This window comes from Podarcis muralis, chromosome 18 (assembly GCF_964188315.1).
Source record: "Podarcis muralis chromosome 18, rPodMur119.hap1.1, whole genome shotgun sequence".
NCBI classification, from domain to species: domain Eukaryota; kingdom Metazoa; phylum Chordata; class Lepidosauria; order Squamata; family Lacertidae; genus Podarcis; species Podarcis muralis.
Genome location: NC_135672.1, coordinates 9,764,529 through 10,047,399, shown reverse-complemented (window position 1 = coordinate 10,047,399; position 282,871 = coordinate 9,764,529). Strand labels below are relative to the sequence as shown.

Sequence of the window (282,871 nt, the reverse complement as noted above, 5' to 3'; positions counted from 1 at the left end):
GAGTCGGCCACGACTGGACCTAATGGCCAGGGGTCCCTTTACCTATTATTATTACTAGTTCTCTGCTTCAACCCCCCCCCCGGCCTCTCCAGATAGGGCTGGAAGAAGCTCTGCCCAAACCCCTAGAGCGCTGCTGTCGGTTAGTGCAGGCGGCCCTAAACTAGGCTCAGCATAAGCCAGCTTCCTATGTGGCTGTTTAAGCCAACATTTTGTTCATAGTCATGTGGACTAGAACCTTGCTTTGTTTTAAAGGGAAATGTCGTTGCTTGGTGGTTGGGCCTCCGGCTTGCATGGAGAAGATATTATTATTATTATTAATTACTCCAGGCGTAGGTCTGCAATCAAACAGTAAATGACCTAATGTCAGCGAAGTTAACTCTTTATTGAAAGAATCGAAAGGTCTGGCCCCAAAGAGGAACTTGCGAAGACCGAAGGACCCCAGTCTACATTAAATAGAGAGATAATTTTCTTGCTCGCTGAGACATTGGCTCTTCCCATCGGCATAGGAAGCAGGGAGGCTGGTTTAAAGAGCGAAGGAGAGAGAGAGAGAGAGAGAGAGAGAGAGCGCTTTCTTGGCAAGAGACGGCTGGAAGCTTTTTGCGAAATCTCCCATCCAACTGGTTTCACGGATGCTCTTGACAGAACAGGGAGATTGATGAATCCCGCAGACAAGACAAAGAATTGCACTCTGTTCTACTCTGCTTAAGGACAGCTGCGGAAAAGGCAGTAAAATGGACAGAGAGGGAAGACGACAAGCTGTTTTATCGCCAGGAGCCCGTGGGCAAAAGAACCAGCTTTTGTTTTTAAAAATCCGCTGAACGGCAGGTTGCGCTTTCTCCAAAGCTGTGTGGTGCGGATGTTTTCCCTTTTTTTTTTGCAGCGTCCGCAGAATGCTTTGCTCCTCCACTAGAAAGAGTGGCAGTGGGTTTAACAACCCCTTTCTTCTGAAATATTATCTGCAGGATACAGAATCAAGATGTGAAATTAAAATGATTTGCAAAGGAGGGCAGAACTGTTTCTCCCCATCTCTAATATTTCCCAATCTTAAACTCAGTTGTCAGGCTGAGTTTCTGAAGTCCTCGTGAAAATTCACCAGCAATTTTTTTAGAGAGGGCGTCTCCTAAATATTTACATGCCCTGTACAATTTTCCCCCAAATAAACAATTTTTTTGCAAAGCAATTTCCTCGTAAATCATGAATTCCCCCAGCTTATTTACATCAATCAAATACACACTTGGACCCGAATGTATGAATTTTGTACCCATTCGTTCCCTGGAGAACTGTGTTGCAAAATTCATAGAATTGTAGAATTGCAAAATTGTAGAGCAGAAACTACAGGTCATTTAGTCCAACCCTCTGTAATAATAATAATAATAATAATAATAATAAGCAGAGACATCACCTTGCCAACAAAGGTCCGTATAGTTAAAGCCATGGTTTTCCCAGTAGTGATGTATGGAAGTGAGAGCTGGACCATAAAGAAGGCTGATCGCCGAAGAATGGGTGCTTTTGAATTCTGGTGCTGGAGGAGACTCTTGAGGGTCCCATGGACTGCAAGAAGATCAAACCACTCCATTCTGAAGGAAATCAGCCCTGAGTGCTCACGGGAAGGACAGATCCTGAAGCTGAGGCTCCAAGACTTTGGCCACCTCATGAGAAGAGAAGACTCCCTGGAAAAGACCCTGATGTTGGGAAAGATGGAGGGCACAAGGAGAAGGGGATGACGGAGGACGAGATGGTGGGACAGTGTTCTCGAAGCTACCAGCATGAGTTTGACCAAACTGCGGGAGGCAGTGGAAGACAGGAGTGCCTGGCGTGCTCTGGTCCAGGGGGTCACGAAGAGGCGGACACGTTTAAACGACTAAACAACAACATATTATTTATACCCCGCCCATCTGGCTGGGTTTCTCCAGCCACTCTGGGCGGCTTCCAACAGAATATTAAAATACAATAGCCTATTAAACATTAAGAGCTGCCTTCAGATGTCTTCTAAAAGTCTTCTAAAATGCAGGAATCGCAGCCAAATAATCCCCGATAGAAGAACAAATTGTTAAAAGTGGCTGTGCTTTGGGTTCACAGACAAGCTAGGATTCCTGCATTGCAGAGGATTTCACTAAATGACACTTCCAAGTCTACAATTCTGCGATTCTTCTGGAAAGCGCAAATTAGGTGGGTTTGTTTTGAAGGCAAACTGAATTGAATCCTCTCCCATCTCTAGCAGAGTGGTGGGAAATCTATCTCCCTGTGCTTTTAGTCGGAGTTATTGACCTGGTGCTGAAAGCAACACGCTTGTTTAAAGACCACTTAGTTCACAGCAGGGGTGAGATTCGAAACAGGAACTCCCTTAGCCATTTTTATTGTTACTTATTGAATTTATATACGGCCCTATACCCGGAGGCCTCCGAGCAGTTCACAGGAAAGATCACAATATATAAAATCAAAACAATAACCCAATAACACCACCACCCCCAAAATAAAACCCCGGACACATTTTAAAAGGGTATTTTGTTGTTGTTTAGTCGTTTAGTCATGTCCGCCTCTTCGTGACCCGCTGGACCAGAGCACGCCAGGCACTCCTGTCTTCCACTGCCTCCCACAGTTTGGTCAGACTCATGTTTGTAGCTTCGAGAACACTGTCCCACCATCTCGTCCTCCGTCGTCCCCTTCTCCTTGTGCCCTCCATCTTTCCCAACATCAGGGTCTTTTCCATGGAGTCTTCTCTTCTCATGAGGTGGCCAAAGTCTTGGAGCCCCAGCTTCAGGATCTGTCCTTCCAGTGAGCACTCAGGGCTGATTTCCTTCAGAATGGAGAGGTTTGATCTTCTTGCAGTCCATGGGACTCTCCAGAGTCTCCTCCAGCACCAGAATTCAAAAGCATCTATTCTTCGGCGATCAGCCTTCTTTATGGTCCAGCTCTCACTTCCATACATCACTACTGGGAAAACCATAGCTTGAACTATACGGACCTTTGTTGGCAAAAGGGTATAGGATGTTGATCAGGTCAACCAAAGGCCTGATTGAAAAGGAACGCTTTTGCCTGGCACCTAAAGGTATATAATGAAGGCGCCAGGCAAACTTCCCTGGGGAGAGCATTCCATAGACAGGGAGCCACCGCAGAGAAGGCCCCGTTCTCGTGTTGCCACCCTCCGGACCTCTCGAGGAGGAGACACACGAAGGAGGACCTTAGAAGATGAACTCAGGGTTCAGGTAGGTTCATATGGAAAGAGGCGGTCCTTGAGGTATTATGGTCTTGAGCCGTTTAAGGCTTTATAGGTCAAAAACCAGCACTTTGAATTGGGCCATCACACTACCTTTCCTGCACCTTCTGTTTGGGGTATTCGTTGTTTTTAATATTCTGTTGGGAGCCGCCCAGAGTGGCTGGGGAAACCCAGCCGGATGGGCAGGGTGTAAATGTTAAATTATTATTATATTATTGTTGTTTCATTTCGCCTCCAAAGAACTCAAGGTGGCGTATTCAGATACCATCCCCTTCACCATTTTATTCCCACAATGACCCTGTAAGGTAAGTCAGGCTGAGAGAAAATTGAGAGATTGTAACCATGGTTTCCCCACAAGTCCTATCCCATGGGTAGGCAAACTAAGGCCCGGGGGCCAGATCCGGCCCAATCGCCTTCTCAATCCGGCCTACGGACGGTCCGGGAATCAGCGTGTTTTTACATGAGGAGAATGTCTGCTTTTATTTAAAACGCACCTCTGGGTTATTTGTGGGGCATAGGAATTCATTCATCCCCCCCAAAAAAATATAGTCTGGCCCCCCATAAGGTCTGAGGGACAGTGGACCGGCCCCCTGCTGAAAAAGTTTGCTGATGGCCTAGCCCAACGCTCCGACCACTATGCCGCACCACCCAACCAGATTTCCTGGCTGCTCGATCAAATAATAGCTTGGCTGTTGATATTGCTTCAAACAAAATGGTGGGGGGGGGGGTCCTCCCTTGATTCTGCATCTTCAGGCCACTTCAGCATGAAAAAATAACTGGGTTGTTTTGCTTTTTAAAAAAAGGTTGTTGGTTTTTAAAAATAAAGGTGATTTTACAAAGGCTATTTATTTATGAAGGGTGTTTTTAGGCTTCGCCGCCAGCCGCAGACAAGCAAGTGGCAGTGTCGCTTTCTGGAGACACGAGTTCGGCTTGCTGTCAAGCCTTCTATATTGGAATGCCAGGGATGTGATTGCTACTCCACAAAAACCAACGAGCTCTCCACAATTTTGGTGTAGGTGTGATTGCAGAGTGCTGTGTCCACTCAGAGGCGATAAGATGGACGTCCATGGCCCATTTTCTGTGCCAAAAAAGAAGTGTGATCTATTCAACAAATGTCCGTAGAGTTCAAGCTATTGTTTTCCCAGCCGTGATATATGGAAGTGAGAGCAGGACCATAAAGAAGGCTGATCACCGAAGAATTGATGCTTTTGAATTCTGGTGCTGGAGGAGACTCTTGAGAGTCCCATGGACTGCAAGAAGATCAAACGCATCCATTCTGAAGGAAATCAGCCCTGAGTGCTCACTGGAAGGACAGGTCCTGAAGCTGAGGCTCAAAGACTTTGGCCACCTCATGAGAAGAGAAGACTCCCTGGAAAAGACCCTGATGTTGGGGAAGATGGAGGGCACAAGGAGAAGGGGACGACAGAGGACGAGATGGTGGGACAGTGTTCTCGAAGCTACCAGCATGAGTTTGACCAAACTGCGGGAGGCAGTGGAAGACAGGAGGGTCTGGCGTGCTCTGGTCCAGGGGGTCACGAAGAGTCAGACACGACTAAATGACTAAACAACAACAACATCCCTGACCATTAGGTCCAGTCGTGGCTGACTCTGGGGGTGCGGCGCTCATCTCGCTTTATTGGCCGAGGGAGCCGGCATCCAGCTTCTGGGTCATGTGGCCAGCAGGACTAAGCCGCTTCTGGCGAACCAGAGCAGCGCACGGAAACGCCGTTTACCTTCCCACCGGAGCGGTACCTATTTATCTATTTTCACTTTTGATGTGCTTTTGAACTGCCAGGTTGGCAGGAGCAGGGACCGAGCAACGGGAGCTCACCCCGTCATTGCGGGGATTGAACTGCCGACCTTCTGATCGGCAAGTCCTAGGCTCTGTGGTTTAACCCACAGCGCCACCCGTGTGCCTCAGAATGGCTTAAATAAAGCCAGCAGACCAGAGAAAGCTGCCAACATGATTATAATAACTGGAAGAAAACAGGAAGGGAAATGAACGCAGATCAGGAACATCCAAACCGCCACCCTTTTCCAAGCGCCGCACCTGTGTCCAGAGTTAATGAACTTTCAGAGGCTGGCAGCCCTTAAGAGCTCGTTTGTTTGTGTGAACACTGCGTGAGTCACCGAGGGCTGCCCCCTGTGAGCGCTCCTCCGGCTGGCTTGAAAAGAGGAGCACGACCCCCTCTGCTTTGTCTCTGGGGGAGTCTTCTTAACACTGCCCCCACTCTGGAGGGTTGGCAGGCAACCCATCGTAGGCCACCAAGGGATGGGTGGGTGAATGACGTCACTTGCGACAAGGTGGCGGGATGAGATGTCATGATGAGAGGAACTGGCAGCTGCCCATTTACTAATTAGCAGTGATCATCATCTCAGGTTTGCTCCCCGGGAGGGGGAGGAAAAACAAAAAAACAGATGAGCCTCTGCGGCTCTAATTTTGCTTTCACCTTAATTTCCTCTCTACACACACTTAGTGAGTTCTGTATTTAGGCGAACAATCCCTTGATTGTCAGGAATGGTTGATTCATCCCAATTTTTATTATTATTTAATTTCATCCCCCCCCCCCAAGATAGCTTACACAAAGGGGGCAGCAGAAAGGAACGAGCATGTGGTTGGCCGGAAAAAAATGTGGGCACCTTTTGTCATATGAGGTGGGCCTGTAAGGCAACAAAGATGATATATTGTTGTTGTTGTTTAGTCATTTAGTCGTGTCCGCCTCTTTGTGACCCCCTGGACCAGAGCACGCCAGGCACTCCTGTCTTCCACTGCCTCCCGCGGTTGGGTCAAACTCATGCTGGTAGCTTCGAGAACACTGTCCCACCATCTCATCCTCCGTCGTCCCCTTCTCCTTGTGCCCTCCATCTTTCCCAACATCAGGGTCTTTTCCAGGGAGTCTTCTCTTCTCATGAGGTGGCCAAAGTCTTGGAGCCTCAGCTTCAGGATCTATCCTTCCAGTGAGCACTCAGGGCTGATTTCCTTCCGAATGGAAAGATTTGATCTTCCTGCAGTCCATGGGACTCTCAAGAGTCTCCTCCAGCACCAGAATTCAAAAGCATCCATTCTTCGGCGATCAGCCTTCTTTATGGTCCAGCTCTCACTTCCATACATCACTACTGGGAAAACCATAGCTTTAACTATACGGACCTTTGTTGGCAAGGTGATGTCTCTGCTTTTGAAGATGCTGTCCAGGTTTGTCATTGCTTTTCTCCCAAGAAGCAGGCGTCTTTTAATTTCGTGCCTGCTGTCACCATCTGCAGTGATCATGGAGCCCAAGAAAGTCAAATCTCTCACTGCCTCCATTTCTTCCCCTTCTATTTGCCAGGAGGTGATGGGACCAGTGGCCATGATCTTCATTTTTTTGATGTTGAGCTTCAGACCATATTTTGCACTCTCCTCTTTCACCCTCATTAAAAAACTCCATGGAAAAAACTCCATGGACAAAGACAACAAGTTCGGATAGAACAGATAATTGTACCCCAAAAGCTTCCAGGAGAGGTTCTCCAGGACATTGTGACAGCACTGGCCTTCACTGGTTGAAGACCTATGTCCTATATTTTGGAGGTGCCAGCCTATCTAAGCTTCTCCTTTCAGCTGCAAAGGGATGGCGCTATGCTGAACTCACAAATGTGAGGAAGGATAATACCTAATAAATATATTTTATTATATATACCGTATTTTTCGCTCTATAAGACGCACCAGACCACAAGACGCACCTAGTTTTTGGAGGAGGAAAACAAGGAAAAAAATATTCTGAATCTCAGAAGCCAGAAGAGCAAGAGGGATCGCTGCGCAGTGAAAGCAGCAATCCCTCTTGCTGTTCTGGCTTCTGGGATAGCTGCGCAGCCCGCACTCGCTCCATAAGACGCACACACATTTCCCCTTACTTTTTAGGAGGGAAAAAGTGAGTCTTATAGAGCAAAAAATACAGTATTTTTATTTTCTAGAGAAATAGCCCTGGCTGGCACATGTATAAAACTCTTCAAGCTTCCTACCAGAAGAATCGTCGGCGCAGCGGGGAGTTGATCTGCTACCAAATGTCACCCTGAAGCTCCGTTCTGGCAGGGGGGGGGGTGGAGAATCTGAGTGTCAGCTGTCAATCTGCTTATTGTTCAGACTTGGTCTGAGCTTTGACGCTCTTGCTCGTCTGGGAAACGAGTCGCTCCTGACTCGACCACGCCTCCTCCCCTGCAGCCACAACAGCACCTCGGTGCATAATAAAAGTGTGGCGGCGCGGCGCAGCAGGGAGCAATTAAAAATAGCATCCTGCTGCGACACCCCAGCCATGAGCAGACATCTTGACAACACAGGCAGCGGGGGGGGGGGGGCAGGGCAGGTGGCAAACAGAGGTATCAGCGAAGCTGCCGCGTTTCAAAACGCCTGCTTATTCTCTCCCCCCCCCCCGCCCCTTCCCAAATTATGCAGCCATTTGCAGAGCTTTTAACAAACGGAACGGTCTGCGTGTTTATAAAAGGGCAGTTTAGCTCCGGGATCAAACCGTTCCCCCCCCCCCGCTGAAAGCAACAAATCGGTGCCCGGGGCCTGCTGGCACCACGTCCCACCGGAAACCGGGTTTGAGAAATGACCAAGCCATCGGCTCGGCTGCTTGATGGGTGACACAGAAGGTCCACAAGCATTCCAACCTCTGAGAGGGAAAGGTTTGGTTCGTGGGATACCGGCAGGTTTTGGAGAAGGATTAGAAAGAGAGGAATTGCCAGGGTGGGGGAATAGCACTCAGATCACACCTGGAGGAGCGTCTCCACCCCCATCGTTCTGCCCGGACACTGAGGTCCAGCTCCGAAGGGCCTTCTGGCGGTCCCCTCCCTGCGAGAAGTGAGGTTACAGGGAACCAAGCAAATGTCTGCTAAAAGTCAGATCTTTGTTTATTTCCTTGACATCTGGTGGGAGGGCGTTCCACAGGGCAGGTGCCACCACCGAGAAGGCCCTCTGCCTGGTTCCCTGTAACCTTGCTTATTGATCCCTTCTCCTGACAACCTAGCAGTTCGAAAGCACATCAAAGTGCTATATTTGCCTATGGCTGCTTCAAGTCTTCCTTCGTCTTCTCGGATGGTCACCAGATCTCTGTCGGTTCCTCGTTTATCTCCCTCTCTCTCTCCACCTTTCCCAGATTTTCATTTGCGAGTTTCTATTCTCGAAGAGTGGAGATGTTTTGTCATAAATAAATAAATTAAAAACACAACCCCCAGTGGATGTTGGCAGTGTGGGAGCAATTAATCATCCCGTTTTTCATTTACCGTGTGCTTTAAATAACGCCGGCGGCGATCGAGAGGCTTATATTTAAAGGCTCGCGTTGACTTCGGAGGCACCTCTGAGGCTGCTCCTCTCCTCACGAAATCAACACCTAATTCCTGGCTCGGGGCGCCGCCTCGCTCTGTGGCGAAGGCGAACAGCAGTCCCTTCCAGCTTTGAAACCCAGAATAGCTCCACGCATGGCTGTGCATCTGCGAGTCTCCATATGGACTAGCACCATGCCCATCTGCCTGGCAACATGTTCCCTCGTTCGCTCTCCTCCCAGCCGGCCTTGGCTGGGCTTCCCCAGGGAGGGTGGGAGAGAAGGAGCGTCGCTTGCCCAGATTCTGAATTCGGCAACGGAAATAAATAAATGTGGCCATTCTTGGTTTGGGGAAGAGAATGAAGACCTCTCTCCAGCAGTACAGTCATAGGTAAAGGGACCCCTGACCGTTAGGCCCAGTTGTGACCAACTCTGGGGTTGCGGTGCTCATCTCGCTTTACTGGCCGAAGGAGCCAGTAAACCACAGAGCCTAGGACTTGCCGATCAGAAGGTCAGCGGTTCAAATCCCCACGACAGGGTGAGCTCCCGTTGCTCGGTCCCTGCTCCTGCCAACCTAGCAGTTTGAAAGCACGCCAGTGCAAGTAGATAAATAGGTACCACTCTGGTGGGAAGGTAAACGGCGTTTCCGTGCGCTGCTCTGGTTTCGCCAGAAGCGGCTTAGTCCTGCTGGCCACATGACCCGGAAGCTGTACGCCGGCTCCCTCGGCCAGTAAAGCGAGATGAGCGCCGCAAACCCAGAGTCGTCCACTACTGGACCTAACGGTCAGGGGTCCCTTTACCTTTAATCATCTGGTTGGCCACTGTGAGAACAGGGTTTGGGGCTGGACCAGCCCCCTTCTGGCTTGATCCCACAGCCAAGCTTTTTCCGACTTTGCCTGCCTCCTTCACTCTCCTTTGTGGCGGCACATTGTACAGCTCCTCACCTTCAACTCTGGGGGGGGGGGGGTGGAATCAGATCAAATGATATTTTGATTTTTATTTCGGTCAGGCCCAAAAAGAGAGGAGAAGGAAAAGTTGCATCCCGTTGCTTAGCAACACATCCCAGGGCCTAGAGGCTTTTCAGACCTCCCATTCGTTGCCTTTGATGTTTAGTTGGTGGGAAATATTTGGGGGGGGGGAGAGGAGGAGGTCGTGTGTGTGAGGGGAGGGGGAAAGGTCCATCGGGAGGTATGCAGGTCTTGAGACTTGGAGAGAGATTCCTGGCCTTGCTAAACAGCTTTCCTCTGTTCCTGAGCCCTTGTCTTCATCATTCCCACTGCACTCCTCTCAAACTTTTATTGGGTTCAATTCTGTCCCCACTCCCAATGAGGTGTTAATTTGTTGTTTAGTCGTTTAGTCGTGTCCGCCTCTTCGTGACCCCATGGATCAGAGCACGCCAGGCCCTCCTGTCTTCCACTGCCTCCCGCAGTTTGGTCAAACTCATGCTGGTAGCTTCGAGAACACTGTCCCACCATCTCGTCCTCTGTCGTCCCCTTCTCCTTGTGCCCTCCATCTTTCCCAACATCAGGGTCTTTTCCAGGGAGTCTTCTCTTCTCATGGGGTGGCCAAAGTCTTGGAGCCTCACCTTCAGGATCTGTCCTTCCAGTGAGCACTCAGGGCTGATTTCCTTCAGAATGGATACGTTTGATCTTCTTGCAGTCCATGGGACTCTCAAGAGTCTCCTCCAGCACCAGAATTCAAAAGCATCCATTCTTTGGCGATCAGCCTTCTCGATGGTCCAGCAATCACTTCCATACATCACTACTGGGAAAGTCATAGCTTTTACTATATGGACCTTTGTCGGCAAGGTGATGTCTCTGCTTTTTAAGATGCTGTCCAGGTTTGTCATTGCTTTTCTCCCAAGAAGCAGGCGTCTTTTAATTTCGTGGCTGCTGTCACCATCTGCAGTGATCATGGAGCCCAAGAAAGTAAAATCTCTCACTGCCTCCATTTCTTCCCCTTCTATTTGCCAGGAGGTGATGGGCCCAGTGGCCATGATCTTCATTTTTTTGATGTTGAGCTTCAGACCATATTTTGCGCTCTCCTCTTTCACCCTCATTAAAAGGTTCTTTAATCCCTCCTCACTTTCTGCCATCAAGGTTGTGTCATCTGCATATATCAGGTTGTTGAGGTGTTAATAGGACCCTCCAATAAATGGAAGGGGGGGAGCTTTTGGGATATGCTCAAACTTCCTGACAACTCACCTTCATTTTTTTTCTTTTCGTAGGATCATACAAGGCGTGACCAGGAAGTTCGGTGAAACCGGACAGCGAGAAATATCTGAACATACAATTGGCATCGGAAACTCACAAAATGCTCACAATTGTGTACAGAGGTGAAGCCGTAACTCAAAAGACAATGTACGAGTGATTTAAGCATTTATATGGAGGGCGGCAAGCCACCGAAGACGACCCTCGGTTTGGCAGACCGTCGGCAAGCAGACCGTCGGCAAATGTCGACAGAGTCCGTGAGTTATTGATGTGGGATCGGCGTTTGTCCGTCCGAATGATGGCGGAAGAATTGCATATTCCGTGCGAAATCGTTCCTGAGGTTCCTGAGTTGTCCAACCCTCCATATTCTGATCTGACGTCACCAGATTTCTTTCTGTTTCCAGAGCTGAAATCCGGACTGAAAGAGCACAGATTTCCCCAACATTTCACACGTCCAAGCCGCTGCGACGAGGGAACTGGAAGCAGCACGGAAAGAGGACTTCTCCAGAAGTTTCCAAAAGTTCTACGAACGTTGACAATGGTGCGTTGTATCAGAGGGGGCCTACTTTGAAGACCTGTTGTCATGGTCTGGTCTGTGGGCGATCGAAGTCCCAGCTGAGGACGTCGGGACCGGGGGCAAGATGGCGGGGTGGGAGCCGGAACGAGAGTCCAGAAGCCAGGGGTCCGAGGGTCAGGAAGAAGGGAGTCACGAAGTCAAGGGTCCGAGGGTTGAGGAGCAAGGAGTCACAAAGTCAAGGGTCCGAGGGTCGAGGAGCACGGAGTCACGTAGAAAGGGTCTGAGGGTCGAAGGAGCAAGGAGTCACGAAGTCAAGGGTCTGAGAGCCGAGGAGCAAGGAGTCACAAAGTGAAGGGTCCGAGGGTTGAGGAGCAAGGAGTCACGAAGTGAAGGGTCCGAGGGTCGAGAGCAAGGAGTCACGAAGTCATAGGTCCGAGGGTCGAGGAGCAAGGAGTCACGAAGTCAAGGGTCCGAGGGTCGAGGAGCAAGGAGTCACGAAGTCAAGGGTCCGAGGGTCAAGGAGCAAGGAGTCACGAAGTCAAGGGTCTGAGGGTCGAAGGAGCAAGGAGTCATGAGGTCAAGGGTCTGAGGGTCAAGGAGCAAGGAGTCACGAAGTCAAGGGTCTGAGGGTCGAAGGAGCAAGGAGTCACGAAGTCAAGGGTCTGAGGGTCGAGGAGCAAGGAGTCACGAAGTCAAGGGTCCGAGGGTTGAGGAGCAAGGAGTCACGAAGTCAAGGGTCCGAGGGTCGAGGAGCAAGGAGTCACGAAGTCAAGTGTCCGAGGGTCAAGGAGCAAGGAGTCACGAAGTCAAGGGTCCGAGGGTCGAGGAGCAAGGAGTCACAAAGTCAAGGGTCCGAGGGTCGAGAAGCAAGGAGTCACGAAGTCAGGGGTCCGAGGGTCGAGGAGCAGGAAGTCATGAAGTCAAAAGTGAGGAGCCACCCCAGAAAAGGCCCTGTACTCGTGTCGCCATCCTCCAGGCCTCTCACGGAGGAGGCACATGAGGAAAGGCCTCAGAGGATTTGAGGAACAATGCTTTGCGGCAGCTGAGAGCAACAGGCTTTCATCGCTCGAGACCAATCCATTCCCGCCCCTAAGGGACCTCTGCCCTTTCAATTTTTGTTTTGGCTAATCAGATCATCTACCGGTGCCGTTGTTCTGTTTCTGAATCAGGCTCCGTGTTTGATCTCACCGCCTTCCCTTTTTGTTAGCAACGGTTTCCCCTGCCCGCTTTGCCTTTCATTAAAACGGTATTTTCTGAATTTTCACCAACCTAGTAATTTATCTCCGCGCAGAGATACAATGACCCAGGCGGGGTGGGGATAAAGTTGCCTTCTTTCCTCCACATACAAAAATGAATCGCTCAAAGCATGGGTAGGCAAACTAAGGCCCGGGGCCGGATCCGGCCCAATCGCCTTCTCAATCCGGCCTGCGGACGGTCCGGGAATCAGCATGTTTTAACATGAGTAGAATGTGTGCTTTTATTTAAAATGCATCTCTGGGTTATTTGTGGGGCATAGGAATTCATTCATTTTTTTCCCCTTCCAAAATATAGTCCGGCCCCCCACAAGGTCTGAGGGACAGTGGACCGGCCCCCTGCTGAACAAGTTTGCTGACCCCTGGCTCAAAGAGCGACAGAGAGAGAAATCGTGGCAGCCCGTGTGTTTGTAAAAGACGTTGCAAAGAGGCTGAACATCGTTGTTGACCCCTCCTGTGAATCAGGAGGGCTGCGCGTAAACTGGAGGCGACTGGTCGCTTCATCATGGCTTCCCCCTTGGCAACCGCAGAAAAGGTTAAGCCAGTTAGAAAGGATCCAGAGAGGGATGACAACAAAGACAAGAAACACACAAGCAGCACAACTGGACGCCTTCCTCTGCCCCAGCTGCAACAAAACATGTCTCTCCCACATCAGTCTCCACAGCCACAGCAAGTGCTGCGACCGTCCAACAGCTTGACCTCACCCCAAAGGGGTACTGTTCCATTGCCAGCAGTATTTGTTGTTGTTGTTGTTTAGTCGTTTAGTCGTGTCCGACTCTTCGTGACCCCCTGGACCAGAGCACACCAGGCACCTCTGTCCTCCACTACCTCCCGCAGTTTGGTCAAACTCATGCTGGTAACCTCGAAAACACTATCAAACCATCTCGTCCTCTGTCGTCCCCTTCTCCTTGCGCCCTCCATCTTTCCCAGCATCAGTGTCTTCTCCAGGGAGTCTTCTCTTCTCATGAGGTGGCCAAAGTACTGGAGCCTCAGCTTCAGGATCTGTCCTTCCAGTGAGCACTCAGCGCTGATTTCCTTAAGAATGGATGCATTTGATCTTCTTGCAGTCCATAGGACTCTCAAGAGTCTCCTCCAGCACCAGAATTCAAAAGCATCAATTCTTCGGCGATCAGCCTTCTTGATGGTCCAGCTCTCACTTCCATTGCCAGCAGTATACTGAATCAAATTTCATACACACTCTCAATTCCTGGCCATCCTGACCCCGATTCCGACCGTGCAAAGGAGCTCTTTCTAAGGCAGGGGTCAGCCAACTTTTTCAGCAGGGGGCCGGTCCACTGTCCCTCAGACCTTGTGGGGGGCCGGATTATATTTTGGAAAAAAATATATGAATGAATTCCTGTGCCCCACAAATAACCCAGAGGTGCATTTTAAATCAAAGGGCACATTCTACTCATGTAAAAACACACTGATTCCCGGACCGTCCACGGTCCAGATTTAAAAGGCGATTGGGCTGGATTCAGCCCCCAGGCCTTAATTTGCCTACCCATGTTCTAAGCCAGGGGTCAGCAAACTTTTTCAGCAGGGGGCCGGTCCGCTGTCCCTCAGACCTTGTGGGTGGGCCAGACAATATATACCGTATTTTTTGCTCTATAAGACTCACTTTTCCCCTCCTAAAAAGTAAGGGGAAATGTGTGTGCGTCTTACGGAGTGAATGCAGGCTGCGCAGCTATCCCAGAAGCCAGAACAGTGAGAGGGATTGCTGCTTTCGCTGCGCAGCGATCCCTCTTGCTGTTCTGGCTTCTGGGATTCAGAATATTTTTTTCTTGTTTTCTTCCTCCAAAAACTAGGTGCGTCTTATGGTCTGGTGCATCTTATAGAGCGAAAAATACGGTATATATATTTTGGGGGGGATGAACAAAATCCTATGCTGTACAAATAACCCAGAGATGCATTTTAAATAAAATGGCACATTCTACTCATGTAAAAACACGCTGATTCCTGGACCGTCCGCGGTCCAGATTTAGAAGGCGATTGGGTCGGATCCGGCCCCTGGGCCTTAGTTTGCCTACGTATGTCCTAAGCGAAGGTTTCCCATGTCCTCTCCCTCTCACCATCAGCTCCTTTCTTAAATGATGTCCTTATCACAGAGGAGAGGGCTTTCGCTGTCTACTAGCCATGATGGCTAGACTCTGCCCCCGCAGTCACGACTTGCTGGAAGCTCCTAGAGCCGTCCTTGCCCAATTTCCCACAGGAATCTAGATGGCCCTCATGAGAGCATCCAGGCCCATCTTTGGCCAGATCCAGCAGGATCTTCTTATCTTCTAGTGTAGCCAGAGATAATAATAATAATAATAATAATAATAATAATAATAATAATAATAATAGTAATAATAATAATAATAATAATAATAATAATAATAATAATAATTTATTATTTATACCCTCCCATCTGGCTGAGTTTCCCCATCCACTCTGGGCAGCTTCCAATCAAGTGTTAAAAACAGTACAGCATTAAATGTTAAAAACTTCCCTGAACAGGGCTGCCTTCAGATGTCTTTTAAAGATAGCATAGCTGCTTATTTCCTTCACAACTGATGTTAGGGCGTTCCACAGGGCGGGCGCCACCACCGAGAAGGCCCTCTGCCTGGTTCCCTGTAACCTCACTTCTTGCCAGAAGGCCCTTGGAGCTGGACCTCAGTGTCCGGGCTGGACAATGGGGGTGGAGACGCTCCTTCAGGTATACTGGGCTGAGGCCATTTAGGACTTTAAAGGTCAGCACCAACACTTTGAATTGTGCTCGGAAACGTACTGGGAGCCAATGTAGGTCTTTCAAGACCGGTGTTATGTGGTCTCGGCGGCCGCCCCCAGTCACCAGTCTAGCTGCCGCATTCTGGATTAATTGCAGTTTCCGGGTCACCTTCAAAGGTAGCCCCACGTAGAGCGCATTGCAGTAGTCCAAGCGGGAGATAACTAGAGCACGCACCACTCTGGCAAGACAGTCCGCGGGCAGGGAGGGTCTCATCCTGCGTACCAGATGGAGCTGCCCTGGACACAGATTTGACCTGTGCCTCCATGGACAGTTGTGAGTCCAGAATGACTCCCAGGCTGCGCACCTGATCCTTCAGGGGCACAGCTACCCCATTCAGGACCAGGGAGTCCTCCGAACCCGCCCGCCCCCTGTCCCCCAGAAACAGTCCTTCTATCTTGTCAGGATTCAACCTCAATCTGTTAGCCGCCATCCATCCTCCAACCGCCTCCAGGCACTCAACAACGGCTCTCCTTGTTCCATGGGCAAAAACACAGCAACATCAGATCCCAGCTACGCTGTCGCTTCAGGTTTGGGGATTTCAATAACAAGATAAGGGGGATTTACAGTTGAGCCGCCAGGATTTTCTTCCAGTGGCTTAAAATTCCCTGAGGGGAATAAAAAGGCCTTTGGTCTGTTGTATCACACTGGCTGCGCATGGGCTGAGCTCACCCCGTCAACTCGGACAGGCTGGTGTGTGTGTTTTCTTATTTTGCAGGGTCTAGGGAATACAACGGCAGTCTGAATTTCATCTAGGTTTTCCCTCTGCAAAACCTAGCCCTCCTCCCCCATCCGGTCTCTGTCACTGAGCTGATCTGAAGCCGTCTGAAGTTGGGGAGCAGGAAAGACTTGGACGTATGTTTCCGAGCACAATTCAAAGTGTTGGTGCTGACCTTGAAAGCCCTAAACGGCCTCGGTCCAGTATACCTGAAGGAGCATCTCCACCCCCATCATTCAGCCCGGACGCTGAGGTCCAGCTCCGAGGGCCTTCTGGCGGTTCCCTCCCTGAGAGAAGCGAGGTTACGGGGAACCAGGCACAGGGCCTTCTCGGTGGTGGCGCCCGCCCTGTGGAACACCCTCCCTTCAGATGTCAAGGAAATAAACAGCTATCTGACTTTTAGAAGACATCTGAAGGCAGCCCTGTTCAGGGAAGCTTTTAATGTTTGATGCATTACTGTACAGTGGTACCTCGGGTTAAGAACTTAATTCGGTCTGGAGGTCCGTTCTTAACCTGAAACCGTTCTTAACCTGAAGCACCACTTTAGCTAATGGGGCCTTCCGCTGCTGCTGCCGTGCCGCCGCTGCACTATTTCTGTTCTCATCCTGAAGCAAAGTTCTTAACCCGAGGTACTATTTCTGGGTTAGCAGAGTCTATAACCTGAAGCATCTGTAACCTGAAGCGTCTGTAACCCAAGGTACCACTGTATTTTAATATTCTTTTGGAAGCCGCACAGAGTGGCTGGGGAAGCCCAGCCAGATGGGCGGGGTAAAAATAATAAACAACAAAATATTAAAATACAGCAATCCATCAAACATTAAAAGCTTCCCTAAACAGGGCTGCCTTCAGATGTCTTCTAAAAGTCTGGTAGTAGTTGTTCTCTTTGACATCTGGTTTGAGGGAGTTCCACAGGGCGAGCGCCACCACCGAGAAGGCCCTCTGCCTGGTTCCCTGTAACTTGGCTTCTCGCAGTGAGGGAACCGCCAGAAGGCCCTCAGAGCTAAGGAGAGTCTTGAGGACCAGAAAGAGAGCTGCGTTTGGCCCCCAGGCCTGAAAAGAGAGCTGCCTTTGGCCCCCAGGCCTCCAAGTCTGACACACAGCCAGGTCTGGACCTGACACCCCCGTCTGACTCCATACCTTCTAAGTGTCCCCATTTTCCAGGGACAGTCCCGGAATCACAGGAGCTGACCCGGTTTCTGATTTCATCTCCCCGGTGCCCCAAGTCATGTTCACGTGCGCATCAGCAAACTGGGCCACTCGTAGACCCCTGCTGGCAAACTTCTCCCCCTATCCGCCTCCTGCCTTTTGAAACACACGCCTCCCCCCGTCGCTGCCGTCCGTCTTCTGCCTGTTTTTAGAGAACCGATTTGAGGCTCCCGCTGTGCTCTGGCGAGGAAAACAGAAGTTAATTGAATCTGCGCCGCCGCCCCCTGCAAGTCCTTGCCACGCCGTCGAGACGTAAGGAAGGAGTTCCTCTTCGCAGCGACCTGCTGGCTACGGGGGTCTCAGAAAACTCACTTCGACACCCAAATTTCAGGGACTGCTTCAGTCGAAATTGCCTCCCTGCTCTTTTTTCCAGGACGGGGGCCGCATTGCATTCTGGGCAGCTTTTTCGCAAACCTGTTTTGGTTTACAAACGGACCTCCGGAACGGATTATGGTTGTAAGCCAAGGTACCACTGTACAGTCGTACCTTGAATCCCAAACGCCTTGCGAGTCAAACGTTTTGGCTCCCGAACGCCGCAAACCCAGAAGTGAGTGTTCTCTTTTGCGAATGTTCTTTGGGACCCGAATTCCGGCGCAGCTTCCAATTGGCTGCAGGAGCTTCTTGCAGCCAATCAGAAGCCGTGCTTTGGTTTCCGAAAGCTTTGGAAGTCAAACGGATTTCTGGAATGGATTCCGTTCGACTTCCGAGGTACCACTGTACTTTCCAAAATATGTAGTAGATTTGTGTGTGTGCAATCAGAATGTTGGCGGTTCAAATCCCTGCGACGGGGTCCCAGCTCGGTCCCAGCTCTTGCCAACCTAGCAGTTCGAAAGCACACCATCGGAAGTAGATAAATAGGTAGCACTCCGGCGGGAAGGTAAACGGCGTTTCTGTGCGCTGCTCTGGTTCGCCAGAAGCGGCTTAGTCCTGCTGGACACATGACCCGGAAAAACTGTCTGCGGATAAACGCCGGCTCCCTCGGCCTGTAAAGTGAGATGAGCGCCGCAACCCCAGAGTCGTCTGCGACTGGATTTAACTGTCAGGGGTCCTTTACCTTTACCTTTTTGTGTGTGTAATTAATATAAGCATTTTTCTGCATCCTCTGCCCTAATCAACACATTTTGCCTGCAGCGTTTGGGCTGCAAGATTACCCTGGTAAATACGTGCAAATCTTGAAGGATAGCTGTGTTGTGATTTGTCTGTTGGAAGAGGGCGTCAGGCAGGTTTGCATTTAAAAACACAAACTGAGCAAATCTCTCCCTGCACCCCTATTCTTCCCCCAGCCACCCACTTCCTGGGTGTCCCCTGTTGCAGGAATTTGCTGGGGGTTTTTGCCCCTCCAGCAGATATCACACACATGCAGCCCACTACCAAAACCAGCACAATCACTTTTGTGACATTTGCAATTTGTCCCCACAAAACACTTCGTCACAGTTTCTTCCTATCTATTCAAAGGGCCTCTGCTGCACGATACCAAATGTAAGAATTCGCTGATCAATGCATCTATGTACTGGCTCACTGGGAAAACTTCAGAAATCCACATAGACAGGTGAGCTCAGCTTCTCAGCAGCCCCTCTGCCTGAGTGATGATCCCTGGCCTCCTGATACCTGAGTGCCAGACAGGTAGCCATTCCAGAAATAACAAACCTAGATGAAGACAAAAGGGTGTGATTCACTTGGCTGGGAAACAGGGAAATGTAAATATCATTTTTGTTACACTTGATGGGTGTTTGGTGGAGGGCAAGGGGAACCATGGGGCAGGGTCCAGGATGCTCAGATTACGGCCACCAGACCTCCCCTTTCATGATGTAACCATGATGTATGAGTGATGTAGTTGGGGGGGGGGTGTAACATGGGGATTAAAAAGGTAAAGAGGCCCCTGACCATTAGGTCCAGTCGTGGCCGACTCTGGGGTTGCAGCGCTCATCTCTCTTTATTGGCCGAGGGAGCCGGCGTACAGCTTCCGGGTCATGTGGCCAGCAGGACTAAGCCACTTCTGGCGAACCAGAGCAGCGCACGGAAACGCTGTTTACCTTCCCGCCGGAGCGGTACCTATTTATCTGCTTGCACTTTGACGTGCTTTCAAACTGCTAGGTTGGCAGGAGCAGGGACCGAGCAACGGGAGCTCACCCCGTCATTGCGGGGATTCGAACCGCCGACCTTCTGATCGTCAAGTCCTAGGCTCTGTGGTTTAACCCACAGCGCCCCCCGCGTCCCAAAAAACATGGGGATTAGCAGCTAATAAAAGTTTGGGGGCTCTTTTGTTCGGGGCCTCCATCTTGTTCCACCTGGTGGCAGGTGGGAGTTCTGTCACAACCGTCTTCAATAAAGACCAAGCCTACTGGCTGCTGTTTTGCTCCAATATTTCTGCTGGGTGACTTTGCTTTTTGTCGAAGGGAGCCCTTGGATTTCTCCGTTAACACCCCCAGGCCCCGATCCCGGTTCCCACAGCGCCATCCTTCGACTCAGCATAGCAACGCGCCCACCGGTCTACCTTCGCTCGGCTGTTTCAGGAATGTCTGAGACGTGAAACCAGCGAGAGGGGGGTTTAATGGAAACCCGTCTTTCTCTCTCGCATCAAGTGGTGCTTCTGTGAATTGTTAGGCTCTTGAAGCCGAGCCGCCCGGAAGGTCGATGCTCTCGGATGCTCGCTTGCACCGCGCATCCACTTTGCGGAGATGGAACCAAGAGATGCTCTCTTTGCCGGTGGCGGAAATTGACGCCGCCTGGCTCGTGCGAAATCCTGGCTTCCAAGTATTACGGGTAATGTTGACGGCCCGTTTTCCGACCGAAGCATCGTCGAGGAAATGGGAAAATGCGTCCTCATCCGGTCTTCGGATTCTTGGCATTGGCAGCCAAACCAACGCCACGGGTGTGATGGGCACCCATCGTGCCCAAATCTCTCCACCCAGTAAAGATGAGTTCATTACATTTGCATGCCTCTGCTCCCAGAGAGCCAGTGCGGTGTAGCGGTTAAGAGCGGTGGACTCTGGTAATCTGGTGAACTGGGTTCGCTTCCCCGCTCCTCCACATGCAGCTGCTGGGTGACACACTTCTCTGAAGTCTCTCAGCCCCACTCACCTCACAGAGTGTTTGTTGTGGGGGAAGAAGGGAAAGGAGAATGTTAGCCTCTTTGAGACTCCTTAAAAAGGTAAAGGGACCCCTGACCATTAGGTCCAGTCGTGGCCGACTCTGGGGTTGCGGCGCTCATCTCGCTTTCAGGCCGAGGAAGCCGGCATTTGTCCACGGAGAGCTTTCCGGGTCATGTGGCCGGCAGGACTAAACCGCTTCTGGTGCATGACGGAAACCAGAGCACATGGAAATGCCATTTACCTTCCCACTGGAGTGGTACCTATTTATCTACTTGCACTTTGACGTGCTTTCGAACTGCTAGGTGGGCAGGAGCAGGGACCGAGCAACGGGAGCTCACCCCATTGCAGGGATTCGAACCGCCGACCTTTCGATCGGCAAGCCTGCTCTGGAGTCCCTTCAAACCCAAAGAAAACACCCACCAGCAGCCAACTGAGAACCCCAGATGCTGCAGTGAAGCCAAATCGATGTCTCGCCCCGCGAACTCTGTTTTATTAAAAACTACCCCCAAGCACTGGGAAAGCTACCGGCTTCCCTTGATGGTGGTTTTCTTCTTCCTCCTCCTCCTCCTCCTCCTCCTCTTCTTCTTCTCCTCTTCCGCAGCGCAGAGGGGGTTTGGCCCAGATTGCGAGATGTTGAGTTGGGGGAGCTTTCCCTGGGAGCAGGGGAAGTGGACAGTCTAATCAATGCTCGGGAGAAAAAACCGTCAGGCCTCGAGAGGGTAATAGGTTCCCATAGCAACTTTTGACACAGATTTTTTGGGGGGAGAGGAGGGGGGCAATGGATGAGAGAGCGTGGGGGTGGGGGAGGGGATAAGTGGTCGGAAACAAAGAGGGATGAGAAAGTGGCCTGGAACGCTGGGCGGATGGACGGAGAGCTGTGCCGATTCTGACATTTCTTGCTGAGAGCGACCAGCCAGAAACCCCCAGGGAAAATGCACTTGTTGTTGTTGTTGAGTCGTTTAGTCGTGTCCGCCTCTTTGTGACCCCCTGGACCAGAGCACGCCAGGCCCTCCTGTCTTCCACTGCCTCCCGCAGTTTGATCAAACTCATGCTGGTCGCTTGGAGAACACTGTCCCACCATCTCGTCCTCTGTCGTCCCCTTCTCCTTGTGCCCTCCATCTTTCCCAACATCAGGGTCTTTTCCAGGGAGTCTTCTCTTCTCATGAGGTGGCCAAAGAACTGGAGCCTCAGCTTCAGGATCTGTCCTTCCAGTGAGCACTCAGGGCTGATTTCCTTAAGAATGGAGAGGTTGGATCTTCTTGCAGTCCATGGGACTCTCAAGAGTCTCCTCCAGCACCAGAATTCAAAAGCATCCATTCTTTGGCGATCAGCCTTCTTTATGGTCCAGCTCTCACTTCCATACATCACTACTGGGAAAACCAGAGCTTTCACTATACGGACCTTTGTCGGCAAGGTGATGTCTCTAAACCTGGACTACCCTTGCTTATTCGTTTCTGTCATTTTTTTCCTGGCTTGTTGGTGCTTTCGGGTATCAAAGGGCAGTGTTTGAGCTTGAATCTCAATCGCCCACAAAATTTTGCCTCCTCTCCCTGCCTCGCTGTTTCTCATATCATAGCCACATGCCACCCACTCAAACTTCCAGCCATCTCTTTATATACGAAAGTTGAAGGTGCAGCTAAGGAGAAGGACCTTTTCAAACCTCTCCATTCTTAAGGAAATCAGCCCTGAGTGCTCACTGGAAGGACGGATCTTGAAGCTGAGGCTCCAAGACTTTGGCCACCTCATGAGAAGAGAAGACTCCCTGGAAAAGACGCTGATGTTGGGAAAGATGGAGGGCGCAAGGAGAAGGGGACGACAGAGGACGAGAAGGTGGGACAGTGTTCTCAAAGTACAAACATGAGTTTGACCCAACTGTGGGAGGCAGTGGAAGACAGGAGGGCCTGGCGTGCTCTGGTCCATGGAGTCACTAAACGACAACAACAACAAAACATTTTACAAGAAAAGGTCCTTCTTCTTAGCTGCACCTTCAACTTTCGTATATAAAGAGATGGTTAGAAGTTTGAGTGGGTGGCATGTGGCTATGATATGAGAAACAGCGAGGCAGGGAGAGAGGGCAAAATTTTGTGGGCGATTGAGATTCAAGCTCAAACACTGCCCTTTGATACCTGACAGCACCAACAAGCCAAAAAATAAAATAAAATGACAGAAATAAATAAGCAAGGATAGTGCAGGTTTACTGCTGCCTGACCAAAACCTTTTGAAAACCCTCATCAACTACATTTGGGGATATATTAAAAGAAACCTGCCTTATACCATCTAGTTCAATATTGCCTACACTGGCTGGAAGCATCTCACAATCTCTTTATATGGATATGTATTTGGTTTCGTTATAAATTTATACAGTGGTACCTGCAGTTGTGGACGGGATCCATTCTGGAGGTGCGGTCGGATCCTGAGGTTTCTGCAACCTGAGGACTGCTTCTGCGCATGAGCACATGGCGAAACCAGGTAAAATACTTCTGGGTTTGCTGTGGTGAGCCAGAGCAGCGCATGGAAACGCCGTTTACCTTCCTGCTGGAGTGGTACCTATTTATCTACTTGCACTTTGACGTCCTTTCGAACTGCTAGGTTGGCAGGAGCAGGGACCGAGCAACGGGAGCTCACCCCGTCGCGAGGATTCGAACCGCCGACCTTCTGATCGGCAAGCCCTAGGCTCTGTGGCTTAACCCACAGCGCCACCCACGTCCCCTAGTACAGTCATAAGGTAAAGGTAAAGGGACCCCTGACCATTAGGTCCAGTCGTGACCTAATGCGGTGCTCCTCTCGCTTTATTGGCCGAGGCAGCCGGCGTACAGCTTCCGGGTCATGTGGCCAGTATGACTAAGCCGTTTCTGGCGAACCAGAGCAGCGCACGGAAACGCCGTTTACTTTCCCGCCGAAGTGGTACCTATTTATCTACTTGCACTTTGACGTGCTTTCGAACTGCTAGGTTGGCAGGAGCTGGGACCGAGCAACGGGAGCTCACCCCGTCCATCGCGGGGATTCGAACCGCCAGCCTTCTGATCAGCAAGTCCTAGGCTCTGTGGTTTAACCCACAGCGCCACCCGCATCCTATTGAGCCTATACATAAATCTGGCCCTGGTCTCCTGAGGTCCTCCTCCCTGTATCCTTTCCACCTCCTTAGCACAATTGCGGAGAGAATGATAAGCAGGGCAGGACCCCAGATCAACGTCTTGGGCGGCTGTCAATCATGCTCATTTCTGCAGCATTCTGGGCTCGGGGAGAGCCGATTTCCATCTGTCTTTTCAAAAAACGGATTTCAAATGCGCCGCATATCTTGGGTTCTCTGCCTTGTTGTTGCTTTTCCCCTAACATTCCTGGCTCAACAAATAGGCTTGTTGGGATTCAGTATCTGTTTGGCTCCTAGTGGCGTCTCGGGGTGCGATTGTGGGCAGAAACGGGGAGAGAGAGAGAGACAGCCTTATGTTCCAGCCCTGAAAGAGATCTCAACAAAGGCCGGATGGAATTCATTCCTAATACTAACAGCAATAGCGAAGAAACAAAAAATTCTGGCATCGCCGTCAAATGCTTCCCTGCAGACCTCAGGGCTGAGATATTCCCTGGGTAAATGTCTGCAGGGAATGGGAATATTCTGGGCAGAATGGGTCCCTAAATGCAACAGACAGGCAGGCAGCATTTTGAAGAAACTTTAGCATCAAAAGCCCTCTCCCCCCCCCCCCCGCATAAATATATTAATGCTACAATCCTATGGCCTCTGGAAGGGTGTTTTGGGGGCCACGATAAAATCTGGGAGGGTATCCCAGGGGCCACAGTATGACCCTTGAGCCTGTAATCCTACGGCCCCTGCGAAGATGTTTTGAGGGCCGTAGGAAAACCTGGGAGTGTCCGGCGGGGGCCACGGGAAGATCGTTCACCCTGCAATCCTGTGGCCCCCGGGAGGGTATCTGAGGGACCTATAGGAAACATCAGATTTCCCTCCCTGAGGACAAAGGATGTGTGTGAGAGAGAGAGCACTCTAACCTGGGACTTAGATGCCTTCTCGCCACTGCAGATACCTCCAGACTCCATATTGACATCTGTTAGGGTCCCCTAAGACACCCGCAAACTGGGGTGCGGTGGAAACTCTGCCAGCCCAGGAGGCAGCGTAGATTTACCGTAATTTTCGCTCTATAAGATGCACCAGACCACGAGACGCACCTAGTTTTTGGAGGAGGAAAACAAGAAAGAAAATATTCTGAATCTCAGAAGCCAGAACAGCAAGAGGGATCGCTGCGCAGCGAAAGCAGCAATCCCTCTTGCTGTTCTGGCTTCTGGGATAGCTGCGCAGCCTTCATAAGACGCACACACATTCCCCCTTACTTTTTAGGAGGGGAAAAGTGAGTCTTATAGAGCAAAAAATACGGTATTTTCCTTTCTTGCTGACTGCTCCACTGAGGATGAGCGAGCGAGTATTTTGCCACTCTCTGTGCCTTACCCGCCCCTCATCCACCCACACACCTATCCGCCCACCTGTGGACCTATCCAATAGTCCCCCCCTCCCACACGACTGCCCAGATTTCTGCTATGCTAGAGCGGATCTAAAAGAACTACTTATGTATGCATTTCATAGATTTTTGCTCTGGGTAAAACAAAAAAACCGTCCAGGAAGCGGATTGCAACGTACTTTGAAATGCAAAGTAAATAATCAAGCCGCGAAAACAGTGAACCGTATTCGGCACGGGAATTGTTAAAAATAACAAACAAGGTCAAGGCCTGGTTAAATGCTCTCCGCGTGAAAATCAAGGCAATGCAGACTCTTCTGCGTAGCAGTGCCACCCGAAACGCGCATGTCACTATGGCGCTGTGGGCCTCGCTGAGCCTCTTGGGCTTGCCGATCGGGAGGTCGGTGGATCGAATCCCCGCAATGACGGGGTGAGCTCCCGTTGCTCCGTCCCAGCTCCTGCCAACCTAGCAGTTCGAAAGCACACCGGTGCAAGTAGATAAATAGGTACCACTGCGACGGGAAGGTAAACGGTGTTTTGTGTTGTGTAGGCTCCTAGGATGTAAGTCATGGGCCCCGCCTGCTCCCTAAAATATCCCTGGTTTGCTCCTTTCTATATACAGGGTGCCGACATTCTGCATGGGACACAGGTGGTGCTGTGGGTTAAACCACAGAGCCTAGGACTTGCCAATTGGAAGGTCAGTGGTTCGAATCTCCACGACGGGGTGAGCTCCCGTTGCTCAGTCCCGCCAACCTAGCAGTTTAAAAGCACGTCAAAGTGCAAGTAGATAAATAGGTACCACTCCGGCAGGAAGGTAAACAGCGTTTCTGTGCGCTGCTCTGGTTCGCCAGAAGCGGCTTAGTCCTGCTGGCCACATGACCCGGAAGCTGTACGCCGGCTCCCTCGGCCAATAAAGCGAGATGAGCGCCGCAACCCCAGAGTCGGCCACGACTGGACCTAATGGTCAGGGGTCCCTTTACATTTACATTATGCATGGACTGGTTGCATAATGAAACCGAAATCCAGCCCTGCTTGGGGGCAGCTGGTGGGGCAATGGGAGGGTGCTCAGCTTTTTTTTGCCCTGGTCCAGCAACCTCCTGTTGTGTTCCTATGTGACTCCTGCAGGAGTTGCTAAGGGATCCATCCCAAATTTGTGCAAGCGCAGGGTGGGGGTGGGGGGAGCCAAGAATGCCTCCCGCTGCTTCGCCGTCTCCCCGCAAGCCCCCACTGTTTTGACAGCTCGTGGCACAAACGGTTCCACTTAGAGACTTCATGCCAGCCCAAACTCATCCCGGCTTCCCCCTTGACGCTTTCTCGCCACCAGACTCTTGCGACTGCCTAATCACTGTTTTCGTTTGGGGCTCGCTTCTCCCTCTACGCCCCCCCCCCCCCAGTTCCTTAATTTGCCTTTAAGAAACGTTAATACGGATAAATAATGCAGGAGGGTTGGTGTTGGGAACCACATCTGCTGTGTGTTTTCATCCTTCATCTTTGCATACGCATCCCAGCCATCGTGGCTGCCAGCTCCATCCCTCTGGTTAGCAGCGAGCTGTACGTCGAAGAGGAAAGGCGTCTTTTCATTGCATTTCTGCTCTTCCTCGTTGCCACATCGCGGCTTGCTTTCGTTCCCCGTCAAATGCTTTATGGACTCCACAGGTTCCCTACCAAATCATGGCGGGGCAAATAGGATAAGCTTTGCAAGATATGAGGCGCGAGCAGGGTAAGCTTTGCAAGAGGTGAGGTGCAAAGGAGATAAGCTTTGCAAGAGGTGAGGTGCAAGTAAGATAAACTTTGCAAGAGGTGAGATGCAAAGGAGATAAGCTTTGCAAGAGGCGAGGTGCAAGTAAGATAAACTTTGCAAGAGGTGAGGTGCAAAGGAGATAAGCTTTGCAACAGGCAAGGTGCAAGTAAGATAAACTTTGCAAGAGGTGAGATGCAAAGGAGATAAGCTTTGCAAGAGGTGAGGTGCAAGTAAGATAAACTTTGCAAGAGGTGAGATGCAAAGGAGATAAGCTTTGCAAGAGGCGAGGTGCAAGTAAGATAAACTTTGCAAGAGGTGAGGTGCAAAGGAGATAAGCTTTGCAACAGGCAAGGTGCAAGTAAGATAAACTTTGCAAGAGGTGAGATGCAAAGGAGATAAGCTTTGCAAGAGGTGAGGTGCAAGTAAGATAAACTTTGCAAGAGGTGAGATACAAAGGAGATAAGCTTTGCAAGAGGTGAGATGCAAAGGAGATAAGCTTTGCAAGAGGTGAGGTGCAAGTAAGATAAACTTTGCAAGAGGTGAGATACAAAGGAGATAAGCTTTGCAACAGGCGAGGTGCAAGTAAGATAAACTTTGCAAGAGGTGAGATGCAAAGGAGATAAGCTTTGCAAGAGGTGAGGTGCAAGTAAGATAAACTTTGCAAGAGGTGAGATACAAAGGAGATAAGCTTTGCAAGAGGTGAAATGCAAAGGAGATAAGCTTTGCAAGAGGTGAGATGCAAAGGAGATAAGCTTTGCAAGAGGTGAGGTGCAAGTAAGATAAACTTTGCAAGAGGTGAGGGGCAAATAGGCTCCCCCTTGTGAGAGGTGACCTGCAAAGGAGGGTATTCTTAAATACTGTATCTTGAGATCACGCACAAGAGGTATCTGGCCAAATTAGGCCAGTATGTTTCCGAGCACAATTCAAAGTGTTGCTGCTGATCTTTAAAGCCCTAAACGGCCTCGGCCCACCCCCATCGTTCAGCCTGGACACTGAGGTCCAGCGCCGAGGGCCTTCTGGCGGTTCCCTCCCTGAGAGAAGTGAGGTTACGGGGAACCAGGCACAGGGCCTTCTCGGTGGTGGCACCCTCCCTGTGGAACACCCTCCCATCCGATGTCAAGGAAATAAACAACTACCTGACTTTTAGGAGACATCTGAAGGCAGCCCTGTTTAGGGAAGCTTTTAATGTTTGATGTTTTATTGTGTTTTTAATATTCTGTTGGGAGCCGTCCAGAGCGGCTGGGGAGGCCCACCCAGATGGGCGGGGTATAAGTCATAAACTATATCATTATCATTATCATTATCATTATCATTATCCTATTATAAAGCAGCATGATTTATAATATTATAAAGCAGCCAGATGGGCAGGGTCTAGGGGTTTGGGCAGAGTCCCTCCCAGCCTTATCTGGGAAGGCCAGCAGGGGGGAATTGAAGCTGAGACAAGAAGGAGGAGGAGGAGGAGGAGGAGGAGGAGGAGGAGGAGGAGGAGGAGGAGGAGGAGGAGGAGGAGAAGAAGAAGAAGAAGAAGAAGAAGAAGAAGAAGAAGAAGAAGAAGAAGAAGAAGAAGAAGAAGAAGCTTGGCAGTATTCTTGATAGGACTTGCAAGGTAGTTTCCTACCAAGTACCCAAACACTCAACCCCTGACATATATGACATCAGGTTTGGGATAGGTAAAAAACGGGCGGCAAAGGGACAATCTTTTCCTAAGGTAAAGGGACCCCTGGCCATCAGGTCCAGTCGTGGCCGACTTTGGGGTTGCGGCGCTCATCTCGCTTTATTGGCCGATGGAGCCGGCGTACAGCTTCCGGGTCATGTGGCCAGCAGGACTAAGCCGCTTCTGGCGAACCAGAGCAGCGCACGGAAACGCCGTTTACCTTCCCGCCGGAGCGGTACCTATTTATCTACTTGTGCTGGTGTGCTTTCGAACTGCTAGGTTGGAAGGAGCAGGGACCGAGCAACGGGAGCTCACTCCGTCGTTGCGGGGATTCGAACCGCCGACCTTCTGATCGGCAAGTCCTAGGCTCTGTGGTTTAACCCACGGTGCCACCCAATCTTTTCCTACCCAGGGTGAAATATTTGCCATTTTTGACAGCCAGCTGCGGGGGACACATTTCCTGTGCTCTCGCCTCTCGTTCGCCAGAGGCGTATCGCCGCACTCGGTGAGGCAGAGAGAGCGCAAGATTTCCCACGCTGCAACTGGGCCGGCTCTCAGAAATGGCGGAAAGGGAAATTGGAAGCGAGATGCAAATAGAACTTAATTACAGCCTACCAACGAGGAGGAAGATAAAAGCTTTTGCCGTCCTTTTAAATTTCCTTTTCCTTCTGCAAAGTGATGGGTGGTTTGGCGTGAGCATTTAAGGGCTGAGGCGATCTTTTAGTCTCTCTGCCTAAGGCTGAACTGAAACAGTTCAAAATCAGATGCCGAAATCCCAAGGGAGCAGAAATGAAAATACCGTATTTTTTGCTCTCTAAGACTCACTTTTTCCCTCCTAAAAAGTAAGGGGAAATGTGTGTGCGTCTTACGGAGCGAATGCAGGCTGTGCAGCTATCCCAGAAGCCAGAACAGCAAGAGGGATTGCTGCTTTCACTGCGCAGCGATCCCTCTTGCTGTTCTGGCTTCTGAGATTAGAATATTTTTTTTCTTGTTTTCCTCCTCCAAAAACTAGGTGCGTCTTGTGGTCTGGTGCGTCTTATAGAGCGAAAAATACGGTATTTATGTACGCGGCCATGGCTGCGTGGATGTTACTGGCCCAGAGATGGAAAGAAGACAAAGTCCCTACAAGAAAATAATAGCAGATGAAGTTGATAGATCATGCAGAAATGGCTAAAATGACTGGAAGAATCAGAAATCAGGAAGACCAAAATTTTAATAAGGAAGAGGGGAAATTTATAACTTAAAGACCATTGTAAACAGTTAAAATCGCTTGTAGTTTAAGGAATATCGCTTGTAGTTTAAGGGTGAATTCTGGACACAATGGAGATGTAAAAGATTTGAACTGTCATAAAAGATGCGGGAGGAAATGCTTAATAACAGGACCCACAAATCTTGTTTTTATTATTTATGTTTGACATATCTCTGTAAAAATTTAATTTGAAAAACCAAATACAGTGGTACCTTGGGTTAAGTACTTAATTCGTTCTGGAGGTCCGTTCTTAACCTGAAACTGTTCTTAACCTGAAGCACCACTTTAGCTAATGGGGCCTCCCGCTGCTGCCGCGCCACCGGAGCACGATTTCTGTTCTCATCCTGAAGCAAAGTTCTTAACCTGAAGCACTATTTCTGGCTTAGTGGAGTCTGTAACCTGAAGCGTATGTAACCCGAAGCGTATGTAACCTGAGGTACCACTGTAAATAAATTTAATAATAATAATAATAAAGGAACAGTCCAGAACCCACCAGCTACAGCTTTGTTTTACGGGGCCTTTTTGGTGAAGGCCCCACCTGTTTAATGATGATGGCGGAATCCCCAAGGATGTGTTCTGTGGGGAGCTGGCTTGGGGCAACAGGCACAATCTGACTCCCCATCTGCTGTTGCTTGAGAAACTTTTACTAATGATAAGAGGAGACATGCGCAGAATTATCCCAGGTGTAGAAAAAAACTTTTCTCCCTCATAATATTAAATCTTGGGGGCATCTAACGAAGCTGTATGCTGGGAGATTCTGGACAGGCAAAGTCCATCTTCATACCACGCGTAGTCAGGAGGCAGCATCTTAAAAAGCAGAGACATCACCTTGCCAACAAAGGTCCGTATAGCTAAAGCCATGGTTTTCCCAGTAGTGATGTATGGAAGTGAGAGCTGGACCATCAAGAAGGCTGATGGCCGAAGAATGGATGCTTTTGAATTCTGGTGCTGGAGGAGACTCTGGAGAGTCCCATGGACTGCAAGAAGATCAAACCTCCTCATTCTGAAGGAAATCAGCCCTGAGTGCTCACTGGAAGGACAGATCCTGAAGCTGAGGCTCCAAGACTTTGGCCACCTCATGAGAAGAGAAGACTCCCTGGAAAAGACCCTGATGCTGGGAAAGATGGAGGGCACAAGGAGAAGGGGACGACAGAGGACGAGATGGTGGGACAGTGTTCTCGAAGCTCCCAGCATGAGTTTGACCAAACTGCGGGAGGCAGTGGAAGACAGGAGGGCCTGGCGTGCTCTGGTCCAGGGGGTCACGAAGAGTCAGGCACGACTAAATGACTAAACAACAACAAAGGTAAAGGACCTCTGGACTGTTAAACACTGTCCTAACAGTAAAATTTGTCAGACGCAGTCAGTGATTGGGGAGAGATTTTTTTTAAAAAATTAGCACTTATTATCATTATCATTACTCATCAACATCTTCAGTTTATAATCGTTTGCACAACCACCTTTATAAAATCTTCCTCTCCAAAAAAAGTGAGAAAACAACCAATCCAATTAACGCAAAATAGGCTTCCTTGGTGGAATAGGTTAGCGTGTCAAGCTGTTCGTGGTTCTAGCCCATCCAGGGTTGGATACAAGCAGGGTTCCTGAATTGGAAAGGGTTGGTCTGGATGACCTTTGGGTGTCCCTTGCAACATTCTCAAACCACACCAAATAGACACTCGTGGCAAAAGCCATTTATCCACCTGGGAAAGCCTATCGGAACAGGGATGTCGCAACTGAAGACGTCTCGCCACAATCTCAAGAGGCATCCCATCCCATACAGAGAAGACGGACGAACCATTTCCCAAAATATAGAGGAGAACTGGGATGATCGGATATGCGAGAGCGTCTGCATTTAGTTTTAGGGACAAATCCTCATCTTTAAAATTCCTCTTTATTTCCTTTAAAAAAACAAAACACTGTTTTTTCTCCATTCTCCTGTGTCTCTGTGCTTGGGAGAACTTTAATGATTTAAGACACCTTTTCGGTTATTCGTGCCTTTTTTATTTTTGATTCCGACACGCTTTGCTTTTTCGTGACCTGGGTAACTTGATTATCCCTAACGCTTTCCCTTTGATGTCTGCATCAGCTACCTATAATTATCGTTTTAAAAGGTATGCTTAATATTTTTTTCTTTTAAAAGAGATAACCTTTGTCTTCACTTAAAGCAACAAAACAAAACAAAACAAGACAACCCACTCAAACACAGGCGCAGGGTCGAAAAAAACTGGTACGTGGCTCTTAAAATTATGCTTTTTAAAAAAGGCGGGGGGGGACGGACGGACCTGTGGCTGAATCTCCCCTGGATGGGGGTTTGAGCAACCAGTTCTAGAATGGTCCGGGCTTGCTGCCATAGCAACCGGAAGCTGATGCTCTAGACCATATCCAGGGCCTGCAGGTTGTCATGGCAACCGGGTACCACAACAACCGACGCTGTCCTCAGAGAGCTTTTCTTCCTTCCCCAGGGCTGACCCAACGAGTTTGGGTGATTTGTTCTTTTTTTTCCCCCCTTCCTTCTTTTTTTACTATTTGCAAATGAAAACTCATTATCCTGCTAGCCTCTGCTCAAGTTGCGCTGTGTTTTATCGTCTTCCGAACCGCACAGCAACGAAAAGGCATTTGAACGATCAAGAACTCGGATTGCTTTTTGCTATTCGTTTTTCTTTTCTTTTCAGAGTCTCCTTCATTTGACTCTCGCCGCAGAAGTCTTTTGAACAGAGAGACTTCTGAGAGGAATGCAATAAATCTGTGCCAGGCTGGGGGGGTGAGGGAGCGAACAGACTCACATCCCATCAACACATTTGAGCACAGACTTTGGCGTGGACCCCCTCTTTTTACGCGTTCCGGTGCTCATTTGAACACCACGAGTACAGTGGTACCTCGGTTTACATACGCTTCAGGTTACAGACTCCACTAACCCAGAAATAGTGCTTCAGGTTAAGAACTTTGCTTCGGGATGAGAACAGAAATCGTGCTCCGGCGGCGCGGCAGCAGCAGGAGGCCCCATTAGCCAAAGTGGTGCTTCAAGTTAAGAACAGCAGTCTCTTCCGATGTTCTTATGTCCATCCTCAAGACGCGACAAGAATGACAGCAATACACATATTAACTTGTTCCGCTGCCCACAAACGCTCTTTATTCTCTTCTTCTTCCTACGGGCTAATTTGTCCCCCGCTCAGATCCCAGCCTCGGTTGGCAAAACTCACAGTGCCGGGCCTCAAAAGGCGAGTGACCGCGCCCCGGAGAGTTCCCCCGCTTTTCTTCCTTCGTGAATGGACTTTAATTTCCATTGATGAGGGCTTGCTGATGTTTTCGTGCCCCAGACGCCGCTTTAAACGTATCATTAGCTCCCGCGGCCAGACAGATGCTGCGCTTTTGTTGGGTCTTAATGGAGGCCGCCTAACGAAAGAGAGAGAATTTGAAGCAGGGTGGAGACCAGAGACGGAGGCGAGAATGAAGACAACGTCTGGACTCATCAAGAGAGAGGCCAACGCCACCCCGTTCTCCTTCTGGTCCTCTTTAAATTCTACGATTCAGTGAAAATAAATAGTAAAAATTACATCAACACCACACGTTTAAAAGGGCACCAGATGTCCATTAGCCAAAGGCCTGGTTGAAGGAAAACATTTTCAACTGGTGCCTAAAAATACATCTTCCAAGACAACAATGCCCATTTACACCACAAAGAACTCATAACCCACCTACTTACTTTCTTTTTTTATAATATTTTTTATTAATTTTAACATATAAATTATAAAATGTACCAAAAAACTTATCACTTATACAATCTTTTTAGCAGCACCTCTGATGATCCACCGTTTTAACCACTTCTTATGCATTTCTTAGCTTTATAGTGCCTTTACATCTCTTAACAAATCACCCTCCCCCTTCTCCATTTTTACAATACTTCTAATAATACTCCTCACAAAACTTCTTGCAACCCTACAAACGTCGTCTGTTCTTCACAATTACTTTTCAAATAGTCCGCAAATTTACTCCAGTTTCCCGTGAATTTCTAGTCTTGCTGGTTTCGAATCCTTCCTGTTAGTTTATCTAATTCTGCATAGTCCATTAACTTCATCCTCCGTTCTTCAATCGTCGGTAACTCTTCTTGCTTCCATTTTTGGGCCAATAATATTCTTGCTGCTGTTACTGCATATAAAAAGAGCTTACCTTCCTTTCTATTTATGTCACTCCCCACAATGCCCAATAAAAATGCTTCTGGTTTCCATATAAATGTATATTTCAACATTTTTTTCAACTCATTATATATCATCTCCCAGAAGCATTTCACATTTTTACATTCCCACCACATGTGTTAAAATGTTCCCTCTTTTTCTTGACATTTCCAACATTTATTACCCACCTACTTTCAGCAGCCAGAAACACCATAACCAGACACTGGAGAGACCTGTCAGGAGTAAGCATGGACCAATAGTACCAAATAGTATGGGAAACAGCCCTACTAGAAAAATTAACCAATAAACTGAAACTGACACAGGGACAAACAGAAGAAGACGCCTTTGCCCCGGTATGGCTCCCCTTTATCCACATACACAGCCCAACAAGACAATGACAATAATCCACCAACAGCATACAAATCAGTATGGCTAACCTGATCCGAAACACCCACCCACCCCACTCACGCACGAAAACAAAGATCACCATAGCCAATCACAAACAAACAACCGCACCCTAGGCCAACCCCCAACCTCTCTCACCACCAAAGGAACACAAGTGAACAGCACAAGCAACGCTGACACCAAACCCTACATAAAGGTAAAGGTAAAGGTACCCCTGCCCGTACGGGCCAGTCTTGACAGACTCTAGGGTTGTGCGCCCATCTCACTTAAGAGGCCGGGGGCCAGCGCTGTCCGGAGACACTTCCGGGTCACGTGGCCAGCATGACATCGCTGCTCTGGCGAGCCAGAGCCGCACACGGAATCGCCGTTTACCTTCCCGCCAGTAAGCGGTCCCTATTTATCTACTTGCACCCGGGGGTGCTTTCGAACTGCTAGGTTGGCAGGCGCTGGGACCGAGCAACGGGAGCGCACCCCGCCGCGGGGATTCGAACCGCTGACCTTTCGATCGGCAAGCCCTAGGCGCTGAGGCTTTTACCCACAGCGCCACCCGCGTCCCTGCTAAACCCTACATACATTAAGCAAAATAGAGACATCGCCACCCGACCCCACCCCCACCCATCTTCCCTCCCTCCACCCCCTTTTTTTCCCTTCACCCCCTAATGTCTCAACAAATGATTTGTAAAAATGTTACATGGAAAAAATATGAGAGACATTACACATCTGTAAAACAAGAAGATCTTTAATAAAAAACAAACAAACAAACCCTGGTGCCTAAAAATAGATAATGAACTTCCCTGGGGAGAACATTCCACAGACGGGGAGCCACTGCAGAGAAGACCCCGTTCTCATATAGCCACCCTCTGGCACATGAAGAAGGGCCACAGAGGATGATCTCAGGGTCCGGGTTGGTTCATATGGGGTTTTGCGGTCCTGAGCCGTTTAAGGCTTTATGAGTCAAAACCAGCACTTTGAATTGGGCCCGGAAACTAATTGGCAGCCAGTGCAGGCCAGGATCGGTGCGATATGCTCAAACGGTCTTGCATAATTCTACATAACTTTGCAATATATATATATATATTAAAGAAAGCGTTCTGGAAAACACACCAGTGTTTCAGAACGAATTTATCCAAACGGAGCCCATTACTGCAACCAATCTTACCATATCTAATGCTGTCTCTTTTTTCGGTATGTCCTTTTTGCCAAACTAGGTATTTTTGTGTGCTCTTCTCCCCGCCCCCCCCCATACATGCAAGGCTAGGCTGACGAACCTCATTGCAAAATTCGGGGGGGGGGAGTGCAAATTCCCAAGGCTGGCTGGGTTTCGATTCTCCGATTGTATCAGGAAGCAAGGAGCTGGGAGTTTTGCATTAAAAAGCTGGAGTGAAGTGAATTCCTCTCTCCAGTGGCGTAGCGTGGGGGGTGCAGGGGGGGCCGGCCGCACCGGGCGCAACATCTGGGGGTTAGGGTTAGGGGGCGCAAATCCACGGGTTAGGGGGCGCAATTCCACGGGTTAGGGGGTGCAAATTACTTGCCTTGCCCCAGGTGCTGACAACCCACGCTACGCCACTGCCTCTCTCAACCTCTATAGAAGGGTAAAATTGAACCCCCCTCCAAAAAAACCCCAAGTAACGACATTGCAGATCCCAGTCCTGTTCCTGCCAACTGGTTTGAAGACGAGCCTGGCAGCGATGGGGTCCCCATAACTCCCCAAGACCAGAAAGCAAATCTTTTTTCCCTCTTGGCCAGGAGCCCAAACAGCCATCTGTTCATTTGGTATGCAGCGAAAGAATGCCATCCGCCTTCCACTCAGCTCTCTGTAATTGGGGGCGGTTTTTTCTGCTGGTATACCTGTAAGCACCTGAGTAGGGGGAAGAGATGAGAAACCTGTTATTATTCCACAGATGCCTTGCCAGTTCCCACCTTCTATCCGTACACCTCCTCCTGCCACAATTTGTGCAGGTTGAAAGGGATGGGGGGGGATGAGTATCAGCCATATGGTTCGATGTTTCTGCAATGCACCTTCGCTCTTTTTAAACTTTTCCCCACTTTTTAAAATCATCTTTTTAAAATCAGCTAGACTGGTGACTGGGAGCGGCCGTTGAGACCATATAGCACCAGTCTTGAAAGACCTCCATTGGCTCCCAGTACGTTTCCGAGCACGATTCAAAGTGTTGGTGCTGACCTTGAAAGCCCTAAATGGCCCAGTATACCTGAAGGAGCGTCTCCACCCCCATCGTTCTGCCCGGACACTGAGGTCCAGCTCCGAGGGCCTTCTGGCGGTTCCCTCCCTGCAAGAAGCCAAGTTACAGGGAACCAGGCAGAGGGCCTTCTCAGTGGTGGCACCCGCCCTGTGGAACACTCTCCCACCAGATGTCAAGGAGAACAACAACTACCAGACTTTTAGAAGACATCTGAAGGCAGCCCTGTTTAGGGAAGCTTTTAATGTTTGGTGTATTACAGTATTTTAATATTTTAATATTTGTTTGGAAGCCGCCCAGAGTGGCTGGGGAAGCCCAGCCAGATGGGCGGGGTATAAATAATAAATAATAAATTATTATTATTATTATTATTATTATTATTATTATTATTATTATTATTATCTCTCCATCTGATCGACGTGGCCTGTTCTGTGGATGGGGGAAAAGGGGGAAATTGCTTTGCCTCTTCTCTGCAAGGAAGTTTGAAGGCTTATTTATTCAGCCGTCTTAGATTTACATGTGCCGGCGTGCCTCTGGGCATGTGCAGAGGGCGAACTTTTTAGTATAGAGGACAGGAGAGGAAGAGGTGAGCTGATTTGAGAAACCCCAATCGTACGTGGGCGTCGGGCGTCAGAGAATCCTAGCCCTCTCGTGGTTGGATGCCAAGAAGCAGACCCAGAAACTCTGGCGGGTGCAGAATGCCGCGTCGAGGCTCCTTACGGGGTCTTTGCCGCGGGATCACATTCATCCAGTGCTTTACCAACCGCACTGGCTCCCGGTGGAGTACAGGGTCAGGTTTAAGGTGCTGGTTTTGACCTATAAAGCCCTATGCGGCCTAGGACCCTTGTACCTATGTGTAATGGGGTTGCTCGTGCGTAAGCCAGTGCAAACACCTGGCTGGGTTGCCTGAGTGAACCTTTTCTGTCCGGACAGCCACTCTCTCGTGGCTGCCTCAATCGCTGGCAGAATCCGTCAGTGGGCGTTTCTTAAACTTCTTCCAGCAAAGAAGCTCTTTGACGCCTAGTCTCCTCCTACTCTCTCTGCGCGAAAGCCTTTTGCGCAAGGAGGGCGTAGGCAGCGGAGGACCTCTACTCTCCCCGCTGGTCCCCGGCAAGGAGTCATGGGACCGCCTCGCCGCTTCCCCCATCTGCCCCCCTTCTCCACTGGTGCTACGCTGATTCTCTTCCCCAGAAGATGGGCTGCCTCTCCCACTCCCGGGACGCTCTCTGGAATCCCTATGGATTTTGCTCTCTCCCTCCGGCACTGATGGCAGTTCCCTGACACTACGGGACCGCCTCTCCTGGTATGTCCCACAGAGGACCTTAAGGTCCACAAATGACAACATTTTGGAGGTCCCAAGGTGGTTAGACTGGTCTCAACTAGGGCCAGGGCCTTTTCAGTACTGGCCCCGACTTGGTGGAACGCTCTGTCACAAGAGACCAGGGCCCTGAGGGACTTGACATCTTTCCACAGGGCCTGCAAGACAGAGCTGTTCCGCCTGGCCTTTGGTTTGGACTCAGTCTGACCCTTATGTTTTCCTCCCCTTATGGTTTTGATCCATGGGCTACTTTTAAAATGAGGCTGCATTTTAAATTGCATTTTAACCTGTATTTTAAATTGGTTTTCTTTTTCTTTTTCTTTGTTCCTATCATGTTTTTTACTGTGATTTTATTGGTGTTAGCCACCCTGAGCCCGGCTCTGGCTGGGGAGGGCGGGGTGTAAATAAATTTATTATTATTATTATTGCTATTGCTATAAAAGGCTCAGTACCAATAAAAGGAAGGCTCAAGGCAGATTTGCCGCTGGTAACTTTCTGCCCCTCTTCCTCCAATGACAACGCTCTTTGTGTTTTCGTTCAAATCATGCCTTCCTCTCTCCCGATTACAATTTCGAAGCAGCCCTAATAAAATTATAATAATACCACATGCTGCCTCCTCCACCCTCCACCTCGGCGCTGGAGCCATGGAAACCACATCACATCACCTGTGCTTTGGACTGAACCGTTGCTCAGTCTCTGGGTCTACGGAGCAGCCGTAATTAAATATACATATAAACAGAGCACCGGGGGGAAGCTGGGTTTGGTGGGAGGTGGCATAGATTGAGGCTGGAGAGAAGCCAAAAAAATTGGGGGGGGGCAGGCAAGTCTTGCTCAAGCCCCTGGTCTGGCGTAATTTGCTTTGTGGAGCATCAGCAATGGAGTAAGGAGAAGACCCCCCCCCCAAAAAAAAACCCCACACATCTGTAGGGAAGAGGAAATAGGCATCTATAGAGAAGGTTGTTCCCTTCCATATGAACCACCATTCCCAGTTTTCTTGCTTTATACATAGAAACGTAAGGTTGTCGTCACGTAGGATTTGTAGTGTTGCAAGAGAATCCTAGAATTGCATGAAGTTGGGACTCAGGGGGAAGCTGTAGGTCAGCGGTCAGCAAACTTTTTCAGCAGGGGGCCGGTCCGCTGTCCCTCAGACCTTGTGGGGGGCCGGACTATATTTTTTTTGGGGGGGGGGGGAATGAACGAATTCCTATGCCCCACAAATAACCCAGAGATGCATTTTAAATCAAAGCACACATTCTACTCAGAGATAGAGAGAGAAATCGTGGCAGCCCGTGTGTTTGTAAAAGACGTTGCAAAGAGGCTGAACATCGTTGTTGACCCCTGCTGTGAATCAGGAGGGCTGAGCGTAAACTGGAGGCGACTGGTTGCTTCATCATGGCTTCCCCCTTGGCAACCGCAGAAAAGGTTAAGCCAGTTAGAAAGGATCCAGAGAGGGGTGACAACAAAGACAAGAAACACACAAGCAGCACAACCGGACGCCTTCCTCTGCCCCAGCTGCAACAAAACATGTCTCTCCCACATCAGTCTCTACAGCCACAGCAAGTGCTGCGACCGTCCAACAGCTTGACCTCACCCCAAAGGTATACTGTTCCATTGCCAGCAGCATAAAGTTAAAGGTAAAGGGACCCCTGACCATTAGGTCCAGTCGTGGCCAACTCTGGGGTTGTGGGGCTCATCTCGCTTTATTGGCCGAGGGAGCCGGCATACAGCTTCCGGGTCATGTGGCCAGCATGACTAAGCCGCTTCTGGCGAACCAGAGCAGCGCACGGAAACGCCGTTTACCTTCCCGCCGGAGTGGTACCTATTTATCTACTTGCACTTTGAGGTGCTTTCGAACTGCTAGGTTGGCAGGAGCAGGGACTGAGCAACGGGAGCTCACCCTGTTGCGGGGATTCGAACCTCCGACCTTCTGATCAGCAATCCCTAGGCTATGCCAGCAGCATACTGAACCAAATTTCTCTCACACACTCAATCCCTGGCCTTCCTGACCCCGATTCCGACCGTGCAAAGGAGGTCTTTCTAAGGCAGGGGTCAGCCAACTTTTTCAGCAGGGGGCCGGTCCACTGTCCCTCAGACCTTGTGGGGGGCTGGATTATAGAACAGTGGTTTGCAGAAGGGCATAGTTCAGAGGCTGAAGCGGAGAAGCTGGGAAATATTGGGAGAGGAACAGCAGGAAGAAGAAGAAGCAACAGGGGAAAGACAGCTGACAGACTCAGCATCTTTGGAAAGCTTGCCAAACCGCCCCCCCCCTCCAAGGACCAGGCGTGCATTGAGAGTAGCAGAACAGAAAGCTCAGAGGCAGAAAGCACAGATCAGCCGGCGCAGAGGTGACGTAGAATAGGAAAAACGGGGGGGGGGGAGCAACACCATTATCGAGGGGAGACCGCATTCCTTCATCTCTCTCTCTGTGAATATTGAATAAACTACTTGGTAAGAACTCTTCTTGTTTATAACAACTATAATAAATAATAATAAATTTTATTTATACCCCACCCTCCCCGGCCAGAGCCGGGCTCAGGGCGGCTAACACCAGTAAAATTACAGGGGGGAAACCAATTTAAAATACAGGTTTAAATGCAATTTTAAAAAACAGCCTCATTTTAAAAGTAGCCCATAGATCCAAACCGTAAGGGGAGGGAAACATAAGGGTCAGACTGAGTCCAAACCAAAGGCCAGGCGGAACAGCTCTGTCTTGCGGGATCTGTGGAAAGATGTCAAGTCCCGCAGGGCCCTGGTCTCTTGGGACAGAGCGTTCCACCAAGCAGAGGTTGGGGGGCCATCTGTCATGGATAGTTTAGCAGAGAGTACCTCATAGCTGGGGGTTGGACTAGATGACCCAGGGGTCCCTTCAACCTCTGCAATTCCGTGTATATAGGAAGATATGATTTATCTACTGGAGTATGCATGAGCCAGTTTCACACATGCGCAACAGACGTCGCGTCTGCCCTCCGCTCCTCCTTTACAGAGTAGTACTGCGGTGGGACAGAGGTGAGTTTCGAACGGAGCGATTTCCGCAAGCGGGGAGCCTTGGCAGAGAACTGATGGCCAGCTGTGCCCTTTGCCCCCTGTGCCAACGCACAAACACAAGGATGGCACAGGGAGGCTGTTTTAGGTGGGCGCTGGGGCTTGTTGCTTTGTTTGTTTGTTTGTTTCTGTTTGTTTCAAAGGCAAACACTTCTTGCGGAGCCTGGTAGGAGCTTTCCAAGCGGAGGCTATTCACTAAAAATGACTCCGACCTGCCTGCTTGTTGCTTCCTCTCTTGTTCTTCTCTTCTTTTTTAAAATCCAAATAATTTTTATTGGCTTTCATGTAAATACAAAGGCCAACATATGACTACAGTCACTTGTCCAGTCGTACATTCATATTCAGTTTCATATGCGGTACACAGTACGCAAGCAATACGTTTATGTATGCGTTGTCAATTCAAGTATCCTCTCCACAGAGATTCATGTGATGTGGAATAAAAGCATCTTCTGTCTCATTTATAAAGGGGGAAAACCGGAACCCAAGTCCCACCAGAATGGTCTATCTTTCAAGTGCCTTAAAGCAATGACAAACCTAGACAGCATCTTCAAAAGCAGAGACATCACCTTGCCAACAAAGGTCCGTCTAGTTCAAGCTATGGTTTTCCCAGTAGTGATGTATGGAAGTGAGAGCTGGACCATCAAGAAGGCTGATGGCCGAAGAATGGATGCTTTTGAATTCTGGTGCTGGAGGAGACTCTTGAGAGTCCCATGGACTGCAAGAAGATCCAACCTCTCCATTCGGAAGGAAATCAGCCCTGAGTGCTCACTGGAAGGACAGATCCTGAAGCTGAGGCTCCAAGACTTTGGCCACCTCATGAGAAGAGAAGACTCCCTGGAAAAGACCCTGATGTTGGGAAAGATGGAGGGCACAAGGAGAAGGGGACGACAGAGGACGAGATGGTGGGACAGTGTTCTCGAAGCTACCAGCATGAGTTTGACCAAACTGGGGGAGGTAGTGGAAGACAGGAGTGCCTGGCGTGCTCTGGTCCAGGGGGTCACGAAGAGGCGGACACGACTAAACGACTAATCAACAACACGGTGAGTAAGGCATTGTGATAGAGTCACATTCCAAATATTATTTATCCAGATATCACTGGGGATCTTCAGTTCTTTCTTTCTTTCTTTTTGCTCTGTTTCCATAAATATGAGGTGAAGGACATTTCTGAACTGGAGGTCCACATTCCACACTGAGCAAGCTTTGTTGGTTAGCAGAGTCAGAGGCGAAGGCAGGTGGAGCAAAAAGTGTGATTTACAAAAAAATTAAAAGCTTAATCATTATGCATGGCGGGGACAGTGTGGACGCAGGGAAGTTTTTTCTCCCTCTCTCGTAATACTCGGAACTCGCGAAATGTTGGAAGATTCAGGACAGACAAAGCCAAGTCCTCCTTTGCGCAGCAGAGAGATAAACTGTGGAACTCACTGCCACAGGACACAACCTGGACGGCTTTAGAAGAGGTTTGGGTGAAGGCTATGGATGGCGCAGTCGGCCACTCTGGGGGATAGGGTGATGGACAGGCCTGATCCTTCAGCCTCTTCCGGGGTTCTTAGCTCTTAATGGTTTCAAAAGTAAGAGCTTTTTCAAATGGCCAAGTACAGTGGTACCTTGGTTCTCAGACGCCTTGGTACTCAGACAACTTGGAACCCAAACACTGCAGACCAGGAAGTAAGTGATCCGGTTTGTGAACTTTTTTCAGAAGCCAAACGTGCTCTGTTTTGAGTGTTACGCTTCCGATTTGAGTGCCACACTGAGGTCTGTTTGTGCTATTTATTTTGCATTTTCGCGGCTCTTTTTTGTTTCGCTTCTGTGACTGCGTGGAACCCAGTTCAGCTACTGATTGATTGTGTGACTGCAGCACGTCATTTATTGATTTCGTTTTATGGATCGAGGGTCTCGCTAGATAGCAAAATCCATGCTAAGCTGCTGTTTTAGGGGTTGTTTTGAAAAGTCCGGAACGGATTAATCCGTTTTGCATTGCTTTCTATGGGAAAGCGCGCCTCGGTTTTGGAACGCTTTGGTTTTGGAACGGACTTCCGGGACGGATGAAGTTTGAGAAGCGAGGTACCCCTGAATTGCAGGACTGGAGGGAAGGGTGTTGGCGGTGTTATTCCTTTCAACCGGCAGCCCCGCTCGTCGTGTCAAAATTAACGAGGACCCAGTCCTTGTAGCTGTCATTCCTATTAGCAGATGGGAGAGATCCGCCTCTTCCTAGGGAGATCTTTCTTTAGCACATGGAGAGAGAGAGAGAGAGAGAGAGAGAGAGAGAGAGAGAGACTCGCTCATTTCTCTCTCTCCTCCATTGTGCATCAAGCCAGCGCAAGGGAGACAGTCGTTTCCCAGGAGAACCAGGCAAAGGCAATCTTCGCCAGCAGCCCTGAGTCGCCCGCTTGGCAGATGTCTCTTTGATACTCGCTCCGGCGTGTGCTGCTTCCGCAACACACACACACACACCCCGCCGCCATCCCCTTCCATGCCACGACACGCTTCTTTGCCCACAAGCGAACCGAGGGGCCTCAGATCACAGAACAGGTGTCAACACCCACCTGGCGGGACTTACGGTTGACGCGGGAAGACAAAGGTCACCCAAGCGGGGACGTTCCTGCAAATGTGGGCCTCTGGAATTACGTGCGCTTTGGTGTGTTCCTTCCGATGCTTGCTCTAAAAAAATCAGTTCCGGCGCTGGTTGGTTGCTTTCTCCTTTTTTGTTTTGGGTGGGAAAGCGTCGGAGCCAAGTGCTCAGAGAGTTGAAGGCCTGGGGGGCGGGCGGAGAATGGAGTATGGGCAGTTGGGCAGAAAGGGGTTGATCCAGATTGAGGATCTGGAGTTTGGACAGGTCCGTCTAGAGCTGTGGTTCCCAATGGGGGGGGGGGATTTGATTTTTGCGGGGGGGGGGGGGCAATTCGAGAATGAGTTACAGTCATAAAGGTAACTCAGGTGGCGCTGTGGGTTAAACCACAGAGCCTAGGGCTTGCCGATCAGAAGGTGGGCGGTTCAAATCCCCGCAACGGGGTGAGCTCCCGTTGCTCGGTCCCTGCTCCTGCCAACCTAGCAGTTCGAAAGCACGTCAAAGTGCAAGTAGATAAATAGGGTAAAGGGACCCCTGACCATTAGGTCCAGTCATGGCCGACTCTGGGGTTGCAGCGCTCATCTCGCTTTACTGGCCGAGGGAGCCGGCGTACAGCTTCCGGGTCATGTGGCCAGCAGGACTAAGCTGCTTCTGGCGAACCAGAGCAGCGCATGGAAATGCCGTTTACCTTCCCACCGGAGTGGTACCTATTGATCTACTTGCACTTTTATGTGCTTTCGAACTGCTAGGTTGGCAGGAGCAGGGACCGAGCAACAGGAGCTCACCCTGTTGCAGGGATTTGAACCGCCGAGCTGCTGTAGTTGCATACATGAATATATATATTTTTCCTGGTTCCTCCCTCTGTAGCATCTGAGCACAAGAAAGGTCTCCCGTCCTGTCGTACACAGCGACTGGCATTCAAAAGCATTGCTGCTTCTCACCATGGAAGCAGAGTCTAGCCATTGTGGCTGGTAGCCACTGAAAGCCCTCACCCACCCAAACCCCAAATTTGTCCAATCCTCTTTTAAAGTTGGTTGGCATCCCTGCTTCCATAGGTGCTAGGAGTGTGGGGCACCTGGGCGCCGGGCTCTCAGGGGTGCCAGGCCGAGAGTCCGCGGCCCGAGAGTTGAGTCCGGGGAAGAGCCCATCGTTTGGAGCACTGCAGCGGGCTCCATAGCTGTCAAGTGTCCCTTATTTGAAGGGACAGTCCCTTATTCCAGCGCCATGTCCCGCTGTTGTCCCTTATTGATGGATGTCCCTTAAATGATGTCCCTTAAATTTCAAAGGAAGCAGCTCATCTCCCTCCATCCCTGCCGGCCAGGGAGGAGGGAGGCTCCAACTGTGTTGCTTGGCTGTGTTGCTCACCCAATAAGAAGTCTAAGAACGACTGGGGGTGGAGCTTGCATGCCTTGTGTGTGGCTAGTTAATGCAAGCTGAGGGGGTTTTTGAATGCTGGACGCCATTTTGTTGCACGTGCTGCTGCAAACTTTGCAGTGCAAAGCCAGGCCGGGGAGCCATCTTAAGTTGAGGCTGCATAGGCCTTGTGGTGCATGTGATTCAGATTCTATTCAGTTGAACCTCTGGTTACAAAGTTGGTTGGACAGAGTTCTCGAAGCTACCCAGCATGAGTTTGACCAGACTGCAGGAGGACAGGAAGACCGGAGTGCCTGGAACAGGCGAGGCTGCAGGTCCCTTATTTTGGCTGCTGGTCCCTTATTTTCAAGGCTGCTGGTCCCTTATTTTCAAATCTGTAAGTTGACAGCTATGGCGGGCTCTTCTGCTGCGGGCGGCTCTGTGCCACTTGTTCAGGGGAGATACGAGTCCAGCTTGACCCTGCGGTGAAATCTCAATCCACACCAGGACGCCCCTGTCGCTTGGAGTCGACGCAGCCGGCGAATTCTCCAAACTTTCCCGAAGAAAACTGGGCACTTTAGCAGAAGCGGAGGTTGAAAAATGGGCTGTGTATGCGTGTGTGTGTGTGTGAGAGAGGAGCATTTGCCACAGCAGTGTACCAACAAGAGGTCAGGAGCGGCAGCGACACTTAGCAAAGCTGTGAAATAGCAAGTCTTCGCAGGAGTCTCAATCTATTTCCAGACTTAAAGAAAGGATCTGACAAGCAGGCGGCAAATGCTTTGCCCAGAAGTGGGCTTCGGAGCCGCTTGAAAAGTGGAAATAGTTACACTGCTCAAAGCACACCAGGACATGACACCTAACCGGTGAGGGCGGGGTACAAACAAAAAATTATTATTATTATTATTATTATTATTAACTCACCCCTGACTCTCAACCAGTGGTTCCCAACCTTTTTGGGGGGTCATGCCCCAGCTAAGCATCTCTAAACTCCTGATGCCCCCCCCCCCACCGCCTGCCTTCTGATCGGCAAGTCCTAGGCTCTGTGGTTTAACCCACAGCGCCACCCCTGTCCCTTGAGTTACAGTCATACCTCGGGTTAAATTGTCAGCATCGCCCTTGAGCCAGTGCCACCAACTGGACTCACACACTTCAGCCCCGACTGGGCTAAGCGAACTGGGGTAGCACTTCCAGAGACCACCTTCTGCACAGGAATAGGTCAAAGTGCTGTGGATTCACAGCTTAGAGATGTGAGCACCAGATTCACTTCCACAAGAAGACAGTCGTCGCACAGCAGAGTATAGCAGAGTATAAAGGTAAAGGTACCCCTGCCCGTACGGGCCAGTCGTGTCCGACTCTAGGGTTGTGCGCTCATCTCACTCTATAGGCCGGGAGCCAGCGCTGTCCGCAGACACTTCCGGGTCACGTGGCCAGCGTGACGAAGCTGCTCTGGCGAGCCAGCGCAGCACACAGGAACGCCGTTTACCTTCCCGCTAGTAAGTGGTCCCTATTTATCTACTTGCACCCGGGGGTGCTTTCGAACTGCAAATGACCTGGAGAGCAGCTCTGTAGAATATTTTCTTTTATTCTATCTACAACTATAATACACAACTATGTACAGAGCTAAATGAGGTCTAAACGAAAAAGCTGAACTGCACTGAGTGTCTGCAGCTGCTCTTAGCAGCAACCTTATCTATACACATGATCTCTCTCTAACACTCAGTTTCTCTCTCTCTTTGATGTGAGGCTGGAGCGGAATAAGTAGAGAGCAGAAACCGCCCCTCCTCTCTGGAGAATCAGCAGAGAACATCAGCAGATTCTTGGATATGGGAGGGGTGAAATCTCCTCATAGATATGCTTCAGGTTGAGCGTTTTCAATTTACGCTCCGCGGCGACCCAGAAATAATGGAACGCGTTAATTCCGGGTTTCGCCGCTCGCACATGCGCGGACGCTCAAAATGACGTCGCGTGCATGTGCAGAAGCAGCGAAACATGACCTGCACACGCACAGACGCACAGTCGTGTTACGTTCTACTTAACCTGAGGTACCACAGTACAGTACTTCTTCTTACTTTTATTTCAGCTCAACAATTACTTTTATAAAATACATATTTTGTTATGTGCAAATGGCTTTAGATACCTATTAGGTCCATAAATTATCATATAGCATATCAGCGCCTAGAACTTGCCGATCACATGGTCGGTGGTTCGAATCCCCGCGGCGGGGTGCGCTCCCGTCGTTCGGTCCCAGCGCCTGCCAACCTAGCAGTTCGAAAGCACCTCCGGGTGCAAGTAGATAAATAGGGACCGCTTACCAGCGGGAAGGTAAACGGCGTTTCCGTGTGCTGCGCTGGCTCGCCAGATGCAGCTTGTCACGCTGGCCATGTGACCCGGAAGTGTCTGCGGACAGCGCTGGCTCCCGGCCTATAGAGTGAGATGAGCGCACAACCCTAGAGTCTGGCAAGACTGGCCCGAACGGGCAGGGGTACCTTTACCTTTACCTATATACTCAACGCAAAAACACAGCGGCAATTTGTTGTTGACAAAGGACAGCTGGATATAGAAAGGGCCCCGTTATCTTCCGTAGATTAGGGCCTCATCACAGCTAAATCTGGCCCTGGAAATAAGGGGAAACGCTAGCAGGATTAAGGTGAATTCAACAGTTTAGTCTAAAAGGAGAAAATATTGTTGGGGGACGGGATCAAATGGCTACAACAGAATATGCAGAAATCACGGAAAAATTTTAAAGAACCGTGGAAGGGGGAGAAGAGAATTTGATGTATGTATTATTACAACGGTAGATATTCAGTGGTGGAATATATTATTAGAAAATGACAATAAAAATATTATTTTTAAAAAGACAGATGACCCTTTGCGGTTCTGTGACTTCCTCCTTCGCAGGTGCCCCCTCTGTGCGATACGAGTCATGGGAAAGAGAGGGCCACTGTGCACACAGTTCATAGCTGTCAACCGTCCCTTATTTGGTGGGAAAGTCCCTTATCCCAGCGCCGTGTCCTGCTGCTGTCCCTTACTGATGATGTCCCTTAAATTTCCCGGGTTTCAAAGGAAGCAGCTCCTCTCCCTCCCTCCCTGCCGGCCAGGGAGGAGGGAGGCTCCAACTGTGTTGCTTGGCTGCGTTGCTCACCCAATAAGGAGTCTAAGAACGACTGGGGGGGTGGAGCTTGCATGCCTTGTGCCGATCAAATCGCCCGCGTTGCCTGGGGACTTGCCTTTGCTCAGCGCTTCCCAGCGGAGAGGTGACGGTGGTTTTCCTTGCTGCATCCCCTTTGCCGGGTTGCTGCGCTGTGGGAACCACCGCTTGAGGCTTCGTTTGGCTGCTGGCTGGGCTTTCTGCCTTTGGCTCGGAGGGGCTCAGAAGTCGAACATACCTGTGCTGGGAAAATCCCTTATTTTGGCTGCTGATCCCTTATTTTCGAGGCTGCTGGTCCCTTATTTTCAAATCTGTAAGTTGACAGCTATGACACAGTTGTCCAAGCCCCCCCAAACAGGTAAAAGGTGCTCTGAGTCGCGTGGGAGAAAGAGCAAAGGATGGCTTTCGTCTGAACGCTTCCTATTTTAGTCTCTGATGCCAATTAGCCGAGCCTGGCAGGCTTGCTGCTTCCGAGTCGTTTAACACGGAGGTGCAAATGAGCCCTGTTGCTCACTCTGCCTCACTCACTCACTTTCCTTTCTCCGTCTCATTTATTTTATTAAGGGAGAAATCTGAGCGCCTCTCTCTTTCATTTAACTCAGATATATGCGCGCGGCTGTCCCTTTGCATAGCTGTCAACTTACAGGTCTCCTAGCCTTTGCAAATGCAGGACGGACACCGCAGCAAGGAGAGGGCTTATCCGTGCCCCGAGCAAACATGGGTGCATCCTTTGTTCACAAAGCAGCCTATATCCCTTCGGCCAGGACTTCCCATTGATCCACCTGCCCAGATGAGCACACAGGTGCACATACCCAAATCTTGCAGGCTGTCCCCCTTTCTGGGCTCAGAACCCAGCACTCCCAAAGCCTACAGATGGAAGGAATAAGCTTGTTTTCTCCTGCTCTGGAGAGTAAGACCTGTACCGATGGCTTCAAGAAAGGAAATTCTGATTAAACACTGTTAAGGAAAAATCTAGGTGCGAGGCTGCTCAGTCACCCAGCTGGTCGGGCAGAGCCCGCGGGTCCCTGCGGAATAAAGGAAGGAGTCCAGCCAACCGGAGCAAGTAGCTGTTGACCAAAGTTTATTGTGCGATAGGTTCAAAGAGCAAATTTCGAACCCCGAGGATGGGGTGACAAAGACTTTTAAAACTTTCCCAGAATACAGTTCGTACAGCATCATTGCTACATCACTGACATGTCACAAAAGGGGAGGGGTTAACCTTGGCAAACATGTCCAGACGAGTCCTTGGTACCAGATTAGCATAAGCAGACATGGGAGGGCAAGACTCAGGTGTAAGATTAGCCTAGACAAACATGTCTTAAGTACCCACCACCCAAAAGTACAATAGAAGTTCCTTTGCATGTCTGGAGCCTGAGGCGAGTCAGGTGATGAGATTTGGCTTCCTTGGCTAACAATGAGCCCAGCAATTGTCACCTCTGGGAACTTCAAGGGGGAAATAGCTTTGGAATGGAGGAAACTGGGAAAGGAGATGATTTTATATTACAGTAGTGCCTCGCAAGACGAAATTAATCCGTTCCGCGAGTCTCTTTGTCTTGCGGTTTTTTCGTCTTGCGAAGCACAGCTATTAGCGGCTTAGCGGCTTAGCGGCTATTAACGGCTTAGCGGCTATTAATGGCTTAGCGGCTTCACGGCTATTAACGGCTTCGCGGCTTTAAGAAAAAGGAAACAAACTCGCAAGAACTCGCAAGACGTTTCGTCTTGCGAAGCAAGCCCATAGGGAAATTCGTCTTGCGGAACGACTCCAAAAACGGAAAACTCTTTCGTCTTGCGAGGCATTCGTCTTGCGGGGCACCACTGTATTTTTAAAGCTAGGTAACTTCCCTGAGCTGTCAAATTGAAAGGATACATTCAGGTATAATATTTATAGTATTTAACTTTAAAGATGTCCGTCCCCCCCCCCCCGTAATTTCCGTAACGACACCGAGAAGAACTTTCTCGCAGTAGGAGCTGTTCAACAGTGGAACAGACTCCTTCAAAAGGCAGTGGAACTCCCTTCCTTGCAGGTTTCAAAAGTGAGTTTGGGTGGGATGTTTTAGCTGTGATACTTGGGAAGGATGGCCTTTGGGTTCTCTTCCAAGTCTATGATTCTCTTCTTTTCCCAACGTAGATATTTCAGTATGCATTCTTGCTTAATATACAGGTTTTCCCCCAAAGCCCGTTTCCTTACCATAACACATTCCTGCATTATTATTACCGTATTTTTTGCTCTATAAGACTCACTTTTCCCCTCCTAAAAAGTAAGGGGAAATGTGTGTGCGTCTTATGGAGCGAATGCAGGCTGTGCAGCTATCCCAGAAGCCAGAACAGCAAGAGGGATTGCTGCTTTCGCTGCGCAGCGATCCCTCTTGCTGTTCTGGCTTCTGAGATTCAGAATATTTTTTTTCTTGTTTTCCTCCTCCAAAAACTAGGTGTGTCTTGTGGTCTGGTGCATCTTATAGAGCGAAAAATACGGTATTTTTTTACTATTATCTGCATTTCGCTGAAGCCTTCGCCGTAGCTCTATGCAATTTTGCACTGGAGGACCTCGGGGAATGGTGAATTTCAAAGGACGGCTGCCGTTTTGATTCACACATTGCTTCGGAGAGCGCAAATTGCCTACATCCGCCTTTCAGTCCAAACAGAATCACATTTCTTCTCCTTCCGCCGCCATTGCCCTTGACTCTTAAAATAGAAAGTGGGGGGGGGGGTGTTTGAAGCTGGACTGGGGGGGGGGGGAGGCCATAATGGACTGAGAGGTTGGACACAGGAGAGAGCGCGGAGTTAGCACTTTCAAACTCAAGTCTCGGGGATTGTGCAAAGTGCTTTAATGACCCCTGAAGCATGAGTCACTGAGAAGTCTTGATTGTGTCCTTTCTATCAATCTCCAGGTTGCATCTGCAGGGACAATTCAGGCCCATTTAAAAGCATGGCCAGGGCGGGCGGGTGCGAATTGCGACTTTTGCACGGCAGGCGGAAAGGAAAGGAAAATAAAAAGAGGACGCGGTGCACAGAAAGGGTTAGAAGATTCGGGACCGGGAAAATAAAATGCTTTCACGTGGTGCTTCGTTGAGCTGCGGAACTCCTTCCGGCAGGAGTCAGGGACTGTTACCAACTTGCAAGGCTTTGAAAGAGGACTGGGCGCATTCAAAGAGGAGCTTTCAGCAGCTACCAGCCACAATGACTATCCTCTGCCTCCACAGTCCCATGTGCCAGGGAGTTCCATGGACTATTGCAATGCGCTCTCTGTGGGGCTACCTTTGAAGGTGACCCAGAAACTACAACTAATCCAGAATGCGGCAGCTAGACTGGGGACTGGGAGCGGCCACCGAGACCATATAACACTGGTCTTGAAAGATCGGCTTGGTCTTTATTGAAGACGGTCGCGACAGGACTCCCACCTGCCACAAGGTGGAACAAGATGGAAGCCCGGAACAAAAGAAGACCCCAACTTTTATTAGTTACTAATCCCCCAAGCTACACCTCTAGAACTACATCACAACTACATCACGACTACATCATTGACACATCACAAAAAGGAAGTGTTGAGGGAGGGGTTGTGGTGGTAACCTGAGTACCTTGTCACCTGGCTGGTTCCTCCTTTCCCCCTCCCCACGAGTCATTTCCAGAGGACAAAGGGGACTTGACAGTTTCCTGCCCCCAGAGAGAAGATCTGATCATTGTCCTTTGTTCCATTCCGTGTTGAATCCACTCCCATTTGCAAGTCCTTTATAACTTTGATGGTCTTCTGTCTGGGACCATCAAGGTTGTCATGCCAACTGGGTAGGGCTCCTGTGTATGTGCTGGTATGCTCAAGGGATTATGGCCGTCCTGTATCAAACCGTCCCCCTTTGATAGTCCTTCCTTCAGGGAACAAAATAAAAGTGTTGTTGTTGTTGTTTAGTTGTTTAGTCGTGTCCGCCTCTTCGTGACCCCCTGGACCAGAGCACGCCAAGCCCTCCTGTCTTCCACTGCCTCCTGCAGTTTGGTCAAACTCATGCTGGGAGCTTCGAGAACACTGTCCCACCATCTCATCCTCTGTCGTCCCCTTCTCCTTGTGCCCTCCATCTTTCCCAATATCAGGGTCTTTTCCAGGGAGTCTTCTCTTCTCTTATGAGGTGGCCAAAGTCTTGGAGCCTCAGCTTCAGGATCTGTCCTTCCAGTCAGCACTCAGGGCTGATTTCCTTCTGAATGGAGAGGTTGGATCTTCTTGCAGTCCATGGGACTCTCAAGAGTCTCCTCCAGCACCACAATTCAAAAGCATCCATTCTCCGGCGATCAGCCTTCTTTATGGTCCAGCTCTCACTGGAACCAGCAAGCCACTCCAGTATCCCTGCCAAGAAAACTCCATGGACAAAGACAACAAAATAAAAGTGGACCAGTGTAAATCCGATGTACGGCTGATTTACTATGAATTTATAACAGAAACGTCGCCTAGGTCGTGTGTGAGTGCGTGTCGTGTTTGTACAAACTGAATGATTTGAGGGGGGGTGGGATCCTGCAACAGTTATGATCCAGTAGAGCAGCCCTGAACCCTCGGAAGGTCTCTCCTCCCTCTCTCGCAAGGGCAGGAAGCAGTTACCGGCTCTACCATCAGGGGGCGCAGCTGGGCTAAACGGGGGAGTCGGAATTAACCCTCATCTCGCTCTGTTCCTGGCCTTTGCAACAATTGCGCAGAGTGGAAGCAGATGCCCCCAGCTGCTGACCTTTATAAAATTTCCATTAATTGCGCCCTCCTCTCCCTCTCGCAACCTCTGCCGACCCCCGACCCGCACGCAGTCGCCCGGCGTCCGCTAATTATCCCGTCTCAGCCGATCACCAGCCAAATAGCATCGCAGTTAATTGGGTGCCGCAAAGGCGCTTTGCAGGGTAATTAAAACTGAACCGATTGGGGGGGGGTGTTTGATGAAAGCCTCCAGCAATTTGGGGGGAGCAAAAAATAAAATAAAAATCCAAAAAATAATAATAATGAGAAGGCCAAGAAGTTAAATTCAGAAGGTTGGAAGGTTATCCTCAATAGAAATCTCCATATAGTGGTACCTCGGGTTAAGTACTTAATTCGTTCTGGAGGTCCGTTCTTAACCTGAAACTGTTCTTAACCTGAAGCACCACTTTAGCTAATGGGGCCTCCCGCTGCTGCCGCGCCGCCGGAGCACGATTTCTGTTCTCATCCTGAAGCAAAGTTCTTAACCTGAAGCACTATTTCTGGGTTAGCGGAGTCTGTAAACTGAAGTGTATGTAACCTGAAGCGTATGTAACCCGAGGTACCACTGTATATGAAGGTTGGAGGGGGGGGCATGACCCTGCCCCAGTCAGGCCTTTCCCTGTAACTGAATGACCACTAAACAAGAGTGAATTCTGCCCCAGGAGACCCCAGATTTTAACAGGCTCTGCCCATTGTGGCCCTGCCCCCCCCCCAGCTTTCAATAAGACCAGCTAATAATAATAATAATAATAATAATAATAATAATAATAATTTATTACTTATACCCCACCCATCTGGCTGGGCCTCCCCAGCCACTCTCAGCAGCTCCCAACAGAATACAGTGGTGCCTCGCAAGACGAAATTAATCCGTTCCGCGAGTCTCTTCGTCTTGCGGTTTTTTCGTCTTGCGAAGCACGGCTATTAGCGGCTTAGCGGCTTTAAGAAAAAGGAAACAAACTCGCAAGAACTCGCAAGACGTTTCGTCTTGAGAAGCAAGCCCATAGGGAAATTCATCTTGCGGAACAGCTCAAAAAACGGAAAACCCTTTCGTCTAGCGAGTTTTTCGTCTTGCGAGGCATTCGTCTTGCGGGGCACCACTGTATTTAAAAAAATAAAATAAAACATCAAACATTAAAAACTTCCCTAAACAGGGCTGCCTTCAGATGTCTTCTAAAAGTCAGACAGTTGTTTATTTCCTTGACATCTGACGGGAGGGCATTCCATAGGGCGGGTGCCACCACCAAGAAGGCCCTCTGCCTGCTTCCCTGCAACCTCGCTTCTCACAGGGAGGGAACTGCCAGAAGGCCCTCGGAGCTGGACCTCAGTGCCTGTGCAGAACAATGGGGGTGGAGACGCTCCTTCAGGTATATAGGGCCATTTAGGGCTTTAAAGGTCAACACCAGCACTTTGAATTGTGCTCGGAAACGTCCTGGGAGCCAGTGTAGGTCTTTCAGGACCGGTGTTATATGGTCTCGGTGGCCGCTCCCAGTCACCAGTCCAGCTGCCGCATTCTGGATTAGTTGTAGTTTCCGGGTCACCTTCAAAGGTAGCCCCACGTAGAGCGCATTGCAGTAGTCCAAGCCGGAGATAACCAGAGCGTGCACCACTCTAGCCAGACAGTCTGCGGGCAGGGAGGGTCTCATCCTGCGTACCAGATGGAGCTGGTAGACAGCCGCCCTGGACACAGAACTGACCTGCGCCTCTATGGACAGCGGTGAGTCCAAAATGACTCCCAGGCTGCGCACCTGGTCTCGGCGGCCACTCCCGGTCACCTGTCTAGATGCTGCATTCTGGATCAGCTGTAATTTCCGGGTCACCTTCAAAGGGAGCCCCAACTTCAAAGCTGGGCACCAGCTTAGCTGCTGGAGTTGCATAAAACGAAGCTTACAGAAGATGTCTTCCAATTGCCTTTGGGACTCCACTCTGGATTTGTGTAGTATTTACTCCTGACCCAGCGTGGTGTAGTGGTTAAGAGCGGTGGACTCGTAATCTGGTGAACCGGGTTCGCTTCCCCACTCCTCCATCTGCAGCTGCTGGACTAGTCACACTTCTCTGAAGTCTCTCAGCCCCACTCACCTCACAGAGTGTTTGTTGTGGGGGAGGAAGGGAAAGGAGAATGTTAGCCGCTTTGAGACTCCTCAAAGGGAGTGAAAGGCGGGATATCAAATCCAAACTCTTCTTCTTCTTCTGAGGACATCCCGCAAGACAGTGGAGGTTTAGGATCTCCCCATATTCCATCAGGCTGCCTCTGCAGGAGAGACTGAGCCGCTAATGGGTCAGAGATACAATGGGGCTTCAAATCCCCATTGGATCTCCTCGTTTTTCATTTTCTCCTGGCCTCCAGCCATAGCCCAAACTTTTACGCCCTGCACAGAGGCCAACCAGAGACTATTGAAAAGCAAAGCAGCTATTAAGCCTGATCTTTATTAAACTGTTGCAACAGGGTCCTCGCTCACCCCATGCAGGAGGGAGGAGAGAACCCAGAACAGTGGTGTGCAAGCCCTTTTGAAATTGCCCACCCTGTAGCCCAAGACCACCCCCTAAAACACCACGCATACATCACAGAAGGAGGCGGTCTGCGGCAGAAATCCTGTCTGCCAGGATACCTGATAATGGTCACTGATTGCATTACCTGGGCAGCCTGGGCATTCTTTTGTGTTGGTAAATACTTTCAGTCCCTGAGTCCAGATCACAGGCTGACCCTTTGTTGTTGTTTAGTCGTTTAGTCGTGTCCTCCTCTTCATGACCCCCTGGACCAGAGCACGCCAGGCACTCCTGTCTTCCACTGCCTCCCGCAGTATGGTCAAACTCATGCTGGTAGCTTCGAGAACACTGTCCCACCATCTCGTCCTCTGTCGTCCCCTTCTCCTTGTGCCCTCCATCTTTCCCAACATCAGGGTCTTTTCCAGGGAGTCTTCTCTTCTCATACACAAATACGCCCTTAAGACAGGATTTGTAAGCAAAAAGACAATGGGAAGGCTTTCCCCATTTGCCTCCCTTAGTGCAGAGGAATATTTGAGGTCACTGGGAGAGTCAAATTGGCTCTCCTGTACTATTTCAGACACATGGTTTATATACTTACTGTATGTATGTGTTTGACTTGTAAATTTGAGAACATTCCATTTATATATTTGAGACCTTAAAGTCTTATGACAGCGGTTTGCTGCCGAAATAGGGAGCTCCAACGCTCAATCGCAAAAATAGGTGACCCCCCCCTCTCTCCCTCCCCCTCCCCTCTTCGGCGCCGGATTTTGCAGCGATGAAAAGATTCCAAGGTCTCGACCTGTCCTCTAGCTCCTTTTCTTTCAGAGATGGGCTTCAGGAAATACCGAAGGCTTGCTAGGGGTTCTTTTATTGGCGAGGGTCAGAAAAATCCTCCCTGCTTTCCCCAGCCCCCTAAAAAAACCCCCGAAAGGTACAAACAAACCGAGACGAGAGAGGAAACTTGGAGATGAACACCTGAAGTACCTGTTAACCTTTCTGTTTTGTCATCCACCTGCCTCTGTTTTTTGCCATTTGCCCGCCGGAATAGGAATAGAAAGCCACACACGCAGAGAGAGAGATGATAAGAAAAGTTTCTCCCTGTTCCCAGTTCCCATGGAAACAAGTCATTTACTTCCACACTGAGAAGTTCAAACCGGCGTCTGAGGGTAAGGGTATCTCCTTCGCTTGCTGGCTTCAAAGGCCCTTGCTCGAAATCGCCATTTGATAGCGGCGGCGGCGGCTTCTTCACACTCGCCTTAAAGTCATTCTGCAGCACGGAGCCCGCACTGGAATGAAAATAACCAGATCTAGATGTGCTTTGCTTCCGGCTTGCTAGTTTGCATTTATTTTTGCATTTTTATCTCGCCAGTTTCCTCCAAGGAGCTGCTCCTCATTTAACAACAAAGCCGACTGATTTAATAAGACAGAAATATAACCCAGAAACAATGGAAATGTTTAGACGATTATTTATGTCGACAAAGATTAAGTGTAAGGTATTGGTTTTAAGGGACGTGGGTGGTGCTGTGGGTTAAACCACAAAGCCTAGGACTTGCCGATCAGAAAATCGGGAGTTCGAATCCCCGTGACGGGGTGAGCTCCCGTTGCTTGGTCCCAGCTCCTGCCAACCTAGCAGTTTGAAAGCACGTCAAAGTGCAAGTAGATCAATAGGTACTGCTCCGGCGGGAAGGTAAACGGCATTTCCGTGCGCTGCTCTGGTTTGCCAGAAGCGGCTTAGTTCTGCTGGCCACATGACCCGGAAGCTGTACTCCTGCTCCCTCGGCCAATAAAGCGAGATGAGTGCTGCAATCCTAGAGTCGGCCACGACTGGACCTAATGGTCAGGGGTCCCTTTACCTTTACCTATTGGTTGTGTTTAGAATAGATTTATGAAAGATTTAGAAAACTTACTGATTAGAATATTTGTATGAGGCAGTCTGCGGGCAGGAAGGGTCTCAGCCTGCGTACCAGATGGAGCTGACAAACATCTGCCCTGGACACAGAATCGACCTGTGCCTCCATGGACAGCTGTGAGTCCAGAATGACTCCCAGGCTGCACACCTGGTCCTTCAGGGGCACAGTGACCCCATTCAGGACCAGGGAGTCTTCCACATCTGCCCACCTCCTGTCCCCCCAAAACTGTACTTCTGTCTTGTCAGGATTCAACCTCAACCTGTTAGCCGCCATCCATCCTCCAACCACCTCCAGACACTCACACAGGACCTTCACCTGAGAGAGATATGCATAAAAAATACTTTGAGTTTCAAATTGTAAATATAGGCGGTGTTATAAGAAAACCTGCTCCTTTTCCCTAATGGGGTACCCAAGAGCCCGCATAGAGTCCTTAAGTCAGTTCCCTGTCAGTAAGAGGAAATAACAGAGGCCAACCAGAGACTATTGAGAAGCAAAGCAGCTAATAAGCCTGATCTTTATTAAACTGTTGCAACAGGATCCTCATTCACCCCACGCAGGAGGGAGGAGAGAACCCAAAACAGTGGTGTGCAAGCCCTTTTGAAATTGCCCACCCGTAGCCCAAGACCACCCCCTAAAACATCACGCATACATCACAGAAGGAGGCGGTCTGCGGCAGAAATCCTGTCTGCCAGGATACCTGATAATGGTCACTGATTGCATTTCCTGGGCAGCCTGGGCATTCTTTTGTGATGGTAAATACTTTCAGTTCCTGAGTCCAGGTCACAGGCTCACCCTATTCATACACAAATACGGCCGTAAGACAGGATTTGTAAGCAAAAAGACAATGGGATGGCTTTCCCCATTTGCCTCCCTTAGTGCAGAGGAATATTTGAGGTCACTGGGAGAGTCAAAATGGCTCTCCTGTACTATTTCAGACACGTGGTTTATATACTTACTGTATATATGTGTCCGTATATTTAAAACTATGGTTTTCCCAGTAGTGATGTATGGAAGCGAGAGCTGGACCATAAAGAAGGCTGATCGCCGAAGAATGGATGCTTTTGAATTCTGGTGCTGGAGGAGACTCTTGAGAGTCCCATGGACTGCAAGAAGACCAAACCTCTCCATTCTGAAGGAAATCAGCCCTGAGTGCTCACTGGAAGGACAGATCCTGAAGCTGAGGCTCCAAGACTTTGGCCACCTCATGAGAAGAGAAGACTCCCTGGAAAAGACCCTGATGTTGGGAAAGATGGAGGGCACAAGGAGAAGGGGACGACAGAGGACGAGATGGTGCGACAGTGTTCTCGAAGCTACCAGCATGAGTTTGACCAAACTGCGGGAGGCAGTGAAAGACAGGAGTGCCTGGCGTGCTCTGGTCCATGGGGTCACGAAGAGGCGGACACGACTAAACGACTAAACAACAACAACAAGTATGTATGTGTTTGACTTGTAAATTTGTGAACGTTTCATTTGGGACCTTAAAGTCTTATGACAGCGGTTTGCTGCCGAAATAGTGAGATCTAACGCTCAATTGCAAAAACAGGTGACCCCTGTCTCTCTCTCCCTCCCCCCCTCGAGCCAAAGGAAATCAGGCCTGGCTCTAAAATCAAAATCTCTCTCCTTCAGGATGACAGTTAAGACTTCACAAAGAACCCATTAAGATCTCTATCAAGTGCCTTTCTCTTGCCGCTGATAGCAGTGACTCGGGCTTTGTGCGCTTGTGTGGTTATCAAATTTCCTCTGGGGTTGCTCCTGTCTGTGTGTGTGTGTGTGTGTGTGTGTGTGTGTGTGTAGGAGAACTAATTAGTTTTAATCCTGAAAGATGCACAGGAATGGAGCTGGCAGAAAGAGTGGCCCTGTTTTTATTCCTCCTCACCTCGCTTCGAGGAAACACGTTGTTGTTGTTTATTCCTTTAGTCGTGTCCGACTCTTCGTGACCCCCTGGACCGGAGCACGCCAGGCCCTCCTGTCTTCCACTGCCTCCTGCAGTTTGGTCAGACTCATGCTGGTAGCTTCGAGAACACTGTCCCACCATCTCGTCCTCTGTCGTCCCCTTCTCCCTGTGCCCTCCATCTTTCCCAACATCAGGGTCTTTTCCAGATCTTTAAAGCCCTAAACGACCTCGGCCCAGTATACCTGAAGGAGCATCTCCACACCCATCGTTCTGCCCAGACACTGAGGTCCAGCGCCGAGGGCCGTCTGGCAGTTCCCTCCCTGAGAGAAGTGAGGTTGCAGGGAACCAGGCAGAGGGCCTTCTCGGTGGTGGCGCCCTCCCTGTGGAACACCCTCCCATCAGATGCCAAGGAAATAAACAACTATCTGACTTTTAGAAGACATCTGAAAGCAACCCTGTTTAGGGAAGTTTGATGTTTTATTGTGTGTTGGGAGCTGCCCAGTTTTCATGTTATTTTATTTTGTTAAAGCAACTAGAAAAAAAATACTATGTTGGGAAGATCTCACACAGGTGAAGGGAAGCACTGGGGAGGAGGGGAGGGTTAGGTTGAATTTGGGAAATAAAATAATATATGGGAAAGCAAAGGATATAATAGATTCTTATATTGTAACCAGAATAGAAGTTCAAAAGGGGAAGTAAATTTTTAGTATTTTCATTATTGTAATATTATTATTTCTTATCGGTAGAAGGCAATGTTAACTTAGACTTCTTTGTTTTGCTGTCTGTATAATATTCTTAAGACAATTAAAAAAAAAAGACCAAAACCGTTTCCTCAATCAATAGTCATATCTACGAACCGAAGCCAGCAGGAAAACACACAGCGAACGGGTTTAATGTTGCGGTGCTAAATGCAAAGTTGAATACAGTGGAACCTCTGGTTACGTATTTAATTCGTTCTGGAGGTCCGTTCTTAACCTGAAACTGTTCTTAACCTGAAGCACCACTTTAGCTAATGGGGCCTCCTGCTGCCGCCACGCCGCCAGAGCACAATTTCTGTTCTCATCCTGAAGCAAAGTTCTTCACCCGAGGTACTATTTCTGGGTTAGCGGAGTCTGTAACCTGAAGCGTATGTAACCCGAGGTACCACTGTAGGGCCGTGCAGTTATGGCAGAGGGCGAGTCTAGCCGGCACTCCGATTTGCCACGCAGGCGAATCCACCGATTGGCTAGAAAAGATGATGTCACAAGCTACGCAACCAGGTTGGCCATGACATCATGAACGTTCCGATGAAGCGAGCGCGAGAAGCAAGGCAAGCAAGCAGGCAAACGTCATCACAGGGAAGGATAAGGAGGTTTGGGCAGTGCCCAAATTGTCTGTGGGGCAAACCGCCATTGCTTTCGTCTCGGGTCGCCTTTGTGACAGCGACATCGCTTGGAATTCTCTGGGTGTCTTCCGTTTTAAGGGTGAAGTTGTGCTGCCCCCTGGCGGCCTGGCAAAGGACCTGCAATTGCACAGCTACTGGTCGGCTCTTCCAGAAGATGCGAAGACAAGAGGACAACTGCTTGGTTGAATAGAAGCCTCCTGGAGGAAGAAGCTCAGAGCTCGGCAGGATAAATAAAGGGTTTCTCTCTGTTTCTCATTCCAACCCCCTTCTCCACATTTCCTCAGTAATCTGTGATTTATTTTTATATCATCTATTAAAAAAATCAACTAAGATTTGTCAGTGAGAACTTCTCCTAATACACACGTTTTTATATGCAATTCTCCTTAATATTAGGGATGCGGGTGGCGCTGTGGGTTAAACCACAGAGCCTAGGGCTTGCCGATCAGAAGGTCGGCGGTTCGAATCCCTGCAATGACGGGGTGAGCTCCCATTGCTCGGTCCCAGTTCCTGCCACATCAAAGTGCAAGTAGATAAATAGGTACCACTCCGGCGGGAAGGCAAACGGCGTTTCCGTGCGCTGCTCTGTTTCGCCAGAAGCAGCTTAGTCCTGCTGGCCACATGACCCGGAAGCTGTACGCCGGCTCCCTTGGCCTATAAAGCGAGATGAGTGCCACAACCCCAGAGTCAGCCACGACTGGACCTAATGGTCAGGGGTCCCTTTACCTTTACCTCCTTAGTATTTATGTATCTTATTGTCAGGGTCTGGCAGGACGCTGATGAGTGTGGGGCTAGAGTCTGACTCGGGGGAAAGGGGACTGTGGTTTGTGGGGACCAGGAGACAAGAGTCGGAGGCAGGGGGAGGTTCAGAAGATGAGGAGGAAGAGGCAGGCCAGGCAGGTGAAGGGCCAGGGGCTTCCCAACCTTTTCCTGCCCCACTGCCTCCCAGAACCACGAGGGGTCTGAAAAGGGGTGAGCAGAGGCAGTTGCCATGCAGGCATAGTCTCCAGCTGCATGCACAGAGTCCGTCGGGGAAAGGTACGTAAACTGGTGGACCTGGAGCGTGGCCACCTGTTGCTGCAACTGCTCCACAGAGCGCACACCTGGGAATAGATCAAGGGGGTTGGACTAGATGACCCCTGAGGGAACCATACAACTCCACGATTCTGTGAAAATGCACACCAGAAGTGCATCGGATGTCATATTCATGCCGCGTCATAAGCTGGTTGTGAGATGCTGCCTCCCCAGCCCATAATAATCAGCTCCAGCACAGAGCCTCTTTGGCCTAATGAATTCCCTATTGGAGATCTTTGCGCTGCCAAATCCATTATCTGAATATTCATCGTGAAGCAATGAATATTCAGAATGGCCACGGAAAGCTTTTTTTTTTTTTTTTCTCCGAAAGAGAATAAGAGGGATCTCTCTCTCTCTCTTTGCTCCCACCCCTGATGCTAGACTTATTAGGCCTCCTCTAATGGAGACAGGATTCTACCCAAGCGCTGTTAACAGCATAAAGATTTGGCTGTGCTGCTTAAATTAAAATTCAGGCACATACAACCTCTGCTTAAATTGAAATTCAGGTCATCCGACGTATTCTTAAAATCCTCCAAGGAAGGAGAGTCCAGCACCTTTTGAGGGAATCCATTACACTCTTGAGCAGCTCTGTCAGGAAGTTATTCCTGATGTTCAGTCGTAACTGCCTTCCTTGTAACTTGAATCCGAGCTCAGTAGCAGCACCCAGATCATTTGCAAGCATAGCTCTCTTTAAGCCGAAGTCCTAGACGTCCTTTACAAGCTCAGCAAATGGGGAATAAAATGGCAAATGCAATTTGTTGTGAACAAGTGTTATGTGAATTGGGTTTAAAGGTAAAGGTAAAGGGACCCCTGACCATTAGGTCCAGTCGTGGATGACTCTGGGGTTGCGACGCTCATCTCGCTTCATTGGCCAAGGGAGCCGGCGTTTGTCCACAGACAGCTTCTGGGTCATGTGGCCAGCAGGACTAAGCCGCTTCTGGCGAACCAGAGCAGTGCATGGAACGCTGTTTACCTTCCCGTCGGAATGGTACCTATTTATCTACTTGCACTCTGACGTGCTTTCGAACTGCTAGGTTGGCAGGAGCAGGGACTGAGCAGCAGGAGCTCACCCCGTTGCGGGGATTCGAACCACCGACCTTCTGATCAGCAAGCCCTAGGCTCTGTGGTTTAGGCGACTGTGGGGTTGCGGCATTCATCTCGCTTTCAGGCCGAGGGAGCCGGCGTTTATGTGCAGACAGCTTTCCGGGTCATGTGGCCAGCAGGACTAAACCACTTTTGGCACAACGGGGCACCGTGATGGAAACCAGAGCACACGGAAACACCATTTACCTTCCTGCCACCTATTTATCTACTTGCCCTGGTGTGCTTTTGAACTGCTAGGTTGGCAGGAGCTGAGACAGAGCAACGGGAGCTCACTCTGTCGCGGGGATTCGAACCGCCGACCTTCTGATAGGCAAACTCAAGAGGCTCAGTGGTTTAGACCACAGTGCCACCCGCGTCCCTCTCGCCGCTGTAGTCCAAATCTTAACCAAAGGGCAAATGAAATTATGGGCCCTGGCGTCCCGGGACCCTCAAAGGAGAGCTCAAATCTCAGGAAGATCGGATGCTGGATTTTCCATTTCCTCCACTGCAACACCCTCCGTGCCATTTGACATGCCAAAAGCTGGTGCGATTCAGTTCTGTTCATTTCCTTCCATTGGAACAATGGGAGGGAATTCTCATTCTTATTTGAAAGCAGGGGAAAAGGATATGAACCTCTTGGGCTCACTCTGCGGACCGCCAGTGTCCCGGGCGGGACTCGTGTTCGGAAACACCATCTTAGTGAAAATAACGCACACATGAAAATGTGTCATGTTCTTAGTTTTATTAAATGGACACCCTGCGTTTACACCCCCACCCTGAAGGAGCCTAAGGGGGAAAGCGGCAAGCAATAAAATGATGCAAAAGTCTTTCAAGCAATTCCAGTGCAGATGAAGGGAGAGAGCTTCACTCGAATGGCTTGCTAGAAGAGGAAGGTCTTTGGGAGGTGGTAAAGGACACCAGGGCAGGTGCCACCACACTGAAGGCCCTGATTCCTACATTGTGCCCTGTAGATTATCTCCAGAGAAGGGAGTTGTCTTTTTTTGGTTTTGTTTGAGTATGCAACACAGCTGTAATATAGATAGATAGATAGATAGATAGATAGATAGATAGATAGATAGATAGATAGATAGATGATAGATAAAATAGAAATGGGGGGAGGAATGAGGGCTGTGATGTCAAAGGGCAGGGAATTCCCAAGTATGGGTACTGCCGCACTCCAAATAATTATATCATTTATAGACCCTTTTATTCCACGGGTCCCTTTTATTCCCCTCCTCACAACAACCTTGTGAAGTAGGTTAGTGTCAGAAGTGCGAGCAGGAGCCAGGCCCTGTGACCAGTAGGGCTTCGCAGGACTGGGGCCTTCCTAAATTTGTTCTGGAGAAGCAAGGCGTGGCCGCACAGGTGAGGCTGCTTGGTAACTCACTGCACCTGGTGGCAAGAGCTGGGAAGGGATATAAGGTCAGAATTTCACTTTGGCTCTTTGCCACAGCAACTCGTTTCCTGCCTTGCTGCGTTTGGTTTCTTGCTTCCTGATCCTCGGACCTCGGCTTCTTGACTTCTTGCTTCTTGACCCTCAGACCCTTGACTTTGTGACTCCCTGCTTTTTCACCCTCAGACCCTTGACTTTGTGACTCCTTGCTCCTCGACCCTCAGACCCTTGACTTCATGACACCTTGCTCCTCGACCCTCGGACCCCTGACTTCGGGACTTCTTGCTTCTCAACCCTCAGACCCTTGACTTCGTGACTCCTTGCTCCTCGACCCTCGGACCCCTGACTTCGGGACTCCTTGCTTCTCAACCCTTGGACCCCTGACTTCGTGACTCCCTGCTCCTCAACCCTCGGACCCCTGACTTCGGGACTCCTTGCTTCTCAACCCTCGGACCCTTGACTTTGTGACTCCTTGCTTCTTGAACCTCAGACCCTTGACTTCGTGACTCCTTGCTTCTCAACCCTCGGACCCTTGACTTTGTGACTCCTTGCTTCTCGAACCTCAGACCCTTGACTTCGTGACTCCTTGCTTCTCAACCCTCGGACCCTTGACTTCGTGACTCCTTGCTTCTTGAACCTTGGACCCTTGACTTCGTGACTCCCTGCCTCCTGACGCTCGTACCCCTGGCTTCTGGACACTCGTTCCTGCTCACACCCCGCCATCTTGTCCCCGATCCTGACGTCCTCAGCCGGGACTTTGATTGCCCGTAGACTGGACCATGGCAGTTAGGCTAAGAGATGGTGACTGGCCCAAAGTCACCCAGTGAGCTTTCACGGCTCACTTCTGCCCTGGTCAGACCACACCTGGAGTCCTGTGTCTAATTCTGGACACCACAATTTAAGGAGGACCTTGACAAGCTGGCAAGTATGCGGAGGAGGGTGACCCTGGGTCTGGTTAGGTTGTGCCGGGCAGGGAGTCCCAGTCCTAAACATCATGAGGGCACCAGGTTGGGAAAGGCTGGGCCGGACAGGCTGTTTCGTCTGATCCGGCAAGGCATCCTTCTAATGTTCCCGTTGCCAGCTAGGTATTTGGTCCAAAGGGGTTTCCCTGGCAACGGAAGACGCTGTCACCGTCTCCATGGCAACAGATGCTAGCACTGATGCACTCTGTTGAGCCATGGATAGACTCGGGACAGGCTAGTATCTTGAAGGGGGAAAGGGGGGGGATATGTGGGGAGGGAAACCAAGGCAGGAAAGAAAAGGGGGGCACTATATATTTAAACCACTTTAAGAAGCCACTGCTTCCCCCCAAATAATCCTGGGTAGTGCATCGTTTGTTGTGGGTGCTGAGAGATGTTCACAGACCTCACCCCCCCGAGCTGAAATTCCCATAGTTCCCAGGTTTTTAACCACCCCCAGCAACTCTCAGCATCCTTAGTGGTCTCGGTTTCCCCCAGTGGCTTCTCCTTCCTATCCGTATCTAGAGTTGCCAGCGTGGTTTAACAACCAATCCCTCTTCGAAGGGAACTCTGGGGATTGTATGAGAGGAACCAGGGTCTCTCAGTAATTCTCTGCACCCTTAACAAATGTTGTCCCCCCCACCCCATGGCATCTCCAGGTGGGGCTGGAAATGTCCCCTTGCCCGAAGCCCTGGAGAGCTGCTGCCACCCAGTGCAGACAGTACAGAGCTTGATGGGCCCCATGATCTCTGCCTTGGGGGAAAAGGCTGATTGCTATGTCCCTATGCAGAGTGAGGAAAGACGTGACTCTTTATTTCTCAGGGTGGGTGAATCTATTTCACATTAATCTGAAGACATCTTAAGGCAGCCCTGTTCAGGGAAGTTTTTAATGTGTGACATCTTAGTGTATTTTTGGTCTTTGTGGAAGCCGCCCAGAGTGGCTGGGGAAACCCAGCCAGATCGGCGGGCTACAAATAATAAATTATTATTATTTATTTAATCTGTGGAGTGGCACATGAAAATTCTATTTCTCTCTCAAAATGTATAAAATGAAATTTTGGTTTTAATCTTTTTTCCTCTCCCTCCCCTCTTTTTCTTTCTTTCTTTAGCTAATGACTGTGTCGGATGACTATTTCAGAAGTGTGAGATCTGGTAGATAAGAGATACCTTCTGATCAGCACATTTGCCCAGGAGGTAAGTATCAGGTCAGTTCACCTCCCGTTGCACAAATAATTCCTATCTGTGGTCATGGCAGAACAGATTCACCTTTGCAAATAAAACACAGTGTGGATATTTTGGCCAGGGCTGCCCCCTAGTGGTGATGGTTGGTATCAATATTTTCAAATACACAGTACAGTATATAGTTTCAAATATGTATGATTAATATAAGGTTTATACCTATGACAGTTTCTAGGTAGACTTATAAAATGGCATTGGTGGGCTTGCTAGATTTGTGATTCACCTCCCGCCTCCCCAGAATTGCTGAAGCTATAAAACACCCTGTAAAACCTGCAAAATTTGGGGGAATTTGCTCTAAAACGTCGGTGAATTTTTAGGAGTTTTTCTTATTATTAAATTGCAAATTGCTGCAGAAATGTCGAAGTGAAGTTTGGGGAAATGAGAAACCAAAATTGACGTATGCGCTCATTCTTACTCATCAATGCCGCCATCCCACCCCACCTACTCCCGTCCCCGATAACAAATGTGACACTTGGTTGCTAGCTTAAACCATTATAAATTGTTTCCTTTGGCCTTCCACATTGCTGTCTCTGACGTCAATGAGTAGTATTGGGACTAAACTCACAGTCAAGATTTGCTCTGTAGGTTTTGTTTACTACTATGTATTTTTTGGTTGTCTGGGGAAATCAATTAATCAACTTACACACACACACACACACACACACACACACACACACACACACACACAATGGTGCCTCGGGTTAAGTACTTAATTTGTTCCAGAGGTCTGTTCTTAACCTGAAACTGTTCTTAACCTGAAGCACCACTTTAGCTAATGGGGCCTCCCGCTGCTGCCGCCGGAGCCCGATTTCTGTTCTTATCCTGAAGCAAAGTTCTAAACCTGAAGCACTATTTCTGGTTTATATCTGTAACCTGAAGTCTGTAACCTGAAGCATATGTAACCCGAGGTACTACTGTATCTCAAAAAAATTAAAAATATCTCTTGTTTTTGCTGGCACTCTAAACCACATGCTTAGTCTGCCTGTTGTGTGATCTGGAGGTCTCCAGAGTCAGGTGCCCTGTCAACTTATGCCTCCGGAATGGATTCAGAAGCAAGACCACACCAGCATCCTTGCCCAGCCGAAAATTATCCACCAAACCGTCTTCTGCAGGTAAGAACCTGGTTGCTAGACCTCTCAACCCTAGCAGGAGCAACCACCGTTTGAGTTTTAGCATAGCATTTCCAGGATTGCATCCAGCTAAATTGCGCTGTGGCCTTTTTTGCAATGTGCGTTTAGAGAATGTTAAGAGTCCTGCTGGATCGGCAAATACAAAAGCACTCTCGCTTCCTGAAAGGTAAAGGGACCCCTGACCATTAGGTCCAGTCATGACCGACTCTGGGGTTGCGGCGCTCATCTCGCTTTATTGGCCGAGGGAGCCGGTGTACAGCTTCCGGGTCATGTGGCCGGCGTGACTAAGCTGCTTCTGGCGAACCAGAGCAGTGCACGGAAACGCCATTTACCTTCCCGCTGGAGCGGTACCTATTTATCTACTTGCACTTTGAGGTGCTTTCGAACTGCTAGGTTGGCAGGAGCAGGGACCGAGCAATGGGAGCTCACACCGTTGCGGGGATTCGAACCGCCGACCTTCTGATCGGCAAGTCCTAGGCTCTGTGGTTTAACCCACAGCGCCACCCGCGTCCCTCTCACCTCCTGTAGCTTCTGGCAAATGGTGTTCTGAAGTATCAGTGCCTCTGACTTGTGGAGGCAGAGCGGAGCCATTGTGGTGAGGAAGGTTAGCCCACTCCGAGGATCAAGGACTTTGTCATGCAAACTTCCCTTGCCAAGGCAGAATCAGGGGCAGGGCCGGATTTAGGTTTGATGAGGCCCTAAGCTACTGAAGGTGATGGGGCCCTTTCTATGTCCAGCTGCCCTTTGTCAACCACAAATTGCCGCTGTTTTTTGTGTTGAATATATGCTATATGGTCATTTATGGACCTCATAGGTATCTCAAGCCATTTGCGCATGTTGCCATGCAACCGGTCCATGCAGAATGTAGGCACCCTATATATAGAAAGGAGCAAACCAGTGATATTTTAGGGAGCAGGCGAGCAGGCGGGGCCCATGACTTACATCATACGAGCCTACACAACACAAAATACTGTTGCTGTATCTAGGTTTTATTTTATGTGTTTTGTATCTTTTATTTTGGAAATGTACATCCAGTTTTTTTCCCCTTTACATTTTTTTTTGGGGGGGGGCAAGAGTGGGACCCTCAGCTATAGCTTGTTTAGGTAAAGGTAAAGGGACCCCTGACCATTAGGCCCAGTCACGGACGACTCTGGGGTTGTGGCGCTCATCTCGCTTTATTGGCCGAGGCAGCCGGCATACAGCTTCCGGGTCATGTGGCCAGCAGGACTAAGCCGCCTCTGGCGAACCAGAGCAGCGCATGGAAACGCCGTTTACCTTCCCGCCAGAGCGGTACCTATTTATCTACTTGCACTTGATGTGCTTTCGAACTGCTAGGTTGGCAGGAGCAGTGACCGAGCAATGGGAGCTCACCCCGTCATGGGGACTTGAACCACCAACCTACTGATCGGCAAGTCCTAGGCTCTGTGGTTTAACCCACAGCGCCACCCGCGTCCCTATAGCTTGTTTAGCTTATAGGTAAATCCGGCACTGATCAGGGGCACACCTTAAGGTTCCTGATCATTCATTGGCTGCTGAACCTCTTAACTGCCCAGCACCTGTCAGCATGTATGATGGGAGGTGCCCACAGTTTTGAGGAAATGGCATTGCCAGGCGAGATCTATGGGCTGGAGAGAGGAGGTCTGCCCATCCCTCCCTTACCAACACTTGCTTCATCAGAGCAGTTTACAACAATTGCACATTAGACAGCAAAAACCACGCAGAAATGTTAAAATCAGATGGAACGATGTGTTCTTCACTGTCTGCACAAGCCTGGCAGAACAGGAAAGTTTCCAGCAGGCGTTTAAAAGGTTGAAAAGGAAGTTCCACAAGACTGGGTTGCTTGTTGATGTTGAATGAGCCTTGCCAATTCAGGGAATGACCGTCGATGCCGCCGCAGGTGATTTCGGTGATCTCCCCACCGGACCCACCCTCCTCGCACAATTTGCAGGAGGAGGAGGAGCTTGAATATGTGAAAAGAAAAAGGATGCTCGCTTTTCTAGGGATGGGTGGCAACCCTACCCTGAGGTGCCCCCGGGCCTAAGTTGATCAGGGCTTCGTAAATTAATATTCATTAATACTAAAAGGGGGGGCAGATAAACACCAGGACAGAGGCTGAGCGGAAGTGAACTGGCCTGTTCTTGACACGAAGGGAGCTGTAGGATAGGTGTCACAATTGCAGGAGAGGGAGATATTCTGCCAACTCATCTCTAACCATCTCTCCCTCCTTTCTCTTTCTGCAGGCCTTCTGTATACTGGGTAGATAAGATACCTAAGGCGCAGCCTAGAACAACAGTTCCAGGCAAGTTAAGAAAATAAAAGAATTGAACTGTTTTCTTTAACATGTGGTCTTGCGCATGCTTTATCCCCCCAAAATTTTTTATTGGTTTTCACAATATTATAAACAAACAAACAAATGCACAAGACAAACATAACAAACATAAATAATAGCCTTATTGAAAATTACAGTTATTAACTTTGTTAAGTGAGTTCCTCGCTTCCACTTGGTTGAATTTCATTGCATGTCCTTTTAACGGTTTTCCAAATCCCAATTTTTATGAAATTTAACTTAAACATTAACATCCTTAAATCTTCACCTTATATAATTAAACATATTGATTCATCACTTAACATAAATAAAATCCTAAGCCCCCATTAAGTATCTGCAAGCTATTTCCGGTTCTAGCACACGAATTTTTCTGTATGCTTTTCTTGGTTGGAGAACTGCATTGCAAAATTCGCAAAAGTGCACATTTTGGAAGGAGGGCTGTGTTTGCGTGTTGTTTTGGGAAAGGGGTGAATTAGGTAGGCTTGCCCTTAAATGAAAATGGAATCAAATTTCTCTCCCACCCCCCCCCCCAATGTCAAGCTAGGGGAGAAGATGATGTTCTTGGCGCAGATGGGCTAATCTTACCACATTCTGGCAAGGCTATATCAATATTCACATCTATTTTCCTTTCTTCCTCCACCTGTTCTTTTGCAGTCTTAACTCCCCGGCAGGAAGTCCTGTCTCGATCCAAAAAGGTCAATTCAGACTACAGCGGGGACAGGTAGGGAGAGAATGTAACCAGACCAAAAAATCACCCCCCAAAAAAACACATACTGGGTGAGTGGGGTTTTTATGGGGGGGGGGGGGGAGAGAATAACAGCTGTAAACAGAAAATGCATAGATTTATTTTGGCTGAAACTTTTTTTTTTTTTTTGCCCATTCCATCTCATTTACCTCTGGGTGATTTACAGGCCCGTTAAAATTCATGCCAATGTTTTGGACAATGAAATCAATTATAATTAATAAAAAGGATAAACGGTAATAGAGTTAAGTAACCCTCAAACCCAGCATAGACAGAGTAGCTAAAATGCATTTGTAGAGGTTGGTGGAAGAATCAAGGAGCAACTGAAAAATATTCCCACTGTAAGAGATTATGGAGTGGACATCAGGCAAGCCTTTATGGGAAGGTTATTGCATAATCAGGGGGCCACCACGAAGAAACACCTGCAGGTCACAAAGTTTTGGGTGTGACAACTTTGTTCTGTTCAGGGGACAAATTTAAGACTGGTTTCTGTGTGGCAGAATCAGAGTCGGACAGTTAGGTTTTTCGCCTTAATTTCCTCTGGAACAACAGCCACATTGAGGGGGCAAATCCTCTTCATATCTCCAGACAAAAAAAATCTAGTGCTCAAGGACGAGTATTCAGGAACATAGCAAATACGTTTACTTTGCTTAGCAGAACTTAAGCATTACAGAAAGTAATACAAATGAATAAACATTAGAAAATACTAGCATTACAAATGTAAAATGCTGATTATTCTGATGCAGAGCTGAGAAACCCTGGTTAGATCATGCATAGGCAAACTGGGCCCTCCAGATGTTTTGGGACTACAACTCCCATCATCCGCAGCTGGTACGCTTGTCCAAGCAAAAGGTGCTGAAAAAGAGCGCAATGAAGGCATCTGGCTGATGTCAATAGGCAGGGAGTTCCAAAGGTGTCACACCAAAAGAGTGGCTTCTTTCTTTCTTTTTATTTATTAAATGTATAGACTTCCCTTCATCCAAAGAGGGCAGTTTGCAAGATAACTGATGCAGGATGGGTATTATGTAGTACCTGTAACATGACCAGTTCTGCATACATAGGTAAAGGGACCCCTGACCATTAGGTCCAGTCATGGCCAACTCTGCGGCACTCATATCACTTTATTGGCCGAGGGAGCCGGCGTACAGCTTCCGGGTCAAGTGGCCAGCAGGACTAAGCCGCTTCTGGCGAACCAGAGCAGCGCACGGAAAAACCTTTTACCTTCCCGCCGGAGCGGTACCTATTTATCTACTTGCACTTTTGATGTGCTTTCAAACTGCTAGGTTGGCAGGAGCAGGGACCAAGCAATGGGCGCTCACCCCGTCGTCGCGGGGATTCGAACCGCGACCTTCTGATTGGCAAGTCCTAGGCTCTGTGGTTTAACCCACAGCGCCACCCGCGTCCCTCTGAATACATAGGGCAAGGTAAACTAGTCCGTAGTTGGGGATTTGCCACAAAGTGCCACGAAGACTGCTTTAATTTGCCTTATGCTTCTTGACTTTTGCAGGTGTGGGTGGGCTTTTCTTCTTCTTACTATATTGCTAAATTCCTAATATATTCTCCCCCTAATCCAGACCCACTGCTGTGTGGCCGGTAAAAGCTGCAGCCCTAAAGGTGAAGGCGTCGTCAAGGCTGATAGAACTGTCACAGCCCCGGCCTTACCGTTCTGCCTGGGAAATAAACCGTCCCCTATATCCGTTGGTATGTATACCCTTGGCCGGCCTGCTACCTTAACTAAGATTCTAGCATTGCAGGGGAGTGGGTTGGACTAGATGCTCCTTTGGGTCCCTTTCCGACTCTACAATTCTATTATTCCTGGCCATGGGGCAGCTGCTTCTGGCATACTTGCCCGTGGTTGGGAGGTCATATGCTTTGGCTCAGTGGTACCGAAGCTTTTATTTGGACAAACCACTGGAAAATTGGGGAGGCCTCTCAGGAGACCATTTATTAAAGCCCCTACCAACCTAGTTTTGGCGCTGTTGTATAATGAATTCTCCTTTCCTCCATATGGTATAAAAGTAAAGGTAAAGGGACCCCTGACCATTAGGTCCAGTCGTGACCGACTCTGGGGTTGCGGCGCTCATCTCGCTTTATTGGCCGAGGGAGCCGGCGTACAGCTTCCGGGTCATGTGGCCAGCAGGACTAAGCCGCTTCTGGAGAACCAGAGCAGCGCACGGAAACGCCGTTTACCTTCCCGCCAGAGTGGTACCTATGTATCTACTTGCACTTTGACGTGCTTTCGAACTGCTAGGTTGGCAGGAGCAGGGACCAAGCAACAGCTCACCCCGTCGCGGGGATTCGAACCGCCGACCTTCTGATCGGCAAGCCCTAGGCTCTGTGGTTTAACCCACAGCGCCACCCGCGTCCCCCATATGGTATAATGTATACTATAAATTGTCATCTGAATACCTTCTTCGTGTGCCCTCACCATGGAAGGTGGCATCAAGAACAGTCCTTTTCAGTGGCAGCTCCCCACTTCATACATTTAAAAATAAACACCCCTCAAGAGTGGTTTACAAAAAGAATAAAACTTTTGGTAAATAATTCTTGGTATAGGGTGAATTCCCAAAATCTTTGGGTGATCTCAGGTGCCGTCAGGGGTTGCTACCTTCCTGTGGCTGCCATGAAGAAGCTGCCAGAACCGCCAATCCACTTATCAACCAGAGCACAGAGTTCTGCCAAACATTACAGGGTGACCACTGCTGATGGTTTAATAATATGATATTATATATATATCATATATATATATATATGGGCATTGGAGCCCCTGGGCAATCTCCAAAAAACAGCTCAACAATTTGGGGCAGGCATAGGCAAACTCGGCCCTCTAGAAAACTCGGCCGAGTTTGCCTATGCCTGACTTGGGGCAATCTTGGGGGGTTGCTATATCAAAGCTGTTCTGTTTGAGGTTGGGTTCTTTATTTTGGGTTCAAAACAAATAGGGGGTTGTCTTGTACATGGAGGGCGTCTTATACATGGAAAAATATGGTACGCTAAAGGTAAAGGGACCCCTGACCTTTAGGTCCAGTCGTGGCCGACTCTGGGGTTGCGGCGCTCATCTCGCTTCACTGGCCGAGGGAGCAGGCGTACAGCTTCCGGGTCATGTGGCCAGCAGGACTAAGCCGCTTCTGGCGAACCAGAGCAGCACACAGAAACGCCGTTTACCTCCCCGCCGGAGCAGTACCTATTGATCTACTTGCACTTTGACGTGCTTTCGAACTGCTAGGTGGGCAGGAGCAGGGACCGAGCAACGGGAGCTCACCCCGTCGTGGGGATTTGAACTACCGACCTTCTGATCAGCAAGTCCTAGGCTCTGTGGTTTAACCCACAGCGCCACACGCATCCCCAAAAATATGGTAAAGTAAAGTAAGGTAAAGGTGCCCCTGACCAGTAGGTCCAGTCATGGCCGACTCTGGGGTTGTGGCGCTCATCTCGCTTTACTGGCCGAGGGAGCCGGCGTACAGCTTCTGGGTCATGTGGTCAGCATGACGAAGCCGCTTCTGGCGAACCAGAGCAGCACACGGAAACGCCGTTTACCTTCCCACCGGAGCGGTACCTATTTATGGTAGGTGGCTTTAAATGGGAATTTGGCAAGTTTATGGAGCTGAGTTGGCTCTGCCTCCACTGTTGGAATACCAGTTGCTAGAAACCGCAGGCTGGACACAGTGATAACAGGACACTGGAATTGATGGGTCATTGGCCTGATCCAGCCAGCTCTTCCTTTCTCCTTTGTCTCTTGTCTTCAGGTGAGCAAAGGAGCACTGGCCGCTGTTCCCACGCAAAGGATAATTGCTCTAGCCATACCACGGACTGTGCCCTCCGTTCCAAAGAGTAAGAGATACGTTTCCACCTTCTTGCTAACGATGACGATAGCTTGCTCTCCAGACAAGTCTAGCTGCGGCTCCTCTGGGATACGTAAGCGGGTGGGGAGGCTGTGCCACCCTGCCGCTCACTTAAACAATAAACCTTCCCATTTTTAGAAGATGAGGAACATGGGAATAGTGCTGTACAAACACAGGTGCCTAAGTGCATTGGGAGCAGGGCTCCCACCGGCTTCTGAGATCCCCCTTCTGACAGCCGAGCGGTGCGGGAAACGCTACCTGCACACCCCCTGCCCTGAGAGAAAAGCCGTTGGCAGTCGGATTGCAGATGCCAACTTGGAAGACTTTTGTTTCTGCTTGGGGGGGGGGGGCGCCTCCCACCTAACTTTTCAAACTACTTGCCTTTCATCTCACCCTCAGCTGTAAGGCACACACCTGAGTATAGTGGTACCTCGGGTTAAGTACTTAATTCGTTCCGGAGGTCCGTTCTTAACCTGAAGCACCACTTTAGCTAATGGGGCCTCCTGCTGCTGCTGCTGCGCCACCGGAGCACGATTTCTGTTCTCATCCTGAAGCAAAGTTCTTAACCTGAAGCACTATTTCTGGGTTAGCGGAGTCTGTAACCTGAAGCGTATGTAACCCGAGGTACCACTGTACTGCCTTCTGTTATTTTGCTGGGGGTTCAACTGCCTTCTTTGCCTCTGGGCCAGGAAGAAAAGCAGTATCTGTCAACACCTGGCTGCTGAACGGATGTGTATCAGGCTGGGGGGCAAGACAAGTGATTTTAACAGACCCAAAGGTGGTCTGAGAACTTTCATGGTGCATATCTTTTATGCTGTCAAACACGTTTTCGACAAACTTGGGGGGAAATCTGAAAAAATTGATTGCCCAGTGATGGAAGTGTTTCCCCACCAGCCCATGAGAGAGGCGCCACTGCCTCCACACACTCATTCTGTCACCTAGCATTCACAAGTTTCTTCCTTTCCATATTAATTGCATGTATATGCCACCTTTATCTTCCAAGGATATCAATGATTTCTGAGGTATCCTGACATGAGACTTTTCAGCTAGTTTCGCCCTATAATGTGAATTCCCCAAGACAGTGAAATGCTCCCCGATTCAATGGTGGTGAGCGATTTTGCATCGCCTCTAGGTTTTAGACCTTCAAAACATTTGGGGACAGGGCTGCTTGTGTCGAATTTTAGTCATTGTTGCTTCTCTTTTGGTTCACTCCTACAGAGCCACATAGAAAACTGACCCACCATCCTGCTGGAGCGGCAAAGTATGACGAGCTCTCCAAACCCAAAATCTACACGTTTGACAAACGCGACCCACTCCAGGTTTCCAAGGCGGCTCTTCAATACGTTGCTTCTCCTCGCATTCTCGAAATTAGCCGCCCGGTGAGGATAAGAGGCAAAGTGGCTTGAGTTATGTAAATGCTACACTTCCTCGATTTCATATTAAAGGATCCCAGACCTCTCGGATCTGGAAAAGAAGCAATGATGTATTTCGTTTATTTGGTTGTGGGACTTTTCGTTTATTTGGTTGTGGCCTGCTGCATCTCTGGCCTGCAGGGAACAGGTTTCATCAAAGGATGAGCTGTTGTGGCTCTGAATTAATGCATCTTGTGACAGAATAGCTGCCCCACCTGCCTTCCAATGCCAGCTGTGAGATTTTATAGTGGCGTATCATTTTGCCTCGCTTGCCCCAGGTTTCCATACTCCTCTTGTCATTTGGCACGCCTGTTGGTGTCTGGCACATCTGTTGGGACCAGGCAGTGGGATTCAGGACAAAGTCCTCCTCGCCTGCACATGTGTACACCTTGTGGTCAAGGTCACTGGGGAGTAAGAAGCAGTACAGCCCTTCTAGGCTCCATCACAGTTCCATCATTTAAGTACACTGAGCCTCTTCGGCTTGCTGATCAGGTCAGTGGTTCGAATCCCCGCAATGACGGGGTGAGCTCCCGTTGCTCTGTCCCAGCTCCTGCCAACCTAGCAGTTCAAAAGCACGCCAGTACAAGTAGATAAATAGGTACTGCTGTGGAGGGAAGCTAAATGGCATTTCCATGGGCGCTGGTTTCCGTCAGGGGGTCCTGTTATGCCAGAAGTGGTTTAGTCCTGCTGCCAACATGACCCAGAAAGACGACTGTGGACAAACGCCAGCTCCCTCGGCCTGAAAGCGAGGAGTGCCGCAACCTCATAGTTGCCTTTGACTGGATTTAACCGTCCAGGGTCCTTTACCTTTTCCTTATATAATAACCTTGTCAGATCAGATCCTGGCTTTGATCTGTGCATCTCCCTAGATCTTCCTCCATGTCAGAAGAACATGGGCAAGTATACGTGGGCAACTAAGAAAAATCTGAAGTCGGTCCCAGAACCTGTTTCAAAAGTGGCCACTGGACCTTGGAATCTAAATCCTTCATGTTGCATTACAAATCCTCCCTCTCCGATCGATTCTCGTCCTGCCCAAAGTGAATCCAGCAAACAGTTTCCACCCGATCAGATGTATTTTTGAGAATTTGGAAATCAGATTCACCCATTTCTCCTTGAGCATCATTTCTCTAGGCTAAATGCATCTGGTTCTTTAAGAAAGTCCCTTTGCTATGGTTTACTTCATACAGACGTTTTGCTGCTGTCCTCTCTCCTCTTGAGAGCTGTCTCTTGCTTGAGTCACAGCCGGATGGATTCCACTGCTAAGCACCGTGCTCGAGGTGTTGAGAAGTGATACACATCTATGTTTACTTATTATTTATTCTGTTTGCTTTGGGTTGTATCCAACTAAGTTATGCACGGGGTAAACTCACTGAAAATAATGCAATCTTTTCGCGGGAGATAATACTAACTTACAGTTCAAACCTCTAATAATTTCTCTTTTAGTAGTGGCCAGGCCAGGCGCACCAAAGGTACTGGGTGAATTTGGAAGGTGTTTTTCTTTGGCAAATCAGTACGAGAAAATTATGGTCACAAAATAGCACTTGTGGGGGGTGGAAATTGAATTAACAAAGTAAAATCGGCAAAAGGTTTGAAGCTTAAAGACGCTTTTGCAACTGTCTGGTAAGGCTTTGTTATGGGCATGGCTAAAAGTGGAGAGAGGGCTACCCACACAATATAAAGCTTTTTGGTTAATATAAACTGCATAAACTTCTCGTTGTCTGGGATAGGAACTTTATGTGGTTTGGGGATGTTATTCTGGATGTGTTGTCTAAACTCCCATCTTCTGGGTTAGGGTGGTATACTTTATGTGTGTATGATGTTGTTGTGATCTATTTTTTAAAAGAAATTAACGGACCTAAGTTAGTGATGCTTATTATTTCTAATGGGTCTACTCAGAATGGGGCCAACGCATCCTATAACCTTGTGTCTCCAGCGCCTGGTTTTTGATGGTTCACATTTAACATACAAAAGTCGCCACTGGATTTTACGTGCATGTATCTTTCCAAGGGGACGCGGGTGGCGCTGTGGGTTAAACCACAGAGCCTAGGACTTGCTGATCAGAAGGTCGGCAGTTCGAATCCCCGTGACGGGGTGAGCTCCCGTTGTTCGGTCCCTGCTCCTGCCAACCTAGCAGCTCGAAAGCACGTCAGAGTGCAAGTAGATACATAGGTACCACTCTGGCGGGAAGGTAAACGGCGTTTCCGTGCGCTGCTCTGGTTCGCCAGAAGCGGCTTAGTCATGCTGGCCACATGACCCGGAAGCTGTACGCCGGCTCCCTCGGCCAATAAAGCGAGATGAGTGCTGCAACCCCAGTCAGCCACGACTGGACCTAATGGTCAGGGGTCCCTTTACCTTTTTATCTTTCCAAGCTGTCAATATGCTTCCTGAATGATGGGGCTCAATGCCAAACGCAAGGGTATCTTGCAGACAAGGCACAGATATGAAGTGCTTCTGAGCATGTGTAAAGTACCATCTTCTCTCTCACAAAAATGACCGTATCGGGTTCCAAATGACTTGGATGAGACAGAAGAGGTCTGAACTCCCATCTTTTCTTTCTTTTAATGAAAGGAGAACTGCCTATCACTGCCTCGGACACCTCTCTTATTTCTATTTCCACATTATTTGGCTTTGCCTCTCACCTTTTACTTTCCCCTCATCTCTTAGAACTCTAGCTCTCCTCATCATAATGGGTTCTATTCCAAGTTCTCCATCCATTTCAAAAGTCCTGCTCTGCATAGGACTAAAGTAAAGGTAAAGGGACCCCTGACCATTAGGTCCAGTCGTGGATGACTCTGGGGTTGCGGCGCTCATCTCGCTTTACTGGCCGAGGGAGCCGGTGTACAGCAGGACTAAGCCGCTTCTGGCGAACCAGAGCAGCGCACGGAAATGCCGTTTACCTTCCCGCCAGAGCGGTACCTATTTATCTACTTGCACTTTGACGTGCTTTCGAACTGCTAGGTTGGCAGCAGCAGGGACCGAGCAACGGGAGCTTACCCCGTCATCGCGGGGATTCGAACTGCCGACCTTCTGATCGGCAAGTCCTAGGCTCTGTGGTTTAACCCACAGCGCCACCCGCATCCCTTGACTAGCATTTGATAAAACCCGATGTTCCAGGGTATAGACTGAAGGCACTGGAGGAAATTTTGCTAAAGCTAAACAGGACTGGAGTCTAGCAAGTCCACACAAGAGACCGATTACCTGCCCTCAGTTCCATGATGGAAGAATCTGTCATTCTTCTCTGGTAGAAACTTGATCTTTATCTTCCATCTCTGGGCCAGTAACATCTGCGCAGCCGTGGTCGCATCCATAGTCTTTTCTGCTCCCTCGGGATTTCGGCACCTGAGTTCTGTATCATGTAAAGAAGTATTTTTTAATCTCTCGACCCCTTCGAAAAGCCACGCCTGTGGTCCAATCCACTGATCAATCAATCAATCAGTCTTTATTACGGTCCAGAGACACAACAAATTGATACAAAGAAATTTACAATTCATACAGCCTACCTCCAGGTTAAACAAGCATTTTGCTCAAAAGATAGGGATCATTGGTTCTTGCAACCACTGATAAAAACTTTGCCACTGAAAGAGCCAGCTGCGTTTAAAAGGCCGTCATGGAATCATGTGGCAGAGAGTCCCACAGGCGTATCAGTAAGAGCTGCACCTGTCGGCTTCTCTCAGCTTAATGGGTTAATCAGCAAGAGTCCAAATTGGACGGGTTAGTTGCCAGTTTGAAACCAGAAAGCTTAGTCCTGGTTAGGGTCTGTTCATTTTTTAGTCTGCTTTGGAGTGAGCAAGAGGCTGTCTCTGCCCTAGACATTTAAAGCAGCAACGGAAGACTGGCAGATGAAGATGATTGACTACATGGAAATGGCAGAAATGACCAGCAGAATTCGAGATCAGGGAGAAGAGAAGGTGGAAGAAGATTGGAAGAAATTCAAAGACTATTTACAGAAATATGGCAAAATTAAAGAAGTTTAGAAAGAGACTGGTATTAAACAATTTGACTTTGCATAAGCCGTTTTTAGATTATGTGTAATATATTATTATGAAAAAGCAGGTAATGTTAAATCAGAAGGATTTGCTAAAACAACAAATTAAAATAGAATGCAAAAAGGGAGGCGAGAGGAAGTCAAAGGAACAAGTTAAGGAAAGGACATTTTGGAAAGTATAATTTTATGTGCTGTTTTCATTTTTTGTTCTTATATGTCTGATTGTGCATCTTTTTTACTTGTTTTGTATTTTTTCTTTTTTGTATTTGTGTAGTTTGTAGTGGTTTTTGTTGCCATTGTTATTGGTATTGTTGGGTTGTTGAGTTCAATGTTAAAATTTCAATAAATATAATTAAAAAAAATATAAAAAATAAAGCAGCAACATTTCCCCTTTCGAGGTGATGGACTACATGGAATTGGCGGAGATGACTGGCAGAATCCGAGACCAGGGAGAAGAGTCGGTGGAAGAAGATTGGAAGAAATTTAAAGACTATCTACAGAAATACTGCAAAATTAATGGATGTTAAAATGATGTTGGATTGAAGTTAAGTAGTTTTTAGCAGTAACGTTATAAAGATGTGCAAAAATGGATTGTTAACAGGTGATAATCTAAAGTTATAATATATTAAGATTAAAGATTAGGATAAAAACAAAGAGGGAAAGGATTTGCTGAATTAACTAATTGAACTGGAATACAAAAAAGGGAGGTGTGAGGAGGTCTGGGGAACAAGCAAATGAAAGATAAGATACGGAAAGATTGAATTGTTTTTATCTGTTTTTACTTTGTATTTTTTCTTTTTGTAACATTTTGAAAACTTTAATAAATATCTTTAAAAAAAACAAAAACATTTCCCCTTTCGCCCTCCCTTGCATTTCAGCTCAGCCTCCCCACTTTCCCCTCACATTCCCACTTTCTTCCCTCCCCCTGCCCCCATTTTACCTCAGTCTCCCCACTTTCCCCCCTGCTCCCCCCATTTTACCTCCGTTCTCCCCATATTTAACCCTTCGCTTCCCTTTTCACCCCACCTCGCATTTCGCCTCAGCCTCCCCACTTTCCCCTCACATTCCCACTTTCCCCCCGCTCCCATTTTACCTCAGTTCTCCCCATATTTACCCCTTCATTTCTCTTTTCACCCCACCTCGCATTTCACCTCAGCCTCCCCATTTTCCCCTCACATTCCCACTTTCTTCCCTCCCCCCAAATTTTACCTCAGTTCTCCCCATATTCACCCCTTTCTCCCCATATTTACTCCCTCATTTCCCCTTTCACCCTCCCTCGCATTTCACCTCAGCTTCCCCACTTCCCCCCCACGTTTTACCTCGGTCCTCCCCACATCCACCCTTTCGCTTCCCCTTTCACCCCACCTCGCATTTCACCTCAGCCTCCCCACTTTCCCCCCGCCCCCCCACGTTTTACCTCAGTTCTCCCCATATTTACCCCTTCGCTTCCCTTTTCACCCCACCTCACATTTCACCTCGGCTTCCCCACTTCCCCCCCATTTTACCTCAGTTCTCCACATATTTACCCCTTCATTTCCCTTTTCACCCCACCTCGCATTCTCCCTCAGTCTCCCCACTTCCCCTCACATTTACCCCTTCCACCCTCCCTCGCATTTTACCTCAGCCTCCCCACTTTCCCCTCACTTTTCTTCCCTCCCCCCACATTTTACCTCAGTTCTCCCCATATTTAACCCTTCGCTTCCCTTTTCACCCCACCTCGCATTTCACCTCGGCCTCCCCACTTTTCCCTCTCACCCCCCTCTCTCCCCCCCACGTCCACCCCCTTCATCCCTTTTCACCCCACCTCGCATTTCACCTCAGCCTCCCCACTTTCCCCCCTCTTCCCCCCATATTTACCCCTTCCACCCCACCTCGCATTTCACCTCGGCCTCCCCACTTTTCCCTCGCACCCCCACTATCCCCCCTCTCCCCCCCCCCACGTCCACTTCATCCCTTTTCACCCCACCTCGCATTTCACCTCAGCCTCCCCACTTCCCCCCCGCATTTTACCTCAGTTCTCCCCATATTTAACCCTTCGCTTCCCCTTTCACCCCACCTCGCATTTCATCTCAGCCTCCCCACTTTTCTCATCCCCACTCCCCCCCCCACACGTTTTACCTCAGTCCCCCCCATCCACCCCCTTCGCCTCCCCTTCCACCCCCCCTCTCCTTTCCCCTCACCTGCCCCGCACCTTCCCCTCCCGCCCCCCTCTCTCTCCCCCCCCCACCCCAGAATCTACCCCCCTCCTCCCTTCCCTCCTCCCCCCTCCCCCTCCCATCTCCTGCGCGTAGCAGCCAATCAGCGGGCGGCTCCACATCCGGGGCTCTCCCCCCCCCCTCGGCAGTTCGCACTCTCGGCTATGGCGGAGGTGAGTGTGTGTTTGAGTGTCAAGCGCGGGGGGGGGGGAGAGAAAAGTCGGGTCTCTCCTCCACCCCCCTCCCCACCCCCAAAAGGGAGAGGGGGGCACCGAGGTGGGGGGTGGGGGTTGCGTTTGTTTTGGGGGGGCTGCTTGAGGGAGAAGTGGTGGGGTGTGTGGTTTTTTTTTGGGGGGGGGGTCTTCCAGGTAGGCAGGTAAAGCTGTGCCCCTTATTTTTTGGGGGGGTCGACATTTGAGGGGGGGTTAATGGGGTGCAGGGGCGAGGGTGGAGCAGTTGTGACTTTTCTGGGGCTGGATTTGGCAGCTGGAGTTTTTTTTGGGGGGTGGGGGGTCGGGTGGGGGTCCAACCCACACTTTTAGGGGGCCCAGCCCACACTTAGGGGGCCCAGCCCACACTTAGGGGGCCCAGGAGTGTCGACGTGACAAGTTTGGGGCTCCCAGGGGGGGGGTTTATGGGGCGCTGCAACGATTTGGGGGTGCAGACCCCAGCTATGAGGAATCAGGACTGTGTTTTGGGGGGGGCGAGCTCAGTAAAAACTTTGGGGTGCGGGTGTCGTGGGGGGCAACAAAAACTTCGGGGTTCTGCGAGTTGCGAAGTGGCTGGACTTTTATGTGGGGGTTCGGTTTTGGGGTGCTGTTGGGCCGGGGGTACTTTTAATGGGGGGCAGCGATGGCTTAGGGGGCAGCTGACGGCTACGGAGACGATTTGGGGTCTCTGGAGAAGCCTAGCAAAGATTTAGGGGTTCAGAGAAGTGTGCTTTTATGAGTGGTGCCTGCAGAACTTTGCATTGGATTTTTTTGGGGGGGGGTTAAGTAGTGGCTGTGCGGCAGCTGGAATTTTGTGGGGTGCATGTAGCTTCTGCCTGTAAGGACTTGGTTTTGCAGAGGGTTTTTGGGGGGCCCTTGGTTTTGCAGAGGGTTTTTTGCTAGGCCACAGGGGAAGGTGCTGGTGGAGACGGTGCAATTTGGGGGGCTGCGTAGAGTAAGCATTTGGGGTTGCACAGGAGAGCAACGAAAACAGCTGGGGCTCTGGAGGGAACAAAGTTGGGGTGTTTCGGGGCCAGCTGAGACTTCGAGGGTCACACTGCAGCACTTGTGGGGTCAAGTTCTTGAGACTTGAGAGGAGTTTTGTGGCTGGACCGAGGTTGAGAGTTCGAATTGCCATGCTTTTTGGGGGGTGGGGGATGAGGAACTAACGGGAACGACCCTGAAAAAAGCCATACAGGGGAGGGGTGCAATTAAGAGTCTAGCTGGCAGTGGATTCTGGAAGAGGCGTGATTGACTTTTTATAGAAAAGGGCAAATTTAGGAGTGTCGGTGGTGGAGAATGTCTTGCTGCTTTGGGGGCTGGAGGGTGGTGCAACAGAGGCTGGAATTTGGGGGTGCAGAAAGCGATCGGTGTGGGAAGTGGTAGAGGCATACCTGAAGCTAAGGAGGCAGCAGGCAACACCCCAAGAGTGATTTAAAAGGTAAAGGGGCCCCTGACCATTAGGTCCAGTCGTGACCCACTCTGGGGTTGCGGCGCTCATCTCGCTTTATTGGCCGAGGGAGCCGGCATACAGCTTCCGGGTCATGTGGCCAGCAGGACTAAGTCGCTTCTGGCGAACCAGAGCAGCACACAGAAATGCCGTTTACCTTCCCGCCAGAGTGGTACCTATTTATCTACTTGCAATTTGACGTCTTTCGAACTGCTAGGTTGGCAGGAGCAGGGACCGAGCAACGGGAGCTCACCCCGTTGCGGGGATTCGAACCGCCGACCTTCTGATCGGCAAGTCCTAGGCTCTGTGGTTTAACCCACAGCGCCACCCGCGTCCCTCTAGAGTGATTTAAGGCCCGTTAAATGTGCACTTCCCAGCCAACCCCCCCCCCCCAAAACACCCCAAAGTTACTTATTTAGCAAGGTGCAAGAAACAAATGTTGTGATGGCTGGTGACACTTGGGGGCTGAACCCTAATGCAGCTACGTCTGCGAAGAATTAAGGGTGGTGTTAAACTGCAGGTGCTTTCGAAGGGTCAAGCCAATTTTGTTTGGGACCCCTTGGTGGAGGCTGCTGCTGGTGGGTCATGTTTGGGGGCCTGCCTTGAGGGTTGCAGGGGTTTTGGGGGGTACAGGTGGAGGCCGAGATCGTATGGGAATGACTGAGAAGCGATGATTAGAAAATGGTAGAGGAATTCCTTTTTTTTGTTTGGTAAGGGTCTCACCAGAAACAGAAAATTGGTGATAATGGAGGAAGTCAGGGACTATATGGAATTGGCTGAGATGACTGGCAGAATCCGGGACCAAGGAGAAGAATCGGTGGAAGAAGATTGGAAAAAATTTAAAATATATCTTCAAAAATATTGTAAAATTAAGGACTGTTAGAAAGATGTTGGAAAAAGAAAATTAGGTAGTTTTGGTGGATACGATATAAAGGATTAAGTAAAAATGAGTTGATGAAATTGATGAAAGAGAGGATGTTAAACTATAATATTCTAAATTAAATTACTTAAATGAAAATAAGGTTGGAAGAATTTGCTGAAAAAACGATTTGAACTAGAATGCAAAATTGGGAGGTGTGAGGAGGTCAAGGAAATAAGTAAAGGAAGAAAGTTATATAAAGGCTTAATTTGTTCTTATTCTATTTTAAGTGAATGTATTTTTATACCTTTTTCTTTTTCTCTTTTTTTGTTATTGTTGTATTCTTTTTTTGTATTTTGTATCGTTGTTTTTTTCTCTCTGTAACTTTAAACTTTGAATAAATATTATTTAAACAAAAAAAAAGATAATGGAGGAAGTCAGATGGGCAGCATGTAAATATTATTATTATTAAGTCATACAATCACGTTGGATTGTGAGTGTCTGACTTAAAAGTTGGCTTCCGTGCCCTATACATTTGCTTTCTCTGATAAGTTTTTTGGGTCTGTGCAGAACGCAGATGTAAACAAAGGGGTCGCGTCGGTTCTTGAAAATGGGCTCTGTACATGCTTCCGATTTGGGTGCCGAATCGCACCACTGGTGCCATGGGCTTCCCATGGGAAACACAGACACACAAATGTTTGGTCCTTTCCGGAAGTTGTAGGGACCACAGATCTCATCGTCCTCTGTTAGTGCGGCAGTGGACCGGGATGATGGGAGTTGTAGTCCCCCCAAAAAATATATGTAGAAGGCACCACATTGACATCCCTGCTGTAAGGTCTCCTGAAGTGGGACACTAATTTCCAGGGAGAGGGTGTTGTGGCTGAGGTTGGGCCAACTTTGTAGGTTTTGGAGATCACCTCTGGTGGAACCTCAATGTCCATGTGAATGCTGACATTGTGTGGCATTAAGGGCCCATCATCACCCTCTATGTCCCATGCTGGTTGTTGCTGTGGGGGGAAATGGTTGTCGTTTCTGGATCCTACTCCTTCGGGAATCAGGATTGAACCATGACGGAAATGGTAATTTTTTAATTGAGAGTTGCTCCTTGTCCTCCCAAGAACAGATTGGAGCCTTAAGATCACGCTCAGGGCTCGATTGCTTGCTGGGATATAACTGGGTTCATTCTCTCCAGCTGTTGTTGTTTAGTCGCTTAGTCATGTCCGACTCTTTGTGACCCATGGACCAGAGCACGCCAGGCACTCCTGTCTTCCACTGCCTCCCGCAGTTTGGTCAAACTTAGGCTGGTAGCTTCGAGAACACTGTCCCACCATCTCGTCCTCTGTCCTCCCCTTCTCCTTGTGCCCTCCATCTTTCCCAACATCAGGGTCTTTTCCAGGGAGTCTTCTCTTCTCTTATGAGGTGGCCAAAGTCTTGGAGCCTCAGCTTCAGGATCTGTCCTTCCAGTGAGCACTCAGGGCTGATTTCCTTCCGAATGGAGAGGTTTGATCTTCTTGCAGTCCATGGGACTCTCCAGAGTCTCCTCCAGCACCAGAATTCAAAAGCATCCATTCTTCAGCAGTCAGCCTTCTTGATGGTCCAGCTCTCACTTCCATACATCACTACCGGGAAAACCATAGCTTTTACTATACGGACCTTTGTTGGCAAGGTGATGTCTCTACTTTTTAAGATGCTGTCTAGGTTTGTTGCTGGACTGCAACTCCCATCATCCCTGACTGTTAGCCATGCTGGCCGGGGCTGATGGGAATTGGAGTCCCACAGCATCTGGAGGTTCCCTACCACATCAATAGCGGAGGGGAAATTGCTTTGTTGTTTTCGAATGAAGACAGAAGCACAGAGGCTGCATTCAGGCGATCCAATGGTTTGGAAGATGGAAGCAACCAATTTCAAGAGTGAGGAGATGGTTTAATACGCCCCACTTGCCTTGTGCTCTCATAAGAACATAAGAAGACCCTACTGGATCAGGCCAGTGGTCCATTTGCTCCAGCATCTTTTTTCCTCACAAGGGCCAAGCAGATGTCTACAGGACCCAAATACAACTCTCCTCCCTTCTGTGGTTTTGCACCTGGCTATTGGCCACTTGCGACCAAATGAAGATGTCCAGGTGCCAAATGAAGATGTCCAGGCTGGCGGCCTGACGTCTCCACCACCTGGAGGTGCGTGCCTGGGGGATCCTTGGATCTGGACCGTTTTCACACATTCGTGCCCCACCCTGTAAAATTTCTATCTGTTCTATTTCACCCGCACGATCAGAATGAATTTCGGGAGCAAAATTGAAAAATACAACTTTTGACCTGACCAGCCTCCCAAATGGCAACTAGGCGTTCCATTTTGTAACCCTGGTTTAAGGGACGCGAGTGGCACTGTGGGTTAAACCTCAGAGCCTAGGACTTGCTGATCAGAAGGCCGGCGGTTCAAATCCGTGTGACGGGGTGAGCTCCCGTTGCTCAGTCCCTGCTCCTGCCAACCTAGCAGTTCAAAAGCACCTCAAAGTGCAAGTAGATAAATAGGTACCACTCCGGCGGGAAGGTAAACGGCGTTTCCGTGCGCTGCTCTGGTTTGCCAGAAGCGGCTTAGTCCTGCTGGCCACATGACCTGGAAGCTGTACACCAGCTCCTTTGGCCAATAAAGCGAGATGAGCGCTGCAACCCCAGAGTCGGTCACGACTGGACCTAATGGTCAGGGGTCCCTTTACCTTTAACTCTGGTTTAAGGAGCCATTTGGCGCCTAGCGTATATATGAGTTTCTAACACTGCCTTTCATTTCCGTGCGCTGCGCTGGTGCGGGCTCGCCAGAGCAGCTTCGTCACGCTGGCCACGTGACCCGGAAGTGTCTCCGGACAGCGCTGGCTCCCGGCCTCTTAAGCGAGATGAGCACGCAACCCCAGAGTCGGTCACGACTGGCCCGTATGGGCAGGGGTACCTTTACCTTTACCTTTAACACTGCCTTTAACCGAGAAGTTCGGCTCACTCGGGAAGGGAGCCTCCGCTCAGGGTATCTGACCCAAGACTCCTCTGAAATCTGCCACCACCGCTGACGAGCACTGAATGATCACCAAGTTAGAGTTTGTCCCCAGAACCTTCTCATCGTTTTGGTTGTTTGAATCATGGTTCGTTATTTTTAATCACAGTTTAAAATCTTAAGTTCCCAGGGTGGGTTACAGCCATTTAAACACAATATTAGTATTGAAAGCGCAGTATTAAGAACTGCTCCGGCAACTCGGAAGTTACAGAAATCAGATGTGTCCTAAAAAAATGTGCGTGCAAAGTGTCCAAAGCCCAGGGTATTAATTATTAGTCGCTTTCCCTCCCTCATAAATTTACGAAGAAGGGGAGATGGGCTGTAACTGGTCGCATTTTGGTGGGATCTCCCCCCTAGGTGGTGATTCTGCAATGGAACCCCTGGAATCTCGACTTCTGTTGAAAAAAAGAAAGCAGGGATATATTAGTAACCGATCATTGGAAAATATCGCACGTTAGCTTGCAGATACTTAATGGGCTAAGGATTTTATTTGTGTTACCGTATTTTTTGCTCTATAAGGCTCACTTTTTCCCTCCTAAAGATTAAGGCGAAATGTGTGTGCGTCTTATGGAGCGAATGCAGGCTGCGCAGCTATCCCAGAAGCCAGAACAGCAAGAGGGATCACTGCTTTCACTGCACAGCGATCCCTCTTGCTGTTCTGGCTTCTGAGATTCAGAATATTTTTTTTCTTGTTTTCCTCCTCCGAAAACTAGGTGCGTCTTGTGGTCTGGTGCGTCTTATAGAGCGAAAAATACAGTAATATGTTTAATTCCATAAGGTGAAGATCTAAGGATGTTAATGTTTAAGTTAGATTTCATAAAAATTGGGATTTGGAAAACCAAAAGGACATGCAATGAAATTCAACCAAGGGGAAGCGAGGAAGTCACTTAACAAAGTTAATAACTAATTTTCAATAAGGCTATGATTTATGTTTGTCTGTTTTATGTGTTTGTTTGTTTATAATATTGCGAAAACTAATAAAAAAAATTGGGGCGGGGGAGGAAAATATCACACGTTGGAGGAAACCTTTATGCAAGGAAGAGTTTTTACAGGAATTCCAGTATTCAGATTTGGCGCACGTCTAGTTTGGAGCCGCCACCAGCACTTTCCAAATAAAAGTGGGGGGATAACGTCAATATACCATATTTTTCGCCCTATAGGACGCACCGTCCCATAGGACGCACTTAGTTTTTTGGGGGGGAAATCAAGGAAATAATTTTTATTTCCCCCCCCCCCCAGGTTTGCGCAGCCATCCCCAAGCTAGAAGAGGGAGACGGAGCGCTCCGTCTCCCTCTTCTGCCTTCAGGGACAGCCTCCCTAGCCTCCGTGGGGCAGCGGCTTGCCCTGCTGTCCCCGGAGCTTGTGGGGCTGGCGATGGGGAGAAGCAAGCTTGCTTCTCCCCACCGCCAGCCTCCAAACCAGGTCGGGGAATAGCAGGATAGCGGCGCTTCGCCTTCCCGCTGTCCCCCTGGCTTGTGGGGCTGCCCGATATCTGCACCAATCGGGATGCAGGCTGCTATCCGCAAGCCTGGAGAGCCCGCGGGGTTCCCCAGGCTTGCGGATAGCTTCCTGAAGCCTGGAGAGCGAGAGGGGTCCGTACGCACCGACCCCTCTCGCTCTCCAGGCTTCAGCGAAAGCCTGCATTCGCCCCATAGGACGCACACACATTTCTCCTTCATTTTTGGAGGGGGAAAAGTGTGTCCTATAGGGCGAAAAATACGGTATAAATAAAATAGCTGCAAAGAAACCCCAGCCCCTGTTCTGAGAGGAGGAGGACAGCCTGCCGTGGAAACTCTCGGGTCGAAACTCTTGTTCCGACTCCCATTCCTGGCATCCACTGGATTCTTTCCGCAAGCAGACAGGGTGGTCTCTGGTGAGAATACACCGCCGGCCACTAATGAGACACCAGGGACTAGCGCATTGCAGCACATGTTGAGTGCCTGCCTTTAAGTTGGGAGGCAGCCTCCTTTGCAAAGTTTTCCTGGTAGGCAGGGAGCTCTTATTCCCACGGTTGCTTTGTAAAATCCAGCACTCCGTCTCTGCAGAAGCTCTCTCTTCTTAAGAGGGCAAGGTGCGCCCTGTGACATGCTCACTGTGGGCTGGGCAGCTTTCGATGTCGATGCCCTTCTGCAGCAAGGTGACTGCTTCCTTTGTGCGCTTCTTAAAACCGCTCGGGCCCATTGACTACAGTGGTACCTCGGGTTACAGGCACTTCAGGTAACAGGCATTTCAGGTTACAGACTCCACTAGCCCAGAAATAGTACCTCGGGTTAAGAACTTTGCTTCAGGATGAGAACAGAAATCGTGCTCCGGCGGCACGGCAGCAGCGGGAGGCCCCATTAGCTAAAGTGGTGCTTCAGGGTTAAGAACAGTTTCAGGTTAAGATCGGACCTCCGGAACGAATTAGGTACTTAACCCGAGATACCACTGTATTGTGAAGGAACGGTGGAGAATTAAGACTGGGGCACGGAAGGTGGCTGCCAACTTCTGCCAACCTAGCAGTTCAAAAGCACCGTTTACCTTCCCGCCGGAGTGGTACCTATGTATCTACTTGCACTTTGACGTGCTTTTGAACTGCTAGGTTGGCAGGAGCAGGGACTGAGCAAGGGGAGCTCACTCCGTTGCGGGGATTCGAATCGCCGACCTTCTGATCGGCAAGTCCTAGGCTCTGTGGTTTAACCCACAGCGCCACCTGCGTCCCTTTGAATCCTAGAAAGGCATAGATAAATACTAACCATGTGTCCTGCTTTTCTTTTTTAAAGGCCTCAGTTGGGAGGCAGAGTCCAAGGGTTGTGTCCTACCCTGCGCGGAACTTATGTCCTGGGAGACCCAGCCTTCATACCACGGCAGGTACGGAGATCTTGAATCTACCTAGTGCCAGGTACTGCAGGACTTCTGCCTTTCCCCCTTCCTCCGTCACCTGGCTCTCACCTCTGCGGGAAGGTGGGTCGCTGAGCATCTGCCCTATATTCATCCGCCTTGTCCCTGGTTTCCATTGGCTCTGAACCAGGGTGAGGACCTTGTCAGGCTCCCGACTCCCTTCCAAAAACCGGAACACTCATTTCCGGGTTTCGTTCATTGGGGATCCGATTTGTTCAGGAGCCAAGGCGTTTGAGATCCAAGGCACGACTGTATTTTGCTGCGAATTTGCTACAGTATTTTGCTGCAAATTTCCCTTGCCGGGCCGTTTTGCAAAAGCAACACCCCCTTTTTTAATCACTGAACCAGCCAGGCAGGAGATTTCCTCCCAGCCCTGGTGATGTGTCGCTGCTCGTGTGAGGAGCGTTCTTCGAAATGAACCTGCTTAATTGTCCCAACCGTTGTTCCATGCAGTGGTGTCTATGGGCTCAGGTGACCACCGCTTCAACCTGGCTGAGATCCTTTCCCAGAACTACGGGGTGCGGGAAGAGACTGAGGAAGACCAGCGGCAGGAACACTCACAGGGGAAAGCGAAGCCTTTGGAGGAGCTAGAGAAGAGCTTCAATGCCTCTCAGGTAAGGCACTTTGTGGTTTTCTCTCTCTCCCTTTTGAATAGATTTTATTAAACTTTGGAAGAAGAAACATCTCTGGTTGCGAACGGGATAAAGCGAGATGAACGCCGCACCCCCAGAGTCGTTCACGACTGGACCTAATGGTCAGGGGTCTCTTTACCTTTACCTTACGACCACCAGGAAGGGATGTGGGTGGCGCTATGGGTTAAACCGCAGAGCCTAGGACTTGCCGATCAGGTGGTCAGCGGTTCGAATCCCCGCAATGACGGGGTGAGCTCCCGATGCTCGGTCCCTGCTCCTGCCAACCTAGCAGTTTGAAAGCACATCAAAGTGCAAGTAGATAAATAGGTACAGCTCCGGCGGGAAGGTAAACGGCGTTTCCGTGTGCTACTCTGGTTCGCCAGAAGCGGCTTACTCCTGCTGGCCACATGACCCGGAAGCTGTACGCCGGCACCCTCGGCCAGTAAAGCGAGATGAGCGCCGCAACCCCAGGGTCAGCCACGACTGGACCTAATGGTCAGGGGGACCTTTACCTTTTATGATATGTAAAATGAACCATGGAAAGAGAAGAAGGGAAGTTATTGATATCTTAAGGATGTAAATTTAAGAAAAAATTTACAGTGGTACCTCGGGTTACATACGCTTCAGGTTGCATTCTCCGCTAACCCAGAAATAGTGCTTTGCTTCAGGATAAGTACAGAAATGGGGCGGGGCGGCGGCAGTGGGAGGCCCCGTTAGCTAAAGTGGTGCTTCAGGTTAAGAAAAGTTTCAGCTTAAGAACAGACCTCTGGAACGAATTACCGTATTTTTCGCTCTATAAGACGCACCAGACCACAAGGCGCACCTAGTTTTTGGAGGAGGAAAACAAGAAAAAAAATATTCTGAATCTCAGAAGCCAGAACAGCAAGAGGGATCCGCTGCACAGTGAAAGCAGCAATCCCTCTTGCTGTTCTGGCTTCTGGGATAGCTGCGCAGCCTGCATTCGCTCCATAAGACGCACACACATTCCCCCTTACTTTTTAAAAGGGGGAAAGTGAGTCTTATAGAGCAAAAAATCTTAGCCCGAGGTACCACTGTATATGACACAGCTGGTGGCTCCAGCGGCCTGACTGCTTCAAGGCAGCTTCCTATCGCCCGATAGTTTACTATGACATGCAGGCTGTTTCAGCTGCCAAGTCTGCCCCCTTGATCCTCTGCCTGGCCGGCATAGCTCTGGGGGTGGGGTAGGGAGCCCCTTCCCTTCCTGACGAAGTTCTCCTGCCGTTCAGAACTCTGAAATGCCGTTTGAGGAATTGCTTGCGCTCTACGGCTACGAGGCCTCTGACCCCATCTCCGAGCAGGACAGCGAGAGCAACGATGCCTCGCCCAACCTTCCAGACATGACCCTGGATAAGGTAAGTCCCGTTTCAACTGCCAGCCGCCTTTCCCTGCTTCTACTCCTCATGGGGGTCACCTTTAAGAGGTGTTGACATTTTGGGAGGTTGGATAGTTACAATGGAATGGTCTCGGAGATGGGGTGCACATTTTTATTCTTTTATGAATATTACTTTGTCAAAATAAAAGAAAATAATTTAAAAAACAAGAACCCCATTCCTTCCTTCTTTCTGGTCAGGAGCAGATAGCAAAGGACCTGCTTTCTGGGGAAGAAGAAGAGGAGACTCAGTCTTCGGCCGACGACCTGACCCCTTCCGTCACCTCCCACGACGCCTCGGACCTTTTCCCCAACCAGATGGGATGTAAGTTTTCTCCGTGTAGATGCCTCAAGAAAAAGGGAACAAAGGCATAGTCGTATTTAACACACACACACACACACACACACACACACACACACACACACAAAGGAAAGGCCAGCCGGGACCCTCACCCTGCTTTTGCTTCTCTCGGCTGGATGCTGAGGTCCAGCTCCGCGGGCCTTCTGGCGGTTCCCTCCCTGCGAGAAGTGAGGTTGCAGGGAACCAGGCAGAGGGCCTTCTCGGTGGTGGCGCCCACCCTGTGGTATGAAGAGGTGTGGGTTATAGCTCTTAATGATAAATTAACATGTGTCATTGGGACGTGGGTGGCGCTGTGGGTTAAACCACGGAGCCTAGGACTTGCCGATCAGAGGGTCGGCGGTTCGAATCCCCGCAACGGTGTGAGCTCCTGTTGCTCTGTTCCAGCTCCTGCCAACCTTGCAGTTCGAAAGCATATCAAAGTGCAAGTAGATAAATAGGTACCACTCTGGCGGGAAGGTAAACGGTGTTTCCGTGTGCTGCTCTGGTTCGCCAGAAGCAGCTTAGTCCTGCTGGCCACATGACCCGGAAGCTGTACGCCGGCTCCCTCAGCCAGTAAAGCAAGATGAGCGCCGCAACCCCAGAGTGGGTCACGACTGGACCTAATGGTCAGGGGTCCCTTTACCTTTACCTCTCCCAGGTACTCCTCTCTGTTTAATCCCCACAACAACTCTGCAAGGCGGACTAGGCTGAGAGAGCCCCGGGTCATCCGGTGAGCTTCATGTGTCCGAGTGCGGTCTCTCTCAGGCCCAGTTCACCTCGCCAGCTCTCTGCCTGCGGGCTTCTAGTAGACCCCAATGGCAAAGAGGACAGCGGAATTGATGGGCCTGCTCTGGACACAGGGCCCTTCTCTTGCGCTCCTTATGCCTCCCATGCATTGAGGTTGTCTCTTCATTTTCCTCCCTTTCCGGAAAAAAAGCAAACTTCCTGGCTGATGGAGGCAAAGGCCGCTGCTCCTCCCCGTGTGCCTCCTTCTCAGCCGAGGACTCGGAAGAAGACGCCATCCCCGCCAACGAATGCAAGAAGGTAGGCCTCTGGGTCCGGTCTTGGGTGCTCGCCGGCCCCCATCGGGACAGGTGGGAAACAGGGAGGGGGGCCTGGATAAAATGAATTCTGAGAGATGTTTCTTTCACCTATTATGGTATTTGGCCAGTATTGCAACATTCAGGAGTGCTGTTAGCCAAATGCCCATTGATGTTGTTTAGTCGTTTAGTCGTGTCCGCCTCTTCGTGACCCCCTGGACCAGAGCACACCAGGCACTCCTGTCTTCCACTGCCTCCCGCAATTTGGTCAAACTCATGCTGGTAGCTTCGAGAACACTGTCCCACCATCTCGTCCTCTGTCGTCCCCTTCTCCTTGCGCCCTCCATCTTTCCCAACATCAGGGTCTTTTCCAGGGAGTCTTCTCTTCTCATGAGGTGGCCAAAGTCTTGGAGCTGCAGCTTCAGGATCTGTCCTTCCAGTGAGCACAGAGCTGATTTCCTTCCGAATGGAGAGGTTGGATCTTCTTGCAGTCCATGGGACTCTCAAGAGTCTTCTCCAGCACCATAAGTCAAAAGCATCCATCCTTTGGCGATCAGCCTTCTTGATGGTCCAGCTCTCACTTCCATACATCACTACTGGGAAAACCAGAGCTTTAACTATACAGACCTTTGTTGGCAAGGTGATGTCTCTGCTTTTTAAGATGCTGTCTAGGTTTGTCATTGCTTTTCTTCCAAGAAAATGCCCATTAGGCTCTGTCTGTTTTTTGGGCAGACATTTTCACAGCTCGGTTAGGTTTTGCAGATCTGCTGAATCTTAATCGATATGGGGGCTGCCCCTTCTCCCATCTTCAGCCGACGTTTCCACCAGGCAGCTTGGAGGCCGAAAGGATCTGGTTGATCTCAGTAGGACTAGGTTTTTCTGGGCAGGTCATTGATCCCTTGCTGGCTTACAATCGTACTTAAAACACTTCCTGGAAACCTTGCCCATCTTGGTTTTCCCAAGGTGTGTGGTGGGACCTCTCTCACGGCATTTACCGTTTTCTTCCGTTCCTTCAGGAAGGGATAAATAAGCAGTCAGGAAAATAGTTGGAGGAACAAAAGAGTTGTGTCGCCTATTGTCCTCTACGGGGGGCTGCCTTTGAAGGTGACCCGGAAACTACAACTAATCCAGAATGCGGCAGCTAGACTGGTGACTGGGAGCAGCCGCCAAGACCATGTAACACCGGTCCTGAAAGACCTACATTGGCTCCCAGTACGTTTCCGAGCACAATTGGTGGTGCTGACCTTTAAAGCCCTAAACGGCTCAGTATCCCTGAAGGAGCGTCTCCACCCCCATTGTCCAGCCCAGACACTGAGGTCCAGCTCCGAGGGCCTTCTGGCGGTTCCCTTGCTGCGTGAAGTGAGGTTGCAGGGAAACAGGCAGAGGGCCTTCTCGGTAGTGGCGCCCTCCCACCAGATGTCAAGGAAATAAACAACTGTATCTGACTTTTAAAAGACATCTGAAAGGCAGCCCTGTTTAGGGGAGTTTTTAATGTTTGATATTTTATCATGTTTTTAATATTCTGTTGGGAGACGCCCAGGGTGGCTGGGGAAACCCAGCCAGATGGGCTGGGTATAAATAATAAAATGTTGTTGTTGTTATCTATATCTAGCGCAGGTGGCGTGTTGTTATCTATATCTAGCGCAGGTGGCGCTATGGGTTAAACCGCAGAGCCTAGGACTTGCCAATCAGAAGGTCGGCGGTTCGAATCCCCGCAACGGGGTGAGCTCCCGTTGCTCGGTCCCTGCTTCTGCCAACCTAGCAGTTCGAAAGCACGTCAAAGTGCAAGTAGATAAATAGGTACCGCTCCGGCGGAAAGGTCAACGGCGTTTCCGTGCGCTGCTCTGGTTCGCCTGAAGCAGCTTAGTCCTGCTGGCCACATGACCCCGGAAGCTGTAAAGCGAGATGAGCGCCGCAACCCCAGAGTTGGCCACGACTGGACCTAATGGTCAGGGGTCCCTTTAACTTTACCTAGATATATAGGTAGATGGATAGATAGATAGATAGATAGATAGATAGATAGATAGATAGATGATAGAGATAGATAGATAGATAGATAGATAGATAGATAGATAGATAGATAGATAGATAGATAGATAGATAGATGATAGAGATAGATAGATAGATAGATAGATAGATAGATAGATAGATAGATAGATAGATAGATATGGAAGAGGTTCTCCCCTCCCAGCTTACCTCCCAGAAGCAGGAGAGGCGAGGATTGAATTGAATTGAATTGAATTGAATTGAATGATCCTGCTGTTGTTACAGATAGGTAGCCGTGTTGGTCTGCCATAGTCAAAACAAAAAAAATTCCTTCCAGTAGCACCTTAAAGACCAACTAAGTTAGTTCTTGGTATGAGCTTTCGTGTGCATGCACACTTCTTCAGATTTTTGTTATTATTTCGCTCACAGGAGATCATGGTTGGTCCTCAATACCAGGCAGCTGTTCCTCTCCTCCACCTGAACAGGCATGGCGAAAAAGGTAGGCAAACTTCACCCATTGGGCCCTGACATGCTCCGGACTTCATCTTCATCCCAGCCAGCCGTGTGTGTGTGTGTGTGTGTGTGTGTGTTTGTGTGTGTGTGTGTGCACATCAGGGGAGAGTAGAATTTAGCTCCTTGGGAAATGCCAGCGTCCTCTTTCTAAGAGAAGGAACTTTTATATACAGTGGTATACCTCGGGTTACATATGCTTCAGGTTGCATACACTTCAGGTTACAGACTCTGCTAACCCAGAAATAGTGCTTCAGGTTAAGAACTTTGCTTCAGGATGAGAACAGAAATCGTGCAGTGCGGCAGCAACGGGAGGCCCCATTAGCTAAAGTGGTGCTTCAGGTTAAGAACAGTTTCAGGTTAAGAACGGACCTCCGGAACGAATTAAGTACTTAACCCGAGGTACCACTGTATAAAAAAGGCATCCTTCGCATTTGATTCCTCGCCTGGTCGCCACAGGTGAGCAGGGATTCCGTGTGGGCGAGCGGGCTCGGTCGAGGAGGCATGCGCCTTTCCGTTCCTCCTGTCGCCACAACCCACTTGGTTCTGGGGTGGCTTTGGAGGGGAGGGTGTCCACCCCACAGTCTGTGTCACTCAGCCGCCAGCCGGTTTAGTGGAAGGCAAAGGCATTTGCTCTGGGCCCTCGATCTCAGACCCGCCCTCCGATGTTTCCTCTCTCCCAGTCTACGAAAACGACGACCAGCTTCTTTGGGACCCGAACATCCTCCCCGAGAGGGAAGTGGAAGAGTTCCTTTACCGAGCCATAAAGAGAAGGTGGGACGAAGTCTCGAACGCCAGCCTTGCAGAGGGGGACACGGTCAAGGACAATGAGCAAGTGAGTTCAGTGTTCGTTCCCAAACGGCGCGTGAGGTGGCAGTGTGCCGTGAGATACAAATCCATCTTGAAAGCTCCTGTGAGGCCTCGCCATTGCAGAAGAGTCTGCCTGCCGCCTCTCTGCCTGAGTCTACTCCGTTCTTTCCTCTCCTTAGGCCCCATCTGTGCTCTATATTTTTAAAGCCGTTTCATGCCACTTTAAACAGTCATGTCTTTCCCCAAAGTATCCTGTAAAGCAATGTTTCTCGAACTTGGGCCCCCAGCTGTTGTTGGATGAATAATTAACAATAATACAGTGGTACCTCAGGTTACATACGCTTCAGGTTACATACGCTTCAGGTTACAGACTCCGCTAACCCAGAAATAGTGCTTCAGGTTAAGAACTTTGCTTCAGGATGAGAACAGAAATCGTGCTCCGGCGGCACGGCAACAGCAGGAGGCCCCATTAGCTAAAGTGGTGCTTCAGGTTAAGAACAGTTTCAGGTTAAGAATGGACCTCTGGAACGAATTAAGCACTTAACCTGAGGTACCACTGTAATGGTTTTATTATTTATAGCAATTAAAGGTAAAGGGACCCCTGACCATTAGGTCCAATCGTGCCCGACTCTGGGGTTGCGGCGCTCATCTTGCTTTATTGGCCGAGGGAGCCGGCGTACAGCTTCCGGGTCATGTGGCCAGCAGGACTAAGCCGCTTCTGGCGAACCAGAGCAGCGCACGGAAAAACCTTTTACCTTCCTGCTGGAGCGGTACCTCTACTTGCACTTTGACGTGCTTTCGAACTGCTAGGTTGGCAGGAGCAGGGACCGAGCAACAGGAGCTCACCCCGTCATTGCGGGGATTCGAACCGCCGACCACCTGATTGGCAAGTCCTAGGCTCTGTGGTTTAACCCACAGCGCCACCCGTGTCCCTTTTATAGCAATTATAGCAATACAAACACAAAAACATACCCTAAAACCATTAACAAGTTAGCAACAGGTTATCTATTAACTGTTTGGAAGGATGTAATCTTAATTGCCTGCATAGGCCTGGTGGAACAGAAACGTTTTCGACAAGCGTTTAGAAATTGTCACAGAAGGTTCCTGCTGGAACTCTAGTGGCAGGGCGTTCCACAGGACCGGACTGACGGCGCTGAAGTTCCCCGCTTCTCTAAGACATGCTTCTTTTTGCTCCATAGGCGCTGTACGAACTGGTGAAGTGCAACTTCAACGCCGAAGAAGCGCTGCGGAGACTCCGGTTCAACGTGAAGGTCATTCGAGGTGAGAGATTCCGGGGGGTAGGGAATAATCCCCCTCCCCAGCCCTGTTGGCTTTCCCAAGGGAGACATTATCAACGCATCCTTCTCTCCAAGGAGCTTGGTGGATGTGCGGGCGGGGAGAACTCCATAGCTGTCAACTTACAGATTTGAAAGTAAGGGACCAGCAGCCTTGAAAATAAGGGATCAGCAGTCAAAATAAGGGATTTTCCAAGCACAGGTATGTTCAACTTCTGAGCCCCTCCGAGCCAAAGGCAGAAAGCCCAGCCAGCAGCCAAACGAAGCCTCAAGCGGTGGTTCCCACAGCGCAGCAACCCGGCAAAGGGGATGCAGCAAGGAAAACCACCATCACCTCTCTGCTGGGAAGCGCTGAGCAAAGGCGAGTCCCCAGGCAACGCAGCCGATTTGATTGGCACAAGGCATGCAAGCTCCACCCCCCAGTCGTTCTTAGACTCCTTATTGGGTGAGCAACGCAGCCAAGCAACACAGTTGGAGCTTCCCTCCTCCTTGGCCAGCAGGGAGGGAGGGAGAGGAGCTGCTTCCTTTGAAACCCGGGAAATTTAAGGGACATCATCAATAAGGGACAGCAGCGGGACACGGCACTGGGATAAGGGACTTTCCCATCAAATAAGGGACGGTTGACAGCTATGGAGAACTCTTCAGTCACACAGAGAAACATCTATTGGAGAAGTTCTGCAAACTTTCAGCAGGCATCTGTCACAAATAACTCCCCCCGTTGCCTCCGCTACAGATGAGCTCTGTGCCTGGAGCGAAGAGGAATGCAGGAATTTCGAACACGGGTTCCGGGTCCACGGAAAGAACTTTCACCTCATCCAAGCAAACAAGGTAGTTGGCCGTCGTGTGTATGTCGCCCGGGACAGCGGGTCTCCCTACAATCACGAGTGAAGCCCGGGAAAAGAGGAATAACCCTTAAAAATGCCCATAGAGCTGTAGGAGGAGGTCTGGGAGACAGACACGGTTTGCAACTTCTGCTTCTAGCTCGATGTGCTTTTCAAGGCTCGGAGTAATTGCACTGGGTCTCGCACCCAGATCCCTTGGAAAATAAAGTGTGCATGTATGCATGTACAGTCGTACCTCAGAAGTCGAACGGAATCCGTTCCGGAAGTCCATTCGACTTCCAAAGCGCTGTGGAAGACCCGTCGGACATTTGGGTTCCAAAAAACGTTCGCAAACCGGAACACTCGTTCTGGGTTCAATCGTTCGGGAGCCAAAACATCCATTCGGGATCCAAGGTATTACTGTACAGTGGCACCTTGGGTTAAGTACTTAATTCGTTCCGGAGGTCCGTTCTTAACCTGAAACTGTTCTTAACCTGAAGCACCACTTCAGCTAATGGGGCCTCCTGCTGCTGCCACGCCGCCGGAGCACGATTTCTGTTCTCATCCTGAAGCAAAGTTCTTAACCCGAGTTTACTATTTCTGGGTTAGCGGAGTCTGTAACCTGAAGCATATGTAACCTGAAGCGTATGTAACCCAAGGTACCACTGTATGAGCTTTCTCTATTTCTGTCTCTCAGGGAGGGGGTGGGGTCTCAAGACCTCCAGGGCTGACCCGAAGTTTTCCTTTAGGTGGGCAGGAATGTCTTTATTCTTTTGCATGTTTGCTTAATTATGAAGACTGCGTGAAGCTTGCAAGGTTCAGCACAGCAGGAACTTGGGTCTCAAGTTTGGTCCCCGAAATCTCAGCGCCTGGGATGTTCCTGAACTGGCAACCCTATGGGTGGCTTCCATGACACGCACATACACACCCCAATGTCAGGTGGGCCCATGGGCCTAAAAATATTGGTAACCTGTGTGCTACAGAAATGTGAAGTAGTATTCTTTTGTGTTGGAGAGAACCCTTTGCACACTGTCTCTCAGGCATCCTGCCCCTTCCTTCCCCCCACCCCAGAAAAAAAATGTTATGTAAGCCTAGTGCTTCCTAGAGGATTCTGGGACGTGTGCTCTGTTCACACAAGCGTGGGGTTGCCATATTTCAAAAAGCAAAAAAAACCAGGACACCCCCAAAGTTGGTGAGCTTTTTTTTCCCACCCAAAAAAATCCGCGATTTCTCGGTTTACTTGCCGAAGATCCAGGACAAACCGCCACCTTCCGGGAATCGCCCCTGGACGTCACTTCCGCCTTCGAAATCCCGGACGTATGGCAATCCCTGCAGAAATGTCGCTCCTGAGAGGTGTTCCAGAAGCCGTGACTTGTCCTAACCTTTTCCCTCTCCTCCCTTTTTCCCGCAGGTCCGCACCCGGTCGGTAGGTGAATGTGTGGAGTACTATTACATGTGGAAGAAATCAGAGCGCTACGACTACTTCACCCAGCAGACGCGGTTTGGAAGGAAGAAGTATGTTCCCCTACCGCCACCCTGGAGCATCGTGGGAGCTGGGTGGAGTGTTGGGGCCCGTGTCCACAGCACCGGGTGAATCGCAGGCCCAGGGGCTTGAGTTGGAGAAGGAGCTGAAGGCCAGGAAACAGAAGAGGGGAAGACAGGGGGAGAGGAACACTAGGAAGTGGAAGGGAGGGAAAGGAAGTAGGAGGGAGAGGGAGATTTGGAAGTAGGAGAGGAAAACTGGCAGGTGCCCCCATTTAATCTGGAAGCATTTAAGCTTTAGCAGAAGGAGCGACACCCCCCCCCCCCCGGACAACTGGGACGCAAGTGGTTCTGTGGTCTAAACCCCTGAGCCTCTTGGGCCTGCCGATCAGAAGATCGGTGGTTCGAATCCCCGCGACGGGGTGAGCTCCCGTTGCTCGGTCCCAGCTCCTGCCAACCTAGCAGTTCGAAAGCACGCCAGTGCAAGTAGATAAAGAGGTATTGCTGTGGCGGGAAGGTAAGCGGTGTTTCCGTGTGCTCTGGAGTTGATCCCGGTGAGGGTTTGCCAAGCGTGCCTTCCTCTTAGCACATTTCTCCTTTTTGTTCTGAGCTCGAGCGTCTTCAAAGCCCATGACATCTTCGGTAAAGGCTGTTGTCCAATTGGAGTGCTCACAGTCCAGTGTTTCCCAGTTGTCGGTGGTTATACCACGTTTTTAAAGATTTGCCTTGAGAGAGTCTTTTGTTGACCACCAGCATTACGCTTTCCATTTTTGAGTTCGGAGTAGAGGAGTTGCTTTGGAAGACGATAGTCAGGCATCCACACAACACGACCAGTCCGACAAAGTTGATGTTGAAGAATCATCGCTTTGACACTGGTGATCTTTGCTTCTTCCTGTGCCACACATGCTGCACGGTCACGGGCTGCTCCCCACTCTGCAGGAGGGCACCCCCCGCCCAATATTCCCGTTCTTTTTTTTTTAAAAAAAAGGACCTGGATTTGTAGAACCTGATATAGAATGCAAAACATGCAGGCACTATTCTCAGAGTGCGTTTGTTTGTTTGTTTGTTTGTTTGTTTGTCTGTCTGTTTGTTTGTTTGTCTGTCTGTTTGTTTGTTTGTTTGTCACCGCTTGTAATTCCAAATGTGTAGGCCTGAAAATGTGGGGCTTGGATGCCCCTTGATAACCACCCCACCCCATAATTGGTTAAAGCAGAGGGGGACACAGCGTCATAATCTGCAAAGGCGTTTTGTTTTGCTTCCCCCCAACCTGTAGGGATTACGTGGATAATTTTTTGGATGGTGGCGAAGTAGAAAGTGCCAGTCGTTCGCGAAGTTCCCCACCCATCCCTTCGTCCACTGGATGCCTCGACTCTCGTTTCAACCCAGATCACCTGGCAATCGAAAGCACAGGTAGGCTGGTCGGAATTACCCTTGTTTGGTTTTCAAAACTCCTGAGTCCTGTAAAAGCACGTTTATTTGTCATTTACTACAACTTACGTTGCTGCTTAATTACAGTAGTCTAAGCAGTGTACAGGGACGCGGGTGGTGCTGTGGGTTAAACCACAGAACCTAGGGCTTGCCAATCAGAAGGTCGGTGGTTCGAATCCCCGCAACGGGGTGAGCTCCCGTTGCTCAGTCCCTGCTCCTGCCAACCTAGCAGTTTGAAAGCACGTCAAAGTGCAAGTAGATAAATAGGTACCACTCCAGTGGGAAGTTAACGACATTTCCGTGCGCTGCTCTGGTTCGCCAGAAGTGGCTTAGTCCTGCTGGCCACATGACCCGGAAGCTGTACACCGGCTCCCTCGGCCAATAAAGCGAGATGAGCGCTGCAACCCCAGAATCGGTCATGACTGGACCAAATGGTCAGGGGTCCCTTTACCCTTTACCTTTAAGCAATGTACAAGTAACTTAAAAGTACCCGCAAAAATGACAAATCACTGTCTCGTTATATCAAGTAAGCTTGCTATCCAGTGGTACCTTGTCTAGTGTCCGCCTCGTTGAGCGCCCGTTCCTTCAAACGTCCGTGGCAAACCCGGAAGTACCGGAACGGGTTACTTCCGTGTCGCCCCATGCACAGAAGCACAAACCGATCCACGCATGTGCGCAGACGCGGTGCTTTGTCCAGCGTCCTTTTCAGCCAGCGACTGGGGCTCTGGAACGGAACCCGGTCGCAAAACGAGGTACTACTGTTTCGTGAAATTGTAACGCTGTCATCACCCTACAGTAGGACATGATGGATTTTTCAGCTTTCAGATTCCAAAAATGAGGGGGGTGAAAATGTTCTAACATGACTTTGGGAATTCAAAAGATATTTTGGTTCAATTGATATAAATCGGTTTTCTCCCGAAATAGCAACCTTGCTAGGTGGGAGGGCATTCCCAGCTGGGGCACCGCCACCGAAAAGGCCCTGTCTTGGTGACTCCCGTTTTTAGAGTGTGCAGTAGTTGAAATCAAGTACCTGTGATGTGTGAACCAGGCTTTTGTGTCTCTCCCCCCACCCCCCCCGCACAGAACCTTTGAGCATCGAGAGCGCAGCGTGCAGTTTGGGCAGCACGAGTGAGTCGGGCCACGGCTACGAGTACAGCACCCCTTCGGAAACAAACTGTTCCTTCGACCCCGCCGAGGAAGCCGCTGCCGGCAGCCGGGCGCCCGCTTTCCTGCAGCGCCCGCCGAACCCCCGCGAAGCCGGCTTCTACCAGGTGGCCGCAGCCAGCAAACAGGAGCCACTGCGGTGCTCGGGGAATGCCCTTGCCGTGGACTTCACCCTCCCCGGGAACGTCGCGGAGGGGCTGCCTTTAATTTCCGGCCACGTGGGACTGGGCAGGGATCCAGAGACGTTGGTGGCCCCCTCTCAAGTGTCCTTATCGGTCCCGGATTTCAGCCTCCTTGGCATTGGAGATGTAAATAGCTTCCTGGCCACTCAGCAGGCCTGCCCAGCTCCCAGGGGTCACTCGGAGTCCTTGTCTCAGTGACTGCAGCCTCTGCGTAGGGGTCCGCTGACGGACGAGAGCTGACTCTGGCAGGACTGTGTGGAATTGCCCTTTGGGGAGGGGGCACGGAGACGGGTCAGCCTATCGTCACCCTTCCTTCCCCCGCACACTCCCCCGGGGCCACGAGCGCCGGTCAAGAGCCGTCCGGTCCTCGCCTTTCCAAATCGCGGGGGGCGGAAGGGGCGCCCGCTGCTCTTCCTGCCCCTGTGCTCGACGTCCCTCTGGCTAAACCAAACGCCTCCGTCGTACTCTCTCGCACAGCTTTGCAAAAGAGAGAGAGAGAGAAAGCCGATGGAGGGGAACCTGTGACCCCCATGGGGCCGTTGTAGATGGGGGGCAAAGCCATGCAGGGGGCAGACGAAGTCTTCCTCCCCAACAACCCCGCCCTGGGCAAGCTGGATATCCAGCATCGCCAGCCGAGAAAACCCCCCGGCGCAATGCGGGAGGCCGCAGAAATAGAGAGGGTTGCCAGGAGCACTTTTAGAGAAGGAGATGTATCGGTGGGGTGGAAAGCTTTCACGCACAGCACGAGCGGACGTGGAACACAACTGGTCCCGAAGGTGCAAAGCAAGCTGAGTTAGGCACTTTCCTTCAGTTGTGGCGGCACCTCTGTTTAGTTTCGTTTTCAGTAGCGGCGGGGGACGTTCCTTTTTGCCAAACCTTGCGGCCGCATCCTGGTTTGCCATAGGGTGGGTGGAATCGCCACCCTGCTCCCGCTTTCATCCCTACGCAAGCACACCGCCCCAGGCCTTTTTTTAAGGCACCCTCTTATCGGGACCCGCCTTCTTGGCAGAGGGAGAAACGTCAGCCCCTCCAACAGCACCCTGCATTGCGAAGACGGTAATCCGCACGTCGCAGCCTTCCGAGGATGCATCGGTTTCCGGGGATGGGGAGGACAAGGAGGGGCAGAACGGAAGAAGGCTCCCTGGCCCTGTTGCCAAAACTCCACAGCTCTCAGGCGGGGTGTGGGGCGGGGCGCTCCAGGGGTTGACATTCGCCGTGGCGGGTCGCGAGACCAGGCGTCCGAAAGCCAGCAAGAATCTGCGCGTTTGCTTTTGCCAGAAGAGAGGCAGCCGGGTGGCGGCAGGAGCACAGGGCCGCCAGTTGGAGTGCCAAACTGAGACTCCGGGGAGGGAGGTATACGTGCGTTCTGTGCGTGAGAGAGAGCATGAAACGTGGGTGTCCCGTCCTGTCCCCCCAACCTTGCCCGGTTCGGCCAGCTGGCAGAATACTACGAGGACGGACTCCGTGCCATTCAAACCTCCTTGTCTCCCTCTTCCATTTTTCTCAACCTCAGCCATGGGGAAGTTTTTTTCCTTGTTGCTGGTAATACGGTATACCCCCCCCCCCATCATTTTCATTTTGTGGTGTAGGGCGATGGTGGTTTGTGGCAGCATACATACCCTTAACCTAATTCCGCCCACCCCTCAAGCATCGGTCGTCCACCTGGCCATTCACTCCTTTCTTGGTCATGCAACTAGGGGCTTTTCTTCCAAACTGCGGGAGCTGATAAGATGTGGAGACAACTTCCTGCACCTCTCTCCTGTGTCCGTCTCCCTGCATAAACCTTGGTACACCACCCTGCAGTTTCCAGGTGGCAGTTGGTAGCCGTGGATTGCAGCCTCTAATAATCGCTTCGTTGGCCTCCATTGATGCTAGCGGCAGCAATCGTGGTTAGCGCACGAGCCTCCTGTTGCACGGTTCACGCCCGCCGTGCAAAAGGCAGGGGAGAGTCTTGCACAAGTGTCGTGCCGGCTCTGATCAGGGAGTCGGGCGGCAGATTAAGAGAGCTAGAGAGGGCTCGTTTAATGTGGGGCTTGTGGTCACGGACCCAGCAAAACAGAGCACGTTGCGTTGTGGCACCAGCTCAAGTGAGACTCAAATTCGCATCCGTGCCCACTTTGAAGATTCACAGCACTTGGCGAAGACGCAGCTGCCGGAAAACTCCTATAAGTGAGTTGTGCAATGGGTATCTAATACCACCCTTGCACTTGCAAGTTATCCCGGGTCGCCGCTATTCCATCGGCTGCCCCTGTGGCCATCTTGACTATGAGGCGTCAATGAGGACTGATGGCTTTCAGTTTTCCTTTGGTGTAGCGTTTTGCAGCTGAAGTAGGGCCACACATTCCGTTGGGCCTTAAGTATTCTGCTTCCTCCTCTCTCTCTGCCCACCTACTCCCACTTTTGCTTCCTTTAGTTCATGCCCGTCCAATCTGGACCTTCCCCCAGACACAGCCCGTTCACAGCTCTCAGGGGTGCAGTTTTCTTTCCATGAGTGCTCTGGATACAAGCCAGAGGTGCTGCTGTAGGGTTGCATAATTTCCTTTGCACTCAAATCTCCCCCACTCAAATCTGTTGGCATTCCCGTATAGACCGTAGAGGAGACCTTAGGAAAACAGTCACGTCTCCATCCCTGCGGTAAATAACGCAGTGGTACCCGGCCTATTTCCTCAAATCACCCAGGTGTGAGCTGCGCATCCTTTGCCCGGCCAGCTGCCTCTAAAAGTCCCAGAACTTATGGCTATTCCATTGACTACAATGGTAGTCAGACGAAACAGCAACGGAGAGATCTCCGGTTCCTGGAACTTTTAAGAAATCGGTTTGTGTCTGTCCACTGCGCTGCACCCAAATAACGCCTCTGGGTTTACACAGGGATATGTTTCCCTACCCCATCCGCCCGAGCAGCCTCTGTAAAAAAAGGGGGGAAGTGAAATTCGACCCACTTAGCTGCCCATGAAGCACCCTCACCCGTTCATAATATCCCTTTTTTATTATTTATTTACGGGATCCTTTCTTGCAACATTTAGGAGACTTTCTCTCCACTGACTCTCTTGCCATCTTGTTACCTATCTCCTATTTCATTTCTCTCCCTTCTCGACCCCCCCCCCCAATTTCATATTTTAATATGTCTAATTTATAAATGTATTCTTTCCCACCCACCCCTCTCCCCGCAGAAAAAAATGTTTGTTTACAGGTTGTGGGGAAGCGGGATACATACATATATATATATATATCTATATATATATATATAGATATATAGATATATATATATGCCGCGGAAACTTATGTGTGTCTTGGGGCGACGGGGTGTTCCACGAAAGGGGGAGGCAGACCAACAGCTTTCCTCTCCCGCTTCCCTTCCTTCCGCCTCTCAGGGAGGGGAAGGGATGTCGTGAACGTGATTCCGATACACCGCACCCCGGGCGCGCCACTGACACGTTCTGGTGAGAAAGCGCGAAGGGTCTCTCCACTGTGAAGTGAAAACTGCCTTGAATTACCCTTCATTTATTTATTTAATTATAAAGCCTACGTTGGAGGAAACGACAACGTGGGGGGGAAAACAGACGAAAGAGTCGAGTTTTTATTTACTTATTTCTCCTCCCGCAGATAATGCCAGCAGCAGTTGCTTTCTGCTGAGAGCCAGTGTGGTGTAGTGGTTCAGAGCAGTGGACTCGTAATCTGGTGAACCGGGTTCGCTTCCCCGCTCCTCCACATGCAGCTGCTGGGTGACCTTGGGCTAGTCACACTTCTCTGAAGTCTCTCAGCCCCACTCACCTCACAGAGTGTTTGTTGTGGGGGAGGAAGGGAAAGGAGAATGTGAGCCGCTTTGAGACTCCTTCGGGTAGTGATAAAGCGGGATATCAAATCCAAACTCTTCTTCTTCTTTCGCTCTGGAATTCTAACAGCAAAAAACCACTGCGGTTTTGAGAGGTTCGGTCAGCCCCCTCGATTCAAAAACAGCATCCAAAACACAGGTGAGCTCCTGCTCCTCCATCCCAGGAACTGCCATGCAAAGTTTGGCCAGGATATTGGAAGGGGCCATTAGGAAAAATTTAGTTACGTTTGGTGCAGTCTGGAAAGGCACCCACCTGTGATCTTGATTCAAAATGGTACCTGGCTGTATCCAAACGTAGGTGGAAACCTTTTAAACCTTCAGCACCGCCGTGGAAACTTGGGTTACAGTGTCTTAGTGGCTGAATGTGGCCCTCCAAAACTCTATGGCCCTTGGTACTCTCCTGATGCTACTCCCCTTTTGTCAGGACACGCCCCTTTCCACAGGCCACACCCCTTGCCTGCTCTGCCCTGCCCCCTCCTTGAGTGTTTTTTGTGTCTCGCTGGAAATGTGACTCCAAACACTGATCATGCTTCCTCCTTGCCTGGGCAAGGTAAAGGGACCCCTGACCATTAGGTCCAGTCGTGGCCGACTCGGGTTGCGGCGCTCATCTCGCTTTATTGGCCGAGGGAGCCTGTGTACAGCTTCTGGGTCATGTGGCCAGCAGGACTAAGCCGCTTCTGGCGAACCAGAGCAGTGCACGGAAACGCCGTTTACCTTCCCGCCGGAGCGGTACCTATTTATCTACTTGCACTTTGATGTGCTTTCGAACCGCTAGGTTGGCAGGAGCAGGGACTGGGCAACGGGAGCTCACCCCGTCATTGCAGGGATTCGAACCGCCGACCTTCCGATCGGCAAGTCCTAGGCTCTGTGATTTAACCCACAGTGCCACCCGCAGAGGATGTTTATTTGTAGAAGGTGGCCTTCTGTGCAAAGGTAAAATTTGCACCACTCTGCTCTCCAATTGGCATTCGGCCCTCAGGAAGTTGCCCAGAAAGTGAATCCGGCCCTCAGCCCCAGAAAAACTTCGCACCCACTACATAAGATGGTGCTCTGTCCGTAAACTTATTCATTGCTCCAAAGAGTAAGCGGCAATGGTCGCATCCCAACCTGCCGATACAGTGGTACCTCGGGTTACATACGCTTCAGGTTACAGACTCCGCTAACCCAGAAATACTACCTCGGGTTAAGAACTTTGCTTCAGGACGAGAACAGAAATCGTGCTCTGGCGGTGCGGCGGCAGCTGGAGGCCCCATTAGCTAAAGTGGTCTTCAGGTTAAGAACAGTTTCAGGTTAAGTACGGACCTCCGGAACGAATTAAGTACTTAACCCGAGGTACCACTGTATCATAATTGTAGGAATGTGAAAAGATGCTAGGAAAGGAACTATTTATTAGGTATCGTCCTTCCTCACATTTGTGAGTTCAGCAGAGTGCCATTCCTTCACAGCTTAAAAAGGGAAGCTTGGGTAAGCCTTTTGGTTTAAATAATCCAGGACGCTTTAAGGCAGACTGAATTCACCTGGTATTTTCCCCTTTTTCTCCCTCTTTAAACAACAACAACAATTTATTATTTATACCCCGCCCATCTGGCTGGGCTTCCCCAGCCACTCTGGGTGGCTCCCAACAGAACACTAAAAACACAATAAAAGATCAAACATTAAAGACTTCCCTAAACAGGGCTGCTTTCAGATGTCTTCTAAAAGTCAGATAGTTGTTTATTTCCTTGATATTTCATGGGAGGGCGTTCCACAGGGCGGGCGCCACCACCGAGAAGGCCCTCTGCCTGGTTCCCTGTAACCTCACTTCTCGCAAGGAGGGAACCGCCAGAAGGCCCTCGGAGCTGGACCTCAGTGTCCGGGCAGAACGATGGGGGTGGAAATGCTCCTTCAGGGATACTGGGCCGTTTAGGGCTTTAAAGGTCAGCACCAACACTTTGAATTGTGCTCGGAAACGTACTGGGAGCCAAGGTCTTTGAAGACGGGTGTTATGTGGTCTCAGTGGCTGCTCCCATTCCCCAGTCTGGCTGCCACATTCTGGATCAGTTGTAGTTTCTGGGTCATCTTCAGAGGCAGCCCCACGTAGAGCGCATGGCAGTAGCCCAAGCTGGAGATAACCAGAGCATGGACCATATCACCAAACAAACCATCTCATGAAAGGTGAAAATAACAAGTTACTCGGAGTACTTGTTGGAAGAGTAACACACAATAGGCAGCTTTGTTCAGGCAGGCTTAAAACGCTAATTTGGTTACAAAGTTGTGCTTAAAGGTAAAGGGACCCCTGACCATTAGGTCCAGTCGTGACCCACTCTGGGGTTGTGGCGCTCATCTCGCTTTACTGGCCGAGGGAGCCGGCATACAGCTTCCCGGTCATGTGGCCAGCAGGACTAAGCCGCTTCTGGCGAACCAGAGCAGCGTAAGGAAATGCCGTTTACCTTCCCGCCGGAGCGGTACCTATTTATCTACTTGTGCTTTGACGTGCTTTTGAACTGCTAGGTTGGCAGGAGCTTGGGACCGAGCAACGGGAGCTCACCCCGTCGCAGGGATTCGAACCGCCGACCTTCTGATTGGCAAGTCCTAGGCTCTGTGGTTTAACCCACAGCGCCACCCACGTCCCTTCCTGGCGGTCGTAGAGTTATGCAAATGCAAATAAGTTCTCATTTGCATCGAATTATGCTTTGCTGCTTCTCCAATCTCTCGAGGGGGACCTCGTGGGCATCCTTTTGGCACCCAATCTGAGCAGGCCTCTTTCTGGAGCCGTAAGGAGTTTCTCTGGAAGGAAAAAATGGGGAGGGGAGCGAGGCATCATCATTTTCCGTGCGCATTTTGACACCGGCTAACCCCTCCAAGCTGTTCCTCTGTTGCATTATTTGAACGCTGCCGTCACCGGGAACAGGGAGATCTCTGAGTCTGTCACACGTACGAGTCTTCCCCCCTCTCTCCCCACCCCTCAATTACTTTCTACCCTAATCCCGCTAGGCTCTGGGGGGGCCTCCAATGCCCTCGGAAGCTCCTGAAGGAGAGCAGAAGGCCCCAAGACCACCTGAAAATAGAAAAGCCAAACCAGGCATCTTACAGTAACGAAACAGGAGATATTTCCCACTGGTACGTATTTAATAATAATAATAGTAATAATTTATTATTTATACCCCGCCCATCAAGCTGGGCTTCCCCAAAAAAATTATTTAAATACTGTAGTACATCAAACATTAAAAGCTTCCCTAAACAGGGCTGCCTTCAGATGTCTTCTAAAAGTCTGGTAGTTGTTGTTCTCTTTGACATCTGGCAGGAGGGCGTTCCACAGGGAGGGCGCCGCTACCAAGAAGGCCCTCTGCCTGGTTCCCTGTAACTTGGCTTCTCGCAGCGAGGGAACCACCAGAAGGCCCTCGGAGCTGGACCTCAGTGTCCGGGCAGAACGATGGGGGTGGAGACGCTCCTTCAGGTATACTGGACCAAGGCCGTTTAGGGCTTTAAAGGTCAGCACCAACACTTTGAATTGTGCTCAGAAACGTGCTGGGAGCCAATGGAGGTCTTTCAAGACCGGTGTTATGTGGTCTCGGCGGCCGCTCCCAGTCCCCAGTCCAGCTGCCGCATTCTGGATTAGTTGTAGTTTCCGGGTCACCTTCAAAGGTAGTCCCACGTAGAGCACATTGTAGAAGGCCCCAAGACAACCTGAAAATAAATAAGCCAAACCAGGCGTCTCCAGTAACGAAACAGGAGAAATTTCCCACTGGTGCGTATTTATTACAATTATATTCTGCCTTCCCTCTGAGGAGCTCAAGATGTGGTTCTCTCTCTTACACCCCACTCTGCCCTATTTTCTGCTTCACCCAGAGACAATTCCTTCCGCCCAACCACCCCAGCCTAGACCATTTATGAAGCAGCAGAAAATCCACCCTTAAGATTCTGAGAAAATTCTACCAAAGTGGCCAGCAGAGCGGTTCATAAATGACTCCGGTCAAAAAGGCCAACAAGGAATGTTCACAAATATTCACAGGTGAGGGATGCTGAAGTTGAGCAAGAGGTCCATGGGGGGTGGGGTTCAGAAACCCTCGCTGATCTGCTTCACCCAGAGACATTAGCTGCTCCCCAGACACCTGTCACAGGAGCAGGCCGGTCAGCAATTACACGGTCCAAGATGGAATTGGCAAAAACATGATCTCCACAGACTTGCTTGCTTACTCCAAGGCCACCTCAGCTCCTGGCACCCAGCACCCCCTGGCCAGCCCCAGAGGCGCCATTCGCACGGGGAGCTTGTAGCCGGGGCTGCTGCAACAAATAGCCGTGCAAGCCTTTGGGAGGCAGAGACGCCAGAGGGCATCAGGGGAGGGTGGGAAGGAAAGAGGGACAGAGACCAGTGCATAGCTGTCAACTGTCCCTTATTTGGCGGGAAAGTCCCTTATCCCAGCGCCGTGTCCCGCTGCTGTCCCTTACTGATGATGTCCCTTAAATTTCCCGGGTTTCAAAGGAAGCAGCTCCTCTCCCTCCCTCCCTGCCGGCCAGGGAGGAGGGAGGCTCCAACTGTGTTGCTTGGCTGCGTTGCTCACCCAATAAGGAGTCTAAGAACGATTGGGGGGTGGAGCTTGCATGCCTTGTGCTGATCAAATCGGCCGCGTTGCCTGGGGACTCGCCTTTGCTCAGCGCTTCCCAGCGGAGAGGTGACGGTGGTTTCCCTTGCTGCATCCCCTTTGCCGGGTTGCTGCGCTGTGGGAACCACCACTTGAGGCTTCGTTGGGCTGCTGGCTGGGCTTTCTGCCTTTGGCTCGGAGGGGCTCAGAAGCCGAACATACCTGTGCTGGGAAAATCCCTTATTTTGGCTGCTGATCCCTTATTTTCGAGGCTGCTGGTCCCTTGTTTTCAAATCTGGAAGTTGACAGCTATGGGCCAGTGTTGCCTGCAGCCGCCCTGACCATCCTTCAAGGCACCCTAGGATGCCATGGCACACTGGTCAAAAACCACGGTCCGAAGAAAAAGTGGGACATTCCAGGATCAAATCAGAAAATGGGACGGCTTCTCTAAATCAGGGACGCCCCTGGAAGACAGGAACACTTGGAGGGTCTGTAAAGCTGGCACGAGTTTTAAATTAATGGCATCTGGGCCATCCTCTTGAATATCCCACCCCAAGATGAGCAAGTGCTTGCTTAAACGCTTTTTAAAGGTAAAGGGACCCCTGACCATTAGGTCCAGTCGTGGCCGACTCTGGGGTTGCGGCGCTCATCTCGCTTTATTGGCCGAGGGAGCCAGCGTACAGCTTCCGGGTCATGTAGCCAGCAGGACTAAGCCGCTTCTGGCGAACCAGAGCAGCGCATGGAAGCGCCGTTTGCCTTCCTGCCCGAGTGGTATCTATTTATCTACTTGCATTTTGGCGTGCTTTCGAACTGCTAGGTGGGCAGGAGCAGGGACCGAGCAACGGGAGCTCACCCCGTCATTGCAGGGATTCGAACCGCCGACCTTCTGATCGGCAAGCCCTTGGCTCTGTGGTTTAACCCACAGCACCAACCGCATCCCTAAACACTTTTTAAAACCACTCAGATCTAAGCTGTCTTCGTGCCTCTCAATGGAAGGTGCGTAGGGGGGAGATCTCTGCCCGCACGGTGTTGGAGGAAGTTGCTAAGGTTAAGTACATTGTAGGATTCCACTTTGAGTCACTATAAGTCCATCCAGGTCTGCGTTGCCAGTGAATCATTTGCAGATATAATTAAGGCAACGCGAACAAAAAAACATCTGCGCAGAAAGGGAAGAAAAACACGCCTCTCTCAGGTAAAGTTCTGGCTACTGTAAGTCAGCACTAAGCGGAAAATACAGTGTTACCTCAGGTTACAGATGCTTCAGGTTACAGACGCTTCAGGTTACAGACTCCACTAACCCAGAAATATTACCTCGGGTTAAGAACTTTGCTTCAGGATGAGCACAGAAATCACGCTTCAGGTTACAGACTCTGTTAACCCAGAAATAGTGCTTCAGGTTAAGAACTTTGCTTCAGGATGAGAACAGAAATCGTGCTCCGGCAGCGCGAGGCCCCATTAGCTAAAGTGGTACCTCACATTAAGAACAGTTTCAGGTTAAGAACGGACCTCCGGAACGAATTAAGTACTTAACCCAAGGTACAACTGTATATCCTGCCTTCTTCGGTACCCTGAACAGATTCCTGAAAGGCCCCGTCTGAGCTGTACATTTCAAGCCATATCAAGCCACTTTAAGGTAAAAAGGTAAAGGACCCCTGAACGGTTAAGTCCAGTCAAAGGTGACTATGGGGTTGCAGCGCTCATCTCGCTTTCAGGTCGAGGGAGCCGGCGTTTGTCCACAGACAACTTTCCGGGTCATGTGTCCAGCAGGACTAAACCGCTTCTGGCGCAACGGGACACCGTGACGAAATCCAGAGTGCATGGAAATGCCGTTTACCTTCCCGCTACAGCAGTACCTACTTATCTACTTGCCCTGGTGTGCTTTCGAACTGCTAGGTTGGCAGGAGCTGGGACAGAGCAATGGGAGTTCACCCCGTCGTGGGGATTCGAACCGCCGACCTTCCAATCGGCAAGTCCAAGAGGCTCAGTGGTTTAGACCACCCAAGTCCTTAAGCCACTTTAAAGAGTCATGGCTTTCTCCCCAAAGGATCCTGTGAAGCATAGTTTGTCAAGGCTGCCAAAAATTGATAGGAGACTTCCTATTCCCATTTTGTTTATGGAAGCGTTGTATAGAGGCTGTCCTGGATTGATATGATTTTTGGAAAAGTACAAAATCCACATAGAATGCCAGCTGTTAACCTGCTTGTGAAAATCATCAGAGATCGCAAAGAAAGGAATTTATGATAACAAGAAGAAGAGAAAAGAAGTAACAAAGGACTTTCCGGATCAAACTGGAGAGAACTGTCTAATTAATGCAGTAAGATAAGTGATGCTGTTTTGGACTCGAGCTGAGCTTGATGTATGGGTACCCCCAACAAAATTAAAAATTTGGCTGTATAATTTGGAATCAATGTGATAATGTGATGTGATTGGCCTGTTAATAAATTTGTTTAATTATTTTTTTTTTAAGGAGACTCCCTATTCCCCTCAGAGAACTATAATCCTCAGAGTTCCTTGGGAAGAGGGATGGACTGTTAAGCCATCCTGGGAATTGTAGCTCTGCAAGGGGAATAGGGCTCTCCTGCCAGTTCTGAGCAGCCTCACAAACTACACTTCCCAGTATTCTTTGAGGAAAACAACAACAACTTATTATTTATACCCCATCCATCTGGCTCCCAGCATCAAATATTAAAAACGTCCCTAAACAGATGTCTTCTAAAAGTCAGATAGTGGTTTCTTTCCTTGACATCTGGTGGGAGAGCGTTCCACAGGCTGGGCGCCACCACCGAGAAGGCCTTCTGCCTGGAAGCATGATACTGCTTTAAATGAATAACTCTAACGAATCCTCAATGAATGAAATTGACTATACTTGGGGGGAATGTCTCTTCCTTAAAATACGGGTTGGGTTTTGTGGCCCTTGCCTTATTTTTGCGACAGCTCTGCGAGGCGGGCTCCTGAAGCAACTTGGCTGAGGAAATGTGTTTGGCTTGCCCCTGCAAAATTTCCGGATTTATTTTTTTACATCTCTGTTGTTATTTATTAATTACTTTTATTTATTTCCTGCCCTTCACCCTAACGTCCCAGGGTGGTTTATAGCATCAAGGTAAAAGGTAAAGGGACCCCTGACCATTAGGTCCAGTCGTGGCCGACTCTGGGGTTGCAGCGCTCATCTCGCTTTACTGGCCGAGGGAGCCGGCGTACAGCTTCCGGGTCATGTGGCCAGCATGACTAAGCCGCTTCTGGCAACCAGAGCAGCGCACAGAAACCCCATTTACCTTCCCACTGGAGCGGTACCTATTTATCTACTTGCACTTTGACGTGCTTTCAAACTGCTAGGTTGGCAGGAGCAGGGACCGAGCAACGGGAGCTCACCCCGTCACGGGGATTCGAACTGCCGACCTTCTGATCGGCAAGTCCTAGGCTCTGTGGTTTAGACCACAGCGCCACCCGCGTCCCTTTATAGCATCAAAACGCACCGTTAAAAACAATTTAAAAGAACTTGCAGCAGCTTGCAGACTTAACTTATAGAATAAGAGAACAAAAAGAACATAACGTTTAGAGAACATTGGGAAACGTTTACTGAATACATGGGGGGGAATGGTGTACACTTGAAAACATTGGTAGCGTTCAACAATGTGGGTAAGTTTTGATGGATGTAATAATGGAATACTGGGTGGTTTAGTTTTTGTAAAATATGCAGGGATTTATGATATGTAAAATGAACCCTGGAAAGAGAAGAAGGGAAGTCACTGATATTTTAAGGATGTTGGAAAATGGAATGCAATTCATATCACAAGCAGAGGTTGTATCTCCCCCAAATTAAATCAGCGATGTGTGTTTGTATAGAGAGGTGGGAAGATGGAGAATCAGGTACCATCTCTTCTGTTTTGTGACAACCTGTCCCCAAATAACTTTGCACACAAATTTATATCACCCTAATTATTAGGAGGTATCTACGATTCTATGCCCCTTTCCATGATCACTGCAGATGGTGACAGCAGTCACGAAATTAAAGGACGCCTCCTTCTTGGAAGAAAAGTGATGACAAGCCTGGACAGCATCTTAAAAAGCAGAGACATCACCTTGCCTACAAAGGTCCGTATAGTCAGTGGCGTAGCGTGGGTTGTCAGCACCCGGGGCAAGGCAAGTAATTTGTGCCCCCTAACCCGTGGATTTGCGCCCCCTAACCTGTGGATTTGCCCTAACCCCAGATGTTGCGACTGGTGCGGCCGGCCCCCCCTGCACCCCCCATGCTACGCCACTGCGTATAGTGAAAGCTCTGGTTTTCCCAGTAGTGATGTATGGAAGCGAGAGCTGGACCATAAAGAAGGCTGATCGCCAAAGAATGGATGCTTTTGAATTCTGGTGCTGGAGGAGACTCTGGAGAGTCCCATGGACTGCAAGAAGATCAAACCTCCTCATTCTGAAGGAAATCAGCCCTGAGTGCTCACTGGAAGGACAGATCCTGAAGCTGAGGCTCCAAGACTTTGGCCACCTCATGAGAAGAGAAGACTCCCTGGAAAAGACCCTGATGTTGGGAAAGATGGAGGGCACAAGGAGAAGGGGACGACAGAGGACGAGATGGTGGGACAGTGTTCTCGAAGCTACCAGCATGAGTTTGACCAAACTACGGGAGGCAGTGGAAGACAGGAGGGCCTGGCATGCTCTGGTCCAGGGGGTCAGGAAGAGTCCTAAACGACTAAACAACAACAAATGATTCTATGATTCTATGATTTTACATAGTAAGGAAGAGAGGAACTTTGTTGGGGGGGGGCTCCTCCTCCTCCCCTCTGATTGGCCCGGAGCCGCAGGCCACGCCCCTTCAACATGCATCTTACAAAAGCACCTTTCCGAGTGCGATCTATTCACCTGTAGCCTTCATCCCGGGATGCGATGCTGCGGGAGGAGGGCGAAAATAAAAGAAAACCACCGGCAAACCCTAAATGGGAGCAAAACCTTGTTTTTCTTGCTCAGTGAGAGAGAAGGAGCTGGGTTTCCTTTAACCCGGGACCAGTTTTAGATGCTCAGAAAAGGTGGAACAGGTGCAGAATTTATCCCCACCGCCCCGGGGCCGCTGAATTTTTTTGCAGAGACTCTCTTTCCGTGGTTTTTAGGGTCCTCCTTTGACCCGGGAAGTAAGCGCGATCTGTTCTTTCTTTTCGGGGGGGGGGGGGAGGCGATCTCTCCTGCGGCAGGACTCACGGCTCACAGGTAACAGCTTTCCCCCCCGGAAAGTCTCGTCATTTGGAAGAAAAAGAGGAGCCAACAGCCCAACGCAAAAGGCTGGAAGTTGAAAACGGCGCGAGAGCGCATTGGCGGCTGTGCCAAAGAGCACACGAAGGGTGAGCTGTTCTCTGCGTAAAGTTGGTTTCTTAGCGATGCTTATCCGTCATTTTGCAAACTGTGGTGATTATCTGGGGCGGGCGGCGGTTCTGAACCTCATTTCCAGCACAGTTGTTAAGAGGAAGTCCTCCACGCGGCGTGTGGTTAGCCTGCGGAACTCCCCGCCACAGGGCCACCGCCTTGGATGGCATTAAAAGAGGATGGGTGGAGGCCGATTTGTGGTGGAAGCACTCTTCCCACCTTGGATCAAATCTACGCTTCCAGGTACCATAAGAAAGCTGCAGAGATAGCACAGAATAGTGCGCACCCCTGTGGGTTAAACCACAGAGCCTAGGACTTGCCAATCGGAAGGTCGGCGGTTCGAATCCCCGCAATGGGGTGAGCTCCTGTTGCTCGGTCCCTGCTCCTGCCAACCTAGCAGTTCGAAAGCACGTCAAAGTGCAAGTAGATAAATAGGTACCCCTCCGGTGGGAAGGTAAACGGTGTTTCCGTGCGCTGCTCTGGTTCGCCAGAAGCGGCTTAGTCATGCTGGCCACATGATCCAGAAGCTGTACGCCGGCTCCCTCGGCCAGTAAAGCGAGATGAGCGCCGCAACCCCAGAGTCGGTCACGACTGGACCTAATGGTCAGGGGTCCCTTTACCTTTACCTAGTGCGCACCCCAGAAACGATCTCTTTCAGCTTCTGCCTTCTGAAAGAAGGTACAGGGTTATAAAGACTAGGACTAGCCGCCTGAGAAACATCATTTGGGTAGCCCAATTCTGCACACCTTCCAGTTTGTCAATATCCTTCTTAAATTGGGGTGCCCAGAACTGGACTCAATATTCCAGGCATGGTCTGACTCAAGGTAGAATAGATCAGGATTGCGACTTCCCTTGGCTGGGACACTGTACTTCTATGGATGCAGCCTAGAATAGCATTAGCCGTTTTTGCTGCTGCATCACACTGTTGACTCGCGCCAAGCTTGCGGTCTTTTAAGAGCCCTTGATCCTTTTCAGTGGTGGGAGCTGGGATGGATCGAACCGCCCAAAAGGAGACCGTGGCTGATTGGCTCCAATAATAAACCACTCATAAATAAAGATTGTTTATGTATTCCACTACTGTGTTTGGTGGTGCTGTGGGTTAAACCACAGAGCCTCGGACTTGCCGATCAGAAGGTCGGCGGTTCGAATCCCCATGAAGGGGTGAGCTCCCGTTGCTCGGTCCCTGCTCCTGCCAACCTTGCAGTTCGAAAGCACATCAAGTGCAAGTATATAAATAGGTACCCCTCCGGCGGGAAGGTAAACGGCGTTTCCGTGTGCTGCTCTGGTTCACCAGAAGCGGCTTAGTCCTGCTGGCCACATGACCCGGAAGCTGTACGCCGGCTCCCTCAGCCAGTAAAGTGAGATGAGCGCTGCAACCCCAGAGTCGGCCAAGGCTGGACCTAATGGTCAGGGGTCCCTTTACCTTTACCTTTAACCTGAAAAAACGCAACCTGAAGCGTCTGTAACCCGAGGTATGACTGTACTCTAAATTGCAAAACAGAAAAATTTAATAAAAATTATATAGAGACAATAATAAACCTCTCCCATGCTTCCACGTTTCCATTTTGAAGCAACTTCAGCCTGTGCCAACAGACAACAACAACAGAAGTGCAGCTGAGACACATAGATGCCTACATTTCAGGGGGTTGGGCTAAATGACCTTTGGGGAGCCCTTCCATCTCTCTGTGATTCTACAAGATGCTCTTTTTGAAAAAGAGAAAAGCTTGGGAAACTTTCCTTGTTAACCCTCCATTGCCATCTCTCCAAAGCTGGTGGGACCTTCAGGATGCAGCTGATTCTGAGATGTGTACTGATTGTCCTCACCTCCGTCTCCTGCTCAGGTAAGAACAGAGCTGTGTTGTTGTTTTAAATTTAGAGCATTTATGAACCGGATAATATTTAAAAAGGAAAACTGCCGGGAGCTGTGCATGGTGAAAACAAGGCAATGCCATGGAAATGAAAGCAGAACGGGAAGCACTTTTTCAGCACTGTCCCTCAGACCTTGTGCGGGGCCGGACTATATTTTTTTTGGGGGGGGGGAATGAATGAATTGCTATGCCCCACAAATAACTCAGAGATGCTATGCCCCACAAATAATCCAGAGACCCTCCCTGCCCGCAGACTGTCTGGCCAGAGTGGTGCATGCTCTGGTTATCTCCTGCTTGGACTACTGCCATGCGCTCTCCGTGGGGCTCCCTTTGAAGGTGACTCGGAAACTACAACTAATCCAGAATGCGGCAGCTAGACTGGTGACTGGGAGTGGCTGCTGAGACCATATAACACCGGTCCTGAAAGACCTCCATTGGCTCCCAGGATGTTTCCGAGCACAATTCAAAGTGTTGGTGCTGACCTTGAAAGCCCTAAATGGCCTCAGCCCAGTATACCTGAAGGAGCATCTCCACCTCCATCGTTCTGCCCGGACACTGGGGTCCAGAGCCAAGGGCCTTCTGGCGGTTCCCTCCCTGTGAGAAGCCAAGTTACAGGGAAGCAGGCAGAGGGCCTTCTCGGTGGTGGCGCCCGCCCTGTGGAACACCCTCCCACCAGATGTCAAAGAGAACAACAACTACCAAACTTTTAGAAGACATCTGAAGGCAGCCCTGTTTAGGGACGCTTTTAATGTTTAATAGGTTATTGTATTTTAGTGTTCTGTTGGAAGCCGCCCAGAGTGGCTGGGGAAACCCAACCAGATAGGCGGGGTATAAATAATAATAATAATTATTATTATTTTAAATAAAAGGACACATTCTACTCATGTAAAAACACGCTGATTACCGGACCGTCCACGGGCCAGATTGAGAAGGCGATTGGGCTGGATCCGGCCCCTGGGCCTTAGTTTGCCTACCCATAAAGGTAAAGGTAAAGGTACCCCTGCCCGTACGGGCCAGTCTTGCCAGACTCTGGGGTTGTGCGCCCATCTCACTCAAGAGGCCGGGGGCCAGCGCTGTCCGAAGACACTTCCGGGTCACGCGAGCCAGAGCCGCACACGGAAACGCCGTTTACCTTCCCGCTAGAAAGCGGTCCCTATTTATCTACTTGCACCCGGAGGTGCTTTCGAACTGCTAGGTTGGCAGGCGCTGGGACCGAGCAACGGGAGCGCACCCCGCCGCGGGGATTCGAACCGCCGACCTTTCGATCGGCAAGCCCTAGACGCTGAGGCTTTTACCCACAGCAAATGTGTTGGAAATTGGAATTCTGGGATGCAGGATAAAATAGGGTCTGTTTTTATGGGTCAAGGAAAGCTTGGGCAAAAGGACATGGCTTTACAAGAGGTCTGAAGCAACTGAGAATCGTAGGATTGCACGAGTTCAGAGGGACCTGAGGGTCATCTAGTCCAACCCGCTGCAATGTAGGAATCTCAGCTGAAGCATCCATGACAGGTGGCCATCCAACCTCTGCTTAAAAGCCTCCAGCGAAGGGAGTCTGTTCCACGGCCAAACAGCTCTTACCCATCACATAATTTAGTCAGAAATTCCTTTCTTGTCATTGGTTCAGGTGCTCTCCTCTGGAGCAGCAGCAGAAAGCAAGCTTGCTCCATCTTCCATGAAGACAACGCAACTGTATGCTTGCACCTTCATATAAAAGGTAAAAGACCCCTGGACGGTTAAAAGGTAAAGGTAAAGGTACCCCTGCCCGTAGGGGCCAGTCTTGACAGACTCTGGGGTTGTGCGCCCATCTCACTCAAGAGGCCGGGGGCCAGCGCTGTCCGGAGACACTTCCGGGTCATGTGGCCAGCGTGACATCGCTGCTCTGGCGAGCCAGCGCAGCACACGGAAACGCCGTTTACCTTCCTGCCAGTAAGCGGTCCCTATTTATCTACTTGCACCCGGGGGTGCTTTCGAACTGCTAGGTTGGCAGGCGCTGGGACCGAACAACGGGAGCGCACCCCACCGCGGGGATTCGAACCGCCGACCTTTCGATCGGCAAGCCCTAGGCGCTGAGGCTTTTACCCACAGCGCCACCCGCGTCCCCACCCGGTTAAGTCCAGTCAAAGGTGACTATGGGGTTGCGGCGCTCATCTCGCTTTCAGGCCGAGGGAGCCGGCGTTTGTCTGCAGACAGCTTTCCGGGTCATGTGGCCAGCATGACTAAACCACTTCTGGAGCAGACATGTTTGTCCTTATGCTGAATAAAATGCCTGTAAAGGAACGCAGGTGGCGCTGTGGGTTAAACCACAGAGGCTAGGACTTGCCGATCAGAAGGTCGGTGGTTCGAATCCCTGCGATGGATGGGTGTGAGCTCCCGTTGCTCAGTCCCTGCTGCTGCCAACCTAGCAGTTCGAAAGCACGCCAGTGCAAGTAGATAAATAGGTACCGCTGAAGCGGGACATCACACTGCAGTATGTGCAGCTGCTGACAGGTGGCGCTGTTTACCAGGCCAGGATGCAAATTAACATCATTTAAATAGAGGCTAAAAGTCAGCCTGTGCTTTTAACAGCCGCCCATTATTTCAAGCCGGCATTCTCGCTCTCGTTCAGCACAGCTGTTGCCAACCTGGTGCCCTCCGGTCGTTGTTGGACTATGGACCACGTTGTTGTAGTTCGACAACATTGTGATGTTGTGCCAGGTTGCCAAAAGCTGTTGTTTTTAGTCATTTAGTCGTGTCCGCCTCTTCGTGACCCCATGGACCAGAGCACGCCAGGCCCTCCTGTCTTCCTCTGCCTCCCACAGTTTGGTCAAACTCATGTTAGCAGCTTTGAGAACACTGTCCCACCATCTCATCCTCTGTCGTCCCCTTCTCCTTGCGCCCTCCATCTTTCCCAACATCAGGGTCTTTTCCAGGGAGTCTTCTCTTCTCATGAGGTGGCCAAAGTCTTGGAGCTTCAGGATCTGTCCTTCCAGTGAGCACTCAGGGCTGATTTCCTTCCGAATGGAGAGGTTTGATCTTCTTGCAGTCCATGGGACTCTCAAGTGTCTCCTCCAGCACCAGAATTCAAAAGCATCAATTCTTCGGTGATCAGCCTTTTTTATGGTCCAGCTATCACTTCCAAAAGTCTGCATTGCAAATCTTCCTGCTCATTTTGCAAGCGAAACCGCAGGAGGAGGGGAAATTGAGCTTTGCTCTGATTGAATTTTCCCTGGGTGATTACACCCCCCCCCACACACACACACATGTGCCATCCATCTCGCCTCTCCTTCCTTTGGGACCATGTTCCTGCCCCCCAAAACAGCCCCGATGGCTGAGAAAGCCAGTGTCTGTCCCCCCCAACTCAGAGCCTGGAGGGTGAAAATTGCTTTCAGCCGGAAGCCGCTGTCCCGCACCACAGGGGAGGCGCAAACAGGTCTCCGAGAAAAGAGCCTTCACAGTTCTGGCATCACCTCAGACCTCTCTCCTTCCCCCCCAGCCTTTGTTGACAGCTTTGGAAAGGTTATTTTTTGCTCGGGCCGTGTAAAACGATACGCTTTTGCCCGCTCAGTAGGCACAGATGTGGGGCTGCTGGGGTGGGTGGCCCCCACTGCCTCCGCTCTCCAGACCCCGTCCCTGTCCAAGGCATGCTCCTTCCGTGTTGCGTACATCTCTGTTTTGCTTCCTGGAAGCCAGGGGAACATTGTGTCCATGGTTGCAAATTAATGGAGAGCAGCCAGCAATCTCTCCAGATCTTTGGGGAGAACGGGCCTCCGTCAGACCCCATCTCCAGAGAGGAAAGGGGCGCTCTGAGTGATTTTCCGGGAGCAGGCAGGTGTGTGTGTGTAGAGATTAATCAGTGGCAAAATCTGCCGCAATGAGGTTGGAAAGGCCTGCAATTCAATGCCTAGTTAACAGACTGGATCAAAACTTTTGTTCAGTCTGTACAACGCTCCCCTGGGCAGGTACAGGGGAGAATTTGGTTCGGTTTGCAGCTTTTAACATGAGCTGACCAAAATCGGCCCTCCAGTTCCTGAACCGGAAACACAGCTCTCCTTTGAAATCTGCACTTCTCTGAAGTATACCGGTAATTATTATTGATAATCGTTGTTGAGTCGTTTAGTTGTGTCCGCCTCTTTGTGACCCCCTGGACCAGAGCACGCCAGGCCCTCCTGTCTTCCACTGCCTCCCGCAGTTTGGTCAAACTCATGCTGGTAGCTTCAAGAACACTGCCCCACCATCTCGCCCTCTGTCGTCCCCTTCTCCCTGTGCCCTCCATCTTTCCCAGCATCAGGGTCTTTTCCAGGGAGTCTTCTCTTCTCATGAGGTGGCCAAAGTCTTGGAGCCTCAGCTTCAGAATCTGTCCTTCCAGTGAGCGCTCGGGGCTGATTTCCTTCAGAATGGAGAGGTTTGATCTTCTTGCAGTCCATGGGACTCTCAAGAGTCTCCTCCAGCACCAGAATTCAAAAGCATCCATTCTTTGGCGATCGGCCTTCTTTATGGTCCAGCTCTCACTTCCATACATCACTACTGGGAAAACCATAGCTTTAACTATATGGACCTTTGTTGGCAAGGTGATGTCTCTGCTTTTTGACACACTTGCTCCTGTAGAGGGAGTGCAGCCCCTGAGAAGTGTTCATCAGGCATTGAAAAGTTGGAACACCTGCTGAATTTGGCAGAACGTTCCACAATACGGGACTGAGGGTGCTAAATGCTGTTTCTTGCGGCAGTCAAATGAGCTTCGCCAACTCAGGCAACCTCATCTAGAACAGTGGTTCCCAATTGGTGGTCTGCGGACCCCAAGGGGGTTTGTGGCACCATTCACATAACTAAAACTACCATAGATATATCATGGTTTTCAAAAGTAGGGAGTCCGTGGCTTGGCTTTTGAAACACAGGGAGGGGGTTGGACTGGATGTGGTCTTGCATATGCCCTTAGGGGATGCGGGTGGCGCTGTGGGTAAAGGTACCCACAGAGCCTAGGACTTGCCGATCAGAAGGTCAGAGGTTCAAATCCCCGCAATGACGGGGTGAGCTCCCGTTGCTCGGTCCCTGCTCCTGTCAACCTAGGAGTTCGAAAGCACAGCAAAGTGCAAGTAGATAAATAGGTACCACTCCGGCGGGAAGGTAAACGGTGTTTCCGTGCGCTGCTCTGGTTCACCAGAAACGGCTTAGTCCTGTTGGCTACATGACCCAGAAGCTGTACGCCGGCTCCCTCGGCCAGTAAAGCGAGATGAGCGCCGCAATCCTAGAGTTGGCCACGACTGGACCTAATGGTCAGGGGTATCTTTACCTTTACCTATATGCCCTTAGCAGAATCAGAGCTCCCCACACAAAACCCTTTAAAGCACTCGCGAAGGGCCTCACTCGCAGATCCAGCTTTCGCCCTGGCGACGGCTCGTTCTCCAGACGCACGCACTTTGTGGCATGAAATTGTTTGGCAGCAAGCAGATCAGGCTTCCCAGCCTGTTGCTCACGCTCTTACCTCTGGAAGCAGCGGCCTTTGACGCTCCAACTTCCATCTCCCGGTGCTCTTGAGTCCCCCCCCCCCCAGCCCCAGCGCCCCCTTGCTAATCCTCCCATCTGTTCCCTGTGCCGACACACCACACAGAATCACCTCCCACCCCTCTCCAGTTTATTTTTAATCTCTGCTACGGCACCGTTTCCGGAAGAAAAACACTCCCAGGTTAACTTGCGGTCATCATCCCATTAATCTGGATGGCTAGCTAGGGAGCGAGGCAATTGCGATGCCTAGGATCACAGAATTTGTCAAACCAAAGCCCAATCGCCTGCTTGTTTGTTTGTGGGCGGGGGAATTTATTTGCTTGTCCCGCAAAAGGAAACGGAGGCCAAAAGGAATGGCGTGCTCTGAATTATCCATAGTACTCTCCCTTCTTTGAAACCTAACCCACCCACCCTGCAATTTAGTACAGTGGTACCTCGGGTTACATACGCTTCAGGTTACAGACTCCGCTAACCCAGAAATAGTACCTCGGGTTAAGAACTTTGCTTCAGGATGAGAACAGAAATCGGGCTCTGGCGGCACGGCAGCAGCAGGAGGCCCCATTAGCTAAAGTGGTGCTTCAGGTTAAGAACAGTTTCAGGTTAAGAACGGACCTCCGGAACGAATTAAGTACTTAACCCGAGGTACCACTGTACTGAACTGTGCAGCAGAAAGCCTTTGACATGGGTTGGCTGAACTGCTGTGACTGTGTGGAGTGTAATAATAATAATAATAATAATAATAATAGATAATTTATTTATACCCTGCCCATCTGGCTGGGTATCCCCAACCACTCTTGGTAGCTCCCAACAGAATATTAATAATAACAACAAAAAAGCGACAAAACATCAGACATTAAAAACTTCCCTCAACAGGGCTGCCTTCAGATGTCTTCTGAAAGTCATATAGTTGTTTATTTCCTTGACATCTGACGGGAGGGTGTTCCACAGGGCGGGTGCTGCCACCAAGAAGGCCCTCTCCCTGGTTCCCTGTAACCTCACTTCTCGCAGGGAGGGACCCGCCAGAAGGCCCTCGGTGCTGGACCTCAGTGTCCTGGTAGAACGCTCCTTCAGGGATACTGGGCCGAGGCCGTTTAGGGCTTTAAAGGTCAGCACCAACACTTTGAATTGTGCCTGGAAACATACTGGGAGCCAAGGTCTTTCAAGACCGGTGTTATGTGGTCTCGGCGGCCACTCCCAGTCACCAGTCTAGCTGACAGTTTCTGGATTAATTGTAGTTTCTGGGTCACCTTCAAAGGTAGCCCCACGGAGAGCGCATGGCAGTAGTCCAAGTGGGAGATAACCAGAGCATGCACCACTCTGGCCAGACAGTCTGTGGGCAGGGAGGGTCTCATCCTGTGTACCAGATGGAACTGGTAGACAGCTGCCCTGGATACAGAATTGACCTGCGCCTCCATGGACAGCTGTGAGTCCAAAATGACCCCCAAGTGTTTGTGGTCTGGTGCGTCTTATAGAGCGAAAAATACGGTAAATGAATGGAAGAACCACGGAGGCCACCTTGAGCTCCTGGGGAGAAAAAGGGTGGGAAACAAACTAATAATTATAATTATAATTTTATTTATACCCTGTCCATCTGGCTGGGTTTCCCCAGCCACTCTGGGCGGCTTCCAACAAACACTAAAATACAATATATTAAACATTAAAAGCTTCCCTAAACAGGGCTGCCTTCAGATGTCTTCTAAAAGTCTGGTAGTTGTTGTTCTCTTTGACATCTTGTGGGAGGGCGTTCCACAGGGCGGACGCCACCACCATGAAGGCCCTCTGCCTGTTTCCCTGTAACCTCACTTCTACGCAGTGAGGGAACCGCCAGAAGGCCCTCGGAGCTGGACCTCAGCGTCCGGGCAGAACGATGGGGGTGGAGACGCTCCTTCAGGTATACTGGACCGAGGCCATTTAGGGCTTTAAAGGTCAGCACCAACACTTTGAATTGAATGATTTGGAGGGTACCAGGTGTGTGTGTGTGGGAGTATAAGTCAAAGTTTCTATGTTTCGTTTCTCTCCTTGTATTTTTCAGGCGTGGCTCCAAGGAGCCTGAAGCTTGAATACTGTGTCAGCTTCTGGGCTAAAAACATCACATGCTACTGGAACTCGTTGCTGGATATGGGTCCTGAAACTACATACAGGCTCCAGATCACAGAGTAAGTCTCCTGCCTGCCTCTGGGATGGCAGAGATATAGAGCGACACAATGTCGTACAACCAGCAAGACACTGGAATAGTATTCTTATCATTGCTTGACAATTTTGTCTACCTGGGTTCCACCATAACCAGCAATCGCTCCTTCAATGCTGAGCTAGACAAGCAGGTGGCGCTGTGGTCTAAACCACTGAGCCTCCTAGGCTTGCCAATCAGAAGGTCGGCGGTTCGAATCCCCGTGACGGGGTGAGCTCCCATTGCTCTGTCCCAGCTCCTGCCAACCTAGCAATTCAAAAGCACACCGGCGTGAGTAGATAAATAGATACCACTGCAGTGGGAAGGTAAACGGCATTTCCGTGTGCTCTGGTTTCCATCACGGTTTCCCGTTGCGCCAGAAGTGGTTTAATCCTGCTGGTCACATGCATAGCTGTCAACTTACAGATTTGAAAATAAGGGACCAGCAGCCTCGAAAATAAGGGATCAGCAGCCAAAATAAAGGATTTTCCAAGCACAGGTATGTTCAACTTCTGAGCCCCTCCGAGCCAAAGGCAGAAAGCCCAGCCAGCAGCCAAAATGGTTCCAGGTCGGTCTTCCTGTGCTGATCTATGTACGTGCTTGGTTGGTACACTTATGAACATTTAACATATATCTAAGACCTCAAAATTCCTATCACAGGTGTAAGAGTTTTCTTACCCTAGACTCTACCTACTGAGCAGCTTGGAGCTGCCATTTTTTAATTTCCCACAATCCCCTGAAGCAACGCTGAGGATAGGGCATTCTGGGAAATTTCTAAAGGAGTGCTCGGAGGCTCACCGGTTCTCCACTCCTGCCCCTTGAACCCGCAGCTGCTAAGGAGTGCTACCTTCTGTTTATTTTTTCCAGAGAAGCTGGACGCTGTCAAATGGATTTTGGCCACACGAGAAGCTGTGCCGCCACCCAGGGAGACAGTGCGTGCGGCGTCCCGGTGGAGAACCTCTTTGCTTTCTACAAAATAAACCTAACTGCCGAGAGTCGAGGCGTCCAAGTGAGCGCTCCGGAAATGTGCATTCATGGAATGAGCATAGGTAAGCAAGGAACCTTGGGGAACTCTCCTCGACCTCTGCACAAGAACCCTGCCTTCTTAGAGGTTGATTCAGAGAAAGAGTTTATTCTGCTCTCCGGATAGCAGAAGGCACTTGCCTGGTCAGTCCACAGCAAGTCCAAAGAAATGAGAAATTTCATGCAGTATATATATCCTCCATGCACCCTCTCCTTCCCCTTCCCCAGGAATCCAGCCACGTCAGCTTATACACATAAGTTGACATCACAGATGTTTCTGCTCCTGTACTCTTGACCATAAAAGGGTGTTCCTGTTCCTGTACAGTGGTGCCTCGCAAGACGAAAAGAATCCGTTCCGCGAGTCTCTTCGTCTTGCGGTTTTTTCGCCTTGCGAAGCAAGCCCATTAGCGGCTTAGCGGATTAGCGCTATTAGCGGCTTAGCGGGCTTAGCGGATCAGCTGATAAGCGGCTTAGCGGCTTAGCGGATCAGCTGTTAAGCGGCTTGGCGATCAGCTGTTAAGCGGCTTAGTGGATCAGCTGATAAGCGGCTTAGCGGATCAGCTGATAAGCGGCTTAGCGGATCAGCTGTTAAGCGGCTTAGCGGATCAGCTGATAAGCAGCTTAGTGATCAGCTGTTAAGCAGCTTAGCGGCTTAGCGGATCAGCTGATAAGCGGCTTAGCGGATCAGCTGATAAGCGGCTTAGCGGCTTGGGAAAAAGGGGGGGGAGGGGGAAAAACCTGCAGGAACTCGCAAGACATTTTCGTCTTGCGAAGCAAGCCCATAGGAAATTCGTTTTGTGAAGCACCTCCAAAACGGAAAACCCTTTCGTCTAGTGGGTTTTCCGTCTTGCGAGGCATTCGTCTTGCGGGGCACCACTGTACTCTTGACCATAAAAGGGTGTTCCTGTTCCTGTATTCCTTATCTTGGGGTAAGAAGGTCACCAACTCAAAGAGCACTCTTGGCGCCGTTCCCGGGTGGCTGACAAGGTCTGTGCGTCATTGTGGTCAGGATGTAAGATAAGACCCAGATGTGTCATCCCTGCTCCACTTTGGAACTGACAAGGCCATTCATTAGGCGTCACGGACTGATAAAGGAGAGAGCTTTGTTTATACCGCTGGGTTCGTGTTATGCATTTGCTCAAGAACTCAAGTTAATGGTTTTTAGCTAATGCACCCTTGGAGAAGGAAAAATGGGATTTTGGGGCCCGTTTCAGACTGACTGCACAGTCAGATTTTAGATTTGGGAAACCCATTCCTTCACGGAGAGGTAGGCTAGGCTGAAAAAGAGAGAAAGGGTGTGTCCCCAGTGTCTTCCATCACCCACTGAGCTTCATGGTTGTGTAGGGGATTCGAACCCGGATCTGCCCCGTCATTGCCTGACCGGTAGACCCTGCTGCTTTGAGCAGAACAAGTTGGCTAGATGGCAAAACAAGTGGATCCCTCTCCTTTGATCCACTGGCTATTCAGGGTTGCAGGGCAGCGTTGCTGCAAGTATCAGGATGGGACCCCTGCCCTTCTGGGTTTGACACTGCGCCGTTGGATACAGATACCAACTTTCTCTTCCCACCCCACATCTAGTGAAACTGAGCGCACCTGAGGTTAGCATCGCCGAAGCAAACAAGTCACGATGCTTCTACCTTGAATGGAACATCCCCGGCGATGAGGTGCTGTCTGTGTTAGAGACAGAGTACGAGATCCAGTTCCGCGATGTGGCAGAGACGTCTTGGAAGCAGGTGAGTGAGTGGCGGAGATCTGTTGCTACGTATTTGTGTAGCGCCCTGTGTCTTGACATTTGATTGAATGACAGGCCCCTGCCCCAAGGGGGCTTGCAAATTGTACTGTGGAGAGTGTATTAACTTATGGTCTGTGTGTGTGGTTTGGGAGCTGCACGGCCAGGGGAAAAACAATGCTGTCCAGGGTTGTAAAGACTGCGGAGAGAATAATTGGGTGCACTCTTCCCACCTTGGATCAAATCTATGCTTCCAGATGTCATAAGAAAGCTGCAGAGATAGCGCAGGATAGTGCACACCCCGGAAATGATCTCTTTCAGCTTCTGCCTTCTGGAAGAAGGTACAGGGTTATAAAGACTAGGACTAGCCGCCTGAGAAACAGTTTAAATTCAAATGTGATTTTGGTTTTAAACGCAGGGTAAGGTAGTCTCTGGGACACGGGTGGCGCTGTGGGTTAAACCACAGAGCCTAGGACTTGCCGATCAGAAGGTCGGCGGTTCGAATCCCCACGACGGGATGAGCTCCCATTGCTCGGTCCCTGCTCCTGCCAACCTAGCAGTTCGAAAGCACGTCAAAGTGCAAGTAGATCAATAGGTACTGCTCCGGCGGGAAGGTAAACGGCGTTTCCGTGCGCTGCTCTGGTTCGCCAGAAGCGGCTTAGTCCTGCTGGCCACATGACCCAGAAGCTGTACGCCAGCTCCCTCGGCCAATAAAGCGAGATGAGCGCCGCAACCCCAGAGTCGCCCACGACTGGACCTAATGGTCAGGGGTCCCTTTACCTTTTTAAGGTAGTCTCTATGGGAGTATATTTAATGATGGGGTATCAGAGTTTTTAGGGGGCTAACCAGGCTGGGATAGCTGGGATAGCAGGCTTGCTGGTTTCTGAATGTCTGGCGTAGATTTTCAATTTCGTTGTTCTGTATGGGACAATGACAATAAAGATTATTGCGGGTGGCACTGTGGGTTAAAGCCTCAGCGCCTAGGGCTTGCTGATCGAAAGGTCGGCGGTTCGAATCCCCGCGGCGGGGTGCGCTCCCGTTGTTCGGTCCCAGCGCCTGCCAACCTAGCAGTTCGAAAGCACCCCCGGGTGCAAGTAGATAAATAGGGACCGCTTTCTAGCGGGAAGGTAAACGGCGTTTCCATGTGCGGCTCTGGCTCGCCAGAGCAGCGATGTCACGCTGGCCACGTGACCCGGAAGTGTCTTCGGACAGCGCTGGCCCCCGGCCTCTTGAGTGAGATGGGCGCACAACCCCAGAGTCTGGCAAGACTGGCCCGTACGGGCAGGGGTACCTTTACCTTTACCTTTATCGTATCGTAAGTATGACTGCGTCCCATGCACCATCAAAGCACCTCTAAGACTCCTGAGAACTGCAGTTTATTGAGGATTCTGGGAATCGTAGCTCTATGAGAGGTAAACTATTGTTCCCAGGCTTCTTTAGGGCAGGGAATGTGCTTTAACATCAGAGGAAGATAGTAATAATAATAATTTATTATTTATATCCTGCCCATCCAGCTGGGCTTCCAGCCACACTGGGCGGCTCCCAACAAGATTAAAAACAGAATAAAACATGAAATACTAAAAACTTCCCTAAATTGGGCTGCCTGCAGAAGGGCAAGGAGATGAGTGTTAGGGTGCGTGCGCTAGTTATCTCCCGCTTGGACTACTGCAGTGCGCTCTCCATGGGGCTACCTTTGAAGGTGACCCGGAAACTGCAACTAATCCAGAATGTGGCAACCAGACTGGGGACTGGAAGCAGCCACCGAAACCATATAACACTGGTCCCGAGTCTTAAGTTCCAGTCTTCCTTCTTCTTTTTTTTAAGTCCTCATTAAACTTCATCAGCATTGTAGTGCTAATTTTTCCTGACAAATATTTGGAAGCCGTTTGCCCTAATATTCACATTTTGGCTATGCAATTTCACATAATATAATGCATTTTGCATGCCATTTTCACGAATGCATGCATTGATAGGGACCCTTTACCCTGTCGAATGCTTTTTTTGTATGCATTACAGTGGTACCTCGGGTTAAGTACTTAATTTGTTCCGGAGGTCCGTACTTAACCTGAAACTGTTCTTAACCTGAAGCACCACTTTAGCTAATGGGGCCTCCCGCTGCTGCCGTGCTGCCGGAGCACGATTTCTGTTCTCATCCTGAAGCAAAGTTCTTAACCTGAAGCACTATTTCTGGGTTAGCGGAGTATGTAACCTGAAGTGTATGTAACCTGAAGCGTATGTAACCTGAGGTACCACTGTACTTTGCTGGAGGGACAAATTGCAAAATCCAGATATGTACCAATTTCAAAGGATGGCTGTGATTTGGCAAAATAGGTAGATCTGCCTTTACTTACCAACAGAATAAGAGTATTTCATCTGCCTCAATTTGCAGTGGCAGCTCAGTTTAAAAACAAACGAAGTGCTAAAGTGTGCTCCCCAGAGAGCCAGTGTGGTGTAGTGGTTAAGAGCAGTAGTCTCGTAATCTGGTGAACCGGGTTCGCTTCCCCGCTCCTCCACCTGCAGCTGCTGGGTGACCTTGGGCCAGTCACACTTCTCTGAAGTCTCTCAGCCCCACTCACCTCACAGAGTGTTTGTTGTAGGGGAGGAAGGGAAAGGAGAAGGTTAGCCACTATGAGACTCCTTTGGGTAGTGATAAAGCGGGATATCAAATCGAAACTCTTCCCCACTCCCCAATATTTCTCCACCCACAAAGGTCAATTTTACATTGTCTGAAAATGCCCCCGGCTTCGCCAACATCTGCCACGTTGCCCCCTTCACCAACTACTCCGTCCGAGTGAGGGCAAAATACCTCCACGAAGTTTCCTTCGCCATCAGCGGCGGGCGCCCTACCTGGAGTGACTGGAGCCGTGAGAGATTTGTGAGGACCCTGCCTGAAGGTAAGGTGACCTCTGCTATGCTCAGAGGCGACGCCGCATCGCAGGGGGTTGGTCTGGATGGCCCTGGGGTACCCTCCCAGCTCTACTGTTAAGGTTCCAAGGGGTTGCTCGAGAGCAAGCAGGCAAATAATAATAATAATAATAATAATAATAATAATAATAATAATTTATTATTTATACCCCCCCTGATCTGGCTGAGTTTCCCCAGCCACTCTGGGCGGCTCCCAATCAAGTGTTAAAAACAGTACAGCGTTAAATATTAAAAACATCCCTAAACAGGGCTGCCTTCAGATGTCTTTTAAAGATAGGATAGCTGCTTATTTCCTTCACATCTGAAGGGAGGGTGTTCCACAGGGTGGGCGCCACCACCGAGAAGGCCCTCTGTAGTTTGCGCTGGGTGAATAAATTGCTTTCTCTGATCTAATAATAAATTTTTTTATTTATATCCCGCCCTCCCCAGCTGAAGCCGGGCTCAGAGCGGCTAACAACAGTAAAATAATACAGCATTCTAAATTTCATTATAAAATCAGTTCAAATCAAATTAATGGCAACCATGGGCTAGAGTTCTGTGAGGATTACCAAAGGAGGGGGTCAGGCTGTGCCCTGGCCAAAGGCCTGGTGGAACGGCTCCGTCTTGCAGGCCCTGCGGAAAGATGTCAAGTCCCGCAGGGCCCTGGTCTCTTGTGACAGAGCGTTCCACCAGATCGGAGCCACAGCCGAAAAGGCCCTGGCTCTGATCAAGGCCAGCCTAACCTCCCTGTGGCCTGGGACCTTCAAGATGTTTTTGTTTGAAGACCATAAGGTCCTCCGTGGGACATACCAGGAGAGCTGGTCCCGTAGGTACGAGCGTCCTAGGCCTGTACTGAACCTCGACGTTTTGCTTCCGCTGCAGTTCCGTCGACAGGGCCAGCACTTTGGAGGAAATTAGGACACTCCGATGGCTATGGAAACAGAGTGGTCGTCCTCATGTGGAAGGTAAGGACAGATACCCAATGCACCAACACTGTGGAGTAAAAGGGTTCTGCAATGTGCCAAGAATCGCAGGCGGCATGGTGCCAACACCATTGTCTGAGCGCAAGCCTGTTGCTGGACGGGTGAAAGATTCGCCGCACAAAGACAGCGTCCCGAGGTCCCGAGGGGCCGCATTTGGTGTATATGATGTAAAGAAAAGGTAAAGGGACCCCTGACTGTTAGGTCCAGTCGTGGCCGACTCTGGGGTTGCAGCAATCATCTCGCTTTATTGGCCGAGGGAGCCGGCGTACAGCTTCCGGGTCATGTGGCCAGCAGGACTGAGCCGCTTCTGGTGAACCAGAGCAGCGCACGGAACCGCCGTTTCCCTTCCCGCCGGAGCGGTACCTATTTATCTACTTGCACTTTGATGTGCTTTCGAACTGCTAGGTTGGCAGGAGCAGGGGCCGAGCAACGGGAGCTCACCCTGTCATTACGGGGATTCGAACCGCCGACCTTCTGATCGGCAAGCCCTAGACTCTGTGGTTTAACCCACAGCGCCACCCGTGTCCCTGTATATGATGTAGGGACATGCATATGATGTTTGGTGTACAGTGGTACCCCCGGTTGCGGACAGGATCCGTTCCAGAGCACCGGTCAGATCCCGAGGTTTCTGCTGCCGGAGGGACTGCTTCTGCACATCTCTGCATGGCAAACCCCCGGAAATATTACTGTATTTTTCCGTCTATAAGACGCCCCTAATGTATATAAAGGTAAAGGTACCCCTGCCCGTACGGGCCAGTCTTGACAGACTCGAGGGTTGTGCGCTCATCTCACTCTAGAGGCCAGGAGCCAGCGCTGTCTGCAGACACTTCCGGGTCACGTGGCCAGCGTGACGAAGCTGCTCTGGTGAGCCAGAGCCGCACACGGAAACGCCGTTTACCTTCCCGCTAGTAAGCAGTCCCTATTTATCTACTTGCGCTTTGACGTGCTTTCGAACTGCTAGGTTGGCAGGCGCTGGGACCGAGCAACGGGAGCGCACCCCGCCGTGGGGATTCGACCCGCCGACCTTTCGATCGGCAAGCCCTAGGCGCTGAGGCTTTTACCCACAGCGCCACCCGTGTCCCAATGTATAAGACACCCCCTATTTTAAAAGTCAGCACTAACACTTTGAATTGTGCTCGGAAACGTACTGGGAGCCAATGTAGGTCTTTCTTGGATACCACAAAAGGGGGAAAGGAGCACTTTTTTCTTATAACAGTTGCAAACTTTTCATTTTGTTTCCTCCTTTCAGCCCCTGATGCCAAAGGAGGCAAACGGCGAGATTCTGGGATACAGCCTTCACTCACAAAAGAGAGGGGAGGCCGCCACGCTGCAATGCTTCACCCCAGACCTGCAGTGCAGCCTTCTCCTCCCGGCAGGAGAGGAATTTACGTTCCTTGTGGTGGCCACCAACATGGTGGGCATGTCTCCTCCGACCAAACTCGTGGTCCCGCCATCCGGCGGTCAAGAAGGTGAAGTAGGAGGGTGGGGAACAGCAAATGCCATTTTTAGGTAAAGGGACCCCTGACCATTAGGTCCAATCGTGGCCGACTCTGGGGTTGCGGCGCTCATCTTGCTTTACTGGCCGAAGGAGCCGGCGTACAGCTTCCGGGTCATGTGGCCAGCAGGACTGAGCCGCTTCTGGCGAACCAGAGCAGAGCACGGAAATGCTATTTACCTTCCCGCCAGAGCGGTACCTATTTATCTACTTGCACTTTGACGTGCTTTCGAACTGCTAGGTTGGCAGGAAATGCCATTTTTATCTTTGTTCAATAGGCTGGATTCTACTCACATTTGCACAGCAATAGCTTTGGTCAAGCAAGCAAGACTTCAAGGACACATTCCTTAGGCCCAGGCTATCACAAGAACCGCATCCTCCCATAGGGGAGCGGGTGGCGCTGTGGTCTAAACCACCCATCCTCCTGGGCTTGCTGTTCAGAAGGTTGGCGGTTCGAATCCCCGCAATGGAGTGACCTCCTGTCGCTCTCTCCCAGCTCCTGCCAACCTAGCAGTTCGAAAGCACGCTGGTGCAAGTAGATAAATAGGTACCACTGCAGCGGGAAGCTAAACAGCATTTCCGTGCACACTGGTTTCCATCACATGTCCCGTTGCGCCAGAAGCAGTTTAGTCCTGCTGGCCACACGACCCGGAAAGCTGTCTGCGGACAAACACTGGCTCCCTCGGCCCGAAAGCGAGATGAGCACCGCAACGCCATAGTCGCCTCTGACTGGACTTAACCATCCAGGTGTCCTTTACCTTATCCTCTTGTACAAACCTGCACAGGCCCTGAGACTTTTTTGGGGGGAAGCTCTGTTCCATGGCACACTTGGGGGTGGGGAATGAGGGAGAAGGCCTTCTCGGCTGTTGCTCCCAAACTTCAGATCTTCTGACCAAACTGGCGTTTTGGAGTGTTGGTGAGCATTCCGTGACGTTCTTTCTTTTGCTCCTAGCTCTCCTGTCCCCGCTGCCCATCCTGGTGTCTCCAGCCGGGGACCACAGCCTCCTCTTACGCTGGCCCCTCCCAGGCAACCCCATGACAGTCTACATTTTCGAATGGGGTGAACTACCCGCAAAAGAGGGCAGAGACACATCCTGGCGTTATCAGCCCGCAAGCGTGGGCCATGCGCTCATTACAGGTGAGCCAACCGTGTGACGCAGCGGCAAAAGAAGCTAATGCGATTCTTGGTTGCGTCAGCAGAATTCCGGTGATGGGGGAAGGGAAACCCAACAGTTTTGGGCTAATTTCTCTCTTATGGAATCTCTTTATTCCTCTCCAGAAGAAATCAGGCCAGGAAAGCTCTATGAACTGAAGGTTTTCGCCCTCATAGATGGCAAGATCTGGGCTTCGGGTACGACCAGTGCTTACTCCAAACAGATTGGTAGGTGGGACCCGAAAGTATTCCATTATTCCATCCATCGAAACTTATTTGTTGTTGTTGTTTAGTCGTTTAGTCGTGTCCGCCTCTTCGTGACCCCCTGGACCAGAGCACGCCAGGCACTCCTGTCTTCCACTGCCTCCCGCGGTTTGGTCAAACTCATGCTGGTCGCTTCGAGAACACTGTCCCACCATCTCGTCCTCTGTCGTCCCCTTCTCCTTGCGCCCTCCATCTTCCCCAACATCAGGGTCTTTTCCAGGGAGTCTTCTCTTCTCATGAGGTGGCCAAAGTCTTGGAGCCTCAGCTTCAGGATCTGTCCTTCCAGTGAGCACTCAGGGCTGATTTCCTTCAGAATGGAGAGGTTTGATCTTCTTGCAGTCCATGGGACTCTCCAGAGTCTCCTCCAGCACCAGAATTCAAAAGCATCCATTCTTCGGCGATCAGCCTTCTTTATGGTCCAGCTCTGACTTCCATACATCACTACTGGGGAAACCGGAGCTTGAACTATACATGAGGAGAGATGCTCACCGCCAAATCACATATCACATCTGTGGCCACAGCATGAACCACAAGAGTCATACATCCACTGTTTCATCCAGAATATTTTTTTTATTGTTTTCCTCCTCTAAAAAGTAGGTGTGTTTTATGGAGCAAAAAATACGGTAAATGCAGAGTTCGATTTGTGTGTCTATAAACTCATCTTTCTCCCTCTCCACCCTTTCCTTCCTCCTTCCCTCTTTCTCCAGCTCCACTCCGTGCTCCGACTCTATATCCCGTCCGAGTCTGGAAGTCCCGGGTCGAGTTGCAGTGGGAGATTCTCCCTTTGGAGGAATGCGGAGGGGTGATACGAAACTACACCGTCTTCTACAAAAAAGAGGGGGACGACGAGCATAGTAAGGGTGTGCTTCCTTCTGTTCTGACAGGGAACACACACACCCCATTGCAAAAAATGTGGCTGTGGTTGCTTTTTAAAAGACACACTAAGTTTCTAGACCATAAGGCATGGGTAGGCAAACTAAGGCCCGGGGGGCTGATCCGTCACATCATAGGTGCCAGCGCCCTGGCGCCCACAAAATTCCCTGTGAACGGACCAGGCACCCACAGATTTCGGTGCACGCGGCATGGCAATGATGGGCCTAGGCACCCAGAATCGCAGGGCCAAGTTGGCACACCTGGGACACACACACACACACACACCTGCGGGCCAAAATCAGCTGGAAAGCTCAGTTGGTTAGAGCAGGGGTAGGCAACCTAAGGCCCAGGGGCTGGATGCGGCCCAATCGCCTTCTAAATCCGGCCCACAGATGGTCTGGGAATCAGCGTGTTTTTACATGAGCAGAATGTGTGCTTTTCTTTCAAATGCACCTCTGGGTTATTTGTGGGGCATAGGAATTCGTTCATATTTTTTCCCCAAAATACAGTGGTACCTCAGGTTACATACGCTTCAGGTTACAGCCTCCGCTAACCCAGAAATAGTGCTTCAGGTTAAGAACTTTGCTTCAGGATGAGAACAGAAATCGTGCAGTGGCAGCAGGAGGCCCCATTAGCTAAAGTGGTGCTTCAGGTTAAGAACAGTTTCAGGTTAAGAGCGGACCTCCGGAACGAATTAAGTACTTAACCTGAGGTACCACTGTATAGTCTGGCCCCCCACAAGGTCTGAGGGACAGTGGACCGGCCCTCTGCTGAAAAAGTTTGCTGACCTCTGCCTTAAGGAGGTGAAAGGCATGTTTCAATGGGTCCAGGTAACTTCCACAAAGATATCAGGTGCTAGATGAGGGCCTGAGTTGCACCTGCAGAAATCTCAGCTCCTTGAGAAACTTTGTTTTATATTTTTAACAGTGCCCCCCCTACGCACAAGCAGAACAAAGCCAAAGCGTTCCAAAACCAAGGCGCGCTTTCCCATAGAAAACAATACAAAATGGATTAATCCGTTCCAGACTTTTAAAAACAACCCCTAAAACAGCAATTTAACATGAATTTTACTATCTAACGAGACCACTGATCCATAAAACGAAAGCAACAGTCAATGTACTGCACTATAAAATAAATAAGACAGTATTGTAGATGACAAATATTAAAATTATTATTATTTTCTTACCTGCACTGATGATAATCATTGTTTGCATGACAGGCTTTTATCCATTTCCGCAGTCACACAATCAATCGCTGAACTGGGTTCCACACAGCCACAAAAACCAGCAAAGCCACAAAAACGCAAAATAAATAGCAAAAACAAAAGCGCCAAACTTAATCCGTTCCGGTTTGACTTCCGAAACGTTCAAAAACCAAGGCGCGGCTTCTGATTGGTGCAGGCACCCCGGAAACAATAGCCAACAGCCGCGTCGGACGTTCGGATTCTGAAAAACATTCATAAACCAAAATACTTACTTCCGGGTTTGCGGCATTTGGGAACCAAGGCGTTTGAGTCCCAGGGCGTTTGAGAACCAAGGCGTTTGAGTCCCAAGGTGTTTGAGAACCAAGGCGTTTGAGAACCAAGGCGTTTGAGTCCCAAGGCGTTTGAGAACCAAGGCGTTTGAGTCCCAAGGTGTTTGAGAACCAAGGCGTTTGAGTCCCAAGGTGTTTGAGAACCAAGGCGTTTGAGAACCAAGGCGTTTGAGTCCCAAGGCGTTTGAGTCCCAAGGCATTTGAGAACCAAGGCGTTTGAGTCCCAAGCGTTTGAGAACCAAGACGTTTGAGTCCCAAGGCGTTTGAGAACCAAGGCGTTTGAGTCCCAAGGCGTTTGAGTCCCAATGCGTTTGAGAACCAAGGCGTTTGAGTCCCAAGGCATTTGAGAACCAAGGCATTTGAGTCCCAAGGCGTTTGAGAACCAAGGTACCACTGTACTCACGGTGGCCAACCCAATGTCCTAATGGGAAGCGGGATCCAAGCACAACGCCACTCTCCCCTCTTGGTGTTTCTTGCAACTAGTCTTCAAAAGCATCGCAGCCTCCTCTGACTATGGCTGGTAGCCATTTTGTAGCCTTCTTCTTGCCTCAGGAACAGCCCCTCTGTCTTCTTTTCCAGCGGCGGTCATCCTGGACAGCTCCGTACACGGCTACCTCATTGAAGGCCTGGCTCCTAGCTCCGCCGTGACGGTCTTCATCGCCGTCGCCAACGATGGAGGGAGCACAGACGGACCCGTTCTGACCATCCATACCAAGGACTCCGGTGAGGGAACATGCTGGGGTTGCATTTCCTCTGCGTCCGAAGCATTGCCACCTTTCCCATTCAGCCCCATGCTTGCGCATTTAATAATAATAATAATAATAATAATAATAATAATAATAATAATAATAATTTATTATTTATACCCCGCCCATCTGGCTGAGTTTCTCAGCCACTCTGGGCGGCTCCCAATCGAGTGTTAAAAACAGCATTAAATATTTAAAAACTTCCCTAAACAGGGCTGCCTTCAGATGTCTTTTAAAAAGATGATAGCTGCTTATTTCCTTCACATCTCGAAGGTATACGTGGGGCTACCTTTGAAGGTGGCCCAGAAACTATAATTAATCCAAAATGCGGCAGCCAGACTGGTGACTGGGAGCGGCTGCTGAGACAACATAACACCGGTCTTGAAAGACCTGCATTGGCTCCCAGGATGTTTCCGAGCACAATTCAAAGTGTTGGTGCTGACCTTGAAAGCCCTAAACAGCCTCGGTCCAGAATCCCTGAAGGAGCATCTCCACCCCCATTGTTCAGCCCGGACACAGAGGTCCAGCGCCGAGGGTCTTCTGGTGGTTCCCTCCCTGCAAGAAGCCAAGTTCCAGGGAACCAGGCAGAGGGCCTTCTCAGTGGTGGCCCCCGCCCTGTGGAACGCCCTCCCGCCAGATGTCAAAGAGAGAAATAACTACCAAACTTGTAGAAGACATCTGAAGGCAGCCCTGTTTAGGGAAGCTTTTAATGTTTGATAGGTTATTGTATTTTAGTGTTTTGTTGGAAGCCGCCCAGAGTGGCTGGGGAAACCCAGCCAGATGGGCGGGGTATAAATAATAAATTATTATTATTATTATTATTATTATTATTATTATTATTATTATTATTATTATTATTTATTATTTAAAACACACCACAGTGTTTTGAATGCATTACAAACATGCAACACCAGGTGGCGCAGTGGAGCAGAAAACTTTTATGCACGGTTTTACATAGCGGTTCCCAACCCCCCGTGATTCTGTGAAATAAATAATACTGTGGCAGTATCCCTGTGGATGGCAGGAAGGGGTGGCGCCGCTTTCTCTTTGCTGAATGCCTCGGCCTCCGAGATCTGAAGCTCCCTCTTTCTCTCTCTGCTTTCTCGGCAGATTACGGCGAAACCGAAATTCTCTCCTCCGTCCTTTGCGTGGGGTTCCTTTTCGTCCTGCTTGCTGGATCCCTGGCCTGCCTCTGGAAACATCGGTTGTGCGTGTCCATAAAGCTTCGCCTTCCCCAACCCACTAGGCCCAACCCGTCATTTGCTAGGGCTCCCAACTTTTTCTCCTCTCTCTCTTTTAAAAATAACATCCTCCGAAGAGGGCTGCAAGGAATCATTTTGCCGCTTGGGACTGCATGACTCAAGAAAACACCCTGAGCATAGCTGTCAAGCGTCCCTTATTTGGCGGGAAAGCCCCTTATCCCAGCGCCGTGTCCCGCTGCTGTCCATTATTGATGGATGTCCCTTAAATTTCCCGGGTTTCAAAGGAAGCAGCTCCTCTCCCTCCCTCCCTGCCGGCCAGGGAGGAGGGAGGCTCCAACTGTGTTGCTTGGCTGCCCAGTCCGCCCCCCTCCGGCCTCCTCTCACCAGCCTTGGCCCCCGGGAGCCCCTCCCCGCAGGGACTGGTGGGAGCCTCGGGCCCTTCCGCCGCCATCCTCCTCGCGGCCGCTGAACTGAGCATCTCTGCCTGGGGCCTCCCCTCTGCCCGCCACTGCCGCTCCCGCTAGGTCGTACTGCGGCTGTGCCGCCGAAGGACCCGGATGAGATGGGCAGCCTGGCATGGCCTATGAACTGCTGAGAGAGGAGGAAGAGGAGGAGGCAGAGGCGCAGGCAGGCGTTCCAAGGGCTACAAGGGAAGGACCGCAAGCGCTTCTCCCATAGATTTGTAGTGGTAGACTAGCATAGATGGTCTGATGTGCCGGTTTACTTCGGGTGCTATTTCCCCCCCTCTTCCTCCCACCCCGCCTGATGGAACTGAGAGCTGCAGATGGAGCACGAGAGAAAAGATACAGAACTGCAGCAGCATCTTCGTAGCTCTGACTTCGTTTTGCGCGAAAAGTGCTTGCTGCTTGTAGTTATTTAATTGCAGCGTTTCATCAGCTGGTGTCTTGAGCAGCAACCTCTGGAAATGAAGGGCTAAAAACTGGCGCTGCTCTCCAAAATTATCAGGTCCCTTTTAACTGGTTGACTAAAATCCCTTATTTTGGCTGCTGTTCCCTTATTTTCAAGACTGCTGGTCCCTTATTTTCAAATCTGTAAGTTGACAGCTATGACCCTGAGCCTGTGGGAAAGTCTCTCCCTTCTGGACTACGGCTTCCATCGGCTCCAGTCGTTGTAGCCATCTCAAACTACAACTCCCGCCACCCTCTAGCCACCAGGGCTGTTTCAAACTACAATTCCCATCAGCACCAGCCAGCGCGCCAACTTGGGCTGCTGGGTGTTGTCGTCCAATAGTATCTGGAGAGAACCAGGTTGGCAGAGGCTGGCATGCCCCGTGCCAGGGCTCAGGGGGGCTTCCTCAGAATCACATTTCGGAAGCCTGGGGCCACCACCAAGGCAGCCCTGTCCACACACACACCCCTCAGCTTGCTTGTTTAGGGAAGCTTTTAATGTTTGATGCATTAATGTATTTTAATATTTTGTTGGAAGCTGCCCAGAGTGGCTGGGGAAGCCCAGCCAGATGGGCGGGGTATAAATAAATTATTATTATTACTAGAATAGAATAGAATAGAATAGAATAGAATAGAATAGAATAGAATCCTAGAGTTGGAATAGACCCCAAGGGCCATCGAGTCCAACCCCCTGCCAAGCAGGAAACACCATCAGAGCACTCCTGACATATGGTTGTCAAGCCTCTGCTTAAAGACCTCCAAAGACGGAGACTCCACCACTATTATTATACAAGACTCATTTGGCGAAGGAGACACTTTGAAACTGGACCAAAATCTTCTGCCTGCTAGGCTGCAATTTTGTTGCTTGGGCTAAACAAGGAAAGGGAGGACTGGTGCTTCAGAAACTAGATTTTGCTTTCCTTTTTAATTTCCCGAACTCGTTTCAGTTGAAGAAGTCCTTTTTTTCCTTTTCTGTCTCCCACCTTCACTCTTTTAACTAAAGTCTCTGGATTTTTCAGGCTTCGGAAGTACCTGTGGCCACCGATTCCCGACCCGGCAAAAAGCAACCTTGCCACGTGGGCACCGCAAAAAATGTGTCTGGTGAGTAATAATAATAATAATAATAATAATAATAATAATAATAATAATAATAATTTTTTATTTATACCCCGCCCTCCCTGGCCAGAACCACCGGGCTCAGGGCGGCTAACACCACTAAAATGACAATAAAACGTAATAGAAGAAAGAAAAAAACAGTTAATTAAAATATGGGTTAAAATACAGGTTAAAATACAATTTAAAATGCAGCCACATTTTAGTAGTAGCCCATAAATCAAAACCATAAGGGGAGAAAAACAGAAAGGCCAAGTGGAACAGCTCCTGGTCTCTTGTGACAGAGCGTTCCACCAAGTCGGGGCCAGTACTGAAAAGGCCCTGGCCCTAGCTGAGACCAATCTAACCTCCTTGCAGCTCGGGACCTCCAAAGTGTTGCTATTTGTGGGCATACCAGGATAGTGTTGTTTGGGTGGGTGGCTTGGATTGGCACAAAAGGGATTTTCCCCGCCCGCCCCCCCCCCAGACAGTTAAAGGCGCCTTCATACACAGCCTGTCTGTGACCTAAGAGCAGTTCAGCCAATCGCTGAGCAGGGGCGTTAGAAAAGCATTGCAGCCCAATTAGAACATGGAACCAATGGCATTAAGGATTCAGCCAATGGGATCATTGGCCAGCACGGCACTTCTGTGACATAAGGGCAGTTCAACCAATCACTGAGCAGAGGCTGTAACAATCTCTGAAACCAAGCGATCTGCGATACGGACACGACGCCAGTCCAACCAGAGAGTCAGAATTTTTAAAGGACGCCCCTTAAAGCCCCTTCTTGTCCTGAAGGAGCGTCTCCACCCCCATAGTTCTGCCCGGACGCTGAGGTCCAGCGCCGAGGGCCTTCTGGCGGTTCCCTCATTGCGAGAAGCAAAGCCACAGGGAACCAGGCAGAGGGCCTTCTCGGTGTTGGCACCCGCCCTGTGGAACGCCCTCCCATTAGATGTCAAAGCGATAAACAACTACCTGACATTCAGAAGACATCTTAAGGCAGCCCTGTTTTTAATGTGTGACATTTTAGTGTCATTTTTGGTCTCTGTGGAAGCCGCCCAGAGTGGCTGGGGGAACCCAGCCAGATGGGTGGGGTACAAATAATAAATTATTATTCTTATTATTATTTAGGATTTCTCTCCTTGTCGCCCCGAGAAATGGAGTCGAGATTATCTCACCTTGACCATCACCGACCTCCTGAGGGTCCTTCCTTCCCAGTCGGAGGAGATGGGGAGGAAGGCGTTTTTGGGGAACCAGTGGCTGGTGGATGTTCCCGGGCCTTTGCAGAAGTCAGCCCTCAGTACCAGAAACGAGAGCCCCTCCTGGACAAGCGGGGGGCAGCCCCAGAAGAACATGTCCACCTGGAGCCGAGTGGACTACTCCAGAGTCATCGTGGTCCAGAAGAACCATGGTCCAAGTGATACTCAGAGAAGTCCTCACCATTCGCGGTCTCCCTCCAAGAGCCAGGAGACTGAAAACTCTGCTCTCGGACTCACGTCTGGCCAAGGGGTCTGGTTGCAGAATTTCACCTATGAGGCCCTGTTAGATGCTGGGTCCATGGGTGAGTTTCCACTCCTGGTGAGTCTGGTGGAGGGAATTCTCCACCCGACTGAAAGCCCGCAAGGGACTCCGAGGAGGACACCCTAGCGTATCTCGCAAGGATCTTGCAAGACCTCCGATACGAGCTTTCTTGCTGCTCAGCTTTCTTATCGTAAAACTAACCTGCTGGGAAAGGAGTACGACAAGGCTGTATATTGTCTCCCTGCTTATTTAACTTACCTATATGCAGAATTCATCATGCGAAAGGCTGGGCTGGATGAATCCCTAGCCGGAATTAAGATTGCCGGAAGAAATATCAACAACCTGCAGATGACACAACCTTGATGGCAGAAATGAGGAGAAATTAAAGAACTTTTTACTATGGGTGAAAGAGGAGATCGCAAAATATGGTCTGAAGCTCAACATCAAAAAAACGAAGATCATGGCCACTGGTCCCATCACCTCCTGGCAAATAGAAGGGGAAGAAATGGAGGCAGTGAGAGATTTTACTTTCTTGGGCTCCATGATCACTGCAGATGGTGACAGCAGCCACGAAATTAGAAGACGCCTGCTTCTTGGGAGAAAAGCAATGACAAACCTAGACAGCATCTTAAAAAGCAGAGACATCACCTTGCCAACAAAGGTCCGTACAGTTAAAGCCATGGTTTTCCCAGTAGTGATGTATGGAAGTGAGAGCTGGACCATAAAGAAGGCTGATGGCTGAAGAATGGATGCTTTTGAATTGTGGTGCTGGAGGAGACTCTTGAGAGTCCCATGGACTGCAAGAAGATCCAACCTCTCCATTCTGAAGGAAATCAGCCCTGAGTGCTCACTGGAAGGACAGATCCTGAAGCTGAGGCTCCAAGACTTTGGCCACCTCATGAGAAGAGAAGACTCCTTGGAAAAGACCCTGATGTTGGGAAAGATGGAGGGCACAAGGAGAAGGGGGCGACCGAGGACAAGATGGTTGGACAGTGTTCTCGAAGCTACAAACATGAGTCTGACCAAACTGCGGGAGGCAGTGGAAGACAGGAGTGCCTCGCGTGCTCTGGTCCAGTGGGTCACGAAGAGTCGGACACAACTAAACGACTAAACAACAACAACATTATGGAAGAAACGTCTTGAAATAGTAAGATTTGACCGTGGAACCAGTGACCTGGTGCGAGTGGCTGGGCTCTCCATCAATGCCGTAGAGATCTCTGCATTACCTATAGTACCCCTCCTGCTCTTCTGCGTTATACATTTAAAGGAGTGCGATGTTGCACAAAAGAGCCACAACCTCCCCAAAAGAATTATGGGAGCTGTAGTTTGTTAAGGGTGCCCAGAGTTGTCCCCTCACAGAGCTATATTTCCCAGAGTGGTTTATCCATCAGTCACTCTTCCCAGAGAACGCTGGGAATTGTAGTTCAAGGAGGGGAATAGCACCTGGAACAAACTACATTTCTCAATAGCACCCGGAACAAACTACATTTCTCAGCACCTGGAACAAACTACATTCCCCATTATTCTTTCACTGTTTAAAGACGGCTTGAAATGTATAGTGCAGCTTAGGACCTTATGGATTAAATCTTTGCTCCTTCTTGCGGAATTCCAAATCGTTCACCCCAATAATACATTCAAATGACAATAATAACAACGCAACTAGTACAACTCCTTGCAGGGACGCGGGTGGCGCTGTGGGTTAAACCACAGAGCCTAGGACTTGCCGATCAGAAGGTCGGCGGTTCAAATCCCCATGACGGGGTGAGCTCCCGTTGCTCAGTCCCTGCTCCTGCCAACCTAGCAGTTTGAAAGCACGTCAAAGTGCAAGTAGATAAATAGGTACCGCTCCGGCGGGAAGGTAAACGCCATTTCCGTACGCTGCTCTGGTTCGCCAGAAGCGGCTTAGTCCTGCTGGCCACATGACCCAGAAGCTGTACGCCGGCTCCCTCAGCCAATAAAGTGAGATGAGCACCGCAACCCCAGAGTCGGCCACGACTGGACCTAACGGTCAGGGGTCCCTTTACCTTACCTTTACAACTCCTTGCAATGCAGGAATCCCAGCTAAACAATCCCAGACCATCCGACTTCTTCTGAAAAATCTCCAACGAAGGGGAGTCCGTTTGCCCGGCGACACACTTCGTACGGTCAGAAAGTTCTTCCTGTTGTCTAGAGAGGGAGAGAAAGAAGAACGGGGAGGAAAGTTTTGGGAAGGAAAGTTTTGCTCAGAAGTGAGGTTTCTTACGAGAGGCGAGAAGGCAGAAGGAGAGCTTAAGGAGAACATCTGTAGACAAAAGGATGAGTCACGCTGCCGAAGGGGAAGAAAATAAAATACTTAACTGTTCCTGAGAGATGGGCAACTGCTCCTGCCCTCGATTTGAAAAGGGCAAGGCCAATGGAACCGTAGGGGCTGGGTTGTGTGTAGGGGGGCAGATCCTGAAAGGTCTCGCTGCTTCATTATTTTGGAGACAATAAGGCTGAAGAGAGTAGGATTCTGAGTTGGAGAGAAGCAAGAAAAAAAGGGGTATTCAAATCCATTGTTCTGCCAAGGAGAGTCGTGGGAGATGCTATGGATCAGAGCCTTGGGGTGGCGGGGAGACTTACCGTATGTTTTGCTCTATAAGACACACTTTTTCCCTTCTAAAAAGTAAGGGGAAATGTGTGTGCGTCTTGTGGAGCGAACGCAGGCTGCGCGGCTATGCCAGAAGCCAGAACAGGGAGATGGAGCGCTGCGCCTTCATCCCGCTGCCCTCCGGAGGCTTCGCGCAAAGCTAGACCAACTATCCCAGCGGCTATCCCAGAAGCCAGATCCCTCTTGCTGTCCTGGCTTCTGGGATTCAGAATTTATTTTTTCTTGTTTCCTCCCCACCAAACTAGGTGCGTCCTATCGTCTGGTGCGTCCTATAGGGCAAAAAAGAGGAAGGGGCACAAAGTTTGTTGTGGAGTGGGAGATGAGAACTCAAGGAGAGTTTGGCTGCAAGATCAGGCACAAGGAATGGATCAGTGCAGGATCCTGCCCTCACCGGGGCAAGCTGCAGAATTTGTCCGTGCGAGGTTTTGCACTCTGGAATCCCGAAGGAGATCGGTTCGCTTGCTTGTCTGCTGTGCTTTGAAAATAAAGCTAAAAGATGAAAACACTCCGCGTGCGTTGTTTGAGAACACCCCCATCAAAGCCAGTAGGGCTTGCTTTTGAGTACAGTGGTACCTTGGTTCTCAAACTTAATCCGTTCCGGGAGTCTGTTCCAAAACCAAAGCGTTCCAAAACCAAGGCGTGCTTTCCCATAGAAAGTAATGCGAAATGGATTAATCCGTTCCAGACTTTTAAAAACAACCCCTAAAACAGCAACTGAACATGAATTTTACTATCTAACAAGACCATCGATCCATAAAATGAAAGCACTAATCAATGTACTGTACTATAAAATAAATAAGACAGTATTGTAGATGATAAAAATTACTTTTTTCTTTCTTACGTGCACTGATTATAGTCTTTGTTTGGATGGGGGGCTTTTATCCATTTCCGCAGTCACACAATCAATCAATCAATCAATCAATCAGTAGCTGAACTGGGTTCCACACTGTCACAAAAACAAATGAACTGGAAAAACCTCAAAAACAAAAACGCAAAATAAATAGCAAAAACAAAAGCGCCAAACTTAATCTGTTCCGAAAGTCTGTTTGACTTCTGAAATGTTCGGAAACCAAGGCGCGGTTTCTGATTGGTGCAGGCGCCCCAGAAACAATAGCAGACAGCCGCATCGGACGTTCGACTTCCGGAAAATGTTCAAAAACTGGAACACTTACTTCCAGGTTTTCGGTGTTGGGGAACCAAGGCATTTCCCAGTAGTGATGTATGGAAGTGAGAGCTGGACCATAAAGAAGGCTGATCGCCGAAGAATGGATGCTTTTGAACTATGGTGCTGGAGGAGACTCATGAGAGTCCCATGGACTGCAAGAAGATCAAACCTCTCCATTCTGAAGGAAATCAGCCCTGAGTGCTCACTGGAAGGACAGATCCTGAAGCTGAGGCTCCAAGACTTTGGCCACCTCATGAGAAGAGAAGACTCCCTGGAAAAGACCCTGATGTTGGGAAAGATGGAGGTCACAAGGAGAAGGGGACGACAGAGGACGAGATGGTGGGACAGTGTTCTCGAAGAGACCAGCATGAGTTTGACCAAACTGCGGGAGGCAGTGGAAGACAGGAGGGCCTGGCGTGCTCTGGTCCAGGGGTCATGAAGAGTCGGACACGACTAAACGACTAAACAACAACAACCACCAAGGCATTTGAGAACCAAGGTACCACTATAATCTCATCCACGGTAGCTAGATTGGCTTTGGAAGCCGAGGGTTTTTAGACTGGACTGGTTAATCCGGTCTCAAGCTCTGCCCAACACTCAGCTTCATAGGACACGATCCACCGCTTCCTGTGTTATTATGAGAAACTAAGAAGTCTGCAAACGTTGCAACCTTTACACACTGCGCTTTCCCCTTTGCTGTTGCAATTGTACTTTCTTTACTCTAGGGGGCGCCCTTGCCCTGTTCCATCGCCCTTGTTCTTCCAGTTGCAGAAAGCTGTTCCATATAGATGGTCTGAATTTTGGTTTTTTTAACAAAAATGTGGTTCGTGTGTGTGTCTCTCTTTCTCTCTCTCTACACACACACACACACACACACACACAATTTAAAACGTGTCCCTTTTATAAATAAAAAATAAATAAAACAGCATGCTAAGAAATATAAACTTTCCAACTTATATCAATAGATAAATAGATGATAGATAGATGATAGATAGATAGATAGATAGATAGATAGATAGATAGATAGCTGGATAGATGATAGATAGATAGATAGATAGATAGATAGATAGATAGATAGATAGATGATATAGATAGATAGATAGATAGATGATAGATAGATAGATAGATAGATAGATGATAGATGATAGATAGATGATTGATAGATAGATAGATAGATAGATGATAGAGATAGATAGATAGATAGATAGATGATAGATAGATAGATGATAGATAGATATGATAGATAGATAGATAGATAGATAGATGATAGAGATAGATGATAGAAAGAAAGATAGATAGATAGATAGATGATAGATAGATAGATAGATAGATAGATAGATAGATAGCTGGATAGATGATAGATAGATAGATAGATAGATAGATAGATAGATAGATAGATGATATAGATAGATAGATAGATAGATGATAGATAGATAGATAGATAGATAGATAGATAGATAGATGATAGATGATAGATAGATGATTGATAGATAGATAGATAGATAGATAGATGATAGAGATAGATAGATAGATAGATAGATAGATAGATAGATAGATGATAGATAGATAGATGATAGATAGATATGATAGATAGATAGATAGATAGATAGATAGATGATAGAGATAGATGATAGAAAGAAAGATAGATAGATAGATAGATGATAGATAGATAGATAGATAGATAGATAGATATGATAGATAGATAGATAGATAGATGATAGAGATAGATGATAGAAAGATAGAAAGATAGATGATAGATAGATAGATAGATAGATAGATAGATAGATAGATAGATAATTTATTACGGTCAAAGACCAGCTCACGTACTTATATCAATTTTCTTCTCACTGCTGATAGAATTGCAGAGTTGCAGGGTCATTTATCAAGTAAGTGGCTTGCATGGGATGTTACTCCTACTCAGAGTAAACCTATTGGGAATTCTGGGCATGGTTCACCGGGATCTATTTGGGGTTTTTTAGCGGGTCTCTCCCACTGAGCAGAAGTCCAATTTGGCTGCAACTCACGAGGTTTGTGTTTCACATAGTGAGGTGAAACATTGAAAGGTCCTTAAGATTGAATCAGATCCTTAAGATTGAATCAGATTCAATCGCTGCCTCTCAGCCTAACCTACCTCACAGACAGGGCCGGATTTAGGTTTGATGAGGCCCTCAGCTCCTGAAGGTAACGGGGCCCTTTCTATGTCCAGCTGCCCTTTGTCCACAGCAAATTGCAGCTGTTTTTTGTGTTGAATATATGCTATATGGTCATTGATGGACCTCATAGGTATCTCAAGCCTTATGCACATGTGGCCGTGCAACCAGTCCATGCAGAATGTAGGCACCCTATATATAGGTAAAGAGGACCCCTGACCATTAGGTCCAGTCATGGCCGACTCTGGGGTTGTGGCGCTCATCTCGCTTTATTGGCCGAGGGAGCCGACGTACAGCTTCCGGGTATGTGGCAAAACGTACCAGAAACATAAGAAATCCAAGACAACAAACTTTTTATAAAAGAATGGAAATGGTTTATTGAATATTTACAAAATAAACTGTAAACAGATAAGAACATTGGCAGGATTGCTGTAATACTGTAACCTGCAGTTTCATAAGAGTATATATTTAAAGGAGATGAATGAATGAGTAAATTAAGTTAATTTGGAATATGCAGAAGATATAAAAAATAAATTTAAGGGGGGGGAGGAAGTTGAGTTTTGAAATGTTAAAATGATTGTATAATTATTGAAATGTATAAAACTGAAAATCATCAATAAAATAATAAGTTTGAAAAATATAAACATTAAAATAAACTTCCCTATGCAGGAAGACGGCTCAGGGGTCAGATAACTCCATACCCTCCAACGCTTCTCCAATGAAAATGTTGTTGTTGTTGTTGTTTAGTCGTTTAGTCGTGTCCGACTCTTTGTGACCCCATGGACCAGAGCACGCAAGGCACTCCTGTCTTCCACCGCCTCCCGCAGTTTGGTCAGGCCAATGAAAATAGGGATGTCCTAAGAAAAAGTGGATGCGGGTGGCACTGTGTTCTAAACCACAGAGCCCAGGGCTTGCCGATCAGAAGGTCGGCGGTTCGAATCCCCGCGACGGGGTGAGCTCCCGTTGCTCGGTCCCTGCTCCTGCCAACCTAGCAGTTCGAAAGCACAGCAAAGTGCAAGTAGATAAATAGGTACCGCTCCGGCGGGAAGGTCAACGGCGTTTCCGTGCGCTGCTCTGGTTCGCCAGAAGCGGCTCAGTCATGCTGGCCACATGACCCGGAAGCTGTACGCCGGCTCCCTCGGCCAATAAAGCGAGATGAGCGCCGCAACCCTAGAGTCGGTCACGACTGGACCTAATGGTCAGGGGTCCCTTTACCTTTACCTTTATGATTCTATTCTCTTCAATTATGTTCTGAAAACTGGCCTACAAGCCAGAGGTTTTCTGCCCTGGCCTGTAGTTCTGGCTAACTCACAGGATCCCTTGAGTTTTCCTGTTGTATTTTTAATGTTGTGAACCGCCCAAGTGATCTTCAAAGGCACTCTGCCCATGCTCAAAGGCACACTGTCCATTTCAGCGGCTCCGCCTTGCTGGACTGGAAAGGCGCTTTGTACATGCCTCAAAGCACAGTGCACCCGCATTAATGATCCGTTGGCTTTCCCCTGCCGGAATCATGGCAAGGCGCTCTGCACATGCCCCAAAGCACGTTGCGCTTACACTGATGATTCGTCAGCTTTCCCCTGCAGGAATCATGGCTAGGCACTCTGCACATGCCCCAAAGCGCTTTACACCCGCACCGATGATGTGGCGGCTTTATGGAAAGGCGCTCTGCACATGCCCCAAAGCATGTTGCGCTCACACTGATGATTCGACGGCTGCCCCTTTCGGGAAGCATGGAAAGGCACTCTGCACATGCTCGGAGCCACGACGACCGGGAGAGAGGCAAGGGCGGAGATCTGGCTCCGGAGGGAGGGCTGAGTACCAGCAGCCCGGCCCCTCGGCTTCTCGCCCGCCCCTGGGCAGCGCCGGCTCCGCCTTCTGGCTTCCTCCCGACTCCTTAACTCCCAGGGTTGCGGCCAGCGGACGCGGATCTTCCGCGGGTCTTTCTCCGGCGATGTGAGAAGCGTCGCTGCTGCCGCCGCCTGCGCCGGAGCGCATCCCCCGCGGCCGCGGAACGATGGAGCGCGCAACGAGGCTGTTCCTGGCGCTGGATGTCCTGTGCCTCGTGGTTGGTAAGGGAAACTCGCCCCCCCTCCAAAAAAACCCACACTACTAGCCCCCCATTTCCCTGTCCTCTGTCCTGTCTGCGTTTGAACCCCCTACCCAAATTTATCCGTCCTTTTACGCGCCTGGAAACGGGGAAAGGGGGCATCTCCTTGGACCCCCCCCCTTCAAAGCTGCCCATCTAAGACTAAGCAGCATGGCCCAAGTCGCCTCCATCTCCCCCCCCCCAAAGAAAATATATTCACCAACGAGGAAAGGAGGGGTGCGCCCCATTTTCGCCCAGCTAAACTAGCCAGGACACCCGCAAAAATTGTGAATAACAGGCGTGGCTTTTGCAAATTCCTCCCCCCCCCCGGAAAAAAAAAACACTTTATGGGGAGGGTCTTCTAGGAATTGCTCTCCCCCAACTGCTTTTGCTGAACGGCCACCACCCCACCCCCCGAAAAAAAAATCTGGGATATTTGCCTAACTTGAGACACTCTGGGTTTTAAATGGGGAGGGGGGGGGCTCTGAGCAACTTCCTTTTCCCCCGGGACCCCCACCCTATAGAAACACACGTGTTCAGTCTGCTACTCTAGTTAAGCATGTCTGTGCCTTTAAAAAATATAATTACCCCCCCCCCCCCCAATTCAGATCCCCAGCAAGGAATGATGAAATCTATTATACAGTCAGCCTCTTGGTTTTTTTGTGGCGGGGGCACACACACCCACACACCCCATATTTTCCTAATTTGGTCTCCTTTTGTTCCAAGTCATCTTCTCATTTGCTACCGCAAAAGGGGGGGGAATGGGCCTGAGGTTTTATTGATACCATCTGGGGGGGGGTGTGGAGAAGGGGGGGTGAAGGACCACTCCCTGCCCCCCCCCCCAGTGCAAAGAAACATTGGCTTGGTTCACATGCCAGCTCATCTAAATTCCTCCTTTTGATTCCTCTGTGACGGATTGCCGCCCCCCCCCAAAAAAAAACCCACGACGGAGGGAAGATTCGAACCCAGCGCCGCTGTAGAAATCAGCCTAGACTGAATGACTCCACAATTCTGTGATTCTCTGGTTTTTATCTAGTTTCAAGAAATGCCCTTCCCGCTGTCTGTCGACCGCCTAGGGTCTTAATTCCGCAATTTGTAACGACAACCCTAAAAGGCGGGCCGGGGAACTGTTTTCTATAGCTGTTTTTGTGTGGGGGTGGGAGCAGAGGGTGATGATGGAATGGGTGGCTGGAAGGCGATCTGGATTCAAATCGGTTTGACCCACGGCTGTTCCGTTCTTTGCTCGGAATTATAATATCCTTCCTGCCGATTGAATAGTCCTTGAGGCAGGTTATGGTAAAGGTAAAGAGACCCCTGACCATTAGGTCCAGTCGTGGCTGACTCTGGGGTTGCGGCGCTCATCTCGCTTTACTGGCCGAGGGAGCTGGCGTACAGCTTCTGGGTCATGTGGCCAGCATGACTAAGCCGCTTCTGGCGAACCAGCGCAGCGCACGGAAACGCCGTTTACCTTCCCGCCGGAGCGGTACCTATTTATCTACTTGCACTTTGACGTGCTTTTGAACTGCTGGGTTGGCAGGACAGGGACCAAGCAATGGAAGCTCACCCTGTCATTGTGGGGATTCGAACCGCTGACCTTCTGATCGGCAAGTCCTAGGCTCTGTGGTTTAACCCACAGCGCCACCCGCATCCCTTCAGGTTATGACAGTTTGCAGTAAAACTCACATATATAAGACCCCAGAACCACTCGGTGCACCAGCCTTTAACTCCCCTGGCTGGTGGTGTGCTGCAGTCTTGGTGCAAGTGGGAAGAGATGAAATCAAGATTCTGGTCCTCATCATTTCTAAACAGAGGTCTAGTTTGCCTTCTGTCAAGTCAGGCCGTGGATCAATCCAGCCTGGCGTTTCCAACCCAGACCGGCAGCAGCACACCAGGGTTTTTCATGCAATCATAAAAAAAAAAAACTGTAGAGTCAGAAAGGGACCTTGCGGGTCATCCAGCCCAACCCCGGAATCTTTTTGCTCCATGTGGGGCTCGAACCCACGTCCCTGCGATTCGGCGTCTGGTGCTCTGCCGACTGAGCTGGTCTTGCTAGCTAGGGACGATGGGAGTTGTGATCCAACAACAGTTTGGGAGGCGTTGCTTTAAAAGGGAAAGCAAGTTTTTAGTCCTCATGTTGGCTGATTTAAAGAGGAACTTGGTAAGCGGCCTCTTATCGAGACAGGCACTGACCGGCAGCATCTTTGTGCATGGAGTGCGCTGCTTGCTTTCTGGAAGTGGCTTTCCCCCCAGGGCCTTTCAGCGGGTTGGGATAGATGACCGCATGGGGTCCCTTTACGATTCTAGCACAGGGCACTGGGTGAAGGGGAAGAGGTGGGGAATGTGAGCCCGGCCCGGCCAGCAACATTGCAGTCTGCTCCCTGCCCTCTGGCCAGGAAGGGGGTCAGGTCTGTCTTCACTTTGAGATTCCTGGAGGTGACTTTTTGGCTGCCGGCGGTGGCCAAACCGCCCTGCCCTTCGCTTCCGTATTTGCCTGTCGAGGTTCGTTAGCAGACCTTTAAACTGATGTAGAATGAGAGCCGTGGAGCAAATGAGAAGCCCAGAACGAGCCCTGCTGGATCAATCGTTGGACTGGTCATGTTGTGTGGCTGCCTGACGAATAATAATTTATTATTTATACCCCGCCCATCTGGCTGGGCTTCCCCAGCCACTCTGGGGGGCTTCCAACAAAATATTAAAATACAGTAATGGATCAAACATTAAAAGCTTCCCTAAACAGGGCTGCCTTCAGATGTCTTCTAAAAGTCTAGTAGTTGTTGTTCTCTTTGACATCTGGTGGGAGGGCGTTCCACAGGGCGGGTGCCACCACCGAGAAGGTCCTCCGCCTGGTTCCCTGTAACTTGGCTTCTTGCAGGGAGGGAACCGCCAGAAGGCCCTCGGAGCTGGACCTCAGTGTCCAGGCAGAACAATGGGGGTGGAGACACTCCTTCAGGTATACAGGACCGAGGCCGTTTAGGGCTTTAAAGGTCAGCACCAACACTTTGAATTGTGCTCGGAAACGTACTTACCGTCTTCCAAAGCAGCTACTCTATTCCGAACTCAAAAATGGAAAGCGTAATGCTGGCGGTCAACAAAAGAGGTTCAAAGACTCTCTCAAGGCAAAATGTAGTACAGTGGACGCTCAGGTTGCGAACATGATCCATGTGGGAGGCATGTTCTCAACCCGCAGCATTCACAACCCGCTGCACCACATCTGCGCATGCACAGGTTGCGATTTGGTCTTCTGCGCATGCGCAAAGCGCGACCGCCGAAACCCGGAAGTAACCCATTCCGGCACTTCCTGGTTTCGGTGCGTCCGTAACCCGAAAAAATGGAACCTGAAGCGTCTGTAACCCAAGGTATGACTGTATAAACACTGACAACTGGGAAACACTGGCCTGCGAGCGCTCCAGTTGGAGAACAGCCTTTGCCAAAGGTGTCGTGGGCTTTGAAGACACTCGAACTCAGGATGCAAGGGAGAAACGTGCTAAGAGGAAGGCACGCTTGGCAAACACTCACCGGGATCAACTCCCGCCCGGAAACCAATGTCCCCACTGTGGAAGGATGTGTGGAACCAGAATTGGCCTCCACAGTCACTTACGGACTCACTGTTAAAACCATGTTTATGGAAGACAATCTTACTCAGCTACAAAGGGGAAGAAGAATCGTTGTTGAGTTGGACGAGGAATCTCGGCTAAAGCATCCCCGACAGATAGCCCTCCAATCTCTGCTGAAAAACCTCCAAGGAAGGAGAGTTTTGCAGCACCCAATAAGATACCTTTAGGAAAGCCACAATCAGGATTCGAACACAGCTCTCCCTTCCCGGAATTTCCGGCGAGTGGCGTTCAGAAGCATTGCTGCCTCTGACCGTGGAGGCAGACCATAATCACCCTGGATAGTCGCCATCGATAGCCCTCTCCAGCCCACAGTTTGTCCAATCCTACTTTGAAGCCAAGCCATTGTAGTTTCCAGTGGCGGTGAGTTCCGTAGTTGAACTATGCGACGTCTCCCATTCCCAGCAAGGCTCATGAATCTGAACCCAGGACTGAAGCGAATTGACTCTGATTGTTCGCCTGGGACTCCAGATTTTGCAGGTGAATCATTCGGAAGGAAATCAGCCCTGGGTGCTCACGGGAAGGACAGATCCTGAAGCTGAGGCTCCAATACTTTGGCTGCCTCATGAGAAGAGAAGACTCCCTGGAAAAGACCCTGATGTTGGGAAAGATGGAGGCGCAAGGAGAAGGGGACGACGGAGGATGAGATGTTTGGACAGTGTTCTCGAAGCTACCAGCATGAGTTTGACCAAACTGCGGGAGGCAGTGGAAGACAGGAGGGCCTGGCGTGCTCTGGTCCAGGGGGTCACGAAGAGGCGGACACGACTAAACAACTCAACAACAACAATTTGTACCCCACCCATGTGGCTGGGCTTCCCCAGCCACTCTGGGCGGCTTGCAACAAAACATTAAAAAACAGTAATGCATCAAACATTAAAAGCTTCCCTAGACTATGAAAAAAAACAGCCCCCCTTCAAAAACTTTTTAGTTTAGAGGAAAAGGTGAAGATCAACAGGACAGAAGTGTATTAAATGATAAACGGTACAGAGAGAGAGGAACTCGCGACTTGCAGACATCCAGCAAAGCGGAATGCTGGGAGATTCGGGGCAAGATAAAAGCAGCATGTAGTTGAACTACGAAACTCCCTGCCACAGGGAGTGGCCACGAATTTAGGTGGTTTTTGATAGAGGATTGGGCATATCCGAGGAGAAGGCTACTGACCATGACAGCTTTCCCAGCAGAGCACCGCGACGCTTCCGAATGCAAGTTCCTGCAAACCACAGCTGGCTCTCGCACTCGGATTCTGCTAAGCCGGCATCCCACTGGTTGTCGACTGCAAGACTAGACAGACCACTGGCCTGATCCAGTCATCGGCTCTTCTCAGCGTTCCCTGGTATGCAGTTACATTTCGTAGGGATATGTATTTAATTGCACGGTTCCTGCTTAGCTAATCTCTTTTGCCTTCCTTTCCCTCCCAAATTTCCTTCATAAAATACAGGCTTGAGCCCCCAGAAAGTTAAGGAACACAAATCTCTCAATGGGTTGGATGAAAGGATAGAATAACTTGGTTTCTCGGTGTGCCAAGTTTCCCCATGACACACAATTTTTTTTGGGGGGGGGGGGATAAGCAATATTTGGATGATTTCTGCAGCCAAGACACAGAAAGTTGACATTTGATAACCGCCACCTTTCGAGAAGGAGCCTTTGGGTTTGCATTTATTATTTTTTAAAAAAATGGCAATAAACAAGTACAGATTTTCCCCCCGAGGGCAAAAGTACGGAGGAGCTGATTGCCATCTTCCCACAGGGACGAAGGTCGTCGTCTCTCTCGCTGCGGCCAGTCCCTATCATCATTCCCTTCTCATGGCAAACCGAAGTGGTTGAGGGCCTGTCATTTTGAGAGCAAAAGAGGGCCTTTGGGGGAAAATAAGGGAGCGATTTCTGCATGCTCGGGCGAAGAGGGAGGGGACCTTGTTGTAACCAAAAAGAAAAGGGAAAAAAAGAGAGGCCTGCAGAATAGCAGGGGGAGGCGAGGCAGGGGAATTCCCTGCCACCAGAACCGTTCCTCATCTCCCTCTGTATTCTATAGTATAATGTGCAATTAAAATAAATAATAATAATAATAATAATAATACTAAACTGTTCCAGATTAATTGGAGACTCTTTATCATGGGTCGTGAGTTCGAGTCCCACGCTGGGCAAAAGATTCATGCATTGCAGGGGGTTGGACTAGATGACTCTCAGGGTACCTTTCCAACTTTATAATTCTAGGATTCTAATATTCTAATGGAGGCGGAAGAGCCCTGCATTCAAATCCTGCTACTGAATGGCTTTGGGGAAGTCTCTCTCTCTCTCCTAAGAACCAATTCATCTGTATATCTGGAATAAAGCACATTGACACCCCCTTCTGATTTGTTGTTTAGTTGTTTAGTCGTGTCCGCCTTTTCGTGACCCCCTGGACCAAGAGCACGCCAGGCACTCCTGTCTTCCACTGCCTCCCGCAGTTTGGTCAGACTCATGCTGGTAGCTTCGAGAACACTGTCCCACCATCTCGTCCTCCATTGTCCCCTTCTCCTTGCGCCCTCCATCTTTCCCAACATCAGGGTCTTTTCCAGGGAGTCTTCTCTTCTCATGAGGTGGCCAAAGTCTTGGAGCCTCAGCTTCAGGATCTGTCCTTCCAGTGAGCACTCAGGGCTGATTTCCTTCAGAATGGAGAGGTTTGATCTTCTTGCAGTCCATGGGACTCTCAAGAGTCTCCTCCAGCACCAGAATTCAAAAGCATCCATTCTTCGGCGATCAGCCTTCTTTATGGTCCAGCTCTCACTTCCATACATCATGACTGGGAAAACCAGAGCTTTTACTATACGGACCTTTGTCGGCAAGGTGATGTCTCTGCTTTTTAAGATGCTGTCTAGGTTTGTCATCACTTTCCTCCCAAGAAGCAGGCGTCTTTTAATTTCGTGGCTGCTGTCACCATCTGCAGTGATCATGGAGCCCAAGAAAGTAAAATCTCTCACTGCCTCCATTTCTTCCCCTTCTATTTGCCAGGAGGTGATTGGGGTTAGATTCCCCTATATAGTTTTTGCGTGAGTGGCTGCCTAAGGAAGCATATATCTATATATGGCTGGAGGATGCAGGTGCAACGAGAAATCCTAATTTTAGAGGCACGTTTAGACTGTTCTATTCCCAGAGGAAAAATGCAATGCGAAAGAATAAGTCCGAATCGCCACTTGGGCCCTGACGCCAGCAATGCCCACCTGTGGTTAAACCAGATTTAGGGCTAAGAAGAGCTGCAGAAACTCCAAATTAAACCTTTTTGTGCTTTTCTTAAGAGGCGCTTTATAAAAAAAAAGATTATGGAGGAGTAGGTAACTATTTTGGGAGAAGTCCTCTTTGCTCTCGCCGGGGCAAGGAGGGTCATCCGATTGTCTCGGGAGAGCTAAAAACAAACACACCTAAAATAAAACCACGTCGGCCCGGGAAAGACTTTACGGTGCAATGGGGAGGTATAATATAAAAATAGGACGTAAATGGGTTAACCGGGGTTGGAGGGGGGAGAAGGAGGAAATGGAAAACGGGGGGAAGGAGACGTGAAGTTTAAAATACAGGACGGGTGGTAGATTAAAATTGCAGGGAGGTCGTTTCTGCTTCCTTAAAAAGCACAGAGGGAGCTTGATTTCGCAAGTGAAAGCTTCTTAATTTGGAGGAAACGGCATAAAAAGCTGGCTTTTCCGGGTGTGTCCGGATAGCTCTCTTCTTCTTTGGTGATCCCGAGTAAGATTGTCTTCCACAAACAGTGAGTCCGTAAGTGACTGTGGAGGCCAATTCTGGATCCACACTTCCTTCCACAGTGGGGACATAAGTTTCCGGGCAGGAGTTGATCCCGGTGAGGGTTTGCCAAGCGTGCCTTCCTCTTAGCACGTTTCTCCCTCGTGTCCTGAGTTCGAGTGTCTCCAAAGCCCATGACACCTTTGGTAAAGGCTGTTCTCCAACTGGAGCACTCGCAGGCCAGTGTTTCCCAGTTCCTGGTGTTTATACTACATTTTTAAAGATTGCCTTGAGAGAGTCTTTAAACCTCTTTTGTTGACCACCAGCATTACGCTTTCCGTTTTCAAGTTCGGAATAGAGCAGTTGCTTTGGAAGACGATCATCAGGCATCTGCACAACGTGACCAGTCCAACGAAGTTGATGCTGAAGAATCATCGCTTCCACACTGGTGATCTTTGCTTTTTCCAGTACACTGGTATTAGTTTGCCTGTCTTCCCAAGTGATGTGTAAAAATTTCCGGAGACGCCGCCGATGGAATCTTTCGAGGGGTTGGATAGCAGCGCAATCTGCCATTCTCCACCGGAGCCTCTGGTCAAATTTGTCAATCGGACATGAAGGAGGTCTTCTTAGATGACAGCACCTGACGTTCGGAGATATACTACTCCTGTATAAGGAGGCTCGTTTGTTTATTTATTATCAACCCTTCGGCCCCAATGAACGTTACGACGATCAAAGCACCATGTTGAAAGCAGTTGAAAGCAGGCACGTCCAAAGTCCATTTTGGGGGTCTAATCCGGCCCCTGTGGCAGTTTATTTTCTGGGGTAAAATCCTAAAAACTTTCGTCGGTCCTCCACTTCCTCAAATCTGGCCCTCTTTGAAAAAGGTTTGGACACCACTGGTAAAGCAACTTAACAGCCAGAAAAATAAAATGGGTCTGAAAAAGTGTCAAAGTGTCCATCTTTCCCCGAAAGCTCAAAAATGAAGGTGCCTTGATGCACCTCTGCGGGGAGGAAGAACCACAGATTAGGGGCTGACACCGATAAGACCCTCGCGCACACAGACCTGGCCACCCCCTGAGCATCTGAGGGTGGAGGAACTACCAAGAGGGCCTCACTCTGCCAATCTCAGAACCCAAAGGGGTCTGAATGGAACCAGCCGCTGCATTTTGTACCCAAATTGAGTTTCTGCGTCGTCTTCAAGGGCAGCCCCACAAAGATCGCATTGCAGTAATCCAGCCTGGGGAAACTTTCCTCCTCCCAGCGATGCAGCCATCTGAAAGAGGCCAGCAGATTGGCCTCACTTTCCCCACCTGTAAAATGGGCGTGGACCTCTGTTAAGATATATTAACCAAACCAGGTAAACATAATCTGAGCAAAGACAGCCTCCAAGGGAACTGATCTCATGAAGGTTGGTCGAAACGCTGTTGGGATCGAGACTGGGAGAACTCGGGTTCAAATCCTGAGTAAGCCACGAAACTCTGGCCCCCCAGACCTTGGTTTGCCCACCCATGGCTTTCAGAGCGCGGTAAATGCGAAAAGCAAAAGTGCTTGGGCTAGGCTCAAGATAAAACAGCCGAGGAGAAAGTTGCTCAATCCAGGTGGATTTTCTGCATTCCGTACCTGCCCAGCCAAAGTTCTCGCCAAAGCCGCAAGCGAGTTTCAAAGGCAGCCCACGCCAAGCCTTCTCAGGCAGAAAACCACACCCCGATGCAGAGTGAACAAGAGTCGATGGACAGGCAGAGCTCTCTCTCGAATCCGGATCTTTTAATCCGGCAGCTCGTTCCAGAGAGTCTGAGCCAGCCTCTTCTCTCAGGAAGTACCTGCAGGATCAGGCCCAGCTGGCCCAAACTCCTGTTCTTGCAGCGCAGGCGAGAAACCTGCAAGCGGGTTCCAAGTGCAAAAGCACACACTCCCCTAGGGGCATAGCGTGGAGGGCGGGTTGCTGGGCCCCGGGCACATTTTTCGTGTGCACGTTTGGCTCCTCACGCCGCCCTGCCAGCCACGAGCTGCTTTGCAAGAGATGATCCAAGGGCTGCTGCATTGGCTGGCCGGGCTCACAGTGCGAGGGAGGGCGCTTCAGGAGCGAGGCCTGGGCTGATGTAGCGCCATTGCATGCCCTGGGACACAGCAAACCGCGCTACGCCACTGCTCTCCCTCCCTGCAGTTTCCCGCAACCGGTATTCAGAAACGTCTTCATCGGTGGAGGTAGAGCACAGCGAATTGGTCTAATCCTCTTTTGAAGTTGGCGGGCGTTGATGCCTCTTGCAGCAGGGAGTTCCACTGTTCAAACTATCCGCGTCACAAAGAAGTTTATCTGTCCCGAACCGCCCGACATTCGGCTTCTCTGGGTGCTCACGAGATGCAGGAAAACCCTTCCTCCGTTGCTGCGTATACCGTATTTCTGGGAAAGATGGACACTTTGACACTTTTTCAGACCCATTTTATTTTTCTGGCTGTTAAGTTGCTTTACCAGTGGTGTCCAAACCTATTTCAAAGAGGGCCAGATTTGAGGAAGTGGAGGACCTCTCCGCTGGGAAGCGCTGAGCAAAGGCGAGTCCCCAGGAAACACGGCCGATTTGATCGGCACAAGGCATGCAAGCTCCACCCCCCCAGTCGTTCTTAGACTCCTTATTGGGTGAGCAACGCAGCCAAGCAACACAGTTGGAGCCTCCCTCCTCCCTGGCCGGCAGGGAGGGAGGGAGAGGAGCTGCTTCCTTTGAAACCCGGGAAATTTAAGGGACATCATCAGTAAGGGACAGCAGCGGGACGCGGCGCTGGGATAAGGGTCTTTCCCGCCAAATAAGGGGACCATTGACAGCTATGGTCCGGCCTGGTCTTTAGGGTTGTCATGACGAAAAGCCTTAGCAACCAAAATCCTTGGGAAGACAGGGAGAGGCAAATGCCACGAATAGGGAACAGGAATGAACCGATCACTTTAAGGAAGTATTTTTAATAGCCGGCTAAATAACCAGCTAATAGTGGGAGACAGGACGGCCTGGCATGCTCTGGTCCAGGGGGTCACGAAGAGGCAGACACGACTAAACGACTAAGCAACAACAAAACCCCAGTCAGGTGATCTCTAAACATAAGCTTTTACTTATGTAAAAGTGAGTAAAAGCTTACGTTTAGAGATCACCTGAGTGGGGTTAAAGGTAAAGGGACCCCTGACCATTAGGTCCAGTCGTGGCCGACTCTGGGGTTGCGGCACTCATCTTGCTTTATTGGCCGAGGGAGCCGGCGTACAGCTTCTGGGTCATGTGGCCAGCATGACTAAGCCGCTTCTGGCGAACCAGAGCAGTGCACGGAAACGCTGTTTACCTTCTCGCCAGAGCGGTACCTATTTATCTACTTGCACTTTGACGTGCTTTCGAACTGCTAGGTTGGCAGGAGCAGGGACCGAGCAACAGGAGCTCAACCCGTCACGGGGATTCGAACCGCCGACCTTCTGATCGGCAAGTCCTAGGCTCTGTGGTCTAACCCACAGCGCCACCTGCGTCCCACGACTGGGGTTAGATTCCCCCATATAATTTTTGCGTGAGCGAGGAAGGATATAAATATCATTTGTGGCCAGTTCTCCAGCGGTTTTGGGGTCAGGCAACATAGAATCATAAACCCAGGAAAAGAACTTCCAGGGTCATCAAGTCCAATCCCCTGGAATGCAGGACTCGAACCCACAACCTTGACATTAAGAGCCTCATGAGCTACTGCATTTATGGCCCACCTGTTTCTCCAAGGAGCTCTAGGGGGCAGGTAAGTGGTTCTCCCGCTCCTCTCTCCATCCCCACAACAACCCTGCGAGGCTGGGGGTGCTCTGTGCATGCTCAGAGACCCACAGCCCTGAGATTCAGAGTCTAGCCCCGATCCGGCGAGACGGTCCTGAATTTTTTGGATTTGTTGGTTTGGGTTTTCTTCCTCCGCAGGCGGAAAGTGGAAAGCGAGAGCAGTTGGCGATCAAAGGCTGCCTCCTCCTTCCACCCCCCTTTCCCCTCATGCTTAGAACCGGTTAGGCAAGTCGGTGCGTCTCGGGAAGAGTTGGGCGAGCCCTAATAAAAGGGGGCGGGCGAGAGGCTTGTTGACATTTGGGAGTGTTCTGCCCCTCCGGGTTCAGAGCGCAAAACAGTGTCACACTTTTAATCCGGGAGCTCTGGGCTCAGGGGGCCCCTCTAGCGGCCGGGGCAAGGCCCTGTCTCGCTCCCCATCATCCAGGATTAAAACACATAGCGCTATTTCTTTTCTTTCTGCCACTCTCTCTCTTTTTATCTCTCTTTTTTCTTTCTCTCTTTCTCTCTCTCTCTTTATCTCTATCTTTCTTTCTCTTTCTCTCTTTCTCTCTCTCTTTCCTTCTCTCTCTCTCTCTCTCTCTCTCTCTCTCTCTCTCTCTCTCTTTCCTTCCTTCCTTCCTTCCTTCTTTCTCTCTATCTTTCCTTCTTTCTCTCTTTATCTCTATCTTTCTTTCTCTTTCTTTCTTTCTTTCTCTCTCTCTCCTCTCTCTCTCTTTCCTTCTCTCTCTCTCTCTCTTTCTCCTTCCTTCCTTCCTTCCTTCCTTCCTTCTTTCTTTCTTTCTTTCTTTCTTTCTTTCTTTCTTTCTTTCTTTCTCTCTATCTTTCCTTCTTTCTCTCTTTATCTCTATCTTTCTTTCTCTTTCTTTCTCTCTCTCTCTCTCTCCTCTCTCTCTCTCTCTCTTTCTTTCTTTCTTTCTCTCTATCTCTTTTTTCTTTTTTTCTTTCTCTTCCTCTCTCTTTCTCTCTCTTTCTTTCTTTTTCTCTCTCTCTCTCTGATGACAACCCGCCTCCTGAAAATCTCACTACAGTGGTACCTCGGGTTACATACGCTTCAGGTTACAGACTCCGCTAACCCAGAAATATTACCTTGGGTTAAGAACTTTGCTTCAGGATGAGAACAGAAATCGGGCGGCGGCAGCAGGAGGCCGCATTAGCTAAAGTGGTGCTTCAGGTTAAGAACAGTTTCAGGTTAAGAACGGACCTCTGGAACGAATTAAGTACTTAACCCGAGGTACCACTGTACAGTGGTACCTCCGGATGCGAACGGGATCCGTTCCGGAGCCCCGTTCGCATCCTGAACATAACGTAAGATGCGACATTTTGACCTTCTGCGCATGCGCGAGCGGCGAAACCCGGAAGTAACGCGCTACGTTACTTCCGGGTCACCGCGGAGCGCAAGCCGAATGCACTCAACCTGAAGCATATTTATCCCGAGGTATGACTGTAAACCACAGAGCCTAGGACTTGCCGATCAGAAGGTTGGCGGTTCGAATCCCCACGACGATGGGGTGAGCTCCCGTTGCTCGGTCCCTGCTCCTGCCAACCTTGCAGTTCGAAAGCATGTCAAAGTGCAAGTAGATAAATAGGTACCACTCCAGCGGGAAGGTAAACGGCGTTTCCGTGCGCTGCTCTGGCTCGCCAGAAGCGGCTTAGTCCTGCTGGCCACATGACCCGGAAGCTGTATGCCGGCTCCCTCAGCCAATAAAGCGAGATGAGCGCCGCAACCCCAGAGTCGGCCACGACTGGACCTAACGGTCAGCGGTCCCTTATGACTGTAATAAACTTGCACGGTGTGTTTTCCTGCCTCCTCCTCACAGTCTTTTTCTTCTCCCCACTTCCAGCCTCGCTGCCGTTCATCATCCTGACGCTGGTGAACTCCCCCTACAAGAGGGGCTTCTATTGCGAAGACACTTCCATCCGCTACCCCTACAAGGCGGACACCATCACCCACGGAGCAATGGCCGGCGTGACGATTCCGTGCACCGTTCTCATCGTAAGGAAAGCGGTGGTTACGATAGCAGGGGGGCGTCTCTCACACTCGGATCCTTACAACAGCCCTGCGAGGCTGAGGACCCCAAAGCTCCTTCTGCGAGCTTCTTCTTTAAAAGAAAATTAAAATATATTTATCCCCCGCCCATCTGGCTGGGCTTCCCCAGCCACTCTGGGCGTCTTCCAACAGAATATTAAAATACAATAACCTATTCGACATTAAAAGCGTCCCTAAACAGGGCCGCCTTCAGATGTCTTCTAAAAGTCTGGTAGTTGTTGTTCTCTTTGACATCTGACGGGAGGGCGTTCCACAGGGAGGGTGCCACCACCGAGAAGGCCCTCTGCCTGGTTCCCTGTAACCTCACTTCTCGCAATGAGGGAACTGCCAGAAGGCCCTCGGTGCTGGACCTCAGTGGCTGAACGATGGAGGTGGAGACGCTCCTTCAGATATACTGGACCGAGGCCATTTAGGGCTTTAAAGGTCAACACCAGCACTTTGAATTGTGCTCGGAAACGTCCTGGGAGCCAATGGAGGTCTTTCAGGACCGGTGTTATATGGTCTTGGTGGCCAGTCCCAGTCCCCAGTCTAGCTGCCGCATTCTGGATTAGTTGCAGTTTCCAGGTCACCTTCAAAGGTAGCCCCACGTAGAGCGCATTGCAGTAGTCCAAGCGGGAGATAACCAGAGCATGCACCACTCTGGCCAGACAGTCTGGTTTTCAAATCGAAAGTTTTACAGTCACATACCCAACATACAACATAGAAACAAAATTCCACGGAACCCGCCCCCTCCTTTTGGGGTCCTGTTGTCAATCATTTCCTCCTGCACCTTTTATTATAATCCAAATCTTTTACATCTCCATTATGTCCAAAATTCACCATTAAACTACAAGCGTTATTCCAATCCTGCTAACGATTTTAACTGATTATAATGGTTCTTAAGATAAGTTATAAACTTTCCCCATTCCTTATTAAAGTTTTGGTATTACAAGTTTTACATTAAAGGTAAAGGTAAAGGTACCCCTGCCCGTACGGGCCAGTCTTGACAGACTCTAGGGTTGTGCGCCCATCTCACTTAAGAGGCCGGGAGCCAGCGCTGTCCGGAGACACTTCCGGGTCACGTGGCCAGCGTGACGAAGCTGCATCTGGCGAGCCAGCGCAGCACACAGAAACGCCGTTTACCTTCCCGCTAGCAAGCGGTCCCTATTTATCTACTTGCACCCGGGGGTGCTTTCGAACTGCTAGGTTGGCAGGCGCTGGGACCGAACGACGGGAGCGCACCCCGCCGCGGGGATTCGAACCGCCGACCTTTCGATCGGCAAGCCCTAGGCGCTGAGGCTTTTACCCACAGCGCCACCCGCGTCCCACAGTTTTACATTAGTAAAAACAAAACAAAAAACAAAACAGCGTTTCGAATGCGTTATAAACATGCATCACCAGATGGCGCCAGAGAGCAAAAAAAATTCTGTGTGATTTTCCATAGCGATTTTCCCCCTTCTGTTAAAACGATTTAATTTCTTGCTTATTTATAGCGTTTGCCCCCCTGTGTGTAGATCCACCCTAGGTCCATTAATCCCATTAAAATGAAGGCACATGACTGATTTAGGTCCATTAAATCAATCTCTCTCTCAATAGCTCAGTTGGTAGAGCATGAGGCTTTATCTTGGGGCTGCGAGTTCGAGTCCTGCTTGGGGTAAAAAGATAACTGCATTGCAGGGGGTTGAACTAGATGACCCTCAGGGTCCCAACGCTACACTTTTATGATTCCTATATCTATATATCCGTTTGTAGATTTCCGCCGGTGAGGCATACCTCGTCTACACTGAGCGCCTGTACTCTCGCTCCAAGTTCAACAATTACCTGGCCGCCCTCTACAAGGTGGTGGGGACCTTCCTGTTTGGCGGCGCCATCAGCCAATCGCTGACAGACCTGGCGAAGTACATGATTGGGCGCCTGAGGCCCAACTTCCTGGCGGTCTGCAATCCCGATTGGTCGAAAGTCAACTGCTCGGTTTATGTCCAGCTGGAAGACATCTGCCAGGGCAATGCCAAAGACATCACTGAATCCAGGTAAGGCTGGAAGGGGTACGCTGGGCAGGCGGACTCGATATCTTGGCAGCTGCTCCAGAGCGGGCAATGCCAGGCTGAGTGGAGCGGTCAAGTTAACAGTTTCATTTTTTTAAAAAAATGCTTTTTATTGAGATTTCAGAACACCAACACCAACCAACCTAGACAGCATCTTAAAAAGCAGAGACATCACCTTGCCAACAAAGGTCCGTATAGTAGAAGCTCTGGTTTTCCCAGTAGTGATGTATGGAAGTGAGAGCTGGACCATCAAGAAGGCTGATCGCTGAAGAATGGATGCTTTTGAATTCTGGTGCTGGAGGAGACTCTGGAGATCAAACCTCTCCATTCAGAAGGAAATCAGCCCTGAGTGCTGAATGGAAGGACAGATCCTGAAGCTGAGGCTCCAAGACTTTGGCCACCTCATGAGCAGAGAAGACTCTTCGTGACCCCCTAGACCAGAGCACGCCAGGCACTCCTGTCTTCCACTGCCTCCCGCACTTTGGTAAAACTCATGCTGGTAGCTTCGAGAACACTGTCCCACCACCTCGTCCTCCGTCATCCCCTTCTCCTTGTGCCCTCCATCTTTCCCAACATCAGGGTCTTTTCCAGGGAGTCTTCTCTTCTCATGAGGTGGCCAAAGTCTTGGAGCCTCAGCTTCAGGATCTGTCCTTCCAGTCAGCACTCAGGGCTGATTTCCTTCCGAATGGAGAGGTTTGATCTTCTTGCAGTCCATGGGACTCTCAAGAGTCTCCTCCAGCACCAGATTTCAAAAGCATCAATTATCCGGCGAACAGCCTTCTTTATGGTCCAGCTCTCACTTCCATACATCACTACTGGGAAAACCATAGCTTTAACTAGACGGACCTTTGTTGGCAATGTGATGTCTCTACTTTTTAAGATGCTGTCTAGGTTTGTCATTGCTTTTCTCCCAAGAAGCAGGCGTCTCTTAATTTCGTGACTGCTGTCACCATCTGCAGTGATCATGGAGCCCAAGAAAGTAAAATCTCTCACTGCCTCCATTTCTTCCTCTTCTATTTGCCAGGAGGTGATGGGACCAGTGGCCATGATCTTCGTTTTTTTGATGCTGAGCTTCAGACCATTTTCATTACATTCTCTTTTAAAGCAGAGCATGCAGTGAATTTTAGATTCTCGTTCCAAAGTTTAGCACATGCATCATAGTCTATATTGTGTCCCAAGTCAATAGAAGTTAACAGTTTCTATTTATTTTGGATGCTTCCGTCTCATGCTTCCTTCAGAGCCTTTGAACAACATAGTGGAGCCTGAGCCGCTTAACTTTAGGGTTGCGGGTTCGAAAGATCCCAGGGTTCCAGGGGGTCAAACTAAACGACCCTTGGGATCCGTTCCACCAGGCAGCGCCAGACCCCTTCACTCCAACGACTCCGCTACATTAGTCAAAAAACAACGTTTTGAATGTGTTGCAAACGAGCACCACCAGGTGGCGCAATGGAGCAGAAAACTTTTCTGTGCGATTTTACATAGTGATTTTCCCCCAACTTTTGTTATGATGATTTGATTTCTGACTTATTTGTGGTGGGGATTTTCCTGTGTGTAGATCCATCCCAAGAACAGTTGCCTGCCAAGGACTTTTAGAACCCGAAGATGTGTTTATTTTTTTATTATTATTTGTAATCTCTCTCTTTTTTCCCTCCTAGGTTATCTTTCTATTCCGGACACTCCTCATTTGGAATGTACTGTATGATGTTCCTAGCAGTAAGTGTGCCGTTTGTTTCCCGACTTTTGGAAACTTTGCGCGGTGGCAGAAGGCTTGCTTTGAACCCAGAAGGTTCTGGGTTCGAACCTTACCATCTCCAGATGAAACAGGGGAGTTTGGGTTAAGACATCATCCTCATAATTTATTATTTATACCCCGCCCATCTGGCCACCCTGGGCGGCTCCCAACAGAATAATAATAATAATAATAATAATAATAATAAAGAGATAGAATATCAACCATTAAAAACTTCCCTCAACAGGGCTGCCTTCAGATGTCTTCTAAAAGTCAGATAGTTGTTTATTTCCTTGACATCTGATGGGAGGGCGTTCCACAGGGCGGGCGCCACCACCGAGAAGGCCCTCTGCCTGGTTCCCTGTAGCTTTGTTTCTCGCAGGGAGGGAACCGCCAGAAGGCCTTGGAGCTGGACCTCTGTGTCCGGGCATAATAATATAATAATAATTTATTATTTATACCCCGCCCATCTGGCTGGGTTTCCCCAGCCACTCTGGACGGCTTCCAACAAAATATTAAAATACAGTAATGCATCAAACATTAAAAGATTCCCTAAACAGGGCTGCCTTCAGATGTCTTCTAAAAGACTGGTAGTTGTTGTTCTCTTTGACATCTGGTGGGAGGGCGTTCCACAGGGCGGGCGCCACCACTGAGAAGACCCTCTGCCTGGTTCCCTGTAGCTTTGCTTCTCGCAGTGAGGGAACCGCCAGAAGGCCCTTGGAGCTAGACCTCAGCATCCGGGCAGAACGATGGGGGTGGAGACGCTCCTTCAGGTATACTGGGCTGTTTAGGGCTTTCAAGGTCAACACCAACACTTTGAATTGTGCTCAAAAATGTACTGGGAGCCAATGGAGGTCTTTCAAGAAGAAAGGCAGGCGACCCTTTCTGCAGGTCAGAAATCTGCTCCGCAGCCAATCCCTCCTCTCTCTCTTTCTCTCTTTCCAGCTCTATGTCCAAGCACGCCTGGTTGGTCGATGGGCACGCCTGGTTCGGCCTACCATCCAGTTCTTCCTCATCTCCTTTGCCATCTTCGTGGGCTACACCCGGGTCTCGGACTATAAACATCACTGGAGTGACGTGTTGTTGGGGCTCCTTCAAGGAATGCTCATCGCTATCCTCATTGTAAGTCTCTGTCGGGGGGCGGGGCTGAGGTGGGAAGGGGGCATAGTCCATTGGGGGCCCCCCCAGGGCCCTGCCAGGCTGGGGGTGCATAGAACCGAGTTCGAATCCCAGCCGGGTGCCGTCCTGCCTTCGCCCACTCTCTCCCTAACACACAGCTCCTAAATTAGTCCCCTTGCGGTTCGCTTCCTGCTTCCGATTGGCTGGAATGCCTGCGAACATTCCGTGATGTCACTGTTCATGGTCTTCATTTCATAAAATATATACAGTGGTACCTCAGGTTAAGTACTTAATTCGTTCCGGAGGTCCGTACTTAACCTGAAACTGTTCTTAACCTGAAGCACCACTTTAGCTAATGGGGCCTCCTGCTGCTGCCGCGCCACCCGAGCACAATTTCTGTTCTCATCCTGAAGCAAAGTTCTTAACCTGAAGCACTATTTCTGGGTTAGCCGAGTCTGTAACCTGAAGCGTATGTAACCTGAAGCGTATGTAACCCGAGGTACCACTGTATATTGTTTGACTGTAAAAAGAAACAAAACAAAACACATACAGAAAACCTCAAAGTTGTTTAAAGAAAGGCAAAATGAGGAAACATGCAAAAATACTGAAATGGATTAAAATGGCCTCCGCTTTCTAAACATCGTCAGAGTCAGGGGCAGTTTATATTAGCAGGGACCAGAACAAATCCAGCAAAGGCAACCAGCTGCTTGATGTCTATAGGCAGAGAGTTGCAAAGTCAAGTTCTTACAAACACGGAACAGGGGTTATGGCGGCACGTGTAAAGGTAAAGGTAAAGGGACCCCTGACCATTAGGTCCAGTCGTGGCCGACTCTGGGGTTGCGGCGCTCATCTCGCTTTACTGGCCAAGGGAGCCGGCGTACAGCTTCCGGGTCATGTGGCCAGCAGGACTGAGCTGCTTCTGGAGAACCAGAGCAGCACACGGAAACGCCGTTTACCTTCCCGCCGGAGTGGTACCTATTTATCTACTTGCACTTTGAGGTGCTTTTGAACTGCTAGGTTGGCAGGAGCAGAGACCGAGCAACGGGAGCTCACCCCGTCATTGCGGGGATTCGAACCGCCGACCTTCTGATCGGCAAGTCCTAGGCTCTGTGCGTTAACCCACAGCGCCACCCGCGTCCCATTTAAGCAGGGCCAATTACACCAATCAGAGCGATTTAAGTGGGTTCCTGCAGGGCAAGGTGATCTCGCAGGTAAACGGGTCCCAAGTTGTGTGTGTGTGTGTTCTATATAGTAACACCTTGAGCTCAGCCCGGTCACAGATGAGCAACCATTGCAGACCCCTGAGCACCAGGGTCCTATGCTGACAACCAGCATTGTAACCTGTGAGGCAATATTTCCTTCGTCTGAATGCGCCCTCTGCCCGGTGGGACGGATTCCCCCAGGGGTTTCACTGCCTCCTTCCAGTCCCTTTCCGCTTTTGACCCCCTCAATATTTGCTGCCCGAGGCAGCCGCCTAGCTCTGCCCCCTGAGAGGGCCGGCACTGGGATTTATCCTCCAAATGCGGCACTTAATTGAGGTTGAATCCTGACAAGACAGAAGCACTGTTTTTGGGGGACAGGAGGCGGGCAGGTGTGGAGGACTCCCTGGTCATGAATGGGGTAACTGTGCCCCTGAAGGACCAGGTGCGCAGCCTGGGAGTCATTCTGGACTCACAGCTGTCCATGGAGGTGCAGGTCAATTCTGTGTCCAGGGCAGCTGTCTACCAACTCCACCTGGTACGTAGGCTGAGACCCTATCTGCCTGCGGACTGTCTCGCCAGAGTGGTGCATGCTCTAGTTATCTCCTGCTTGGACTACTGCAATGTGCTCTACGTGGGGCTACCTTTGAAGGTGACCCGGAAACTACAACTAATCCAGAATGCGGCAGCTAGACTGGTGACTGGGAGCGGCCGCCGAGACCATATAACACCGGTCCTGAAAGACCTCCATTGGCTCCCAGGACGTTTCCGAGCACAATTCAAAGTGTTGGTGTTGACCTTTAAAGCCCTAAACGGCCCAGTAGACCTGAAGGAGCGTCTCCACCCCCATCGTTCTACCCGGACGCTGAGGTCCAGCACCGAGGGCCTTTTGGCAGTTCCCTCACTGTGAGAAGCAAAGCTACAGGGAACCAGGCAGAGGGCCTTCTTGGTGGTGGCGCCCTCCCTGTGGAATGCCCTTCCATCAGATGTCAAAGAGATAAACAACTACCTGACATTCAGAAGACATCTTAAGGCAGCCTTGTTCAGGGAAGTTTTTAATGTGTGACATCTTAGTGTATTTTTGGTCTTTGTGGAAGCCGCCCAGAGTGGCTGGGGAAACCCAGCCAGATGGGCGGGCTACAAATAATAAATTATTATTATTAATTTCCTGCCTCTCTAGGTCCGCTACGTCTCGGACTTCTTCAAGCACCGGCCCCCGGCCCTATGCGCCGAAGACCCCACTCACAAGCCCAACCTGCCCCTCAGCGAGCCGGATCGGAACCATTACACCTACGAAGACGCGGCCTGAACGTTTGCCTGAAGTCGTGTCTTCTCTTTTTCTGGGGGGCAGAAAGACTCGCTTCCGCCGCTCGTCCGAATCGCCTTCCTCCTTTCCGAAAAGCCTTTTGCTTTTGAACTTTCGTGGCGATGGAGATCATTGGCTGGATATTTCCCCCTCAGTCCATTTTTATTTTTTACCGTTTACTCGGAGGCAGCGATGCCCATTATAACTGCACAATGTATTTTGCACCTCTAAGATTGCTGCGCGCGCCCCCCCAAAAAAGAAAAAAAGAATCTGGGAAAGGCAGGAAACGGACTCTTTAACTTCTTGCAGTTGCGTTCTGGAGTTCTTTCATCGCAGGAATCCCGGGATCGTGGTTGCGTTGAGGTTGCCACCGTCCCCTCTACAAATTGTCCGCGCTCTTCTGCCGTTAACAGGAGACTGGGCTACAGATCTTTAGCTGGGGGTGGGGGGGGTGGTTTCCCATGCTATGCAAAAGTTCGACAGTAGACCTGAGCAGCCGTTTAAAAAGCGCAGGCGCCAGAATTCTCTCCCTCCTGGTAAGTTGGCAACCCAAACATCCCGGGGGGTTGACTGGTTCCCCACGCTATGCAAAAGTTCGACAGCAGACCTGAGCAGCCGTTTAAAAAGCGCAGGCGCCAGAAGGGTGCTTAAATTCTCTCCCTCCTGGTAAGTTGGCAACCCAAACATCCCAGCAGCAGAGCGATAGGGCCCACGCTGGCAAAAAAACTACACAATTCCCTTAAGGCTCTCCTCCTCACTAGCTGCGCACAGGGAGTTTTGGGCACAGGGTTTCTGAGTAACCGGATCGGGGCCCATTATCTGGGGGGGCAAAAGGTTGGTGGGCTGGCATGCAAGCGATTTGAGAAAGGCGTCCATGGGGCCTTCAGAGAACAAGTTGGCAGCAGGTAAAAGGGGAACAGGAATAGGTGGACCTCTTCGGCCCATGACAGCTAAGCCAAATGGCAAATTCCAAGCCCTGGTTTTCCGCCAATGAAATAAGAGGAGAATTCAATAAAGCAGAGAAAAATCTTGCAGAGATCCTGAGTTGTTGTTGAGTCGTTTAGTCGTGTCCGCCTCTTCGTGACCCCCTGGACCAGAGCACGCCAGACACTCCTGTCTTCCACTGCCTCCCGCAGTTTGGTCAAACTCATGCTGGTCGCTTCGAGAACACTGTCCCACCATCTCGTCCTCTGTCGTCCCCTTCTCCTTGCGCCCTCCATCTTTCCCAGCATCAGGGTCTTTTCCAGGGAGTCTTCTCTTCTCATGAGGTGGCCAAAGTCTTGGAGCCTCAGCTTCAGGATCTGTCCTTTCAGTGAGCACTCAGGGCTGATTTCCTTCCGGATGGAGAGGTTTGATCTCAATGGGGTGACTGGAAGGAACCAAGAAATTGAAACTGAAAAGCACAAATTTGGCTATCCTCACATGTACATACACACACAAAAATACACATGTACAGTGGTACCTCGGGTTAAGTACTTAATTCGTTCTGGAGGTCCGTTCTTAACCTGAAACTGTTCTTAACCTGAAGCACCACTTTAGCTAATGGGGCCTCCTGCTGCCGCCGCGCCGCCAGAGCACGATTTCTCTTCTCATCCTGAAGCAAAGTTCTTAACCTGAAGCACTATTTCTGGGTTAACGGAGTCTGTAACCTGAAGCGTATGTAGCCTGAAGTGTATGTAACCCGAGGTACCACTGTATACAAACACAATCGGCAGTGAAAGAAGCAGTCAAAACGCTACCAAATGTGGAATATTTGTGCGCAGTCGCCTCTGTCCCAGAGCTTCTCATTTCTTCTTCAACATCTCTTTCCAAATTCTCCCTTTTTAAAAAAAAAATCCACGTCACCCTTCAGGAATGGCTGATTCCGGCTCTTTTGCCGGTGGCCTGGAGGGAAAAAGCATGCATTATTTCCCCTCGATGGCTTTATAACAACCGCTCCATTAGCAGAGATGTTTTGGTCATGACTTATTCCTAAAGAGCGGCGGATAATGGCACTGGGATGGGGATTCCTGTGGGTTTCAGGCAGTGAGGATTTTAAACCCCTGGCGTTGGTGCCGACACTCGTGACCGTCAGATAAGGGGTCTGGCAAGTCCAGCTGAAACGAACTTTTGGTCCTGAATGGGGTAACTGTGCCCCTGAAGGACCAGGTGTGCAGCCTGGGAGTCATTTTGGACTCACAGCTGTCCATGGAGGCACAGGTTAACTCTGTGTCCAGGGCAGCTGTTTACCAGCTCCACCTGGTACGCAGGATGAGACCCTCCCTGCCTGCAGACTGTCTGGCCAGAGTGGTGCATGCTCTGGTTATCTCCTGCTTGGACTACTGCAATGCGCTCTACGTGGGGCTACCTTTGAAGGTAACCCGGAAACTGCAACTAATCCAGAATGCGGCAGCTAGACTGGTGACTGGGAGCGGCCGCCGAGACCACATAACACCGGTCCTGAGAGATCTGCATTGACTCCCAGTACGTTTCCAAGCATGATTCAAAGTGTTGGTGCTGACCTTGAAAGCCCTAAATGGCCTCGGTCCTGTATACCTGAAGGAGCGTCTCCACCCCCATCGTCCAGCCCGGACACTGAGATCCAGCGCCGAGGGCCTTCTGGCGGTTCCCTCATTGCGAGAAGTAAGGCTACAGGGAACCAGACAGAGGGCCTTCTCGGTGGTGGCTCCCTCCCTGTGGAACACCCTCCCTTCAGATGTGAAGGAAATAAGCAGCTATCCTATCTTTAAAAGACATCTGAAGGCAGCCCTGTTCAGGGAAGTTTTTAATATTTAACGCTGTACTGTTTTTAACACTTGATTGGGAGCCGCCCAGAGTGGCTGGGGAAACTCAGCCAGATGGACGGGGTATAAATAATTATTATTGAATGGGGCTCCCAAAGGCCATCCAGCCCAACCCCGTAATGCAAACTCTCGTCGGCCCTAATTGTCAACTTTCTCCCAAAGCCAGGGGTGGCAATTCTCAGCCCCGGATGCAGAGTGGCAGCTGCCTAAGCCTATCTGTGTGGCCCGTGGGACTTCCCCCAAGCCACACCCTCTCCCATAGGCCACGCCCTCTCCCTCAGGCCACACCCACCTTGTGTGATTGTCTGCCCTGGGTCCTCCCTTCTCGCTTGCCTGGGTAAAAAAGGATGGAGCTGGCTGTGTCCCTGTGACTTTCCCATGGCTGCAATGTCGCCTGATTGGCAGGGGTTAAAATTTGCGTCCATTGCCCCGCCCGCTTTTGCCACAAGCCCCACCCACACAACGGGGTGCGGCCCCCCAGAAGGCTGTCTGGGAGGAAATATGGCCCTCAGACTGAAATATGCCTCGTACACTATTTATATAATGTTATATAGTATTGTGTTTCCAAACGTACGTTTTACTTTGAGGAGCTGGAGCACACGATTTTCTCTCACAAAAACCCTGCGAGGTAATAATAACAACAAAATATCCCTTTTGGGGGGGGACGCGGGTGGCGCTGTGGGTTAAACCACAGAGCCTAGGACTTACTGATCAGAAGGTCGGTGGTTCGAATCCCCGCGGCGGGGTGAGCTCCCGTTGCTCAGTCCCAGCGCCTGCCAACCTAGCAGTTCGAAAGCACATCAAAGTGCAAGTAGATAAATAGGCACCGCTCCGGCGGAAAGGTAAACGGCATTTCTGTGCACTGCTCTGGTTCGCCAGAAGCGGCTTAGTCCTGCTGGCTACATGACCCGGAAGCTGTACGCCGACTCCCTCGGCCAATAAAGCGAGATGAGCGCCGCAACCCCAGAGTCGGCCATGACTGGACCTAACGGTCAGGGGTCCCTTTACCTTTACCTTTATCCCTTTTTAGTAGACCTATGGTGTGTTGAAAATGCCGAAATACAGTGGAACCTTGGTTCTCAAACGCCTTGGAACCCGAACACTGGAAACCCGGAATTAAGTGTTCCAGTTTGCGAACTTTTTTTGGAAGCCGAACGTGCTCCGCTTTGAGTGTTACACTGAGGTCTGTCTGTCTTTGCTATTTATTTTGCGTTTCTGTTTTGGCGGCCCTTTTTCGTTTTGTTTTTGTGGCTGTGTGGAACCCAGTTCAGCTACTGATTGATTGTGTGTGTGACTGCAGTACATGGTTTATTGCTTTCATTTTATGGATCGATGGTCTCGTTTGATAGTAAAATTCATGTTCAATTGCTGTTTAGGGGTTGTTTTTAAAAGCCTGGAACGGATCAATCCATTTTGCATTACTTCCTATGGGAAAGCGCGCCTCGGTTTTGGAACGCTTTGGTTTTGGAACGGACTTCCGGAACGGATTAAGTTTGAAAACCAAGGTACCACTGTACAGTGGTACCTCGGGTTAAGTACTTAATTCGTTCCAGAAGTCCGTACTTAACCTGAAACTGTTCTTAACCTGAAGCACCACTTTAGCTAATGGGGCCTTCAGCTGCCGCCGCTCCGCCAGAGCACGATTTCTGTTCTCACCCTGAAGCAAAGTTCTTAACCTGAAGCACTATTTCTGGGTTAGCCGAGTCTGTAACCTGAAGCGTCTGTAACCCGAGGTACCACTGTATATGAACACAGCACAAGGAACCACCCGCTGTTCCCAACAAGGACTGTAGAGGGCAGTGTGACCACTGCTAAAATAGCTCCATAAGAGAAGACAGATGGGGGGGAAATATTATCTACCTACAGAGAATTCATGCTGCCTCTTGCTCCTTAAGACTCAAATGGAGGATGCCAGCTCCTATTTAGATGGAGGGGGCGAAGTTGTTCATCCCTGGAGCCCCGTCCCTTAACCAGGAACCTGTCAGATGGCAGGCGAGGTTGGGTCAAGAAAGTCCCAGGTCCCATCTGTCTCCAGAAATTGTCACAGACAGGATCATATCCACAGAAGGCAGCCTTGCCCAAATTTCTAATCAAAGAGGTGCCTTACCAAGGCAGCCCTGCAGGCGTCTACTCGGAAGTAAGGCCCACCAGGTGCAATGGGACTTCCTGCCAGGATCTGCCCAGGTAAAACGGCAGCGTGTGTTTTACTTAGGACTCCCAATTTTCTATCAGCAGCCGGGCTGGGTAGCCGAAATCTCCCAGATTCCAGGGTTGTTGGTTTTTTTTGTTTTGCTTTTTTAAAAAATTACATTATAACTGTAAAATCAAAAGCACAAACAAGAAAAGGCACCATCCAAATTGCAAGGAACGTGGCAGAGAGACGGAGGTTGCGTTTTCCAAAATAAAAACAAAAAACACTACAACCCAGCAGCAAAATAAAATCAGCAAAATGCATGTGTTAATTAGATTTTCGCTGTTTGCTGGCGGAAAGAGAATTCTGGAATTGACGCGGAAAGAATGGAGTGTCAGCGGTGAAGGGACCCCTGACCATTAGGTCCAGTCGCGGACGACTCTGGGGTTGCGGTGCTCATCTTGCTCTATAGGCCGAGGGAGCTGGCGTTTGTCCACAGACAGTTTTTCCGGGTCATGTGGCCAGCAGGACTAAGCCACTTCTGGCGAACCAGAGCAGCGCACGGAAACGCCGTTTACCTTCCCGCTGGAGCGGTACCTATTTATCTACTTGCACTTTGACGTGCTTTCGAAATACAGGTTGTAAAATCTTTAAAAGATGCTCTTCCGAGTGAGTTCTCTTAAGAAACTTCTTTCCAAAGTTTCTGTCCTCTGCCACACTCGGGTAAGTTAAAAAATGGTTTACTTACCAACTTCCCAAAGGTCAGACTCCTGAGCTTCAGAAAGTTGCAGAGGCAGTAAGACCTAGTTCAGTTCCAAAGTGATGAAAGTTCCTAAATTATTGAAACTCAAGAATGGCTTGTGAGAGCCGTGCGGCCGAGCTGAAGCGACCAGCTCAAACTTCTTCACATACTGAGCATAGCTGTCAACTTACAGATTTGAAAATAAGGGACCAGCAGCCTCGAAAATAAGGGATCAGCAGCCAAAATAAGGGATTTTCAGAGCACAGGTATGTTCGACTTCTGAGCCCCTCCGAGCTAAAGGCAGAAAGCCCAGCCAGCAGCCAAACGAAGCCTCAAGCGGTGGTTCCCACAGCGCAGCAACCCGGCAAAGGGGATGCAGCAAGGAAAACCACATCACCTCTCCGCTGGGAAGCGCTGAGCAAAAGCGAGTCCCCAGGCAAGGCGGTTGATTTGATTGGCACAAGGCATGCAAGCTCCACCCCAGTTGTTCTTAGACTCCTTATTGGGTGAGCAACGCAGCCAAGCGACACAGTTGGAGCCTCCCTCCTCCCTGGCCGGCAGGGAGGGAGGGAGAGGAGCTGCTTCCTTTGAAACCCGGGAGATTTAAGGGACATCATCAATAAGGGACAGCAGCGGGACACAGCGCTGGGATAAGGGACTGTCCCGCCAAATAATGGACGGTTGACAGCTATGATGCTGAGCTTCTCCAGTAGACTGGGGTGTGTGTGAACAATCGGCTTGCTTACCCATTTCCTCCCAGGGTGAGGGGAAGTGACCTAGGCTAAGCCTAACAGGACAGCTTACTCTATGGTATTAACCCTTTGCTGTGTCAATTAGATTTAAACACGCTGCTGGTTATCCCACAATATCTCTGCATCTAAGCATACCACTCATGTCCTTCCAGGTGCATTTTTGTGAAGGACGGAGAGAAAAAACATTGCCACACCCCTCCATTACTTCTAACCCCCCCTAAACCCCCAGAACCGCATAGGGAAGCTAGTCCTTTGTCTTGTTCCGCATCAGTTCTGAACTTCAAGTCCTCAAGGTGTATCCAAGATTTGGTGGCTATGTGTGATGTTGTCGGAGGGGTTTAGGATTTGGTTTTTAAATCAACTCAGTCCTGATCTTTTATAACCCATCCTGTCTTACTGATCATAACATTCTTGTCTGCATTCCTAGGCTAGAAGCTGTTCTGGTGATCCTTTCAAACCATCCTTTTTTTGGGGGGGGGGGCATTGAATTCCAAAAGGAAATGTAGCAGAACAAAATCAAACTAGCTCCAAAGGAACCCTCCCTCTCACCAAATAAATAAATAAAAAATAGCTTGGTCTGAATTTTGGTTGGGGAGAATTTGCCGGCGTGCGTGGAAAGTATTATTATAAACGGATTTGCCGCCTGGTTCTGAGTATTTGGAGAGCCGTTATCAGAAAGGGGTCTTCTGGTCCGATTTAGTGCTGAGTGGAAGCCAGGAGATGAATTTTGCTCAGTTGAGGTTACCTGCTCAGGTTACCTGCCAGCCACGCCCATTTTCACGAGACACTATTTCATCCCTCTCTCCCATTTTCTTTTTATCCTTACCGATCAACGGCAGTTTATGCACATCAAACATGTTCGTTGGTCTTTTTTTGGGGGGGGGGCGGGGAGTCCTTCCCCTCCCATCAGATTCCTTTTTTTAAAATCCCAATTTTCTACTTTTGCAAGCCTTGGGTTGCCCCCTGCCAAAAAAAACCACACCCTTCCAGTTCTGTAAGGAGCACTGGGATTTGCAAGATCAGAGAGATGGCTCTATCCTTCCATTTCCAGCGTTTGCAAAAGCGAGAGATGGCGGAGAGTCGGTAATCAAATCCCTTCGATTTCTCGTCAAACCTTCCCGGTTGGCAGGTTTGAAACCCAGGGCAGACCTACAATGGAACTGCCTTGCCTCGCCCCCCCCCCCCCCAGATTTCCCATTTAAATGACAAGACCTCTGTTTTAATTTTAATCCACACACACACACACACCCTTTTAAATCCGGCTCACACCAAAACTCATCCATGCTCAGGGAAGCAGATTTGAAAAGATTGGTTCTGACACATGGCAGGGAGGGCGGCTGTGCGAGGGGGGAGAGGCTAGACAGATTTTTCCTTATCCCTGGGTGCTGGGGGGGGCGGGTCTCTGGCGGGCAGAGAGAAGCTTGCGTGTATCCCAGGGGGTGTCAAGTGCAACAGAGGCCATAGCTGACTTCTAAAGAGGGTGGGAAGAGGGTTGGGAGTTTGGGGGGGGGGCGGGCTGCTGTTTTGAGCAAATGCAAAAAAACCCACAACACCACAAGAAGTGACCTACATCTGTTCTCAGAGATGTGGGGAGGATGGATGTTGTCGGAGGGAGGGAGGTATGATTGCAGGGGAGAAAACCCTGCAGGAATATCTCTCTCTCTCTCTCTCTCTATATATATATATACTCTCTCTATATACATGTCTATTCTCTCTCTCTCTCTCTCTCTTTTGTAGCTCTTCTTCTTCTTCTTCTTCTTCTTCTTCTTCTTCTTCTTCTTCTTCTTCTTCTTTCTCCTCTTCTTCTTGTTCCTCATCTTCTTCTTCCTCCTCCTCTTCCTCTTCTTTCTCTTCTTCTTCTTTTCTCCTCCTCCTCCTCCTCTTCTTATTCTTCTTCCTCTTCTTCTTCCTCTTCTTCTTCCTCTTCTTGCTCTTCCTCTTCTTCCTCTTCTTCCTCTTCTTCTTCCTCTTCTTCTTCTTCTTCCTCTTCTTCTTCTTCTTTCTCTTCTTCTTCTTCCTCTTCTTCTTCCTCTTCCTCTTCTTCTTCTTCTTTTTCTTCTTCTTCTTCTTCCTCTTCTTCTTCTTCCTCTTCTTCCTCCTCCTCTTCTTCTTCCCCTTCTTCTTCTTCTTCCTCCTCCTCCTCCTCCTCTTCCTCCTCCTCTTCTTCTCACTGGAAGGACAGATCCTGAAGCTGAGGCTCCAAGACTTTGGCCACCTCATGAGAAGAGAAGACTCCCTGGAAAAGACCCTGATGTTGGGAAAGATGGAGGGCAGAAGGAGAAGGGGGCGACGGAGGACGAGATGGTGGGACAGTGTTCTCGAAGCTACAAACATGAGTTTGACCAAACTGCGGGAGGCAGTGGAAGACAGGAGGGCCTGGCGTGCTCTGGTCCAGGGGGTCACGAAGAGGCGGACACGACTAAACAACAAAAACGACAACCAGACCCATGGCCTGTCTAGACTAGCATGTGGTTCAGCCAATCGGATGTCCCCAGGAAGGCCACAAGAAGGTCTGAGAGCGTGGGGAAACCTTGAATGGTTGCTGCCGCCCAGTGTAGGCAGTATTGAGGAAGATACACCAAGTCTCTGGCTCACCACAAAGTGGCTTTCTCCGTTCCTTTGAAAGGCGAGGAATGGTGCGAATTGCCCCCTCTGTTTTTATTCCGCTGCCCTAATATGGACTCTGACGGGGCAGAGACCTTGCTACTTAAATCAGTTGGATTCCCTCCCCCTCTTTCTTTTTCCTTTCTCCTCCTGTGAAGAGGCTGCATCCTCATGTTTTAATATTGTATTTTAATCTTTTAAATTGTATTTTAATCAACTTGTTTTTATTATTGGTTGTTAGCAGCCCTGAGCCCGGTCTTGGCTGGGGAGGGCGGAGTATAAATAAAAAAATATTATTATTATTATTATTAAATTGGTCTGTGAAACAACCAGCAGTAAAGATATGAAGGTAAAACAAAATGTTCTGCGCTGTGTTGGTCCATATGTCCCATAATGAGCCACAGCAACTGTCCTTATGCTCTTCCTGATGTTGAATCTCCCTATGTTGTTGTTGTTTAAGTCATGTCCGACTCTTCGTGACCTCCTGGACCAGAGCACGCCAGGCACTCCTGTCTTCCACTGCCTCCCGCAGTTTGGTCAAACTCATGCTGGTAGCTTCAAGAACACTGTCCCACCATCTCATCCTCTGTCGTCCCCTTCTCCTTGTGCCCTCCATCTTTCCCAGCATCAGGGTCTTTTCCAGGGAGTCTTCTCTTCTCCTGAGGTGGCCAAAGTATTGGAGCCTCAGCTTCAGGATCTGTCCTTCCAGTGAGCACTCAGGGCTGATTTCCTTCAGAATGGAGAGGTTGGATCTCCTTGCAGTCCATGGGACTCTCAAGAGTCTCCTCCAGCACCAGAATTCAAAAGCATCCATTCTTTGGCGATCAGCCTTCTTGATGGTCCAGCTCTCACTTCCATACATCACTACTGGGAAAACCAGAGCTTTAACTATACGGACCTTTGTTGGCAAGGTGATGTCTCTACTTGAATCTCCCTATGACGACCTGCAAAAACCAGGCGCGACTTCAACAGGCGAGGCGTTTCCTGCGACCACAACGCTTGAAACGGCAGAGAGCTCTACCTGTTGAATTCTTGCCTTTGGCTGGAGTCGTTTTAAAGGCACGCGGAGGGGGGAGGAGGTGCCTAATCACAACCTCCCCTCCCTCTCCCTTCACTTCCTTTAAAGGGTTAACAACATAGCCCCCCCCCCCCTTCTTCAGAGCTGTAATCCATTTGAGGGTTAGCCTTTTCCCTCCCTCCCAGTCCTTTAACGGTTAAGGTTAATCTCTCCTCTCCCGGCTCTCCAGACCTTTTAAGGATTATTCCTCCCACCCCCGCCCCCACCCAGACCTTTGAAGGTTCAACCAATTTCCCACCCACCCCCCACTGGTATCCCCCCCCCCCTTAGCACTGCAAGGTTTTAAAGGACTAAGTCCATTACCATTCTGCCAGCGCTCCAGAGCTGCAAGGGTTAATCCAAACCCCCCCCCCCCAGTTCAGACCTTAATCCAAATTCCTTCTGAATTTTCTTAATACGTGGTGGGTGTTTTTTTTTTAAAGACTAATTGTCCCGCTCTCGTCCTGTCAAGGGTTAACCCAGTTTGCAAACACAGGAAAATCGACCCACCCCTCCAGTCCTTCAAGGGTTAAACAACACCCTCTTCTCACCAGGCTCTAATAATAATAATAATAATAATAATAATAATAATAATAATAATAATAATAATAATAATTGTTGAACTAATTCCCTCCCCCCTCCGGGCCTTGAAGGGTTAAGCGACCCCTCTCCTGTCTTCTCTGGCCCTTTTAAGGGTTAATTTTCTCCCTCCTCCTTCTAGGTCGTTTGAGGGTTAAGCAACACAACACCGCCTTTTTAAAGGGTAACGCAATTGTGTTGAACCAATCTCCCCCCCATTTCTGTCCAAGCTTTTAAGGGTTAAACCAATTCTCCCCTCTTCTCCTGCTCCAGACCTTTAAGGGTTAAGCAACACCCTCTGGCCCTTTTAAGGGTTAAAACTCATTCTCCCTCGCTAGCCCTTTAAGGGTTAAGCGACGCCCTCTGGCCCTTTTAAGGGTTAAAACTCATTCTCCCTCACTAGCCCTTTAAGGGTTAAGCGACACCCTCTGGCCCTTTTAAGGGTTAAAACTCATTCTCCCTCACTGGCCCTTTAAGGGTTAAAACTCATTCTCCCTCACTAGTCCTTTAAGGGTTAAAACTCCTTCTCCCTCACTGGCCCTTTAAGGGTTAAGCGGCACCCTCTGCCCCTTTAAAGGGTTAAAACTCATTCTCCCTCGCTAGCCCTTTAAGGGTTAAGCGACACCCTTTGGGCCTTTTAAGGGTTAAAACTCATTCTCCCTCACTGGCCCTTTAAGGGTTAAGCAACACCCTCTGCCCCTTTAAAGGGTTAAAACTCCTTCTCCCCTGTTACCCCTTAAGGGGAAAAAATCTCCCTCTCCTCCTCCTCTGGCCCTTTAAAGGGTTAAACCCATTTCCACCTTTTTCCCCTCCAGCCTTTTACGGGTTAATCCAATTTTCTCCTCTCCCGTCGCTCCGAGTCCTCCGAAAGGGTTAAAAAAAAATCTCTTTCTCTCTCCGCACTCCCCCCTCCTCCCCCGCCTCTTGGCTACACCGCGTCCTTCCAGATTGACACATTTTCTCCGGGCGGCCGCCTCGGACCAATCGGAAGCCCCCCTCTCCCCGCCCCACGTGGGGACCCAGCGCTTTCCCTTCCACCCTTGCCTCCCGATTGGCTGCGGCGCGCCGGACTGTAGCGAAAGAGAAGCAGCCAGACCCCACGTGGAGCTTGGCGCTCGTTCATTGATCGCCCTCCCCCCGCAAGGCTGCTGTGTGGGGGGTGGCGGGGGGGGGGGGGGGAGGAAGAGAGAGAGGAAGAGAGAGAGAGAGGAGGGGGGGGGGGTTCTCACACCCATTCAAGGCAACGGGCCTGCGTCCCACCCACCCACCCACCTCCCTAGCCTCCTGGGGGGCCCGATCCTGGCTTGCAGTGGTTTGGTGAGTGCCTTCATCGGGGGGGGGGGGGCGCTGAGGTTTGATGGGGGGGGGGGGGCGTTAGCCGAGAGGAAGAAGGCAGGAGGGGCCTTTTCCTGATGTCTGATCCCCCCCCCCCTCTCTTCCTACCTGCTACTAAAAGGAGACCCTTTTGTTCGGCCTGGGAGATTATAAATGAGTACCGGGGGTGGGATTTTTTGGCCAGGGTGGGGGGCGCGGTGAGAGGGGGGACTGCAACCCCCCAGAGGAGGAAGTGGGATCTATTCTTCTTTTTTGGGGGGGGGGTAATGAGAGTTTCTTGGGGAGTTAAAAAGAGAGAGACTCAAAACGGGCATCTGGTGAGGGGGGGAGAACTTAATGGGGGGGTTACTTTAAGCAGAGCATTGGGGGGTTGTTGAGGGGGGGGGAGAAGTTTTCTCCCTAGTTGTGGTCTAATTGTCCTTTCCTAGGGCTTTATGCTGGTTTCTGCCTCCCCCCCCCAAAAAAATAGCCATTTGCGTCTATTTGATTTCCCCCTCTTCTCTGCCCCCACACCTGCCAACTCACCTGTATTTCCCTGGGGGTGAGGACCACCTAGTTGCAGGGGGGGGGGCACTCATTTTTTCTTGGGAGCCACCCCCCAAAAAAACCAACCACTGCCAACTGCTACGCAGGGGTTTAAACTTCTATTTAACCTCCTTCCTTGCTTACTGCCCCCTCCCCAGCGGAAGGAATTATGAGGCTGCCCTTGAGCATGCGCAAAGTGCATTCCCATCACTTGCCCTTGAGCATGTGCAAAGTGCATTCCCATCCCCCACGCTGTTAGAGTGAAGCAAGTGTCAAAAAGGGCATTTTCCCTGCTTAGAGATCTGATACTATTTTCAAATGGGAAGGGCCACCCCCAAGAGTCATTTAGCCCGTGAACCGCAAGGAAAGATAGCCCAGTCGGTTAGAGCTTGGTGCTGATAAACGCCAAGGTTGCGGGTTCGATTCCCCGTAAGGGACAGAGCTCTGCAAATTCCTGCCTCCATTGGGAATAAAAAACACAGCAAACGTGCAAATCTGGGTGGCTATTGGGGGTGTATATATCTGGGACGCGGGTGGCACTGTGGGTTAAACCACAGAGCCTAGGGCTTGCCGATCAGAAGGTCGGCAGTTCGAATCCCGACGACCGGGTGAGCTCAGTCCCTTCTCCTGCCAACCTAGCAGTTCGAAAGCACACCAGTGCAAGTAGATAAATAGGTACCACTCCGGCGGGAAGGTAAACGGCGTTTCCGTGCGCTGCTCTGGTTCGCCAGAAGCGGCTTAGTCCTGCTGGCCACATGACCCGGAAGCTGTACGCCGGCTCCCTCGGCCAATAAAGCGAGATGAGCGCTGCAACCCCAGGGTCGGTCACGACTGGACCTAATGGTCAGGGGTCCCTTTACCTTTTTTACTCTTGAGTAAGGCTTGATCAGGTGCGGCCCATCGGTTCCCGGTTCAAAATTTGCTTCTCTACAGGTGACCAGGGTTTGGTTCGTAGCAGAAAAACAGGATCGCGAGCGAAATTGCAGAAACAACATTCCTATGGTTTTGCTCGAAGGATGTTCCCTCAAAACCGGCCACCGGTGAGTTTATCCCCGATTTAAAGGTCCCGTGGAAAATGTCTGTTTCCTAATTCTTTGGAAAGGGAGGAGGCCGCCAAACCGTCTTAAACATAGTCCGTTTTCAACTGATCTTCGCCTTTCAAAATGCTATCCACTCACAAATTTCACATGCTGAAAACTTGGGCAGTTAACTGTTTTTTTGTGTGTTTGTGTGTGGTGAGGAGAGGTTTCGTAAAGGCCTTTTTCTGGACAGTCCTCTCCTCTGCTTTTGAGCAAACCAGGGATATTCAATTTTTTTCGGTAATAAAACAACAGAGCGAAAAGAGATCTATCTATATATTTCTGCCCCCCCCCCCAAGATATACAAGTGTCGGTCACTGCTTCTGTGTTTTACGATTTTTAAAATTTTTTTATTGTTGCACGCTGCTGTTTATATTGATATCCATATCCATATCGTTACATATATATAAATATATAAAGGAGTTGTTGGTTTAGAAATACTTTGGTCTATAAACAAAACTGCTTGAAGCCGCAAACAGCATGTTTCCTTAATTGTTTTGCAATAAAACCACAGAAGGGTTTATATTAATCAAGCGATCAGCCGTCTCCCTGTAAGTAAAGAGGGCCGTCTTCCAAGGGGAGTTAAATCTGGCGGGGGCCGCATCCCAAAGTTTGTGCCCTCTCCCATTCTCTCATTCCCTGTAGAGCTAGGTCCCAGGTTGCTTTGATTTTTAGCTGTAGGTCAGGGGTCAGAAACTTTTTCAGCGGTGGGCCGGTCCACTGTCCCTCAGACCTTGTGGGGGGCCGGACTATATTTTGAGGGGAGGAGAAGGAACGAATTCCTACGCCCCACAAATAACCCAGAGGTGCATTTTAAATAAAAGCACACATTCTACTCATGTAAAAACACACTGATTCCCGGACTGTCCGCGGGCCGGATTAAGAAGGCGATTGGGCCGGATCCTGCCCCCGGGCCTTAGTTTGCCTACCCATGGGCTAGGTTATCACGCAACAAAACGTTACCTGGGACTACCGTACAGTTGTACCTTGGAATTCAAATGCCTTGGCTCCCGAACAAATCGGTTCCCGAACAATCGAAACCTGGAAGTGAGTGTTCCGGTTTTCGAATGATTTTCAGAAGCCGAATGTCCGGCGCGGCTTCCGCTTGGCTGCAGCCAATTGGAAGCCGTGCCTTGGTTTTTGAATGGTTCCAGGAGTCGAATGGATTCTGTTCGAGAACCAAGGTACAACTGTATTTACTTGAGTCTAATAATAATAATAATAATAGGGATGCGGGTGGCGCTGTGGGTTAAACCACAGAGACTAGGACTTGCCGATCAGAAGGTCGGCGGTTCGAATCCCCGGGACAGGGTGAGCTCCCATTGCTCTGTCTCAGCTCCTGCCCTCCTAGCAGTTCAAAAGCACGCCATTTCAAGTAGATAAATAGGTACCACTCCAGCGGGAAGGTAAACGGCGTTTCCGTGCGCTGCTCTGGTTCGCCAGAAGTGGCTTAGTCCTGCTGGCCACATGACCCGGAAGCTGGACGCCGGCTCCCTCGGCCAATAAAGCGAGATGAGCGCCGCAACCCCAGAGTCGGTCACAACTGGACCTAACAATCTGGGGTCCCTTTACCTTTAATAATAATAATAATTTATTATTTATACCCCGCCCATCTGGCTGGGCTTTCCCAGCCACTCTGGGCGGCTTCCAACAAAATATTAAAATACAGTAATGCATCAAATATTAAAAGCTTCTCTAATTTGCCATCGAGTCTAAAGCGCACCCCAACTTTCAGAACCTCGAAAAGAAAAGAAAAAGTTTGCTGGCGAATGTAAATGCGCCATTGAATCTATAACACACACCTAAATTTTCGCAACGTGATTTGGGCCCCCAAAGGTGAGCCTTTGCCTTTTAAAATACTCATTTCACATCCTTAAAGATATCAATGACTTCCCTTCTTCTCTTGCCATGGTTCGTTTTGCATACCATAAACCCCTGCATATTTTGCAAAAACTATACCATTCAAGTAAGGGACGCGGGTGGCGCTGTGGGTTAAACCACAAAGCCTAGGGCTTGCCGATCAGAAGGTTGGCGGTTCGAATCCCCGCAATGACGGGGTGAGCTCCCGTTGCTCGGTCCCTGCTCCTGCCAACCTAGCAGTTCGAAAGCACGTCAAAGTGCAAGTAGATAAATAGGTACCGCTCTGGCGGGAAGGTAAATGGCATTTCCATGCGCTGCTCTGGTTCGCCAGAAGCGGCTTAGTCATGCTGGCCACATGACCCGGAAGCTGTACTCCGGATCCCTCGGCCAATAAAGCAAGATGAGCACCGCAACCCCAGAGTCGTCCGCGACTGGACCTAATGGTCAGGGGTCCCTTTACCTTTTTATACCATTCAAGTATTCCATCATTGCATCCATCAAAACTTATTTACACTGTTGAATTTATCTTAAGGCTGCCGGCATTTTCAGCTGTACACAATTATTCCCCCCCCCCCATATATTAAATAAGCGTTATCCTGTCTTCTCTAAACATATATTATTGTTCTCTTATTCTATATGTTAAGTCTGCCAGTTGTGCATATTCCGTCAACTGAAGTTGCCATTCTCCTTTCGCTCGTTTTACATTTTTTTGGCTAACGAAACACGGGGGCGCAGTAGCGGCATACATAAATCACCTTTTTTGACAACCTGGGACTGTGAGCTCTCCGAAGACCCGGCGAGCTCCTGTTTCCTTATGGTCTGAAGTTGGTGGTGATTGGCCTTTTCGCTACCTGTCTCCCAGGGTCACCTGCAGGCAGCGCCCGTGGTCACTGCCGCCGCAACCAGCGTCGTCTCGACGGCACCCCAGTCCCTGAAGCTGACTTACCCGGAGATTTTGGACCGGATCAAGGAGGAATTCCAGTTCTTGCAAAACCAGTACCACAGGTAAAACGGCCAGGTTCTTTTTTGGGCTGGGTGGGGTTCATAATGACCTGTCTATGTATTTCTAATAGTATAGGCAAGGGGGCGGACCCTTCGTGGGCCGGACCAGCGCAGAGTGACGTCTGCGCATGCCCAGACGCTGAAAATTGCACCTGCGCAGAAGTGATTTCCGGCACTGCGGACATGCACAGACATGATTTCCGTCATCTGGGCATGCGCAGACACGATTTCCGTCATCTGGGCATGCACAGACACGATTTCCGTCATCTGGGCATGTGCAGATGCGATTTCCATCATCTGGGCATGCGCAGATATGATTTCCGTCATCTGCGCATGCGCAGAAATGATTTCCGGCGTCTGGGCATGCGCAGATGCGATTTCCGGCGTCTGGGAATGCACAGAAGCGATTTCCGGCGTCTGGGCATGCGCTGAAGCGATTTCCGGCACCGCGGACAGGCGCTGACGCGATTTCCGGCGTCTGGGCATGCGCAGAAGTGATTTCCGCCACCGCGGACATGCGCAGACACGATTTCCGGCGTCTTGGCATGCGCAGACGCGATTTCCGGCGCCGCGGATGAGAGTCCTCGCGCCGTGTTGCGCCGGTTTAGCGCAGCATGTGGGGACTCGCCGAGCATGTGGCTCAGTTTGGGTGCGGTTCGTGGGCCAGTTAAACAGCCTCCGTGGCCGCTTCCAGCCCATGGGTATACTGCCGACCCCTGGTATAACCAGATCAGTAATTTTTGATATAATTTTTGATCTTCCCTCGTCCGTTCTCTTCTCTTTGCAGCTTGAAACTGGAATGTGAGAAACTCGCCACGGAAAAAACAGAAATCCAGAGGCATTATGTCATGGTAAGTGCCATACTGGGGCAAATGTGGGGGTTTTTTGGGGGGGGCGAAGGGTCGGATGATGGTGTAAAGAGGGTCCCTAAGCCGTGACGCGGGTGGCGCTGTGGGTTAAACCACAGGGCCTCGGACTTGCCGATCAGAAGGTCGGCGGTTTGAATCCCCGCGATGGGGTGAGCTCTCATTGCTCGGTCCCTGCTCCTGCCAACCTAGCAGTTCGAAAGCACGTCAAAGTGCAAGTAGATAAATAGGTACCACTCCAGCGGGAAGCTAAACGGTGTTTCCGTGCGCTGCTCTGGTTCGCCAGAAGCGGCTTAGTCCTGCTGGCCACATGACCCGGAAGCTGTACGCCGGCTCCCTCGGCCAGTAAAGCGAGATGAGCGCTGCAACCCCAGAGTCGGTCACGATTGGACCTAATGGTCAGGGGTCCCTTTACCTTTACCTTTAAGCCGTGACTTACCGCACTCTTATATGCACAGGAAATTTTCTCTTTCTTAAGAAAGATAAAATAAAAATCTTTGTTTTGCAGTACTACGAAATGTCCTATGGTTTGAACATTGAAATGCACAAACAGGTACGTTTATTTATAGATGTGTTTATTTATAGATGTGTTTGTCTATGTATGTGTTTCGCTCTGATCTGATAAGGCCCCTCCGTGTGTAGGGGGAAGCAAAATCATGCAGGGTCTCTGCCCCAAAGATCTTCCAATCTAGACGGCAAGTGAGCCTTGCTGAGAATAGCAATTGAAGGGGGATGTACAAATGTAACGAACGATGGTAATCGATAATAATCAATATCCAAGGAAGGGCTGTGGGTCCTACTCCGTTTCCTAGGGTTGCCGTACGCCCGTGTTTTCCCAGGAATCGGACTTATTTTATTTTATATTTTATTTTATTTCTCATTTTCCAAACAAATGTACGCATCCGGTTAAAGTTACCAAATAAGAAGATCAAACCCCTTACCCTTCGCCTATCTGCTTATGCCCAATATCGCCGCATATCCGATTTAAATCTATTTATTATTTGTCCTTTTCCGCTCAATTCAAATTATTATTTGGCTGCTTGTTTTAAATCCACCCCTGCCTGCGTTTTAAAGCTGTTTGCAGTTTTCTTGGCCCTGCCAACCGTAGAAGCGTGGCGAGTGTTGTGCGAGAGAACAGGGCCTTTTCTGTGGCTGCCCCCAGATTGCAGCATTGCTTCCCGAGAGAGGTTAAGACTGGCTACCTCTTTGTTGTGCTTTCTGTGGCCTCGAGCAGCTACAAAGCAAGCTTGGGCAAATTCTGGGCTACAAACACCATTCTCCCTCCACCGTTCAGAGGCAGCAATTGCCTTTCAACACTCCTCTTCCGACCTTTCCCAGAGGCATTAATGTGTTGCATTTGTGGCCCACCTACAGGGAGCCCCAGGTGATGTCCACACCTCTCCCCCCCTTGCAATTTCATCCAAAAAACAGCCCTGCCATTGGCCCCGTAAGGCTACTCACAAGCATAGCTGTCAACTTATAGATTTGAAAATAAGGGACCAGCAGCCTTGAAAATAAGGGATCAGCAGCCAAAATAAGGGATTTTCAGAGCACAGGTATGTTCAACTTCTGAGCCCCTCCGAGCCAAAGGCAGAAAGCCCAGCCAGCAGCCAAACGAAGCCTCAAGCGGTGGTTCCCACAGCGCAGCAACCTGGCAAAGGGGATGCAGCAAGGAAAACCACCGTCACCTCTCCGCTGGGAAGCGCTTAGCAAAGGCGAGTCCCCAGGCAACGCGGCCGATTTGATTGGCACAAGGCATGCAAGCTCCACCCCCCAGTCGTTCTTAGACTCCTTATTGGGTGAGCAACGCAGCCAAGCAACACAGCTGGAGCCTCCCTCCTCCCTGGCTGGCAGAGAGGGAGGGAGAGGAGCTGCTTCCTTTGAAACCCGGGAAATTGAAGGGACATCATCAATAAGGGACTGCAGCGGGACACTGCGCTGGGATAAGGGACTGTCCCGCCAAATAAGGGACGTTTGACAGCTATGCTCACAAGGGACCGAGCTGTAGCTGTCAACTTTCGCCTTTTCTTGCGAGGAATCCTATCCGGAATAAGGGAGTTTCCCTTTAAAAAAGGGAAACGTTGACAGCTATGGGGGACCGAGCGGGTTAGGATTCGAACCCTGCTCCCCATCCCCCCGATACTCTCAAACAGGGGTCAGCAAACTTTTTCAGCAGGGGGCCAGTTCACTGTCCCTCAGCCCTTGTGGGGGGCCGGACTATATTTTGGAAAGGAAAGAAAATGAATGAATTCCTATGCCCCACGAATAACCCAGAGATGCATTTTAAATAAAAGCACATATTTTAATGTTTCAATGTTTTAATGTATTTTAATTTTGTTTTTAAGTTTGTTTGTTAACTTTGTTTTTATTGCTGCTTGTGAGCTCGGCCTTGGCTGGGGAGGGCGGGGTATGAATAAAAATTATTATTATTATTACTCATGTGAAAACACCAGGCAGGCCCCACAAATAACCCAGAGATGTATTTTAAATCAAAGGACACATTCTGCTCATGTAAAAACAAGCTGATTCCCGGACCGTCCGGGGGCCGGATTTGGAAGGCGATTGGGCCGGATATGGCCCCGCGGGCCTTAGTTTGCCTACCCATGGTCTTAAGCTACCTTGCTGTGCCCTGGCACCTGGTGCCTGCCCAGAGGAGGGTGTGTGTGTGTGTGTGTGTGTGTGTGTGTGTGTGTAGGAAGACCCCCCCCCCCCGTCCGATCTGGGCAGAAGCCTATGCATGGCTCAGGACCATCTGGCAGAACCTCCATCAGGTCTTTTTTCCGACTCGTCGTCCTCCCCACAACGCTTCGTCTTTTTAATTTCGCTCCCGCTTGGAATTCTCCTACTGCCAGCTCTCTCCACACCCCACAACCGCTGCCCCCCCCCTTGTTCATTTCCTCTGGCAAGATTTACAGCTGACTTCAGGTGCTGCTGGTCGGCTGCCAACAGCCTGTCTGCGCTCCTTGCGGGGGGGGGGTTCCCCCCTCCTTCTCGCTCTCCCCCCAAACCCTCACCTTTTAACAAGGGCTCGTAACTCTGGGCTCTTGACAGCCCCTGCGTGACAAATAGGAGCTGGGCTTTTGCGGGGACGGCTGCTTTTGGAGTTATCGCCTTGACCGTGCCGACGGATCCTTCTTGCTCACCGCCAACCCACAAACTTCTATTTCCCCCTCAATTTTTTAAAATTAATTTTCCAAAAAAAATTTAAAACAAGCATACATACATCGTAAGGTAAAGGGACCCCTGACCATTAGGTCCGGTCGTGGCCGACTCTGGGGTTGCGGCGCTCATCTCGCTTTACTGGCCGAGGGAGCCGGCGTACAGCTTCCGGGTCATGTGACCAGCAGGACTAAGCCGCTTCTGGCGAACCAGAGCAGCGCACGGAAACGCCGTTTACCTTCCCGCCGGAGCGGGACCTATTTATCTACTTGCACTTTGACGTGCTTTCGAACTGCTAGGTTGGCAGGAGCAGGGACAGAGCAACGCGGAGATTTGAACCGCCAACCTTCTGATCGGCAAGCCCTAGGCTCTGTTGTTTAGACCACAGTGCCACCCACATCCCATTTATCAACAGTTAAAAGGTAAAGGGACCCCTGACCATTAGGTCCAGTCGTGACCGTCTCTGGGGTTGCGGCGCTCATCTTGCTTTAGTGGCCGAGGGAGCCGGCGTACAGCTTCCGGGTCATGTGGCCAGCAGGACTAAGCCGCTTCTGGCAAACCAGAGCAGCGCACGGAAACGCCGTTTACCTTCCCACTAGAGTGGTACCTGTTTATCTAATTGCACTTTGACGTGCTTTCGAACTGCTAGGTTGGCAGGAGCAGGGACCAACCTTACTGCACGCTTGTGAAACGTGGACCACTTATAAACGCCATCTCCAACTGCTTGAAAGATTCCATCAGCGGTGTCTCTGAAAATTTTTACACATCCCTTGGGAAGACAGGCGAACTAATGCCAGTGTACTGGAAGAAGCAAAGATCACCTGTGTCAAAGCAATGATTCTTCAACATCAACTTCGTTGGACTGGCCATGTTGTGCGGATGCCTGATGATCGTCTTCCAAAGCAACTACTCTATTCCCAACTTAAAAACGGAAAGCTGGTGGTCAACAAAAGAAGTTCAAGGACTCTCTCAAGGCAAATCTTAAAAAATGTAGTATAAACACCGGCAACTGGGAAACGCTGGCCTGCGAGCGCTCCAGTTGGAGAACAGCCTTTACCAAAGGTGTTGTGGGCTTTGAAGACACTCGAACTCAGGACGCGAGGGAGAAATGTGCTAAGAGGAAGGCACATTTGGCAAACCCTCACTGTGATCGACTCCTGCCCGGAAACCTATGTCCCCACTGTGGAAGGATGTGTGGATCCAGAATTGGCCTCCACAGTCACTTACAGACTCACTGTTAAAACCGTGTTTATGGAAGACAATCTGACTTGGCTACGATGGATTGCCAAAGAAGCAGCAGCAACACTGACTGGTAGCAGCTCTTTGGGGTTTTACACAGGGAGTCCCTCCCCTAGCCCGAGACTCGAACCCAGGATCTTCAGCATGCAATACAGATGCTTCATCACTGAGCTACGGACCCGGAAACTGGATGAGGGTTCAACTCGGAGGGTTTGATGGGGTTTAGTGAGACCTATGTGAATAATTTCCCCCTTCTCCCACAGAGATTCAATTTTCTGTGCTTTCCTCGCAATTCCCACTCCTTGCAAAGCCAAGCAGGGTCCGTTGAGGTTGCAGTTCTGTGTCCAGGGCAGCTGTCTCCCAGCTCCATCTGGTACGCAGGATGAGACCCTCCCTGCCCGCAGACTGTCTCGCCAGAGTGGTGCATGCTCTGGTTATCTCCCGCTTGGACTACTGTAATGCGCTCTCCGTGGGGCTGCCTTTGAAGGTGACCCAGAAACTGCAACTAATCCAGAATGCGGCAGCTGGACTGGTGACTGGTAGCGGCCGCCGAGACCACATAACACCGGTCCTGAAAGACCTACATTGGCTCCCAGTACGTTTCCAAGCACAATTCAAAGTGTTGGTGCTGACCTTTCAAGCCCTAAATGGCCTCAGCCCAGTATCCCTGAAGGAGCGTCTCCACCCCCATCGTTCTGCCCGGATACTGAGGTCCAGCTCTGAGGGCCTTCTGGCGGTTCCCTCCCTGCAAGAAGTTAGGTTACAGGGAAGCAGGCAGAGGGCCTTCTCAGTGGTGGTGCCAGCCCTGTGGAACGCCCTACCACCAGACGTCAAGGAAACAAACAACTATCTGACTTTTAGAAGACACCTGAAGGCAGCCCTGTTTAGGGAAGTTTTTAATGTTTGATGTTTGTCGTGTTTTTAATATTCTGTTGGGAGCCGCCCAGAGTGGCTGGGGAAACCCAGCCAGATGGGCAGGGTTTAAATAATAAATTGTTGTTGTTGTTACTTAGGAAATGTGAGGTTCTGGGTTCAAATTCCAAACAAGCCCCGCTCAGTGTGGCCAGATAGCTGTACCTTTAGAAATGCCATGGGGGATCACAACCTTGTTTTGTGCACTGAAACTCCCGAGTTTGTGCCCAGACAACTCCAATATTATTATCTTTTAATCCAGTGGAAGCAGGAGCTAAATTCAGACATGACTTTTACCCGAAAAGGCCGCCTTTTTCCCATCCTACTGTGGACATCAGTACTTGCCAATGCAACGCTCCACTGTGGCTTCACACAAACGCAGCCCAAACCCCAGTTTCTGGTCTGCTGATTAATTTTAAAGGTAAAGGGACCCCTGACCGTTAGGTCCAGTCGTGGCCGACTCTGGGGTTGCGGCGCTCATCTCGCTTTATTGGCCGAAGGAGCCGGCGTACAGCTTTTGGGTCATGTGGCCAGCAGGACTGAGCCGCTTCTGGCGAGCCAGAGCAGCGCACGGAAACGCCGTTTACCTTCCCGCCGGAGCGGTACCTATTTATCTACTTTCCCTGGTGTGCTTTCGAGCTGCTAGGTGGGCAGGAGCAGGGACCGAGCAACGGGAGCTCACCCTGTCATTGCGGGGATTCGAACCGCCGACCTTCTGATCGGCAAGTCCTAGGCTCTGTGGTTTAACCCACAGCGCCACCCACGTCCCTACAGATTTATTGTACCCGTAGCCTAAGTATTATTATTATTATTATTATTATTATTATTATTATTATTATTATTATTTGAGGGGGGCGTGCAAAGAAACGCTTTGCTGTGGTTTTGCAAAGAAGCCAAACTCTGCTTAATCGCTCTTGCCTTTCGGGCGAAGGCGGGAGAGCGATTTCTGCGTGCAGAAGCAGGCTGTCGATAAATATATATATATATTTCCCCCGCAGGAAAGGGGAGAGGTCTCTGGCAAAGGAAGCTGTGGGGGCTGCGGAGAACCAGGGGTGGGGCGGGGGGAAAGCCTGCCGAGCCGGGCCTGATCGTTTTTCATACCTTGAGCATTAAAGTGCCACTAAATTGAACATTAACGAGCGCGAGTGAATTGGAGTCTGGCTCTTCCCCCAGGAGCCAACCCTGCCCATCGGTGCATTAAGGAGGGAGAATCCATTACTGCCAGCCCCGGGAGAGAATTAAATCTTTCCCAGAAAGTACCTGCTGGCGGTGCCTCGATTCCTCTATTTCTGCCTCGGTTTCCCCCTCCCTGTGTTTGGCGGATGTGCGATCAAGCATCTGGTCTCTCTGCCGCGAGGTTTTCGTTTCACGCGAAGCGGTGTAGAAACGGGAGACTTCTAAGCTTTTGGGTTTTGGGTTGCATTTATAGGAGGGTGCAGAGACACCCCCTTGCCGACAAAGGTCCGTATAGTTAAAGCTCTGGTTTTCCCAGTAGTGATGTATGGAAGTGAGAGCTGGACCATCAAGAAGGCTGATGGCCGAAGAATGGATGCTTTTGAATTCTGGTGCTGGAGGAGACTCTTGAGAGTCCCATGGACTGCAAGAAGATCAAACCTCTCCATTCTGAAGGAAATCAGCCCTGAGTGCTCACTAGAAGGACAGATCCTGAAGCTGAGGCTCCAAGACTTTGGCCACCTCAGGAGAAGAGAAGACTCCCTGGAAAAGACCCTGATGTTGGGAAAGATGGAGGGCACAAGGAGAAGGGGACGACAGAGGACGAGATGGTGGGACAGTGTTCTCGAAGCTACCAGCATGAGTCTGACCAAACTGCGGGAGGCAGTGGAAGACAGGAGGGCCTGGCGTGCTCTGGTCCAGGGGTCATGAAGAGGCGGACACGACTAAACGACTCAACAACAACAACAATGCAGCCGGACTAGGGGGGATCACGAGGGCCAGTTGAAAGTGTCAGGAGGCCGGCCACACGAGGCTCCTCGTCCTTACTCTGAATGAAGGTGCCGCTGCCACAGGCGGGAAGGTAGTGGCGCATAGTGGTTGCGCGAGGAAAACGGGGAGATGCAAGGCCGGTTGCTCTTTTATTTATCTAAGTGTATACTCCACAAAAGGGACACGGGTGGCACAGTGGGTTATACCACAGGGCCTAGGACTTGCCGATCAGAAGGTCGGCAGTTCGAATCCCCGCGATGACGGGGTGAGCACCCGTTGCTCGGTCCCTGCTCCTGCCCACCTAGCAGTTCGAAAGCACATCAAAGTGCAAGTAGATAAATAGGTACCGCTTCGGTGGGAAGGTAAATGGCGTTTCCGTGCGCTGCTCTGGTTCGCCAGAAGCGGCTTAGTCTTGCTGGCTACATGACCCGGAAGCTGTACGCTGGCTCCCTCGGCCAATAAAGCGAGATGAGCGCCGCAACCCCAGAGTCATCTGCGACTGGACTTAACGGTCAGGGGTCCCTTTACCTTTTATACTCCACAAAGAAAACACTCAAAAAATAAACAAAGGAGAAAACAATAAAATTATCCACCAAGGAAAATTACCTGTGATAATTAAAGGGTTAAAAAAAGGTAACAGTTGACGAAGAACAAATTAAAACTGAGCCTCTGGAGAGGCTTGTCTCAGGAAGAATGTTTTTAGCATGGGTCGCAAAAGAGAACGGTTCCCGCTTGTCGTCAAGTGGCAGGGAGTTCCACAGGCACTTGCAAATTCTTGCAAATTCAGAGCATGTGTTAACCTGTCACGGATCGAAGTGGCCAAATGGGAATTTATAGGGGGAGAAGGTCTCAACTGATTAAAGCCGTTAAGGGGGTTTATACGGCCCCCGATTTAACTGTTTGCCTCCAGCTGAGAAGCATCGATGCCCAGCTCTGTTTTCTGTCTAAGCCTGCCATCTTCCTTTTCCTCTCTTGTCTCTCCTCCTTGCCTTTGCAGACGGAGATTGCCAAGCGACTCAACGTCATCTGTGCACAGCTCATCCCTTTTTTGTCCCAGGAGGTGAGTTTCTCGTCTTCGCACATGCTCTTCTAAAAATATGCCAGCCATGCCCTTTCACCATTGACTCCATTCCTTCTCCTTCCTGGTTTCCCGTCCTCCTTCAACAGATGCAAGGGGACTGCTAGCCAGAACATTTATTAGTGTTAATAAGGCAAGAGAAGCCTTCAAATTGAGCTTTGGAGAGCCTTGCAGTGCGGGGTGTTCTTTCTCGGGATGCCAGCCATGCCCTTTCGCAATCGACTCCATTCCTTCTTCCCGATTTTTCTTCCTCTACAACAGATGCAAGGGGGTCTGCTAGCCAGAACATTCATTAGTGTTGCTATTGTTACATGCGAAGCCTTCAAACTGAACTTTGCAGCACGGGGTGCTCTTGGCTCGGAATGCCAGCCATGCCCTTTCGCAATTGACTCCATTCCCTCTTCCCAGTTTTCCTTCCCCTACAACAGATGCTCAGCGTCCTATAGATGTGAGGGCCTGATATTATTAGTGGCAGGACGTGTAGACGGTTGCAAGTGAGACACTCACCCAAAGTTTAAAGCAATGGTGTACTTTTGCTCTGGATGCCCGCCGGCCATGCCCTTCCAGAAGGCACTCCATTCCATCCCCCTCAGCACCAACACTTTGAATTGTGCTCGGAAACGTCCTGGGAGCTAATGTAGGTCTTTCAAGACCAGTGTTATGTGGTCTCAGCAGCCGCTCCCAGTCCCCAGTCTAGCTGCCGCATTCTAGATTAGTTGTAGCTTCTGGGTCACCTTCAAAGGCAGCCCCACGGAGAGTGCATGGCAGTAGTCCAAGCGGGAGATAACCAGAGCATGCACCACACTGCTGAGACAGTCCGTGGGCAGGTAGGGTCTCAGCCTGCATACCATACTGGGAGCCAGTGAAGGTCTTTTAGGACCTGTGTTATATGGTCTCAGCAGCCATTCCCAGTCCCCAGTCTAGCTGCCGCATTCTGGATTAGTTGCAGTTTCCGGGTCACCTTCAAAGGCAGCCTCACGGAGAGCGCATGGCAGTAGTCCAAGCGGGAGATAACCAGAGCATGCACCACGCTGGCGAGACAGTGCGCAGGCAGGGAGGGTCTCATCCTGCGAACCAGATGGAGCTGCCCTGGACGCAGAACTGACCTGCGCCTCCATGGACAGCTGTGAGTCCAAAATGACCCCCCAGGCTGCGCACCTGGTCCTTCGGGGGCACAGTTGCCCCATTCAGGACCAGGGAGCCCCCCACACCTGCCTGCCAGCCTCGATGGACCCCCGACCTTTTTTATTTTCTGATTCGCTCGTTAAATTATCCTTCCTCTCCCTTTTTTCCTCCAGCATCAACAACAAGTGGTTCAAGCGGTCGAACGAGCCAAGCAGGTGACTATGGAAGAAGTGAATGTTTCAATCGGGGTATGTGGACCCCCACTTCCCTCCCTTGGGGGAGCCCGAAGCCGTCCTCTCCTCCCCACCCCACCCCAAACCCTTTAACTACGGGGTTGCGTGGCTTTGAGCTTCTGGGTGTCGCTGAACTATAACTCCCATCCTTATCCCTCACATCGAAATGAGGGGAAAACGGTTCAGGAAAGGAACGCTTCCTCTGCAGCGTTGGGGGGGCTTTCTAGTTTATAATAATAATAATAATTTATTATTTGTACCCCGCCCATCTGGCTCGATTTCCCCAGCCACTCTGGGCGACTTCCACAAAGACCAAAAATACACTAAAATGTCACACATTAAAAACTTCCCTGAACAGGGCTGCCTTAAGATGTCTTCTGAATGTCAGGTAGTTGTTTATCTCTTTGACATCTGGTGGGAGGGCGTTCCACAGGGCGGGCGCCACCACTGAGAAGGCCCTCTGCCTGGTTCCCTGTAGCTTTGCTTCTCGCAATGAGGGAACTGCCAGAAGGCCCTCGGAGCTGGACCTCAGTGTCCAGGTAGAACGATGGCCGTGGAGATGCTCCTTCAGGTATACAGGACTGAGGCTGTTTAGGGCTTTAAAGGTCAACACCAACACTTTGAATTGTGCTCGGAAACGTACGGGGAGCCAATGCAGGTCTTTCAAGACCGGTGTTATGTGGTCTGGGCAGCCACTCCCAGTCACCAGTCTAGCTGCCACATTCTGGATTAGTTGTAGTTTCCGGGTCACCTTCAAAGGTAGCCCCACATAGAGCGCATTGCAGTAGTTTATAAAAATTATGCATGGGGGATAGAGGTTTTCAACCTTTTCAAGTCCACGGCTCCCTTGACCAACTACAGTGGTACCTCGGGTTGCATACGCTTCAGGTTACTTACGCTTCAGGTTACAGACTCCGCTAACCCAGAAATAGTGCTTCAGCTTAAGAAGTTTGCTTCAGGATGAGAACAGAAATCGTGCTCCGGCGGCGCGGCAGCAGCGGGAGGCCCCATTAGCTAAAGTGGTGCTTCAGGTTGAGAACAGTTTCAGGTTAAGAACGGACCTCTGGAACGAATTAAGTACTTAACCCGAGGTACCACTATATGTTGGACGCGGGTGGCGCTGTGGGTAAAACCTCAGCGCCTAGGGCTTGCCGATCGAAAGGTCGGCGGTTCGAATCCCCACGGTGGGGTGCGCTCCCGTTGCTCGGTCCCAGCGCCTGCCAACCTAGCAGTTCGAAAGCACTCCGGGTGCAAGTAGATAAATAGGGACTGCTTACTAGCGGGAAGGTAAACGGCGTTTCCGTGTGCTGCGCTGGCTCGCCAGATGCAGCTTTGTCACGCTGGCCACGTGACCCGGAAGTGTCTTCGGACAGCGCTGGCCCCCAGCCTCTTAAGTGAGATGGGCGCAGAACCCCAGAGTCGGACACGACTGGCCCATACGGGCAGGGGTACCTTTACCTTTACTTTACCACTATATGTTATTTCTGCGGCACCCGTGGGGGGGGTCTCAGGAGCCCAGTTATGACCACAGAGATGGCAGCCCCTCACTCCTTTTCGAACACCCTCCCTTGTGGAGCGTTCCCCCAGCCTCCCCTCTTCTCCCCTCTCTGGGGAGTCCTCTGGGCAGCCGCTGCCGCCGCCCCCCCGGTCTCTAAGCTGCCCCCTCCCGCCCCAAAGACAGGTGCCTCCTCAAACTGCCCCATAGGGGCCTGGGACTTGCCTGCCCATTCCCAACAGCAAGGGCTGGCAGTCTGGGCTCCCTCGCCCGTTTGCTTGCTTACTCCGAGGCCACCTCAGCTCCTGGCACCCAGCACCCCCTGGCCAGCCCCAGAGGCACCATTCGCACAGGGAGCTTGTAGCCAGGGCTGCTGCAACAAACAGCTGTGCAAGCCTTTGGGAGACAGAGACGCCAGAGGGCATCAGAGGAAGGAAAGAGGGACAGAGGCCAGTGTTGACCATCATTCTAGGCACCCCACCGAAAACGACCGGCTAGGGAAAATCTAGGACCGAGGGAACTGACCGCTGGGCGATTCAGGGCAGAGAATACAAAGCCCCTAGTTCCTTTGGCTGGAAAGTTAGACCGTGGGAACTCGATTCGCCACAAGGCAGCGATGGCTGCCAACTTGGGATGGCTTCAAAAAAGGATTAGGCAAATTCGCCAAGCAGGGGGCTTTCGATGGCTGCTTCCGCAGTCGGAGCCAGGAAGGCTTCCAGGAACCATTTTCGGAGGGGGGGGGCACGAAGTGGTCTTCCGTTTGTGTCTTGCGGAAAAGGATGCTGCGCCAGACGGTCTGATCCAAGACGCTACCCTGGAGTTTTTACGGTTCTTAAGAGGACTGGTGAGATTTGTAGCTCAGCAGCGGGGGGGGGGGGGGGGGGCTCCTCCCGATCTAAGAAACCTGCCCCCCTTTCTGCTCTCCAGGAGAACGAGTCACCTTGACGCTAGCCTTAACCTGGAAGCAGACGCACGGGGTATCACTGCTATAGAAAGTTACACAATGACGTTGACAGGCTCTCTCTATTTATGCAATGAAAGGTTTTCTCCCCAGTCGGAAACCCCCTTTTTTCTTCTCCATCGCACTGGGCAAATCGATGGCCAGTCTGAGACCCATGGCCAAGTATTTTTCAGGTTGGAATATTTAATACCCCCCCCCCAGCACAAAACACCTCTGCTTGATTCAAGCGCAACATCCCTGGGAAACAGTTGTCCAACTTCTGCTTGCAATACCTCCAACATCGCCTCCTAAGGCAGCTGTCCAACAGGTCTTTATTATCATCCTTCTAACGGGTGGCGCTGTGGGTTAAACCTCAGAGCCTAGGACTTGCCGATCAGAAGGTCGGTGGTTCGAATCCCCACGACGGGGTGAGCTCCCGTTGCTCGCTCCCTGCTCCTGCCCACCTAGCCGTTCGAAAGCACGTCAAAGTGCAAGTAGATAAATAGGTACCACTCTGGCGGGAAGGTAAATGGTGTTTTTGTGCGCTGCTCTGGTTCGCCAGAAGCGGCTTAGTCCTGCTGGCTACATGACCCGGAAGCTGTACGCTGGCTCCCTCGGCCAATAAAGCGAGATGAGCGCCGCAACCCCAGAGTCGGCCACGACTGGACCTAATGGTCAGGGGTCCCTTTACCTTTACTTAACGGCCTTTCAGATATATTATGAATTATGTCAATACAATGGTACCTCGGCTGTCAAACGCAATCCGTGCCGGAAGACCGTTCGACTTCTGAAACGTTCGACAACCGAGGGGCAAAGGGCGGTCATCAAAGTCATTGGGGGAAATTGGAAAAAACACAATGGAAACCGTTCGACTTCCGAAAAGCGTTTGAAAACGAAAGCGATTACTTCCGGGTTTCCGGCGTTCGGAAACCGAAACGTTCGGCTTCCGAGACGCTCGAAAACCAAGGTTTTCCACTGTGTAAAGAAATATATAAACACACACACTGGCGATGAATACTTTTAGGTATCTAGTTCTGCTTCGTATACAGTTTTCCAGAGCAAAATTTGTTTGTTAAGAAGCGTATACTTCTGGATTGTAAAACGAAAACCCAACCGCAACTCCCGAAAAGCAGCCAAAAAACCCTCAGGAGTTTTCATAACGTGACGCTTGATTTGCACATTAATTTCACATAGGTGTGCGTGGGTAAATGTGTTTTAACACGCTCTCTCAAAGCGTGCTTTGTGTGTTTGTGTGTGTGTGTGTAGAAGATTTGGTTGCTCGAACGAGCGATGCAGAATTTGGGGATGGTGCAAATTTTGAGAGGCGGTTCTGCCCTTTCGGTGTGCAATTTCCTAGGTTTGCCTTTAAATGCAAACCGAATCTGATTTCTCCCGGGTCCTCTTGTGTTTTTCGCTCACGAGAGCTCAGCACGGATACCATCCTGAATCTTACAGGGAGGGAGGGAGAAAGGGGAGCCCTTTTAAAGGTGTGTTGGCAGGGGCGGCAGATTGCTCCATCGCCGCGGTTAATGAGCGGATTAGAAAAGGCTCTAACCGGAGGGACGCGGTAATGATAATGGCTGTGGGTAATTGGATTTAGCGCAAGAGGCTGGGGAGTCCTGAGTGGGGCGTCTGGAACGGGGGGGGGGGGGAGGGCACGTGATAACGCACAGCGGCAGAAAGACTGGAACTGGAGCCGGCGAGCTCTAGGAAAGGATGGCAGGTTTGTGTCTGCTGAGGAGGACTTGGCAGCGGGAGGTTTTCGCGTGTTCCGAGTGCCAGCCAGCCATCCCTTTCCCCAAACACCATTTTCAGGGTACCAGCCAGCCATGCCCTTTTGAAAGCACTCCATTTCCAGGGTGCCAGTCAGCCGTACCCTTTCCCCAAACATCATTTTCAGGGTTCCAGTCAGGTGTGCCCTTTCCAAAGCACTCCATTTTCAGAGTGCCAGCCAGCCATGCCCTTTCCAAAGCACACCATTTTCAGAGTGCCAGCCAGCCTTTCCCTTTCCAAAGCACTCCATTTTCAGGGTGCCAGCCAGCCAGCCGTGCTCTTTCCCCAAACACCATTTTCAGGGTGCCAGCCAGACGTGCCCTTTCCAAAGCACTCCATTTTCAGGGTTCCAGCCAGCCAAGCCCTTTCCCAAGACACTCCATTCCAATCCCCTCCCCACAGATATAAGGCCTCTGATGACCCCTTTATGTGTCCCAGGGCAGTGGAAGTTGAGTTGACGCAAGACCGCATAGCCATGGCAGCGGAGTCTGTGGTCTGTTTTATCTTGAGGACTACACACTTGACTCCATTTTTCTTACTTCTCCTTCTTCTAAAAGGAAACAGTTGATAAGGGCTGAGCTCGATTTTACGCTCTGTTATTTATTTGGATTGTTTGCTCCCCGCTCTCCGGCCAGGGAAACCTCCCAGAGCGGCTTTCACACAATCGGAACAAGACGGTATCTACCCACAGACTTACTATTTCATAAAACAAACAACCCGTGCCTACGACATGCAAGGAAAAAGGAACAGGGAGGGTAGAGGAAAACACTGCTATCACACAGTGCGAAGGCAAAGCACACAGACTGGACAGCGTCCCTCTCTGCTTAATATTCAGAGTGTACCAGAGTTATTCTTAAAATAAAATCATGGAAAAGAGGTTTTTTCTAAAAAGGGGGTTTCTGTTTGAGTGGCTGGGGCAACCCAGGCAGGGCACAAATAATTAAATCGTTATAATTTTTCTTCGGTGCGTTGAAAGACAGCGAGAGAATGGAAACAGCTCCGAGTGGCGGCTGCAGAAATCCCGGGCGGGTAATTGGTTTGCGGTAACGTGGTTAACCTGTGAGGCAGCCGTTCCTATTGGTTCCTTTTTGTTTAAAAAAAAGTGTTTTCTTTCCTTTATAGCAGAACGAATGGGCCATATTTAATTTAAAAGGCTCGAGGAAGCGAAGACTGACCCAATTTCTGGAGCACGCGTGGTTTTTTCTGTCAGGGAGGGAGTTAAGGAGCGAAGGAGATGAGCAATCCCTCCTCTCCACACCCCCTCCTCCTGGGAGACAGTGTGGCTTAGTGGTTAGAGCGCCGGATATGACCTGGGAGACCCAGGGTTCGAATCCCCACTCAACCATGAAGCTCGCGGCCTTTGCATGAGGCCAGGAAACTGTCTCTTGGCAAGCTGGTTGTCGGAAAGGAGATTCTGACGAAACATCAGGAAGAACTTGTTGTTTGACGGAGGAACAGACTCCCACTAGAAGTGGTGAACTCTCCTTCCTTGGAGGTTTCAAAGCAGAGTTTGGACGGCCGTCTCTCATGGATGCTTTCGCTGAGATGCCTTCATTGCAGGGGGTTGGTCTAGATGACCGCTGGGGTCCCTTCCAGCTCCCCAGTCCTGTGCATAGCTGTCAAGCGTCCCTTATTTGGCGGGACAGTCCCTTATCCCAGCGCTGTGTCCCGCTGCTGTCCCTTATTGATGACGTCCCTTAAATTTCCCGGGTTTCAAAGGAAGCAGCTCCTCTCCTTCCCTCCCTGCCGGCGAGGGAGGAGGGAGGCTCCAGCTGTGTTGCTTGGCTGCGTTGCTCACCCAATAAGGAGTCTAAGAACGACTGGGGGGTGGAGCTTGCATGCCTTGTGCCAATCAAATCGGCCGCGTTGCCTGGGGACTCGCCTTTGCTCAGCGCTTCCCAGCAGAGAGGTGACGGTGGTTTCCCTTGCTGCATCCCCTTTGCCGGGTTGCTGCGCTGTGGGAACCACCGCTTGAGGCTTCGTTTGGCTGCTGGCTGGGCTTTCTGCCTTTGGCTCGGAGGGGCTCAGAAGTCGAACATACCTGTGCTGGGAAAATCCCTTATTTTGGCTGCTGGTCCCTTAATTTCGAGGCTGCTGGTCCCTTATTTACAAATCTGTAAGTTGACAGCGATGGTCCTGTGATTCCACATTTGGTCCTCCCCCCCCTTCTATAAACCCCCTTCTGTCTCCTTGCAGCATCAACTCCAAGCTCAGCACCTCTCGCACCATGCGCCTCCCATCCCACTGACCCCTCACCCGTCCGGAATGCAGCCGGCCAGTCTGGCCACCCTGGGCAGTGCGTCCGGCCTGCTGGCGCTGTCTGGCGTGCTGGGCGCCCAAGCTCAGCTCCTCGCCAAGGATGACCGAGGCCTTCTCGACACGGATCACAGAGGTACCAAAGTCTAACCTTTCCTCTTTTTTAAAAAAACAATTTTTATTAAGTACAAATTAGAAAACATACAGATTCAGAATATATTTTTTTATTGTTTTCCTCCTCCAAAAACTAGGTGCGTCTGTGGTCTGGTGTCTTGTGTTTTTTAAAACGGAAATATACCGTATTTTTCGCTCTATAAGACGCACCAGACCACAAGACGCACCAAGTTTTTGGAGGAGGAAAACAAGAAAAAAAATATTCTGAATCTCAGAAGCCAGAACAGCAAGAGGGATCGCTGCGCAGCGAAAGCAGCAATCCCTCTTGCTGTTCTGGCTTCTGGGATAGCTGCGCAGCCTGCATTCGCTCCATAAGACGCACACACATTTCCCCTTACTTTTTAGGAGGGAAAAAGGGAGTCTTATAGAGCAAAAAATATGGTATACTAAAATAAAGGTCGCGCAGATAACAGCCTCGCTGATAACTTCAGACCGGCTCACGTTCGTTAAGTCAGAAGTAAGTAACTGGTCGCTAGTCGGTTCACAGCCTAGGGGAGGAACCTGCTTTTTGCAAACCAGCTGGTCGCCTGGGGTGAGCGGCTGCTCATCTTTAGGCGGTGGCGACAACGACAAGTTACCTAACTTTTTTTGTTGTTTATTTCATGGAAGGGAGAAATGTGCTGTTCAATAACACAGACACCCCCCAAAAAATTTGTGCTAGCCATTTAAAAACAGGGATACTGATAGAGATAGATAGATAGATAGATAGATAGATAGATAGATAGATAGATAGATGGATGGAGATAGATAGATGGATAGAAGATAGATAGATAGATGATAGATAGATAGATAGATACAATATTATTTTAACATTTTGCTCACAGATATCAATTCTGCTGTTATTTTCGTGTGTGCATTGTGGCTGTTTTCGAGATACTGAAATCTTTCTTTCTCTCTCTGTCTCTCTCTCTCCTTTCCCTGTTGCTGATCCGCGTTGCCATGGCGACAGAGAGAGACCCGGGTCCCGTAAGTCTCTTTTCCCCCCTCCCACCCCTTCCCTTCCATTCTTCAATCCTTCGCTTACTCCCCCCCCCCAATTGTTTAGCCGTACGGACGCCCCTTTGCTTGAGAAAACACTTTTAAACAGAGAGATGAATAATTGGGGGGGGGGCTTGTGCGTTTTAGAGAGCGTCTGGGTCCCCCCCCCCTTAATTTTATTTTTAAAGCTCTGTATGTGTTTGGAGCTGGGGGGGGGAGAGATGGAGAAGAATGAGTGGGAAAAGCCCGTCGAACAAAACATTTGCTGTAAAGGGTTTGGGAGGCAGCCAATTTGCGCTTTTGAAAATGTTGTGGGTGTGTCCCCCCCCCCTTTGTTTTTTTCCCTGGGAAGGGGGCATTGAGCATGTGACAACCCCCCTTCTTGTTGGTGTGTGTGTATATATATGTGTGTGTGTGTGTGTGTGTGATATATATATGTGTGTGTGTGTATTTATATATATGTGTGTATTTATATATATGTGCATATATATATATATATATATATATATATATATATATTTGTGTGTGTGTGTGTGTAGATAGATAGATAGATGATAGATAGATAGATAGATAGATAGATAGATATATTTAGGGACGCGGGTGGCGCTGTGGGTTAAACCTCATCGCCTAGGACTTGCCGATCGAAAGGTTGGCGGTTCGAATCCCCGTGGCGGGGTGCACTCCCGCTGCTCGGTCCCAGCGCCTGCCAACCTAGCAGTTCGAAAGCACCCTCGGGTGCAAGTAGATAAATAGGGACCGCTTACCAGCGGGAAGGTAAACAGCGTTTAGGTGTGCGGCTCTGGCTCGCCAGATGCAGCTTTGTCACGCTGGCCACGTGACCCGGAAGTGTCTGCGGACAGCGCTGGCTCCCGGCCTATAGAGTGAGATGGGCGCACAACCCCAGAGTCTGTCTTCCTTCCAGATTTCTTCATATTTATCCCTTCTTAATTTGCGTTGATATGCAATCCGTTCGTAGCCAACTAGTCTGTCCGTATTGTCAATCCATGTGTTCAATGGGATCTTTTTGCGGCTCTTCCAATTCATCAAAACAAGTTTTTTTTGCTTCTAATATGGTACGGTACATCCATTTTTTTTTACCCCTTGTAATCTCCCACATTTCCGGTATATATACTGTATTTTTCGCTCTATAAGACGCACCAGACCACAAGACGCACCTAGTTTTTGGAGGAGGAAAACAAGAAAAAAAATATTCTGAAAATCAGAAGCCAGAACAGCAAGAGGGATCGCTGCGCAGCGAAAGCAGCAATCCCTCTTGCTGTTCTGGCTTCTGGGATAGCTGCGCAGCCTGCATTCGCTCCATAAGACGCACACACATTTCCCCTTACTTTTTAGGAGGGAAAAAGTGAGTCTTATAGAGCAAAAAATACAGTATATATATTTGGGGGAGGCAGGTGCTGCTGCCAAAATATCAAGACAGACAAAAGGAAGGCATTTTTTGCGCGGTTGAACTATGGAACTCACTGCTGGGTGAGGTCAGGTGTCTTCTAAAAATCAGATAGTTTATTTCCTTGATGTCTGATGGGAGGGCTTTTCACGGGGAGGGCAGGTGCGGCGACTCAAATACTGAAACAGACACTTGCTTCTCTTCCCTCCTTCCCCAGAGCTCCTTAGCGCTGTCCAACGGGGAGCGAATGCGAGCCATTTCGGAGTATCTGAACAGCAGCAAAAAGAGGAAAACAGAGGAGAAGGAATATGCAACAGATTACGTACGGCGGGCTGGGTTTGGGGGCTTGGGGAATGGAAAACTTGGTACACACCACAGTGTGCATAACAGTGACAATTACAGTGGTACCTTGGTTCTCAAACTTAATCCGTTCTTGAAGTCCAAAACCAAAGCGTTCCAAAACCGAGGCGCGCTTTCCCATACAAAGTCATGCAAAAGGGATTAATCCGTCCCAGACTTTTAAAAACAACCCCCAAATCAGCAATTTAACATGAATTTTACTATCCAACAAGACCATTGATCCCTAAAATGAAAGCAATAATCCATGTGCTGTACAGTGGTACCTGGGGTTGAGTACTTAATTTGTTCTAGAGGTCCGTTCTCAACCTGAAACTGTTCTTAATCTGAAGACCACTTTAGCTAATGGGGCCTCCTGCTGCTGCTGCTGCCGCGCCGCCAGAGCCCAATTTCTGTTCTTATCCTGAAGCAAAGTTCTTAACCTGAAGCACGATTTCTGGGTTAGCGGAGTGTGTAACCTGAAGCGTATGTAACCCGAGGTACCACTGTACTATAAACTAAATAAGACAGTATTGTAGATGATAAAAATATATATATTTTCTTACCTGCATTGATGATAGTCATTGTTTGGATGGGGGGCTTTTATCCATTTCTGCAGACACACAATCAATCAATCAATCAATCAATCAATAGCTGAACTGGGTTCCACAGCCATGAAAACAAATTAACTGAAAGAGCCCCCAAAATGCAAAATAAATAGCAAAAACAAAAGCACCAAACTTCATTCATTCCGGAAGTCCGTTTGACTTCCGAAATGTTCAAAAACCAAACCGCAGCTTCTGATTGGTGCAGGCGCCCTGGATGTTCGGCTTCCGAAAAACGTTCGAAAACTGGAACACTTGCTTCCGGGATTTCGGCGTTTGGGAACCAAGGCGTTTGAGAACTAAGGTACCGCTGTAATTGCACATTTATTGAAAGTATTTAGTTTAACGAATTCACAGAGCTGGTTTTGGGGGAGACTCTCATAGCTTTTGTTTCCCCCTCTTTTCATTACAGGGCAGCGACGGAGACAAGAGCGAAGAAAATTTGGTGGTTGACGAGCTTTGCGTGCGTATAATAGAACTTATCGCGGGCGTATAGATATTTCCAAGTTAATGACAGTAGCCTATGGTCTGTGGGTTAAACCACAGAGGCTAGGACTTGCCAATCAGAAGGTCGGCGGTTCGAATCCCTGCAATGACGGGGTGAGCTCCTGTTGCTCAGTCCCAGCTCCTGCCAACCTAGCAGTTCGAAAGCACGCCAGTGCAAGTAGATAAATAGGTACCGCTCTGGCGGGAAGGTAAACGGCGTTTCCATGTGCTGCTCTGGTTCGCCAGAAGCGGCTTAGTCATGCTAGCCACATGACCCGGAAGCTGTACGCCGGCTCCCTCGGCCAATAAAGCGAGATGAGCGCCGCAACCCCAGAGTCGGCCATGACTGGACCTAATGGTCAGGGGTCCCTTTACCTTTACCTTTAAGGGTAAGGGAGGGATGCAGGTGGCGCTGTGGTGTAAACCACTGAGGCTAGAGCTTGCCGATCGGAAGGTTGGCGGTTCGAATTGCCGTGACGGGGTGAGCTCCCGTTGCTCGGTCCCTGCTCCTGCCAACCTAGCAGTTCAAAAGCACGTCAAAGTGCAAGTAGATAAATAGGTACCACTCTGGCAGGAAGGTAAACGGCATTTCCGTGTGCTGCTCTGGTTCGCCAGAAGCGGCTTAGTCCTCCTGGCCATGTGACCCGGAAGCTGTACGCTGGCTCCCTCGGCCAATAAAGCGAGATGAGCGCCGCAACCCCAGAGTCGGCCACGACTGGACCTAATGGTCAGGGGTCCCTTTACCTTTACTTAAAACACTTAATTATAAAAGCAGCGTAAAGTACGGTATAAAAACATGAATAACAATAAAAACCGAAAATCAATCAGATGATCCCCAGGGCTAGCTGGCTGAATTGGTTCGACTTGGGCCAGCGAGGAGGCCCGGGTAGAATTAGCTGTGGGGTCTCAGAGCGGGTGATCTTCATAAAAGTGAAGAGAAAGGAAATAAAAGATCAGGCTGAATTCAAATTAAACTAGAAGGGGGTTAGTCCCGCTTCACAAGCCGAAGCCCGTTTTGCTCGTTCGGTGCCCCAATATTGGCTGCTGAGAATTTTGTTTGAGGTTTGCAGAAAGCAGATATCTGAACAGGAATTATTCACCGTGTTTTTCGCTCTATAAGACACACCAGACCACAAGACGCACCTGGTTTTTGGAGGAGGAAAACAAGAAAAAAAATATTCTGAATCTCAGAAGCCAGAACAGCAAGAGGGATCCCTGCGCAGCGAAAGCAGCAATCCCTCTTGCTGTTCTGGCTTCTGGGATAGCTGCGCAGCCTGCATTCGCTCCATAAGACGCACACACATTTCCCCTTACTTTTTAGGAGGGGAAAAGTGAGTCTTATAGAGCAAAAAATACGGTAGTTTGAAAGGACCTCTGATACGTGTCTGTTTGTCTCTCTCTCTTTCTGTGTGTCTGTTTCTGTTTTCCCCATACCAGGATCCCTCCTCGCCCCACAGCGTCAATTCCTTCTCCTCCCGGGAAAACGGGGTTGATAAAATCTCCCTGCAGAGGAAGGAATCCATGCAGCTCAGCCCCACATCTTGTAGCTCCTCCCCACCCAGGATCACCAAGGAGGTGGTCACGGTACGTGCGTAATTTTGGGGGATCTATGCCTTCCTGCGTTCAGGGGGTCCAGGGAGCATTTTTTTGGGGGGGGAGCCCCGACAATTGAGGCACAGAGCAGCCCGTTCTCGTCCTGTTTCCACGAACGTCTTGGCTTTTTTTGATGGAGTTTGTACGTTTATATGCCGCTTAGAGTAGGAAAACAACCTCGCAGGTAAACTGGTCCCGAGTTGCGAAGGGCTTTACACGCTGGTAGTGACACCTTGAACCTTGAAAACATCAAGAGTCTAGGTCGGAACAGACGGTCCTTCAGATGTTCAGAGCTCATCATGTTTGGTGCCTCCAGCTAATTGTTACGTTATATTTATAATATAATAAATTTGCTTCCATCAAATTACGAAGCCACAGTAAAGCTTAAAAACTTCCCTGTACAAGGCTGCCTTCAGGTGTCTTCTAAAAGCCCGCGCCGTTGTTTATTTCCTTGACATCTGATGGGAGGGTGCCACTACCGAGAAGGCCCTGCCACCTCTCGTCATAGCTGCCAACCGTTCCTTATTTGGCGGGAAAGTCCCTTATCCCAGCGCCGTGTCCCGCTGCTGTCCCTTATTGATGATGTCCCCTAAATTTCCTGGGTTTCAAAGGAAGCAGCTCCTCTCCCTCCCTCGCTGCCGGTCAGGGAGGAGGGAGGTTCCAACTGTGTTGCTTGGCTGCGTTGCTCACCCAATAAGGAGTCTAAGAACGACTGGGGGGTGGAGCTTGCATGCCTTGTGCCGATCAAATCGGCCATGTTGCCTAGGGACTCGCCTTTGCTCAGCGCTTCCCAGCGGAGAGGTGACGTGGTTTTCCTTGCTGCATCCCCTTTGCCGGGTTGCTGCGCTGTGGGAACCACCGCTTGAGGCTTCGTTTGGCTGTTGGCTGGGCTTTCTGCCTTTGGCTCGGAAACTTGAACATACCTGTGCTTGGAAAATCCCTTATTTTGGCTGCTGAACCCTTATTTTCGAGGCTGCTGGTCCCTTATTTTCAAATCTGTAAGTTGACAGCTATGCCTCACGTCTCGCAGAGACACAACCACCAGAAGACACACACACACATCGAGCTAGACCTCAGTTGTCATTGTGATTTTTTATTCTTTTAAGAGTGGGAAGGACTTTGTCTGCTCTCCCTGAGCTTCTCCGAGAAAGGGAAGGGGGCAGAGGTGTAAATAAATGAAACTAAAGCAGTAATACCTTCCAGGTAGAGAAAGCAGCCACCCCCGGTTTGAAGTCCAGCACCCCGACTTCCCAAGGCGAAGGGACGGTGCCGGGATCCTCCAGCAGTAGCACGCTACAGCTCCGTCCAGGGGTCGCAAAGCAGACGGTGGAATCTCTCGGTAATTTGGGGGAGACCGGAAGCGGGTCTGTGATTTGGGCGGGGCAGAGTGGGGAGGTGTGTGAACTGCTGTCAAACTGGCCTTCAAGTCCTTTTGGCTTTTTCTTGCTATAGAAATAAGGTTGTAAGGCTGTCGTCACGCTGCAGTTCCTGCGGCCGCCAGTAGGGGGCCACCCCAACTCCAGTGTGATAAGCAGCAGGCGGGAGAGAGAGAAAGCAAGCAGGGCAGGGAGCCCAGGCGAACTTTTTAATGGAGGCGGAGGCACTGCGAAGCTTGCAGAGCCTCTGTGTGCTTCACAGAGCAGCAAAAGAGCTTCACACGAACAGCTTGCTAAACTGCTGTGTGAAGCACTCGCCAGATTAAACCTCGCCATGTTTAATGGAGTGCATATTATTATATCCTAATAATCCATTGTGGGACGCGGGTGGCGCTGTGGGTTAAACCACAGAGCCTAGGACTTGCCGATCAGAAGGTCGGCGGTTCGAATCCCCGCAATGACGGGATGAGCTCCTGTTGCTCGGTCCCTGCTCCTGCCAACCTAGCAGTTTGAAAGCACAAATTGCAAGTAGATAAATAGGTACCGCTCCGGCAGGAAGGTAAACGGCATTTCCGTGCACTGCTCTGATTCGCCAGAAGCGGCTTAGTCCTGCTGGCCACATGACCCGGAAGCTGTCATGTGGCTCCCTTGGCCAATATTATTATTATTGGCTCCCTCGGCCAGTAAAGCGAGATGAGCGCTTCAACCCCAGAGTCGGCCACGACTGGACCTAATGGTCAGGGGTTCCTTTACAGCGTACAGCTTCCGGGTCCTGTGGCCAGCATGACTAAGCCGCTTCTGGCAAACCAGAGCAGCACACGGAAACGCTGTTTACCTTCCCGCTGGAGTGGTACCTATTTATCTACTTGCACTTTGACGTGCTTTTGAACTGCTAGGTTGGCAGGAGCAGGGACCGAGCAACAGGAGCTCACCCCGTCACGGGGATTCGAACTGCCGACTTTCTGATCGGCAAGTCCTAGGCTCTGTGGTTTAACCCACAGCGCCACCTGTGTCCCATCCCTTTACCTTTATCTCTCATCTATTCCTTAAACCTTTTCTTCCACTTCAGCCCTGAGCCTGCGAAATCCACTCACGGTCCAGAGCTCCTACCAAGCCGCCTTCAATGTGGCTCACGCGTCCGTCAACGGCGACATGGCGAGCGCGGGGCCTTACGCGGGGCTGCACTTGGTAACCCCCCAGCTCAATGGGGCGGCGGTCGTGGGGGCCGCCAGCTACGGGCGCTCCCCTCTGGTGAGTGTTTCAGCCATTGCCGCTTAGGGAAACGAGAGGGGTCTGCCCTATGCTGAGCCAGACCCTTGCTCCATCTAGACCAGTGCTGCCTACACAGGTTGGCAGCATCTCCCCAGCATTTCAGGCAGGGGGAACGTGCTCGGCCCAGCCTGTAGATGCTGTGGGTTGAGACTGCCAATGAGCCACCGCACTTCCTCAAAGCAAAATGCAAGGTTCCAGTCCTCAAGTTTCTGAACGAAAGCTTAAGTCCTACCTGAGTCGAATCCCATCTAGACCAGTGCTGCGTACACTGGCTGGCAGCAGCTATCCAGCCTTTCAGGTTCCAGCCTTAGCCGAACCCAGAGATGCCAGGGAGTTGCACCCGGGGCCAGCTGAAGACTGGCCACTCTGCCACTGAATTAAAACCTTCCACCTAAAACTGAAAAGTGTCTGGTCTTCATGGTTGTGAAATCGAGGGCGGATTGAAGTAGCAGCAAATGATTTATTTCTTGAGAAGTGGCAGGTGACCATCTCTCCATGGGAAGAAGCCTTTTTCGTTATCCTGCATTTGTAAGAAACTGATCTTTTGCTGTGGTGGCGCTTTGAATCTCCCTGCTTATTTCGGCACCAGCTGAAAACATTTTCCCACCTGTTCAAGCCCAAACCAGGTGTGCAGAATATTGGCCTGTGTTGCAATCTGTTTTTGTACCTTATCATAGAATTGTAGAGTTGGACTGGATCACACCCCCTGCGATGCAGGAATCTTGCCCTGCTGGGTCGTTGATTCAAATCATTATCTGGATCCTTTAACTGTCACTGCTGAAGGAATGGGCTTCTGTGCAGGGACCCCAAATCCCCATTTTTCCTTTTCCAAGGGAACATTTCTATAATGCTTTAACTTGAGCTCTTGAGCCAAAACCCAGCTGTATAAACAAGTGCTCAAAGCTCCTTCCCTTATCAGTCCATGAAGGCTAGTAATGACGGATGGCCTTGTCCGTTCCAAAGTGGAACAGGGATGGCACGTCTGGGCCTTATCTTACGTCCTGACCACAAAGACGCACAGACCTAGTCCGGGAACAGCGCCAGAGTGTGTTCTTGGAGTTGGTGACCTCTTGCTCCAAGATAAGAGTATAAGAACAGGAATACCCTTTTATGGTCAGAAGTACAGGAAGCAATATTCTTTTATGGTTAAGAATACTGGAGCAGGAACATCTGTGATGTCAACCTGCGTGTACAAGCTGACGTGGCTGGATTCCTGGGGAAGGAGGGAGAGGGTGCCTGGAGGATATATATACTGCATGAAATTTCTTATTTCTTTGGACTTGCTGTGGACTCACCACGCAAGTGCCTTCTGCTATCAGGAGAGTAGAATAAAAGAACTCTTTCTCTGAATCGACCTTGGTGTCATTGGACTTCCTTCCTCCCGTCCGGGAGCAGCGCAGAGCCCACCAATCGGTAAAGTCTAATAAAGCTACACTGCGACAAGCTCCCTTCCCTACTGCTCTCCCAGAACCAGGAGAGGCATGAAAAGGGCAGAGGATAGGTTGGCTGACGCAGGCGCAGTCTCCAATTGCTTGGCAAAAACCCTGGAAAGGAGGGAACTATGGGGAGACGGGCGCTTCCAGTCCCGCCGACTGGTCTCCATGGAGAAAGACCTGCCAGAGATGAGCTGCTCCGCCCATTAGGCCATGACACTCTGCCAAATCTGCGTTTTTGCTAATAGAGAGTTTGCTCCCACTTTGAGTCACTGCCGGCTGGCTTTGTGAAATTCAAGTTGCTTCCTGTTAACCAAAGCAAATCCTCTCCTCTGGTCTGACCAGGTCGCCTATGACCCTCACTCTCACCTGCGGGTCCCGGGATTGTCGACAGGGATGCAGACAGGTGTGGCTTCAGCAAAGCCGTAAGTGATGGCGTGGGGGTCTGTGCGCGCAGCAAGGGGCGAATTTGGGGATTGAGGAGGGTGGCGTCCCATGGCCGAGCCTCGAAAGCGAAGCAGCGATGGCAATAAACGGTGTCTAAAAATCTCCCCCCTTGCGTTCCCATGTCTGAAGCTAACAGATTATTATTATTATTATTATTATTATTATTATTATTATTATTATTATACCCCGCCCATCTGGCTGGGTTTCCCCAGCCACTCTGGGCAGCTTCCAACAAAACGCTAAAATACAATAACCTATTTAAACATTAAAAGCTTCCCTAAACAGGGCTGCCTTTAGATGTCTTCTAAAAGTTTGGTAGTTATTTTTCTCTTTGACATCTGGTGGGAGGGAGTTCCACAGGGCGGGTGCCACTACCGAGAAGGCCCTCTGCCTGGTTCCCTATAACTTGGCTTCTCGCAGGGAGGGAACCGCCAGAAGGCCCTCGGCACTGGACCTCAGTGTCCGGGCAAAATGATGGAGGTGGAGACACTCCTTACTGGACCGAGGCCATTTAGGGCTTTAAAGGTCAGCACCAACACTTTCAATTGTGCTCAGAAACGTACTGGGAGCCAATGTAGGTCTTTCAAGACTGGTGTTATATGGTCCCGGCGGCCACTCCCAGTCCCCAGTCTAGCTGCCGCATTCTGGATTAGTTGTAGTTTCCAGGTCACCTTCAAAGGTAGCCCCACATAGAGCGCATTGCAGTAGTCCAAGCGAGAGAAAACCCTTGTGTGGACAGTTCTGTGTTTGGGTTTTTTGGGGGGTGGCAGAGAGGCCTGGAAAGGAGTTTACGGGGAAAGGGCTTGGCCGGCAGGGCAGGAGAGGCCTAGGCCACAACAGCGTTTTGCAAGGTCTCCCTTGTTTGGTGCAGAACTTTCCCGTAAGTCGTGCAGTTATTTAGCTCAATGGCGGCAAAGATTTTAGGGGAACGGCAGTTCACGGCGCCTTCCTAGGCCCCTGGAGGGGGGCCTCACCCAACAGGGAATGGCGGTCCGGGGTCTTTTTGCAAAGCCCAGGGGGCCGTTCCGTTCACCCCCAAAGCCTTCTCCCCGCTTCCCCCGCAGAGCGTACTCCTTCCACGTCAGCTCCGACGGGCAGATGCAGCCGGTGCCCTTCCCTCCCGACGCCCTCATCGGCTCGGGCATCCCTCGCCACGCCCGACAACTCCACACCCTGACGCACGGGGAGGTGGTCTGCGCCGTCACCATCAGCAATTCCACGCAGCACGTCTACACGGGGGGCAAAGGCTGCGTGAAGGTGTGGGACGTGGCCCAGCCGGGCGCAAAGACCCCCGTGGCACAGCTGGACTGCCTGGTACGTATGTGTGTGTGTGCGCGCGCGCACGTTGGTTTGCGTGACTCAGTTTCCCAAGTGCATCCCTAGGGTCTCCCAGGACCTGGGTGCTCTCATGGTCCTTGCAATATGGTTTCCTGCTGCGGCTGCCGTTTTTATTGCTTCCTGTCTTTTAAAAGAAATATATCACTATCATTCCTTCTAGCACTGATCTTCGGGAGTGAGTGCCAATCATTTCTCATTAAAAATGGCACTTTCCATGTGCAAGAAGGGGAGAAAACCCAAAGTTAATGAGGGATGGGCCTAGAATTATGACTTTCTGTTTGGGGTCAGGTCAGGGAAAGAGGACACGGAATGGAGTCTCGGACAAAGGGTGTGGCTGGCAGGCTGGAGCCCTGAGCAGAATCACTCCATTTGCAATTTTATATTCTAACCTAGAGTAAACCTTAAGTTGCTTAAAGGCTGGAATGGGGTCAGGTGGGGGTGGAAGCAAACATGGAATGGAGTCTCCAACAAAGGTTGTGGCTGGCAGGCTGCAGCCCTGAGCAGGATCACTCCACCTGCAATTTTATTTTCCAAGCGTGACTTAATAAACCTTTTGCCTATTCGGTTGGCCTAGAATTCAGGCGCGTGGGATATTTCTGTGCTGCGTGTGCTATTTCTATCGCTTACGAAAGAAACTGGGAATATCGCCATTCCCTCTAAAGTCGAATCCCGAACGCCTTGCAAGTCGAACCTTTCGGCTCCCGAACGCCGCAAACCCGGAAGTGACTGTTCCGGTTTGCGAACGTTCTTTGGAACCCGAACGTCCGACGCGGCTTCCGATTGGAGCTTCCTGCGGCCAATCGGAAGCCGCGCTTTGGTTTCCGAACCTTTTGGAAGTCGAACGGACTTCGGAACAGATTCCGAGGTACAACTGTATTCGCAATCTTCAGGGGGGAGCGCTGATCGTTTTTGCCATTCCGAACGATGCCGACCGCTTCCTTAAACCTCTTCCTCCCTCGCCACAGAACCGAGAAAACTACATCCGGTCATGCAAGCTGCTCCCCGACAGCAGAAGTTTGATCGTGGGTGGGGAGGCCAGCACCCTCTCCATATGGGACCTGGCAGCGCCGACTCCCCGGATCAAGGCGGAACTGACGTCCTCTGCCCCGGCCTGCTATGCCCTCGCCATCAGCCCCGATGCCAAGGTCTGCTTTTCTTGCTGCAGCGATGGCAACATCGTGGTCTGGGACCTCCAGAACCAGACCCTTGTTAGGTGAGTGTTACCTGCTGGCAGTCTGTCCAAGGAGGCGGGTGGGTGTGGAGGATTTTCTGGTCCTGAATGGGGCAACTGTGCTCCTGAAGGACCAGGTGCGCAGCCTGGGAGTCATTTTGGACTCACAGCTGTCCATGGAGGCGCAGGTCAATTCTGTGTCCAGGGCAGCTCCATCTGGTACGCAGGATGAGACCCTATCTGCCCATGGACTGCCTTGCCAGAGTGGTGCATGCTCTGGTTATCTCCCGCTTGTGTGTTATCTCCCGCAGTGTGCTCTCCGTGGGGCTACCTTTGAAGGTGACCCGGAAACTGCAACTAATCCAGAATGCGACAGGTAGACTGGTGACTGGGAGTGGACACCAAGACCACATGACACCAGTCTTGAAAGACCTATATTGGCTCCCAGTACGTTTCCGAGCACAATTCAAAGTGTTGGTGCTGACCTTTAAAGCCCTAAATGGCCCAGTATATCTGAAGGAGCGTCTCCACCCCTATCGTTCTACCAACCAGACACTAAACAACCAACTTTGGAAATTACTGCTTTAGTGGGACACCTGCTTCAGAAAAAAGGCCTTTTTGCCAGCAAAAATGTCACCCTTTTGTGATGACCCCTGAGTGTTGTTGTTTAGTCGTGTCCACCTCTTCGTGACCCCATGGACCAGAGCACGCCAGGCACTTCTGTCTTCCACTGCCTCCCGCAGTTTGGTCAAACTCATGCTGGTAGCTTCGAGAACACTGTCCCACCATCTCATCCTCCGTCGTCCCCTTCTCCTTGTGCCCTCCATCTTTCCCAACATCAGGGTCTTTTCCAGGGAGTCTTCTCTTCTCATGAGGTGGCCAAAGTCTTGGAGCCTCAGCTTCAGGATCTGTCCTTCCAGTGAGCACTCAGGGCTGATTTCCTTAAGAATGAGGAGGTTTGATCTCCTTCAGTCCATGGGACTCTCAAGAGTCTCCTCCAGCACCAGAATTCAAAAGCATCCATTCTTTGGCCATCAGCCTTCTTTATGGTCCAGCTCTCACTTCCATACATCACTACTGGGGAAACCAGAGCTTTTACTATACGGACCTTTGTTGACAAGGTGATGTCTCTGCTTTTTAAGATGCTGTCTAGGTTTGTCATTGCTTTTCTCCCAAGAAGCAGGCGTCTTTTAATTTCGTGACTGCCGTCACCATCTGCAGTGATCATGGAGCCCAAGAAAGTAAAATCTCTCACTGCCTCCATTTCTTCCCCTTCTATTTGCCGGGAGGTGATGGGACCAGTGGCCACGATCTTAGTTTTTTTGATGTTGAGCTTCAGACCATATTTTGCGCTCTCCTCTTTCGCCCTCATTAATTTGCCAGTCAGGGGTTCTGAGCATAGCTGTCAACGTTTCCCTTTTTTAAGGGTAATTCCCTTATTCCGAATAGGATTCCTTGCAAGAAAAGGGAAAAGTTGACAGCTATGGTTCTGAGTGCTTTCAGAAAATAGCACCTGGTGCTTTGAAGGCCCAAAGTTCAGCTGTCTATTGGGCCTTCAAAGCACCACCGCTGTGTGAGACCCAGCGGATCGCTTATTTCAATGTGTCTAATCTGTCATTCCTGGAATATTGGGTGACTCTCCTTTTATCTTTTCCTTTCCAGGCAGTTCCAAGGCCACACGGACGGCGCCAGTTGCATCGACATCTCGAACGACGGCACCAAGCTTTGGACGGGAGGCCTGGACAACACCGTGCGGTGCTGGGACCTCCGCGAAGGGCGCCAGCTCCAGCAGCACGACTTCACCTCACAGGCATGGGGAGGGGGGCAAAGGAGGGGGCAGAAGGGGGAGGAGGCTCACCTGGTTGAAGTGGGTGTGGCCTCTGGGCAGCCAATGATAGACGCAGCCTCCCAGAACCCTCTTGAAAAAGACATCTGTGTTAGCGTCTATCGCTTTCTTGTGGCGGTGAGTTCCATACGTTAACGAGTCCTTGTGTGAACAAGGACTTCCCTGAATCTCTTACCAATTTATAGATTTATGAACAAGGGAGAAAAAGCTTTCTCTCTTCTCTTGGCACTGGGCATAACTTTATACATATCACATCATTTTTTAAACAAAAAATAAATGCCTTTTTTTGTTGTTTTCAAAATCCTTTTTGGCATGGGGAGGTGCTAAATCCTGGGGGATTTTTCTGCCGTCTTTTCTTTAGCTTAAAAACAATAATAACGAGGGCTAGAAACTTGGGTGCATGTGTGAGAGAAATCACTGTGTCCCGGGCAACCGAAATAATTACACAATCCGCCCAGCACTTTCCATTTTTGCTTCTCGCCTCCATCCGCGTTGCAACTAGAACTGAGGACTAAAACTTGGTGGGGGCTGAAATTAAGGCAGAGGCTTGCGGAACCCACGGGACTCTGGCCACCGCTCGGCCACAACCCTGGCGCATGCCCTGCTTTCAGTTCTCTTCCCTCTGAGCCCATCAGTGATGACTGGTCTCACTGAAGCCCTGATTGGGCGGGAGGCAGGGAGCTGACCAGTAGGTGACGCTAAAGCTGTTGTTGTTGTTGAGTCGTTTAGTCGTGTCCGCCTCTTCGTGTCCCCCTGGACCAGAGCACGCCAGGCCCTCCTGTCTTCCACTGCCTCCCGCAGTTTGGTCAAACTCATGCTGGTCGCTTCGAGAACACTGTCCCACCATCTCTTCCTCTCTCGTCCCCTTTTCCTTGTGCCCTCCATCTTTCCCAACATCAGGGTCTTTTCCAGGGAGTCTTCTCTTCTCATGAGGTGGCCAAAGTACTGGAGCCTCAGCTTCACGATCTGTCCTTCCAGTGAGCACTCAGGGCTGATTTGCTTCAGAATGGAGGGGTTTGATCTTCTTGCAGTCCATGGGACTCTCAAGTCTCCTCCAGCACCAGAATTCAAAAGCATCCATTCTTCGGCAATCCGCCTTCTTTATGGTCCAGCTCTCACTTCCATACATCACTACTGGGAAAACCATAGCTTTACTATACAGACCTTTGTTGGCAAGGTGATGTCTCTGCTTTTTAAGATGCTGTCCAGGTTTGTCATTGTGGAGCTAAAGCTAGTGGCAGGCAGAGCCACTTCCTGACAGGTTGAAGTGAGTCAGGCTGGAAGTAGGTTTTGCACTGCTCCATTTGCCCTGATGGCTCAGCCGCCACTGTCTCCCATCTCCCCCCCCCCCACTCTTGTCCTTCCAGATATTTTCCCTGGGTTACTGCCCCACGGGGGAATGGTTGGCGGTCGGTATGGAAAGTAGCCACGTCGAAATCCTTCACGTCTCGAAGCCCGAGAAGTACCAACTCCACCTCCACGAGAGCTGTGTCCTCTCCCTCAAGTTCGCCTCCTGCGGTAAGCCTGGGGTTTCTGCTAAAATTATTATTATTGTTGATTTATGTACTGCCCTTCATCACAGGGTCTTGGTGCGGTTCACAGAATAAAATCACACAAGAGACGTCGTGGTTTGTACTCTGGACAGCTCAAATTGCCAAGTGCAGCTTTTAAATCGGGGGAGAAGGTAAAGAGTAGACAGGTCCTTCTACAGGATAGGGCCCCTTCCAGCCGTAGCTGTCAAGCGTCCCTTATGTGGTGGGAAAGTCCCTTATCCCAGCGCTGTGTCCCACTGCTGTCCCTTATTGATGGATGTCCCTTAAATGATGTCCCTTAAATTTCAAAGGAAGCAGCTCCTCTCCCTCCCTCCCTGCCGGCCAGGGAGGAGGGAGGCTCCAGCTGTGTTGCTTGGCTGCCTTGCTCACCCAATAAGGAGTCTAAGGACGACGGGGGGGGTGGAGCTTGCGTGCCTTGTGCCAATCAAATCTGCCGCCTTGCCTGGGGACTCGCCTTTGCTCAGCGCTTCCCAGCGGAGAGGTGATGGTGGTTTTCCTTGCTGCATCCCCTTTGCCGGGTTGCTGCGCTGTGGGAACCACCGCTTGAGGCTTCGTTTGGCTGCTGGCTGGGCTTTCTGCCTTTGGCTCGGAGGGGCTCAGAAGTTGAACATACCTGTGCTTGGAAAATCCCTTATTTTGGCGGCTGATAACTTATTTTCGAGGCTGCTGGTCCCTTATTTTCAAATCTGTAAGTTGACAGCTATGGTCAGATGAGATTATTCTCTTTATTGAGAGGCAGCAAACAGCCTGTTTCTCCCCCCTTTACAGGCAAATGGTTCGTGAGCACTGGGAAGGACAACTTATTGAACGCCTGGAGGACGCCCTATGGGGCCAGCATATTCCAGGTAAGAGAGCGGCAGGGTCAGGCCGCTGATGGGTGAGAGAGGAGACCTATGCAGAGTGGCTGTGGACCAACAATTCATTTATCCGTAAGAATTGGTGGTAATTCGTCTAGCTTCCGAACGCACATCCCTTTCTCCGATCAAATAAGTTGTCTGGAGAGTTGTTGATTTTTCTAGACAGGGGTAAGCAAACTAAGGCCCGGGGGCTGGATCCGGCCCAATCACCTTCTAAATCCGGCCCGCGAATCAGCGTGTTTTTACATGAGTAGAATGTGTCCTTTTATTTAAAATGCATCTCTGGGTTATTTGTGGGGCATAGGAATCTGTTCATTTTTTCCTTCAAAATATAACCTGGCCCCCCACAAGGTCTAAGGGACAGTGGACCGGCCCTCTGCCGAAAAAGTTTGCTGACCCCTGTTCTAGACGGTCAAGGGTCCAGAAACCGAGCCTGATGAGGAACGGTTGAAGGAGCTGGGTATGTTTAGCCTGGGAGATAGAGGAGATAATGAGAGCCGCCTTCAAACATCTCCAGGGCTGTCGCGGGGCGGATGGAGAAAATTAGTTTTCTTCTGCTTCAGAGGGCAGGACTCGAACCCACGGCTTCCAAGGATGGTTCCAACTAAACATTAGGAGTAAATTTTCAGCACAGGGAAAACGGACTCCATCGGGAGATGGACTCTCTCCTTCCTTGGAGGCAGAAGTTCAGTCGATGCTTTAGCTGAGATTCCTGCATTGCAGAGGGGTTGGGATGGATGACCTTTGGGTTCCTTCCAACTTTTTTGCTTCCATTTTTTCCCCTAGCATTTATTGGAGGGTTTTAGTTTTTAAAGTTTTGTTTCCTGAGGTTTGGGGCGAGAAAGGTGACCTCCTGCTCTCGTGAAAACCAAACCTGGCCTCGTTTCAACACCAGCAGCCATACTGGTGACTGGGAGCAGCCGCCGAGACCATATAACACCAGTCTTGAAAGACCTACACTGGCTCCCAGTACGTTTCCGAGCACAATTCAAAGTGTTGGTGCTGACCTTTAAAGCCCTAAATGGCCTCGGTCCAGTATACCTGAAGGAGTGTCTCCACCCCCATCATTCTTCCCGGACATTGAGGTCCAGCGCCGAGGGCCTTCTGGCGGTTCCCTCGCTGCGAGAAGCCAAGTTACAGGGAACCAGGCAGAGGGCCTTCTCAGTGGTGGCGCCCGCCCTGTGGAACGCCCTCCCGTCAGATGTCAAAGAGAACAACAACTACCAAACTTGTAGAAGACATCTGAAGGCAGACCTGTTTAGGGAAGCTTTTAATGTTTGATGTACTACAGTATTTTAAATTTTTTTTTGGAAGCCGCCCAGAGTGGCTGGGGAAGCCCAGCCAGATAGGCAGGGTATAAATAATAAATAATTATTATTATTATTATTATTATTATTATTATTATTATTAACCCTTTCTCTTCCCCTCCCTTTTTTAAAAAAACAACCCACACTTTCAGTCCAAGGAATCTTCATCGGTCCTCAGCTGCGACGTTTCCACCGACGACCAGTTCATCGTCACCGGTTCCGGAGACAAGAAGGCGTCCGTCTACGAAGTGATGTATTGAGGACAAGCCGGCCTCCTCGCCGAAAGAGAGAGGGGCAGATGAGCCCCACAGTGTCTCCCCACCCCCCCAGCCAAAGAATACACTTAAACTTAGCCTGGAGAGCAAAGTTGGACCTCCTTTCTCCTGCTAAGCACGTTCCTTTCGTGGATGAGGGTTTGTGTGTGTGCCTGCGTTTGGGGAAAGAGACGCGGATTTCAGAAATAGGACTCTGCTGCTGCTTTTAATTCTCCCCGATCTGATTTTTTTATTTTTATTTTTTTCCGGTGGGGTCAAGAGGGAGTAGGGTTGTCTCTTTCCCCCCGCAACTCACTCTCTCCTTAATTGTGTGTTCAAATCTAAACTGTTTCTTGTGTGTTTTGATCTCTTTTTTTTAGAATCTTTAAAATAAAAATAAAAACGGGATGGGTTGTTTTGTGGCACAACTTGGCTTCTGTTCCTTTTGTTTGGGAGATTTTCTCTCTGCCTGTCTTCCTCTCTCTCTGTCTTCCTCTCTTTCGTCTTTTCTGTCTCCTTCCTTCCTTCCCTGGGGAGTTTCCAGGGAGAGAGGGACAGGTCTGAAGGTTGTTTTCCAAACGACGGGATGCGACTTACCTTTAACATCAGAATTCTCTGCGCTGTCAAGAAACATCATCTTCCCATGCAAGCGAGAGAACATACCGTATTTTTTGCTCTAGAAGACTCACTTTTCCCCTCCTAAAAAGTAAGGGGAAATGTGTGTGCGTCTTATGGAGCGAATGCAGGCTGCGCAGCTATCCCAGAAGCCAGAACAGCAAGAGGGATTGCTGCTTTCGCTGCGCAGTGATCCCTCTTGCTGTTCTGGCTTCTGGGATTCAGAATATTTTTTTTCTTGTTTTCCTCCTCCAAAAACTGGGTGCGTCTTGTGGTCTGGTGCGTCTTATAGAGCGAAAAATACGGTATATTGTGGTACAAGGTTCTTTTCCAGACGGGTAGAGACATTCAAGGAACGTGGCTGGGGCATTTGCCCTGGGGTACAGTCCCCAAGGGCCAGACAAGAGAGATTTGTGGCCCTCTGGCCCCCTGCTACCCCCCCCACCCCTAAGGATGAGTGCTTATAGCACCCTGTGGAAATGAGAATGGATTTTACTGCATTCCCCTTCAAGGCGAGATTGCCCAAATAGACAATCGGTTGAGGCACCTTGTGGACTCGGCTCTCGTGGTCTGTGCCAGAGAGCACATGGAAGGTAAGGTAAAGGTAAAGGGACCCCTGACCATTAGGTCCAGTCGTGGCCGACTCTGGGGTTGCGGCGCTCATCTCGCTTTACTGGCCGAGGGAGCTGCCGTACAGCTTCTGGGTCGTGTGGCCAGCAGGACTAAGCCGCTTCTGGCGAGACAGAGCAGCGCACAGAAATGCTGTTTACCTTCCCGCCGGAGCAGTACATATTTATCTACTTGCACTTTGATGTGCTTTCGAACTGCTAGGTTGGCAAGAGCAGGGACCAAGCAACGGGAGCTCACCCCATCGCGGGGATTCGAACCGCCGACCTTCTGATCGGCAAATCCTTGGCTCTGTGGTTTAACCCACAGCACCACCCGCGTCCCTTGTGGTCCCGGCTCTCGTGGACAACCCAATAAATTTGGGTAGAAATGGGGCTCCAAACCGTGCCACACGGGGTTGCAGATTATTCAGTGTTTTTTGGGCGCACGGATCAAACGATGCTTCTCTTTGTAGACCTGCTACTTCCCTAACACTTGAACGTTTCTTTATTTTTTGGCCGCGTCTGCCTTGGGACGCGGGTGGCGCTGTGGGTAAAACCTCAGCGACTAGGACTTGCCAATCGCATGGTCGGCGGTTCGAATCCCCGCGGCGGGGTGCGCTCCCGTTGCTCTGTCCCAGCGCCTGCCAACCTAGCAGTTCGAAAGCACCCCTGGGTGCAAGTAGATAAATAGGGACCGCTTACCAGTGGGAAGATAAACGGCGTTCCTTGTGCTGCACTGGCTCGCCAGATGCAGCTTGTCACGCTGGCCACGTGACCCGGAAGTGTCTGCGGACAGCGCTGGCTCCCGGCCTCTAGAGTGAGATGAGCGCACAACCCTAGAGTCTGTCAAGACTGGCCCATACCGGCAGGGGTGCCTTTACCTTTACCTTTATAACTCTGCCTAGTGCAGAATGGAGGAATGTATTTTCCCTCCCGCCCGCCCCCTTTCGACCCCTTGGATTTTCCCAAACCCAGAAAACTGCACAAAGCAAACCACATTTTTAAAAAATAAATAAATTCTGCACCGGATATATTGGGCAAGAATCTGCATGGCAGCGGGGTTTGTCTATATGACTCTTGGGGTCCCAACTGTACAATTTTGTTGGAATTGTGTGCAGAGATTTTACAATTGCTCCTGTTTCTTTTCCAGCCTATTAATAAGGGGGGGGGGGAGCTTTTATATAGATAGATTGAGAGAGGGAAGGAGACCCCTCAGGTGTGTACAAAACCAGAAAATTCCACTGATACTTAATTGTCATCATCGAATAAACAAATTGGATGGCGGAGGCAAACTCAAAAAACCTCATTATCTGCCTATATAAATGGAAATGTAATGATGTCGTCACACTGCAATTCCACAGCGGAGCGAGGAATGGTCGGCTGGCCCAGGTGAGCTGTTCAATGTCTTTTCCCCCCTAGTTACCTACAGCAAGGTTTTTATGGGGGGGGGTGAGAAGGCCCTTTACCTGTGTTTTTCCCCATTTTATATTGAACAGCCAGCCCTCCCCCCACCCAAAAGAGCCCTGGGAAGTGAAGTTTGCTCAGGGTGCTGCGATACTCGAAGGGGTTAGTCAATCCTTTCTCGCAGGGGATTCTGGGAACCGTAGCGCAGAAACCCTGGTGAAGTTTGAAGGAACTGGGTGGGGTTTGGGGAAAAGGGCGCCGCAAGCCAAACAGGACCCCTCACTCTGCCTTTTCCCTCTCTCCCCTCCCGGCCTGACGAAGGCAGCCTTTCCTAGACCCCAAAACTTCCCCGTCTCTCTGCCATAGCTGTCAACTAACAGATTTGAAAATAAGGGACCAGCAGCCAAAATAAGGGATTTTCAGAACACAGGTATGCTTGACCTCTGAGCCCCTCCGAGCCAAAGGCAGAAAGCCCAGCCAGCAGCCAAACGAAGCCTCAAGCGGTGGTTCCCACAGCGCAGCAACCCGGCAAAGGGGATGCAGCAAGGAAAACCACCGTCACCTCTCCGCTGGGAAGCGCTGAGCAAAGGCCAGTCCCCAGGCAAGGCGGCCGATTTGATCGGCACAAGGCATGCAAGCTCCACCCCCCAGTCGTTCTTATCGACTCCTTATTGGGTGAGCAACGCAGCCAAGCAACACAGTTGGAGCCTCCCTCCTCCCTGGCCTGCAGGGAGGGAGAGGAGCTGCTTCCTTTGAAACCCGGGAAATTTAAGGGACATCATCAATAAGGGACAGCAGCAGGACACAGCGCTGGGATAAGGGACTTTCCCGCCAAATAAGGGACGGTTGACAGCTATGCTCTCTGCGACTTTTGAGCCAGTCCTTCCAGTTAATGAACAATGGCTTCTGCTTCCGCAGCCGATCGCGTCAGGGATTTATTTAGCGGCGTGCAAGGAGTGGAGCTGGATGAGCTCTGGGGGTCCCACCTGACACTGATAATCCATTCTGTGATTGCTTCTCCCCCTTACCCACCCCACGTGGACCCACAGATCTAGCCGCCGTTTTCCAACACATTTAATTAGGGGGCGATTTAAGACGGCTGATTTCTTTAGCACGCACCAGAGGGGAAAGTCGGCGGTGCTTTCAAACGTCTGTGTGGTCAGAAGGGGCTGGCAGGAGACGTAGAGAAGGGCAGCGGTTGGTCTCTCTTGCTTGTCAATCAAAGTGTGGGGAAGGGGAGAATCTCCTTTGTTCATGGGGGGTGGAGGTGGCAGGGAGACCCCTCTAGGTGAGCAAAACCGCTTGGGGACCCCGTGATTCCAGCGCAGCTTCCTGAGAACGTTCGCCACTGCTTTCAGTTTAAAAAAGGGAGGTTCCTAGTCCTCATGAGACGGCGAGCGACGTCAAAAGGGAAGATCGCCGGATAGGATTTCCTGGCCAAGTCTCTGTCCGTCAAGTTCACGGCTGTCGGAGGGAGGTGGGAGCTAGAGGCTCCGGCTGGTGGAGGGAGTCCGAAAAAACAAAATATGAAAATTACAAGGACAGCCAAGCCGCCTCCTTCCTTCCTTCCTTCCTTCCTTCCTTCCTTCCTTCCTTCCTTCCTTCCTTCCTTCCTTCCTTCCTTCCTTCTCAGTACACCAGTTCATAAACGGTGGCCTTCTTGTCTCCCGATCCCGTCACGATGAATTTGTCGTTGGCCGAGATATCGCAGCTCAGCACCGAAGACGACTCTTTGGACTGCCGAAGGAAAGCAAAGGGAGAATTCTTAATTTTGCATTTCGGAAACGCGAGTGGCCTGCCTCGATTGGGACGTTTTTGACCTAGTGTTGCGTTTCCAACAGGGGACAGCTGTGTGCCTCCTACAAACAGACCTTACCAGTGCCGGATTTACGTATAAGTGGTACCTAAGGTTAAGAACTTAATTCGTTCCGGAGGTCTGTTCTTAACCTGAAACTGTTCTTAACCTGAAGCACCACTTTAGCTAATGGGGCCTCCCGCTGCCGCCGGAGGACGATTTCTGTTCTCATCCTGAAGCAAAGTTCTTAACCCGAGGTACTATTTCTGGGTTAGAGTCTGTAACCTGAAGCGTATGTAACCTGAAGCGTATGTAACCTGAGGTACCACTGTATAAGCTAAACAAGCTATAGCTTAGGGCCTCACTCTCTTGGGGCCCCAAAAAAATTTAAAGGGGGGGGGGGAAACCACTGGATCTACATTTCCAAAATATAAGATAAAAGACAAATAAAATAAAACCTACATACAGCAACAGTGTTTTGTGTTGTGTAGGCTCCCATGATGTAAGTAATGGGCCTCGCCTGCTCCCTAAAATATCACTGGTTTGCTCCTTTCTATATATAGGGTGCCTACATTTGAGATACCTATGAGGTCCATCGGTGACCATATACAGTGTTACCTCAGGTTACATACGCTTCAGGTTACAGACTCCGCTAACCCAGAAATAGTGCTTCAGGTTAAGAACTTTGCTTCAGGATGAGAACAGAAATCGTGCTCCGGCGGCGCGGCGGCAGCAGGAGGCCCCATTAGCTAAAGTGGCGCTTCAGGTTAAGAACAGTTTCAGGTTAAGAACGGACCTCCGGAACGAATTAAGTACTTAACCCGAGGTACCACTGTATTCAACACTAAAAAACAGTGACAATTTGTTGTTGACAAAGGACAGCTGGACATATAAAGGGCCCCATTACCTTCAGTAGCCGAGGGCCTCATCAAGCCTAAATCCGGCCCTGGAGATTACATAGGTCAAACCAACTTGTAGAAACTCAGAATTATTTGTTTTTTAAGCATGGACAACTCCGCTCAGGGTTGTGGTTGGTGGGGTTGATAGGGAACGCCCCCCCCCCCAATGTTAGGGGACCCTCTGTGAGAACAGGGTGCTGGACCAGACGGGTGCGGCCTGCGAGGGCCTGGGTTCGAATCTCCCCTTGGGCAGCGAAGTTCACTTAGGGTCACCTCTCGGACTAGCCTAACCTAAATGGTTGTTACGAGGATAAAACAAGAGACGTGAGTTGGGGTATAAATGTAATATAGAAATCGGTGGCCCCCACACCCTGAACCCCCACCATACCTGGAATATGCTTGCACCGTAAGGCGTTCGCCAGGCATTGAGGAGATTATCTTTCCCTGTGCTGATAAACCATTTTCCTGTAGGGAGAGAGAGAAAGGGGGAGACATTGGTGGGTTCAGAGCCCATAAGCCGGATCTTCCTTCCTCTTCTGGCAAACCAGAGCACTGCACGGAAACGCCGTTTCCCTTCCCGCTGGAGTGGTACCTATTTATCTACTTGCACTCTGACGTGCTTTCGAACTGCTAGGTGGGCAGGAGCAGGGACCGAGCAACGGAAGCTCACCCATTGCGGGGATTTGAACCGCCAACCTTCTGATCGGCAAGTCCTAGGTTCTGTGGTTTAACCCACAGCGCCACCCGCGTCCCTACCTCATCTTTAGCAGTTTGCATATAAAGAACCCTGGGAATTGTAGCTTACTCCTCGCAGCGCTACAATTCCCAGTGGCGGCAGAAAAGCTCCCTTTTTCCTGCTCGCTGGGTGGAGGTCCAGGGCGGTGGAAATGGCAGAAATCAGAGGGGGTGTTTCCCGACTCCCCGAAACCCCGGACCGCCACACTGGTGGGCTTAAGCTAAGCTAGAACCCTTAGGGCAGGGAGACGGGTCACACACCTACCACAGGACGCAAACTTGAGGGAGAGAACGCAACTCTCATGCAGGTGGAGCTGGTACTTTTCCGACTTGGTCACGTGAAGAATCTCGACATGGCTGCTCTCCATCCCAACCGCCAACCACTCGCCCGTGGGGCAGTAGCCCAGGGAGAAAATCTGCAGGCGAGAGTGCTCAGAGTCAGGTCAGTGAACGCAAAGAAAATAATGTATAAAAAGGTAAAGGGACCCCTGACCATTAGGTCCAGGCGTGGCCAACTCTGGGGTTGTGGCGCTCATCTCGCTTTACTGGCCGAGGGAGCCGGCGTACATGTGGCCAGCAGGTCATGTGGCCAGCAGGACGAAGCCGCTTCTGGCGAACCAGAGCAGCGCATGGAAATCCGTTTACCTTCCCGCTGGAGCGGTACCTAATTATCTACTTGCGCTTTGACGTGCTTTCGAACTGCTAGGTTGGCAGGAGCAGGGACCGAGCAACGGGAGCTCACTCCTTCGCGGGGATTTGAACCACCAACCTTCTGATCAGCAAGTCCTAGGTTCTGTGGTTTAACCCACAGCAGCACCCACATCAGCTGTAAATGTTGACAATAGGACCCGTGGTGGGGATGGGGGAAGCCTCAAGATTCAGAGGAATCTCTATATATGGATATGCATTTGGGTTGTTATACATTTATTTATTTGCAAAATCAAATTAAAATGATTTTAAAAAGAAGAAGGATGGGATACGGGCTTGATAATCGAACAAAAATATATATAACAAATGAAATATAAAAATGATAAAAGGTTTTTAAAAAAGCAGCCACCTCAAGCAATGTTCACTGCAGATCTTTGCGGCGCTGAGTCCCTGAATCCCATATTGCACACCCCGAATCGGCTGCCCCACTCATTTCAGTCGGCTGAGCTCCCCACGCCCCGCCCCCGAAAAGCGGAAGGTTGTGTTTCTGATCTAGTTTAGGCTGGACAAAATGAACCCCGGGGGTCCCTTCCAACTTCCAACACAGAACCAGGTACAGTGCTCCTTAGACTGGAGGCTCTATTGCAGGCGAGGAAAACCATTCTCGACAGCCTCGTTGAGCACTGCGAGCCAGGAAAGAAACATTTTCCATTGAACCACTTCCGGAATGTGCCAAGCAAAGGGGTGATTTTAAACAAGTGCGTTGTGCATGTCGCACACCCAGCCGACTCCCCGCCCTCCCTTCCAAGGCTGACCTGAGAGCTGAAGTCATGCTGCTGTAGCTGGCGCCCTTCCCGGAGGTCCCAGCATCGCACGGTGTTGTCCAGGCCCCCAGTCCAAAGCTTGGTGCCGTAATTGGAGATGTCGATGCAACTGGCGCCGTCCGTGTGGCCTTGGAACTGCCTGGAAAGGAAGGGAGAAGGGAGTCACCCTATATCCCGGGAATGACAGATTAGACACGTTGGAATAAGCGGTCCGCTGGGTCTCACACAGCGCTGGGTCTTTGAAGGCCCAATAGATAGCTGAACTCTGGGCCTTCAAAGCACCAGGTGCTATTTTCTGAAAGCACTCAGAACCCCAGACTGGCAAATGAAGCAGTTCTGACTAATGGGTCTCCCCTGCATCACAGAAGAATGGGCTGGGTCTTGCACCCCATTTGAAGCCCCAATAGACAGCTGAACTTTGGGCCTTCAAAGCACAGTGTGCTATTTTCTGAAAGGAAAGGAAGGGAGAAGGAAGGAAGGAAGGAAGGAAGGAAGGAAGGAAGGAAGGAAGGAAGGAAGGCTGTTCTCAGAGATCTCCAGGGGTTGCCTGCAGATTTGATTTGATGATTCTAACGTTTTAATATTGCAGACTGCTTTGAGGATTTCCCCACCCACGCACCCTACAACTAAGAGGCACATATGTCCCAACTCCTCTGAAATGCTATCTAAATCTCATGAAATAAACAGATACAGTGGTGCCTTGGTTCTCAATCACCTTGATACCCAAACAACTTGGAACCCAAACACTGCAAACCCAGAAGTAAGTCGAACATTTCAGAATGTTCGACTTTTTTCAGAAGTCGAACATGCTCCGTTTTGAGTGTTACGCTTCTGATTTGAGTGTTATGCTGAGGTCTGCCTGTTTTTGCCATTTATTTTGCATTTTTTGCGGCTCTTTTGTTTTTGTGACTGTGTGGAACCCAGTTCAGCTGCTGATGGACTGACTGTGTGACTGCAGTACATTGTTTATTACTTTCATTCTATGGATCAGTGGTCTCGTCAGATAGTAAAATTCACGTTAAATTGCTGTTTTTAAAAGTCTGGAACAGATTGATCCGTTCTGCATTACTTCCTATGGGAAAGCGCGCCTTGGTTTTGGAACGCTTTGGTTTTGGAACAGACTTCCGGAACGGATTAAGTCTGAGAACCGAGGTACCACTGTAGAATAATGATTGCAGGGTTTCTCCAGGTGTGCGCCGTTTATCCGGGTGTTGAGGGTGGAAGGGCGTTCCGTGGATGACCGTGCATCAAACCTCGTTCGCCAATAAATCTCACCTGACCATCGTCTGGTTCTGGAGGTCCCAGACCACGATGTTGCCATCGCTGCAGCAGGAAAAGCAGACCTTGGCATCGGGGCTGATGGCGAGGGCATAGCAGGCCGGGGCAGAGGACGTCAGCTCCGCCTTGATCCGGGGAGTCGGCGCCGCCAGGTCCCATATGGAGAGGGTGCTGGCCTCCCCGCCCACAATCAGACTCCGCCCATCTGGGAGGAGCTTGCACGACCGGATGTAGTTGTCCCGGTTCTGGGTGGGGAGACAAGAGGCAAGAGAATGACACGGAAGCAGCCACGTCCCAACCACGAAGATCTTTAATTGGAGGATGGATGGCGGCTAACAGATTGAGGTTGAATCCTGATAAGACAGAGGTACTGTTTTGGGGGGGCAGGGGGCAGGCAGGTGTGGGGACTCCCTGGTCCTGAATGGGGTAACTGTGCCCCTGAAGGACCAGGTGCGCAGCCTGGGAGTCATTTTGGACTCACAGCTGTCCATGGAGGCGCAGGTCAATTCTGTGTCCAGGGCAGCTCCATCTGTTACGCAGGATGAGACCCTATCTGCCCGCAGACTGTCTCGCCAGAGTGGTGCATGCTCTGGTTATCTCCCGCTTGGACTCCTGCAATGCGTTCTACGTGGGGCTACCTTTGAAGGTGACCCAGAAACTGCAACTAATCCAGAATGCGGCAGCTGGACTGGGGACTGGGAGTGGCCGCCGAGACCACATAACACCGGTCCTGAAAGACCTCCATTGGCTCCCAGGATGTTTCCGAGCACAATTCAAAGTGTTGGTGCTGACCTTTAAAGCCCTAAATGGCCCAGTATTCCTAAAGGAGCGTCTCCACCCCCATCGTCCAGCCTGGACACTTAGGTCCAGCACCAAGGGCCTTCTCCGGTTCCCTCCCTGCGAGAAGTGAGGTTACAGGGAACCAGGCAACCAACCTTCTCGGTGGTGGCCCCCGCCCTGTGGAACGTGCTCCCGTCAGATGTCAAGGAGATAAACAACTATCTGACTTGTAGAAGACATCTGAGGGCAGCTCTGTTGAGGGAAGTTTTAATGCTTGGTGTTTTATTGTATTTTTAATATTCTGTTGGAAGCCGCCCAGTGTGGCTGGGGAAGAAGTTATTGTTGTTGTTAAAACATCTCCACAAGCTTCGCTCATGCACTTCCAAGCCTCACCTTTGCAATCTCCTGCTGAAGACATTTTTTGAACCCAGATATGGTGAGATATTTTAATTTTTAGTTTGGCACAGATCTTAATGATTCTTTAAATGTTTTAAACTGCTTTTTATTTAAATAGGCTTTCTCGTAAACCGTTTTTGTGGGTCTCTCCCACCCCACCCCCGGCAATCATGTTGTATATTAATTTTAGTAAATATAGGAATGAATTTGCCACTGAGTAAATCCCATGCTATTTTTCCTTTTGGCATCCGCAGATTGTCAGCCTGCCCTGGGCATTGATAACAGTCATGGAGAGAGGGACAACAGCTCAGAGAGCTATCATTTTTGCAAGCAAAAGGGGTGTATTCCAGATCATACGGAACTCTACTTCCCGCCACCTCCAGCCAGCATGCCTAATGGTTAGAGACAATGGAGCCTAGCAGTGGAGGACCACAGATACTCCCCATTTCAGCCTTTAAGCAGCTTAAGGTTAACTCCAGGTTAGAGTATAAAATTGCAAATGGAGTAATCCTGCTCAGGGCTCCAGCCCGCCAGCCACATCCTTTGTCCGAGACTCCATTCCGTGTCCTCTTTCCCTGACCGCACCCCAAACAGAAAGTCATAATTCTAGGCCCATCCCTCAATAGCCGACTAATTTTTAGCGGGTTGACCCTTTGGGTCCCGCCCCCCCCTCGCCCCGCACATGGAAAGTGCCATTTTTGAATGAGAAATGATTGGCACTCACCCCCGAAGATCAGTGCTAGAAGGAATGATGGTGATATATTTCTTTTAAAAGACAGGAAGCAATAAAAACGTCAACCGCAATACAAAACCATCTTGCAAGGACCACGAGAGCACCCAAGTCCTGGGAGACCCTAGGGATGTGCCTGGGAAACCGAGTCACGCAAACCAACGTTCGGGCACACACACATACACACACATACGTACCAGGCAGTCCAGCTGCGCCACGGGGGTCTTTGCGCCTGGCTGGGCCACGTCCCACACCTTCACGCAGCCTTTCCCTCCCGTGTAGACGTGCTGCGTGGAATTGCTGATGGTGACGGCGCAGACCACCTCCCCGTGCGTCAGGGTGTGGAGCTGGCGGGCGTGGCGAGGGATGCCCGAGCCGATGAGGGCGTCGGGAGGGAAGGGCACCGGCTGCATCTGCCCGTCGGAGCTGACGTGGAAGGAGTACGCTCTGCGGGGGAAGAGGGGAGAAGGCTTTGGGGGCGAACGGAACGGCCCCCTGGGCTTTGCAAAAAGACCCCGGACCGCCATTCCCTGTGGGGTGAGGCCCCCCTCCAGGGGCCTAGGAAGGCGCCGTGAACTGCCGTTCCCCTAAAATCTTTGCCGCCATTGAACTAAATAACTGCACGACTTAAGGGAAAGTTCTGCACCAAACAAGGGAGACCTTGCAAAATGCTGTTGCGGCGTAGGCCTCTCCTGCCCTGCCAGCCAAGCCCTTTTCCCATAAACTCCGTTCCAGGCCTCTCTGCCACACCACACCCCGAAAACCCAAACACAGAACTGTCCACACAAGGGGAAGCTGCAAATAACAATTTTTGGGTCTGGAGTGCTGTGTGCTCTTCTCAAAGACTCTCCATGCCATTGTTCGCGAGATGTTTGCGGACCCTTAAGTACCATCACTCGGCAGTGATGGGAGCCGCAATCTGCAAATCATCAGGCGAGAAGACAAGAGGGTTCGAGTTTGCACATCGGCTAGGAAAGTCACAGGGCGACCTTAAGCCGGTCCCTCTCCCTCTCTCCCTAACCTATCGTAATTTTTGCCCATATAGGATGCACCCGACCATAGGACGCACCTTGTTTTAGAGGGGGAGAACAAGGGGGGAAAAATCTCCCCTTCTCTGCTCAGCGCCCCTTCAGTGAAGCGGCAGGAGATACGGAGCCCCTTCCATTTCTCCTCCCGCTTCGCTGAAGGGACGCTGCGCAGAGAGGGGGAGATTTTTTTTCCCTTCTTGTTCTCCCCCTCTAAAACAAGGTGCGTTCTGTGCATTCAAGGTGTGTTCACCCGAAGCCTCCGGAGCGCAGCGGGTTCCTTTTGACTTGCTCTTTGGGGCTGGCAGGGGGAAGGGCTGCTTTGCCCCACCGCCAGCCTCAAAGATCCCCAAAGCCTTCGGAGCGCAACGGGAGTTCCCACTGCGCTCTGCAGGCTTCAAGTTCCTTTTGCTGAAGCCGGGAGAGCAAGACTCTCCTGGCTTCAGCAAAAGGAACCCGAAGCCTTTGGAGCGCAGCGCGAGTTCCCTCTGCGCTCCAAAGGCTTCAGGCGGCTATCCCTGAAGCCTGGAGAGCAAGAGGAGTCGGTGCGCACCGACCCCTCTCGCTCTCCAGGCTTCAGCGAAAGCAACGCGAAGCCTCCGGAGCGCAGAGAGAGCGCTCCCTCTGCGTTGCGGAGGCTTCGCGTTGCTATCGCTGAAGTCAAGGAGCCTGCATTCGCTCCATAGGACGCACAGACATTTCCCCTTAATTTTTGGAGGGGGGAAAGCGCGCCCTATAGAGCGAAAAATATGGTACTTCTCAGGGCTGTTGTGAACCACCATTTATTTATTTACAGCTAAACAGTTTGCATTTCGAATAATCTTTATTTATTTACAGCTAAACAGTTTGCCCAATAATCTTTCAAGGAAAGCAGGAGGGTGAAAAAGCAAATGGAAATTATCAGTCTATTATTGTCGCGTCTGTTAGCTTCAGAGGCTCAGACACGGGAACGCAAAAGGGGGAGATTTTTAGACACGCCGTCGTTCCTTTGCTTCGAGGCTCAGATCGCTCAATTCCAGCCCCGATGAAGCGCCCTCTCCCCATAGGGCCACAGGCCAGCCTGTTACTTACGGTTTGCCACCCGGAACGGAAGACAGGGAAGCCGAAGCGGTCGAAGCTCTTAAGTGGGGGTGAGATTCAAAGGCTACCTGCGGGCGGAATCAAGAAGAGGCGCTGTCAACAAGGAGAGGCTGTTGCTGAGTGGTTAGAGCACCCACTTGGCACACAAACTCGGGCTCAGCCCTTGGCATCTGCGGCTAAAGAACAGCAGAAAGCAGCGTCTGCCCTATGGAACTCCCTGCCACTTGAGAGGTTTTCCTCACTGCACTCTTTCTGACGCCGGCTCAAATTCTTGGTCACACACGGTTAGGGAGCCGGCACAAGCTTCAATCCGCTTCTCGCCTCTCGTTTTAACCCTAAATTATCGCCGTTCATTTTTCTTATCTTTTTTTTGCAAACAGCTTTGAGGCTTTGTTTAGAAACAAACAAACCAGCAGAATATTAAATTTTGTGGAGGAATGATATTCCTGTTTTGATCAGACTGTAGGGGTCCCTTTACCTTTACCTATATTAGGGAAATAGTGAAACACAATTAAGAAGAAGTATATTACTAGTGAAATAATTATTAAGCTCTAAGTTGAAATGATTTTTTTTATTCATAACAAACTTAATAATGCAAACACTTTTTTCCCATTAATTTTTTTGGGGGCCCCAAGACAGTGGGGCCCTAAACTATAGCTTGTTTAGCTTATACGTAAATCCAGCTCTGGTCCAACCCCCTACAGTCTTTATATATATTTACTTAAAGGTAAAGGTAAAGGGACCCCTGACCATTAGGTCCAGTCGTAGCCAACTCTGGGGTTGCGGCGCTTATCTCGCTTTATTGGCCGAGGGAGCCGGCGTACAGCTTCCGGGTCATGTGGCCAGCAAGACTGAGCCGCTTCTGGCGAACCAGAGCAGCGCATGGAAACACCGTTTCCCTTCCTGCCAGTGCGGTACCTATTTATCTACTTGCACTTTGACGTGCTTTCGAACTGCTAGGTTGGCAGGAGCAGGGACCGAGCAACGGGAGCTCACCCCGTCATTGCGGGGATTCCAACCGCCGACCTTCTGATCGGCAAGCCCTAGGCTCTGTGGTTTAACCCACAGCGCCACCCGCGTCCCATATATTTACTTGCGGGGGGTAAAAACAGCCTCTCAGCTTACCATGGGGGAACGTCCGTACAAAACCGTCCCACTAATTTGCGGAGAGAGGTGTATGCTGACGTACGATCGCGGAGCGGTGAGATCACCGTTGAGTGTGGCTTGGGGCATTAACCCGAAGGACGAAGCATATGAACTGGCCATGCTCAGGGGGCTCCGGAGGGCTAGGAAGAAAAGAAAGATTTGGGGGGGGGGGGAGGAGACTCCATAAAGCCGAATAGATTACATTATGCTGCTATTTTATTTATATGCAAAACAGGCAAACTCGCAAAAGAGAAGCAGATCCGTGTGAATACAAATATAAATGCGGCTGCAAAATTAACACAAACTGTTTCCAAGCTACAGTGGTACCTTGGTTCTCAAACATAACCCGTTCCGGAAGTCCGTTCCAAAACCAAAGCGTTCCAAAACCAAGGCGCGCTTTCCCATAGAAAGGAATGCACAACGGATTAATCCGTTCCAGACTTTTGAAAACAACGCCTAATACATGAATTTTACTCTCTAACGAGACCATTGATCCATAAGATGAAAGCAATAATCAATGTGCTGTACTATAAAATAAATATTGTATTGTAGATGATGGAAATTAAAATATTATTTTTTCTTACTTGCTCTGATTGTTTGGAGGGGGGGCTTTTATCCAATTCCGCAGTCGGACAATCAATCAATCAATCAATCAATTCCACGCAGTCACAAGAAACAAATTAACCGAAAAAGCCTCAGAGACAAAAACGCAAAATAGCAAAAACAAAAGCGCCAAACTTAATCTGTTCCGGAAGTCCATTTGACTTCCGAAATGTTCGAAAACCAAGGCGCAGCTTCTGATTGGTGCTGGCGCCCCGGAAACAACAGCCGACAGCCGCATCGCACGTCCGGCTTCTGAAAAACGTTCGAAAACCGGAACAGTTACTTCCGGGTTTTCAGCGTTTGGCAACCAAGGTACCACTGTATTCCAAACCAAACAACTCTCTGCGTTTCTGCCAGAAAGGGCATCCCTTAAAACATCGACAGTAGCACACCGGTTTGAGTGTCAGACCCATAGCTGTCAAATTACATATTTGAAAATAAGGGACCAGCAGCCTCGAAAATAAGGGATCGGCAGCCAAAATAAGGGATTTTCCAGGCACAGGTATGTTCAACTTCTGAGCCCCTCTGAGCCAAAGGCAGAAAGCCCAGCCAGCAGCCAAACGAAGCCTCAAGCGGTGGTTCCCACAGCGCAGCAACCCGGCAAAGGGGATGCAGCAAGGAAAACCACCGTCACCTCTCCGCTGGGAAGCGCTGAGCAAAGGCGAGTCCCCAGGCAACGCGGCCGATTTGATTGGCACAAGGCATGCAAGCTCCACCCCCCAGTCGTTCTTAGACTCCTTATTGGGTGAGCAATGCAGCCAAGCAACACAGCTGAAGCCTCCCTCCTCCCTGGCCGGCAGGGAGTGAGGGAAAGGAGCTGCTTCCTTTGAAACCCAGGAAATTTAAGGGACATCATCAATAAGGGACAGCAGCGGGACACAGCGCTGGGATAAGGGACTTTCCCGCCAAATAAGGGACGGTTGACAGCTATGGTCAGACCAGGACCTGGGAGATTTCTCTACACCTTTTCTTTCACTCTATTGGAAATTTTCAATAAACTATAATTAAAAAAAAAAAAGAATTGCACAAACGACTTACTGATGGCATCTGTGGTGGATGGCTTAGAGGAGACCTGTTGGAGTTGAGGGGCGCAGCTGGGACCGAGGCCGGGGGTCAAGGAATCGTGGGGCGGAGACAGGCTGGCGGATTTGCATGGGGCAGGGTTGTCGTCATTCTGTGGGGGGGGGAGGAAAAAGGGGTGTCCGTTTTAAGGAACAAGGCTCCAACCTCCGAGACACCTAATAATAATAATAATAATAATAATAATAATAATAATAATAAAGCTACAAGAAGCCAAGTTACAGGGAACCAGGCAGAGGGCCTTCTTGGTGGTGGCGCCCGCCCTGTGGAACACCTCCCACCAGATGTCAAAGAGAAAAATAACTACCAAACTTTTAGAAGACATCTGAAGGCAGCCCTGTTTAGGGAAACTTTTAATGTTTAATAGGTTATTGTATTTTAGTGTTCTGTTGGAAGCAGGCCAGAGTGGCTGGGAAAACCCAGCCTGATGGGCGGGGTATAAATAATAATAATATATTATTATTATTGTTATTATTATTATTATTATTATTATTATTATTATTATTATTATTCCCTCCCCGGTTCAAAAACCGGGCTCAGGGCGGCTAACCACAAATTAGAACACTTTAAAACACTTAATTATAAAAGCAGCATGAAATACAGTATAAAAATATAAATACATGGTTACATACGCTTCAGGTTACAGACTCCACTAACCCAGAAAGAGTACCTCGGGTTAAGAACTTTGCCTCAGGATGAGAACAGAAATTGTGCGGCGGTGGGAGGCCGCATTAGCTAAAGTGGTGCTTCAGGTTAAGAACAGTTTCAGGTTAAGAACGGACCTCCGGAACGAATTAAGTACTTAACCCGAGGTAATGTAATGTAATGTAATGTAATAAAATAAAATAAAATAAAATAAAATTTTCAGGGAATCAGGGATGAGTGGGTAGCCAAAATCTTGGGGGGTGGTATGTGGAAAAATCGCAACTGGGCTTTCTGTCTGTTTTGCCTTCTGATTTTTTTGGGGGGGGAAGGAGGTAGGAAAAGCTTTTTCGCCGCACAGCAGGGCTGTCGTTATTCAGGGAGCGGAGACCGTGCTAATCCGATTGAGCTCAGCCACTCACCCAGTGTGCATTTGGGGGGGGGGGAGAGTCTGCCCTCCAGCCTGTCTGGGGAGTTAGGGAGGGAGGGGGGCGGGTTGCCAAATGAAGCCTTGAGGATTTGACAGACGGATCAATGCCGTCTTCCTGCCTTCCAGCCGCTGTCCTCCTCCTGCTCTGATGTTTCAATCCAGAGATCTTGGCAGGTTGCGGGGAGATCAATAGGATTTGCTTTTCTCTCTCTCTCCCTCGGTCGCACTGTGTGTTTTAAACACACACACAGAGAGACACACACACACACACCCCGCAAGGAAAGGAGGGAGAGAGGCAGAAATGCAGCCTGCCAGAAAGGAAGGAAGGAAGGAAGGAAGGAAGGAAGGAAGGAAGGAAGGAAAGAAAGAAAAGAAGGAAGGAAGGAAGGAAGGAAGGAAGGAAGGAAGGAAGGAGGAAGGGAGGGAGGAAGGAGGGAGGAGAAGGAAGAAAGGAAGGGAAAGAAAGAAAGAAAGAAAGAAAGAAAGAAAGAAAGAAAGAAAGAAAGAAAATAAGGAAGGAAGGAAGGAAGGAAGGGAAAGGAAAGGAAAGGAAAGGAAAGAAAGATAAATAAGGAAGGAAGGAAGGAAGGAAGGAAAGATAAAGAAGGAAGGAAGGAAGGAAGGAAGGAAGGAAGGAAGGAAGGAAGGAAGGAAGGGAAAGAAGGAAGGAAGGAAAAGAAGGAAGGAAGGAAAAGAAGGAAGGAAGGAAGGAAGGAAGGAAGGAAGGAAGGAAGGAAGGAAGGAAGGAAGGAAGGAAAAGAAGGAAGGAAGGAAGGAAGAAATAGGAGGGCAAAAAAAAACCCTCCACGAAAAGAATTATCACCACTTCAATGACCTCTCTTTGGGACGCTCTCCTCCCCGTCTAACCCAGATGGTATGCCAATCCCCTCCCCCTCTGCAATTGCCCCCCCCCCAAGCCCCTCGCTCCCTGCAAGGCGGCGCTAATAGCAATTAATTATACATTAAAATCCTCTGAGGAATCTCAAAGCTCCCCTGTGGCCCACTAATTAACCGAGCCACGTGGCCCCCCCTGTGCATTTGAGGAAGGGGCTTGTTTGGGGGAGGGGGGGTGAAGGCATGCACACACACCCAGAGGAGAATAAGGGGGTGGGCGACTCGGAAGCAGGATGGGGAGCATCTCAAAATGGAACCCAGGCGTCCGGCTCTGGCGAGGAGGCGAATCTGCTGGGCTGAAAATTGCAAAAAGGGAACGACTTTTGGATGGGGTTTTTTTTGTGGGGCGGGGGGCATAAGGAAGAACAGAACAAAAGCTTGCGGGGTCAGAGATGGCGAAAAGAATATTGCACAGTGAGCAAGTTCCTGCAGAGACGCGTTCAATCTTAAGTAGAACACCCACCATCAGGGGCAGTCTATCTCTGGATAACACCCAGAAATAATTTATTACTTATACCCTGCACGTCTGGGAAACCCAGCCAGAGGGGCAGGGTACAGTGGTACCTCGGGTTAAGTACTTAATTCGTTCCAGAGGTCCGTTCTTAACCTGAAACTGTTCTTAACCTGAAGCACCACTTTAGCTAATGGGGCCTCCTGCTGCTGCCGTGCCACTGGAGCACGATTTCTGTTCTCATCCTGAAGCAAAGTTCTTAACCCAAGGTACTATTTCTGGGTTAGCGAAGTCTGTAACCTGAAGCGTATGTAACCTGAAGCGTATGTAACCCGAGGTACCACTGTATAAGTAAATTATTATTATTATAGTGCAAAGCTGCTTTGCAGAAATGTGTGCATTAGGGAAAACCACTCACGAAAATCCCTATATTCAGAGCAAGTCGCATTGAAATGCTGATAGGTTTTCATCAGAACTTGGGGGGGGGGGTAAAGGTAAAGGGACCCCTGACCATTAGGTCCAGTCGTGGCCGACTCTGGGGTTGCGGCGCTCATCTCGCTTTACTGGCCGAGGGAGCCGGCGTACAGCTTCCGGGTCATGTGGCCAGCAGGACTAAGCCGCTTCTGGCGAACCAGAGCAGCGCATGGAAACGCCGTTTACCTTCCCGCTGGTAAGCGGTCCCTATTTATCTACTTGCACTTTGTGCTTTCGAACTGCTAGGTTGGCAGGAACAGGGACAGAGAACGGGAGCTCACCCCATCGTGGGGATTCGAACCGCTGACCTTCTGATCGACAAGTCCTAGGCTCAGTGGTTTAACCCACAGCGCCACCCGCGTCCCTGGGGGGGGGGTGTGATAACCTGCAACTCTGCAAACACGGAGAAGATTGGTGGGTGGGTGGGAAATGAGAAACAGTTGTGACCCCTTTGCCCATTCCTAAATGGAAGAGACCCAGATATCTGAACCGCCGGATCGCGGCTGCCAGCCAGGGTAGACAACAGCCAGCTAGATGGGTTTGGCAGGCGATATGCATCCCGCTTTGCTTACCGGGCTCTGCTCTTTCGCTTTGAGGGGGGTGTCGCTCCTGCTGGACGGCAGAGAAGCAGGGCTGCCCGGGAGATCCCTCCGGACCGGAACGACCTTCGTGGCAGATGCGCAGGGTGGGCTGCCATGTTCGGAAGCAGGGTCCTGCGCAAAAGAGAGAGCAAGGATTGCAGGAAGGAAAGGGGGAAAGTGCTCAAATGAATTTCTGTAATTTTTGCTCTATGAGACTCACTTTCCCCCTCCTAAAAAGTAAGGGGAAATGTGTGTGCGTCTTATGGAGCGAATGCAGGCTGCGCAGCTATCCCAGAAGCCAGAAGAGCAAGAGGGATCGCTGCTTTCGCTGCGCAGCGATCCCTCTTGCTATTCTGGCTTCTGAGATTCAGAATATATTTTTCCTTGTTTTCCTCCTCCAAAAACTAGGTGCGTCTTATGGTCTGGTGCATCTTATGGAGTGAAAAATACGGTGCTTAAAAAAACAACTGGCCGATTCCAGTCCCCATTATTTCATTTGTTTGTTTGTTCGTTCCGTAGTTCATTAAATTTGTTGGTCTCTGTGACGATACATTTTACACATCACTTGGAAAGACAGGCGAATTAATGCCAGTGTACTGGAAGAAGCAAAGATCACCGGTGTCGAAGCGATGATTCTTCAACATCGACTTCGTTGTGCGGACTCCTGATTATCGTCTTCCAAAGCAACTACTCTATTCCGAACTTAAAAATGGAAAGCGTAATGCTGGTGGTCAGCAAAAGAGGTTTAAAATAAGTTTTGTAAGGAGAAATGCAGCATACAAAGTGTTACAAAGTAGAAAAAGATAGAGTTAGGAGTTTGAAATGTAATAGGGAAGATAATAAATGCATACTAAGAGATTAGATTGGAAAATTTTCAGACAGGATTGATGGAAGTAAAAAAAAAATGGAATAAGATGTAAGAGTATGTTTAATTACTGCTGAAAATGATGTGTTAGAAATCTAATAGAAAATTTACATACAGAACAAAAGAGGTTTAAAGACTCTCTCAAGGCAAATCTTAAGAAATATAGTATAAACACCAACAATTGGGAAACACTGGCCTGCGAGCGCTCCAGTTGGAGAACAGCCTTTGCCAAAGGTGTCATGGGTTTTGAAGACACTCGAACTCAGGACGCAAGGGAGAAACGTGCTAAGAGGAAGGCACGCTTGGCAAACCCTCACCGGGATCAACTCCCGCCCAGAAACCAATGTCCCCACTGTGGAAGGATGTGGGGATCCAGAATTGGCCTCCACAGTCACTTATGGACTCACTGTTAAAACCGTGTTTATGGAAGACAATCTTACTTGGCTACGAGGGATTGCCAAAGAAGATCTAGGATATAATATGGAAATGGCTGTGTGGAATGCAGATATGAAATTCACAGCATGCTATACACCGAAAGAAAACTATTCGGAAATGATGCACAGATGGTATTTGACACCTAGCAAGTTAGCAAAAATGTGCAAATCAAAATCAGATATACGCTGGAAACATCAGGAGAAAGAAGGTACTTTTTATCACATGTGGTGGCCTTGTAAAAGCTTTGTGGGAAATGATTTGTAATGAATAGAAGAAAACGTTTAAGCTTTTCTTTTAGAATCATAGAATCATAGAGTTGGAACAGACCACAAGGGCCATCGAGTCCAACCCCCTGCCAAGCAGGAAACACCATCAGAGCACTCCTGACAGATGGTTGTCAAGCCTCTGCTTAAAGACCTCCAAAGAAGGAGACTCCACCACACTCCTTGGCAGCAAATCCCACTGTTGAACAGCTCTTACTGCCAGGAAGTTCTTCCTAATGTTTAGGTGTAATCTTCTTTCTTGTAGTTTGGATCCATTGCTCCGTGTCCGCTTCTCTGGAGCAGCAGAAAACAACCTTTCTCCCTCCTCTATGTGACATCCTTTTATATATTTGAACATTGCTATCATATCACCCCTTAACCTCCTCTTCTCCAGGCTAAACATGCCCAGCTCCCTTAGCCGTTCCTCATAAGGCATCGTTTCCAGGCCTTTAGGGATAATTGCTACAGAGTTCCTGAAAGTCCTAGGCTCTGTGGTTTAACTCACAGCGCCACCCGCTTCCCTACAATGCAGCTTATAAACGGGCAATAAGCTCAGCTTTGGACGGAGGAAAAGCTTCCCTCTTTCCCTTGCCAATGCTAGAATTCATGGACCTCTTCATCCTGTACGCAGTTAAACTACGGAACTCCTTGCCTCAGTAGACAAGGATGAGACCGCCAACCTGGATGGCTTGAAAGGGGGATTGGACAAATTTATAATCTAAGGAGAGGAGGGCTTCTTTTTTCCCAGGCGCCCCTCGGATCGTGCCATCAGTGATTTCAAAAAACCTTTGAGAAAAAGCATACCTCGGTGTTAGGTGGGGGGCAAGCCCCGTGTCTTGCCTCGCTTCAATTTTTTATGAATATGTTTTTTAAAAGCAAAGGGGGGGGGGAGACAGAGAGGGAAAAATAAACTCCGCGACCCGCATGAATTATGCAGATTTTCTCTGCCGGTGTTTGCCGTCTTGCATAATTGAATTCTGCCTCCGTCTCTGCAAACCAGGATGCCAACGTACCTCGTCCACGACCAAATTGTAGTCGCTCCTCTCCCCGTCGCTTTCCTGCAAGAGAAGGGGGGGAAAGGGGGCAGGGTCCTTACGCGTCTCAATACCTCGTCGGGTGCAGCTCTTGAACCCAGCTCCCCAAAAAACCTGGAGTAAGTTGTATTCAGGAGTCGACCCGCCAAAATGAAGAGACCTGAGTTAGTCATGGCCATTAACTGTGATTGGTCTACACGAAGGCAGAAATGAGAGTTTCCAGGGTCCCTGTGGGGCAGGAATGAGAGTTTCCAGGGTCCCCACTGGAGGCAGGAAGGAGAGCTCCCAGGGTCCCTGAGGGGGCTGGAATGAGAGTTTCCAGGGTCCCCATTGGAGGCAGGAATGAGAGTTTCCAGGGTCCCTGGGGGGCAGCAATGAGAGTTTCCAGGGTCCCCATTGGAGGCAGGAATGAGAGTTTCCAGGGTCCCTGGGGGGCAGCAATGAGAGTTTCCAGGTTCCCCATTGGAGGCAGGAATGAGAGTTTCCAGGGTCCCCACAAGGGGAAGGAATGACTGCTAAGCCGGTTTCAGACATGCCTCGAGCCTCAGAGAGTTCTGACAAGTTCGCGTTCCACCTTTTGCTACCAGCCCCCCTCTAACGAATCCGGGGCGACCGACACAGAGTCCTCCTCGTTTCCTTTAGCCCATAGCTGTCAACTTACAGATTTGAAAATAAGGGACCAGCAGCCTCAAAAATAAGGGATCAGCAGCCAAAATAAGGGATTTTCCAAGCACAGGTATGTTCAACTTCTGAGCCCCTCCGAGCCAAAGGCAGAAAGCCCAGCCAGCAGCCCAACGAAGCCTCAAGCGGTGGTTCCCACAGCGCAGCAACCCGGCAAAGGGGATGCAGCAAGGAAAACCACCGTCACCTCTCCGCTGGGAAGCGCTGAGCAAAGGCGAGTCCCCAGGCAATGCGGCCGATTTGATTGGCATAAGACATGCAAGCTCCACCCCCCAGTCGTTCTTAGACTCCTTATTGGGTGAGCAACGCAGCCAAGCAACACAGTTGGAGCCTCCCTCCTCCCTGGCCGGCAGGGAGGGAGGGAGGGAGAGGAGCTGCTTCCTTTGAAACCCGGGAAATTTAAGGGACATCATCAATAAGAGACAGCAGCGGGACACGGCGCTGGGATAAGGGGCTTTCCCGCCAAATAAGGGACGGTTGACAGCTATGCTTTAGCCTTCACAACAACCATGCGAGGCGAGTCAGTTGGCTCAAGGTCACCCAGCGAGTTTTGTGCTTGGTTGGGGAACTGAACCGGGGGTCTTCAGTGCTCTGGCCGCCATGCCGACTCTTTCCCGGGGTCGCCGGGGCCGGATCCGGAAGCGACACTTACGTAGAGCCTCACCTCCTCCTTGCTCTCCTGCTTGCGCTTTGATCCCGCGCTGTCCAGCGGCTCCTCGCCTTGCAGGCTCTCGGGGGGAGAGGCCGAATTGCTCTTTGGGGAGGAGGAAGAGAAGGAGAAATGAAAAAATTCAATGGGGGTGTCTCCGAGAGAGCAGGGTGCGAGAGGGGGAAGGAGGGGGCTGGGTGTACATCAGTACGCGGATGATACCCAGCTCTACCTCTCTTTCAAATCAGAACCATTGAAGGCGGTGAAGGTCCTGTGTGAGGGCTTGGAGGCGGTTGGAGGATGGATGGCGGCTAACAGATTGAGGTTGAATCCTGACAAGACAGAAGTACTGTTTTGGGGGGACAGGGGGTGGGCGGGTGTGGGGGACTCCCTGGTCCTGAATGGGGTAACTGTGCCCCTGAAGGACCAGGTGCGCAGCCTGGGAGTCATTCTGGACTCACTGCTGTCCATGGAGGCGCAGGTCAATTCTGTGTCCAGGGCAGCTGTCTACCAGCTCCATCTGGTACGCAGGATGAGACCCTACCTGCCTGCGGACTGTCTTGCCAGAGTGGTGCATGCTCTGGTTATCTCCTGCTTGGACTACTGCAATGCGCTCTATGTGGGGCTACCTTTGAAGGTGACCCGGAAACTGCAATTAATCCAGAATGCGGCAGCCAGACTGGGGACTGGGAGCGGCCGCCAAGACCACATAACACCGGTCTTGAAAGACCTACATTGGCTCCCAGTATGTTTCCGAGCTTAATTCAAAGTGTTGGTGCTGACCTTTAAAGCTCTAAACGGCCCAGTATACCTGAAGGAGCATCTCCATCCCAATTGTCCAGCCTGGACGCTGAGGTCCAGCTCCGAGGGCCTTCTGGCGGTTCCCTCACTGCGAGAAGCAAAGCTACAGGGAACCAGGCAGAGGGCCTTCTCGGTGGTGGCGCCCGCCCTGTGGAACGCCCTCCCATCAGATGTCAAAGCGATAAACAACTACCTGACATTCAGAAGACATCTGAAGGCAGCCCTGTTCAGGGAAGTTTTTAATGTGTGACATTTTAGTGTATTTTTGGTCTCTGTGGAAGCCGCCCAGAGTGGCTGGGGAAACCGAGCCAGATGGGTGGGGTACAAATAATAAATTATTATTATTATTATTGAGAGAGAAAGAGAGCATTTCTGGCATCAAAAACGCTGCCCATCCGCACGAAAATTAATTCACATTTTAGGGAGCGTTCATCCTAAAGTAGGCTTTTCATTTCTTGCAAATAACGAATTAAAGATGAAGATGATGGACTTTTGAGAGCTAGCCGACCTGACCGGAAGAGTCCACGACTGGAAGGAGGAGGAGTACCAAGAAATTTAAAGACTATTTAGCTAAATATGTTAAGATCATTTAAATAGAATTACTTGCGAGCATCAGATCGGCCTAGGCTTTAAATAAGTGGTGTTGTAGAATATTACGGTTAAAAAAAAATTGAAAAGAAAGAAAGATGTTAATTGACTTAGTAAATTTTATGGGAAAATAGTTTTGGAAAACTGCTGCAATGATTTATATGGAAACTCAGCCAGGGGGAATCGAGGAAGTTAAGAAAAGTGGAATTATTACAGCTAGGATAAATGTTTGTTTGTTTTCTTTTTGATGTTTTCTTTTTATTTGCTTGTTACAAATTTGGAAAACTAATAAAAAAACACACGAATGCATGCATTTATAACTGACGCTTCTCCCTCGCATTGCTCTCTGTGGCGCTGCTCTTGGGCCTGATCCGGAGTCTCCAGCTGGTGCAATCAATAATAATAATAATAATAATAATAATAATAATAATAATATATTACTTATACCCTGCCCATCTGGCCCGGCCTCCCCAGCCACTCTGAGCGGCTCCCAACAGAATATTAAAAACACAATCAAACATTAAAAACTTCCCTAAACAGGGCTGCCTTCAGACGTCTTCTACAAGTCAGATAGCTGTTTATTTCCTTGACATCTGATGGGAGGGCGTCCCACAGGGAGGGAGCCACCACCGAGGGGGCCATTTAAGGCTTTATAGGTCAGAACCAGCACTTTGAACTGGGCCCGGAAACTAATCGGTAGCCAGTGCAGGATCGGTGCAATGTGCTCAAACTGTCTTGCAACCTGGCCACTGAATTCTGCACCGGCTGAAGTTTCCGAACCGTCTTCAGAGGCAGCCCTACGTAGAACGCAATGCAGTAATCTAACCTTGAGGACAGCAGTAATAGAATAGATTTTATGACACTTGAGTCACCCAGATCAGTACAAATGGGAGCAGATAATCATATCTATTCCAGAAAGGCTTACCCGACTTGACGCATGTTCTGGAACAGGCAAGCCCAGCCAGGAAGGTATTCAGGTAACCGAGGGAGACACACAAAGAAACAAAGACATTTAGTTAGACACCCCTCCAAGCAAAAATATCACCGTGCGGCGATAACGAGAGCGTTGAGTTGGGGGCCAGGGAGGATCGTGGGAAACAGGGGGAAGGGCTACCATTAATCCAAGACAGCGTCCGGATGCGAGTTTCGTTGTGATTCAACGCCAGCCCCCCAAAGCGGAGAACAGAGGCGCTGCTCCAGAGCCCAGAATCGTAACGTTGGAAGGGACCTCCCCACCGCTAGGGTCATCTAGTCCAACCCCCTTCAATGCAGGAACCTCAGCTAAAGCATGCATGTAAATAAAGGAGGTAACTTCGAGAACACTGTCCCACCATCTCGTCCTCTGCCGTCCCCTTCTCCTTGTGCCCTCCATCTTTCCCAACATCAGGGTCTTTTCCAGGGAGTCTTCTCTTCTCATGAGGTGGCCAAAGAACTGGAGCCTCAGCTTCAGGATCTGTCCTTCCAGGGAGCACTCAGGGCTGATTTCCTTCAGAATGAGGAGGTTTGATCTTCTTGCAGTCCATGGGACTCTCAAGACTTTCCTCCAGCACCAGAATTCAAAAGCATCCATTCTTCGGCGATCAGCCTTCTTGATGGTCCAGCTCTCACTTCCATACATCACTACTGGGAAAACCAGAGCTTTAACTATATGGACCTTTGTTGGCAAGGTGATGTCTCTACTTTTTAAGATGCTGTCTAGGTTTGTCATTGCTTTTCTCCCAAGAAGCAGGCGTCTTTTAATTTCGTAGCTGCTGTCACCATCTGCAGTGATCATGGAGCCCAAGAAAGTAAAATCTCCATTTCGTCCCCTTCTATTTGCCAGGAGGTGATGGGACCCGTGGCCATGATCTTCGTTTTTTTGATGCTGAGCTTCAGACCATATTTTGCACTCTCCTCTTTCACCCTCATTAAAAGGTTCTTTAATTCCTCCTCACTTTCTGCCATCAAGGTTGTGTCATCTGCATATCTGAGGTTGTTGATATAAGACTCCCTGGGAAAGACCCTGATGTTGGAGAAGGGGACGACAGAGGACGAGATGGTGGGACAGTGTTCTCAAAGCTACCAGCATGAGTCTGACCAAACTGCGGGAGGCAGTGGAAGACAGGAGTGCCTGGCGTGCTCTGGTCCGGGGGTCACGAAGAGGCGGACACGACTAAACAACAACAACAGTGTGTGCAGAGAGCCTTTTTCCGTCTGCGGCAAAGAGCCACAAGCACAAAAGCCACTCTCCCCTCTTGCCCGTTTCCAGCAAATGAATTTTGGAAGCATCGATGCCTCCGACTGCAGAGGCAGAAGCAGAACCATCCCAGATGGCAGCCATCAACAGACCCCCCCACTCCACACACCCAAATTTGTCTAATCCCCTTTGGAAGACACCAGAGTCCCGCACTTTGCCCTGCATGGGTAAAATAAAGAGAACGGACTCGGCTAGAACCTTTATAATCCCTGACATGCTGGCTGTCTACTTGCGGGGAGAGGTCCCTCACCCCTTTCTCCTTTTTCAGAAGGGGGGAGAGGTCTCCCCCAGCTGTAACTCTGAAGAGAGGCAGCCCGTTCTCCTTCTGCACATGTAGACACGGCTGCATTGAGCTTTTTTGGGGGGAAATATTATTATTATTGTAAAAGCATCGATAGCGTGGTCGCCTGCGGAAGAGTCTCCTCGCCGTAGGTGCCGAGGCGGCTTTTGAAATCAACACAGATGTATTAGGCAGCGGTATGGAGGGAGAGAGAGAAAAAGAAGGCCTTTATTCCCTCCCACCCACCCAGAACAGAGAGGAAATTTGCCAAAAAAAGGAGGGGGGTCCTAAGAGGCGCTGGATTCAATCCCACAATGCAAGCCTGCCAAAAAGCTTTTCTAAGCTACATTTGGCTTTGATCACAGCCTGCATGCAAAGCAATTTGTAACAAAAGGGGGGGCAAGAGAGAGCCCCCCCCCAAAAAACCACACATTTCTAAGAGCCAGCTGGGGCGACTCCAGATTCCACACGCTTGCCCCCATTGCTCCACAAGTCTAGACAGGTTCATCTTCAACTCTGCAATTCTCCAAAATTGGTTTCTACCTGAGCTGTAAACGCAGAGATTTTATATTCTATCTATCTTTGGGGGGGCGGAGATAGAGAAGCAGGATTACGCCCCCCCCCCGCATAAATCATGCAAACTAGGCATGTATTGAGGGGCGTGGGTGGCGCTGTGGGTTAAACCACAGAGCCTAGGACTTGCCGATCAGAAGGTCGGTGGTTCAAATCCCCGCAATGACGGGGTGAGCTCCCGTTGCTCGGTCCCTGCTCCTGCCCACCTAGCAGTTCGAAAGCACGAAGTGCAAGTAGATAACTAGGTACCGCTCCGGCGGGAAGGTAAACGGCATTTCCATGTGCTGCTCTGGTTCGCCAGAAGCGGCTTAGTCCTGCTGGCTACGCCAGCTCCCTCGGCCAGTAAAGCGAGATGAGCGCCACAACCCCAGAGTCGGCCACGACTGGACCTAATGGTCAGGGGTCCCTTTACCTTTAAAGGTATAAGCTTCCGGGTCATGTGGCCAGCATGACTAAGCCGCTTCTGGTGAACCAGAGCAGCGCACGGATCTGGGACCACAACCTTAATCTTTCAGGTTGCGCCTCTCATTTTAGAAATCAACAGCCCACGGTAGAGTTTAGCCACACCGGACCACGCAGCTGTTCCCCGGGTCAAAAATAGTGCCAGTCTCCCCAACGTGTTGGGGAGACTTAATTAGCAAAGTTATTATTATTATTAGTCGGGCCGTTTCCTCCCGAAGAAACAGCTGCAGCGTGGAAAGAGGGGGATTGGGTGGGGGTGGGTGGTCGGAGGGTGCGAGAGGAGCCCCCCCCCTCACGCAGACCCCACTGCAAAGGTCTCTCACCCACAACTAGAAAGAAGCTTGAAGTAACTAAATTCCTATCCCTCTTCCCCATCAGACAAAGCACACTTTGATTGTAATCGCTTTGGGGCAGAGACTTCTTCCATCGGCCGACCTGATGCTTTTTAACGTGAACGCCAGTCGGGAGAGAAGAGGTATTTTTCCTTGTTAGGAGCGGTTGCAGGGTTTTTTTTAGCTTACGAGGAAAAAGGCAAATGAGAAGATAAACGATAGACATATTTGAAAGTCAGTCGTAGCACAGAGAGCGCAGAGAGAGGAAAGCTCTCCTTACTCTCTTGTAACACAGCTGGAGACAAGTTATGTGCCTGGGTACAATTGTGGTCCCATCACTGGTCCCATCACCTCCTGGCAAATAGAAGGGGAAGAAATGGAGGCAGTGAGAGATTTTACTTTCTTGGGCTCCATGATCACTGCAGATGGTGACAGCAGCCACGGAATTAAAAGACGCCTGCTTCTTGGGAGAAAAGCAATGACAAACCTAGACAGCATCTTAAAAAGTAGAGACATCACCTTGCCAACAAAGGTCCGTATAGTTCAAGCTATGGTTTTCCCAGTAGTGATGGATGGAAGTGAGAGCTGGACCATCAAGAAGGCTGATCGCCAAAGAATGGATGCTTTTGAATTCTGGTGCTGGAGGAGACTCTTGAGAGTCCCATGGACTGCAAGGAGATCAAACCAATCCATTCTTAAGGAAATCAGCCCTGAGTGCTCACTGGAAGGACAGATCCTGAAGCTGAGGCTCCAAGACTTTGGCCACCTCATGAGAAGAGAAGACTCCCTGGAAAAGACCCTGATGTTGGGAAAGATGGAGGGCACAAGGAGAAGGGGACGACAGAGGACGAGATGGTGGGACAGTGTTCTCGAAGCTACAAACATGAGTCTGACCAAACCGCGGGAGGCAGTGGAAGACAGGAGGGCCTGGCGTGCTCTGGTCCAGGGGATCATGAAGAGGCGGACACGACTAAACGACTAAACAACAACACAATTGTGGGAGGGGAGAGTGCTTCTGGGTTCGAATTTTGCCGGGACTGGCGGCCAATAGCTCCCACTGCCTCGCTGCGTTCGTGTTACGGAGCTTCCGAAAACACAGGTTTTTTTTATTATCGCGCTCCTTGGAGGTGCCCCTGCGAGAACGTGACTCGATTTCTCCCCCATTGGACTGATGCAGAAGGCTCCTCTTATTAAATCTGCATATGCACAGCCCCTGAGCTGCACAACCCACGCCCCCTGGGCTTCAGCGGAGAACTCGAACCCAAGACACTCGCGCAACCTGTGGCCACCAAGCCTGGCTTTGAACGCACGCGCCCTCTCCGCTTACCTTGGTGGTTCTCGGAGTCGCGAGACGACCTCTCCTCCTTCGCCGCCAGCGCCGTCTGAGCCGCCAGCACCCCGGACAGCGCCAGGAGCCCAGAGGAGGTGCTGACTGCCACTAAGCTGGAGGTCTGTGGGCCCGAAGGGTGTGGGGTCAGCGGGATGGGAGGAGCGTGGTGGGAGAGGTTCTGGAGTTGCTGCTGCTGGAGACAAAAGGAGAGACTCCTGAAGACGGGGAAGGGTTTGGGAAACCATATTTTTTGCTCTATAAGACTCACTTTTTCCCTCCTAAAAAGTAAGGGGAAATGTGTGTGCATCTTATGGAGCGAATGCAGGCTGCACAGCTATCCCAGAAGCCAGAACAGCAAGAGGGATTGCTGCTTTCGCTGCGCAGCGATCCCTTTTGCTGTTCTGGCTTCTGAGATTCAGAATATATATTTTTCTTGTTTTCCTCCTCCAAAAACTAGGTGCGTCTTGTGGTCTGGGGCGTCTTATAGAGTGAAAAATACGGTACTCTGGCTTGGGCTGCGCTGTCCCCGAAGGAACAGAATCGCAGCTTGGGGTCGCTCCTTCATTCAGCTGTCACTGGAGGCTGCAGCGGCAAGAAGGGCCTTTTGCAGGGGACTCCCTGGTCCTGAATGGGGTAACTGTGCCCCTGAAGGACCAGGTGCGCAGCCTAGGAGTCATTCTGGACTCACAGCTGTCCATGGAGGCGCAGGTCAATTCTGTGTCCAGGGCAGCTCCATCTGGTACGCAGGATGAGACCCTATCTGCCTGCAGACTGTCTCGCCAGAGTGGTGCATGCTCTGGTTATCTCCTGCTTGGACTACTGCCATGCGCTCTACGTGGGGCTGCCTTTGAAGGTGACCCAGAAACTGCAATTAATCCAGAATGCGGCAGCTAGACTGGGGACTGGGAGCGGCCGCTGAGACCACATAACATCAGTCCTGAAAGACCTACATTGGCTCCCAGGACGTTTCCGAGCACAATTCAAAGTGTTGGTGCTGACCTTGAAAGCCCTAAACGGCCCTGTAGACCTGAAGGAGCGTCTCCACCCCCATCGTCCAGCCCAAACACTGAGGTGCAGCACTGAGGGCCTTCTGGTAGTTCCCTCCCTGCAAGAAGTGAGGTTACAGGGAACCAGGCAGAGGGCCTTCTCGGTGGTGGCGCCCTCCCTGTGGAACGCCCTCCCATCAGATGTCAAGGAAATACACAACTATCTGACTTTTAGCAGACATCTGAAGGCAGCACTGTTTAGGGAAGTTTTAAATGTTTGGTATTTTTTTTTCATATTCTGTTGGGAGCCGCCCAGAGTGGCTGGGGAGGCCTGACCAGATAAATGATAAATTATTATTATTATTTCCACTCTTGTCATTTCAAGCAACTGGATAGAGCCGTAATGTTTGCTCTTTTGTTGTGGTTTTAGTTGGGAGCTGCCCAGAGTGGCTGGAGATGGCATGGATATAAATAATCAATTATTATAATCTGTTTTTAGTCTGGTTTCCGAACATTTGAAATTCCTGCTGTCAACAATTCTCCTACCATCAAGTGGTATATATGAATTTTATGAAATAAATAAACGAAACTGCTACTCCCCTCCTAGCCCATTGTGGATGTGCCGGTTCCCTCTCTTGGGATCTTTGTCTACTTCCGGGTAGCTAAGCATCGCTAAATGCCCAGTCTCTGCCTCGTCTGCCTCAGCAAGATAAGCTTTGCAAGAGATGAGATGGCCCAGCAGGAAGAAGAGCTTTGCAAGAGAGGAGCTGCTCCAAGGAGAACTCCTTGCAAAGACAAATGAATTGCAAACAGGATAGAGACGGCCTTTGGTCTGACCCAGCCACTCACCCCAATAATGCTGTTCAATTCACCCATCGTCACCTGTTTTGCCCGATCCATAGCTTGCAACACCTGCTGTTGGTGCTGGAAGGAGAGGGAAAAATACACATTTAGGGAAGTCTGTGTCCCTCTCTCGATAATATTTTAAAGGGGAAAAACCTGGGTTTCGAAAATATAAGATATAAAATATAAAAGATATAAAATAGAAGATAAAAAGCAAATAAAACAAAACCTACGTCCAGCAACAATGTTTTGTGTTGTGTCGGCTCCTGCAATGTAAGTCATGGCCCCCGCCTGCTAGCCTGCTCCCTAAAATATCCCTGATTTCCAAGCACGATTCAAAGTGTTGGTGCTGACCTTTAAAGCCCTAAACGGCCTCGGTCCAGTATACCTGAAGAAGCGTCTCCACCCCCATCGTTCAGCCCGGACACTGAGATCCAGCGCCGAGGGCCTTCTGGCGGTTCCCTCATTGCGAGAAGTGAGGCTACAGGGAACCAGACAGAGGGCCTTCTCGGTAGTGGCGCCCGCCCTGTGGAATGCCCTCCCATCAGATGTCAAAGAGATAAATAATTACCTGACATTCAGAAGACATCTGAAGGCAGCCCTGTTCAGGGAAGTTTTTAATATGTAACACTGTACTGTTTTTAACACTGACTGGGAGCCGCCCAGAGTGGCTGGGGAAACTCAACCAGATGGGCGGGGTATAAATAATAAATTGTTAAATTATTATTATATTTCTATATACAGTGTTACCTCAGGTTACGTACTTAATTCATTCCGGAGGTCCGTACTTAAACTGAAACTGTTCTTAACCTGAAGCACCACTTTAGCTCATGGGGCCTCCTGCTGCTGCCACGCCGCCGGAGCACAATTTCTGTTCTCATCCTGAAGCAAAGTTCTTAACCTGAAGCACTATTTCTGGTTATAGATAGGTAGCCGTGTTAGTCTGCCATAGTCAAAACAAAAAAATTCCTTCCAGTAGCACCTTAAAGACCAACTAAGTTAGTTCTTGGTATGAGCTTTCGTGTGCATGCACACTTCTTCAGATACACTATTTCTGGGTTAGCGGAGTCTGTAACCTGAAGCGTATGTAACCTGAAGCGTATGTAACCCAAGGTACCACTGTATAGGGTGCCGACATTCTGCATAGACTGGTTGCATGGCCACATGGGCAAATGGTTTGAGATACCTATGAGGTCCATAAATGACCATATAGCATATAGGTAAAGGTAAAGGGGACCCCTGACCATTAGGTCCAGTCATGGCCGACTCTGGGGTTGCGGCGCTCATCTCGCTTTATTGGCTGAGGGAGCCGGCGTACAGCTTCCGGGTCATGTGGCCAGCAGGACTAAGCCGCTTCTGGCGAACCAGAGCAGTGCACGGAAACACCGTTTCCCTTCCTGCCAGAGTGGTACCTATTTATCTACTTGCACTTTGACGTGCTTTCGAACTGCTAGGTGGGCAGGAGCAGGGACCGAGCAACGGGAGCTCACCCCGTCATTGCGGGGATTCGAACCGCCGACCTTCTGATCGTCAAGTCCTAGGCTCTGTGGTTTAGCCCACAGCGCCACCCGTGTCCCTCCATATGGCATATACCGAACACAAAAAAACAGCGAAAATTTGTGTTGACAAAGGACAGCTCGATATATAAAGGGCCTCATTACCTTCAGTAGCTGAGGGCCGCATTGAACCTAAATCCGGCCCTGGGGGCGAACCATTCCTCAGTCTGCCGAAGGCAGTATGAGGTTTTGTCATTCTGGACCCCCGATGCCCAAAATGCGTTGCGTGTGAAACGCTAACTGCTTTCCATACGAAACACAAATAAATTTATTTTACCTCTTGTGTCAGGAAAGGGATGATCTGAGCGCAAATAGCGCTGAGCCGTTTAACGATCTCCGCCTGGAAAATGAAAGAGACGGTGGTCTCAGTCACATCAGAGTTGAAGCTGTTGCAGGAATTTATGTATAGGTTGGGTTTGCCCCTCCAGCAGATATCACGCACATGCAGCCCACTACCAAAACCAGCACAACCACTTTTGTGACTTGTCCCCACAAAACACTTCCTCGCAGTTTCTTCCTATCTATTCAAAGGGCCTTTGCTGCACGATACCAAATGTAAGAATTCACTGGTCAATGTATCCATGTACTGGCTCACTGGGAAAACTTCAGAAATTCATATAGACATGTGAGCTCAGCTACTCAGCAGCCCCTCTGCCTGAGTGATGATCCCTGGCATCCTGATACCTGAGTGCCAGACAGGTAGCCATTCCAGAAATAACAAACCCAGATGAAGACAAAAGGGTGCGATTAACATGGCTGGGAAACAGTGAAATGTAAAGATCTCCATGGGTGTTTGGTGGAGGGCAAGGAGAACCATGGGGCAGGGTCCAGGATGCTCAGATTACAGCCACCAGACCTCCCCTTTCATGATGTAACCATGATGTATGAGTGATGTATTTTCGGGGGGGTGTAACATGGGGATTATAAGGGGCGCAGGTGGCGCTGTGGGTTAAACCACAGAGCCTAGGACTTGCCGATCAGAAGGCTGCGGCGCTCATCTCGCTTTATTGGCCGAGGGAGCCGGCGTACAGCTTCCAGGTCATGTGGCTAGCATGACTAAGCCGCTTCTGGCGAACCAGAGCAGCGCACAGAAACGCCATTTATCTTCCCGCTGGAACGGTATCTATTTATCTACTTGCACTTTGTGCTTTCGAACTGCTAGGTTGGCAGGAGCAGGGACAGAGCAACAGGAGCTCAAGCTCACCCCGTCGTTGCGGGGATTCGAACCGCCGACCTTCTGATCGGCAAGACCTAGGCTCTGTGGTTTAACCCACAGTGCTACCTGCATCCCTATTTAAATGCATAGAACATTGTTAAAAAATGAAGAATAAAATATTAAAAAACAACAACACGTTGCCCCGCCTCTCGTTTTCTCCAGCCCCGCCATCCCTGACGCATGCCAGTCGCGGCTGCTGCAAAAACAGTTTGCCTCCTAACATACCTCTCTTTAGATTTGCAAGGAGGAGAAGGGGGGGAAATATACAGTGGTACCTCGGGTTTAGTTCTTAATTCGATCTGGAGGTCTGTTCTTAACCTGAAACTGTTCTTAACCTGAAGCACCACTTTAGCTAATGGGGCCTCCCGCTGCTGCCGCGTCGCCGGAGCACGATTTGTGTTCTCATCCTGAAGCAAAGTTCTTAACCTGGGGTACTATTCCTGGGTTAGGGGAGTCTGTAACCTGAAGCGTATGTAACCTGAAGCGTATGTGACCTGAGGTACCACTGTATTGGCCAGGAAGCAACAAGCAAACAAGTGACTCTCGCTCCGAGGCTCCCTGTCTTCTCGCAAGCAAACGAACACACAGGAAGGCCGGCAGCCTTGCCACTTTCCCTGGGCGCCTTGCCAAGCTTGTTCTCCCGGGCAGCCGCTCCCAACCTTCCCAAGATGCCCTGGATTGATAAACCCAGAGACAGGAAGCAAATTACAAGCGGGGCGGGGAGATCTGGGGAAACCAGAGAGAGAGAGACAGAGACTTCTGGCTTCTTCGAATGGATCAACACGCAGAAAAGAGAGGTCTGGAGGATTTCCGTGCCTTAATATTTCCCTTCCCCGCCTCTTCCCTTGCTGGAAAGAAACCAAGAACATTAGCTATCTCTGCATGCTAAGAGCGGTTGTTGTTGTGTCGTTTAGTCGTGTCCGCCTCTTCGTGACCCCCTGGACCAGAGCACACCAGGCCCTCCTGTCTTCCACTGCCTCCCGCAGTTTGGTCAAACTCATGCTGGTAGCTTCGAGAACACTGTCCCACCATCTCATCCTCTCTTGCCCCCTTCTCCTTGCGCCCTCCATCTTTCCCAACATCAGGGTCTTTCCCAGGGAGTCTTCTCTTCTCATGAGGAGGCCAAAGTCTTGGAGCCTCAGCTTCAGGATCTGCCCTTCCAGTGAGCACTCAGGGCTGATTTCCTTAAGAATGGATGCGTTTGATCTTCTTGCAGTCCATGGGACTCTCAAGAGTCTCCTCCAGCACCAGAATTCAAAAGCATCCATTCTTCGGCGACCAGCCTTCTTGATGGTCCAGCTCTCACTTCCATACATCACTACTGGGAAAACCAGAGCTTGAACTATACGGACCTTTGTTGGCAAGGTGATGTCTCTGCTTTTTAAGATGCTGTCTAGGTTTGTCATTGCTTTTCTCCCAAGAAGCAGGCGTCTTTTAATTTCGTGGCTGCTGTCTCCATCTGCAGTGATCATGGAGCCCAAGCTAAAAGCAGTTAAGTCAGGAAGATTGCTCCTGGCCTCTCCCGAGACATCGCTTTGTATCGCTTGTAAACAACAGTTTGCGCCCGTGACGGTCTCCCGGTGGTTAAACGCCACCCTGCTTTCCTCCGCGGCTGCAAGAAGTGTTTGGGAGGATCCTTGCTTTCCCTTAGCCTAACCTTCCTTACAGGTTCGTTGTGAGGATCAAATGAGGAAAGGGGGAGAGCCATTTTGAAGCACATGGTGGAAAAAGTGGAAGATAATTGCAATGCAATGCAATGCAATGCAATGCAATGCAATGCAATGCAATGCAATGCAATGCAATGCAAACTAAACTAAACTAAACTAAACTAAACTAAACTAAAATAAAATAATTGCAGATTGCAATGCAACGACACCAGTCTGGAGGTGCTCTTTAATTTGATTTGATTTAATTTTAATTTACCCCATGCGCTGGTTGGGGCCGAATGGAGTTTTATTCCAAATAGCTGGAGGTGATATAAGGATGCAATTTAAATTCAGGGCTTGAAATATACTCAGAGTCGCAAAGTGATTTCATGCTCTTTATTCAGCTCATAGTGGTGAGGAGGAATGAATGTCTCCTCAAAGTATCTGCTTTATATACATTATTTACGCAATGGGCTGCACATGATTGGCTAATTCCGGAATTCTACTGTAAGCCAATCAGGTTGTGGATTCACTTCTATCTGGAGCTGAGTTGGGTGGCTCCTGCCGACCAATCATACTGCTGCATTGTTCTAGGACCAATCAGACTGCTGCATTCTGAATCCTATTGTTCTAGGACCAATCAGACTGCTGCATTTTGGATCCTGTTGTTCTAGGACCAATCAGACTGCTGCATTTTGGATCCTATTGTTCTAGGACCAAACAGACTGCTGCATTTTGGATCCTATTGTTCTAGGACCAATCAGACTGCTGCATTCTGAATCCTGTTGTTCTAGGACCAATCAGACTGCTGCATTCTGAATCCTATTGTTCTAGGACCAATCAGACTGCTGCATTTTGGATCCTATTGTTCTAGGACCAGTCAGACTGCTGCAGTTTGGATCCTATTCAACTCAGTACATAACAGGGCTCAGTTTCTGGATTCACGTTTTTTAAAATGCCAGGGGCCACGTCTCCGGAATAAGCGAGGGCGTGCTATAGGCAAGAGTGCTCCTGAGCATACAAATCCCTCGCTTGAGGGATCGCCACCACCTAGAGAGTGGAGGAAAAGGCTATGGGACACCCCCCAGCAGGAAATCTGTTAGGACAGAAAATAAATGTGTGGCCTCGCGTCATTTTCGGTAAGATGCATATCAAATATCAAAGATGACAGCCCCATTTGGAGGTCTCTGAAACCCAGCGTCTCCCTTGTTTCCTCTTAAGGCCTCAGTCCTCGCCACTAGTCGGAAAACCAAGCCTGAAGGATCTGTCTCTGTGTGTGACGTCATTAAATAAATAAATCAGAGGTCTCTGCCCCGAGGAGTGTACAGTTCCCATCTCCTCCTCCAGAGGAACCCGAAAGTCGCATACCTGCTTATGCATCTCAATGTTCAAGCCGTAAGACATCTCGTAATACTGCAACAGATCAAGAACAAATATCGGTAAGGGAGGGAGGGAAGGAAGGAAGGAAGGAAAAGAAAGATGGAGGGAGGGAGGGAGGGAGGAAGGAAGGAAAAGAAAGAGGGAGGGAGGGAGGGAGGGAGGGAGGGAGGGAGGGAGGAAGGAAGGAAGGAAGGAAGGAAGGAAGGAAGGAAGGAAGGAAAAGAAAGATGAGGGAGGGAGGGAGGGAGGAAAGAAAGAGGAAAGAAGGAAGGAAGGAAGGAAAAGAAAGATGGAGGGAGGGAGGGAGGGAGGGAAGAAAGAGGAAGGAAGGAAGGAAGGAAGGAAGGAAGGAAGGAAGGAAGGAAGGAAGGAAAAGAAAGATGAGGGAGGGAGGGAGGGAGGAAGGAAGGAAAAGAAAGAGGGAGGGAGGGAGGGAGGGAGGGAGGGAGGGAGGGAGGGAGGGAAGGAAGGAAGGAAGGAAGGAAGGAAGGAAGGAAGGAAGGAAGGAAGGAAAAGAAAGATGAGGGAGGGAGGGAGGGAGGAAAGAAAGAGGAAAGAAGGAAGGAAGGAAGGAAAAGAAAGATGGAGGGAGGGAGGGAGGGAGGGAAGAAAGAGGAAGGAAGGAAGGAAGGAAGGAAGGAAGGAAGGAAGGAAGGAAGGAAGGAAGGAAAAGAAAGATGAGGGAGGGAGGGAGGGAGGGAGAGAGGGAAGAAAGAGGAAGGAAGGAAGGAAGGAAGGAAGGAAGGAAGGAAGGAAGGAAGGAAGGAAGGAAAAGAAAGATGGAGGGAGGGAGGGAGGGAGGGAGGGAGGAAAAGAGGGAGGGAGGGAGGGAGGGAGGGAGGGAGGGGAGGGAGGGAGGGAGGGAGGGAGGAAGGAAGGAAGGAAGGAAGGAAGGAAGGAAAAGAAAGATGGAGAGAGGGAGGGAGGGAAGAAAGAGGAAGGAAGGAAGGAAGGAAGGAAGGAAGGAAGGAAGGAAGGAAGGAAGGAAGGAAGGAAGGAAGGAAGGAAAAGAAAGATGGAGGGAGGGAGGGAGGGAGGGAGGGAGGGAGGAAAAGAAAGAGGGAGGGAGGAGGGAGGGAGGGAGGGAGGGAGGGAGGGAGGGAGGGAGGAAGGAAGGAAGGAAGGAAGGAAGGAAGGAAGGAAGGAAGGAAGGAAGGAAGGAAGGAAAGAAAGATGGAGGGAGGGAGGAAGGAAGGAAGGAAGGAAGGAAGGAAGGAAGGAAGGAAGGAAGGAAGGAGGAGGGGAAGATGAGGGAGGAGGAGGAGGGAGGGGAGGGAGGGAGGGAGGGAGGGAGGGAGGGAGGGAGGAAGATGTAATAGATAATTCATTCTAGCTTCCAATGTTCAGAGATGAGAGCCTATCCTTGTTCAGCCAAAAGTGGGAGGGAGGCGTCTAGAAATTTGGGTTTACAAAGTCTAGAAACTTGGGTTAAAAAAAAACACCCCAAGACATCCCTGCAGATTCAAGGCTTATATGCATCTCTAGGTCTGGTCTGTTGTCATACAATCATATGAGCTAACCAAACCAGGTTTGCAGCCACAGTAATAATAATAATAATAATAATAATAATAATAATAATAATAATACAGTGGATGCTCAGGTTGCGAACGTGATCGGTGCGGGATGCACGTTCGCAACCCGCAGTGTCCGCAACCTGCAGCGGTGCATCTGCACATGCGCAGTTGCGATTCAGCGCTTATGCACATGCGCAAAGCGCAACTTAGCGCTTATGCGCATGCGCAACTGCTGAAACCTAGAAGTAACCTGTTCCAGTACTTCTGGGTTTCAGCAGTCCGTAACCCGAAAAAATGCAACCTGAAGCATCTGTAACCCGAGGTATGACTGTAATAATAATAATAATAATAATAATAATAATAATAATAATAATAATAATAAATTATTTATACCCCGCCCTTCTGGCTGGGTTTCCCCAGCCACTCTGGGTTGCAATGTTCCGAGACAGACAGATGCCAACCACATAAACAAACAAACAGCAACAATTACCATCACATAATGCCTCTGCATTTCTGTCTTCTCGCTAGCCAGCTTTTCACATTCCAACTTCAAGCTGCGGAAAAAGAGAGCGTTATTTGCAACCTCCACACTGTGTGTTTTTTTTGGGGGGGGAGGCCCTCGCTCCCCAGCCCCCAAATTTCCCCAAAAAAACCAACAACCAAAGACCACACGCAAAATGACCGTGGCGTTCTCGGTACTGGGTATGAGACCCAAGTGATGTTTTTGACATTTCCCTCCGTCAAGATGGGAAATTTAGACAGGGTGAGAAGAGGAGGGAAATATGGGGGGACGGGACCGGAGGGGCGAGAGAAATGAAAGGAACACACGAGGAGACGAGAAAATGCCTCTTGCATTTAGAGCGGTCCCTCTAATCCCCAGCATGGGCAGGGAGCTTGTGGAACGACGAAAAATAAAAACGAGCGCAGGAGATTATATATGCATGATCTCAGCGGCAACAGGCCTTTCTCTATAGTCATGGGATCCCGAGTGCCTGATGAAAAGGAAAAACAAAAAACTTATGTCTCCGTTTCCCGGAAAGGATTGCGGCTAGCCGGAACTCCGAAGACACACACGCTCTAGGAGACTGCAACATTTTACTGCAGACCCCACCTGCTTCGCCTCCGCAGCCTAGTGGTTAGAGCAGCGGTCCCCAATTTTATTTGAGGCCACCACCCGCCCTGGTTTCCATAAACTCACCCCCAGTTCCCTAGTATCCCCCAGTGCCCTGTTATTCGGAACAGCGGTTTCCACGAAGGCAGATAATAACGCAACGAAATCCAAAGGCCTGGCAATTAATTGCACATTTATTCAAAGTTCAATTAAAACTATTTGGTTTAATTAATTGGGCAAAATGGATGAACTCGAGTCGGCGATACCAGATTTACAAAGTTGGGTGGTTACCATATTTTTCGCTCTATAAGACACACCAGACCATAAGACGCACCTAGTTTTTGGAGGAGGGAAACAAGAAAAAAATATATTCTGAATCTCAGAAGCCAGAACAGCAAGAGGGATCGATGCGCAGTGAAAGCAGCAATCCCTCTTGCTGTTCTGGCTTCTGGGATAGCTGCGCAGCCTGCATTCGCTCCATAAGACGCACACACATTTCCCCTTACTTTTTAGGAGGTGAAAAGTGAGTCTTATAGAGCAAAAAATATGGTATTTACACACACAAACCCGACTCTTAGCACCCCCCAGGTAATCTGCCTCCAGGGGATGCTAGCACCCACGTTGGGAACCACTGGGTTAGAGCGTGGGACTGGGACTTGGGTTCAAATCCTCCCACTCAGCCACAAGGCTCGCTGGGCTAGACGCCGTCTCTCAGTTTAATCCGCTGAGTTGTGGCCTGATCCAAGCTGCAGCAAAAGATTGAGAAACCGGTCCCGCCCCCCAGGCATGTTTGGGTCAAAAGTGGGTCCTGCGATGACCAGTTCTAACCTACTTCGCAGGGACTTTGGGAGGTCAAACCAGGTGGAATAACCACATATCTCTGGAGGAAAACTGGGACATAAAAAGGTAAAGGGTAAAAGGACCCCTGACCATTAGGTCCAGTCGTGACCAACTCTGGGGTTGCGCGCTCATCTCGCTCTATAGGCCGAGGGAGCCGGCGTTTGTCCGCAGACAGCTTCCGGGTCATGTGGCCAGCATGACTAAGCCACTTCTGGCGAACCAGAGCAGCACATGGAAACGCCGTTTACCTTCCCGCTGGAGCGGTACCTATTGATCTACTTGCACTTTGACGTGCTTTCGAACTGCTAGGTTGGCAGGAGCAGGGACCGAGCAACGGGAGCTCACCCCGTCATTGCGGGGATTCGAACCGCCGACTTTCTGATCGGCAAGCCCTAGGCTCTGTGGTTTAACCCACAGCGCCACCCGCGTCCCTATAAGTTTATAAAATAAATGGAGATTCAGAATGCTGCCTTCCTGTTCAAATGTTCAAGGCAGCTAGAAAACCTTAACCTGAAAAAAATCAAAGCTGTTTTTTAAAAGTCCAATATATATCAGCAGTATGACAACGGCGACGATTAATTGGACTTGTGAGCTTTGTTGTTTTTAATGAAACAGAACCTCAAAGTGACTTGCAACAAAATGCAAAAAAAATAATAATTCAAAACTAGAATGATAAAAGGCTAGAAGCATTTGGATCCATAAAATTGAGGTTCCATAAGATCCATAAGATTGAGGTTGAATCCTGACAAGACAGAAGTTCTGTTTTGGGGGGACAGGAGGCGGGCAGGTGTGGAAGACTCCCTGGTCCTGAATGGGGTCACTGTGCCCCTGAAGGACCAGGTGCGCAGCCTGGGAGTCATTCTGGACTCACAGCTGTCCATGGAGGTGCAGGTCAATTCTGTGTCCAGGGCAGCTGTTTATCAGCTCCATCTGGTATGCAGGATGAGACCCTCCCTGCCCGCAGACGGTCTCGCCAGAGTGGTGCATGCTCTGGTTATCTCTCGCTTAGACTACTGCAATGCGCTCTACGTGGGGCTACCTTTGAAGGTGACCCAGAAACTACAATTAATCCAGAATGCGGCAGCTAGACTGGTAACTGGGAGCAGCCGCCGAGACCATATAACACCGGTCTTGAAAGACCTACACTAGCTCCCAGTACGTTTACGAGCACAATTCAAAGTGTTGGTGCTGACCTTTAAAGCCCTAAACGGCCTCGGTCTAGTATATCTGAAGGAGCGTCTCCACCTCCATCGTTCTGCCCGGACACAGAGGTCCAGCACCGAGGGACTTCTGGCGGTTCCCTCATTGCGAGAAGCAAAGCTACAGGGAACCAGGCAGAGGGCCTTCTCGGTGGTGGCACCCGCCCTGTGGAACGCCCTCCCATCAGATGTCAAAGAGAAAAATAACTACCAAACTTTTAGAAGACATCTAAAGGCAGCCCTGTTTAGGGAAGCTTTTAGTGTTTAATAGGTTATTGTATTTTAGTGTTTTGTTGGAAGCCGCCCAGAGTGGCTGGGGAAACCCAGCCAGATGGGCGGGGTATAAATAATAAATTATGATTATATTGTTATTATAAAAGGGCATCCCACCCACAAAAGGAGGCCAATAAATAATAAAGCAAAGCATGTAGAATCGTAGGATTGTAGAGGTGGAAGGGGACCCCCCCCCAAAAAAAATAATCTAGTCCAACCACCCCCACCCACAAAGCAGGGATCTCAGCCAAAGCATCCCTGACAGATGGCCATCCAACGTCCAAGGAAGGAAGGATCGGATCCTCCGAAATCGCCCTGCGGAAATGCAAGGTTGTGTTCAGAGGCAGACTGCTCCTGAACTCTGAAGCTCTACTTTAGCCGGCACAGTTTGCGGCCATCCCTCTTTTCCCCTTCCCTTCCCTGCAAATACCTGTGATATTGAGCCTGCAGAAACTGGAACTCTTCCTTGATCCGGTCGCAGATTTCCAAAACCGAGAACTTGAAGGGCTGTCCGGACTTTGCAGGAGGGGAGCAAAAGAGGAGGAACGAGGCGGGGAGAAAAGAATGATCAAATAACGCCGTGTTAGAAACTATCCCCATCGCCTTGCATATAGACAAGATATGTCCTCTGGAATCACAGAATCATGGACCATCTATTCTTGAGCTGCCATAAGTCCGGGTTTATCCTGGACACGTCCGGGATTTGGGCAGCAAAATGACCTTCGGGTACCATTTTTTTCTGAATCTGCAAAAGGCCTGGATTTCTGGGTTGCCACTTTTGGGAATACAGCGGTACCTTGGTTCTCAAACGCCTAGGTACTCAGACAACTTGGAACCCAACCACTGCAAACCCGGAAGGAAGTGTTCCGGTTTGCAAACTTTTTCCGCAAGTCGAACGTGCTCCGTTCTGAGTGTTACGCTTCCAATTTTTTGCTATTTATTTTGCGTTTTTGCGCCTCTTTTTGTTTTTGTGACTGTGTGGAACCCAGTTCAGTTACTGACGGACTGATTGTGTGACTGCAGTACATCGTTTATCGCTTTCATTTTATGGATCGGCGGTCTCGTTCGATAGCAAAATTCATGTTACGTTGCAGTTTTGGGGGTTGTTTTTAAAAGTTTGGAACGGGTGAATCCGTTTCGCATTCCTTTCGATGGGAAAGCGCGCCTTGGTTTTGGATTTTTTTTGGTTTTGGAACGGACTTCCGGGACGGATTAAGTTTGAGAACCAAAGTACCACTGTGTGGCAAACCCCCTAAGTCCAAACCCCAGGAATATCGGCTAAAGAATCACTGACAGACAGCAATTCAACCTCTGTTTAGAAACCACAAACCAGCTTCTGAGAGGATCCGTTCCACAGCTGAACAAGTCTTACCACCCAAAGTTGTTCCTGATGTTCAGTCGGAATCTCCTTTCCATCAACTTGAACCCAGTGGTTCAGATCTGACCCTCTGGAGCGAGAGGAACCAAGCTGGCTCCATCTTCCACGCGACAGCCATTCAGATATTTGAAAGGACGCGGGTGGCGCTGTGGGTTAAACCACAGAGCCTAGGACTTGCCGATCAGAAGGTCGGCGGTTCGAATCCCCGTGACGGGGTGAGCTCCCGTTGCTCGGTCCCTGCTCCTGCCAACCTAGCAGTTTGAAAGCACGTCATTTCAAGTAGATAAATAGGTACCACTCCGGCGGGAAGGGAAACGGTGTTTCCGTGCGCTGCTCTGGTTTGCCAGAGTCCTGCTGGCCACATGACCCAGAAGCTGTACGCCGGCTCCCTCGGCCCATAAAGTGAGATGAGCGCCGCAACCCCAGAGTCGGCCACGACTGGACCTAAAGGTCAGGGGTCCCTTTACCTTTATCCTATCTCCTCTCAGTCTCCAGGCTAAACGTACCCCTAGCTCCTTCGACCGTTCCTCATCCGGCTTGGTTTCCAGATCTTGCTCTCTCCCTCCTCAGCACATTAGTTTGCTGGGGATCCTATACTCCCACCCTGGTTCCTTCCTCACGTTTGAGGAAGAAGCCTTGGAGACCCTTCTGAAATATCAGCGGGCTTGTAAAAGTTGGAAGAGGGTCCTTAGGGGTCATCTATTCCAACCCCAACCTCGGGTCAAGGGAGGAAACGCCAAAAGCTCGCAGTTCCCTGACAGCTTGTAGCCTCCTTCAACTCCTCCAGCGAGGGATGGACCCCATCTCTCTAGGGTATGGACTCCATTGCCAAATAACTTTTTCCTAACGCTCAACCGAAATCTGCAACTTGTTCGTGGGCTTTGGGGGGGCTTGCAGAAACCCCTTTGGGTATTGAAACCCTGACCAGCTTCGCTGCCTTCCCCTCAAGCCATTCCCAGGGAGACACCTGCGGAGAAGAACAGCCCCTGAGCATGGTAAGAGTGCTATCCCTTTGGCAGCTAGAAAACCATGTCTGAAAAAGTTACGGTGCCCAAAAGTTATGTAGGGCAGGAAGACCCCGCAATTTGTGTGTGTGTATGAGAGAGAGGGGATGCGGGTGGCGCTGTGGGTAAAAGCCTCAGCGCCTAGGGCTTGCCGATCGAAAGGTCGGCGGTTCGAATCCCCGCGGCGGGGTGCGCTCCTGTTGTTCGGTCCCAGCGCCTGCCAACCTAGCAGTTCGAAAGCACCCCCGGGTGCAAGTAGATAAATAGGGACCGCTTACTGGCGGGAAGGTAAACGGCGTTTCCGTGTGCTGCGCTGGCTCGCCAGATGCAGCTTGTCACGCTGGCCACGTGACCCGGAAGTGTCTCCGGACAGCGCTGGCCCCCGGCCTCTTGAGTGAGATGGGCGCACAACCCTAGAGTCTGTCAAGACTGGCCCGTACGGGCAGGGGTACCTTTACCTTTTATGAGAGAGAGAGAGATTCCGAAACATCTCTCTTTAGGACAGAGAGGCAGCGGTTGTGCAGTGGTTAGAGCGTCGGGCTAGGATTTGAGAGATCTGGGGTTCCACTCTGCACTATTTATTATTAAGATCTCGGAGCCTTTCGCAACATAAAAATACAAGATTAAAAAAATCACAAGAACAAAACCCAGGAAGTTCATTTCGGGTCAACTTATTTCTGCGCCCATGAGTTCTTCTGAACTGTGCCCACAGCACAGACTCAGCCTTAGTAGCTGCCCTCAGGAGAGGCTGCCTGCCGCTTCTCTCGGCGAGTCCCCGTTCCTGCCAACCAGCCTCGGGCAGGAAGAAGCCAATTTGGCCACAGCTATTCACCAGGCGTGCCCGGATCAAGGAACCCCCGCTGAAGCAAATGAGGCAGCAGGAATGTCTACCTGGAAGCGAGGTTCCCTGTTGCACCCCTGAGTGAGTTGCCGCTTCTTGCAGCTAGTGGCTCGCATTCAGTTTGTCGCCAGACCCTGTCCCCCAAACAGTGCTAAGTTTCCCCCCTCTATTTTTGCATTTTAAACCGCATCTTGAAACACCCCTAATTCCTTTGGGGAAGACCCCGTTGGAGAAAAATATACCGTGCAAAAACACACAACAACAACACTCTAAGCACAATATTAATCCGTAATTATGGGTGGGGAGGCAGAACTGCCTCTGCTATCCAGTCTATCAGAGAAGCAATAGGATTTCAAGGGATAATTCATCTTCCTAAACCAAGGTTTCTGCACAGGTTTCCTGAGTCAGGAGTGCCCTTCAACACAGATTTACTTCTGAGTAAAGATGCCTAGGGATTCAGGGTCTACTTGTTTTTTTTTAAACCTGCAAAGGTTTAAAATCGTGGCACAGTTTAAACCCCCTTCTCCTCCACCCCCTCCAAAACACACACACACACAAACCCAGATTCTTTCACCAAAAGCTATTGCTTTGAATTATTTCCACCAGATTTCTCACGACATTTTGGCATGTTCCTTCAAACAACGACCCCCCCCCAGAAAACAACACCCCAAATATTGATACTTACAGCATGTCGTCCTTGTGGATACATCCTGGGGGATAAACCCCCCCTCCAAAAAAACCCAAAAAAACCCACCCAAGCAGAAAGGAGAGACTCCTTTTTTTCTTCTTTCAGATTATCCAGGGGGGAAAATAACTCGAAAAGCAAAAGGGAGAGAGAAAAAACTCCCCCCCCCCACCGTTTCGAAGCTCCACAGATCTAAGTAGAGGCTTGCTGTTGTTTTTCCCTTTTAATCAATTAAAAAGAATCATATCCCTTAAAAGAAAACCGTGCCAAAAAAAACAGTATTTCCTTTGCGAAGGCTGGAAGTAGCAGAGGAGGAAATTTCGCCCCCATTGGAATGTGGGGGTCAGGAGACTCACTGGGGTGGGAGCAAAAGGAGATTCTGTGCAATTGTTGGAAAGAAAAGGGAGGAGATGTTTGGGGGGTTTTGTGACGGGGGTGGGAGCCGCTGGCCGGGGTGGGGTGCGTGGAGGGAAGGGAGCTGGAGAGGGAGAGCGCAAACAGAAGGTCAGGCGAAAATCTGGCCGGATTTCAACAGCAGTCCCTGTCTGCAAAAGGAGCTGCTATTGCGAGCCCAGGGGAAGATGATCTTTCAAACGGGAAGCTTAAGGTGGATCTTCCAAACCGAAGAACGGCGAGCCTCCAAACCGCTGTGGCTTATCACGCTTTCTGGAAGGGGGGCAGTAGCGGCTAGTGGTTAGAGCTGGGGAACCGCAGGAGGGGAGGGTGTTGCTCTCGTGGTCGGATGCTGTTTGCTGGTTTCCCAGGTGACCACAGGACGCCAGATCTCATGGCATGATCCAGAATTGCTCTTGTGTATTTCCCCCAGCAAAATTCAAAGACGCCTGCTTCTTGGGAGAAAAGCAATGACAAACCTGGACAGCATCTTAAAAAGCAGAGACATCACCTTGCCAACAAAGGTCCGTATAGTTCAAGCTATGGTTTTCCCAGTAGTGATGTATGGAAGTGAGAGCTGGACCATAAAGAAGGCTGATCGCCGAAGAATTGATGCTTTTGACTTATGGTGCTGGAGGAGACTCTGGAGAGTCCCATGGACTGCAAGAAGATCAAACCTCTCCATTCTGAAGGAAATCAGTCCTGAGTGTTCACTAGAAGGACAGATCCTGAAGCTGAGGCTCCAAGACTTTGGCCACCTCAGGAGAAGAGAAGACTCCCTGGAAAAGACCCTGATGTTGGGAAAGATGGAGGGCACAAGGAGAAGGGGACGACAGAGGACGAGATGGTGGGACAGTGTTCTCTAAGCTACCAGCATGAGTTTGACCAAACTGCGGGAGGCAGTGGAAGACAGGAGTGCCTGGCGTGCTCTGGTCCAGGGGGTCACGAAGAGTCGGACATGACTAAACGACTAAACAACAACAACAATTTTTGCCCACCTCCCCAATTTCTGAGCAGCGCCGGACTCCAGGAGACTTTTTGTTTCCTTTTGGGAGTAGGTCGCGACTGGGTGTAGTAAGTTAGGGTTGCCATGTGTCAAAAAGGGAGAATCCGGACACAAAAGTTGTTGAGCTTTCTTTGCAAAATCTCAAAAAATATCGGGGAAATTAACAGACGTACAGCAGCCCTTCATAAGGATCCGTGGTTTATCGACTCATATATGCAACTAGTTTCTCCTACAGCCTGAGCCTCGGGTTCAAACAGAAATCAGCCGTCATGCTGCGGCACTCTCTCTTTCCAGCTTGCCGCCTTTAACAGCCTGCAACCTCTTCCCCTCGCAGCCGGAGCCTCGGGATCAAACAGGAATCAGCCATCATGCTCCGGCCCTCTCTCTCCAGCTTGCCGCCTTTAACAGCTTGCAACCTCTTCCATTCATAGCTGGGGCTTCAGGTTCAAACAGAAATCAGCTGTCCTCTGGCCCTCTCTCCAGCTTGCTGCCTTTAACAGCCTGCAACCTCTGGGCCGCATCGCAGCCAACTCTCAATGCTAAACTATGGTACATGTTCTCTAACTGACTCAGAGATGGAGGGTGCATCCCACCCATTTTCCATCTAGCACACAGCCTCCTCTCCTTGGTTTTCTTAATGACCCATTATCTTTCCTATGTTCTCCTAATGGCCCATCTCCCAGATGATCTCCTGAACACAGATTAGGAGTGTGGTATCCAGTTTAACTCCCCAAGCCTTGGTTAAATTCTAACACCAGGAATTTAGGGAAGTCTGGCACCTACACGATTATTATTTCTTCTTCTTCTTCAGCATCTCACACCCGTCTTTGGATATAACCTGTATGCCTGAAGGAGCATCTCCATCCCCATCGTTCAGCCCGGACACTGAGGTCCACCTCTGAGGGCCTTCTGGCGGTTCCCTCCCTGCGAGAAGTGAGGTTACAGGGAACCAGGCAGAGGGCCTTCTCAGAGGTGGCACCCTCCCTGTGGAACGCCCTCCCACCAGGGGTGTCTTATACATGGGGGCATCTTATAGACCATGGTAGGCAAACTAAGGTCTGGGGGTCGGATGTGGCCCAATTGCCTTCTCAATCCGGCCTGCGGACGGTCTGGGAATCAGCGTGTTTCTACATGAGTAGATTGTGTCCTTTGATTTAAAATGCATCTCTGTGTTATTTGTGGGGCATAGGAATTCGTTCATATATATTTTTCCCAAAATATAGTCCAGCCCGCCACAAGGTCTGAGGGACAGTGGACCGGCCCCCTGCTGAAAAAGTTTGCTGACCCCTGCAATTGGTAGACAGGCCATTGGCCTCATCCTGCAAACTCTTCTTATAAAGGGACAGCGGTTTCTTGAAGGCCAGCTGACAAACAGCGGCTCGCTGTTTAGCAGCGGCAAGTCCTCCTGCAAAATCTCAACTGCACTGCAATACAGGAGTAAACACCTGCTGGAAACTTCTGAACAGTTTCGGGCTCTGATTTAGTCTGTCTTTCATTGCAGGAACTGGCTTACAACAAGAAGCAACGGTGACTGCTGGGATAGCTCAGTCGGTAGAGCATGAAACTCTCTGTCCCACGGTTGTGGGTTCGAATCCCACATTGGGCAAAAGATACCTGCCTTGCAAAGGGTTGGTTGGGCTAAATCCAGCCCTTGTGGTCTCTTCCAGCGCTACAGTTCTATTCCTTACACACCATTCATTCAAAGCACACAGCCAAGGCTTGTGGGAACTGTAGTTCGCTTGGGGTGCTGAGCATTTCAGGCCCTGTGAAGGGGGCAAGCTACAGTTCCCAGGGTTATTTTGAGGAAGCCGCTCGCTTTGAAAGCAGGCTGTGCGAGGAGGGCAGCTTAACTCGAGAGCATTTTACCGTATTTTTCGACGTATAAGACGCACCAGACCACAAGACGCACCTAGTTTTTGGAGGAGGAACACAAGAAAAAAAAATATTCTGAATCTCAGAAGCCAGAACAGCAAGAGCGATCTCTGCGCAGCGAAAGCAGCAATCCCTCTTGCTGTTCTGGCTTCTGGGATAGCTGCGCAGCCTGCATTCGCTCCATAAGACGCACACACATTTCCCCTTATTTTTTAGGAGGGAAAAAGTGAGTCTTATAGAGCAAAGAATACGGTACTTTAGATTCTAAAGTTTAGACCCCTGTGGTTAATACAAATCCTTAGGAATTGTTGTTGTTGCTGTTTTAAAAAAAGATTGTAATTGATTTGATGGTATGTACACCGGGACTAGGGACGCGGGTGGCGCTGTGGGTTAAACCACAGAGCCTAGGACTTGCCGTTCAGAAGGTCGGCGGTTCAAATCCCCACAATGACGGGGTAAGCTCCTGTTGCTCTGTCCCTGCTCCTGCCAACCTAGCAGTTCGAAAGCACGTCAAAGTGCAAGTTGATAAGTAGGTACCACTCCGGTGGGAAGGTAAACGGCATTTCCGTGCGCTGCTCTGGTTCGCCAGAAGCGGCTTTGTCATGCTGGCCACATGAACCGGAAGCTGTACGCCGGCTCCCTCGGCCAGTAAAGCGAGATGAGCGCCGCAACCCCAGAGTCGGCCACCACTGGACTTAATGGTCAGGGGTCCCTTTACCTAACTTATTTGAACACTTAAGAGCAGAAGAACAAAGGAAGAACTTGCTGGGATCGGGCCGACGGGCCATTTAATTCAGCATGCCTTGTCTCACAGAGGCTGACTAGATTCTCCTTGGACCCAGGATCTGAGCCCAAAAGCAATTTTCCGGCAACAAGAATTCACAAGTATTGCCGTCTCTGGCTATGGAAGCAGAGCGGAGCCATTGTGGCTTGTAGCCACCCAACGACATGTCCGCCATGATTTTGTCTAATCCTCTTCCGAAGCCAAGCCCCCAAGTTGGCTGTCACCACTCCCTCCAGTGGGAGAGAGTTCCACAGGTTAACTTTCTCTTGTCTCCCCTGAACATTCAACTGGACAGCAGCATCTATGCACCTTGAAGGCACCGGACTCAGGAAGGCTTTGTGCTCTTCTTTGATAGCGGAAATAATATTTTCGGGATATTTTTAAGTTCACGCGTTGAAAAGAAAGAGCCGGTTTGTAAGCAGATAGGGGCAGAGACTCTTATTATTCCCACGTGATACAGTAACTCAGACTATTGCTATTTTAACTTTCCGGGTGTCTTAAATTATTGCTGTCCATTTTCCTTAGTGATAATTTTATTTCTTTATCTTCCTGTTCTTTCTTTGGGGGGGTAAACTGCCTTATTTATTTTTGCAATCAAGAGGGGTATACATTTCACGAAATAAAGAAATAAAACCCCAGTGTTCTCCCACACGACGTCTGCAAAGAGTTTATTTAAACATATACATTTATATACACAGTATAACAGGAGATACTTTTTATTCAAATAGCACCGGCTAAGTGGAAAGGGGAAATTCCGTTCCACCTTAAATTGCCTTTCCGAGCTTCTGCTACTGTAGGCTTCCGCTGATTGGCTGCAGCGGGGCAGGCGAGGTAGCCAATCAGCGGAGCCGGATCCCACATGGGTCTATGACGTCAGAGCTTGGGGAGACTAATCAGGAGGGAGCGAGGCAGGAGGCTTAAACGACTGGGAGAGGGGCGGGGTGAGTGTGCTGGAGAGGGTTGTCCCGCGGTGCATTCTGGGTGTTGTAGTCTCTTCAGCCTCCCAGTGCAAGAACTTGCAAAAAAATTCAATTTTCTTTTGCAAATACAGACCTTTTACACGGGAACAAGTTATAACTTTATCTATTATTAGAGGGATGGTTGGAAACGAGGGTAACACAAAGGATGGATAACAAACCACCATTTTCCCTTTTCCCTATTTGCATTTATTTTGTTTCGCAAAAATATTTCTTTGTAATCAAGTCTGTCTTTGCAGAGGCAGCGTTTGAAGGAAACCCCAGTCCTGTCATAATCATATAGTTTTATATTTGCAACCATATGCCTGTTTGCTCGGGAGTACGTGGGCTGTAAAAATTATGGTTTTTATTATTATTAAGTAAAAATAGAAATATATTGGGAGTATAAGGGCAGGGCAAAGGCTATTTGGAGCTTTTCCCTTACATTCCTTTTACTGTATGTCTGAGCAAACTGCCCTGTCATTTTTAGAGGTCACAGAGCTTGTCAATTTGCTTGCAATGCCCTTCCAGCTCATAGCTGTCAACTTACAGATTTGAAAATAAGGGACCAGCAGCCTCGAAAATAAGGGATCAGCAGCCAAAATAAGGGATTTTCAGAACACAGGTATGTTCAACTTCTGAGCCCCCCCCCCCCCCCGAGCCAAAGGCAGAAAGCCCAGCCAGCAGCCAAACGAAGCCTCAAGCGGTGGTTCCCACAGCGCAGCAACCCGGCAAAGGGGATGCAGCAAGGGAAACCACCGTCCCCTCTCCGCTGGGAAGCGCTGAGCAAAGGCGAGTCCCCAGGCAACGCAGCCGATTTGATCGGCACAAGGCATGCAAGCTCCACCCGCCAGTCATTCTTGGACTCCTTATTGGGTGAGCAACGCAGCCAAGCAACACAGTTGGAGCCTCCCTCCTCCCTGGCCGGCAGGGAGGGAGGGAGAGGAGCTGCTTCCTTTGAAACCCGGGAAATTTAAGGGACATCTGTCCCACTGCACCTTCCATTTCCACCCAGTTTGTCCCAGTCCTGTTCTCTGGAATAACAGAGGACTTGTCCAATGGACTCAACCGGATTTGCTTCCACAAGTAGAGATCGAAGGATCCACCAGTCTCAATTCTTGCCCTTTCAAGGAGTTGGGCCTACACAGCTGGGGGACCAGGTTTCTTTTAAATAGAAATAAAAATCCTATATCAACGTTATTAACAACCTCGTACCATAAATGACAACAACAAGTATTTATTTCTTAGACCTGCGCCCACCTGGCTGGGTTTTCCAGCTACGGGGGCGTCCAACAAAATGTAAAGAGGTTAAAAAACAAAACGTCGAACATTAAAAGCTTCCTGGAATAGGGAGAGCAAGCAAACTAATTCTTCTGGATTTATAACTGGACTGTCCACACCTCGTTCCAATTTCTGGGTTGTTGCTTCCCGGACGTTGGCGAACTCTTGCCACCTGAAGGGGCTCTCTTGTGCAACAAAAGCACTGCAAAATTAAAACCCTGGGTCGTTAAAAATAAAATAAAAAATACTAGCCCAAAAGTGTGGCAACAGGGTATTGCATCAGACCATATACAAAGCAAACACAATAGCCAAATCCCAAAGTCCACAAAGATGTTCCATTGCTGAAATCCTGAACATCCACATCTTTCAGAGCGACGCTCTTTTATATTTCCACGAGAACCGTCTGTCACGTCGTAGCAAAGCCCGAACGAGGGGTTTAATTCTTTTGAATATTTCTAGTTGTACCCGGGACCGGAATGTGGGACCTGGTGGCATTATCTCAAATGTGGGTTCCTGAGAGACCACCTTACCCTTTGCACAGCCAGCTGGTCACTGTCTCGCCTGCAACTTCCAAAAATCTCAGAAGCCCGTTTTGCAGTCAGTCGGAGCAGGGATTTCAGTCCGACTGCCCCTGTTCCGTGAAATAGCACCCCATCAAAATACGACAGGCACCCAATATAAATGCACCTTTCAGAAACAGTTAAACATATTTTTGCTCCCTGCAGAATAAATGAGTCTTGTTTTTATATAGATTTGTTGGAGTTTGTTGTTTGTTTCAGGTTGTTGTTTTTTTGCTTTGCTTTTCCTCCCCTAATAAATTTGATTTCACTATAAACAAAACGACCCGTTATCTTGCATATACGGCCTGACAGACAGACACATGGCCCAAAATATTGACTTCAATCGATTCTAAATCCCTTATATGCAAGCTTCCTCCTTTAGAGGAGTGATGAATTAACCGGTTGTAATAACCATCGTTTTTGCAGCCGGAAATTCGGATCCCCACGTTTTGCAGATCCTTTGGGTCTCGGTTTTCGCCAGACGGACAAAAAACGGGAAAGGAAAGATCGACAGGAAAGGGAAGTGATAGACTTAGGGCTAGGTTTCTTTAAAATGTATTAAACCTGTAAAAGCTTTGTGGGGTTTTAGTGGTACTGTATAGCGTCTTACCTGTTGCCTAAAGGTTTGAAATTACCCAGGTACGGTTAAAACAGGGGTGGGTGTAAAAGCTTTTTACAGGGCTGCATTAGTTTCCGAGGGGGCCATATTCCTCATGCGGCCCCCAAGAGCCTGCCCGGGGCCAAATGCGGCCCCTTGGGCTGAAAAAGCTGCCCCCTGATTCTCAAGTAAGCAAAAAACAGGGGCACCCAAAATGTGTCTCTAAATAAGGAGAGCAGAAACTCATTCCATCAGGCAACTAGCAGGGTTAAGTGGGGGTTTTTTTTGGGGGGGTGTTATGGTTTTAGCGGCCCCAAATCAATATAAATCAATAAAATACTTAACTTTTTTTAAAAAAAAACAACCCAAACAGAGTTGCAGTTTATTTACACAGGCATTCCGCAATCCATGGATGGGCAGGAAAAAAAATACAGATTTGACAGGGCTGTTGTTGTTTTGTTTTTAAATCTAGCTACCTACCTGTGCAAGCTGAGATTACAGTTCAAGAAGGACACTGACAAACTGGAACGTGTCCAGAGGAGGGCAACCAAAATGGTCAAAGGCCTGGAAACGATGCCTTATGAGGAACGGCTAAGGGAGCTGGGCATGTTTAGCCTGGAGAAGAGGAGGTGAAGGGGTGATATGATAGCCATGTTCAAATATATAAAAGGATGTCATATAGAGGAGGGAGAAAGGTTGTTTTCTGCTGCTCCAGAGAAGCGGACACGGAGCAATGGATCCAAACTACACGAAAGAAGATTCCACCTAAACATGAGGAAGAACTTCCTGACAGTAAGAGCTGTTCGACAGTGGAATTTGCTGCCAAGGAGTGTGGTGGAGTCTCCTTCTTTGGAGGTCTTTAAGCAGAGGCTTGACAACCATATGTCAGGAGTGCTCTGATGGTGTTTCCTGCTTGGCAGGGGGTTGGACTCGATGGCCCTTGGGGTCTATTCCAACTCTATCATTCTATGATTCTACATACACAAAACAAGTTTTAAAAAATAATTCTGAGACCGCAGTACAGCACTTACCCCAATGATTTCTGCACACGTTCAAAGATATCACATGGGTGCAGTTTGTACATCACCATCAACAAATTAGAAACCTCGTCATGATAGAATACACGGGTTTGTTTTTTCCTTAAAAAAATTAAAGGAATAAAATACTTAACTGAGGTTCTGCCCCCACTAACAAAAACCCTGGCTATGCCCCTGGGGGGGGGGGGTGGTTTGAAGATGGTTAAACCACCCCAAGATAGCCAGACGATTAATGATGAGCAGGGAAACTTGATGCGCTAGTAAGGTACCAGCAGCAGCAGCGGACTACATTTCCCAGAAGCCCTTGCGCGCACAGCTACCCCCCCCCCGCGCTTCTCTCTGCCTCCCTCCCTTTCTCCCTCCTCCCCCCCTCTCCCTGCGCTGTCAATCAAAGTAACGTGGGGTCCTCGGCCTTCCCAGCTCCTGAGTGGTTGGCTGCTATAATTGCAACCCATTGATCTAACCCTGGCAAGGTTTTATGCTGGCTATCAATCAAGCATTAGCAGGAGAGGCAGGCAGGCAGAGAGGGAGAAAAAGGATGGTTCCTCTCTCTCTCTCTCTCTCTCTCCCTCCCTCCCTCTCTCTTTTCTCCAGCTCCAAGAGCAGCCAGAATTGCCTTCAGGAGCCAAACCTCCCCAGCGCCCGCCATCAGCAAAAGGCCGCCTTCCAATAAAAAAACAACAACAATAAAAAATAAAATAAAATAAAATCTGCTTCGCTTCCTCTCCTCCGCTCTCCATCTCCCCCTTTCCCCGTACCAAAAGCCTCCTCCGCCTTGGGAAAAACGCCAGGGGGAAATAAACGAGGAAAGGCGCCACGGCCTCTGAGCACGTGCAAAGCGGTTTTCTAAAGAGGCTGCTATAAGACTAGGGTTTCAAAATGACCAGTGCTTTTTTCCCCACCCTAAAAAAATATTTAGGGGTACTCTCATTTTCCTACTCATATTGAAGTGTTGTTGTTTAGTTGTTTAGTCGTGTCCGCCTCTTCGTGACCCCCTGGACCAGAGCACGCCAGGCCCTCCTGTCTTCCACTGCCTCCCGCAGTTTGGTCAAACTCATGCTGGTAGCTTCGAGGACACTGTCCCACCATCTCATCCTCTGTCGTCCCCTTCTCCTTGTGCCCTCCATCTTTCCCAGTATCAGGGTCTTTTCCTGGGAGTCTTCTCTTCTCATGAGGTGGCCAAAGTATTGGAGCCTCAGCTTCAGGATCTGTCCTTCCAGTGAGCACTCAGGGCTGGTTTCCTTCAGAATGGAGAGGTTTGATCTTCTTGCAGTCCATGGGACTCTCAAGAGTCTCCTCCTCCAAAAGCATCCATTCTTCGGCGATCAGCCTTCTTTATGGTCCAGCTCTCACTTCCATACATCACTACTGGGAAAGCCATAGCTTGAACTATACGGACCTTTGTTGGCAAGGTGATGTCTCTGCTTTTTAAGATGCTGTCTAGGTTTGTCATCGCTTTTCTCCCAAGAAGCAGGCGTCTTTTAATTTCGTGGCTGCTGTCACCATCTGCAGTGATCATGGAGCCCAAGAAAGTAAAATCTCTCACTGCCTCCATTTCTTCCCCTTCTATTTGCCAGGAGGTGATGGGACCAGTGGCCATGATCTTCGTTTTTTTGATGCTGAGCTTCAGACCATATTTTGCGCTCTCCTCTTTCACCCTCATTAAAAGGTTCTTCAATTCCTCCTCACCTTCTGCCATCAATATTGAAATACTGCCCTGCAATGAAGCCAGACTTAGATTCGCAAAATGTTTAGGGGTATGCGTACCCCGGCGTACCCCCAGGAAAAAAGCACTGAAATTGCCCCTCCTCCCTCGGCCGTGAAGACCACAAGGCCTGGGGGTTTGAAATGTGGCCCCACAGACCTTTCTTTCTGAGCCCCAGAGCCTATTGGAAGCAGAACCATGGGTCTTCTTTCTCTGCCGCAAAAATGTCCTGCCCTAAGTGTTCCGAAATTTAAAGGCTGGTTAAAAATGAACAAAGGAAAAAAACAACCCCAGTTTGGATATATAGTCAGAATTCCATCGAGGGAGGGAGGGGAAAAGGGAAAGGACTTCAGCTTCTCCCTGGGAGATTCTGGGGTCGCTCTGTCTACGCTCAGAGACCATGCTGCTTGGAGGAAACGCCCATCTGCTTGAAAATTCGATTTAAAACAAACCCCAAACCATTTGGATTATATTATCCAGACATTATCCAACTACTTAAAAAGTAGAGACATATCCATCTACTTAAAAAGTAGAGACATCACCTTGCCAACAAAGGTCCGTATAGTTAAAGCTATGGTTTTTGCCAGTAGTGATGTATGGAAGTGAGAGCTGGACCATCAAGAAGGCTGATCGCCGAAGAATTGATGCTTTTGAATTCTGGTGCTGGAGGAGACTCTTGAGAGTCCCATGGACTGCAAGAAGATCAAACCTCTCCATTCGGAAGGAAATCAGCCCTGAGTGCTCACTGGAAGGACAGATCCTGAAGCTGAGGCCCCAATACTTTGGCCACCTCATGAGAAGAGAAGACTCCCTGGAAAAGACCCCGATGTTGGGAAAGATGGAGGGCACAAGGAGAAGGAGACGACAGAGGACGAGATGGTTGGATAATGTTCTCGAAGCTACCAGCATGAGTCTGACCAAACTGCGGGAGGCAGTGGAAGACAGGAGGGCCTGGCATGCTCTGGTCCAGGGGGTCACGAAGAGGCGGACACGACTAAACGACCAAACAACAACACCAAATAGAGCTAGGATTTAAAATTGTGATGTTGTAAAATACTATGTTAAAGTTAAAATGAAAAGAAAGAAAGATGTAATTTGACCAAGTAAATATTATGCGAAAATAGTTTTGGAAAACTGCTACAATGGACTATATGGAAAGTCAGCCAAGGGGATTCGAGGAAGTCATTTAACACTGTTAAAAAAAATGGAATTATTATAGTCAGGATAATTGTTTGATAAAAAAAAATTGTTTGATAAAAAATTGGAAAATCAATTTTAAAAAATTGGGGGGGGGGGGAGAATATTTACTTAGGCTGAAGAGATGAATTTGCTGGTTTCCTGGAACGATCAGGAGAGCAAGGTGTCTTGGGGGGGGGACGACACGCCGTGTGGGACCCCTCCACCCCCTGAAATATTGCAGGAGCCAGATGTACTTGCCTCTGCCACCTACCCTGGCATCTGCGCCGTCTAAATATTTAATACATCGCATTTCGCCCTAATCTTTTATTAATCACGCTATTTACTGTTTTTGCCAAAAAAAGTGTGGCGGCTGTGGGTTGGGTGTGGGAAGGAAAAGCTACTGCTCTGTGTGTCTGGAAAGGGCTGTGTGTCTTCCATGCCTTGTTGTTGTTTAATCATTTAGTTGTGTCCGCCTATTGTGACCCCCTGGACCAGAGCACGCCAGGCACTCCTGTCTTCCACTGCCTCCCGCAGTTTGGTCAGGTTCATGCTGGTAGCTTCGAGAACACTGTCCCACCATCTCGTCCTCTGTCGTCCCCTTCTTGTGCCCTCCATCTTTCCCAGCATCAGGGTCTTTTCCAGGGAGTCTTCTCTTCTCATGAGGTGGCCAGAGTCTTGGAGCCTCAGCTTCAGTATCTGTCCTTCCAGTGAGCACTCAGGGCTGATTTCCTTCAGAATGGAGAGGTTTGATCTTCTGGCAGTCCATGGGACTCTCAAGAGTCTCCTCCAGCACCAGAATTCAAAAGCATCCATTCTTCGGCGATCAGCCTTCTTGATGGTCCAGCTCTCACTTCCATACATCACTACTGGGAAAACCATGGCTTTAACTATACGGACCTTTGTTGGCAAGGTGACGTCTCTACTTCTCAAGATGCTGTCTAGGCCTGTCATTGCCCTTCTCCCAAGAAGCAGGCATCTTTTAATTCAAAGGCCTGCTGTCACCATCTGCAGTGGTCATGGAGCCCAAGAAAGTAAAATCTCTCACTGCCTCCATTTCTCCCCCTTCTATTTGCCAGGAGGTGATGGGACCAGTGGCCATGATCTTCGTTTTTTTGATGTTGAGCTTCAAACCATATTTTGCACTCTCCTCTTTCACCCTCATATCTAAAGATAGGATAGCTGCTTATTTCCTTGACATCCGAAGGGAGGGCGTTCCACAGGGCGGGCACCACCACCGAGAAGGCCCTCTGCCTGGTTCCCTGTCACCTCACTTCTCGCAATGAGGGAACCGCCAGAAGGCCCTCGGAGCTGGACCTCAGTGTCCGGGCTGGACGATGGAGGTGGTGACGCTCCTTCAGGTATACTGGGCCATTAAGGCTTTCAAGG

At 50.0% G+C, this 282,871-nt stretch overlaps 5 protein-coding genes and 1 non-coding gene across 16 annotated transcripts; 5 read left to right on the top strand and 1 right to left on the bottom strand.

The window, feature by feature from the left end:
* Positions 1-65,567: 65,567 nt before the first annotated feature.
* Positions 65,568-69,177, top strand: SPMAP2 (sperm microtubule associated protein 2). Its single transcript, XR_013391262.1, has 3 exons — positions 65,568-65,654; positions 66,677-66,811; positions 69,070-69,177. It is a non-coding gene; the product is annotated as a sperm microtubule associated protein 2 (transcript).
* A 12,273-nt stretch (positions 69,178-81,450) lies between these two features.
* MIER2 (MIER family member 2) lies at positions 81,451-106,398 on the top strand. Of its 3 annotated transcripts, none has more exons than XM_028713633.2 (13): positions 81,451-81,504; positions 89,651-89,738; positions 90,222-90,382; positions 91,648-91,773; positions 91,998-92,115; positions 93,068-93,174; positions 95,586-95,655; positions 96,350-96,501; positions 97,676-97,757; positions 98,505-98,599; positions 100,004-100,107; positions 101,348-101,484; positions 102,586-106,398. In XM_028713633.2, exons 1-13 carry the CDS (start codon positions 81,496-81,498, stop codon positions 103,044-103,046), a joined length of 1,710 nt encoding a protein of 569 aa, XP_028569466.2. In that variant the 5' UTR covers positions 81,451-81,495; the 3' UTR covers positions 103,047-106,398. The 3 variants fall into 3 exon arrangements, with proteins under 3 accessions (XP_028569466.2, XP_028569464.2, XP_028569467.2); XM_028713631.2 differs by having other exon boundaries at positions 91,992-92,115; XM_028713634.2 differs by lacking the exon at positions 81,451-81,504 and having other exon boundaries at positions 89,667-89,769; positions 91,992-92,115.
* LOC114588695 (interleukin-6 receptor subunit beta-like) lies at positions 103,394-140,582 on the top strand. Its single transcript, XM_077922041.1, has 16 exons — positions 103,394-103,640; positions 104,497-104,635; positions 116,475-116,581; positions 118,373-118,444; positions 125,982-126,105; positions 126,984-127,165; positions 128,718-128,872; positions 131,579-131,762; positions 132,655-132,737; positions 134,005-134,224; positions 135,203-135,388; positions 135,530-135,631; positions 136,375-136,521; positions 138,653-138,796; positions 139,930-140,026; positions 140,546-140,582. The coding sequence occupies exons 1-16, from the start codon at positions 103,394-103,396 to the stop codon at positions 140,580-140,582; spliced, it is 2,226 nt and encodes a 741-aa protein (XP_077778167.1).
* A 10,785-nt stretch (positions 140,583-151,367) lies between these two features.
* PLPP2 (phospholipid phosphatase 2) lies at positions 151,368-173,139 on the top strand. The gene is made up of 6 exons (XM_077921816.1): positions 151,368-151,553; positions 164,513-164,664; positions 166,450-166,727; positions 168,398-168,455; positions 169,417-169,593; positions 171,970-173,139. Exons 1-6 carry the CDS (start codon positions 151,499-151,501, stop codon positions 172,096-172,098), a joined length of 849 nt encoding a protein of 282 aa, XP_077777942.1. The 5' UTR covers positions 151,368-151,498; the 3' UTR covers positions 172,099-173,139.
* A 10,774-nt stretch (positions 173,140-183,913) lies between these two features.
* On the top strand, positions 183,914-224,423 carry LOC114588386 (transducin-like enhancer protein 1). Of its 5 annotated transcripts, none has more exons than XM_077921927.1 (21): positions 183,914-184,060; positions 185,537-185,643; positions 188,405-188,547; positions 189,332-189,395; positions 189,919-189,963; positions 197,662-197,724; positions 199,041-199,082; positions 205,505-205,700; positions 206,688-206,704; positions 208,339-208,443; positions 209,475-209,525; positions 210,986-211,132; positions 212,345-212,480; positions 213,587-213,768; positions 215,568-215,647; positions 216,734-216,983; positions 217,973-218,220; positions 219,841-219,988; positions 221,392-221,542; positions 222,346-222,422; positions 223,894-224,423. In XM_077921927.1, exons 2-21 carry the CDS (start codon positions 185,620-185,622, stop codon positions 223,999-224,001), a joined length of 2,277 nt encoding a protein of 758 aa, XP_077778053.1. In that variant the 5' UTR covers positions 183,914-184,060; positions 185,537-185,619; the 3' UTR covers positions 224,002-224,423. The 5 variants fall into 5 exon arrangements, with proteins under 5 accessions (XP_077778053.1, XP_077778052.1, XP_077778055.1 ...); XM_077921926.1 differs by having other exon boundaries at positions 199,041-199,115; XM_077921929.1 differs by lacking the exon at positions 197,662-197,724.
* Positions 224,424-227,678: 3,255 nt separating this feature from the next.
* Positions 227,679-270,656, bottom strand: TLE2 (TLE family member 2, transcriptional corepressor). Of its 5 annotated transcripts, none has more exons than XM_028714120.2 (20): positions 270,115-270,656; positions 266,637-266,722; positions 263,274-263,337; positions 261,258-261,302; positions 257,305-257,367; positions 255,478-255,552; positions 253,640-253,835; positions 249,355-249,371; positions 247,044-247,145; positions 245,690-245,734; positions 243,105-243,245; positions 239,600-239,735; positions 237,938-238,098; positions 236,804-236,880; positions 234,905-235,154; positions 232,799-233,046; positions 231,515-231,662; positions 230,313-230,467; positions 229,705-229,781; positions 227,679-228,359 (listed from the first exon to the last, which is right to left on the bottom strand). In XM_028714120.2, exons 1-19 carry the CDS (start codon positions 270,136-270,138, stop codon positions 229,751-229,753), a joined length of 2,064 nt encoding a protein of 687 aa, XP_028569953.2. In that variant the 5' UTR covers positions 270,139-270,656; the 3' UTR covers positions 227,679-228,359; positions 229,705-229,750. The 5 variants fall into 5 exon arrangements, with proteins under 5 accessions (XP_028569953.2, XP_028569950.2, XP_028569952.2 ...); XM_028714117.2 differs by having other exon boundaries at positions 230,317-230,467; positions 270,115-270,654; XM_028714119.2 differs by having other exon boundaries at positions 230,317-230,467; positions 247,056-247,145; positions 270,115-270,654.
* Between the last annotated feature and the right edge of the window lie 12,215 nt (positions 270,657-282,871).

What these genes read in the sequence shown, in the direction of transcription:
- TLE2 (XM_028714117.2), bottom strand. Translation starts at nt 270,138, where the DNA reads ATGTATCCACAAGGACGACATGCT. An exon ending in CAGAACCAGACGATGGTCAG is followed by an intron (nt 231,663 to 232,798) that starts GTGAGATTTATT and finishes CTTCCTTTCCAG; the next exon opens with GCAGTTCCAAGGCCACACGG. An exon ending in CCTCAAGTTTGCGTCCTGTG is followed by an intron (nt 229,782 to 230,316) that starts GTAGGTGTGTGA and finishes CTCTCCCTACAG; the next exon opens with GAAAATGGTTTATCAGCACA.
- LOC114588695 (XM_077922041.1), top strand. Translation starts at nt 103,394, where the DNA reads ATGGGGGGCAAAGCCATGCAGGGGGCAGACGAAGTCTTCCTCCCCAAC. An exon ending in GCCATCCGGCGGTCAAGAAG is followed by an intron (nt 134,225 to 135,202) that starts GTGAAGTAGGAG and finishes TTTTGCTCCTAG; the next exon opens with CTCTCCTGTCCCCGCTGCCC. An exon ending in AGAGGGGGACGACGAGCATA is followed by an intron (nt 136,522 to 138,652) that starts GTAAGGGTGTGC and finishes CTTCTTTTCCAG; the next exon opens with CGGCGGTCATCCTGGACAGC.
- MIER2 (XM_028713631.2), top strand. An exon ending in GAACAGGCATGGCGAAAAAG is followed by an intron (nt 95,656 to 96,349) that starts GTAGGCAAACTT and finishes CCTCTCTCCCAG; the next exon opens with TCTACGAAAACGACGACCAG. An exon ending in CCTGGCAATCGAAAGCACAG is followed by an intron (nt 101,485 to 102,585) that starts GTAGGCTGGTCG and finishes CCCCCCGCACAG; the next exon opens with AACCTTTGAGCATCGAGAGC.
- LOC114588386 (XM_077921926.1), top strand. Translation starts at nt 185,620, where the DNA reads ATGTTCCCTCAAAACCGGCCACCG. An exon ending in TCCCTCAAAACCGGCCACCG is followed by an intron (nt 185,644 to 188,404) that starts GTGAGTTTATCC and finishes CCTGTCTCCCAG; the next exon opens with GGTCACCTGCAGGCAGCGCC. An exon ending in TCCAGAGGCATTATGTCATG is followed by an intron (nt 189,396 to 189,918) that starts GTAAGTGCCATA and finishes TTTGTTTTGCAG; the next exon opens with TACTACGAAATGTCCTATGG.
- PLPP2 (XM_077921816.1), top strand. Translation starts at nt 151,499, where the DNA reads ATGGAGCGCGCAACGAGGCTGTTCCTGGCGCTGGATGTCCTGTGCCTC. An exon ending in TTCCGTGCACCGTTCTCATC is followed by an intron (nt 164,665 to 166,449) that starts GTAAGGAAAGCG and finishes ATCCGTTTGTAG; the next exon opens with ATTTCCGCCGGTGAGGCATA. An exon ending in AAAGACATCACTGAATCCAG is followed by an intron (nt 166,728 to 168,397) that starts GTAAGGCTGGAA and finishes TTTCCCTCCTAG; the next exon opens with GTTATCTTTCTATTCCGGAC.